Source organism: Elephas maximus, chromosome 7 (assembly GCF_024166365.1).
Source record: "Elephas maximus indicus isolate mEleMax1 chromosome 7, mEleMax1 primary haplotype, whole genome shotgun sequence".
Lineage (NCBI taxonomy): Eukaryota > Metazoa > Chordata > Mammalia > Proboscidea > Elephantidae > Elephas > Elephas maximus.
In genome coordinates, this window is record NC_064825.1 from 19,064,935 (window position 1) to 19,353,292 (window position 288,358).

Below are 288,358 nucleotides of genomic sequence, written 5' to 3' on the forward strand. Positions count from 1 at the left end.
AAGCAATTCTTACCTTGAAGGAAATACAAAGCATTTATATAAACACTGTCATGGAAGTTTGGGATGATAAAAAAGAAGACTAAAATTCCAGATTTGAGCTCCTTTCATACTTCTGCTTCTTGTGAAACTAACAACAATATATCCTAAAATAACGACCAACATAGAAAGAATATATAGCTATGAAAAGAACTCGTGATTGCTTTTCAAGCTATCCTTCAGGATTAAATTCATGAGATCATCATCGTCAGATTCATGAGATTACCTCAGCAGTTCCACAGGTTAGAGGTGGGAAATTAATCCTGACGTTATCTCAAGATTCCTTTTATTACCATTGGCATGGGGATCCATTAGGCCTCCTCCTAGAAGGACTTTTGCATGTACTATGTCATTTAAGGTCAAAACTCTGGACACAAATTTATAGAAATAGTAATAATGTCTGATATTTATGAAATGCTTACTGTACACTGGGATAACTGCTTTGCATTCATTATATCATTTAATTATGACTCTTAAAAAAGCTTACCTTAGATTCTGAGGATTGCTATGCATTTGAGTGTATAACTCTACACTGTAATGTCTGGTCCCTTTGGTTGACAGTCAACTGTCAAGAGAATGAGAGAATGGAAAAGGCACATATCAACATATCTTTAAAACTTATTTATTGGAAATGTTTTATTTCTCTAATTCAGTCACCTGAAACAGTATATAGAGATGAATTTTCTTCATGGTAAACTAACTTATGATTACAGATTTTTTCAACAAATACTGAACATTTATTGCATATCTGCTATGTGTGAGGTACTGCTCTGTTAGGAATAGAAAGATGAACAAGGGAAAGCTCATGTCCTCAAAGAGCTTACAAACATGAACACAAAGTGGCCATACAAATATAAAGTGCTACCTGGATCCCCAGAGTTTAGTTTATGATAACCAAAAAGACCCCAAACCCACTGCCGTCAAGTTGGTTCTGACTCACAGTGACCCTATAGGACAGGATAGAACTGCCCCATAGAGTTTCCAAGGAGTGCCTGGCGGATTTGAACTGCTGGCCTTTTGGTTAGCAGCCATAGCACTTAACCACTATGCTACCAGGGTTTCCAGTACATCCTTAGAAACTATCTAATCCATCTGTGACATTTCAGGTTGTATGTCAACTTGGCTGGCCATGATTCTCAGTGGTTCAGTAGTTACGTAATGATGTAGTTTGGCAGTTATGTAATGATGTAGTTATCCTCCATTTTGTGATATAATGTAACCACCTCCATGATGTGATTTGATGTGATCAGCCAATCAGTTTTAAGGGGAGCTTCCCTGGGGTTGTGGCCTGCATCCAATATACATGGACGTCTGGCAAAGCTCACTGGCTTTTGCTCACTCTGGATCCTGTATCCAGCTCTTTATCATCTGATCTCTGCTTCTTGGGACTTGAGCCAGTGGCCTGCTATATTGCCTGCTGTTCTTGGAATTTGTCAGCCTCTACATACTATGAGGAAGAAGCCTACCCTCTTACCTGCCAATCTTGGACTCAGTCTGTCACCTGATCTGCCAATCTAGGGTTCACCCCCGCAGCTAGGTTAGTCAGGAGAAGCCTCTATCTTGCGCCAGACCCATGGACTTGAGACTTGCCAGTGTCTACAACTGCATAAACCATTTCCTTGAGATAAACTCTTTCTCTCTCTCCACACACACACACACACACACACACACACACACACGCTTCACCTAAGACACCACTACTCATTCTGTTCATGAAACCCACCTACAAACTGCTTATGTAGTCCTCAGATTTTCTGAATCCTTGGGGCATTTTTTGTCTAAATTTCACATTGAAATGGCTGGAGGTCCCCATCCCATGCATTGAGGAGTCACACATCTTGCCCTATGACTGTTTTGTCCTGTTTCACTGATCAGCCTATCTCTGAGCTGATCAAGGCATGGAGCACTGTCCTCCCTCTGTGGTACCTTCAAAGCATCACCCACAAAAAGCAGCCAGTCAGCAGTTTTGAGGGAAAGGGGAGATACATTGCAGCACACCAAACCACAGAAAAAACTCGTTGCTGTCAAGTTGATTCTGATTCCTAACGACCATATAGACAGAGTAGAACTGGTCATATGGTTTCCAAGGTTGTAATCTTTGTGGAAGCAGACTGCCACATCTTTCTTCCATGGAGCAGCTGGTGGGTTCAAACCACTAACCTTTTGGTTAACACCCAAGCACTTAACAATTGTGCCACCAGAGCTCCTTCCAAACCACATACAATTTAATATTAGCATCCTGGTACGTAAAAGTCACTTGGACATTCCATACATGAGGAATTATGTGAAAGAAATAGCATAATGAGCCAGACCTCAAAGAACAAAATGATTTTTCCAGTTAGAAATTGAGAGAAAAGGCATTCAGAAATGATATAGTAAGAGCAAAATACAAATAGGGCATGGAGCATGAACAAAGATCTTTCCCAAACATGCCTTTCAGATTGTCCACTACAATTAACTTGATGGCAACGGGTTTCAGGTTACCCTTACACTGTTCATCTGCCACAACAGGGTCCTGAGCCAGCTCAAAGAATGGTGGCTAAATTGAGTGAGTTCTCTGGATAAATCTCAGAGAGGTGGTTTTGGGGGAAATAATGGACAGCTAGCAAAATTGAATTTGCATTGAGTTTGGTAGCCAGATGGAAGCCTATGAAGATTTTTTGGACAGTTGAGTGTCGCGGTCAAACCTAGGCTATAGAAATATTAACATGGAAATAATGTGTGTAATGGGTTACAATGGGGAGAAGGTGAAGGGATGGAGGTAGTGTGGTGAACAATGGAATGTGCTCCCATGTCCCCCCTTCATTGCTGCTGGGAGTGCTGTTCATAGACAGGTGTCAGATGCTGTGGATTGCCTCAGCTGCAGAAAGCTACCTTAGCCAAGGTCAGGCCTCTTGCAGGAGCTTCTTGCATCCAATGATTGATTTACGCAAAGGCTTCTACATCTTGTCCCAACTCAGGAAAACTCTGAAGAATCATCCTAACTTCAAAGCTTCCATTGTGATAGGGGTGGACCAATGCTGTTCTTGGACTCAACTGCAGCCTAACTTCTCTTTCTGCCTACTTTTACTTCATTGCCCTCCCTTCCACATATGTTAATCCTAAGAACACTCTTTAATAAATATCCTGCACTATACACTCCATCTCAGAGTCTGTTTTCTAGGAAACCCAGTCTGTGATATTAGTCAGAACATGATTACAGGAGGGGCTATAAGGATACAGGTTAGAATAGTGTCATCTGGAGTAGGGTTTCTCCAGCTTAAACACCTGGCTGCTAACCGAAAGTTTACTGATTTGGGTCCACCCAGAGGTGTCTCTGAAGAAAGGCCTAGTAATCTACTTCTGAAAATTCAGCCATCAAAAGCCCAATGAAACAGTTTTACTCTGACACACATGGAATCACCCTGAGTTGGAATTTACTTGGTGACAAATGGTCTTTTTTTTTTTTTTTTTTTAGATCTATAATAGAAAGGTCAGACAAAAGGAAGGAATAAGCTCCTCCATGAAACAGTTTTGCTGTCGTGTAGATGTAGTTGGGAGTCCTTCTGGCCCAGTGGTTAAGAGCCCAGGCTGCTAACCAAAAGGTCGGCGGTTTGAATCCACCAGCCACTCCTTGGAAACTCTATGGGGCAGTTCTACCCCATAGAGTCAACTCGAGGGCAACAGGTTTTTTTTAGATAGTTAGGGATTCTGTAACAAGGATTTCACTAGGGCTGAGACTATGTGACTGCAAGATTGATTCAGCCTAGCCCATTCAAAGCATTTGTGAAAACATAAATGAGTGATTAAATCAATGAATGAATCAATTAGTGCAGCAGATGTGGTAAGTCCATTTATAGTCCCATGAATAGAGTGAGTCCAGAAATACTGGTTCGACTGTTCGTAGGGCTATAGCAACACGACACAGAGAAGCTGACTGACTGTCATCACGTCTGATTTCTGCTGTACTTGTATATATAAAGACTGTGATGAGGGAAGCAGTGCAATGAATTTTCAATGTAAAATTTACTGTGCTATGATTGCAAGTCCCATGAATGCTGATCAGGGGTTTGAGATACCCTAAATAGGTACATCTCCCCACAGCCTACTGTGTCTACAGTCAGCTGGAAGACATTAAATAGCCCTTCGTTTCCCATTTAAGGCACCAGATTTATAAAAGGGTACATACACTGAAGCTTCATCTAACCAGACCTCAAATATTTGTAACTTTGAATCAGCTAAGAAATGTTTTTCAATTGATAATTTGATTTTATGAGCTAGTAAAAATAAAATACAGTGGTACAAAGAATTTACTGTAAATGAGCTTGTTCTGTTGTGATTTTTCTCTTTCTGCTAAAAATAGAGAGAAAATAAAACCTGCTTAATATTAAATATTGTTAGCTGCGTATTGGCTAATTGGCTTTTTATCTTATTAAAAAAAGGCAGTTCAGGTCTAATTTCTACACTGATGCAGGCAGCTTCCTTGCTGAGCATGTCCATAGCCCAAACACAATAGTCCTCTGACAATGAAATACACTTAGTCTCCAAAGAACTAATTTTTGCTCAATATGTTATCCTTATCAAGGCAATTTTTATTAATTCTACAAATATTTATTGAGTGATAGCCATGTTCCAGATACCATGCTAAGCAAGGGGAGTTTAAGATTATGAAAGAATAAAATCACCTAGGGAGAAAGAGAGAAAGCGGGAGGAAGGAAAAAAGAGTGATGTCAAGAAGGAAAGGATTCCTGACAGTGTCAATATTCCTGAGAGTTAAAATAACATAAGAACAAAAAAGCATCCATAGGGCTTAGTATATCATTCATCATAATAACTTCTGCAAAAACAGTTTCTGCAGGATGGAGGCCAAAACATGATGGGTTCATATCAAGAGAAGGAAGTGGACACAGCAGGTTGAATAGCCTTCAAGAAGCTTGATATGAAGCAAAAGAAAAATGCAGGGTGAGAACTTGGAGGTGACTGTTCCAAGTCTGCTCAGCATGGCCATAGAGACAGGAAACTGGTGAAAGCGAAAGAAGAAGCTTTGATTTGGTTGGCCAAGCAAAGGAGAACACCGGAACTTGGGTAGCCAAGATAGCTCCTAGAACAATAGCTGAAGGGTTTTATATGTGCGAAGTAAATCGGCTCTGGGGTCTTCAGGAACACCTCAAGACAGGGCCAGGTTGCTGATTGGTGTGGCCCAAAATGGTGTTCCTGGGGCAGTCCAGCCTTTCTGAGCTTGCTCAGTGTAAAGAGGGAGGTCTCTCAAACCGGATCTTAGGCTGGGACCCCTTGCTTCTGAAAGCCTGCCCCCAATCTTGGGCCACTAAAGTTTGGTTCCGTTGGGTAGGAGAAGAGTTCTGGGGTCATCCAGAGGATGGGATCGATGGTTCTGAGCACGTCAGGCAGGCCAGATCAGGTTCTTGCTAGGTTTAGCTGGTTCTGTGACCCCAGTCTCTTGTTTTCCTCAACTGGGCCAGGAGTTAGATCCTATTTCACAGAAGATGATGGGCGGAATGCTGGTTTCAGAAAAATAGATGAAGCAGAGGAAGAAGGATTTTCTCAGGTGTAAGAAAATTGACCTTATATGCTGAAAGGAAAGAACTACTAAAGAGGAACACATGTGAATTTTAGAAGCGAGAAGAGATAAGTGATGAAGTATGGTCCCTGAAAAGGCAGCCTGAGATGGGACTTTGAGCACAGGTGATAGGATCAGGTTTGGTCAACCACAATAACATCAAGAATTAAAGCAGATCTGCCTTGAGCATTGTGCACTTTTAAGGTCTGTCTAGAAACTCTGGTGGTTCAGTGGTTAAGCACTCAACTGCTAACTGAGAGGTTGGCAGCTTAAACCCACCAGCCACTCCTCAGGAGAAAGATGTGACAAACTACTTTTATAAAGATTTACTGCTTTGGAAGCCCTGTGGGTAGCTCTGCTCTGTCCTACAGGGCTGCTATGAGTCTCAATCAACTCGACAGCAAGGGTTCGTTTTTTAAATTTATCCATATGGGATTAAATTGACAACAGCAACTCAAAAGATTAGATAGGAAGCTAATGTTAACGTTAATGAGGAAGGAACTCAGAAAAGGAGGGTGAGAATGGTTGCACAATTCAAAGAATGTAATCAATGTCACTGAACTGTATATGTAGAAACTGTTGAATTTATATAAAAACATGTAAAAATAATATCAATAATAATAACTAATAAGTATTATTATGTGCCACAGCATGTAAATACTGTATGTGTTACTTAATCCTTCCCTATAAGCATTATTAGATGCGTATCGTTATGACCTCATTTTTATAGCTGAGGAAATTGAGACACAAAGAAGTGTGTAGATGTTGACATGTTTGTAAGTGGGGAAATAAATTAAGGTATTTACTGCTTGTGGACCTCAGTTTGTGCCAAAGGTGAGTAAATCATCTGAGAATGAGGAGGAAGCTGATATAATAAAGGACTGAAGTTGAGTTGTGAAGGCGTAAAATAGTTATGGTGGAGTCGGCAGTGAGATCTAATTAGAAATGAGAGGAGACTTCATGAGCAGCTCTGGAGCCAGATAAGGTTCAAAGTCATGGATTTTGACTAGTTCCAATCAGCTTAGCTGATTTTCTTCAACACTGTTTGGTCCCTAGGAGCATAAATAGACTCTTGACCTTGGTACCTTGACACCAGGATCACAGTCTTTCTCTGCACCTCTAAGAAATTCCAACATCCTGGGTGACATCAGTGTCCTCATAATGGCCCATAGAATACTCTCTATCACCAAAGTTCCTTGACACTTTCTATTCCAATGATCTTCTCTCCACCCCATTTCATCCACTTCCTCTGTGATTCATACCATAACCTTTTCCTGGGATGCAGCAGTTAAGAAATCAAATGACATATTGCATTGGGCAAATCTCCAAAAGACCTCTTTGAAGTTCTAAAAAGTAAAGACGTCACTTTGATGACTAAGGTGCAGCTGACTCAAGCCATGGTCTTTTCAGTTGCCTCAGATGCCTGAAAAAGCTGGACAATGAAAAAGGATGACAGAAGAAAAACTGATGATCCGTGAAGAATATTGAATATACTGTGGACTGTCAGAAGAACAAACAAATCAGTCTAAGAAGAAATGCAACCAGAATACTCCTTAGAAGTGAGAATCGTGAGACTTCAGCTGGCTTATGTTGGACGTGTCATCAGGAAAGACCAATCACTAGAAAAGGGAATTAGAGTTGGTAAGATAGAAAAAAAAAAAAAAAAAGATAGAGGGTCACAAAAATGAGACAAACCCTCAATGAGATGAATTGATACATCAGCAACAAAGGACTCAAACATACCAACAATCATGAAGATGGTGCCAGACCATGCAATACGAGGTTATACAGGAGGTCACCATGTATAGCCTGACTCAAGGGAATGAACAAATCTGTCTTGGAAGAAGTACAACAGTATCATAACCTTATTCACATGATATATATTCTTGGATTTCATTAAGACTTTCAGTAAACTTAATCTGTCTTTTCCCAATCCATGAGATTCCCCCTAGCTAGCCCTGGTCCCAATATTCACCATTTTAATGACTCATTGATGCTGTCCAAACTATTGTCACCCTACATCCCTGCACCTGCTCCTCCCTCTGTTTCATGTGTGCTTTTCCTACTTTCCTTGCCAGGCAAAAGCTGTACCATATTTCAAAATTAGCTCAATGTCAGCTCCTCTAGGAAGCCCTGCTTGATATTCCACAACCTTATGCATGTCTTAGTTATGTCTCCTACTGCTCCCTCCCATGTGACTTCTCACATCCTGTAAAGTGATTATTATGTAATTATTATTGTATGGTCTCCCACACAACTAAATCATGAGCCTCTCAAAGACAGGGATTGTGTTTTTGTTTAATGTCTGTATACATACAAGCTGGCATAGTGACTCATGAAGAAATTAATAAATGCTTGAAAACATTTCTTCTTAACATCCGTTTAAAAGTGGACAATTATTCCTCAGCTCAATATTTCTTAAGAACTTGAAAATAATCGAAGTCTGAATGCAGAGACATATTCATTGTGTAAGGATTTATGGTGATGCAGTGGTTAAAGCAGTCAGCTGCCAACTGAAAGGTTGACGGTTTGAGCCCACCAGCCACTCCATGGGAGAAGGGTGTGCCAGTCTGCTTCTATAAGGATTTATAGGCTTGGAAACCCTATGAGGAAGTTCTACTCTGTCCTGCAGTGTCACTATGCATCAGAATTGACTTGAAGGCAAGGGATTTTTGGGTTTAGACTAACATACTAATTTTCAGTAACTCACTTCAGCTTTAGAAATCTTAAGTCTGTGTTTATCCTCTTATTTATGGCTTCATAGACAGTGATGCATCACACATCATTCCTGAGACAGTATATCAATATGAATAGGAATGATGTTAGAACTTGACTAACAAAATTACCCTTTTTCAAGTAAGATATTAAAGAAGGAATAATTTTTAGGTTCCAAAGCTTTGTGTTAGTTAAATTTTGCAACCACAGAGAAATTGACTATGAGATCCGGACAGGCCCAGCTGCGTTCTCTGCATTCCTTTTATTTTGGTGTTGCTCAAGTTTTTCTTCAAGGGAGCTAGAACTTTGTTTTTGTGAATTTGCTGTTTAAAAGTGGTGATACAGCAGTCAGTCTTTGAAAGTTAAACTCTCAGTGATTGAAGTGTTACATAGCATTTCTAAGACAAAAGTAACAGTAGAAATAACCTAGAATTCAGGTTTTAAGAAGGTTAGAACTGTATCATTTAAATCTGTAAATTCAGAGGAAGCCACCAGATTATTTTATGTTACCTCATCTCATCCTCACACACTACTGCAATGTAAGTATTCCCTAAAATTTAGACAAGGAAACCGGCCAGCTTTATTAATTAGGAGCAGTGAGGTAATGGACTGATTTATGTCTCCCCAAAAGTTATGCTGAAGTCCTAACCTCTGTGCCAGTGAATGTGACCTTGTTTGGGGAAACAGGGTTTTTCTTTGCAGATGTTCTCAGTTAAAATAAGGACGTCACATCAAAGTAGCGTGGGTGCTAACCCTAATCCCTTCTGAGTGGCATTTTATAAAAGAAAAGGATAAATACAGAAACGGAGTCACACAAGGGGCCAGACAACATCTACAAGCAAAGGAACGCCAAGGATTGCCAGTAACCACTAAAACATAGGAGAGAGTCGTGGAACAGTTCCTTTCTCAGAACCCTCAAAAAGAATTGGCACAGCTGAGACACTGATTTGGACTTCTAGCTTACATACCTGTGAAAAAATGAAGTTCTGTTCTTCTGGTATTTTGTTTTGTCAGCCCCAGAAACTAAGATAATCACGGACCATTGAAAGGGGCACAGGCTTTGGATTCAAGCACTAACCCAGCTATTTGCCAAGATAATCACCTTGTACAAATCACTTACCCTTTCTAATTCCCAGTTTTTTAATTTGTAGATGAGGATAATAAATACCTACTTTAGTGCATAGTTGGGAAGGTTAAAGGTAACATCCAAAGCATTTGGCATGGTGCCAGGCACATAGTTAGTACTAAACAGATCTACATTAGTATGTAAACTTATTTACACTCTAACATCATTCTAGGCAATAGCAAAGTTAACTCCAGTCTCCAAAGTCCATGACCCTGACCCTCTACAATTCCATATGACCTCACTAAACACACCATAACCCAAGCAGAACGCACTTCTCATTAATGCCTATGATTGGTGGGGCTGCTTGTTTTAGTCGAAAGTACAGAGGATTTAGAATGTGAAGACATGTAAGTCTCATCTCTGGTACTTGCCAACCTGATCTTGAGCAAGGGACTTAACTTACACAAGTTTTTGTTCCCTCGTGTGAAAGATGGCGACAATATAAATATTGATCTAGTTAGATAATTTATATAAAATTAATTGTAATAATAATATTTCAGGGTCTTCCACAGATTATTATTACTGCGTTTTATATCTACTATCAAAAAACCCGTTGCCATCTAGTCAATTCCAACTCATAGCAACCATATGGTTTCCAACGGGTGGTTGGTAGATTCAAACTGCCAACCTTTTGGTGAGCAGCCAAGCTCTTAACCACTGTGCCCCCAGGGCTCCTATCTACTACTAGTGTTTCTATAACCACGCCAAGAACTGTCTATACACTCTCTCAATCAAACCTCACCGGAAACCCAAACCGGTTGCCGTCGAGTAGACTCCAACTCATGGCAGCTCCATGTATGCAGAGTAGAACGGCACTACATAGGCTTTTCAAGGCTGTGACCTTTTGGAGGCAGATTGCCAGGCCTTTCTTATGAGGCACTTGTGGGTGGGTTTGAACCACCAACCTTTCAGTCAGTAGTCACACAGCTTAACCGTTCATACCGCCTAGGGACTAAACCTCCCGGAAACCTCATGTAATTACCTTTATTATCCATATTTTACAGATGAAGAAATTGAGGCTGAAGGAGTTTGGGTAACACAGATATGAAGTGGTAGGGCTGGGATCTGAACCTGAACGTGCTACTCTAACCTGGTACAGAAAGGCACTATACAAATTAGTTTGCCAGAAGACAGACATGATGTGAGCAGAAGAGAATTGTATCCTGTAGCAGAATATTCCTAGGTGGGCATTTAGAAATTTTCTCAAGAATCCAGATTGAGGCTACATCCTTCAGAATTAGCAAAACCTGGGGGTGCTTATGAGCATCCCGTTATCATCGCTCAGTCTGGAAGGAGAAAATGTCCACTGCTAAGGCAATAGGAGGGAAACTGTCACAACATGCCCAGAGCAGCGAGGGCGCAGACTTTGATGGAGGCCGTGTCAGGTACTAGAAAGAGCCCCCACCTTGATTCAGACACAAATGGCCCGGAAACCAGCTTTACCATCTTATGACTTTAGTAAGTTAGCATTCTGTACTTCATTTCTCTTAACTATAAAATGAGAAAGACTGTATATCAGTGACTTCATTAACTTGACAGTACAGTGATTCATAGCCATAAAATTTCCAAGGCATTAACTAAAAGGCCAGGGTAAGTGTGCAAGTCCTCATCAGGCAGGTATCATCAAAATAATCACTCATCGGTACAGGCCACCTTATGATCCAAATATCCAATATTGAACTAAAACCCCAAAAACCAAGCCCCTTGCTGTAAAGTCGATTCCGACTCATGGCTACCCTGTATTGAATTAGGGCTAGTGGAGAAGTGTTTTTAAGACGAAGACCTGAGACTAGTAGCAGGCCCACTCCCTTTGTTTGGAGTCAAGATTCACAAAGAAACTTCTTGATTCAGTCGTAGATCTTCCTACATAGGAAAAGTGTGTTGACCAAAGGTCTTGAGATATTTCTGTTCCCTAAAGCAGAGATATTCATGGCTTCTCAACAGCTTTACATGTTGCTTACCACCGGAAGATAATGTCTTAACTCGTGTCTTCTGCATCTGTGGCAGTTGCTTCTCGCTGGGTGACACTGGTCTTTTGTGTATTTTAGAAAGCATGAGTCAAGTTTCCAGGGTGTGATCTCCTCAAGGCCCTGACCCGTACATGTTTCTGAGCCTTCAAAGCGGAAAGCTATGTCCAGCAGCATTTTTTCGGAAGGCATTGCTCCCACACATGTCAGCTAACTCCCACACGCAAAGCAGGCAAATCTTTGATGAGAAAAATAAATTTTGGAGAACAGCTTGGATGCTGTGGAAAGAAATCTTAGAAATCTTAGAAATCAGCATGTGATTGCCCAGAAAAATGGCAAGGGAATGAGCTCTTAAAAAAAAAAAATCCTTTTTTGCCCAAGGCCCAAACCAAAACCAAACCCAGTGCCGTTGAGTCGATTCCGACTCATAGTGACCCTATAGGACAGAGTAGAACTGCCCCATAGAGTTTCCAAGGAGCGCCTGGCGGATTTGAACTGCCCACCCTTTGGTTAGCAGCTGTAGCACTTAACCACTACTCCACCAGTGTTTCCAAGGAAAAAGTGACCTATACTCTGTAATACTTCCCGTCATTCCCTTTTTAATTTTTATTGGGCTTTAAGTGAAAGTTTACAAATCAAGTCAGTCCCTCATACAAAAATTTGCTATATACTCCTAACTGCTCTTCCCCTAATGAGACAGCACATTCCTTCCCTCCACTCCCTCTTTTCATGTCCATTCCAACAGCTTCTGACCCCCTCCACCCTCTCATCTCCCCTCCAGGTAGGAGAAACCAATACAGTCTCATTCTTCTACTTGATCCAAGAAGCTCATTCTTCACGAGCATCATTTTCTATCTCATTGTCCAGTCCAATCCCTGTCTGAAGAGTTGGCTTTGGGAATGGTTCCTGTCTTGGGCTAATAGAAGGTCTGGGGACCATGACCACCAGGGTCCTTCTAGTCTCAGTCAGACCATTAAGTCTGGTCTTTTTACGAGAATCTGGGGTCTGCATCCCACTGCTCTCCTGCTTCCTCAGGGGTTCTCTTTTGTGTTCCCTGTCAGCGCAGTCATGGGTTGTAGCCAGGTACCATCTAGTTCTTCAGGGGTTATGCTGATGTAATCTCTGGTTTATGTGGCTCTTTCTGTCTCTTGGGCTCATAATTACCTCATGTCTTTGGTGTTCTTCATTCCCCTTTGGTCCAGGTGGGTTGAGACCAATTGATGCGTCTTAGATGGCCACTTGCTAGCGTTTAAGACCCCAGATGCCACTCTCCAAAGTGGGATGCAGAATGTTTTCTTAATAGATTTTATTACGCCAATTGACTTAGATGTCCCCTGAGACCATGGTCCCCAAACTCCTTCCCCTGCTACACTGGCCTTTGAAGCATTCAGTTTATTCAGGAAACTGCTTTGCTTTTGGTTTGGTCCAGTTGCGCTGGCCTCTCCTGTATTGTGAGTCTCTTTCCCTTCACCTAAAGTAGTTCTTATCTATTAACTAATTAGTGAATACCTCTCTCCCTCCTTCCCTCCCTCCCTGCCTCCCTCCCTCCCTCCCCCCTCTCATAAAAATCAAAGAATATATTCTTCTCTGTTTAAACTATTTCTCCAGGTCTTACAATAGTGGCCTTATACAATATTTGTCCTTTTGCAACTGACTAATTTCACTCAGCGTAATGCCTTCCAGATGCCTCCATGATATGAAATGTTTCACAGATTCCTCACTGTTCTTTATCGATGCATAGTATTCCATTGTGTGAATATACCGTAATTTATTTATCCATTCATCTGTTGATGGACACCTTGGTTGCTTCCATCTTTTTGCTATTGTAAACAGTGCTGCAATGAGCATGGGTGTGCACATATCTGTTCGTGTAAGGGCTCTTACTTCTCTAGGACATATTACCGGGAGTGGGATTTCTGGATCGTGTGGTAGTTCTATTTCTAGCTTTTTAAGGAAGTGCCAAATCGATTTTCAAAGTGGTTGTACAATTTGGCATTCCCACCAGCAGTGTAGAAGTGTTCCAATCTTTCCACAGCCTCTCCAATATTTATTATTTTGTGTTTTTTTTGATTAATGCCAGCCTTGTTGGAGTGAGACGGAATCTCATTGCAGTTTGGATTTGCATTTCTCTAATGGCTAATGATGGTGAACATTTCCTTATGTATCTGTTACCTACTTGAATGTCTTCTTCAGTGAAGTGTCTGTTCATATCTTTTGCCAATTTTTTAATTAGGTTATTTGTCTTTTTGCAGTTGAGTTTTTGCAGTATTATGTAGATTTTAGAGATCAGACGCTGATCAGTAATGTCATAGCTAAAAACTTTTTCCCAGTCTGCAGGTAATCTTTTTACTCTTTTGGTGAAGTCTTTGGGTGAGCATAGGTGCTTAATTTTTAGGAGCTTCCAGTTTCTGATTTCTCTTCTGCATTGTTGGTTATGTTTTGTACACTGTTTATGCCATGTATTAGTGCTCCTAGCATTGTCCCTATTTTTTCTTCCATGATCTTTATCGTTTTAGATTTTGTGTTTAGGTCTTTGATCCATTTTGCATTAGTTTTTGTGCATGGTGTGAGGTATGGGTCTTGTTTCATTTTTTTGAAGATGGATATCCAGTTATGCCAGCACCACTTGTTAAAAAGACTGTCTTTTCCCCCATTTAACAGATTTCGGGCCTTTGTTAAATATCAACTGCTCATATGTGGATGGATTTATGTCTGAATTCTCAATTCTGTTCCATTGGTCCGTGTATCTGTTGTTGTACCAGTACCAGGCTGTTTTGACTACTGTGGCGGTTTAAGAGGTTCTAAAATCAGGTAGAGTGAGGCCTCCCACTTTGTTCTTCTTTTTCAGTAATGCTTTACTTATCCAGGGCCTCTTTCCCTCCTATATGAAATTGGTGGTTTGTTTCTCCATCTCATTAAAAAATGTTGTTGGAATTTGGATCAGAATTGCATTGTATCTATAGACTGCTTTTGGTAGAATAGACATTTTTACAATGTTAAGTCTTCCGATTCATGAGCAAGGTATGTTTTTCCACTTATGTAGGTCTCTTTCGGTTTCTTGCACAAGTGTTTTGTAGTTTCCTTTATATGAGTCTTTTACATCTCTGGTAAGATTTATTCCTAAGTATTTTATCTTCTTGGGGGCTACTGTAAATGATATTGATTTTGTGATTTCCCCTTCGATGTTCTTTTTTTGGTGTAGAGAAATCCAACTGATTTTTGTATGTTTATCTTGTATCCTGATTCTCTGCTGAACTCTTCTATTAGTTTCAGTAGTTTTCTTGAGTATTCCTTAAGGTTTTCCGTATATAAGATCATGTCATCTGCAAAGAGAGATACTTTTACTTCTTCCTTACCAATCTGGATGCCCTTTATTTCTTTATCTAACCTAATTGCCCTGGCTAGGAACACCAGCACAATTTTGAATAAGAATGGTGATAAAAGGCATCCTATTCTGGTTCCTGATCTCAAGGGGAATGCTTTCAGGCTCTCTCCATTAGGATGATGGTGGCCATTGGCTTTGCATAACTGCCCTTTATTATATTGAGAAATTTTCCTTCTATTCTTATTTTGCTGAGAGTTTTTATCATGAATGGGTGTTGAACTTTGTCAAATGCCTTTTCTGCATCAATTGGTAAAATCATGTGATTCTTGTGTTTTGTTTTATTTATATGATGGATTACATGAATTGTTTTTCTAATGTTGAACCTTCCCTGCATACCTGGTATGAATCCCACTTGGTAATGATGAATTATTTTTTTTGATATGTTGCTGAATTCTATTGGCTAGAATTTTGTTGAGGATTTTTGCATCTACGTTCATGAGGGATATAGGTCTGTAATTTTCTTTTTTTGTAGTGTCTTTACCTGGTTTTCTTATCTGGGATATTCTGGCTTCATAGAATGAGTTTGGGAGTATTCTGTCCTTTCCTATGCTCTGAAATACCTTTAGTAGTAGTGGTGTTAACCTTTCTCTGAAAGTTTGGTAGAGCTCTGCGGTGAAGCCGTCCTGACCAGGGCTTTTTCTTGTTGGGAGTTTTTTGATTATCTTTTCGATTTCTTCTTTTGTTATGGGTCTATTTAGTTCTACCTCTGTTTGTGTTAGTTTAGGTAGGTAGTGTGTTTCTAGGAATTCATCCATTTCTTCTAGGTTTTCAAATTTGTTAGAGTACAATTTTTCATAGTAATCTGATATGATTCTTTTTTAATTTCAGTTGGGTCTGTTGTACTATCGCCCATCTCATTTCTTATTCGGGTTAGTTGCTTCCTCTCCTGTTTTTCTTTTGTCAGTTTGGCCAATGGTTTATGAATTTTGTTAATTTTTTCAAAGAACCAGTTTTGGTCTTCTTAATTCTTTCAATTGTTTTTCAGTTTTCTATTTCATTTAATTCCACTCTAATTTTTATTATTTGCTTTCTTCTGGTGCCTGAGGGTTTCTTTTGTTGCTCTCTTTTTGTTTGTTCAAACTGTAGGGTTAATTCTTTGATTATGGCCCTTTCTTCTTTTCGGATGTGTGCATTTATTGATATAAATAAATCAATTGATATAAATAAATCACTGCTTTCGCTGTGTCCCCAAGGTTCTGATAGGAAGTGTTTTCATTCTCATTGGGTTCTGTGAATTTCTTTATTCCATCCTTAATGTCTTGTGTAATCCAGTCCTTTTTGAGAAGGGTATTTTTTCAGTTTCCAAGTGTTTTATTTCTTTTCCCTGCTTTTTCTGTAATTGATTTCTACTTTTATGGCCTTATGGCAGGAGAAGATGCTTTGTAATATTTCAACATTTTGTATCTTGCTAAGGCTTGCTTTATGAACAAATATGTGGTCTATTGTAGAGAATGTTCCGTGTGCATTAGAAAAGAAAGTATACTTGACTGCTGTTGGGTGGGTGGAGTGTTCTTTCTATGTCTATAAGGTCAAGTTGGTTGATTGTGGCATTTAGATCTTCCGTATCTTTATTGAGCTTCTTTCTGGATATTCTGTCCTTCACCAAAAGTGGTGTGTTGAAGTCTCCTACTATTATTGTGGAGCTGTCTATCTCACTTTTCAATGCTGTTAGAGTTTGTTTTATGTATCTTGCAGCCCTGTCATTGGGTACATAAATATTAATATTGTTATATCCTTCTGGTATAGTGTCCCTTTAATCATTATATAGTGTCCTTATCCTTCGTGGTGGATTTAATTGTAAAGTACATTTTGTCAGAAATTAATATTGCCACTCCTGCTCTTTTTTGATTGTTGTTTGCTTGATGTATTTTTTTCCATCGTTTGAGTTTTAGTTTTTTTGTGCCTCTAAGTCTAATGTGTGTCTCTTGTAGGCAGCATATAGACGGATCATGTTTTTTAATCCATTCTGCCACTCTCTGTCTCTTTATTGGTACCTTCAGTCCATTTACATCCAGCGCAGTTATGGATAGGTACGAATTTAGTGCTGTCATTTTGATGTCTTTTTTTTGTGTGTTGTTGACAGTTTATTTTTCCCACTTACTTTTTTGCTGATTATCTTTACATATTGTCCTTTCGTCATATTTGTTGTTGTTGATTTTGTTTCTGCTGAGTCTTTATTTTTTTCTTGTCTTTCATTTTGATGAGTAGGATAATTTGTCTCCTTTGTGGTTACCTTATTATTTTACCCCTATTTTTCTAAATTTAAACCTAACTTTTATTTCTTTGTATCACCTTGTCTTCCTCTGCATATGAAAGGTCTATGACTACATTTCTTACTCTTTATTGTTTTAATGTTGCCTTCTTTTACATAATGACATCATTGTTTCTCTGTTTTGAGCTTTTTTTAATCTTGATTTATTTTTCTGATTTCCCTGTCTAGGCTGACCTCTGATGGCTCTGTCCAGTGTTCTAGTCTTGGGTTCATACCTGATATTATTGATTTTCTAACCAAAGAATTCCCTTTGGTATTTCTTGTAGTTTTGGTTCGGTTTTTACAAATTCCCTAAACTTTTGTTTATCTGGAAATGTCCTAATTTCACCTTCATATTTGAGAGACAGTTTTGCTGGATATATGATTCTTGGCTGGCAATTTTTTTCCTTCAATTTTTTAAATATGCATCCCATTGCCTTTTTGCCTGCATGGTTTCTGCTGAGTAGTCTGAGCTTATTCTTATTGGCTCTCCTTTGTAGGTGACTTTTCATTTATCCCTCGCTGCTCTTATAATTCTCTCTTTATCTTTGGTTTTGGCAAGTTTGGTTATAATATGTCTTGGTGACTTTCTTTTAAAATCTATCTTATGTGGAGTTTGATGAACGTCTTGGATAGATATCTTCTCATCTTTCGTGATATCAGGGAAGTTTTCTGCCAACAAATCTTCAACAATTCTCTCTGTATTTTCCGTTATCCCTCCCTCTTCTGGTATTCCAATCTCTCGTAGTTTGTTTCTCTTGATAGAGTCCCACATGATTCTTAAGGTTTCTTCATTTTTTAAAATTATTTTATCTGATTTTTCTTCAAATATATTGGTGCCAAGTGCTTTATCTTCACGTTCACCAATTCTGCCTTCCACTTGCTAAATTCTGCTCCTCTGACTTTCTATTGAGTCGTGTACTTCTGTAATTTTATTGTTAATCTTCTGAATTTCTGATTACTGTCTGTCTATGTGTTTTTCCAGCTTATTAAATTTTTCATTATGTTCCTGAATAACCTTTTTAATTTCTTCATCTACTTTATCTGTGTTCCTTTGGTTGTTCTGCGTATTGCCTGATCTCCTTCCTAATTTTGTTACTGATGTCTTGAAGAGTTCTGTATGTTAATCTTTTGAATTCTGCATCTGGTAACTCTGGGAAGGCTCCTTCATCCAGAAGATTCACTGGTTCTTTATTTTAAGAGCTTGTTGAGGCGATCATGATCTGTTTCTTTATGTGACTTGATATTGACTTTTGTCTTCCAGCCATCTATGTTATTGTATTAGTTTATGTTTGCTTACTGTATCCTAGCTTCTTGCTTTGTTTTGTTTTGGTATACTCCCATCGGTTGCTTGAGTGAGGTAGCTTGATTATTTTAGCCTTTGGAGCTCGGACGTCCTGTCCCCAGATGGCTAGAGCTGTTATCAGGTATATCAGTCTAGGAGTCTATTCACTTTTCTTGTATGAATTCAGCTCAGATGTCCAGGTAGGTGGTCATCGAGTATGTGGTACAGGTTCTGTCCTACAGTCTTAGAGGGGCAGGTGTGATTGGTGTGGGTACCGGTATCTGGTTGCAACAGGAGCTCATTCTCTGAATAAAACAGGAGCTCATTCTCTGAATAAGGCAGGGGGATGTAAATCCTCCCACAAGTGTCTCTGAGGATAGTGCATCTCTGTTCCCTACAGCATACAGGTGGGTGGGTTCTGCAGATGGACCATGGACACCCAATGTTTTTGGTTGTAAGGACTGGGGGGTACCAGTTATCCTTGGGCCCCTGTCACAGTGGCTTGGTGACCTGAGTGGAGCTACCAGTCCTTAGGCCCCTGATGTGGGTAGGTGAGGACCCTGTTTAATAGGCAAAGGGGTGTCAAACATCAAACACCCATCTCTTCACCGCACAGCTAAAACAGTTGTAGTCTCCCAACTAGGGCCTATTCTGAAATAGGCTCACACAGGTGCATGCAGTGGGGAAGGGTATTCAACATCCATGGACCATTTATGCCTGAACAGGAGCTGCTTCTGTCCTGAACTCCCCAGGCTAGTGGAGCTGGCAAATTATCTTTTCCTCCAATTGCAAATTTATTGCTTCTCCAAGGCCAGGAGGATGGCTCCAGGTGCTCAACAGGACCTATCTCAGGCCCAAGGAAATCAACAGCCACTGAAGCCAGCTAGGAGACGGGGGGTGTGGTAAAATATATGCAAGTACCTAGGTTTTGCTGAGAGCACCGTTCTTCTCTGGTTCTGGGGGTGTGAGTAGGCTGTGCGGCTGGCTGCTTCTCCCTGAGGAAACTGTGTCTGAACACTAGTACCAGCCTGCCGCAGTCACTTCTGGGAATGGTGCCTGAGGGATCCTGCAATTCAGGTCCGGCAACTCCTCCCCACTTCTGAACCGTATCTTCCTTCCCTTGCCGCTCAGTCCATTTTCTAACTTTGCCTTTGATGTTCAGGGCTCAGCTTGTCATAAATATACTCGTTTCACTTGCTTTTTGGGCTCTTAGTTGTAAGAGGGTTCCCCGGAAGCATCTGGCTATTCTGCCATCTTGGGCCCACCTCCTGTCATCCTCTTTTGAGACCTTGTTCCCACTTGCTGATTTCTCAGATTTGGGTGTGAACTAGAGTTGAGTTCAAGTAGTACAACAAAATTTCATGCAACAAAATCCAAGATTGTCATGAATATTTCAGTCTGACAATAATTTTCCACCTCAAGGTGCTCAGTGTACTTGTGTCCATGCCACATTTGGGGTCATGGAGATTACCATATGGATGAGTGAGTGAAATCTTCTACTTATGCCTTATTTCATAAGCTCAAATTCAGAAGAGCTCATAGTGGACAATACACACACATAGAAGTTCAGTTAAACACTTTTTTTTTTCACTTAAAAGCTGGCTCCTTAATTATCACCTTTCTTTTATTGAACTCTTTGAATTCACTTACATAGAAACGTGAGTAAGAAGCAAAAATTTTTTCTGAATAGGCGAGACAGACTTATACATATCAAAGCCAACAATTTGAACAGACATGTCAATTGAATTTTTTCCAGTTTTTTTCACAGCCAGGGTCACTGGAGCTAGAGCAAGGGAGTAATTCCTTCCTTTCTTCAAGTATCACCTCGTTGGTACTTGTTTCCTTCTTTCCAGAGTTCTCCTCTGAGAATTTGACATCCTCTAGCCACTTCGGAGGATTCATTTCCCATCTCAAGAGATTTATAAGTGGTTTGTCCACAGAGGCCAACCTTGCTGTGTGATTAGTCCTTATACTAGCTCTTAAGAGACAAACATCACTATGTACCAACGTGGAGAATATTTTGTTATGTGAGTGTGCAGTAATATTATACTATAAAGTGAAGAAGTTTCTTTTTGAAACTTTAAAACTATTCAAAATAAAGGTAATTTAAGGCTTCTATTACTTATAGATTACAGATTTATCTAAAAATAGCACTATACGCTCTTTGGTGGAATTAATGGAAATTTGTATTCAATAATTGAAGATTAATTAAAAAAAAAAAAAAACTAGTATCTGATGTCCTAACAATTTATTGTCAAATTGAAGATTAATTAAAAAAAAAATAGTATCTGATGTCCTAACAATTTATTATCTACAGTGACTTTGGACAAGGTAAAAATAATAATAGCTGGTGGTCTATATTTTAAAAAAGATTTGACTGTAGTTGAGTATGTTTCTCAGAAAGTGCACTTAGAAAGTATATGATTAAGGTTAGTCAGCTTTGGCACTGGCATCACACCATAATGTGGTCATATAAAATGATTTAGAGGGATGGATGCCTTATCAGTCGGGGTCCAGCTGGGAAAAGAGAAATCACTCTAGCTCTTTCAAACTGAGTGAATTTAATACAAGAAATGGGTAATGCAAGGACAGGAAAGTTGAAAAGCCAATAGGAGGTAGTGAGATTAGCAGCAGCAGCAAGAAAACAGGCGGAGTGATGATACCAGACCCCAAAAGCCAGGGCAGTCTGGAAGGTACCAGACGAAGGGTGGGGTTGGTAGACGAGAGCTGGGAACACAGCTTGGTAAGATTTTGAGCCATGACAAAGGTATAATTGCTGCTGGACAACATAAGAAGCTGAGAGAAAGGGGAAAAGAAAGAAATACCTTGGTTTCTCCCTTCCTCTTCCACTCCAATCTTCCACTATAGTACCACCAATTACCAAAACTTACCATAAGGCCAAAAGGAAGAGAGATCCTAGGAAATCTAGCTCCCACTGATACATGGCATAGAAAAAGTAGAGTAAGAAATGGATCTAAGAGAAAACAGACTGTTGACCTGAACAGATTCTATTTTAATAATCTGTATTTGCACTAACATGTGTGTTGTTGTTTACTGTCACATCTATTCTGACACATAGCGACACTATAGGACAGAGTAGAACTGCCCCATAGGGTTTCCTAGGCCCTGGTCTTTTCTTCCATGGAGCTGCTGTTGGGTTTGAACCTGCGACCCTTCTGTTAGCAGTTGCATGCTTGACCATTCTGTCACCAGTGCTCCTAATAATAAGACATAAATGTAGTGAAAAGCATTTATAGGGAACCTGGTCATGATCTTTCCCCAATGTCCTTTACTAGTATACCAGACTCTTTTCCATCACACTCATCCTTAGACTTTTATTTCCTTTTTGAAAGAAAGAACTGTCCTTCCTTAATCCAAGACTCACAAATCTACCTGGGCTTGAGATGTCATTCTGCAATGGTTATGTTCCATCAGTTATCTATCTTCCTCTAATTAGCACCTTCCTTTTCAGTTGTTCTTTTCAGCAGAGACCCTTTAAAAAGGAATGTACATATGATCATTCCACTTATTCTTAGTCATTAATTCACTTTTGATATGTCTTCTACTCTTAAAAAAAAATTTTTTTTTTTTTCTACTCTTACTGTCTTTAAATCTGGCAAAGGTTTCCAATGACTCATATCTTACCAAATCCAGTGGGACTTCTTCTCACAAACTTTTCTGCTGAATTCAACTCTATTGACCTCTTCTTCCTTCAAATTATTTCCTTACTTGTCTCTGTGAAGGTAGTTCCTCTAAGTTTTCACCTTTCTTCTTAAATGGAAAAGGGCTAAAATTGTTATCTTGATGGGAAGAGAACAAGAAGTGGAAGACAAGGCCAGGTGGGGAAAGAATGGACAAGTCTTTTTTGGAAAGAGAAGAGCTGGAAGGTAGATTTCAACATCGCTAATAATCTTGCAGGTCATTTCCCCTATTTTGTGCCAACTAAATGGATGCCAACAACTGTGAGAATTTTGGGAAAACTGCCACATTTCTCCTGAAAAGGAAAGGAAATTTAGTAGAAGTTCATATAATCCCCAAATAGAGTGGATACCGTTAACTCCCGTGCTCAGGCTTAGCTACAAACCAGCTGCCATATGCAAGCTGGCTTTGTGATACAATGGGCATGAGCTCGCCCCAGCCAAAACTTCATAGCACAGAACTATAGTATCGGAAGAAATTAAGTTCTTTAATGAAAGTTCCAGCAATGCTAATGAATAGCCGCTCAAATGGACAGTCTGCCCAATTTTTTGGGATGAGAATTTCTCTCCCTCTGCTAGGTCCTTGAACTCCATCAGGCATTTTGTAGTGCATCCAAGCCAGTTGGCTGGGACTTGCATTCCTTTCTCATTCCTGCCCAGCTCTGTTTCTTTGGGTTTAGCCCTGCTTTGTGTCTTCCATGGCTCATCTCAGAAAGAGGTTATCCAGCACATATCTTCACTGTCTGGTTGCTATTCCTGTCTCTGCTCTGCTGTCCTGAAATCAAACATGTCCTTAGTTCTTGAGCCTGTATGCTTTGCCATTTGATGTGAACCTTGATGGTCACCCTTTCCTAGGATCAACCATTTCTGGCCCTGGTGGTGCCTTCTCACTCCTGTTAATTCTCTCCTCCCTGATAGGTCTTCCTATGTTTACTGAGATGAGAGGACACGAGCTAGAACAAGCAACTGAAATAGTGAAAGCATGCTCTTAAAGATAGGTTTCCTGTGGCAGAATACTTCTTAAATAAACTCATTGATCAGTATTATTGAGTCTCCACCTGTGTGTTCCTAATTGTGCCAAATACCATGGAGAAGACAAAAGAAGGATACTGGTAGGCTCTGATTCTAAAGAGCTTATGATCTAATTAAGTAGATAAATAAATGGAAAGTGAATATCAAATAATTATACCTTGGTTATAACCTGGAAACCCTGGGGACGTAGTAGTTAAGAGCTAAGGCTGTTGATCAAAAGGGCAGCAGTTCAGATTTAGCACTTGGTAGATTTGAAACCCTATGGGGCAGTTCTACTCTGTCCTACAGGGTTGCTATGAGTCAGAATCAACTTGATGGCAACGAGTTTGGTTTTTGTTTTGATTTATAACCTGGACTCTGTCACTAACTGTGTGACTTTGAGGCTTAGCGAGGTTAAGTGGTTTTCTTACCTATACTGCATATGAAAATAAAACCTACACCCTGGATTATTGTGGAGGTTAAATAAGATGATGAATATAAAATAGAATCGTGGCTGGAACATAGTGGAAAACCCTCGTTTTTTTTGAGCACTGCCTCAGTAAGTTTCCAACCAGGTAACCACTTTGAATACTTGAAACATGAAATGTAACACTTATAATAAGTTACACCAAAAAAAACCACCAAACCCGTTACCATCAAGTCGATTCCAACTCATAGCGACCCTACTAAGTTACACAGGTGGTAGAAAACCTGCAAAGACCACAGGGGAAGGTGAGACGGCACAGAGATTAAACAAGCCATTAGCACCCTTAGTCTTGAAAGAAGGGGGAAGAGTCTGTTATAACATGGGCCAGGCCACTCAATGAAACATGGAACCATGGTACGTCTATGGAGCAGGAGCTGAAGCCACAGAGGAATTGCCCCTACTGCTGGAGAAGGAGCTCCTGGCCCACCGGAAGGGGAAGAAATACTTTGGTTTCTCTTTCCATCTACCTCCCTGTCTCCAGTGAATGCCTCCCATTAGCTGAATTCAGCTGGGCACCGGCTTACTCAGAAATGGAAAGTGTAGCTGGAAGGGTTTCACCTTATTCCTCTGCTTCTTCCTGCATTATAGGCCCATCAGGAGAAGGGTAAGAGGATTAAGGGAAAACATGTCCAGCACTGGCACAAGCATTTGCTGTGGGTATGTGTGTGTTGGTTGGGGTGGAAGGTAGGGCTAGGGCTGTGTAGGATGTGCTCTGGAGAGAGGGATGACACTGCAAGGGGGATGCAAGGTGATGTGGGGGGTCATAGGGAAACTAAGTCTAGGCCAATAGTAAGTGGCCATATATTAGAAAACCATTGTAGGGATAGGAAATGGGGAGTCATTGTTGATTACTGAGCAAGTACAATGACAGAATAATTACAGTATCTAAGCCAGGGCCTTTCAAGCACTGATTGCTTTTAGAGTAAAATAGATTAAGTATTTAAAATTTAAATGACAGCTGTTCTTAATAATTCTACATGCTGGTCTATTTGGATTGTAAGAAACAAGAACCCATACTTTTCATGGGAATAGTATATGGATGCAAAGGAGACTCTATCTTCTAAGTGTTTTCATGATTTAGTCATAATTTTTAAAAAAAAGTCTTTACCCAGATAATATAGAACACGGTTCATTATATTTCTAATTAAAAGATTATTTACAGAGTTTTTTTATACAGCTGCTTTAATATTTTATGGTGTCATACAGCTTAATTTGATATCCTAATTAATTTTTAGCTGCCTCTGGGTAACATAAATCTGGTTATCTCACATTGCAGATTATGAAGCAGAGAAGTCTGTTTTTTTGCCCACACAGCAAATTGGTAGAGTCGCACTCAAGAGTTCCGGCACCACCCTGAAATCTTGTTTACTCATCATCTGTCTTACCTGCCCACCAGGCTCCGAGCTTCTTCAGGGTGGGATGTATCTTATTTATCTTTCTATGCCCAGGACCAAGTCAGTGGTCGTTCAGTGGTAGAATTCTCACCTTGCATGCAGGAGCCAATGCACCTCACGTGCAGCCACCACCTCTCTGTCGGTGGAGGCTTGTGTGTTGCCACAATGCTGAAAGGCGTCATCGGATTCGGTGGAGACTCCAGACTAAGACAAACTAGGAAGAAAGGACTGGCAGTCTACTTCTGAAAATCAGCCAATGAAAACCCTTTGGATCTCTGTGATCTGGTCCCCAACTGATCATGGGGATGGCACAGGACCAGGCAGCACTTCGTTCCCTTGTTCACGGGGTCACCATGAGCCTGGGGCTGACTCGATGGCAGCTAACAACAACATGACTAGGACCTAGCACATGTCCAGCACATAGTAGGAGCCAAGTACATGTTTGTCAATTTGCTGCCGTTAAGTTAACTGCAGAATGTTTTTTTTTTTTTTACCAGTGATGAGTTATCCAAATAGAAAAAGTAGTGTTTCTGAAAGACTTCCTCTGCCTCTCTTATTGCGCTCTAACCTGTATTCAGATCTCTGCTTCGTTACTTTAGTGGCGTGCACGTAGCTTCTCTGAACATCAACTTCTGCCTCTGTAAAATGGGCCTCCTGTACCTACTTTTGGAGAGTTGTGGGGGGTAAACACAATCACATATCTGGAAGTAAATAATAGTTACTGAGCACCAACTATGAGGCTGGCACTCAGCCATTACTCTGCCGGAATACTGCCGATCGATGCTCATTGGGGCTGCCCTTTGTGCTGCTTCCCTCACGGTTGCCAGAAGCCTACTGGCTTTGAAGCTATGGGCTTAATTTGTACTAGAGCTACTCTGATTAAACCCTCAGTACATGCATTTAACAATTCTTTTCTTCTATTTATTTTCCCTGGCACGAAGCACCACTGACTGTTCCTCTGAAATATGCCTCACATTCCAGCTCTTCTCTCTATTCCTACTACCACCATATAATTACGGGAGCCTCTGACCCCGTGCTGAATGATTGCAATGATTTCTTAACAATCTCTTCAAACCCTGTATTTCTGCCCTTCCATTTCTACATACATTTGCTAGATTCATCTTCACGATCATCATTCTGAACCTTGCGTCAGTTAGAACTATGGTTACAAAGCTTTAGAATTTCAAAAAGTTTTTCCACTGAGCCCCCAAAGCAAGCCAAAATAAAGATTTAAAAGTACTTTTATTTGTTTAAATTTTACATCTTTGAACTCCATGATTTTGAAAATAGTAGAACGGGCATCTTCCAGACTGTAGGATATGACATAGGTTTAGTACTTTTAGTTTTATGTAAAACTCGTTAGATACCGTCTTTATTTTCCTCTTATAACTGGGATCATTAAAAACTCCATCACAGATTATTATTCAGAAACAGTACACATCTCCTGTAACAGGTGTCTGGAGCCAAGGCCAGTCTCTAAAACCAAGCCCCAGTGGGTAGATGAGGAAGTAGAGGGAGAAGGTAGGATAATGGATGGAAATAATTTCCCTCATCAGTGGTACTTAGTCTCTTTGCTCTCTTTCTCCTCTCTCACCTTCATAACCTGGTGAAACATCCCATTGAATCATTCACCCACTCCCACTGGAAAGGTTTCCATCCCTCACTATCTCTGATCACACATACCCTGCCTAGCTCATCACTTGAATTGGGGTAAAAAATAGGAAGAAACTGTGTATCCTAGATCATGGGCTTTGGACTCGTGCAGCTCTGCATTAGAAATCTTGAGTCTGTCATTTAATAATCTGAAAAATTCAGCCAAGTTTCTTAAAATAAAAGGATAAAATGCCTAGTGCATACAGTTACTTGTCTATCGTAATTGCTCAATAATTGGTAGCTATCATACTATAATTTTATTTTGGGAAATGAGAACAGGAACGGAAAAGGTGAAAGTTGTTCCCAAACTGTAGGTGCTTAGTCATGAACAAAATAGAATCAAAGGTTCTGAGTCATCTTCTTTTCTTCCTTTCTCTTGAACTATCTTGACGCTATTCACATTGTCTACTCCTGTACAGAGCAGAAACTATAGGTCCTTTTACCATTTTTTAGAGAATGAGTTCCTGATTTTTCCTAACATCTATGTTAGTTATCACCAGGACTCTGACTTGCTAATGGAATATGTCACGTCATTTCAGAGAAACAAAAAGTAATCTAAAGTCCTCCCTTAAGTGTTGATTCCGTGTATATGAAAAGGCAAGCTGAGGAGGATGGGAGCAGGTAAATCCAGGAAATAGGGATTAGAGGACTAGTGCAACATTCAATAAATTATCAGGGCGAAGCTCAAAGACAACAGTCAGCTTCCATTTAAGTGGAATAGTAAAGGTTATCCTTGCTTATTCTTTGCTGCTTCAGGGGGAGAAGAGGTAGACCTAAATATATCTAAGGGCTTAAAGCAGAATGAAGTTGAGACTGTCTGGGTTATCTGACTGCTGGACTTTTTTTACCTTCCCTGGATTCTAAACAGAGTCCATCTGTGTGAAGTGTTCTCAGCCTACATTGAGAACACAGGCAGTGAGCATAAGAACCACAAAAACGCAGTGGAAACAAGCCAATGTTAAAAGAGTGGATATGCAGGATTTATGGCCTTGTATATATAAATAATCATAAAATCAGGTATATCCTGAGCCCAGTACTATGCCTAGCTCCTTACAGAACTTAGTGTGATACTCTTCCTGAAAAATCTGTCAATAGATGAATTTTGATACAATATCTGAGACAGTGAATTTTGAGACACGGAAGCATTGCACTAAATTTCTGCTTTAAACCGGTATTTTAACGTGAACAAGCTTTATCTAATATAACTTATCCAGTACTGATTTGTCCATTATCTATTTTGAGATATTTATATAATAGTAGATAGATAGCTAGTGTTGAGTAGACTCCGACTCATGGCAAGTTTATATACAACAGAATGAAATGCTACTAAGTCCTACATCATCCTCATTATTGTCGGCATGTGCTTACTGTGTCAATCCATTGCACCAACGGTCTCACTTGTCCTCGCTGGCCCTCTAATTCACCAAAAATGATGTCCTTCTCTAGTAGTTGATCCTTCTTGATGATGTGTCCAAATCAAGTCAGGCAGTCAATGTTCTCTTGTGACCTGTAAGGTTTTCACTGGCTAATTTTAGGAAGTAGATTGCTACGTCTTTCTTCCTAGTCTGCCTTAGTTAGAAGCTCTGCTAAAACCTGTCTACTGTGGGTGAGCCTACTGATATTTGAAATACCGGTGGCTTAGCTTCCAGCATCACAGCAACACCCAAGCTACCACAGTACAACAAACTGAGAGATGGTGGTGGTTACATAATAGTATATGTCTTTAAATGTGTGTGTGTCCCTTATATTACCAAAGTGTGTGATAGTGAAGACTGGATGGTGAGAGAGATGTTGGTGGCTCATTCCCTTACCAAGAGGAAAGCTGCCAAATGTGAAAAGCCAGACTCAGGAGAAGGCGCTGGAGTGAAGGCCAAGAATGACAACCCCTTAGATCAGATCATGAGCTGAGGTGGCTCACATCTGTGCCCTTTACTTTCCTGGAACTCTAAGCCCTTTGGATGAAAAATGGTAGCCCAGGCCAAACCCAGGAAGAACAAAAGTATAGGAACGCAGAATTGTAAACAGTTCATTATACTGTGCTGGAAAGAAAGTGATTTTTAAGCCCCCAACAAATTTGTGGGTGATGCAGAAAGGCAGGATGGAATTAGGAAACATTTGTGGTATGCTATGAGTTTCCCGGAAACCCTGGTGGCGCAGTGGTCAAGTGCTACAGTTGCTAACCAAAAGGTTGGCAATTCGAAGCCACTAGGCGCTCCTTGGAAACCCTGTTGTATAGGGTCGCTATGAGTCAGCATCAACTGGACATCAATGGGTTTTGGGTTTTTTTTTTTTAATGAATTTCCCTGAATTGTTCCCCTGGTGTCTGAAAAGCACCACCACAGTTTCTTTCCTTCACCATTGGCCTGACACTGATGGGGGAGGGAGCCTCACCAGAACCGATCCCTGCCTATAAGCCAATGAAGGTCATACTTATATCTTATCCACCTTGAATCAGAGCTTATATTTCCATGCTCAAATTTTTATGAAGAGAATACATAAGTGACATCTAAGATAGGCGACCACAACACGAAAATTTGAAAGAAAGTTTCTGAGACAGTTCTACATTAGCAAAATGGGAAACTGAGGCTTTTACCCAGGTAGATTAGGGCACTCAATTCTCCTCTTGTCACATCCAGGTAACAAAAAATAAGGCTATTAAAATATTTTTATTTGACAATTGGTTTAATTATTTATTTATTTTGCTCAAAAGGCTTTAATGGAAGGTTAGGAATGAGCTCTGGAAAGAATTCTTAGCTTAGATTGTACCATTTTTAAGTTATAAGGGGGCTTAGAAATCAAATAATCCAACATATTAATTTTGCAGCAGAGAAAAAGAATGTTCAAAAAGACAAAAAAACTCAGTCAAAATCACACATCCATTTCATTTATTTACTATGCTCCAGACTCCGTGCACCAGATAACGACAAACAGAGTCAAAAACCCAGGTATTTTCTGCCCTAACTCAGTGACTTTCCTATTGAACCTTTAGTACAATGAAGCCCCCAGAGCCTTCTGGTCACATCATCTTCAGAGGAAAATGGCTCTGAGTAGTTCTTTTTTGTGCAAAGAATAGAGCACTTGAAGTCTACCTTCCTGGCTATAACTAATTGGACCAAATATACGCCAGGTTAACACAATCTGACATGAAGTGCCTCTGACCAGGCCGAATTTGATCTTTGGCAAGAATAAAACCCCATTGCCATCAAGTAGATTCCGACTTAGAGTGACCCTACAGGACAGGGTAGAACTGCCCCAAAGAGTTTCCAAGGCTGTAAATCCTTATGGAAGCAGATTGTTGTATCTTTCTCCTGTGGAGCGGTGGTAGGCTTGAACCACAGACATCTCAGCTAGTAGCCAAGTGCTTAACCATTGTGCAGCCAGGGCTGCTTGGCAAGAATAGATACTGGGAACAAAAGGTGGGTCACTTAGGCTTTATTGTCCAGTTTGGAGAGCACTAGGCCCAGATTGACTGTATGGTGGATGAGGCAATTCCCAGGGCTACCTGTATTTTTATTATTTCTGACATAAACCCAGGTGTGAAACAACTTGATGCAGACAATACATTGCATCATGGGCTGAGGGCTCTGAGGAACCCGCATAGATGTGTTCAGTGGGACTGGCCACAAACAAAAGGAAGGTGTACAACATGAGAATGAAGAAGTAAAAGGAAGCCAGAAGAGGTAACAGGTAAGTTTTTTGAACGATGGCAAGGAGTTGGATTTTATTTTGTCAAAGAGTGACAAGATCAATTTACAGCTTTAAAAGATCTCTCAACAAAGCCAAAAGCAATATGCAGTTTATAATTTGTCATTGAATTTCTATAACGTTTTAACCAATTTTAATTGAACGCATGTGGAAAAGATAATATTGCATTAAATTAGTAATTGTCAAATGTAATTATTAATTATTAAGTTAAAAGACGTTATTTCATGTAGCCAAACATTATAGAAGTAAATAGAGATTTTAGTACATCTCATTACCTCATCAAACCCAAAAATGTCCTTTTGGGATCAAGCTTAAGATTTTTGTAAGAATGCACAGTTTTATCAGTGTAGCATTGAGAATTTTGGGAAAAAACATGGTTATGAGTTAAGTTCAAATAAACTTAACTTATGACAATTCTCCTATGCATACATACGGTTTCCATGAGTCAGAATAGACTCAAGAACAGCTAACAACAATAACAAATATATCCTCTGTCAACGGAACCATATTTAGCAAGGGGGTTAAATAAGGTGGAGAACAAAGTTCAAACCACCTCTTTCATTAAAAACTCCTTAGATGATTATTTTCTAAGTCTTTATTTCCCTCTGATGAAAACGCATATAGATAACTTTTGAGATTGCTTGCCTTATTAGAATAGCGAGGAAACAAGTAGTTTGTAGCTGATCTTCAGAAACCTAAATCTCTCATGGTCTTTGGGTATTATTCAAGTTTACTTGCAACCTCAGGCAGACCTCGCTTTTCAGAATGTTCTGGTAACATTAAGTAACATGGCAAGAGAAGTCAGGAGAAAGAAAACATTTTACTCCTTATTAGATTTCATTTCATATTTCTAGGTTTCTTCTTTTTTGATAGAATTACTGGTAGATCGGGAGAATCCTTTCGATTTTAGTAGGTGTTGAGCCCACCACGATAGCACTATCGAGTAAATGTGGAATGCAGACACGAGTTTAGTGCACTTAGATGATTTCAAAGTTGAATGAGCAATCATATTAAAAGAGCGCTTATGAGTGAACTGATGCCAGCTTGGAAGGTGGTATCCAGTGAAATGTCAAAAATCAATATTATTTGCAATTGACTTGAATCAGGGCATTGGATTAAGTATTCCTGTCCCTTCTCAGCATGTTGCTTCTTAGTCCATTGGCCACACTCTTAACAGAGTGGTATGTCAAAAACCTACCTGTCATTTGCCTGCTTAACACTTTTCAATGGAAAATGAATCTCTGGGCATAGTTTGACCCTGTGTTTTTCTGCAATATTATCTTTCTTGGAAACCCTGGTGGCATAGTTAGGTTAAGAGCTACCACTGCTAACCAAAAGGTTGGCAGTTTGAATCCACCAGGTGCTCCTTAGAAACTCTATGGGGAGTTCTACTTTGTTGTATAGGGTCGCTATGAGTTGGAACCACTCGATGGCAGTGGGTTTTTTTTTTTTTATCTTTCTTATCCTTGCCCTCTCTTTTACACTTTAGGGATATTGAACTAGCTCCCAGATAATTACACTCTCTTATTATGGAGGTTTTGGACATATGGTTTTCTCTGCCTGAAATACCACTTTTCCTCTCTTTTCACCTGGCGAACTCCAAATCACCTTTTAAAATTCAGCTCAGATGACTGCTCATCATGGAAATATTCTCTGAAGCCTTTCTTCCACAAGTAGGGTAAGGATTAGAGTTAAGGGTTCAGATTTCTTTGTAATCTCATAACTTCTAAGAAGAGCATTTAATAAATATATTGGCCTTTGTCTTCATTAGGCCTAACTAGTACCTTATACCTAGATTAAAAAAAAAAAGGTTGCCATCAAGTTGATTCTGACTCATAATAACCCTATAGGACAGAGTAGAATGACCCTATAGTGTTTCCAAGGAGTGGCTGGTGGATTGGAACTGCCGACCTTTGGTTAGCAGCCTGATTTCTTAACCACTATGTCACCAGTGCTCTGATACCTAGATAGAATTGTCCAAATGTTTATTGAATGAAAAGAGAGAAATATAATAAAAATTGAAATATTCAAACCCTCTGAGACAGTCATCATTCAAATATTTGAAACTTTTTAATCAGTATAAAATTAATGGGTAAGACAGCATTCTTAATCAATTGTCATACAACCAGACAATGGAATACTGTACAGCCACTAGGAATGTTATTATAGAAGAATATTTAAATTACATGTGGAGATATTTACCACTTTTTAGGTGAAAAAAGTAGAACACAAGACATTATAGAATATGTCATTTTTGCAAAAGAAAAGTATAAATGTAAAGGTAAAATTTTGGAAGCATAGACATCAAAAGTTAACAGTTGTTTTGGGGCGGTAGGATTATGATTTCTTATTTTTAGTGTTTTACCTGTCTATGTTTTCTAATATAAGTAGGAAATGAAAATATATTTTAGGAAATAGAACAAATTCCTGCAAAGTCCATCATGAAGAAGGTTCTAGAGAGGCACTCATGGATTGATAAGATGCAGATCCCTCTGCTTAGGAGTCAGTGGACGTTTGCTCCCAGGCCATCCTCACACAGAGATGGAATATTGGACTTGACAAGCAAACATGGTATATGCTTGGTGGAAGTGGGGCACAGTAGCTTTTAAAACAGAATGCTTCAGGACGTGATCCCTAAAGTCCATGAAAAAATACACCAATAGTAAAGCCACTGCACAAAGATTCTCTTGTGGATACTTTCTGGAACTTTGCCGTGCAAACACACTCTTTGCTCCATGTTTCTCCCAGAGAATAAATACTCCTTCAGCCCTCCAGAATGGGAAACCCCACCCCACACTCCCAGCAGCTGCTTGGGCTCTGGAATTCATCATCCACTTCCCAGCCAAGGACTGTTAAATAGTGTTGGAACACAAATCAGAGAATTTGTCCTAGAATAGAAAAAAAAATTATGTGGGTGTGGGGTAGTGAGGTGGGGAAGGGGAATCTCAGCAGAATATTCCAGGAATCTAGAGATGTGTTAGCTCAAGTCCAGTCCCGTTAGAGCTTTCCTTGCTGTGCACACACATACACATTGAAATGTTTTACCTGTTGCTCTGGGCTAAGAAAATCTTGAAAGGGCACTTTGTAGGGCATGCTCTGTTATCATCTATACCTGAGCAGGGAAAGCAGTGAGGATCTATTATCCTAATGTTGAACTAATCTCCAAGAAATGAGGGGATGGGTTTGCTTACATTTTATGAAAACAAAAGTATTTCTAATGTTCCTAGTTTCTGAAAGATTGCTTAGCTTTAGGATAAAAAAAAAAGAAACACCATTGCCATCGAGTTGATTCTGACTCATAGCAACCCTATAGGACAGAGTAGAACTGCCCCATAGGGTTTCCAAGGAGTGCATGGTGGATTCAAACTGCTGACTGTTTGGTTAGCAGCTGAACTCTTAATCACTACACCACCAGAATTTCCAACAGAGAGTAAATAAACCACATGTGGAAGGGTATAAGGAAAAAAGCTAGCAAGAGAGGTTTTGAGTTTGGGCAACACTTGTGAAGAGACAAAAATTTTCAGAAAGAAAAGGGAGATATTTCTAAAAGAGAAGCTAGATTTCCCTGAGTCAGGGAACCTCCTCTCTCTCCACTTGCTGTTTTGAATTCTGCTTCTAGCCATCCTGAGCTCTTGAGGGTCTCTGAAACTTCCATGCTACCTTTCACATTCAGGTTATTCTCTCCTCCTGGACCACTCCCCCCAACTCCTATTGATATCAGTCTCCCGATATCAGATGCTATGGATGTCTCCTCTGATGCTGAAAACAAATTACATCTCCACCCCAGACACCCCCATTCCACTTTGCATTTCCCCTTATCATAGGTTCCCTCACAGTGCATTCATTTCCCCACAAGATAATAAGCAGCCTGAGGCCTTAGAGGTAGTGCCATACACGTGGTTCACCATTGTGTTCTTGGTGCCTCCAACAGTGCCGGGAACTAGATGGAACTCAATGTTTTCTTTCTTTCTTTTTTTAATGTTGAACGAGTAATGAGGGGCCTAACTATCTGTATTTGAAAAATCATCCGTCGCCAACCCGATGGAGAACTGTTCTACTCTGACACATATGGAATCACCAGGAGTCCGAATCGACTCAACGGCAATGAGTTAATGTTGGATTGAGAACAATCAGCATGTGGATGTGGGACAGTAATCAGAGATATCCAGACAAATAAAATAAGGAGGTTTTTTTCCCCCAAACTGTACAAAACCAGATTCTTTATTTAATTTACAGATGGTAAATTTACTCACAGTTTTCATATCTCTATTTATTTCCACCGCCTGTAGTAAGGCGCAGTAGTTACGCTAGAGAGAGCTGGCTGGAGGAAATGTTGTGTTATAAAAATAAAATTTCCACCTTTCTATTTTCTCTGTGACTGACAGAAACTGAATTATCTTTGGGACGTAAAGCCTTTTAAAATGTATTTCAGGACTATCTTAGTATCATTCAGCTGGGAAAAAAACAAATTTTCTCTATCCATCTTTCCCTCCAATTCCCATGGGCCTGCTAGGGCAGAATCACAGACTAAAATAGCTTCGGCTAATTTAGTCTCAGTTAGGCAAGCTATTTCTCCTGTTGTACATTTTCATTTTAACATCTAGTCATTCCATTAATAGCCACTATGAAAACATCTGTGCAGCATGAACAAGATGGCTGTACATATTGAGTCACTGCCTTGAAAGTGATTCTCAGATTCCAGTTTTTGTTGAGCATCTATTATTTGTCTCTCCATCTGAATTTTATTACACACTGAATTATCATATTGTAGCCATTAATCTTTTATTGTCTGCCTAATTATTGGCAAATACATTCAGCTATGCAAACAAGCACATTCCCAACACCTAAACATTTTGGGTGTAACTGAAGAAAATTAAGTAGTTTTATACATTTTTCTTTCTTTAATTTCTAGGTTTCTTAGAATACTTTATATTGAGTGAGTGACTCTAGATGTTCCTGTTTTATTTTTAAATATTTATACATTTTGTTTGAGTCAGGATACTTCCTTCATTTTCTGCCTTGCACACTGTGATTTTTGATCATTAATGCTTCATCCATGCTTATGTTGCTTACTCACTGTATCTTTGAAGTTTTTCTTCGAAGTTCCTTCAAGTACTCTAAAAATATCACTATCCTCTCTATGCTTTCATATGGGTTTTTATGAACTTTCAGTTTGTGATTATCTCAGTGTGGGATAGCTGGAAAAAACAATACCAAGTACATTTATATCACTTTAAGTACTTTTAAAGCAACATTTTAAGTAACGATTCAGTCTTTCGGCAACTTTTAACTCCCACTTCACTTCAATGACTCCATCCCCAACCTGTGTCAGGTTCTGGTGCTTTTGTATTTTGCTAAAAAAGGTATAGCTTGTATTTGGATAGGATAACTAAATAAAGATGTCATTTTTGCTCAATTTATAGATTTAATGTGATCCCAATAAAAATATGAACAATCATTTTTTTTCTAGAGTTGGAAAAGTAGATACCAAAGTTCATTTGAAAAAATAAGCACACAAGAATTGCTAGGAAAACACAGAAAAGAAAAACTAAGAGAAAGGACCCGATTTATAATATATTAAATGTACTACACATCTTCCATAGTTAAAACAGTGAACCCACAAATGAATTAAAACATACCAGTGAAATAGAATAGCAAATTTAGAATTACACTCAGGCATTTGTTACTCATTGCGTCTAGTTGATTCTGACTCATAGTGACTCTATAGACAGAGTGGAACAGCCCAGTAGGGCTTCCAAGGAGCAGCTGGTGGATTTGAACTGCTGACCTCTCTTGAGCAGCCGAGCTCTTAACCAGACCCAAGTACCCATGGAAATTTAACATGTAATTGATGGATTGATTGATTTATCATGGTATCTTAAAACACTGGGCAGAAGGTGAAGTTTCTAACAAACGTTGCTAGGTTAAGTGGATAGTAATTTTGAAAAAGATGATTGAATCTACAGTATACACAAGAATAAGCTCCAAAATGGACCAGATATACAGATATAAAAATGAGCCAGTGCAAGAGCTAGGAGAAAATGTGGATAAATTCTCCCACACTCTGGCTGCAGGACAAGGCAATCCAACTATGACTCAAAATCCAGATTTGATAAAAGGAAAGATTGATGAATCTGACATTAAATTAAAAAAAATCATATTGCATGAAAAAATACCGTAAGAAAAATAAAAAATAAATAATAAGTGATGAGAAAATATTTTTAATATATATCTCAGATTAATGGCTAATATAGTTAATATACAAAGAGCTCTTAAAAACTGATAGAAAAAAAGAACAAAAACCCAATACAAAAAAAGGCAAAGGAGATAAATAGACAAATCAAGCATGTGCATATTTTTAAGCCTATGAAAACTGTATAAAAAAAGTTCAACTTTACTCATAATAAGAGAAATTCATATTAAATTCAAATTGAAAATCATATTGAGATTTCTCACTGCCAGTCTTAAAGACTTCGGTGAAATTATGAGGAAACAGGTACTCTCATAAATTGCTGTTAGAAATCCAAAATGAAAAAAGAAAAAATATCTAAAAAGCCAACTTGCGTTTATACTTTTTTCAACATTTTAACATACAGTTTTTCAAATATATAGAAAAGTTGGCAGAATTTTATAATGAAAACCAGATCCTACCACCATTAACATTTTACTAAACGTGCTTTATTATCTTTATCCATATATGTACCTCTCCGTTGTTGTGTGCCATCGAGTCAATTCTGACTCACAGTGACCTTATAGGAAAGAGTAGAATTGCCCCATAAGGTTTCCAAAGAGCAGCTGGTGGATTCAAGCTGCTGACCTTTTGGTTAGCAGCCTGAGCTCTTAACCACTTCGCCACCAGTGCTTCAATATTATGCCTCTATCCATCCATTAATCCATCTTTATATTTTGAGGGATTTCAGAATAAATTGTAGATACTAGTATGGCTCTGTAACGATATAGTTTAATATTGCTTACAGATTTTTCTTCTAGGATAAAATTTCTAGACAATGATATGCACAAATCTTAAGTGAGTGCTTGCTGAGTTTTAACAAATTCCTAAATCTGTGTACCCCAAGTCCCTATCCAGATATAGAACATGCCCCTTCCTAGACAATTCTCACCACAACCCCCTACGGATCACTTTGATCTGTTCCAGAAATTCATAAAATGGAATCGTACATTATGTTCTTTTCTGTTGTAAGGCTTCTTTCACTTAGAATAATGTTTTTGAGATTCACGCGTGCTGTTGTATGTATCAGTAATTCATTCCTGGCTGCCTAATATTTCATTGAACATTTTGTCTATCCATTATTCTATTGGTGGACACCTAGGCTGGTTTAAGTTTTGGCTATTACGACCAAAGAGTCTGTGAACATTCCCATACAAGGTTTTTGCTAAACATATTTTTGTTTATATTAGATAAACAAACACAATGGCTGAGTGGTAGGGAAAGCATAAGTTTAGTTTTAAAGAAACTGCTGCCAGACCTCTTATCAAAGTGGTTGTAACGTTTTACATTCTCACTAATAATGAATGAGAGTTCTAGGTCTTCCACAATCTCACCAAAGTTTTGTGTGGTTAGTCTTTTTAATTTTAGCCATTTTGATAGGTGTATAGTAGTATCTCAATATGGTTTTAATTTTCATTTCCCTGATTTCTACTGATGTTGAGCCATTTTTCTTTTGATTAGTGACCATCCATGTATCTTCTTTTGTGAAGTGCTCTTGTAAATCTTGAGTACTGTTTATTAGGATCATTGGTACAGCAAAAGAAAAGCCTGATGATCTGCTTCTGTTAAGATTACAGCCAAGAAATTTCTACAGAACAGTTCTACTTTGTAACATGTATGGTTGCCATGAGATGGAATCAACTTAGTGGCAAAGAGTGTTTTTTATGTTTTTATTATTGAGTTTTGTGACTGATCTATTGATTGATTTATCTATCATCTACCTATCTGTCTGTCTATCATCTCTCTCTCTCTCTACCTACCTACCTATCTACCTACCTTTCTATCTACCTACCTACCTATCTGTGTCTGTCTGTGTGTCTGTGTGTCTGTCTGTCTATCTATCTATCTATCTATCTATCATCTACCTATCATCTATCTATCTCTCTCTCTATCTCTCTATCCCTCTATCTATCTCCTGGATACTGGTCAGAATCAGGAAGGACAAGTTTGTACGAGCAACAAATCAACAGTTATTGTTTTATGCCACTGCAATTTTTAGTTTTTTTTTTTTTTAACCACAGCATAATCCTCATTTTCAAACAAGTGTTCCTTCATGGGTAATCTATCTTTGCTCTGTCTGCTTTTAGGATTTCTAATTGTTTGATTGTGTGCCATTTCACTATGGTGGATCTAGGTATGAAGTTGTTTTCATTTTTCCTTCTTGGGGTTCACTGGACTTTTATAATCCAAGGATTATATTCAACCATTTGCTCTAAGAAATTCTCAGCTAATTATCTCTTCAAATACTGACTCTGCTCTATTCTTTCTGCCTTCTTATTCTGAAATTGCATTTAAACATTTGTTAGACTTTCTCACTGTACCGTCTTATACTCTCATCTATTTTTCCCATTTTTACATGTTCCTATGCTTCCGAAGAGGTTAGGCGTTGGGCTGTTAACCAAAAGGTCAGCAGTTCGAATCCACCAGCTACTCCTTGGAAATCCTTATGGGGCGGTTCTACTCTGTCCTATAGGGTCGCTATGAGTTGGAATTGGCTCGACAGCAACAGGTTTGGCTTTTTTTGTGTCACTAACAGCTTTGCTACTAACCAAAAGGTTGGCTGTTTGAATCTATCACATACTTCTTGGAAACTCTATGAGGCAACTCTACTCTATCCTATAGGGTTGCTCTGAGTTGGGATCAACTCAATGGCAACTTTTTTTTTTTTGAATGCTTCACTCTGGATATTTTTTGATTTTTAAGGTTTGCTAATTTTTTATCCAATTATATCCAATATGTTTTTAAACCCATCCATTGAACAAACTAGTTTCTCATCAGACAGTACACATGTTGTTCTATGACACTGGTTAACAACCCCACCACACGTCAACACTCTCCCTTCTCAAACCTGGGTTCCCTATTACCAGCTTTCCTGTTCTTTCCTGCCCTCCAGTCCCTGCCCCAGGGTTGGCCCTCCCCTTTAGTCTTGTTTTGTTCCATGGGCCTGTTCAATCTTTAGCTGAGGGTTGAACCTCTGGAGTGAACTCATTACCGAGCTTAAAGAGTCTCTGGGGGCCATACTCAGGGTTCCTCCAGACCCTGTCAGGCCAGCAAGTGTAGTCTTTGTTTTCGAATCAGAATTTTATTCTACATTTTTCTCCAGCTCTGTGCAGGACCCTCTATTGTGATCCCTGTCAGAGCAGCCAGCAGTGGTAGCTGGGCACCATTTAGTTGTACTGAACTCAGTCTGGTGGAGGCTGTGGTGGATGTGGTCCATTAGTCCTTTGGACAAATCTTTCCCTTGTGTCTTTAGGTTTTTTCATTCTTCTTTGTTCCCGAAGGGGTGAGACCCGTGGAGTATCCTAGATGGCCGCTTACAGGCTTTTAAGACCCCAGACACCACTCACCAAAGTAGAATGTAAAACATTTTCTTTATAAACTATGCTATGCCAGTTGACCTAGATGTTCCCAGAGACCATGGTCCCCACAGCCCTCAGCCCAGCAATCTGGTCCCTCAGGAGTTTGGATGCGTCTATGGAGATACCATGACCTGCCTTGTGCCAGTTGTGCTGGCTTCCCCAGTGTTGTGTACTGTTTTACCCTTCACTAAAGTTACAACTTATCTATTGTTTTTCTATCCCCACCTCTCCTCTACCCCGTAACCATCAAAGATCGTTTCTTTCTGTATGTACCAACCACTGAATCCTTAATTTAATGTTACCTTAAAAACCTTACTAAATTTTATTTTAGTTCTTTTTTGCCATCTTCAAAGTCACTATGTTGACGGCACTGGCACTGGTTATGTTGCTGGTGGCGTAGTGGTTAAGTGCTACGGTTGCTAACCAAAGGGACAGCAGTTCGAATCTGCCAGGTGCTCCTTGGAAACTCTATGGGGCAGTTCTACTCTGTCCTATAGGGTCACTGTGAGTCGGAATCGACTTGACGGCAACGGGTTTGGTTTTGGTTTTTTATGTTGCTGCAATTTTAAAACACCACTTAATCTCTGTGAACGTAGGAACAATAATTATTTTCAGGATGTGCAAGTTAATTGCAGTATTTGGAGCGCTCAAAGTTTCATTCCTGTCAAGTGTTTTTGTTTGTTCTTGATTATATTGTTTCTTCTTGGGTTTTATTACCTTTGATTATTGTATAAAATTTAAATAATTGAAATTTTGTTTTTTAAATAACTTACAGAGATAATCTGAAGCCTCAGACGATATTTTTTCCCTCCAGAAAGGATTTTAACTTTTTTCCTCTAGGTGACTATGGGCCTAGAAGAACTAGAGATTTCCTGTGCTACCCAGATGACACATTTAGCTCATCTGGGTGCACTGTGTAGGGACAGAGGCCAAAAAGGGAATGGTTTGCCAGTTCCCAGTGGTGGGCAGAGGTGAAGAACTTGGCTGCTAACCAAAAGGTCTGCAGTTCGAATCCACCATCCTCTCCTTAGAAACCTTATGGAACAGTTCCACTCTGTCCTATAGGGTCAACTCAACAGCAATGGGTTTGGTTTGGGTTTTGGTGGACATGATACTCTTATCCTTTTCACAACTCTGGGCATATGCTTACAGTAAAGCTCTAAATTTTGGCTGACTTGTCTTTGAAGGACCCCAGGGATAAAGTGGCTTAGGTGGGTGGGGCTGGTCCAACTCTAAGTAATAATCTTCCTCTGATTTTGATTGGCACTTTCTCAGTATCTTTTAGGATTTTGGTATTTTTAAAAGAATATTAAAAAATTTAGTCACGTTTATTTTATTTGTCTAAGGTGGGAAATTAGTACAAATTATCTAGTCCATTATATATGTTTTTGAATTGTGTAATCCTGTTCTCTCCTCACGTTTTGTATGGAACTTTTTCCTAATCTGTAAGACTTCTCCCTAAATTAAGAAGAAATTGTTATCTTTAAAGAGTATTGCAGATAGTTTTCCCAGATTACAATTTAAAATTTATGTAATTATTTTGACATATGTAAGCTTTTGCCTTTATTAGTCAATTCTATAAAGCTTTTCCTTTGTTGTTTCAGGTCTTGGTGAATGCTTAGAATGGGCTCATTCACCTGAATATTATGCGTTTCTATCACCTGTATTTCTCTATAGTGGGTTTTAGGGTTTCTTTAATTACATGTAACTTCTTAGTGCATTACATTTACTTTAGCAAAGGTGTAAGATAGAAACCTCTTAACCAGTTCCATTTATTCAATATTCCTTAATTTCGCCCATTGAATCAAGATATGTTCTTTATCACATCATAAAATATTTTATATTCTAAAGTCTTTTACTGAACACTCTATTCTATTCTTTTCATGTTTCTATTTTGTAAGTACCAACCTATTTTATTTATTGTGGCTTTATTAAATCATTTGATATTTTATACAGTAAGTCCCCATCATTGCTTTTATTTTTTTGGATTTTCTTATTTTTGTCACATTTATTCTTAGAAAAAATAAGCAATAGAAAAAAGCCTGTATATAGATGAGAAGGAAATCCTGGCGCCATAGTGGTTAAGAGCTATGGCTGCTAACCAAGAAGTTGGCAGTTTGAATCCACCAGGCTCTTCTTGGAAACCCCAAGGGGCAATTTTACTCTGCCCTTCAAGGTCAGTATGAGTCGGAATCTACACGACAGCAATGGGTTTGGTTTTTTTTTTTTGGCCTAGTTGGGAAAATATTGATAATAGTAAATTCTACCCAAATTAATCTATAAAATTAACCTAAATCTAATGAAACTATCAACAAAATGTATTGTGCTGTTTGATGTAAGCCTTTGACCCATTTTCCAGCTACATTTTAGTAAAAAGCTTTATAATTTTGTTTATATTAAAAAAAAAAAAAGAATCTGTTGCTGTCAAGTTGATTCTGACTCACAGCGACCCTATAGGACAGCGCAGAACTGCCCCATAAGGTTTCTAAAGAGTGGAATGTAGATTTGAACTGCTGACCTTTTGGTTAGTAGCCAAACTCTTTACCACTGTGCCACTAGGGCTCTATTTCTTTATTTGGGTCTTACAATTCTTTTTTTTTTCTGAAAACTTTTATTCAGAAAATGTTCAAATACACACAATAGAAGAGAGTAATAGTATAAACCGGAAAAAAAAAAAAAAAAAACCCTCAAACCCATTGTCCTATCAGGTCAACTCATAGAGACCCAATAGCACACAGCAGAACTGCCCCATAGGGTTTCCAAGGCAGTAATCTTTAGGGAACCTGACTGCCACATCTTTCTTCCAGGAGTGGTTCGAACTGCTGACTTTTCGGTTAGCAACTGTCTTAGTTATCTAGTGCTGCTGTAACAGAAATACCGCAAGTGGATAGCTTTAACAAAGAAAAATTTATTTCCTCACAGTAAAGTTGGTTAAAAGTCCAAATTCAGGGTGTCAGGACCAGGGGAAGGCTTTCTCTCTCTGTTGGCCTTCTCATCAATCTCTGCAGGACTAGGAGCTTCTCCACGCAGGGACTCCAGGCCCAAAGGACACGCTCTGCTCCTGGCACTTCTTTCTTGGTGGTATGAGGTCCCTGTCTCTCTGCTTGCTTCTCTGTTTTATACCTCAAGAGTTTGCCTCAAGACACAATCCAGTCTCGTAGATTGACTCCTGCCTCACTAACACATCCTCCCTCATTAACATCACAGAGGCAGGATTTACAACATATAAGAAAATTACACAATACAGGGAATCATGGCTCAACCAAGTTGATACATATTTTTGGTGGACACAATTCAAATTCATAACAACAACTATGCACTGAACCTCTGTGACACCACCAGGGCTCCTTAAATAGTATAATGCCCCCTCATATATGCATCACCCAGAATCAACAGTTATCAATATTGCTTCATCTATTATTTTTGTTGTTGTTCTTTTTTCTTTGCTGAATTATTTTAAAACACATTCCACGTATTTTTGTCTTATCACCCGTATATATTTCAGTGTACATCTCTAAAACCTGTGGTGTGCTGGAGCCAGCTGGTTCCAGCTACCAAGACCTGATTACAAACATCTCTTCCCAAATTTGTGTTCAGTGATGCCATCTTGGTAGCTTGAAATCAGCCGTGAGTATTTACACTATGGAAATTGGCAAACACTACAAACCAGGGCTTTCCCCCACCCCCAACCCAAGCCTGGAGAGCTGGTTTTAAACATTTACCAGCATACCACTGTATAAAACACATGGGTATTTTCTTACATAATCACTTAATGAAATTAACACTAACTCCCTGATTAAAAGTCCCCAATAGTTTCCAAAAATGTGTTTCCAGATGGTTTGTTCTAATCAGGAAACAAGGTCCACTCATGGCATTCGTAGTCATGTCTCTTGATTTTTCTTAATCTAGAGCAGTGCTCCCCTAGCCCCAGCATTTTTATGCCTTGATTGTTGCACCCTTCAGGTCAGTTGTTCTGCAGAGGGGCCCCAGTCTGTGTTGTCTGTTTGGGCTGCTGGTTAACATACTCTTCTGTCCCTGTGTTTCCTGTATATGCTCCAGCATCTGAGTAGATTTAGTTTGGCTTTTTTTTTTTTTGGTTGGACGATTTCACAGATGGTGCTGGGTTGTAGAATTAATTTTTCAACACTCGTAGATGATTTTTACAATTCTTTTTCAAAATTTATTTGTATTTGTTTTATATTTTGTAGCTTTTATCATATTTTGACTATGAAGGAAAACCACTGGATTTTCTGTGTTTACATTTGTAACCTAACACCTTTCTGCACGCATTTCTCATCTCTCAATTCTAATAATTTACCATTAAGAGTCCTGAATTAGATCTATGGAGATGGTGATTAATTTTTGAATTACAGATTTTTTTTAAAGGCCTGATGGCCATTTAATTTGTCACAGATAGATAAATTTATTTTCTAACACATTGGAAGATTCTGGTCCAACCGGCATTTGACCATGTCCAGTGACAGGAAGCTGCCTACCTGTAAAGCGGCCCAGTCCATTCTTGAAATGTCTCTGTTTACTAAACCTAGGTGATGTTGTTAGGTGCTATTAAGTTCCTTTGACTCATAGCGACCCCGTGTGACAGAGTAGAGCTGCACCATAAGGTGTTTGTTTTTAAATACTATTTTATCATTGGTAAAGTTTACACAGCAAGTTAAGTTCTCATTTGACAATTTCCTCACAAATTATTCAGCAACATTAGTTACATATTTCATAATGTGTCATTATTCTTTTTAATTGTGCTCTGGTTCTTCCCATAAAGTTTTCTAAGCCGCAATCTTTATGGGAGCAGATCACCAGAGCCACGGGGTGGGTTCAAACCGCCAATCTTTCAGTTAGCAGCCGAGTGCTCAAGTGCTTAACCATTGTGTCACCAGGGCTCTTTACCTGGGTGATACTGATCCACAAATCAGCAGTCTTCCCAATAGTTTTCTATTTATGAATCACTCCTCTGCTACCTAGTCCATAATTTACTATCTTGCTGACAAATATATCACATGATGCCCTTGGAAAATAGTTTACTTAAAGCATTCTAATAACTATCAAAGGAGAAATTTATTCCAACATGACTTGTTGTAAGTGAAACCATGTTAAAATACCAAAATGATAATGTTTTAGAATTTTGGATATGTATATTAAACTAGAGGAGCCCTGGTGGTGCAGTGGTTAAGAGCTCAGCTGCTAACCAAAAGGTCGGCAGTTCAAATCCACCAGCCACTCCTTGGAAACCCTATGGGGCAGTTCTACCCTGTCCTACAGGGTGGCCGTGAGTTGGAATCAACTCAACAGCAATGGGTTTGGTATTTTTGTTTGTTTTTATGTTAAACTAGAAGGAACCCTGGTGATGTTGTTAAGCTCTTGGCTGCTAACCGAAAGGTAAGTGCTTTGAACCCAGGAGCTGCTCCATGGGAGAAAGATGTGGTAGTCTGCTTCTGTAAAGATTTATAGCCTTGGAAACCCACTGGGGAGGTTTTGCTCTGTCCCACAGGGTTGCTATGAGCAGGAATCAACTTGACAGCAGTGGGTTTGGTTTTCGGGTTCATATTCAGCTAAAATTAAAGCAAATATTAACATAGTCTCTTTTTTTTTTCTTAGGTGCTTTAATTTTTCATATGTTTTTAATATTTAGTAACAAACTTCTAGTGGCAAAAGAAATATCAAATCTAATTATTCCACCCCCTTTACTTGAAAAATTAGAAAAATTGAGGTTCAAAGATCTGTTAGCAACTGTTCTTATTTCACTCAAGCCAGAATTCACAGAGAATCTGAAACTTTTAAGGGGTTTGGTTTTTCGCCTGTGGATTCTACACGCTTTAGGAGTCAGGGCTGAGGGCTTCCAGGCTTTAAAAATTATCCAGATAAATTCATGACAAAACTATTATTTGTAGCTTCTGGCAGAACAGCTCCTATATGCGTGGTTCTCCATCAGCAACAGTGTTGCGTAAACTGCAGCGGCCCTGAGTCTTCCATGTAATTCCTGAAGCTCCTTAGCATCTTCTTGAGTCATTAAGCCTTGAATAATGGTTTTTCAACCTTTGGTTCCTGACGCCAGTAGCAATTTCTTTTTCTTCTGTCCTGGGATCCTAGCCTGAGATGTTCGAGAAATCAAGCCTTTTTCTTTACTAATTTTACTCAAAATACTGTTATAATAGCAATAGTTTTTGTTAAATAAATAAGTAGTAAATGGAACTGTACAGATGTGTATAATGAGTCTTCTCGCAACACCATTCCTACCTCCATACACAGAGACACACAGTAAACCCTCTTTCCCATTTCTGAGTTCTTTTTTATATTAATACCACAAAACACACTACATAAATGTACACAACATAAAATTGCATAGTAATTTTAACGTCGTGAGAACTACGATTTCTTCATTCACCCAACTTTCTTCATTACTCCAGATCCACTCAACATTTCTGTACTTGATTCAAAAATATATTACTCCGTCGAGAAGTTGTCTCATTTTTGTTTCTTGTTTCACTGTGCTCACAAAGTAATTGAAGAAAGCCACATAGATAAGCATAGAATGTAGAAAGTTAACAGACCGAGGGGTCCTCAAAAATTATCTATAAGTTTACTGATGAGTAAATTGAGTCAGAGAGAAATTAAATGTCCTTTCTGAAATCACACAGCTTCAGCTACGGGAATGACTGGAATCAGAATCCAGGCTTTCAGGCTTCCAGTCCAATGCTCTTTCCACTTCATCATATTATAAGCTCTTTTAGAATCACCTTCTCCTCCTGGGGCCTCCATAAATACTCCTGGGATTTATTGGTCCAGTGCTAACTATGATTTGACTAATAGAAAAAAATTATGTCTTCTTTTGCAAAATGATAGGTAGACATCACATTATAAGTTTACAGTAATTTTTTTTTCAGTATGAATGTTGTTATCTGTATGTTATCAGTATGAAAAACAGTGTTATAAGGAAAGGCAGAAACAGCCCAATTATAACAACAATAAATTCTCTCTCAATTTTTGTTTTTAAGTTAAACTCTAACACTTGAATTAACACCATCAATGTTTTATAATTTGCTGTAACTCATAGATGTTGTCAGTTAGAAAACATTTGAATATTAGTTTCCCCACTGAACTGTTTCCCATGTTTGGTGGTGTCTTTAAACAGATTACCTATTTAAAGTAAATATTTATTGACTAATTCCTTCAAGCATCAAAGCTGTTGAGTACATACAGACACAATTGCAATAAACAAGTGGATTTCAAGCAGAGTATCTTATTGCTATATATAATTACTAGGAAATAATACAAATTTTCAATCATGGCTTCGCATGTCGAGAGATCAGAAAAAGAGATTCTTAAATCAGGAAAAACAGACTTCAGAAAGATTGAGGTTAGTTTTTCAGGGTAAATGTTTGTTTGGTGGCTAAGAATGTTGCCGTATTTTTTCTATACATTTTTCGCCCATCCATTCATTCATTCCACATGCCTGTGCCAGATACAGAACCAGGTCCTGGGGATACAATGGCTCCTGCCCTCGCATAACTTATTTCTTAGGGTAGTGGCAAAAAGAAAAGCTTCTAAATTTGTAGAAGGCAAAGGTTATGACCTCTTTTTCCCTCTATCAAGTTGATTGCTTTTGTTCACAATTCCAGCATCCATTTCATTGTCTACCTGTTCGTGGGCAGCAAAGAAAGGTATCTTTAGTGAAAGGATTTTAGTCTCTCTGGCATCTTCCATCCAATTGCAAGGAGCTCCAGATGTTTTCCTGATTGGCTCCTGTCATGTATGTCTCCACTTGACTAGCACCTCCCTGAAGATCACCTAATATGAAGTAGTTGCTGCCAGTTACGATCACACCCACCTGTTTTATTTTCATTGTAGCTTTTGTCCCTGTCTGATACTGTCTTATTTTCCTATTTAATCTGTGTCTCTCTTTTCCACGGAAGCTCCATGAGGGTAGATTGGTGCCTTATGCAGCTTGTTATCTCTGAATTCTCAAACAGTGCTTAACGCCCGGTTGGCATCATTAGATACTTGAATGAATGGATTCCTAACCGTCTATTGCTTGGGGATACCAACACTGCTACAGATAACTGATTCGTCCTTGTTGAGAAATTTTTAGTTCTCACATGTAGGCAGATTAATCAGAATTTAAAACTAAGTTTTAAAACAAAAAAAACAATTTGGAAATGTGAGAAACGTGTACAAGAGAAATACTTGTAGCATTCATGCCATCAGAAGCACTGTACTGGAAGGACAGTTCTTCTCTGACACGGATACTCTTTACTGTTATCACTGGAAAATCCTTGCATATTTTTGTCGGTTTGCTCAGGAACTGGAAACATCTGGGCAGATAAAGAACATTGTTCATTTTAAAATAAAGAGTTGCAATAACTCTGGAGGTTGGGAGTGGGAGAGAAAATGCCCTACGCATTGCCATCGAGTTGATTCCGGCTCATAGCGACCTTGTGGGACAGAGTGTAACTGCCCCATTAGTCTGAAGAAAGTTAGGGGAGGCCCCTGTCCCTTTTAAAAACAAACAAACAAACAAACAAACAAACAAACAAACAAACAAACAAACAAACAAACAAACAAACAAACAAACAAACAAACAAACGGTTTCCTTAGCTCTTCAACAGTCTTACTCAAGCGAAGCTTCCTAGAAAGTTCTCAGTTTGCGTCATTTTTTAAAATAGGTAGACTCTGGAAGCAATAAAGCCCCCAGAGTGTCTGGCTCTTCCTAGTTTAAGTTCACCCTGGTCTCGAAAGTTGCGGCTACAGGACAGGCTTTGGCTGTTTTCTAGAACGTCCTTCCCATCCCTTTAAAGGTGGGGTTCATGACGGAGGACGCGGGGGAAGAAGGCGGGAGCGGAGGGCTGGAGAGTCTCGGTTGACATAGTAACTCTTCAGCTCTGTCTCCCTCTCAGGCTCCGTTGTCACCAGCGGCCCCGCCTGTGCTCTCGGTCGGGAGCGGTGGCCGCCTCCTTGCTGGGTCCCCTCGTCTGTACGCACTCAGGTTAAAGCTCCGGTTCTGGCCCCCGAAGTGGTGGCTTCTTACCGGCCACCGGGGGAGCCATTCGCGGAGCCCAGCCCGCCAGCGTCCCCACCCCCTGCCTGCAGCTCGTCCCCTGGGCATTCGCCTGCCCCAGGCCCGTCCGGCCGGTGAGAAGACCCTCCGCGCCGGGCCCCGCGCTGGATCCCCGCTCGAACTGCGGAGGCTCCTCCCCCGAGAGCGGAACCCAGGCCAGTGCCGCGTTCCCACCATGAGCCAGAGCCTGGCGTTCGGGCCCCGGAGGGGCACCTCTCTCCCGGCCGCGGCCGGGGCCGGGGCGCGGCGCAACGAAAGCCAGGACTATCTGCTCATGGACTCGGAGCTGGGAGACGACGGCTGTACGCAGTTTCCCTACGGCTACTACCCCTGCTTGTAAGTCGGGCTCCGCGGGCGGGTGGCGCGGCTGAGCCGCGGGGAGCTGTGCGCTCAGGAGTGTGCGGACGAGGGTCCGCGCGCCTGTGGTTTGGTGCCTGACTGAGGGCAGGGGTGCGCGCCGGGCTGGGTTTCCTTTCGGTGAGTACGCATAGGTATGTTTGCCCCGGAGAGTGGGAGACCACCTAGTGATCGGACCCGCAGGTAATTAGATGTCTGGTCAATTTTTTCGGCCCAGAGTTCACTTCGCGCCACTCAAAGAGACCCAGTGTCGCTGAGCAAAAGGCATAATCTGGGCAGGGGACTGTTTCGAATTGGCGTTCCCGTGACTCAGACCATGCGGGAGAGTTGACTCTAAGGGGTCCTTGGCGTCGCCTTGGTGCGTCTGGAAAACAAGGGAGCCCGCGCACCCGGCCGTCTACACGCTCTGCCGGCCCTCCTCTTTCAGGTGTCGCGCACAGGTCCGCAGCCCGCGGAACAACCGGAAAGGCCGAAGACGCGCGTGGCAGTGGGTGGTCTTGGCTAGTGGTCCCGAGGACATCCCCTTCCCCAACCCTGGGCGTTTAGGTTGAGACAGAGAACGTTGAGGTTAAGGCAGAGAAATAGAACCTCTAGGCTTCTGCACTGGTGGTGCGAAGCTTTTACTGAGAAACAAGACTGTTACGGGTGCAGGTGGGGAGACTCGCGAACTGTAGAAAGGATTGTTTGCAGTGGGCTTCACGTACTTCGGAGACTTTGTCGGCTTTTTTGGGGGAGGGGTGGATGGTGGAGGGTGGAATAGGGAAGAAGAAAAAAGTCTTCCCTCCTCCACAGGCCTGTGACTGCACGTGCAGCTAGCAGATAGCGTTTCTGTCGCTTTGCCCCTTTTCTTAATTGAGTAGTCAAGTTTCCTGACTTGTCACAGCCATCCACGTGCGGTTTCCCGAGGAAAGCATTTCTCAGCTCTCTAAGCAGCTCTAGGGGGAGGGGTGTTCCACCCCATGCATGGACCCTCTTGATGGCTGGGTGGGCCTTAGGGGTGCTGGCCAGGGCTTCTGGAGCCAAGAGCCGCTGTGGATCCCTTTCGAAGAGCTGAGCCCCAGGTAACAGTACATCTGTCCCCCCCCCCAAGATAAAAGACAAAAGTTGGAACTGGTTCTATTCATCCGTGGGCTATGGACTTTTAAAACATTGACTGTAGCTTACTCTTTGCCCTCCTTTTTAAAAAAACAATTGAGATGTTTGCGTACCATAAAAATCCACTTTAAAAGTGAACGGTGCAGTGGTTTTTAGTATATACACAGAATTATGCAAGCATCACTGACAGCTGTAGCATTTCAGGACATTTTCATGTTCACTTCAAGAAAAAACGTGGACCTAAGGTTAAATTGGAAAATATTTCTATTTCTCATAGTTCAGGGCTTCGCAAACTTCAACAGGCATGAGAATTACCTAGGGATCTTGATAAAATGCAGACCCTAAGTCAGATTTTAGGTACAGCTGGGGATTTTCCATTCCTAACAATCTCTCAGATGATGTCGATGCTACTTGTCCACTGTGCACACTCGGGTAGCAAGGAGACAGATGATAAGAAAAAATAACAGTAGAAAGAAAAATAAATCAGTCTTGGATATTCTTAATGCGGCCATCTTCAAATTTGCTTTGTCAGAGGGTATATATTTAAAATTTAGATGGAGTTCTTTTTTGCTGGCTGAGACTTCCAATCTACTAAGCCTGAGGGTTTTATGTTAGGTAAAGTTACCTGCAGGCTAAATTAACTTTAAAACGCCATACCCCTTTTTAAAAAGGAACACAATCTTTTTTATTTTTATCACCAGATCACCCAATAAACAGTTTTTACTGTGTTCATGGGAAAAATAATTTGATTTAAACAATTGTGGTTATTTTTTATTAGTAGCCATAGAGAAATAAAGTCAGAATTCCAAGTTGTACTGAAAACTTTTTGCCACTGCTTTCTTCAAATGTGGTTTACTGCCAAATTGATTTATCTAGTTTTTTTTTTTTACATTATTTGCTATTTAGAGAATAAGCTTTTTCTCCCTTAGTTCCGAAAATACAGACCACTCTTAATAGATGGACCTGAGCAGCAGAGAAATGAACAGAAATTCTTTTTTGTGTTTTCAGTTCATAATGAGCACCCTGTGTCATGTTGGCTGAATCATACTAGGTTGGAGTGGACCAAGTCCCAGAATCGAATTAGTCAAATTAGTCTCGTCTGAGTCTATTATCTCCAAAAGAGTCTATAGTTATTTTTCATGCACTGTTTTCTCTGGCAAGGTGGTCTTTTTTTTCTTCCCAGTTTAATAATCAAGTAACAAAAATGTAACCAATAAACAAAACTATTTCATAGCTATGATTTGTGGGAATGGACTAAATAAAATTACTTCTCTGGTAGAGAGTATAAATAAATCCTTCCATATGCTTTTGACATTGTGATTTAAACAATTTCATATCTTTTTGCAAAATTGAAGGTGTAATATTCATGAAAGTGGCAATCACTAGTAGATTTTGGTATATATATTGCCATTTTCCCGAGGAAACCCTGGTGGTGTAGTGGTTACAAGCTACGGCTGCTAACCAAAGGGCGCTCCTTGGAAAGTCTATGGGGCAGTTGTACCCTGTTCTATAGAGTCACTATGAGTTGGAATCGACTTGACAGCAACAGATGTTTCCCCAAACTTGAGATTTTTCTTGTAACATCCTAAATTTTTGTAAATTGCCATTTTTGTGGGATAAATTCTATGACTCTTAAAAAAAACTCCTGTTTCAGAGTTTACTGATGTAGAAAGATCTTTGCATATATTCAAGCAGCTTTTATTGCTGAAATTATGGTAAATTAACTCAGTTGAGAGCAATTAAATATTCTCAGGTCTTAATAGTGTAAGTAACAACATTTGGAAATGGTGTTTAGGGAATTATTCAAGTTTTCTTTTTCCAACTTTTCACTTGGAAATCAGTTAATCGTTCTATTGTGGTCAGTTTGCAATGGTGATTAGCAGGATAGGATCCAAGTCCTGCCAAGATCCCAGAAGGTGTAACACAAAGTTTCTTCATTTACTCAGAAAATATGCTTCTAAGAAGTCATCACTTTTGAACACAGGGAAGAACCCTGAATATAAGAAATATCAAGCACTTCTAAATTCTCAAGATCGGAAAAACATTCCAACTAAACTTTCTTCGTGAGAAGTACTCAGTGACTAAGTAATTATGAATAATGAGACAGTAAACTGTTTCTAAACTAAAGCTTTGGCAGTGCGATAGACTGAGATTATCTAAAAACCTTATGTTTGCAAACATCTAGGAATACTGGATAAAATATTTAAAGTGATTTTAAAACATTACCGAATTCTAAAAGAAATAGAGGGAATTACCATGTGCCGAAAACAAAGAAATGAAAGCCAAAGTGTAGACTGAACTGATGCTGTGGTTGGCTTTGGGAGTTAGGGTTCTTGGTAATCAAGACACTGGAGGCTGTTGTCCTCGTGGAGAGAAAGAAACTAAGGTCTTGGTCTCAGACTAGGCAGAGAGTTGGAACCAAGACATTCCTATTCCTGTAAAAAATAGGCCCTTTATTTTAATGAAAAGTTAGGCTAGAGAATACGCCTACCAGCTCGAGTAAGAACAAGAAACATTAATAAGAGGAGAAGCAATCTTCGCCTAAGAATTTCATTCCTTGGCTTGCATGGTTTTTCTTTGTTTTGTTTTTTGTTGTTTTAACACTACCTAAATGACCTTTTTTTTTTTTTAATGGACCTAGAAATTCTCTAAGGAATCCTCTAATCCTTAGAGTGTGGACTCAGGCCTATGATTCATTAAATTATTATATACTTGTTACCTCTCCCTTATTTTTGCCTCCGTATATCTGGAATATATGTCTATGCAAGCTGAAAAACACCCCTCAGGCTGCTAGAAAAGTAAAACGCAGTACCACCAAAGAATAGTACCAACCATGTAGACTGCCAAGAATTTTTAGGAAAAAGTAAACCCTGATAAATATATACTCACTAAAATAAATGACAAAACATACAAGGAAGCAATCAACCGTGAATGAGAGTCAGCAGATTATACAAACCATAAGTGAAAGTTAGTATAAGACATAACAGCAGTATTGGATCCTTAAGAAGCTGAGATTGTTGTGGATGGGATTCTGTCCCCCCAATATATGTCTTCTAAATCCTAACCCCTATAGCTGTGAATGTAATGTTTTCTTTGTGATGTTAATGAGGTCGTATCAGTGTAGCGTGTTTTGTGTGTGTGTGTGTGTGTGTGTGCTTTAGGTGAAATTTTACAACTCAAGTTAATTTCTCATTCAAAAATTCATACACACATTTTTTTGTGACATTGGTTGCAATCCCTGTAATGTGACAGCACACTCCACCTTTCCACCTGGGGTTCCCTGTGTCCATTTGTCCAGTTCCTGTCCCTTCCTGCTTTCTTGTCCAGCTTTTGGACAGGAGCTGCCCATTTGGTCTCATATATTTCATTGAACTAAGAAGCATGTCCCTCACATATACTAGTCCAAAGGACTAAAGGACCACCTGAACCAGAGACTCCACCAGCCTGAGACCAGAAGAAGTAGATGGTGCCCAGCTACCACCAATGACCACCCTGATGGGGAACACAGCAGAGTCTCCCAGACAAAATAAGAGAGAAGTGTGGAACAGAATTCAAATTCATGTAAAAAGACCAAACTTAATGGTCTGACAGAGTCTAGAGAAACCCCCAAAACTATGACCCCCAGATGCTCTGCTTACTTAGAACTGAAGCCATTCCTGTAAGGTGTTTCTTAAGCCAATCACTTTTGAGATGTAAAAGAGCAGATTAGGCACAGAAGAAAGCAAGCAGGAATGTGGAAAGGTTGATGTCACATGAAGATCACCAAGAAACCAAAGAAGAGAAGCTGAAAGAGACAAGGGCTTTCCCACAGGGTGAATAGAGAGAGCTTTCTCCTAGAGCTTGTGCCCTGGATTCAGACTTATAGCCTCCTAAACTGTGAAAAAATAAATTTCTTTTTGTTGAAGCCATCACTTGTGATATTTTTGTTACAGCAGCACTAGATAACTAAGATAATATAGCAGCATGGAAGAGAATATAAAATTATTGCATATAAAATGTCAATATGAAGGAAGAAATCAAACCCTAAGAACAGAACAAGACTTATTTAAAACAACAAATGTTCTAATAGATAGAACATCACTAAATAAAAAATGTAGTTATTGAAATAAAAAAACTCAATGGAAGGGTTAAACAGCAGGTTAGGCAGAGCATAGTTCAAGATAATGCCCAGCATGCAATATAGAGACATTAAGCAATGGAAAACATAAAAAATATTGAGTCATGGAATGAGAAACTAGGAGCTCCAGAAGGAGAGAATACAGAGAATAGGAGAAGGGCAACATTTGAATGGATGATAGGTGATAATTTTCCAAAAATGATGAATTCTCACGCTCAAAAAGTATAATTATTAGTGGGATACAGAAAAATAAACTCAGTTTTAAACACACTGTATTGAAATGGCAGAACACCAAAGATAAAATATTAAAAATGAGTAAAATACAAGGGATTTGAACCAGTAAGTTTTAAAATTTAAATTACTTAAAATAGAAATGCACTCATAATGTATTTTGATGTTTAAGTTATATAGTGCGTAGCTTGTGAAAGCTGTTTTTTTCTTTTACATGAAATTATTGTTTACACTGTAGTTCTTAACACAGTGTTTTATACAAAGTAGGTGCTTGATTGCTGACAGAATTTTTTAAATGTAGATATCCCCTATTTGACATGACCAAAGAAAAAAGACTTTTTTAGTAAGTCATGGATCCATTAAAAATTTGGTTTATTTCAGGAGGATTTTATATTACCCATTGATGAAACTTAGGACCCACCCAGACTTAGAACTGCTGATTTAAAAGAATCAACCTACTGTTAGAGACCACAGATAAATAATATCCCCTAAATCCAGCCTTCTTCAAGCAAAATAAACTCAGTCACTTGAACACATTTACTTATAGATAGAGTGGTGGTGATAAGGGAATGAAAAATTCAGACCTTGGGCTAGAAAATTTCTTCTGTCATTATGTGCTGATAGAACAATTCCCTCTCTTAAAGAAGTTAAAGATTGAAGTAAGAGTATGGACCTGGCTTGTGAATCACAGTAAAAAAAATTCTTTTTCCTGTATTTTAGATGAAGGTTTAAAGAACAAACTAGTTTCTCATTAAACAGTACACCTATTGTTTTATGACATTGGTTAATAACTCCACGACTTGTCAGTGCTCTCCCTTGTCAACCTTGGGTTCCCTACTACCAGCTTTTCTGTTCCTTCCAGTCTTCTAGTCCTTGCCCCTAGGTTGGTGTGCCCCTTTAGTCTTGTTTTGTTTTATGAGCCTGTCCAATCTTTGGCTGGAGGGTGAACCTTAGGACTGACCTCATTACTGAGCTGAAAGCGTGTCTGGGGGCCATACTCTTAGGGTTTCTCCAGTCTCTATCAGGCGAGCAACTCTGGTCTTTCTTTTTGAGTTAGGGTTTTGTTCTCCATTTTTCTCCAGCTCTGTCCAGGACCCTCTATTGTGATCCCTGTCAGAGCAGTCAGTGGTGGTAGCTGGGTACCATCTAGTTTTACTGGACTCAGTCTGGTGGACACTGTGGTAGATGTGGGCCATTAGTCCTTTGGACAAATTTTCCTCTCGTATCTTTAGTTTTCTTCATTCTTCCTTGCTCCTGAAGGGGTAAGACCAGTGGAGTATCCTAGATGGCCACTTACAGGCTTTTAAGACCCCAGACACCACCCACCAAAGTTGAATGTAGAACATTTTCTTTATAAACTCTGTTATGCCAATTGAGCTAGATGTTCCCTGAGACCGTGATCCCCCCAGCAATTCGTCCCTCTGGGAGTTTGGATGTGTCTATGGAGTTTCCATGACCTTGCCTTCTACAAGTTGTGCTGGGTTCCCCAGTAAATCACATTATAGGCTTATTACCTCTCCTTCATTTTTTGCCTTCATATGTCTCATATATGTCTATTCGAGCATCTGTTAACACTATTTTTACAGTTATTTATTCACATATCTCTTTCCCCCATTAGACTGTAAGCCGCCAGAAGTGTGGTTATCCATCATCCTACACTTGCCGTAGTTGGCTAGCAAGTAAAAAAACAAGTAGAAGGTACTAATTAATTTATTCCTCAACAAAGACATGGTCCTTTTCATCAATATTTATCCTAATAAGGATAAAGTGGTGCTGGCTATTTTAATGCAATAGCATCTGGCAGAAGGTGAGTCTCCACATGGAAGGAGGTATCTGCATCTTATATTCCAGCTGCCTGTCCACTGAGATTCGCCTCCTGGGGGATCTCTCAGTAATCACTGCTGTCACTACCATGTTTTCCTTTTATTCCTCTAGCCCCAGTCTCCTTTAAAGTTGTCTATGTGCACCTAAGATGAGGCTATTTGTTTATCAAAACCAGTTGCCATCGACCCCATATGTGTTAGAGTAGAACTGTATTCCACAGGATTTTCAATGGCTGATTTTTCAGAAGTAGGTTGCCAGACCTTTCTTCCAAAGTGCCTCTTGGTGAACGTGAACCTCTAACTTTTCAGTTTGCAGCCAAGTGCATTAAAGCTTGGACCACCCAGGGACTCTTGTCTCTTTACCAAAACCTGTTGCTGTTGAGTTGATTCTGACTCATAGCAATCCCGTAGGACAGAATAGAACTGCCCCACAGGGTTTCTAAGGCTGTGATATTTATGGACGCAGACTACCACATCTTTCTCCCATGGAGTGGCTGATGGGTTCGAACCACCAAGCTTTCAATAAACAGCCAAGCACTTAACCACTGTGCCACCAGGGCTCCTTGTATCTTTACCAGGACCTGTTAAATGCTCAGAGGTAACCAAAGAGAATTAACGTAGAGACGAAACTCTTAGCTGGCTGTAACTGCTCGTCCAGTTCATTTTTGGAGCCCTCCTAAGGCCTGACTCCTGCTGAGCCTGAGTCTTTGTCCAGCTAGCAGAGAGCATTCTTCTCTCCCATCCGCAGAGCATTCTCAAACAATCAAATTATCCCTTAGGAGTCTAGCCCAGGCAGAGAAGGGACTCCCCTCTTTTTCTCCTGTCCAAGATCTGCCTTTCAAACTGCGTTTATTTTTCTATGGTCTCCTTCTTTCCTGGATGAATGACATTAGGTATGTCCTCTCTTTTAAAGAAAAACCCCACCACTTACACAGGTGCAGCTTTACTGTCTGGCCCCAAACGGACAGTCACATCACAACATGACAGCTGAGGAACAGTATAAAAGATTTCCAAATGAATTCAAATAAAATAAACTCATTTTCTTACCAGAACATATTCATTAAATGAGAGATAAAATCAAAGAAAGCTTGTGTTATATCATGATTTCTTATACGTATGTAGTAGTTTAGAATTCAGAGAGAATTCAAGTATCTGTCATGTCCTTTGAAACAACATCTAAGAACCTTGGCTAAGAGTTTGTAGTTTGGAAACTACTCTCTAGGGAAAAGCAAGGTTAACAATCACCTCTGGAAACCCTGCCCTGCTCCGTTTGGGAATCAGCATTTTCCCTAGCCACTTGGATTAACCCTGGTGGCGTAGTGGCTAAGTGCTATGGCTGCTAACCAAAGGGTCCGCAGTTCAAATCCGCCAGGCGCTCCTTGGAAACTCTATGGGGCAGTTCTACTCTGTCCTGTAGGAGTCAGAATTCACTTTGGAATCGACTCGACGGCATTGGTTTTTTTTTTTAATTGGATTAATGCTGAGTTTCTTATAAGTTATTGCTTTGGAAGTCTGTGTTATGTGTGACTGAAACCATGTGAGCTCACCTGGCTGGAAGTAATTAACATCCCTTGGTAGCAGATATTATCATGAAACATTTTTGGGGGGGGATCAGCGTGCTAGGTTGTGGCGTTATTGCCAGATGTGCTTAAATGCTCACATTTATTCTGTAACCGAATGTTTGTTTATGGCTAGGAAGACATTACATAAATTTTTGTAGACAGTTATGTTCTTTGAGTAATAAGAAGTAACTGTGTAAGACAATTCATCTTTGCTTCTTGAAGGGTAGAAATCATAAAAGGAAAACAGTTTCTTGAGTCTATTCTTGTTTTTCTCCCTCTCTCATGTAAAATGCTAAATGTAATTGGATCCAGTGGGATATAATTACCATTTGTGATTGCTCTTTGTTTAGGCACCTTCTGCCAGCTTTCAGTACATGGGAAGGTGCTCATCTATATGCCAAATTTCAGTTAAACTTCAGCATCTAAAATTTGGTATGCTGTTCAAGACTCTTTAAACCGTTGGAATGGATTGAATCACATTCCTTCTAGAATGTCTGTCTGTTTAGAGCAGCGTATTGAAATAAGTGTCACAGATATCCGAACAACCTCTATGACTGGGGCATAACTGTTCTCTACTTAATTCAGGCACCTCAGCCAGGACAAAGAGGAGAAACAATGTTAAAAAGAAATATTTCCATTTCAATGAAATTTGCTATTTCTCTATAGGACTGTTCCAAAACATTTACACATATTTGGGAGGACTAACATTTTTTGAATACCTATTGTGTAGCAAGTTCTTTGCTAGTCATCGTACAAATACGTTTGTTCCTCAGAGCAGCCCCTTGAGGTGGCTATTTTTTTTTTTTTAATGTACGTTTAATAAATGACAATGGTGAAATTGAGAGATGTTAAGCAACATTCAGAAGGTTACACGGCCAGCAAGTTGTTTTCAAGTGGGCAAAGACGTATACATGTCAAATAGTGCTAGCTGGGACTCATGAATGGAAGAGCTGGCAGGGTGCGGTGTTCCCGACTCTCTCAGCATCCCATACAATCAAGCTTGGCCAGGCTTAGCTGGATGCAAGGTGGGTGGTGCTCCTGGAGGGCACACTCATCACTCCTGCTCCTCTCCCTTTCCATAGGTACTTGGGAGCCACAGGTTGGCTCTGATCCACTGAAACAAGATTCCTTGTGCTGTGCTCATTATATCTCAGTCATGTTCCAGGTTGCAAGGGAGAAGACAGGAAGAAAAGATTATGAATAGTGTTAACCGGGTAGAATCCTAGGTTTTTGCTCAGCATGACTCGTATTGGCCAATAAGCGAGGGACCGAGGTGGAAGAACAGGAAATACACCTTTATTTCTTTGTATAAGGAAAAGGAGTCAGTGGGAGCTGTTGCTGCCAGGACTGCTCTTCAAGGGCTGGTAGGCAAGTTACTTTTAAGGGGTTTACAAGTAGGGAGTTCATATAAGTTATGTGAACAACATTCTTAAATCACACTATACAGGCGCCATGGGGTTTACATATAACCTCCAAGCAAAAGAAGGATTCGAATGCAAAGCTGGGGAAGAGGAAGCCCAGCAAAGGAAACAGGATTTTTAATTCAACACTGTGGGGGAGGAAGCTCAGCAAAGAAAACAGAATTTTTAATACAGCATCGTGGGGGCTCTGTCTCAGTAGCAGCAACAATTGTGCTCAGCATCCCTACCTTCTCTTTGTATTGAAATCTTAGCTACCCTTGAAGGGCAAGCCTTATGTTCCATTTCTTCTTTTTATTTATTTATTATTATTTTAAAATAATATTTTATTGTGTTTAAGGTGAACATTTACACAGCAGATTAGGTTCCTATTTAACAATTTATGCACAAATTATTCAGTAATATGGTTACATTTTTCACAAAGTGTCATCATTCTCATTTATTCTCTTCTGGTTGTACCATTTCCAGTATTCTAGTTTCCTGGCCCCCTTACATTCTAATCTTTGCTTTAGAATAATATTTGTCCATTTGGTCTCGTATAGGTGGTTTTTTAAAGGAGCTCATTGCTCATGGGTGATACTCTTTATTTATGAGCCAATCCGTTATTTAGCTAAATGGTGACCTCAAGGGCTAATTTCAGTTTAAGGTTTAAAGAGTGTCTCAGGGCGATAGTCTTGGGGAGTTGTCTAGTCTCAATTGGTCCAGTAAGTCTGGATTTTTTAAGAATTTGAGCTCTGTTTCACATTTTTCTCCATTCTCTCAGGATCCATTTCTTGTGGCCCTGCTCAGAATGGTCATTAGTGGTAGCCAGGCACCATCAAGTTCTTCCAGTCTCAGGGCAGATGAGGCCATGGTTCATGTAGACTATTAGTCCTGTAGACTGCTTTCTTCTCTGAATCTTTGGTTTCCCTCTTTCTCTTTTCTGGATGAGTAGAGATCAATAGTTGTATCATAGATGGCTACTCATAAGCTTTGAAGACCCCAGACACTGTTCACCACATTGGGATGTAGAACATACCCTTTATCAACTACATTATGCGAGTTGACCAAGTCGTCCCACGAAAGTATGGTCCTAAGCCCTCACCAGAAAACCAATCTCATGAGGTGTGATTATGTTTAAGAGGTATCTGTAACTGTGTCCCCTATGTGATTTGTTATATATATGGATATACAAGCATGCACACATACCTGTATGTATATATGCCTATAAATACATTTATCTGTGCACACATAGAAATATATGTACCCACATATTCATATCATACATATATATGCCTATGTACATATTTGTGTAACCACACAGATGTTTTTTTATTGCTGTTGGTGATGTTTCAAAATTATATTCGTCATATCCTTTACCAAAAATATCCTTTTCTCTTCCACACTTTTAGTGACATCATTTACCTTGATCAAGCTGTGTGGACGTCACCCACTCTCAATGCTACTTTTCCCATCACCAAAAATAATAAGTGTCTGCTGTCTCAAGAGTGCTTCTGCCTCTCTCCCTTCCACCCATCCCTTACTTCTTTCACTAATTCATTTATCTATTTTTTAATTCATCTCTGTTGACCTTATATGATTATGTACAATAATAATAAAAATAGTAGCTAACATTTATTGGGCTTTGATGTCCTAGGTTTTTCCTTTAAGTGCTTTATAGGTATTGACTCATTTAATCATTTTAACAAACCTTTTATGGGATATGTGCTTTTACGATTCCAATTTTATTGATTAAAAAAAAAATACCACAACAAAGAGAGGTTAAATGACTTACCAGAGGTTACACAGCTAGTAGCTGGCAGAGATAAGAAAAAAGGAGATTTCATCTTATCATTTATTTCAATCAGCAGTGTAAAAAAAATAGGATTTGAGAAACTGACAATCTTTGTCTCCAATGGAAGAACATGAATGTACCAAAACCAAGTAGTCTGTAGATTACTTACTGATTCTACCAAATGATCCACAACTGATCATGACTTAAAGAGTACCAGAGACAAAACTTTCTTTTAATTCTATCGTGTGGATGGGATTGTTTCTATGATATAATGCAGTTTTATCAAAGATTCTTATCTGATATAAATGATAGTGTGAAACTGGAGATATTATTGCAGGATTAGAGTAATTTATTTGAAATCATTTTACATGGAACCCATCTGAATGTGTATATTGCCAGATATCAATTACAGTATGTATAATCATGTCAGGATTGATTGCCTATTCAAGGCAATATCATGTTTCATTTACAGCTGCTCTGGTTTGCAGCACAAAGAACATTTTGTCCTAACATGTAGCAGGTTAGTACCAAACCCTTGGCCAAAACTGGTAAGAGTTTTCTTCATGGGAATTACTAACAAAATTATCTTGAGAGTTATAATAAGAACTGGAAATGACATGATTTTTAAAGTTATTAAAAAAAATTTTTTTTTAGGCAGTTAAGCTAAAACTCATTTTTATTCTTACAATGTTAGCTTCCTTTGAAACAGAATTTTGCATTGGATGGGTTGAAGGGCGGCAGTGGTGACTATGAATGGCTGATCCTTGGGTAGCGTGAGAATCCCTATTACCACCCAGAGGAGTGGTTTCTGCAGGAATCCTTTTTTTGAGGGGCTTTCAAGACCAGACAGTATGTTCTATCCTGAAGAGTTAATTTCATTCAACAAATACTTGTTTATGTTCCTTCTGTGTGGCAGGCACCATATTTAGGAACACTGAACATCAGATTTCATTAAGTCTAAGCTTCTATTCATTGTAACCTACCCTGATATATATATATTTTATAATTTATCTTATTTTTGTTGTTATTGTTGAGAATATACACAGCAAAACATTCTAATCCTCCTTTTCCCAGTTGTTTCTTTTCCATTAACATAAACTCACTGCTTGCCAAATTTCCTATTTAGTCTTTTGAGTTGCAGAATTTGATCCCATATAGATGATCTTTGGAAACTCTGGTGGCGTAGGGGTTAAGTGCTACAGCTGCTAACCAAAAGCTTGGCAGCTTAAATCCACCAGGTCAATCAGGTAGTACTACTCTGTTCTATAGGGTCGCTATGAGTCGGAATCTACTTGATGGCAGTGGGTTTTTGGGTTTATGGGTATAGATCTTAAAAGAACACAGTGCTCAAGGCAGACATTCTTTACTAGTTAAGCTAAAATACAGTTTGGTTTTAAGAAAACATCAGAGCATTTTTTTGGCTTAAGGTTTAAAGATAATCTCAGAGCAACAGTTTTGGGGATTCTTCCAGCTTCAGTGGTTCCAGAAAGCCTGAATTCCATAAGATTTTGAAATCCTGTTCTGCATTTTCTCCTATTTGATCAGGATTCTTCTATAGAATATTTGGTCAAAATGTTCAGTAATGGTAGCTGCTGTCCTGATATTTTATGTTCCTTTAAGAAACCTATTAAAACATCTCTTTATGGTTAATTAGATATGTATTAGAATCATGTGTTACTCTTATACACATATAAAAAGGAAAATATCAGCAAAATTAATTCGTTAAGATATTCCTACAGCTCCTTCACGTTCAGGAATGGACTCTCTTCATTCACTCTTCAACCCACAATCTTTGGTGTTCATGTTTTTCCATATGGTATTGTCCTCTGTACCAAAAAGAACATTAGTGATGCATTTCATTAAAGAGCCCAAAGAATCCATGGAATATCAAAAAGCTTTTGGTACTAGGCAATTTGACTGGCTTTGTAATTGTATGGAAATAACTCTATTGACTAATAGTTCCAGAATTTTGCTAAACAAGTCTGATTCATCTCTGCTTCCTACATACTCTCTGCCCTCCCTAACTCATACATACACAAGCACAGACATACCCACACACATTTATTTCTTAGGTTTGTAAGGAATGCTTTACAGCTGTTTCCAGGATTTATTTTCCAGCCATTGAAATTTAATTCTAAAACTTTGGATGCCACTGCTTTTTTTTTTTTTTTTTTTGACTTTTTTTTTTAAATTGTGCTTTAAGTGAAAATTTACAAATCAAGTCAGTCTCTCCTACAAAAACGTATGCACACCTTGCTATGTACTGCTAGCTGCTCTTCCGCTAATGAGACAGCACACTCCTCCTCTCCACCCTGTATTCCCTGTGTCTTATTCAGCCAGCTGCTGTCCCCCTCTGCCTTCTCATTTTGCCTCCAGACAGGAGCTGCCCACATAGTCTCATGGGTCTACTTGAGCCAAGAAGCTCAGTCCTCACTAGTATTGTTATCTGTCTCATAGTCTAGTTCAATCCCCCGTCTGAAGAGTTGGCTTCGGGAATGGTTCCAGTCTTGGGCTAACAGAGGGTCCAGGAATCATGACTTCCAGGGTCCCTCCAGTCTCAGTCAGGCCATTAAGTTTGGTCATTTTACGAGAATTTGAGGTCTGCATCCCACTGTTCTCCTGTTCCATCAGGGATTCTCTGTTGTGTTCCCTGTCAGGGCAGTCATCGGTTGTAGCCAGGTACCACCTAGTTCTTCTGGTCTCAGGGTGATGTAGTCTCTGATTTATGTGGCCCTTTCTGTCTCTTGGGCTTATAATTACCTCGTGTCTTTGGTGTTCTTCATTCTTCTTTGGATACCACTGCTTTTAATGCTTGTACATGCACTGGCAATGAAAACTGTCACAGTAATGACTGACACCTGACTGACAGCAATTAAAGATGGCTTAGATAATAAGATAAACTCCAATTCCAAAGAAATTAAAATGGGAGAAACGTGTGCCTTAGAGTCAATGAAATGTGGTGTTAATTGTGCTAGAGTTAGTGTAAATGGGAATGATTGCAAGGGAAATAATATCTTTTATGATCTGATTAGAATTTAATAGGTTTGGACTTCATTTTCCAGCTGACTTTTAAACACAGATAAGTTCATGCCACTCTTCTACCTTATTTACATTAGCTTATTTGATCCTCAGAGCAAAGCCGTGTTGTAGGTAATGTAGGTAATGAGGAAACAGAAGTTCAGAAAAGTAAAGTAACTTCCCAGAAACTTGCGGCTCTTAAGTATCCGAACCACTATTTGAACTCAGATTCAACTGTCGTTGGTTTATTTTGACCCTCGTAGTTCTGCACTGGATTGCAGTGATAAAGAGATCGGCTGTTAACCAAAGGTTGGCAGTTCGAATCCACCAGCCAGTCCTTGGAAACCCTATGGGGCAGTTCCACTCTATCCTATAGGGTCACTATGAGTTGGCATCGACTCAATGGCAGTAGGTTTAGTTCCACACTACTTCTCCTCCAGTAGAATGATAGCTCCATTAGGACAGGTATTTAGTCTGTAAAGAGTGGCTAGCATTTGGCAGGGACTCAATAAATATTTGTCGGATAAATGAATCAATGCCTCCCTCACACAAGTGATTTCAGTGGATTGACCTTAACTCTAAAATTTTGTCCTCTAGGGGCGCTTGTATGGTATTGCTAGACCTTGCCTTTCCGGTGCCATGTTTTTATATTAGCCATTTCAGAAACATTACAGTATTAGAGTTTTATATTTTTGCAGCTCACATTATTTGATGCATTTTTGATAGCTCTGTTCATTCACTCTTCAACCCAAAATCTTCATCCCTAAAATGGTGTCTTTTCAATATTTTTTACTAACTCCACAAACAAGAAAATATTAATACAAAAACTTTTTTCCTTATGTCATTTTAATGGAATACCCATTGGAATATTTTATTAAAATGGCAAGAGAAAAGGTACTTGAATTTTTATTTAATTTAACTTGAAATGATTTGAAAAAACCCAACTTCCTGAGGTCAAAACTTATTATTTAAGAAAGTCTTAAATGCTTAAATGAAGTACACAACTTAAAAGCAAGAGAGTGAGGAAAGAGTGATTAAGTGAAAATGATCTAAAAGTCACAAATTATTGATAGTAAAATTTTTATTTGGACCAAATTGTACCTGGGCAAAACTTACAAAGTCATTTAGTAGATTTGCATTGTAGTCTCTTTTCTAGAAATTAGGTCAATTAGTTTCAAATTGGATGACAGTTGCTCTTATGCCCAGATGGACTTGGAAATTATCTTCAACCTCGTTTCTTACTCACAAGAGTCTGATACAGCCCTCAGGAAAAAACAGAGAGCAATATATAGAGAGATATATTACTGAAGGAAGAGAGTTGCACATTAAATGATGTGATCACAGGGGAAATACTAGGAATCTCATGTCTAAACATGTATACCAGGTGATTTGGATTGAAATATATTTAAATCAGTGGTTTTCAAATCTGGCTATGTATCAGAATCATCTGGATGATTTGGAAAAATATAGGACCCCTAAGCCTTACTAGAGTTCAACTGAATTAGAATTTCTGGGGGTAGGGCCTAGGAACCCATATTTTTTAAATTTTCCCAGATGATTCTAATATGTATCAGTTTTGAAAGCCTATTGTTTCAGCTATTTTAGATTCACTATGAAAATCATAATTATAAAATGGACCTAATTTTAATCAAGAAAACCATTACTGTGTATTTATTCATACAAATTAACACAAATATGAGATTAGAAATTCCTTTTTCTGACTAGGATCCAATGACCAGATGTTATCAGAAAATTGGGAAATACTATAGTTTAATTCAGCAAATGCCCATTGAATACCTACTAGATGAAAGGTAGGAGCCCTGGTGGCACAGTGGTTAAGAGCTTGGCTGCTAACCAAAAGGCTGACAGTTTGAATCCACCAGCTGCTCCTTGGAAACCCTGTTGGGCAGTTCTCTTCCCTATAGTGTCACTATGAGTTGGAATCAACTCAATGGCAATTTTTTTTTTTTTTAAATATAAAAGGTAAAGGAACCCTAGTGGCACAGTGTATTTCTTAAATAAAAACATAATACAGTGATTTCATATTTAAACTAGGGAGTAAAGGAATTTGTTTAACTTTTATTTTTATCCAAATGTTGACCTTCTTCCTCATTAAGAGTCTCAGTATAATCTTGAGTTCTGTAATTTCAGAAAATATAGAGGAAGTTTATCCTGTTTCAAATCACTCAAGATTTTATGGAGCAAAATCCCCCAAAGGGTGAATTTTCTGCTATTAACTAAACTTATTATCACTTAACTATGTTTTTTTTTTTTTTTCCCCTGATATTATAAGGTTTAAAGAATACTTGTTTTGAAATTGTACCTCCAGCAATATAGTGGACTAGATAATCTTGGAGGTCATCCTAATATAAAAAAGAACTAGATCCTTCATAAAATATATTTCTGTCCTCGCAGGCAGTAATGGAAATCTTCAACCCAACAACTGAATATACACATACGCACACGTATACACAAAGCTGTTGTGAGCAGTGAGCTCTCTTGAAAGATGAGAGTTTCTTAAAACAATGACTATAAGACTATGACTTGTACCTAAGACTCCTCAGTTAATTCCTGGTCCTTGGGTTATCTACAAATCTGTGCTGTTTCATTATGAATGCACATTTAATTTGTATTAAATACACAAGAAAACAGCCATCATGAGTGAGAGTCAGTAGAATTAAAAAACAAGATACTAAATCTCCAAGGACTTCAACATATGGAGTAAAGATAAAAAACATAAAATAACTTTGCATGAATTGTATAAAAAAATAAAAGATGGCATCCCCAAAATAAACAAGCAAACTATAAAAAATGAGCAGCCATATTTGAAAGTAAACAAAACCAACAAATACAACTTGCAGAAAAAAAAAATATATAATTTTAAAAAATCAATAGATTAGAGCTATTTGTGGAAGATTAGACACAGCTGAAAAGAATTAGTGAATTCAAAGATAGAAACTAGAAGTTTTTCAGAATGCAGCACAGAGAGATAAGAAATGTAAAATGTAAGAGAGGTTAAGAAATATGGAGGCTAAAATGAGAAAGACTAGCTTACATACAATCAAAGTCCCATAAGCAAAGATAAAGAGAATGTAATTGAGGAAATAACTGGCAAAATAATGGCTGAGTACTTTACCAAAATTGGTGAAAGACATGAAGCTATAGACAGGAGGCACAACATATACCAAAGAGGATAAATAAATAGAAATCCACACCTACATACAGTGAAATTAAATTGCCAAAAATATAAACAACCAGAGAGAAAAATGCAGATCAGCTATCAAGAAAAGACATTTTTTTTTTCCAGCAGATTTCTCAACAGCAATAATGAGAGACAGAAGATAATAGAATAATAAGTTAAAAGCCATGTCAAATTTGTGTACTCAGCAACATTTTCTTTCAAGGAAGAGGCTAAAATAAAGACATTTTCAGGAAAATTAAAAAAGAATTTATCACCAACATTGTTTTTGTGGTTGTTAAGTGCCATCAAGTTGGTTCCGATTCGTAGTGACCCTGTGTACAACAGAACAAAATACTGCACAGTCCCATACCATCCTCACAATCATTGCTATGCTTGAGCCCATTGTTGCAGCCATTGTGCCAATCTATCTTGAGGGTCTCTCTTTTTTTCGCTGACTCTTTACCTTACCAAGTATGACATCCTTCTCCAAGGACTGATCCCTCCTAATAACGTGTCCAAAGTACGTGAGACTAAGTCTCGCCGTCTTCACTTCCAAGGAGCACTCTGGCTGTACTTCTTCCAAGACAGACTTATTCGTTCTTCTGGCAGTCCATGGTGTATTTAGTATTCTTCCCAACACCACAATTCAAAGGCATCAGTTCTTCTTCGGTCTCCCCTATTCATTGTCCACCATGGACATGAGGCAATTGAAAACATCAGGGCCTGGGTCAGGCGCATCTTAGTCCTCATGGTGACATCCTTGCTTTTCAACACTTTAAAGAGGTCTTTTCCAGCAGATTTGCCCAATGCAGTGCATCCTTTGATTTCTTGACTGCTGCTTGCTTTAATTGTGGATTCAAGTAAAATGAAATCCTTGACAACGTCATTCTTTTCTCTGTTTATCATGATGTTGCTTATTGGTCCAGTTGTGAGGATTTTTGTTTTCGTTATGTGGAGGCGTAATCCATACTGAAGGCTGTGGTCTTTGATCTTCATGAGTAAGTGCTTAAAGTCCTCTTCACTTTCAGGGAGAAAAGTTGTGTCATCTACATATTTCTGGATATTAATGATAACAACCCTGACATACACCTTTCCTGACTTTAAACTGCACAATATCCCCTAATTCTGTTTGAACGACTGCCTCTTGGTCTAAGTACAGTTTCCTTGTGAGCACAATTAAGTATTCTGGAATTCCCATTCTTCACAATATTATCCATAATTCGCCATGATCCACACAGTTGAATGCCTTCGCGTAGTCAATAAAACACAGGTAAACATCTTTCTGGTATTCTCTGCTTTCAGCCAAGATTTATCTGACATCAGCAGTGATATCCCTCTTTCCATGTCCTCTTCCTAATCCAGCTTAAATTTCTGACTGTTCCTTGTTGATGTACTGCTGCAACCATTTTTTAATTATCTTCAGCATAATTTTACTTGCGTGTGATACTAATGATATTGCTTAATTATTTCTGTATTCTGTTGGATCACCTTTCTTTGGAATGGGCATGAATATGGATCTCTTCCAGTCTGTTGGCCAGGTAGCTCTCAACATACTTACACTACATGAACTTATAAAAGATGTACTTTACTTCAGAAAGATTGAAAAATTATCCTAGAGAAAGGCTGAAATACAAAAAGAATGGTGAGCAATGAAATTGATAAATACGTAGGTAAATTTAAATTAATATTGTGTATTTAATAAGTAGTATAGTAATGCTTAAATTATGGGTTAAAAAAGAGAACAGACTAAAATACTGAACATTATCAGGTAAGCTGGTAGGAAGTTATCAGATTTAAAAAATTCTAAAGTCCTTGTGTTGTCCAGGAAGGAGTGAGACTTGAATGAAGTATGTATTGACAACTGACAATGTATACATATCCTGAAAAATGGGCAAAGGCACATGCAACTTTCTCCAAGCACCAGAAACACAGATGACCAATTATCATGCTTAGTTTTACTAATAATCTTGAAAATGCCAAAACAATCTCAAGGACATATAATTTTACACCACAAATTGGCAAAAAAAAAAAAAAAAAAAAGCGTTATCTGATGATACAGATCAATGAAACCCTATACGCAGTTGGTGGGAGTGTACACCAAAGGGGCATGATCTCATTAGAAAAAAAAAAATTGTCAAAACTTAGTAAAGGTGCAGATGAGAATATTTTATAACCCAGTAATCCCACTCCTTGGGATTGCTGGTGGTAACCCTGGCGGCTTAGTGGCTAAGAGCTACGGCTGCTAATCAAAAGGTTGGCAGTTCAAATCCACCAGGTACTCCTTGGAAACTTTATGGGGCAGTTCTACTCTGTCCTATAGGGTCGCTTGTGAGTTGTAATCGACTTCATGGCAGCAGGTTTTTTGAAGATATTCAGTTTGTGTTTATCCTAAAAGAGTGTTGAACAGTTGTATACCCCACACATCTTATGTTACTATCTAAAAGTTTTCATCGTAAGTTTAGTTACAAAGAATGTTAATTGTTAACATACTGAGAAAATTAACATTTGTGAACAAAACTGTTCTATCCCTTTAAAAATGTATTTCATTAAATCTAAATGCTTTAAAAAAAAAAAAAACCATTGCTGTCTAGTCAATTCTGACTCATAGTGACCCTATAGGACAGAGTAGAACTGTCCCATAGAGTTTCCAAGGTACCTCTGGTGGTACCTTTTGGTTAGCAGCCGAGCTCTTAACCACTATGCCACCAAGGCTCCCTAAATGCTATAGCAATGTAATATTCATCACCATTAAACTACACAAACTCTTTTTAAACTAACATTTTACATAAAATCGTATCTCCATGTAATTTAACCCTCATGCTACACGTATTTTTTTCTTGATAGCCTTTTATTGATTACTCTATCAACATTTTCTGAGACAAAACAAAGCTACATAAATTAGTTTTAAATAAAATAATTCTCTGCTGCTAACTGAAAGGTTGGTGGTTCGAACCCACCAACTGCTCCACAGGAGAAAGATGTGGCAGTCTGCTTCCGTAAAGATTATGGTCTTGGAAACCCTATGGGTTGTGCTATGAGTTGGAATTCACTTGAAGGCAATGGGTTTTGGGTTTACAATCCTGTAGAAGAAGCCCTGGTGGTGAAATGGTTAAGCACTTGGCTGCTTATGTAGGGTCAGTGGTTGGAATTGACACATAGGCTGTTTGGGAGACAGAAGTAGTGATGCTTCTGTAAAGATTACAGACTAGGAAACCCTTTGGGGGCAGTTCTGCTGTGTCCTGTAGGGTCACTGTGATTCAGAATTGACTTGATGGCAACAATTTCTGACTCTCCTACGGGAGCCCCTAGGTGGTACGTGTGGGTCCTATTATCTCCATTTTAAAGATTAGGAAATGAAAGCACAGACATATAAAGTAACTTTCCCAAAGTCACATAAGTAATTGGCATAGCTGGAATTCAAACCCAAGCAATTTGACTCCAGAGTTTATACCCTTAATTACTACTCTGTCCTCTTTTGGACAAAGTATTTTTAAGATCCACTCTCCAGTATCATAGTTCAAAGGTGTCAGAAACAAGGACAAAGGCACTTTTCCTATTATGCTTCAACTCACAACGGTAGATAACTCCCCACACAGAGTATGGCTTAGATTATTTTATTAGGCAAACTAGGATTTTTGGTATACATATGTGTGAGAAAAATTTAATCCACTTGCTCTAGAATTGCAGTTGTACAGAAATAAGCATTTTCATGTAAAGAGAAGAGTAAAAAGGAAAGAGAACAGCGAAAGAAATAATTTTAGAGCGTGTGATTTGCCAGGGAATGTACCCTGGAATTGTTCTGGGAATCATGGTGAACTCATAACTTCTTCAATTTAGGGACTGCCCCATATTGATGTTTTTTCTAAGTACGTAACTGCTAATTCCCATCCTGGCAAGTGCCTTTGAAATTAGGTGATTTCCACTGTAGTTGCTTATCTTCCTTTTGAATCTCTTTCTTTCTTCAGTTATAAACCTTTATTTTAAAATCTCTTATGTCTCTTCTTCCTTTCTATGACCTGGCCTATCCATTTTCAGGAGGATAAGAGGAGGAATAAGAAGTCAGGATTAGGAGCCAAGATAGTCAAAGCAGGTTTGAATTTTTAGTGCCTCAGAATAGTTATTTCACCACAAGTTCACTCCCCTAATCCAAGCAACCATGGCCTCCTTTTTGTTATGCCGTGGTGCGTCTTAGGCATTTGCGAGGTGTATTCCAGGCAGGCAGTTCATCAATAATAAGAGTTAAAGGACCACAATCTTAAAGGAATTACTTTTATTTAAAGTAAAATTTTTGAAATTTAAGTTACCCCCAAGATTCCTTTATATGGATATCCTTCTCATATGTTTTCCTGAGTGAAAGAGAGAGAGGGGTAAGAATTGTGTATAACCCAACTTATGCCATCTATAGGTAACCCTGGTGGTGTAGTGATTAAGAGCTATGGCTGCTAACCAAAAGGTTGGCACTTTGAATCCACCACGTGCTCCTTGGAAACTCTGTGGGGCAGTTCTACTCTGTCCTGTAGGGTTGCTACGAGATGAAATTGACTCGACGGCAATGGGTTATAGTTATGGTTATACCATCTATAACCAACTCAGTCCCTTTAGGCTGACATCTGTCAGTTTATTAGATGTAGATTAAAAGGATATAAAGGATGAGAACCACTGTTGTCCAACCTACTCAAGAATCTGCAACAAGTTTAAAAAATTAGGGGAGCAGGGCTTCCAGGTAAATAAATGAGTTAGCATAAAGCTCATGCATACAGTTTATAAGAATGATCATCCTAATTTTATATATTTCTAATGAGCTTGGTCATTTAGTACCAGCCTATAGTATATCCAAAACAACATATTAGAAGAGGGAATCACTACTGGAGACTTCTTACTTTCAATTACTGTCAGTTTGCATAATCTTTCTCCATAAAAATAAGAAACTTCTCAAATAGAATATTATTAGCGTAGGTGGAGAAGTCCCATAATCCTCAGATATACTTATAGCATTGATATCTTATTGGCAGCACAATATTTAATATAATGATTGACATTAATAATGGTACCATTATGCCATCAAAAGAAATAAATTAAGTATTCTGTATGTAATTTAAGAAAGGAGAGAAATACATAATTCATTTTAGAAAGTTTTTAAATTCAAATTAGTTAATGATAGTGAACGTTCTTATATGTGGATTAACTCACTGGCAACAATTAAATGTAACCTGAGGCTCTACTGTGGGACAACCCAGTAAACTGGCTTCTACAGTCTGTCTTTGTTTTCCTTCTCCAGCATTACCCTCATCATCTTCCTTGGTCTTTGTGTTCCAACAGTAACTATAGCAGTGTTTCTGACTTCTGTGACTTTATCACATTATTCCATCTGCCTAGATTACCCTTGCTCCCTTTTTTGTCAGACACATCCCTTCAGAGAATTCTTCCCTGAGCTCTCTCTTTGCATTTCAGATGGAGTTGCTTCTCCTCAGAACTGTCATAATGTTCTGAGCAGATCTCTGTCATTGCTCTTACCGCACAGTAGTACAGGCAGTTCCTCGGTTTTGAACGTCCAACTGAAGGACAACTACTCCCGTTGCCTTAGAGTCAATTACCAACTCATAGGACCCTATAGAACAGAGTAGAACTGCCCCATAGGGTTTCTTGTCCTTTAATGTTATGTAAATTTGCCCTCACTTTGAAATGATTGAACCAACCCCTACCCACAAAAAATTCTTCATCAAAACCACCTTCACTTCCTGCATGGGCAGCTTTTAAAGCACTGGAAAGACTTCAAGCCTTTTCTTGCACTAAAGTAAGAGTAAATAAGAACCACGTGCACCTGTTCGACTTAGCTACAAATTCTTAAAGACACAGGAATGGATCCCGTTTGTAACCCGGGGACTGCCTGTATAGTGATTTGTTTCTGTGTCTGCTTCATGGAGCTTTGGGGTATTCGAGAGCAGGGGCTAGGGCTTGGTAATACACCCATTAGTTGTAGAACAGTACATAGCACACAGAATCCAAAAATGTTTGATGGATGGAAGTATGGCTGAATGAATCAGTCTTGTCAACTCAAATGCCTAGGCAAGTAATGTGAATGAGTACACTAAGTCTGATGTAAAGACAGGGAGTGTTGGGGACATAGTGATCTTGACAGGATGCTTTATATAAAAATGGCAGTCTGGATTCAGCTCTGGCCAATTGTAGCCATGAGGCACTAGAGGCCAGTGTTCCTAAATCCTCTGATGTTTTAAGAAAAGCCAGAAATAATGTTTATGTGTGAAGTGTTCTGATTTTTAAAACACCAGATGAGCCAAGAGGACTATAGACCAGACCTAACCCACAGACCATTTTATTTTTAAGGTTTAGAATAAAAAGTCAATTTTCATGAAACCCTTAAATTAGAGGTTGAACAAATTTTGCTCGCTAATATGTCACCATAATGAAATCTACCACTCTATTGATTAAAAAAAAATGTTATCATCTTGGTGTCGTACAGGTTTTATTTTTATTTCTCATCTTGGGCTGATTGATGATACTTTGCCGCAAAGATACCAGCTGTTGCTTTAAAAAGGAACAATGAAAAAAAAAAAAAGGCAGACTGAATTGATAGTAGACTTTTTTAACCTTATGAAGAAATAAGTCTTGAAAACTCACTGCAATAAAATCCATCCAGATTTCCAAGAAATTCTGTTAACTCCCTGTTTGAAAAAGCCTGTCTTTACTTAGAGGTCTGTCTATGATATGTCATGGCTTTTAAGGTTTAAAGTATTTATTCTGTTAAAATCTATAGTGATAACTTCTCGGAAAACCATTCCCTAGGGAATAGCTGGAATAGTGCGCCTCAAAGTTTTATAAATAAAGTTTTTTATTTATAAAAGTCTCAACATTTTATATCCCAATAGCAAGGGAAAAAAAAAAAAAAACTGGTTCTCACAGAAATCTGGCACAGTCCACTGTAAGAACAAGTATTCTTTAACATCTGTTTTGCTTTAAAGGTTTGCAACTTATTCCATAATGTACTCATGTTCATCTGAAAACAAAATTGTTTTTCACCTCCCCTTCTTCCAAAACAATGTCATGTTTAACCATGACTTTGTATAACCTTAGGTCATGTCATATACTCAGGAGTATAGCAGGACAGGAGAAAGCTGATGACATAAATGAATTGATGACTATGTACAGGAAATATCAACTCAGCCACTCACCACATTCAGACCATGAGAAAATACACTGAGTACATGGGATCATTCACATACGGGAAACGGAAGTTAGGATAGCCAAGAGGAAGGCTTTTTAAAAATAGTAGAAGAGAAAGAAGGTTCTTTTCAGAGTGGTGAAAGAGTAGGATGCCACCTGGCAAAGTTGGTAAGAGAGTTATTTGGAACAGAGGAAGCAAAATGGAGCTCCCTGCCTATTTCACTACCACTTGACACCAAGCCTAAAGCATCCACAGAAGGAAAGTCAGGTGCACAATCATGTATGAGACGCAGAGAATGAGCTCCTAAGCCCGCGACTCTCCTGTTCTCTGCAGTCTCTCAATGGCCTGGCACATGGTGAGGGCTCGGTGAGTATCAGCCCACACTGTCCTAGCACTGAAAATCATAAGCAGTACTATCTAGGTAACAAGAAGTAAATGCTAATACAGGGTGGAACAACTGAAACCCACAGAATGAAATTCTGTGGCCTTTTTAAGACTCGGAGGCATAGAGGACAAGATTAGAAAGGAGAGAGAGGGGTGGGAGCCAAGGGGAGGGACAGTGTGCCTACACCTAGGGTGCAGGTATAGGGCTGGGATCCACTGCGGGAGACCCCAGCTCGAAAGCTGGGCCAGCTGTTATCTGCCTCGGCTTGGAGTTTAGAATAACTTTCTTTAACTTTTAGTTAATAACAAATTGTGTTGATCGGTTGTTTTTCAGTATTTTTTTTTTTTTTTAATTTTTTCACACTGTGTGAAGCAGGTAAAGGTTGATAATCTACCTCTTCTTATTGCCTGACCCTGGGTAGGCACCAGGTGAAACTGGCCAGGGCACTGAGGAGAACCGTAGAGGTCAGTACCTCTTACTGGTGCTGGGACAACCACATGTTCCCAGTCTATATATGTTCAATATGTAGATTCATATCGGCACGGGAAACATTAAGGATTCCAGCATAGTCAGGCTATTGCTTGTTCTTTTAATAGATTAATTTTCCTTTGTTGTTCGACTTTGGAGAAAGCTTATGTGCCTAGGAAATAAACCAAGAATAACATGAATGCCGAAAAAAATACATGTATGCAAATTTAAAACATTTCTTTTGTCCAGCTTCTCTGCAACTTATCCCTTAATAAAAGAGCAGAAGTGAAATAGAAACGATTTCCATTTTCACTTCTTCCTGTTGAGAAGACACATTGTCTCATACATCAATTTCATTGCATATACTGGTCCATCTAACCGGAAAACTGATCCTTCTTCCCCTTTACTTTTAGGCCCCTTTGAACCTTGATGGGAAACCCTGGCGGTGTAGTGGTTAAGAGCTACTGCTGCTAACCAAAAGGTCAGCAGTTCAAATCCACCAGGCACTCCTTGGAAACTCTATGCAGCAGTTCTACTCTGTCCTATAGGATCGTTATGAGTTGAAATCGACTCGACGGCAATGAATTTTTGGCTCCTTGACAAATTAAAAGTTGTCTCCCTTGTGAATTCAGTTTCAACTCAGGCAGAATTCAGTGTGTCTGTTTCTGTATTTTATTCTGCGCTATACATACCTCTATAGGCGGTGCAAACGGTTTGTGTACAACTACTAACCTAAATGTTGTTGGTTCAAACTCACCCAGTGGTACCCTGGAAGAAAGGCATGGCAATCAGCTTCTGTAAAGATTCGAGCCAAGAAAACCCTATGGAGAAATTCTACTCTATAGCACATGGGGTTGCCATGAGTTGGAATTGATTTGATGACAATGGGTTTGGTTTTGGTTTTTATATAGTATTTAAATCAATTGTGAAAAGTACCCATGTGAACATTTCTCCCACAGAACTGTGAACACTTAGGGCAACATCTAGTACAAAGCAGATACATAAAGATGGTACTTTTTCACAAGAGTCTTATTTTCCTTCGTATACACTCTATTGTTGGGCTTGGTCTCTAGAACATTACTAATGTTAAGTATATTTTTTTTGGAGAGAATGATGTATGGGACCAGGTGCTCTTCTAGAACTACCTAGAGGAGCCAAAGAAGATGAGAATAAAATAGAGGAGCTTTTTCACAGATATGTAATAGACTTACAATTCTTAGTGGATCTGACACAATGAATTTTAGGATCTCAGCAAGTAGGCTGGTTGAGAAAGAAGAAAGCTGGAAACTATCGGGAACACAACCTAGGTAGATACTTTTTTTATTGTGCTTTAAGGGAAAGTTTACAATTCAAGTCAGTTTCTCATACAAAAACTTATACACACACTATTATGTGACCCCAGTTGCTCTCCCTATAATGTGAAAGCACATTCCTCCTCTCCACCCTGAATTTCGCATGTCCATTCAACCAGCTCCTGTCTCCCTCTGCCTTCTCATCTCGCCTCCAGACAGGAGCTGCCTCATGTGTCTACTTGAGCTAAGAAGCACACTCCTCACCGGTATCATTTTATGTCTTATAGTCCAGTCTAATCTTTGTCTGAAGAGTTGGCTTTGGGAAAGGTTTTCGTTTTGGGCTAACAGAGAGTCCAGGGGCCATGACCTCTGGGGTCCCTTCAGTCTCAGTCAGACCATTAAATCTGGTCTTTTATTAGAATTTGAGATCTGCATCCCATTTTTCTCCTGCTCCATCAGGGATTTTCTGTTGTGTTCCTTGTCAGGGCAGTCGTTAGTGGTAGCTGGGAACCAGCTAGTTCTTCCAGTCTCAGGCTGATGGCAGTCTCTGGTTATGTGGCCCTTTCTGTCTCTTGGGCTCATATTTTCCTCGTGTCTTTGGTGTTTGTCATTCTCTTTTGCTCCAGGTAGGTTGGGATGAATTGATATATCATAGGTGGCTACTTGCAAGCTTTTAAGACCCCAGCTGCCACTTGCCAAGGTGGGATGCAGAACATTTTCTTAATAACCTTTGTTATGCCAGTTGACCTACATGTCCCCTGAACCATGGTCCCCAGGCCCCAGCCCCAGCTACTTTGTCCCTCAAAGTGTTTGGTTGTGTTCAGGAAACTTCTTAGCTTTTGGTTTATTCCAGGTGTGCTGACTTCTGCTGTATTGTGTGTTGTTCTTCCCTTCACCTAAAATAATTCTTGTCTGCTATCTAGTTTTTATCTAGTTAGTGAGTACTCCTCTCCCTGCCACCCCACCCTCATAACCATCAAATCATATTTTCTTCTGTGTTTAAACCTTTTCCTGAGTTCTTATAATAGTGGTCTCATACAATATTTGTCCTTTTGTGACTAATTACACTCTGCATAATGCCTTCCAGATTCATCCATATTATGAGATGTTTTGCAGAGTCATTCTTGTCCTTTATCATTGGGTAGTATTCCAGTGTGTTAATATACCATAAATTCTTTATCCCTTCATCCTTTGTTGGTCACCTTGGTTGTTTTCATCTATTTGGTGTTGTAAATAGTGCTGCAACGAACACGGGTGTGCATATATCTATTCCTCTGAGGGCTCTAATTTCTCTAGGATATATTTCAAGGAGTGGGATTGCTGGATCCTATGGTAGTTCTATTTCTAGCTTTTTAAGGAAGTGCCAAATCGATTTCCAAAGTGGTTGTACCTTTTTACATTCCCACCAGCAGTGTTCCAGTCTCTCCACAACCTCTCCAACTGATTATTTTGTGTTTTTTGGATTAATGCAAGCCTTGCTGTGGTGAGATGGTATCTCATTATAGTTTTGATTTGCTTTTCTCTAATTGCTAATGATCATGAGCATTTCCTCATGTATTTGTTAGCTGCCTGAATGTCTTCTTTGGTGAAGTGCCTGTTTGTACCCTTTGCCCCTTTTTTAGTTGGTTTATCTGTCTTTGTGTTGTTGAGTTTTTGCAGTATCTTGTAGTTTTTAGAAATTAGATGCTGATTGGATTTGTCATAGCCAAAAACTTTTTCCCATTCTGTAGGTAGTCTTTTTACTTTTTTGGTGAAGTCTTTGGATGAATCTAAGTGTTGATTTTTAGGAGCTCCCAGTTATCTAGTTTCTCTTCTGGTGTTTGTGCATTGTTAGTAATGTTTTGTATAGTGTTTATGTCATGGATTAAGGCTCCTAGCATTGTCCCTATTTTTTCTTCCATGATCTTTATTGTTTCAGGTTTTATATACAGGTCTTTGATACATTTTGAGTTAGTTTTTGTGCATGGTGTGAGGTATGGGTCTTATTTCCTTTTTTTTTGCAGATGGATATCAAGTTATACCAGAACCATTTATTAAAGAGACTGTCTGTTCCCCAAATAATGGACTTTGGGCCTTTGTCAAATATCAGTTGCTCAAGAGTGGATGAATTTACGTTTGGACTCTCAATTCTATTTCATTGGCCTATGTATCTGTTGTTGTACCAGTACCAGGCTGTTTTGACTACTGTGGTAGTATAATAGGTATAATCAGTGAGGCCTCCCACTTTGTTCTTCTTTTTCAGTAATACTTCACTTATTCAGGGCCTCTTCCTTTTCCATATGGAGTTGGTGATTTATTTCTCCATCTTATTAAAAAATGCCATTGGAATTTGGATCAGGATTGCATTGTATCTATAGATCGCTTTGGGTAGAATAGACATTTTTACAATGTTGAGTCTTCCTATCCATGAGCAAGGTGTGTTTTTCCGCTTATGTAGGTCTCTTTTGGTTTCTTGCAGTAGTGTCTTGTAGTTTTCTTTGTATAGGCCTTTTATATCTCTGGTTAGATTTATTCCTAAGTATTTTATCTTCTTGGGGGCTACTGTAAATGATATTGATTTTGTGATTTCCTCTTTGATGTTCTTTTTGTTGGTGTAGAGGAATCCAACTGATTTTTGTATGTTTATCTTATATCCTGATACTTCCCTGAACTCTTCTATTAGTTCCAGTAGTTTTCTTGTGAATTCTTTAGGGTTTTCTGTGTATAAGATCATGTCATCTGCAAATGGAGATATTTTTACTTTATCCTTACCAATTTGGATGTCCTTTATTTCTTTTTCTAGCCTAATTGCTCTAGCTAGGAACTCCAGCACAGTGTTGAGTGAGAGTGGTGATAAAGGGCATCCTTGTCTAGTTCCCGTTCTCAAGGGGGATGCTTTCGGACTCTCTTCATTTATGCTGATGTTGGCTGTTGGCTTTGTGTAAAAGCGTTTTATTATGTTGAGGAGTTTTCCTTCTATTCCTCTTTTGCTGAGAGTTTTTATGAATGGGTGTTGGGCTTTGTCATATGCTTTTTGTGCATCAATTGATAAGATCATGTGGTTCTTCTCTTGTTTTATTTATATGATGGATTACATTGATTGTTTTTCTAATGTTAAACCATCCCTTCACACCTGGTATGAGTTCCACTTGGTCATGGTGAATTATTTTTTTGATAGTTGTTGAATTCTACTGGCTAAAATTTTGTTGAGAACTTTTGTGTCTAAGTTCATGAGAGATATAGGTTTGTAATTTTCTTTTTTTTTTTTTGTGGTGTCTATCTGGTTTTCATATCAGGGTTATACTGGCTTCATAGAATGAGTTTGGGAGTATTCCATCCTTTTTTATGCTCTGAAATACCTTTAATAGTAGTGGTGTTAACTCTTCTCTGAAAGTTTGGTAGAATTCTCCAGTGAAGCCATCAGGACCAGGGCTTATTTCGTTGGGAGTTTTTAAATTACGTTTTCAATCTTCTTTTGTTTTAGGTTAATTAGTTGTTCTGCCTGTGTTTGTGTTAATTTAGGTAAGTAGTGTGTTTCTAGAAATTTGTCCATTTCCTCTAGGAGTACAATATTTCGTAGTATTCTGTTATGTTTCTTTTAATTTCCATTGGGTCTGTTGTGCTATTGCCCATCTCATTTCTTATTCAGGTTATTTGCTTCCTCTTCTGTTTTTCTTTTGTCAGTTTGGGCAGTGGTTTATCGATTTCATTGATCTTTTTAAAGAACCAGCTTTTGGTGTTGTTAACTGTTGCAGTTGTTTTTCTGTTGTGTATTTTGTTTAATTCTGCTCTAATTTTTATTATTTACTTTCTTCTGGTGCCCAAGGACTTCTTTTGCTGCTCTCTATTTGTTCGTTTTGTAGGGATAATTCTTTGATTTTTGCCCTTTCTTCTTTTTGTATGTGTGCATTTATTGCTATCAATTGACCTCTGAGCACTGTGTTTGTTGTGTCCCAAAGGTTCTGGTAGGAAGTGTTTTCATTCTCGTTTGAGTCTGTGAATTTCTTTATTCCGTCCTTAATTTCTTCTATAATCCGTTAGTTTTTGAGCAAGGTGGTATTCAGTTTCCATGTGTTTGATTCTTTTTCCTTGCTTTTTCTGTTATTGATTTCTACTTTTATGGCTTTATGGTCAGAAAAGATGCCTTGTAATATTTCGATGTTGTGACTTCTGTTAAGGCTTGCTTTATGGCCTAATATATGGGCTACTCTGGAGAAGGTTCTGTGTGGGTTAGAAAAGAAAGTATACTTGGCTGCTGTTGGGTGTAGTGTTCTGTGTATGTCTAGGAGGTCAAGTTGGTTGATTGTGGCATTTAGATCTTCCATGTCTTTATTGAGCTTCTTTCCGGATGTTCTGCCCTTCACTGAAAGTGGTGTGTTAAAGTCTTCTACCATTATTGTGGAGCTGTCTCTCTCTCTTTTCAATGCTGTTAGAGTTTGTTTTATGTATTTTGGATCCCTGTCATTGGGTGCATAAATATGTATTACGGTTACATCCTCCTAGTATATTGACCCTTTAATCATTACATAATGTCCTTCCTTATCCTTTGTGATAGATTTTAAAGTCTATTTTGTCAGAAATTAATATTGTCACTCCCTGCTCTTTTTGATTATTGTTTGCTTGATATACATTTTCCATCCTTTGAATTTTAGTTTGTTTGTGTCTTTAAGTCTAAGGTGTGTCTCTTGTAGGCAGCATATAGACGGTTCATGTTTTTTATCTCTTCTGCCATGCTCTGTCTCTTTATTGATACATTTAGTCCATTTACATTCAGCTAAAAAAAAAAAAAATTTTTTTTTTTTATGAGTTTAGTGCTGTCATTTTGATGTCTTTTTTATGTTGTTGACAGTTTCTTTGTTCCACTTAATTTTCTGTGCTGAGTTTTTCTTTATGTATTTTCTTTTCCTCTTTTTCATTGTTGTGGCTTTTGTATTTGCTTTTTTTGTGTGTTTTCCTTGTTTTTTATTTGGTGTGTAGGATTGTTAGTTTCCTTTGTGGTTACTTTAATATTTACCCCTATTTTTCTAAGTTTAAACTGATCTTTTATTTTTTTATATTGCTTTGACTTCCTCTCCATATGAAAGATCTATGACTACGTTTTTTAGTCCCTCTTTTTTGTTTTAATGTTTTCATCTTTTACTGTTTTGAGCATTTTAGCTTTGATTTATTTTTGTGATTTCCCTATCTGGGTTGATATCCGGTTGCTCTGTCCTGTGTTCTAGCCCTGGGTTGCTATCTGATGTTATTGATTTTCTCAACAGAGGACTCCCTTTAGTATTTCTTGTAATTTTGGCTTGGTTTTTACAAATCCCCTAAACTTCTTTTTATCTGGAAATGTCCTAATTTTGCCTTTGTATTTGAGAGACAGTTTTGCTGCATATATAATTCTTGGCTGGCAATTTTTTTCCTTCAAGGCTTTGTATGTGTCATCCCATTGCTTTCTTGCCTGCATGGTTTCTGCTGAGTAGTCCAAGCTTAGCCTCATTGAATCTCCTTTATAGGTGAATTTTAGTTTATCCATAGCTGCTCTTAAAATTCTCTCTTTATCTTTGGTTTTGACAAGTTTGATTATAATATGTCTTGGTGGTTTTCTTTTGGGACCTACCTTGTGTGGAGTTAAATGAGAATCTTGGATAGATATCTTCTCAACTTTCATGATATCCAGGAAGTTTTCTGCCAACAAATCTTCAACAATTCTCTCTGTGTTTTTTGTTATCTGCCCTGTTCTGGTACTGCGATGACTTGTAGGTTATTCCTCTTGATAGAGTCCCACATGATTCTCAGGGTTTCTTCATTTTTTTAAATTCTTTTATCTACTTTTTCCTCAAATATGTTGGTGTCTAGTGCTTTATCTTCAGTCTCTCTAATTCTGACTTCTCTTGCCTCAATTCTGCTCCTGTGACTTTCTGTTGAGTTGTCTACTCCTGAGATTTTATTGTTAATCTTCTGGATTTCTGTTTGCTGTCCCTCTCTGGATTCTTGCAGCCTATTAAGTTTGTCATTATGCTCTTCTCTAATCTTCATTATATATATGTATACAATTTAACTTTAGGTGAGGGTTTACAGAACAAACTAGTTTCTCATCAAATAGTTAGTATACACATTGTTCTATGACACTGGTTAACAACCCCGTGACACGTCAACACTCTCCCTTTTCAACCCTGGGTTCCCTATTACCAGCTTTCCTGTTCTCTCCTGCCCTCCAGTCCCTGCCACAGAGCTGGTGCACCCCTTTAGCCTTGTTTTGTTCCATGGGCCTGTTCAATCTTTGGCTGAAGGCTGAACCTCAGGAATGGCCTCATTACTGAGCTGAAAGGGTGTCTGGGGGCCCACGCTGTCAGGGTTTCTCCAGTCCCCGTCAGTCCAGCAAGTCTGGTCTTTCTTTTTGAGTTAGAATCTTGTTCTATGTTTTTCTCCAGCTCTGTCCTGGACCCTCTATTGTGATCCCTTTCAGAGCAGTCAGTGGTGGTACCCGGGCACCATCTAGTTGTACTGGAGTCAGTCTGGTGGAGGCTGTGGTAGATGTGGTCCATTAGTCCTTTGGTCTAATCTTTCCCCTGAATCTTTAGTTTTTTCATTCTTCCTTGCTCCCGAAGGGGTGAGACCAGTAGAGTATCCTAGATGGCCACTCACAGGCTTTTAAGACCTCAAATACTACTCACCAAAGTAGAATATGGAACATTTTCTTTATAAACTCTGTTATGCCAGTTGAGCTAGATGTTCCCCAAGACCATATGTCCTTACAGCCCCTGGCCCAGCAATTTGTTCCCTCAGGGAGTTTGGTTGAGTCTATGGAGCTACAGTGGCCTTGCCTTGTACAAGTTGTGCTGGCTTCCCCAGTATTGTGTACTGTGCCTTTCACCAAAGTTACTGGTTGTCTTTTGTCTATTAAGTGTTTTCCCATCCCTACCACCTCCCTAGTAACCATCAAATATTGTTTCTTTTTGTATGTAAACGTTTCCATGAGTTTTTATAGTAGTGGTTTTATGCAATATTTGTCCTTTTGTGATTGAGTTATTTCACTCAGCATAATGTCCTCCGGATGCATCCGTGTTATGAGATGCTTCACAGATCCATTGTTGTTCTTTATTGTTGAGTTTATTGCTGTCATTTTGTAGTGCTTTTTTTTTTTTTGTGGTGCTAACGTTTTCTTTGTTCCCCTTACTCTCCTGTGCTGAGATCCTTTTGTTTGTGGATTTCCTTTTCATTTCTTTTGTTTTTGTTGATTTTGTTTTTATCAAGACTTTTTTTCTTCTTTATTTTCATGAGTAGGTTTGTTAACTTTCTTTGTAGTTACCTTGACATTTACCCTGTCTTCCTAGGTAATAAAAAAAGCCCAGTAGGTTCCTATTATTTCTTAGTATCACCTTGCCTTCCTCTCCATTAGAAAGTTCTATACCTATACCACGTTTATTCCCTCTTTTATTGTTCTGACATTGTTGTCATTTACAGATTAACCTCCCTGGTTCCCTGTTGCAATTGTTTTGGTTTTGGGTAGTTCTTCGGAGTTCATTTCCTATGTTGGTATCTGGCTGGTACAACCTTGAGTCCTAGATTCAGGCTATGGTCTGATGTTGTTTGTTCTCAGACTGAAGGACTCCCTTTAATAATTCTTATAAGTTTGGTTTGGTTTTTACATATTCCTTTAATTTCTCTTTATCTGGAAATGCCCTAATTTCGCCATCATATTTGAATGACAGTTCTCGTTTGGCAGTTTTTTTTCTTTCAAGGCTTTATATATGACATCCCATTGCCTTCTTGTCTGCACGGTTTCTGCCAGATAATCAGAGCTTAGTCTTATTGTCTCTCCTCTGTATGTGACTTTTTGTTTTTCTTGAGCTGCTTGTAGGATTTTTTTTTCTTTGCCTTTGGTTTTAGTGAGTGTAATTATGGTATGCCTTGGTGTTTTTCTTTTGGGGTCTATCCTATATGGGGTTCATTGAGCTACTTGGATGGTCAGCTTTTCATCATTCATGATATTAGGGAAGTTTTCTGTCAGCAACTCTTCGGTCTGTGTTTTCTGTCCCTGTTCTAGAACTCCTATCACTCCCAAATTTTTGCTTTTGATTGTATCCCACATAATTCTCAGGATTTCTTCATTTTTCTTTGTTCTTTTTTCTGATTTTTCCTCTAACAGAGTTGTATCCAAGTATTTGTCTTCAATATCACTGATTCTGTCTTCCATCGTTTCAAACCTGCTCCTCAGCCCTTCTATGACACTGTCCATTTCTGAAATCTTGTTGTTTATCTTTTGGATTTCTAATTGTTGTTTTTGTGTGTTTTCTAGTTATGAATTTATTTTGGCATTTTATTCCTGTATTACTTTCCTGAATTATTCCATTTTTTGTCTGTATTTTCCATGAATTTGCCTGCCTTTTCCAAAATTTTGTCTGTTTTTCCTCATTTTTGTTTGCTTTTTGCTTCAATTCTTGGATTGTTCTGAATATTAGAGATTTGGATTTCCTGTCAGGTAGTTCTAGTGCCTTTTCTTCTACTGGAAAGTCATGTGGTGTTTTATTTTGGATGCCTACTGGACCCATCCTTTCCTGTTTTTTATGTTTTGATATTGTCTACTGTCTTCGGGACATTCAGTAGTTATTTTCTTTTTTCTTGATTGTAGATTTGTTTGTTTTGTCCTACTTTTTTGTTTTATTAGGTTATGTCTGAGCAAGTGAGCTGTGCGTTCTTTGTTGTTTGCTCATCTGTAGTCATGATACTTTTCACCTTGTCCAATGGGAAGGGCCAGTCATTCAGCTATGGTGCAGCAGGGCAGGTCCAGCTGAAGGGAAGAGGCTGGGATGGGTTGTTTATGGCATGTCCTAGGGCTGATAGAGCTGGCCAGAAATCAGTGCTGGGCAGTTTCCAGTAAGCTGTGCCTGTGCTGCTCAGAGGTGTGATATTCAGCACATGGTACAGGTAGGCAGGAAAGGAGGGGGAGGTTGTGATGTGTGGAGCTAATAGGGGTATGAGAAAGAGGAGAGAGGGGAGAGTAAAACAGGAGCCAAGAACAAAGAATGAAACAAAGAGAGAGAGAGAAAAGAAGTGCTAAGGGAGCATGCCATTGGAGTGGAGAGGTGAGAAACTGAGAAATGGAGAAAAGCAAAACAGAAAAAAAAAAGAAAAAGGGAAAAAGAAAGAAAGAAAAACTAATAACTAGATAAAAATTTGGAAAAGAAAATTCCCCAGGAGTCCTGGAGTCCCACCAGTGGGGCTGCTAAGACTGGGAAAGTGGCTCCAAGGCTGCATGGTTTAGCCTGGCTAGAGAGCGCATAGATGTCACACAGCACCAGGTATTCAGGAGACAGGAAAAGAAGATAAGCGTATAGAGACAAGAAGTCAGCAATGAAGACAGACAGAAGGGGAAAAAGAGAGAGAAAAGGAAAAAAAAAGAAGAAAAAAAGAAATGCCCCCTCAGGATCCCACCCACACAGCTGTGCAGATTGGAGGAGTGGCTCCTAAGCCATGCAGTGCAACCCAGCTAGAAGGGGCTCCTAAGCTGTGAAAAGAAAAAGCAAACAAGCAAAACAAAACAGAACAAAGCAAAACAAGGGGGAAAAAAGCCCCAGGGATTCCACCAGTGTGGTGTCATGGGCCAAGGGAGTGGTTCCCCAGTCGAGCGTGGCTTCACAGCCTTTCAAGAAGAAGCAAAGATGGCACACGGAGCCAGGTGTTCCAGAGAAAGGAAGGGGAGTGGTAGGAGGCACAGAAGAAATTGAAAGAGATGGAAAGAAGTAATATCAGCTCAGGGGCCTGGCCAGTGTGGACAGGGCGAATCCAAGCAGCCTGAGGCTGGTGAGAAGCAGAGGAGGCTGAAGTGGGGGAGAAGGGGCGGTGCTAGGAGAGCATATATCACCCATTACTGGGTGCTTTGTCTCCTGCTGGGAACTTCGTGAAGCTGCTTTTCTGTACTCCCTGTTCACTGATCTCTGATGTGGGTGGGGCGAATCCAAGCGGCATGGATGCTGCACTTCCCAGCTGGCCAAACAACCACAGCCAGCCAGGAAGCTCAGAAGTAGAGCAGCCGGGAGAAAATGGGGGATGGGAAAGCACATATTGCTGGTTACTGGGTGCTCTGTTTCCTGCTGGGAGTTCCACGAAGCTGCTTTCCCATGTTCCATGTCTGCTGATCCCCGACAGGAGTCCAAGATGGTGGATCTGTGCTGCATTAGCTGATGGGGCCCTCCACATGTATCTAGCCTTGCTTTCCATCCTCTCTCAGTTTCTTATTCCATTGGTGCTTGGCTGAGCTCTCTATCTCTTCATTTGGCACTGCAGGTTCCAGAAATGACATTTATCTGTGCTTTACTTAGTTTTTTGGGCCTTTGCTATGGAAGGATGGCATGGTGCTTCTCTCTATGGCACCATGTTGGCTGGAAATCCCTCTTCTCTAATCTTCTTAAGTTCCTCTGATTTTTGTCTGTGTGTTCCTCGGCTTGCTCTGTGTTTTGCCTGATCTCCTTCCTGTTCTCTTGAAGAGTTCCATGTATTAATTTTTTATAGTCTACTCCTGGTCCAGGAAGTGATCTTCATCCAGAAGATTTCTTGATTCTTTGTTTTGGGAACTGCTGAAGCCATCATGATCTGCCTCTTTATGTGATTTGATATGGACTGTTGTCTCCAAGCCATCAATAAGTTTTTGTATTTACTTATGTTTATTTACTGTGTCCTAGCTTCTTGTTTTGTTTTGATATGCCCAAATGAACTAGTTTGATTATTGGCACCTTTGAAGCTCTAATGTCCTGTCACCAGGTGGTTAGAGCTGTTACTAGGTATATGAGCCCAAGAGCCTGTTTACTTTTCTTGTATGGATTCAGCTCAGGTGTCCATGTAGTCGGTCACCAAGTGTGTGGTACAGGCTCCCACCTACTGTCTTAGATGAGCAGGGGTGATTGGTGTAGGCACAGATATGTGGCTGCAGTAGGGGGTCGTGTGCTGAGCAAGGCAGGGGGCTGACAACAGTCTCTGAGTGTCTGTGAAGAAAGTATGTCCCTCTTTACTAGAGCGCATAGGTGGCTGGGTTTTGCAGCCAGACTATGGACATCCAGTACTGTCAGCTGTAAGGACTGGAGGCACCACTTATCCTTGGACCCCTGTTGTGGGTAGCTAGATGGTATGGATGGAGCCACCAGTCCTCAGGCCCCTGATGTGGACAGGTAAGGACCCAGCTTAATAGGCAGAGTGGTGTCAAACATCTTGAACCTGCCTCTCCATCATATAGTTGAAACAGTTGAAGTTAGACTTCAGGTATATACCCTGTTGTATTGTGCTAATGAGGGCCTATGCTGTTGAAATGGGCTCATATAGGTGTACGCAGCGGTGAAGGGCCTTTGAAATTCATGAACTCCCTATGCCTGTGCCTAGGCAAACGAGCTCTTTCTGCCCTGAGTTCCTGGTTTAGGAAAGCTGGCAGATTATTGTTCCCCGGTTTGTTAATTTGTTCCTTCTCCAAGGCTGGGAGAACGGTTCAGGTCATGCAACAGGTCCTACTTCTGGCCCAGGGAAAGTGGCTATCACTGATGCTGGCTGCAGAGCAGAGAGGGGTCAGGTAAATGGGAGAGAGTTTTTTCCCAAAAAGGAGTGCTTTTTTGGTCTATATGGTAGATCAGATGCATATACTTATCCTTTGCCGAGGACGCCCCTTTTCGCTGATTCTGGAGGCGTGAGTGGTCTTAGCCGCTTGGTCTCTCCCAAAGTGGAAAACACTTTCCAAATGCCACTGCTTGCCTTACCGTGTTCACATCAGTGGATTCGGCCTGTGGTGTGCTGGTTCCCGCCAGGTCAGGTCCAATAACTTCTTCCTACTTCTGAACCATCTCTTCCTCCCCCTGCTGCTCAGTTCGATTTCTCAACTTTGCCTTTGATGTTCAGGGCTCCTAGATTGTCATATATAATCGATTCACTTGTTTTCTTCTGCCTTTGTTGTAAGAGAGACCACAGGAAACATCTGACTACTCCACCATCTTGGCCCTGCCTCCCCCTAGGTGAATTCTTGAAGTGTATTGGTCAATAGTCTAGATTATAATATTCAAAAGCATGACACTAATATAACTTGATTTAGCTAAGTTTGGCATCGAAAAGGGTCTAATCTGAAGGGTGGGGAAGGAAGCGGGAGTTAATTGGCAGTGAAATATTTGGATTAAACCTATGGGGTCATCTTAATCAAGGAGCCCTGTTGGCACAATGGTTAAAGCACTGGCCTGCTAACCAAAAGGTTGACGGTTCGATCCCACCAGCTGCTCCTCAGGAGAAATATGTAGCAGCCCGCTTCTGCAAACTCTGCCCTATAGGGTAGCTATGAGTCAAACTTGACAGCAGTGGGCTTGGTTTTGGCTTGGTCAGCTTAATTAGTTTTTATTCATCTAGTTTGAAACAGGACATCAAGAATGCTGGAGGTTCAGGGAGAATTACAAAACCTAGTCAGGGGGAAAGAAAAAGCAAAAGCAAAAAAATAGACTGGCAGGGGAGTGGGCAAATATAAAATAGGTTATAGGGAAGAGTACAACCTGAGGCCATTTGATATCTGCCCCAGACCTTTTTCAACTCTAAACTTCATTGGCTAGAGTCACTAACTACAGTGGTCAGGACTAGCTCAGGTTGATGGTCTTGAGCACCAGCTTCTAAGTCAGGCACGGAAGGAAGAGACGGACACTCTCTTTTTTGATTATGCTTCACCCTGCAGCCCCTATCTTACTTCCCATTAATACCCCACTTCCTGAATTTCTAAAAACCCAGCCTTTGAGGAAACTTCTCTTTTCACATGAACTGAATACCACATAGTTTCTTTTCTACTTTTGGAGAAAAGAGCAATTTATCGGTCCTGATGTTTTCACTTCTCTTCTGCCTCTCGAAACAGAAAAACCCACTTGATAAAGTCTTACAGTGTTTGTAACTATCATTCATATTCATGCTGTATCATTTATACATATGTTGATCTAGGCACAGCCCAGAACCCAGAATTAGAACTGATCCTCATCCTCTGGAGTAAGATCTAGACTCAGTACAAACAGAAAAACAATAATGTAGAAACTTGTGGAAATCTGCAGAGTTTAAAACATTTACGGTGTTAAGCACAAAAGTTTTTTTTTTAATTCAATAATATAATAAAAAAATATGTAATAAAAAAATAGTTAAGACTAAATCTCTTTTAGAGTTTGTTGTTGGAGCATTATTATCCAATGGTCTCTTTTTGATTTGGGCAACAGATAAACAAACCTAGGTAGGGAGAAAAAATATCTTAACTGCAAATTGTTAAGTTTCTGGCTTACCTTCTTAGTTTCTGTTTTGTGAGTTCCAAAATGGATTGGCTAAAGCTTTATTCTTTGGTTCAAATGCTTCCTGGACCATTTTGTTCTTGACATATAAACTACTGAGACGGAAGGTGATAAAAATATTTACAGCCAGGTAATACTGAATGATTAGAAATATCTATCTCCTGTTGTGTTGTTATTATTTTTCTAATACAGGTCATCGTATGCTCAAAATGTGGGTTATGTTGAATTCTCTTCATCATCTATTTATCTTGTCTCTTACAGCTAGGGTGACTTGCTGCACAATGAAAAATGTTCATTGAGTGACTCTGGCTTCATTTAGTTAAAGAAAATCATAACCTTATAGATTTTGCAAATAATTTGTAAATTATAAATAAATTATATGATCTAATTGCCATCAACAACTGTGAAGGGTCTGAGAATTTAATTCATTTGCAAGCTAGCAAGATAGGCTATCACAGTTCTATGCATGCTTGGAAAAGATTCAAGCCTCCTGGGTTAGAGGTGAGGGATAGTTTATTATCATAGCGGTAATAGCATCCAGTGCATTGTCATTTTCGGATGAGTTCTCCAAGCCCTAATTTCTACAAGGAGACATGAAAGGACTACATGACACCTTTGCTCACAGTGGGCTGTGTTCTAGGAGAGGAAATCTTAGCTTAGGGTATCCAAATTTTTTGAAATGGGCAATGACTATGACTGTTCTATGGTCTAGAGGAAGGCACTGTATCTTCCAAGACTGTGTGCCATACAAACGTCCTTGAAAATATAGCTTGGAACAAAGGACAGTCACTGTGTTACACACAACACAGGCAGAAACTTGAGATCCATGGTGAGTTGTCTCTGAATAATTGGACTTCAGGGGTCTTTTTGAGTACTCATTAATTGATAGAGACAATTTATTGGGAAAAAGTTTATTTAAAATTATTTAGAAATTTGGAAATGGATAATGATGATGATTGCATAGCATGGTGAATATAATTAATGTCACTGAATTATAAAAATGGCTGAAATGACAAATGTTATATATATTTTACCACAAAAAAAAAAATTACTTAGAACTACAGAAAAAAAAAGTTAACAGACTTAAAGCTGTATGAGAAGGCAACAAAAACAATTTACCTTAGGTTTGAAATTGATATATCAGGTTTTCTCTGTTTCTTGGGAGAGTAATTTAAATAAAATTCGTTATTTTAAAAAAAGAAAAATTATGTCAAAGAAAAGAAAGATAACTTAAATGGTCAAATCTAACATATTTTTGGCTTTCTTTTTGACTTCTATTACTAAGGTTGTTGCTCTAGTTTGGCCATAATTACAGTTCACTCCTTAATCCTTTAAAGTACGTCATGCATAATGAGTGCCAATTCGTGATGTTCATTTAGTGCTTTTAATTCACTTTGTAGTTTTAGTGAATGTATTTACTGATTAAATATTAAATACTCATTTTCAGGAAGTTTGAAATGAAATTATTATTTTTATAGACGTTTGCCGACTTGAGAACGTGCTCTTATCTGAAGAGACTATTTCCTGATTACTAAAGTACAGAAACATTTTATCTAAGCTGACTATAGATACTGATTCTACTTTGTCCTATATACATGTATATTTGTAGTCACGTGACTGCTCATAACGGACATGATTATTTAACTTTGGTTAATGCATCACCAAAATTAAGTTTTTTTTTAAATTACGTGGTTTAATTTTTTTTTTAATATTAGAATCTAAAAAAGATATAGGAATCATCTTTTACTCCACAATGTTAGGTGAACCTTATTTCCTTAGTTACCTAGTGTTGCCATAACAAAAAAATGCCATATGTGGGTGGCATTAGAGAACAAGAATTCATTTTCACCCAGTGCTGGAGGCTAAAATTCCACATCAGGGCCTCAGACGTGTCAATTCCTTCTATAGCCCTCTCCTTTAGTTTCTGGTGACTGCCAGGAATCCTCGGTGTTCTTTGCTTGTAGACAGGTCCTCCTATGGCAGCTGTCTTTCCCTGTGTGTGTGTAAGAGCGTGTGCGTGTGTACTCCCCTTTATAAGACACCACACCCAAGTGATTAGTGTTAGGACTCACCCTACTCTAGCATGACTTCATTAACATAACAAAAGAAAACTCCTATTTCTAAAAAGGGTCATATTTACAAGTACAGGGGTAGGACTACCACATTTCTCTTGGGGGGACAAAATTCAATCCATTATACCAATGAACATATGATCTTATTTTTAAAATACTTTTATTATTTTTTACATAAAAAAACGAAATACATCAGTATGGATTATTAAGAAGTGCTACTTTTTTTTTAAATAATTTTTATTGTGCTTTAAGTGAAAGTTTACAAATCAAGTCAGTCCCTAACACAAAAACCCATATACACCTTGCTACATACTCCCAATTACTCTCCCCTTAATAAGACAGCCTGCTCTCTCCCTCCAGTCTCTCTTTTCGTGTCCTTTTCGCCAGCATCTAACCCCCTCCACCCTCTCATCTCCCCTCCAGGCAGGAGATGCCAACATAGTCTCAAGTGTCTACCTGATCCAAGAAGCTCACTCCTCACCAGCACCCCTCTCCAACCCATTGTCCAGTCCAATCCATGTCTGAAGAGTTGACTTTGGGAATGGTTCCTGTCCTGGGCCAACAGAAGGTCTGGGGACCATGACCGCTGGGGTCCTTCCAGTCTCAGTTACCGTTAAGTCTGGTCTTATGAGAATTTGGGGTCTGCATTCCACTGCTCTCCTGCTCCCTCAGGGGTTCTCTGTTGTGTTCCCTGTCAGGGCAGTCATCGCTTGTAGCTGGGCACCATCTAGTTCTTCTGATCTCAGAATGATGTACTCTCTAGTTCATGCGGCCCTTTCTGTCTCTTGGGCTCGTAATCACCTTATGTCCTTGGTGTTCTTCATTCTCCTTTGATCCAGGTGGGTTGAGACCAATTGATGCATCTTAGATGGCTGCTTGCTAGCACTTAAGACCCCAGACGCCACTAAGAAGTGCTACATTTCGATAAGATTAGCAAAACTACCAAAATTAAAATGCTGATCGGGAAGCCATTGTAACAAGTAAAATCAGAAGTTCATATTTTTGTAGCTTTAAAAATTCACTTACTAGTTTTTTCAACTTATGAGGTGCCTGCCAAACCTTGATCGAGATGTTATGAATACATCGGTTTACATTCTAAACAGGAAGGTGCAATTCCCTTGTAGCTGCTCACTGTATTTCATCTCTAGAAGAAGATGCTTCTGACATCTGTCATTCATTCTGGTCTAATGAGTAATAACTGAGCACCTACTGCCTGCCAGGCAGTCTTCTAGGTGCTGCAGAGAAAGCAGTGAAAAGGAAAAACAAAACAAAAACCTTCCAATAATCACAACAAAAATCTCAGCCCACATAGAGTTTGCTTCATGCGACAAATTTTTCTTCCAAAAAAAAGTATTGATAAATTTATTAAATTGGTTTCCTCGTTGAGATTTCATTCAATGTGCAGTTAATATAGGCAAATAGTTTAAACCAAAAAACCAAACCCAGTACCGTCGAGTCGATTCCGACTCATAGCGGCCCTATAGGCCAGAGTAGAAGTGCCCCATAGTTTCCAAGGAGCGCCTGGCGGATTCAAACTGCCAAACCTTTGGTTAGCAGCCGTAGCATTTAACCACTATGCCACCAGGGTTTCTGGCAAATAGTTAAAAGGGAATGCATAATATACATGTTTCTGTATTTATATATGGCTGCTTGCGAATACATCAACATCAGAATTTTTTTTTTTTAATTTTGAAGTCCCCATTAGCCATACGGTGGAGCCCTGGTGGTGAAGTGGTTAAGTGCTATGGCTGCTAACCAAAATGTTGGCAGTTTGAATCTGCCAGCTGCTCCTTGGAAACCTATGGGGCAGGTCTACTCTGTCTTATAGGGTTGCTATGAGTCGGAATTGACGCGACGGCAACAGACATCAGCCATCCAAGTTGTGATTAATGGACTGTTAACTGGTCAGTGTTTTTGCTTCTTACTGAACAGTCTGTTGAAGGGCATTTTTCTCCTGTAGGATTCCTCATGAGGCAGAAGCCAACCAGGGCTCCAGAATGGTTTCATGTTCAAGGCCGTGATACTAATTCAAATGGTATAAAACAATGAAAAGAAGGCACACCTTGCCTCTACTCTTGAGTCAGCCTTAGTTGGTGATAATATTACTCTAACTAGAGGAGGGTCTTTTTGAATTTAGCCAAAATCTGAGCCTGGAGATCCAGACTCCATCTGGAAAGATTAAAACCCTTGGTTCCTCCTGTAGGTAAAGAAAAAAAAAAAGAAATGCTACATTTGATAAGGGCACATTTTCTAATCGAGGTCACATCGCCTGCTCTGAATGTAGCACATATGTTTGTACTTAATCTCTATTTATGTTTTATGATATATTAGATTACAATGAAGGAAAAATTTATATATATGCAATGTAGCTATTCAAGTACCTTTTGTCCCTGTTTATTAGTGCTATGACAATGATTACACATTTTACCATTGAAATTAATTTTTCTTTTTCCTTTTTGTTGCTTAAAAATACTACTGCTTTGGGGGGCTTATGAAAATTATTATTATAAGTTGCAAGAATATCTTCATAATGACATTAATGGAAATCAAATTAGAAGTAGGAAAAAGTGTCAATACATCTGAACTCTAACACATTAAATTGTATTTCTCCAAAAACAAAACAGAACAAAAAAAACTGTATTAGTTTCTTATGGCCACCAGAACAAAGTGTCACAGACCAGGTGGCTTTTAAGAACAGAGATTTATTGTCTCACAGTCATGGAGGCCAGAAGTCTGAAATCAGAGTGCTGGCCATGTTGATTCCTTCTGAGGCTCTGAAGGAGAATCTGCTCCAGCTTCTGGTAATGGCCAGTGATCTTTGGCTTTTCAGTCCCTGCCTCTGTCTGTACATGGCCATCTCCCTTCTCTGACTTTCTCTCTTCTCCTTGTTTATAATGACACTGCTCATATTGAACTAGGACCAACCCTATTCCTGTATGACTTCATGTTAACCGATAACATCTACAAAGATCCTATTTCCAAGGAAGATCATATTTACAGGCACCAGGTGTTCAACATATCTTTTTGGAGTAATTTCATAGCAGTAGGAGTAAGATTATATTTTATTCCATAAAGAAACCACTTGTCTGTGCATCGTTTATTAAATATTCTGTCTTTTCTCCAAAAATCTATAATATCATTTATGCTATTTATAAAAGGTTCATGTCATTGTTGTTGTCATTAGGTGCTGTTGCGTCAGTTCTGACTCATAGTGACCCTATAGGACAGGGTAGAACTGCCCCATAGGGTTTCCAAGGAGTGGCTGGTGGATTTGAACTGCCGACCTTTTTTGGGTTAGCAGCAGCTCATAACCAGTATGCCACCAGGGCTGCAGAATGTCCATAGGTCTGTTTATATTACTCTACTCAGTTCTATGGTCTATTTTTGTTATCCCACTGTCAATATTACACTTTGTTAATTGCCAACATTTTTTTTTTTTTTTAAATTTGATATCTGGTAGGGCAAGTTCTTCTAACTTGTTATATTTCTTCAGTAGTTTGTCAGCCACTATCGACCATTTGCATTTACTAGTTTTTTTTCTTTTCTTTTTTTTAATTGCTCTGCTTTATTGGGCTAAGAAAGTTTTCTTCTATTCCTGGTTTGCTAAGAAACTTGTCTTTTTAAAAAGCATGACTAGAAATTGAATTTTATGAAACATCTTTCCTGCAGCTGTTCTTGATTTTTTTTGAAAATCCACTACTTGGCAAATAGTGTGATAGATGCTTTATATAAATCATGTCTAATCCTCAAATCAGTTTTGCAAAGTAAGTATTCTCATCTTGTAAGTGAGGAAATCTCATTTACAAGGCTCAGCAAGGCGAAGTAACTTGTCTAAATTTTCAGTTACTAAGTAGCGGAGCTGAAATTCAAACTCCGGTTTCTCTGGCCACTTCATTCACTCATTCATTAATATACAGGTATATTTATTCAACAAATAGTTATTGGGGAACCTCTGTGTTCCCTTGAAATCTTTGCAGTTGCCACCTTACCACCTGGGTCAGAGTATAAAGAGTTCCAAAATGTGATGCTAGAGCCATTACTTTTCTATTTCCTGTAAACTTGAGTAATTTATCTTCATTTTCTTCTCTTCATTATTACCCCAGTCATAAAAGGTCTATCAATCTTCAGGCTGATAGTCACAGGCAAAACAAATATGGAAGCCCCATCTGTGTAAAAACTAGATGGCGCCAGGGATGCTCCAAGGGTAAATAGGTCAGATAAAATCAATGCCTCTGTTTAGTAGCAATATGAAAATAAAGTCCATTTCAGTAGAGTAAGGCAAATGGATGGATGTAGTTTTCAAAGGAAAAAAACAATTAGTAAAAGCCTCCCTCATCTGTTTAAAAATCACTTTAACTAATGGTGAAAAACTTCTAAGCTTTTAGCTGAACTTTAAGAAATGTTATCAGGGCTGCAGCTTTATTCAACTGTTTGGTTTTCATCAGGAGACTCCATGATATATAGTTAATAGACTACTGGTTTGCACCCTAACAGAATGTATGCCTCAAGAAAGCTATTTTGTGGATTATAAAACAGAAACTGATATGCCTTGTGAACATTATCAGTTTTGTTTATTTCAGATATGATGGTAACATTACAAATGCATACGTATGAGATGTATGTGTATAGAGGTAATGCAGACCTTTATTTTATTCAGAATCGTATCTCTTATAACCCTTTGCCGTCAAGTCGATTCTGGCTCACAGTGTCCTTATAGGATAGAGTAGAACTGCCGCGTAGGGTTTCCAAGGAGTGGCTGGTGAATTCGAACGGCTAACCTTTTGGTTAGCTCCCGAAGGTCTTAACCACTGCGCCACCAGGGCTCCAACTCCAAATATCTCTTGTAAGAATCACGTAATTAAATGGCCAGGTGATGATCTTCATGATTCAAATAGAACAAATTGCTAAGACGCTATTTAACAGGGCAGAGTCTGTACGTACAACAGACCACTCATCATTCCTGGAAAAGTTCAAAAACTATCTATTAACGAAGGCGACTACAATATATTTGCTTTCTGTATTATCCTGGTGGGGCTAGACATTGATGTGTGAGGTCCAGACAAGTTAATAATTTGACTTTCCTTCAAATATTTTACTTTTTAAATCTAAATAGCATATAATCTACTGCAAATAAAATGCTATTGGGTATGTGATGATTTACGAGAATTAAACAAAATAAAATCTCATAGCGTATTAAAGAATCTCAGTGATTTGACTGGTATTAATCCTAAATAAAAAATTATCATTATAATTCATATACAGTAAAATTCACTGTTCTTAAACATACAGTTCAATGAGTTTTGGGACATGTATGCAGTCATGCAGCCCCCACCAAAATCAAAACATAATACATTTTCATCACCTCAAAATTTCTTTCTTATCTCTTGACAGTCAATTCTCTTTCCTGGTCCCCAGCCCCCAGAAGCCACAGATCTGTTTCCTGTCCCTACAGATTTGCTTGTTCTAGAATGTCATATAAATGGAATCATACATACTTTTCGTCTCTGGATTCTTTAGGGCAGAAGAATGTTTTTGCATGCCCATGTTGTTGGGTTTCTCAGTAGTTCATTTATTTTTATTGATTGGTGAGTAGTATTTCATTGGATGGATGTACCATAATTTGTTTATTTGTTTACCAGTTAATGGACATTTGGATTGTTTTTGTGATTGTGAATAAAGCTGCTACGAACGTTAGCATACAAGTCATTGGATGAACATGTTTTCATTTATCCTAGATAAATACTTAGGAGTGGAATTGCTGGGTCACAGGGTAAATGTAGGTTTAAGAACCTGTAAGGAAATGCCAAAATACTTTTCAAAGTGACTGTACCATTTTGTATTCTCACCAGCTATGTATGAGCCCTGGTGGCACAGTAGTTAAGAGCTCAGCTGCTAACCAAAAGGTTTGCAGCTTGAATCTACCAGCCACTCGTTGGGAACCCTATGGGGCAGTTCTCCTCTCTCCTATAGGGTTGCTATGAGTTAGAATCGACTCAACAGCAACCAGATTTTATGTATGAGTTCTAGGTGTTCCACACCATTGCCAAAGTTGGTATTGTGTCTTCTTAATTAGTTGTTTGATGATTAATGATGCTGAGCATCTTTTCATGTGCTTTTTGGTCATTTGTGTATTTACTTTGTCAAAGTGTCTTTTCAAATCTTGCCCATTTTGGGGGGTTGTCTTATTGATTTGTGAGAGTTCTTCATGTATTCTGGATACAAGTTCTTTATAAAACATTTGTTTTGTAGGTAGTTTCTCCCTGTCTATAGTTTGTCTTCACATTTTAAGTGTCTATCAAAGACTGGAAGCTTTTAAATTTTGATGGAGTCTAGTTTATGAATTTTTAAATGGTTCATACTTTTTATATCCATCTCAGAAATGTTTTGCCTAATCTAAAGTCACAAAGATTTTTATCAGATATTTTCTTCTAAAAGTTCTAGCTTTTACATTTAAATCTAAAGACCATAGCATTTTAGGTTACTTTGGTTCATCTTTTATTTCCAGTTTTTATCCTTACATCACATGACATCACATTCACTAAGCACAGTGGTAGCTTACATATATGTAGCTCTAAAGACTTGTTCAAAATGTAAAGACTTATTTTCCTGGCCTTCAGAATGGCAAAATGTTTTCTGCTTTGTTGCAGACACTGTTCTCTCTTCAGCTTTCTTTTGTATTTCTCTTAATAGTGTAGCTTTTAGGGTCTACAATAAAGAGTTTAAATTTTAGATAATGAATTACTCATTTTAGGTGAAAAGCATAATGCAGGCATTATTTGGTTTCTGAATATCAGCTGAGTTTGATTCCACTTTGGTGGTGACTATCAGCTCATTGAAATCAGTGTTTACACAAGAAAAACTTGCAAAGCTACTCAGCAGAGTTAGGTCCATCTCAGAAAGATGTGTTTTTAGATTTTCACTTAAGGGCACTATCTTCATCTTCACGAGACCGAAAAGAATGACCAATTTACATTTTTCTAGTCATGAGGAGTTAATTGGCAACTTAACTTAGTTATGATTGATGCCAGTATAGCATTGCCTGTTTAGGTAAGTGCCCCAGGCAGGTGCCCAACCAAACCCGTTGTTGTGGAATCGATTCCAACTCATAGTGACCCTGTAGCACAGTGTAGAACGGCCCCATAAGATTTCCAAGGAGTGGCTGGTGAATTCGAACTGCTGACCTTTTGGTTAGCAGCTGTAGCTTTTAACCATTGCACCACCAGGGCCCTTTAGGTGCCCAACAGACTGCAATTCTATTTGACTCTGTATCGCAACTGTTTGTATCCTTGAAATTACAATGGTCAATACAGTATAGATCAAAATGCCATAAATTAAATACAATTATGGTTGTGATTTCAAAATTCTATCTTTCAATTCTTTTGAAAATCTCTCTTAGTTGGAAGAGTTCCACTTGAGGTCCTCTGTCTAGGCAACTTGAGAACACATTGTAACTAGGAATGCTAACATGCATACACATTTGTATCCTTTGAGCTTCAGTTCTTAGGTAATTATTAAGAGTATTAATAGGATAATACCTTTTTTTTTCCTGGCACTGAGTCACCATTGGAGATGACATCCTACAGCCCAACATCCTCCAGTGGCAAAAGAAGGTATTAGTGGAACCTCTAATCAGGAGTTGCCCATAGAGAATCCCCTCATCATAACCCAACCACTCGACCTTCACCTGGCCTAACTTACTGTCTCACATAGTCTATGAGAAATACAGTCATCCTAAGAAAAAACTGTGCTTAATTAAAACATCATGACTCCCCTGCCCCACTCTGCTAAAAACCTCACATAAGTACATGATGGATAGCGAGGAAATGGAGTGGTTTTGAAAAGTTCTGACATGTTTTGATGATAGAAGAAAATAAAAATAGTTTGCTTTTATCTATGAAAGAGACTTGTTTCTGGAGTTGATACAACTAAAAAAATGTCTTTAGTATCACCAAAGTTCCAACCATATTTCCTTATTTGTGAACATTAGTATATTTTCCGTATTAATAAAATATGTGTTTGTGCAGGTAAATTTTTTACATCCTGGGTCAGTTAGACTTTGGTGATTAGTGTAGGTGTATTCACAGCGTAATTTTATTTCACTTATGCACTAAGCAACATTCCAAAAGATTATTTTAAGGTTAAAAATTTATATACATGGAGGGTCTTGTGGTTTTTTAAAGATTTTTCTGTAGGTTGTTAGATCTGCTCCTCGTACTTCCTGTGTGATACAAACAGGGCATGTGTCATTACCTGTGTTCCACAGATGTGAAAAGAAAAAACTCAGAAAAGAAAATAGACTCAAATAAAACCACACCTGGTGGTAAAACTGGGACTATAGCCAAAATATTTTTGATTCTTAGCTCCACTTTCTTTAGGTCAAATTTGTTTTGATATTTCAGAACAAAAAAATGATTATACCAAATTCATTTGGATTTTTCAGATCATAATTTTTATTGTGGTAAGTATATATACATGAAGCAAAACAGTTGCCAAGTCAACATTTTTTTATATGTACAATTCAGTGACATTAATTACATATATCATGTTGTGCGACCGTCACCACTATCTGTTGAGATAAAAATTATTTTTCATTTTCAATTATACGTAAACACCTTCTCCTTATCAACTATCTTGTTATCCAGCATTTTGTATTTACGACAATAATAAAAAATCTACTCTCCATGTATTTTGCTCCTTAGCGATGTACACTGGGCAGTAATGAGTGCTGAGGTGCAAGGTGAGATTAATGCTGACTTTGATGGTTAAGGTTATGTGTCAGCTTCGCTGGGTCATGATTCTCAGCAGTTTGGCTGTTGTTAATGATGTAATTTGGTGGTTATGTAATGATGTAGTCATCCTCCATTTTGTGGTCTGTCGTGGTCATCTTCCACTTTCGCATAACACCAATTTCGTGTAACAAACTCGTCTTTGGAACCTAGCCATGTCAGTAAGTGAGGAGAGAGTGTATATTTCTTCTACCATTTTTACATTGGTGAAATGGTTATGGCGTCTGAATTATACATTTAGTTGCCTCAGATGTCTATTTCACATTACATATGGCAACAGAATTAAACAAGCAATGAATTTCAATACATTCCAAGTAAGTATGTGAGTATTTAACACTACATAAGCCTGGAAAAATTCCTGTGATTAAAAAAAAATTTTTTTCTTTTAATATATGCTAGAGTAATGCATTTCCTTTTCTCCATGTCTTTAAAAATAATAAAAAACTAAAAGGTAATTGCTCTGAGTATATACGTCTACTTAGCTCTCACATTGTTCCTTAGATCCTGTACTGTTTTTCTGTTTGATCATCTGCTGTTGCTCTGCTCATATCCTTCCCATCTCAGCTGGAAGGCAGAGGCCTTAGGCAGCCCTTTATGTGTTTACCCCATCAATGCTGCCTCATTTCCACAGCTGATAATTGTTGCAGCATTTCCTAGAGAATAGAAAGTTTTACACATATGCATTGCTCAGTGCTAAAAGGACCTAAAGATATTTTGAATAATGTTTTCATCTTCTTATATAATTCACTCAATTCTTTGCTGTATTTTGACATAACTGGAGGCTTAAAAGTGATTTAGTGTTTCAAATTTATAATTAATCACAGAATAAAACTAAATGATCCCATTGAAACTTCTATGATTGATGCCAAATGGCGGTTGCCTTCACCACCTGGCAATTCCTCAGCATCAGTGCACCCCCCGTGCAGTTCACAGGTGGGTCTCACTTTACATACCCCCTACATTCACAAAACAGATAACCTAGAGCATAGCTATATATATATTTTTTAAATAACTCTCTTTACAGAGAAACTTATTACTAAATTTATCTGCAAGGGGAATTGTCATTGGAAGATTGAAATATGGACTGATTTTTAAGAATAGTATTTACAAGCAATTTTTCATTTTTTTATTATGTCTAGAGTAGGTTCAGGATTCTTGGGAGATGCTGGCAGCAGAAGAGGCAAGGTTTTTCAGATTTCTCCAAATCCCTAAATATAGACAAACAAGGCAACTATTTAGCAAAACCAAAAACTGATGGACAGCATTTACAACAACATTGGTGACAAGGCCTCTTACAGACTCCAAAAATACAGACTGATGGGACAATCCAGCAAAAGGCATAGGCGTGCCTGGTACCAGTGTCTTGTGTGCAGCAGAGGGGAGCTCACTGTGGTATCTGAGAAACTGAGAACAGCTTAGCTCCACAAGAGCTGATAGTATTTACTAGTAAGCCCAGGCCAATTTGAGAGCAACAGCTGAAACGGAGGATTTTGTTCACTCTAATAGCAGAGTGCAAGGGGCCTACAGTAAATTCTAAATGCTGGAGCAGTCTAGCCCCTGTGAATGGCTGGGTTGGAACAGTCTAACCTCTGTGAAATTCCAAACTGAGCCATTAGAGCTCCTTTCTATGTGGAGATCTCACAGTCAATTTTGAGCTTGATAAGGATGACAGAGAGGAAGGAAAGAACGTTCAAATAAAAGTGGGTGTATTCATTTTCTATTGCTGCTGTAACAAACTACCACAGATGTAGTAGCTTAAAAAAATAACAAATTTATTATTTCACAGTTCAATAGGTCAGAAGTCTGGGTAGGCTTGGCTGATTTCTTTGCTCCGAATCTCACAAGGCCAAAACCACGGTGTCAGCCATCTTGGCTTTTATCGGGAGAGTCTGGAAGAATCCACTTCCAGGTTCATTTAGGTTGTTGGACTGAGGTCTCTATTTCCTTGGTGGCTGTTCTGGGGATCATTCTCAGCTTCTAAAGCCTGCCCATATTCTCTGGCTTGAGGATCTCTTTATCTTCAAGGCCAGAATGGTGCCTCAAGTCCTTCTCATGTCTCCAATCTCCCTGACCTTGATTTCTGTCTCGTATCTTTTGCTTTCAGCTGGAGAAAATTCTACTTTTAAGTGCTCATGTGATTAGATTATATTTACATAGATAATCCAAGGATAATCTCCCTAGATTTTATTTTATGGTCCATAACCGTAATTACATCTGCAGAGTCCCTTTTCTCATGTAACATAACATATTCACTGGTTCCAGGGATTAGGGCACAAGCATCTTTGGGTGACCATTCAGCCTGCCTCAGTGGGGGAGGAGCACAGAGCCAGAGAATTTCAGGAAGCAAACTGCTGTCCCAAAACGACAGAAGGGGGAGCTATGTGATATTAAGAAAGTTACCCTGATCTGTGCTTCCGTCTAGAACTGTGAGGAAATTAATTTCACATAAAGACAGGCAACAATAACAAAAAAACCTAGACAGACTTTTGTTTCAAAATAAGCTAAAAGCCTTTTAAAATATGAATAAGACATGAAAGAAAAATATTAATCAGAATGAGAAAGACTCATAAAGAGGTAACAGAATTCAGTTATGAGAAATAAAACAAAACAAAAAAATCACTCCACCCAAGAGAGAATAAACAGAGAGTGCTTTAAGAGGAATAGATGGTGGAAAAGGACAACATACTTAAAAAAAAAAAAAAGAGAGCTAGATTTAAAAAAGGATTAGAGAGGAAGTTAAAAATATTGAATTCAACATAAAGGTAACTGATGAAAAACAAAGCAAGGGAACAGAAAAAAATACTAATAGCTATAATTTAAGAAAACTTTGCTAAAATATGTATATATTTGTAACTATATATATACTGTATATACCCCACTGCCGTCGAGTTGATTCCAACTCATAGCGACCCTATAGAGCAGGGTAGAACTGCCCCATAGAGTTTCCAAGGAGTGCCCGGCAGACTTGAACTGCTCACCTCTTGGTTAGCAGCCGTAGCACTTAACTGTTACACCACCAGGGTTTTCCATACTATATATATAGCATATATATGCTATATATATGCTACATATATACAATAAAAAACAAAAATATTGTATTTTTGGAAACCCTGGTGGTGGTGTGGTTAAGTGCTACGGCTGCTAACCAAACGGTCGGCAGTTCGGATCCGCCAGGCGCTCCTTGGAAACTCAATGGGGCAGTTCTACTCTGTCCTATAGGGTCGCTATGAGTTGGAATCAACTCGACAGCACTGGATTTGGTTTGGTTTGGTTTATACTATATATTGAGAGCACTCTGAGTAGGAATATCAAGCATGACCAACTTTAAGGCATATTCTAGTAAAATGACTGCAGTTTAAACAAAAAAAATTTTGTGACATCTAGGCCAAACCAGAAAGTGATTTATAAAGGGGAGAAAATTGTTATCATCAGACTTTTTCTGACAACAATGTTTTATGCCAGCACAAAATGAAGTAACATTTAAGAATCTCAAGGAAATAAATGTAAGCCAGGGATTTTATGTTTAGCAAAACCGATTTTCAACTGTACGGGGGTATAGACTGTGAACAGTAGGTAAATTCAGGGAAATAGCTCCCAAGAGCCTTTCCTGAAGACCCTTCTAGAGGATATGCTTCAGATGACCAAAATAATCAGAAAAACACCAACCTAAGCACATGTGGTGGCATTAAACATATAGTTACTTATAGAATCAAAATGAGGTTGAAAGCAAGAGTGTAGTACATAATGACAGCATGGTCAGACAGAATATCATACAACTACAAAAAAATGGAGAATAAAAAGCATATATGTAAAAAAAAAAAAAACCTGTTCTCAGTAATTATATAGGTTATTTTGAGACTGTGTGTATGTAATGTGGGATAAAGTAAAGGAATATTCTATTATTTATGGGATATTCTATTATTCCCTGTGTACTTAAGAATCAGGATTTTTGGTGTAGATGAAAAGAGATACATATAAAATATAAAAACCATAAAACAAAAATATTGTGTAGTCCTTAATTTCGATTTGAATTGGAATTTTATGTTTTTAAAGATTTTCTAAAGGAAGTAACACTAAGTGATTGCATTATCTTATACCAAGCCCAATTTTTACAAGTGTAGATGACTCCACTAAAATGCTGGATGTTCAATCTAGAAAATTAGCAAACACACTTAACCCCTTCAGGTCCTTAACTCCTTCCTCACTCTTTTAGCCAATCAATCTGCAAATCTGAATGATTTTACCTTTCAAATATTTCTCAAATCCATCCACTTCCCACCATCCTAATGGCATCATCCTCTCACCTGGAGTACTGTAATAGTCTCCTAACTGATCTCCTTACATCTGTCCTTGCTACCCCTCCAATCCATTTCTCATGCTGCAAAATGATCTCTATAAAACAAATGTGATCAGGTCACTCCATCTTTAAAACTCTTCAATGGCTTCCCAAAGATCCGACTACAAGGGCCTGAAAGGTCTGGTGTCTGGCTAATACTTCAGCCATAAGAGGCATTATTCTCTTTTCAGTGCTCTGATTCTCCAGCCTTAGTGGATATCTTTTGGTACCTCAAATATGCAAGTTTTAAGGAGCATCATACTAGAATACTGTTTCCTCATGCTGCTATTGTTGTTAGTTGCCCCTGAGTTGATGTTAACTCATGGCGACCCCATGTGTGTAAAATAGAACTGCTCCATAGAGTTTTCAAGGGTGAGACTTTTAAAAGCAATTCGGCAGGGCTTTCTTCTTAGTTGCCTCTGGGTGGGTCCAAACCACCAACCTTTCAGCTAGTAATCTAGCGCTTAATAGTCTGTCCCACCCAGGGGCGCCCTCCTCCTGCTACTACATCTTATTCTTCCTTTGGGTTTCAGCTTAAATATCACTTCCTTCAGGAGGATTTTCCTGATCCCCACGGTTCTACTCACAGAATCCATCAAGCAGGGAGGAGGGGGAGTGGGTGATCATCAACCAGAAATCAATGTATTATGGAGCCCTCAGTTGCCTGAGTGGGACTGGCCCTTGATATTGGGCTGAAGTTCAGGGTAGGACCAAGGCCTAGAAGGGAATGAAGGGCTAGGCAGACAGCTAGTTAGAGTAAAGGAGCAGCAGGGAGCAAGACAGAAACCCATTTCTATGGACTGAGATACCATAAGAAAGGAGGGGGTGCTCATACAGGCTGACTCAGCCTTTCATATTTAGAAGAGGTAACCCTGGATGACTACCAACATAAGAGGCAATGCATTATAGAGGTTAAGCATGTAGACTCTAAGGTTAACATTCCAGATCACCCAAACTGTAAAAATTTGGATTTGTTCTGTGTTGACTTCGTTGGCCATGGGTGAGCTGGTTTGAACTGGTTTAAAACCCTGATTCAATTTTGCCCAATCTTTACCATTGTTTTACTTTGCTTGCAAATTATTCTGTACCAAGACAAAAAAAAAATTTTTTTTTAAATACTATATATATCATGCCTGTGGCTGCCGAGTCGATTCTGACTCATAGTGACTCTATAGACAGAATAGAACTACCCAGTAGGTTTTCCAAGGAGCAGCTGGTGAATTCCAACTGCTGACCTTTTGATTAGCAGCCAAACACTTAACCACTGCACCACTATAGGACCTGGTTAAAGGACAAAAGACAGCCCAGTACACACTCATGCTTTTATCTAGCCTATGTGATTCTCTTAATGAAACAGCATCTACTGGTTCCCTTAGGAGAATGTTCCAAAAGTTGAGGCTTTCTCCGCCTGGTATTTAGGCTGGATTAGCATTTCCTATGTCTTTCCACCGTTCCTAGTTATTAGTCTTCATGTGCAGTGTCCTACTCCTGTCTCAGCAGTGTGTATCAGACAGTGAACAAAGATCTTTCTAGGCTTTTAGTGAAGTGTGAAGCTTTTTCTAACCTTTTATCTGTAATCTTTTGATCTCTGTGTCACAGACTGAACTCTTGTGGATCCACAGTCTGGTATTTAAAAAAAAATGGAAATTCCTCAGAAAATACACTTATTCCTTACTTCCAACTGAAATTCAGTTCATTAGCCACTAAGGGAAGGAAAACAAAGCTTGTCCATAGGTCATGCCTCCTGCTTGCCAATATTTCTGTTCACTCATTAGCTGGAATTTTCCATGATCTGTGCCTTGGGAAGAATCATTAATATTTTCATGATTCCAGATGCCAATTGGCCTGTAATATTTTTCATAGGTTATTTCCTCCTACACACATTTTGATTAATTTAGCCTTCTAGAAAACATTTAAAAACCTTTCAGGCTGTCAGAATTCTGTTTGGCTCAAAGAATTTTTATTGGCACATTTCTTAATCACCTCACACGTCTACTCATGTTTGTATTTTTCCAATATGCAAAGGCTAAGAGAGAACCACACAGCAAATGCAGTATAAAGTCCTGCATCCCCACTGATTTCTATGATAAGAGACAACAGACTACATATGAATTGTAACAACAAAAATAATAAAAGTAATAGTAATAACATTAAAAAAAAAACAAAAAACCTGTTGTCATCTAGTCAATTACGACTCACAATGAGTGCGCCAAGGTAAGCAGGCCTTTATAATGTGCTACCTCATTTAGCACTTTCAGCAGACTTCTAACATAATATCTGAATGTGAAAGATAAGAAAGTTGTATTTTTAAGCCAAAATAAGGTATTACATATACTGCCTTATGACTTACTTTTATTTTTTTGCAGGTCATATATGGGGACATCTTTCTGTGTCAGTACTTCAAGATCTAATGTTTGAATAATACTCCTTGTAGTCTGATCTTTTCCTTTTCCATCATACCATGCTTTAAGATAATAAAGAAATATTTTGAGCATAGATTTATTTGCTTTTGTAGATGGATATAAATAGAGCTATATATGGATATAGATACAGACATAGATAAATGTATTTTATTTTCCATCACATTCCAGTAAAGATTTGAGGTAGTAGACATTTAAACAAAGAGCTAAAAAAAACCCTTAAACTATTTATTTACTTCACTTGAAAACTTGCCCATTTGCACATAAATAATTTCTTCAAGTTAATTAGTAAATTTCACATTGTGTTTCACTGTTCTTGTGAAAGCTGCAAAGTGTCCATGGAAAGAATTAAACAATATATCACACACACACGCACACCCCACATCTCATATGTATATAGACTCCGTTAACCTAATATATAGTATTGGGACTTGGTCATCAAAAACTGTGAATTGTGAATGGAATACTATACAGCGATAAAGAACAATGATGAATCTGTGAAACATCTCACAACATGAGTGACTCTGGAGGGCATTATGCTGAGTGAAATAAGTCAATCGCAAAAGGATAAATATTGTATGAGACCACTATTATAAAAACTCATGAAACACTTTCTATTTACACACAAAATGAAATAGTCTTTGATGGTTATGAGGGAGGGGAGGGGTGGGGGTGGGACACTAAATAGATGATTGATAAGTGGTAACTTTAGTGAAGGGTAAGACAGTACACAACACTGGGGAAGCCAGCACAACTTGGCCAGGGCAAAGTCATGAAAACTTCATAGACACATCCAAACTCCCAGAGGGACTGAGTTAATAGGCTGAGGGTATTGGCTCAATTGGCATGACATAGTTTATAAAATTCTATACTCTACTTTGGTGAGTAGTGCCTGGGGTCTTACAAGCTTATGAGCAGCCATCTAAGACACTCCACTGGTCCCACCCCATCTGGAGCAAGGGAAAATGAGGAAAACCAATGACACAAGGGAAAGATGAGTCCAAAGGACTGATGGACCACAACTACCACAGCCTCTACCAGACTGAGTCCAATACAACTAGGTGGTGCCAGGCTAACACCACCAGCTTCTCTGACAGGAATCACGACAGAAGGTCCTAGACAGAGCTGGAGATAAAGGTAGAACAAAACTCTAACTCACAAAGACCAGACTTTCTGATCTGACAGAGACTGGAGAAACCCCAAGAGTATGGCCCCCAGATACTCTTTTAACTCCGTACTGAAGTCACTCCTGAGGTTCACCCTTTAACCAAAGATTAGACAGACCCATAAAACAAAACAAGACGAAATGGGCACACCAACCCCTGGGCAAGGGTGAGAAGGCAGTAGGCGACAGGAAAGCTGATAATGGGAAACCCAAGGTCAGGAAGGGGAGAGTGTTGACATGTCATGGGGTTGGCAACTGATGTCACAAAACAATATGTGTATTAATTGTTTAATGAGAAATTAATTCACTCTGTAAACCTTCATATAAAGCACAATAAAAAAAAACATAAATTGTGAAATCCATGTTTCCCTTCAATGTTATATAAGAACACTTGCTTTCGAAGTCAAATCATTATGGGCCTAAAATGATCAACGAAAAGACTTTGCTTCATAAACTTTTTGAGTGTCCTAGAGGCTTCTATTTTAATTCAGTATAGCAGTTTCAAGTGTTGTTTGTTAAACTTGAGAGTGATTTGCAAAAGCATATTTAACACAGGCTTAGAGGCAGTGATTCAACAGAGCTTTGCAAAACTGAGAAACCCCATTTGGCGTTTTTCAGAGAAGTACAAATTTCAGAGGGAAATTAATATGTTGCATGACCTGAAAAACAAAAAGATGAAATTGTTTTTATTCCTGAAAAATTACAAATAATTAAAATTTCTCTTATATTGGTAGGAATTTTTTTTCTCCAATGTCATTACTATGCTTTTTAAAGTGCTGCCTAGCTTTGTACATATAAAATATCTTCTGAAATTTTAACCTTTTCATCCCTTCAGCACTTATGTATACAGTGACAATATTGCTTGTTAGAAATGATTTTGTCAGTTATTCTTTAAACAATATATTCCCTATAGTTTGGGAGCTAGAGTCCCTCCCTAAGTGGTGCAAATAGTTAAGCGCTGGACTACTAGCTGAAAGGTTAGTGATTTGAATGCACCCAGAAACATGTCGGAAGACAGGCCTGGCGATCTGCTTTCAAAAGGTCGCAGCCTTGAAAACCCTATGAAGCAGTTCTACTTGGCACACATGGGATCACCATGAGTTAGAATTAACTTGATGACAATTAACAACAACAGTTTGGGAGCTGTTGTTGTCATGTGCCCTTGAGTTGATTCTGACCCATAAAAAAAAAAAAAAAAAATTGATGTGGATTCGATTTCAACTCAAAACAACCCTACAGGGTAGAGTAGAACTGCCCCATAGGATTTCCAAGGCTGTAATCTTTACCGAAGCAGCCTGCCACATCTTTCTCCCGTAGAGATGGCTGGTGGCTTCAAACCTCTGACGTTTCGGTTAGCAGTCCAGCACTTAACTACTGTACCACCAGGGCTCCTCTTCTGATCCGTGGCGAACCTACATGAGAGAGTAAAACTGCCCTATAGGATTTCCTAGGCTGTAAATCTTTATGGGTGCAATCACCAGGTCTTTTCTTCTGTAGAACTGCTATGAATTTAAACCACAGATCTTTCAGTTAGCAGCCCAGCCCTTAAACTTTTTACCACCAGCGCTCCTAGTTTGGGTGCTAAGCCTATTTAGTTAAATCATCTTTTGATATTCAGAAGATCTTGAAATGATTTACATATACAACTAAAGAGCTAGTTTAGGAATAACACCTGAAAATATCATTCAAATAATCCCCCAAAAATCCATACTTACTGATCTTGACGTTAAAAAGAAGGGAAACTAAGGCATACCCAGATTTATGTTTTTGCTTCAAACAGCAGAAAATATGTCACATTTAACTTAATGTTCAGTATCTAAAGCAGTATAACATGGAAACTGATAATCAAAGAAGGCTTTCATGAAGATAATGGTGGTCTGCCCGTTGAAGGAAACATTTCCGGTAACTGAAAGTGTCTGCATTATTACCGTGAGTGGTCATTATTAAAAGGACAGGGACGTAGGAAGAGAGAAATTTATATTTATATTCTTCCATTAATATATTTGTACTGAACACCCTTCAAGTGCCAGAAAACTGAAAAGAAGATATGGTTCCTGTGCTCTGGGAATTTCTCTTCTACCGTGTAATTAGAATATACTGTGATAGATATCCTGCAGTGAAAGTTGTGAGTACAATGGGCTATGGAATACAGAAGAGAACAGCCTCCCCAGTCCTAGGGATTAGGGAAGGCTGTTCTGATTTGCTTTCTTCGTGCTCACTGCCATTACTTTAGTTGAGGTCAGAGTTGTCCCTCGCCTGGCTTATAGCTACAGTCTGAACTGATAGTGGTATCTCCTGTCCTTTGCTTCCCTCCACTCCAAATCTTGTTGTACTGCTCCCCAATTTAGAAGCTTTCAGTGTCTGCCCAATCCCCTCAGGATAAAGTCCAAACATTGCCTCCAAGCTCAAAAGGTCTTTCATGATTGGGCTGTTATTTTCCTCCCATCTTTTTCTCTAGCTACCCTGGTGCACTTGACCCTCAGGTATACTAAACAACATCAAGCTTCAAGAACACGTTATGTTCTCTACCACCTTCTGCCCTTGGACATATGATCTTTCTTTCTAGAATATTCTCTTCCCTTTCACCCAGATTTTACCTGGCTAATTCTTGTTGTTGTTAGCTGCCATGTAGCCGGTCTCTGACTGACTCATGGTGACCGCAAGCACAATGGAACAAAACACTGCCTAGTCCTTTGCCATCTCCACTATTGGTTGTGAATTGGACCATTTTGACTCATAAGGTTTTCATGGGCTGATTTTCTGAAGTAGATCACCAGGCCTTTCTTCCTAGTTCATCTTAGTCTGAAAACTCCGCTGAAACCTGTTCAACATCACAGCAACGTGCGAACGTCTATTGGCAGATGGGTGGTATCTGCACATGAGGTACATTGGCCGGGAATTGAGTCTAGGTCTCCCACGTGGAAGGCTAATTCTTACTCACCCTCTAAGTTCAGGTGAGATCTGTTCATCCAGGTTAGAAATGTGGGTGTCATTCTAATCTCTTCTTTCCACTTCCTCCTTTCCATCTAGTCCATCACCAAATTATGAAAATTAAAAGGCTAAGCAACTTTGGTGTGGCTATTTTAATTTTTTCCCATTATTAAAACAAACCTGCAAGGTTGGCATTCTTGTTCCTCCTTCACAGTTGGTGAAAATGAAGCTAAGAGAAATTAATTACTCAAGATTACGTACTTACTAAGTCACAAATCTGGGATTCAAAACACATTCTGACTCCAAGACCAAAATGATCTACCACATTGCCTTTTCAATGCTGATGACCATTACATGGTTCCAAAAATGTTCTTACTTTGATACATTCACTTTTATTTTGTTTAATTGATTCTTTAATAAAAAAAAAAAAAAGTCATTCAAAAATCAGAGGTTAACATAATTGGGCCCTAGACTTCTAAACACTTTCATCTCTTCAATAATTCCTTTAAGATTTCTACTTAAAGCAGACACAGTTTTAAGAAGCAATGAGACTTGATAGTTACGCATGTTTCTGAGGCATAGAAAATGAGAAATAATTGAAAAGTGAATGAAGCAGGTTTTCATTTTGTAGCTAGGAAAACCAAGTTATTTAAAAAATATTGCAGGCACCCTGTAGGAAATTCATAAAATATTGACAAAAACAAGTGAAAAAATAAAATCGCCTCTTATGCCATTCATAGATAACCATGGTTATTGTATACTATATACACATATACATACAGTTATGTGTATGTATATGTATATATATGTACGTGTATGTATATACATATGCACATATGGATACACACAGGCAGTCAGTGGGGTTATGTTGAATTTACTTTTTTTGAAATCTGCTTTTTCTCACTTTATATATCATGAACAGATTCTTTCCAAGTCATCTAGAAAGGCTTCACTTCCCTTTCAAATTTCAGAATTCGTTAATTCAGCAAAATATCTACTTCCTGCTACTCACTGTTTTGAGAAACGAGGAGTATTGAGGGGAAAGACCCAGTCCTTCAAATCAAAGCTCTTGCCCTGTGGTAGAATTACTTTTGATGGTAGAGTTACATTTGTGACTTAAAAACCTTGATATCTAAACGGATAAAAAACAGCTGGAGAGACGATGAAGCCCCGGTCTCTCCGTATTGGCAAATTCACTAGAGTGGCAATGATGGGCCTACAGTCCCAAATTTGTAGAAGACAGACTATATATAGTAAGGATAAAAAGTAATATGAACGAGAAGCTACTTCTAAATTGGAGGAATGCTGACTAACCAATCTGTCATAGGCAGCTGGCTGTCTTTGAGTAATCCTGTGTTGACTTCTGAAGGACAAAACCTGCTCCTCTTAGAAAGATGCCTCCCAAATCAACAACCATTATCATTTTAAAACTACAGAGGAAATAGAAGCAAGAGAAGTAAGAGAAGAAAAAATGTTTTACTCATGTATTAGGGAAGGAGCAGAAAATTTCACATGGAATCACTGTATCTACTCTTCATCTTTTTATGCAATAATTAAAAAAAAATCTCTAGACGATTTCATTTTCTGCTCACACATAAATGCATTAAATGATCATTGCAAGTAGAGCAAAGTATTTGAGTAGAGACTGGATATATTTTTATCTCAAATGTAGACCACTGAAATGGTCTAGGCTTTTTCAATTTATTCTATTCAATTTCAGCCAAAAATGAGTATCTGCGAAATGAGCTCTTGTCTAACCTAACGAAAAATATAGAAGCTTTGTCTTTTCAGTCTCCACTGAAGATTGAAAATTATTTGATTGCAAAGTTACCCTCTAAAGTTTAGTGGAATCTCTGTTTTATTTCTGCTATTACTGATTTAAAAGTATCTCATAACAATGACAAAAGAACAGAGGATTCCAGGTAGTTGAAGACCCACAGCTGACTAGCTTCCTTGTTGTCTAGTATGTATTGTAAACAATACAGAATGAAAGAAAGGAGGTATAAAACTTCTCAGAAACCATGCCCATGGCAAAACTTAAAGACATAGAATGACCACACTTCAAAATAACAGTAAGGAAAAATACACAACTAAATCCTAAGGCAGGATTTCTCTTGCTCCTAGCCCCCAACCCCTACCCAGGCCTGCTTTGGGCTGAACCAAGACCAAGAAAAACTGCAGGGAAGAGAGAAGGAAGCCAGTAACAGTCCACAGGTTGATCTAAAACCATTGCCAGAAAGACTAAGTTGACTTTAAGTTTGAAAAATACTGAAGATGGTGCCCTGTAGACTAGTGAATGGACTACAGGTAAGGAACTTAGAAGTATGCATGATTTGAAGGGGCAGTCTTCAAAATGCATGAGTTCTGGTGGAGAAAGGAGAAAATGAAGTTGAAAGTGCTCTTTGGCTGTTAGGTACCGAAACCAAACCAAACCCATTGCCGTTGAGTCGATTCCAACTCACAGTGACTGTAAGGTGGTAAGGGAGAAATAAGCAAAGGGAAAGAGTCTTTGTCCTGTAACAGAGAAGATAACCAGAAAATTGGAGGTCATACATCTTTCTCCCCAACACAAAAATCAACAGCCAGCAATCCACTACAGTATATGAACTTCGCAAAACTGACAGAAAAGTGTGCCATTGAACTAGGAATCTTTGACAACACAAAGGACAGAAAAAAGTTCCAGTTGTCACACAGCTTCACGAAACATGGTATGATCAATCTTTTCAATTATAGCCATTCTAGTAGGTGTGTAACAGTATCTCAGAAAGGGTACAATTTGCATTTCCTTAATGATTAATAACACTGAGAACTTTTTTGGTGCTTATTTTTAATCTCTATGTATTCTTTGACTAAGTGTCAAATACGTGTCCATTTTTCATTTTTTTAACTAGGTTCTTTGTTTTACTGGATTTTTTGGTGCCCATTTTTTTTTATTTTTATAGAATTCTTATTATTGAGTCTTTTTTTTCTTAATGATCCTTTATTGTGTTTTCGGTGAAGGTTTATGGAGCAGTTTAGGTTCCCATTCAACAATTTCTACACAACTTGTTCAGTGACATTTGTTATACCCTTCACAATGTGTGAGCATTCTCATTATTTTCATTCTGGTTGTTCCATTTCCATTAATCTAGTTTCCCTGCCCTCTTACCTTCCTATCTTTATTTTAAAGTTAATTGTTGGCTGTTTGTTCTCATATAGGTAATTTCTAAAGGAGCCCAGTACTTACAGGTGTTATTCATTATTTTTTGAGCCAATTTGTAATTTAGCTACAAGGTGACTGTAGGGGTTAGTTTTGATTGAAGGTTTGAAGAATATTTCAGGGCAATAGTCTTGGGGAGTCTCTAGTTGCAATGAGTCCAGTATAGGTCTGTTTTTTTTAAGGAATTGAGCTCCTGTTCCACATTTTTCTCACATTCTGTCAGGGTCCACCTATTGTGGCCCTGCTTAGAATGGTTGGTAGCGGTAGCCAGGTACCATCTAATTCTTCTGGTCTCAGGGTAGATGAGGCTGTGGTTCTTGTAGACTATTTAAGATGAACTGTGTATGACAAGTGGTGCTGTCAGCCCTCTTACTTAAAGACTAGTTATCATTTGCCTTGAGAACATGTGTGAAATGGATTGCATCTGCTTGGCTGTATAAAAGGATAAAATTCCCTTCTGTCTTTGCAGTCTCTTTAGCAGATTGCCTGTGATGCTTGTTGCATTCTGGTTTAATGCTTATGCAATAACAAAACTGTGTTCTTTTTCTTCTACTTTTGTGGAGAGTTCTCTGTGTTGGCAGATGGCTTTGTTTTTAATTATATTTCCCCAACAATGCACCTGATGTACACATTTCCAGTTGAGGTCAAACAAGGAGACTCTCTGCCTTCTTTTAGCTCTTACACTGTAAACAAGTGTCCATTTTGTGGTCTGTTTAGTGCCACTTTGTCTCATTTTTGTGCTTTTGGTTGGTGATCTCACTATTTAAAATGGCCCCAAGCACAGTATTGAAGTGTTGTCAGTGTTCCTCAGTGCAAGAAGGCTGTGATGTGCTTTATGGAGAAAATATGTATGTTAGACATGCTTATTTAGGCATGAGTTACAGTGCTACTGGCTGTGAGTTCAGTGTTAATGAGTCAGCAATACACACTACATTGCTGTTGTTGTTATGTGTTCTCACATTGATTTTCAACTCATAGTGACCCCTTGTGACAGTGTAGAACCGCCCCATAGGGTTTTCTAGGCTAATCTTTACAGAAGCAGATAGCCCAGGTCTCTTCTCCTGTGGAGCCACTGGGTGGGTTCAAACTGCCAATCTTTCAGTCAGCAGGTGAGTGTTTAGCTGTTGCCTCACCAGGACTCATATATTAAATTAGATGTCCTTAAACAGAAACACACATAAAACAAACTGATGTGTTGATCTCTTGGTGAAAATATTGTGACCACAGGCTCGCAGGAACCTAATCCTGCATCTACCATAGAGCAACAGTCCAGCATTCATTAATTCAGTGTTTGTGGCATGTTATAGAACATGCCTACTGCAAATAATGAGAATCAACTGTATTACTCTGATTGCTATAGTAAAAATGGGCTTTCCTGGGGATTGGGAGACTACGTGGAAGCAAGGAAAGCTGGATGGAGACTATTCCAAAATTAAGATGATACGGTCCGGACTAGTGTGGTCGCAAGAGGTGCTCAGATTCTGGATAAATTTTGAATTACAGTTGACAGGATTTCTTAATTAAATGTTTTTGGGGCATGAAACAAAGAAACAAGTTAAGGATGACACCAAGACTTTTTTCTTGAGCAACTAGAAAATTGGAGTAACATTAACTAAAACGAGGAACAAGATGGAAGGAACAGATTTTGGAGAGATCACGTTATAGCATTTTTTTCCCCCAAGTTCTCCACTGACTTCAGGTTATTCAGCTTATTCTCTATCCTCAAAGCTATTGAAAATGAGGGTAAATATTCCACTTAACTTAAAGAAATAGAATCAAACATCGTATTAACTGAAAGGGCCTTTAGAGATTGCTTTATAAGCAAGGAAATAGAAGACCAGAGAAGGTAAATGATGCTTTTGTTTGAGTTGAACTGGTATTAAACATTGTGGCCAAGTGCCACAATAACATCACATGAGCAGATAACTTGTGGTTTATAACACTACTCTGGGCTTCAACGAAGAGCTGAGGAATATTGCCCCGACCAACATTTTGGCCTAAGCCAATTCTTCTGCTTTCATCTGATTACAATCTAAGTGGGAATAAATTTAAAACTAGCTGTGGGAATATCTGGGAAACAATATGTTATCTGTTAAATTTGTTCTTCATCATAAGAAAAATCCTTCTTAGCAGGATGAGAAACTAATTTTCTTTCAATAACTAATTTATTTTAAGGTAATATTATCCCAGAATGAAAATGAGTCAATAGTTCAAGGCTATAATCAGCTGTTTAACATTGGGTAAGTTACTTAGAGCCTCAGTCTCCTCAGGTAGAAGATAACTATATAATTTTTTAAAAATAATTTTTACACATTCCCTTTCCCAGAAAGAGTTAAGGCATGTACTTGAAAAGTAAGAATGTTAAAAAAGGCAGCTTCTACAGGCCCTTCTGGCACCTCCAGTTTGTGGTTCTACTACTATTCCCTTTGGTGGGTAAAGTGAAAGTGATGCAGAAATATATCCCAAGCTTTCAGATATTTAAGTAAGTAACACACACTCACTCAATAATTAATGGCATTAATAAAGAATAACAGTAGGGTACATAGAGGGAATGTGAACCTTGGGCAGAAGCTCTTAATTTTAAATTTGTTCACATAGCAATACAGTGCAGTTAATAAAAAATAGCTTGTGTCATCAGTACAGGGACTGAAGAGTCCATTTTTACTGTAAAGGAGGGCCAGATAAGAGTAAATTCTCTGTGGAAAAGTAGAACCTTCTTTTTTGTTCATGTGTTAATCAAAGCATACCCCCAAACCCACTGCCATCGAGTCGATTCTGACTCAGAGAGACACCACAGGGTTTCCAAGGCTGTAAATCTCTATTGAAGCAGACTACCATATCCTTCTCCCCTGGAGCCACTGGTGGTTTCAAAGCACCAGTCTTTCGGTTAACAGTGGATCGCTTTAACCACTATACCACCAGGGCTCCTTCGTGTTATGTAACCAAAGCAAATGATTCACTGAGGTTGTGTTTTCCTTTTCACCTTACTTTAAGGAAGTCATAAAACTTTTATAGCTCAAGTCACCTTGGAATTCCCATTTTAAGTAGAAGCTCATTGGCCACATCCCTGAAAGTTGCATAGCTGCAAATAGAAGTAGACACATTCCAGCCTTTGTTTGACGTAATTGATACCTTTCTGGCAACTGGCTGGTCATACTATGTAGCTTTCAGTATAATTCAGTCATTTTTGGTTTTTAATCGACCTTAAAAGATAAAGGAAAAAAAGAAGAGACAGGCAAAAAAACTTTGGTTAATGATCTTATTCCTAAAAGTAATATGGAATAGTAGAAGGAGAGTGAGCCTTCTCTCCTCTGCAGGGTAATTTGACTCGGTCTACTCCTTAGTAGCGGAGAGCAGAAAGCAGCAGATGCCCTGCCAGATGCCTCAGCTCCAGTGAGCCCTGTGCTTCCCAGGCCTCACTTGTGGTCAGCCTCTGACTAACCCACAGTGGCCCTTGCGAACTGTCCGGGAAGCTGGAGCCAGAAAATGAACCACAGACGCTGCTGTCCTTGCCTCATTTTAGGAGCCTTCCACCGATTGTCTAACGGTGGCGATACTTTCCTTTTGCTGCTGGGTTTGTGCTTAATACTGTTTCAAAACTAGTCTATATTGCTTAGGGTTTTTTAATATAAAAAAATAAAAATCTATATAAAAAATGGTTAATTGCTGAGAAGCAGGGGAAGGTACTCTAAAGGGGCACACAGAGGTCTTCAAAGTTGTCGGTGATCTCATTCTTAGGCTGGGGGCAGTTAGGTAAGTGGTATTAATTTTATTACTAATCTTAAAATTGTAGCTCTCATCGGCATGCATATGTTTCACAATAATGTAAATAAGGTTTCAAAAAAATGAAATGTGACACCTGAAACCTAAGTATGAAATCTGACTTTACCATTTATCAGTACTATGAATTTAAGAAGGATCACTGAGCATTTCTTCACGTGTGAAGAGGAAGTAAGGAAGCCAACATCACCTAACTGCAGTGAAAATTAAATAAAATAAGATCTATAAAGTGATTGGCACATAGTACACCTTTAGTTAATGTCACTTCCTCACAGTTTTAGTCAAATTAATTTAAAATATTTTGTTCACAAGAGTTTATCCAATAGTTTTATTTATAAATCTAGGAAAATAGGGGTAAATATATAGTGAACTTATAATTTGCCTGACACATTTAGTATGCTCAAAATCAAATTACCACATTTCATTTTCACTGAAGGTGGATAAATACACTTGAGTTTATGTTGTCGTTGTTAGCTGCCATCAAGTCGGCTCTGACTCATAGCGACCCTATGTACAACAGAATGAAACACTGCCCAAGCCCTGCTCTGTCCTCACCATTGTTGTTATGCTTGAGCCCGTTGTGTCAATCCATCTTGTTGGGAGTCTTCCTCTTTTGTGCTGACCCTCTGCTTTATCAAGCATGATGTCCTTCTCCAGGGACTGATCCCTGCTGGTAACATGCCCAAAGTATGTGAGACGTAGTCTTGCCATCCTTGTTTCTAAGGAGCATTCTGGTTGTACTTCTTGTTTATGACAAGTAAAAATTAGTTTAAAATCCTGTAGAATAATAACATTATGACTGCTTATTGAGCACTCACTATTATCAAACAGTGAATGCCTTCCATTACCTTTACCTGAATGAGAATAATAATAATTCCTACTGAATAGGGTTGTTACGAAGATTAATTGAGTTAAGACCTATAGTGCACTTAGAATTATGCCAGGGCTATAAGAGGTTTTTAAATATTTTCCAAATAAAAGGACACAACACAATTGTAACCCTCCTGTGAAATGAGAACATTTTAGTTCTCATTTTGGAGGGAGCCATACAGCCAATAAATAGCGATGCCAAAGCTTGAATCCAGGTATGGGTTAGTCCAGCATCTGTGCTTTTAATTGACTGTGAATCTGGGGTGTTTGAAGAAAATTTATGAATTTAGGCACATAATGAGAAAAAAAAAAGTAACTTAAAAATATCTGACCTTTTGATGCTTGGAATAGTATAAAGGAAAAAGCTGTAGAATATAGATTTGAGAGTTGTTCGGCTGCTAACCAAAAAGTCAGCAGTTCAAATCCACCAGCTGCTCCTTGGAAACTCTATGGAGCAGATCTACTCTGTCCTATAGGGTTGCTATGAGTCAAAATCGACTCGACAGCAATGGGTTTGGTTTTGTTTTTTGGGCAACATTTACTGTTTATTCTGCTTCCTAACACAAAGGATCAGTCCATTTAAAAGAGGGCGTTATAAATCATTGGAAGACCTTAGTTGTACCAAGTGAGTATGTAAGAAATGGTTGATTTATTTAGTCTTGTGACCATTTTCACATTCAGATACGATTTTTTTATTCCCACAAATTTATGATCTAAAAACTGGTGTTTTATTAATTAGATTACATCCTTTTAGTAGAAGAAATCCTAAATGAATAGATTGTAATTTAGTGGGGGAAATGAAGCAAATGCAGTTTAATCGACAGTGTGGTCTGTCTCCCTTCCCTTCAGCTGCCTGAATGATGCAGGAATGTTTTGAAAAATTATGCTTGATTGATCAATACAGAATATACTTTTCAAAATTTAACTCTAATGGCAGAGGTGGTATGTATAATATAATTTTTACACATTTGATTGCTACTGGTAAATGAAATTATAAAAAAGGGATATGCCTAAAAATATGATGAAGCTATGTGCTCTTTTTTATTTTTCTTTATAGTGTTTATTTATTCATCTGTAGGGTCATAAGACATTCTGTACCTGGTCCTGTGCTTGGCATTGGAATGCAAAGATGAGTTCAGGTTTTAAGAGCATGTAGATACAACAAGGGTATGGGAAATATGCAGCCAGGAACTAAGATGAAAGAATAAAACATGTATTTTAGAAACAGTGTCGGCAAGGCCAAGGAGCCCTGGTGGTACAGTGGTTAAGTGCTGGGCTACTAATTGAAAGATGAGTGGTTCGAACCCACCAGCCACTCCAAGGAAGAAAGATGTGGCAGTTTGCTTCCATAAAGATTACAGCCTAGTGAATCCTATGAGACAGTTCTACACTGTCCTATAGGGTCACTGTGAGTCGCAATCGACTCAATGGCAACGGGTTTGTCAGCAAGGCTAACGCATAGAATACACTGAAAATTAAAAAAAAAAAAAAACCTAAGGCAATGAGAATGACCTTTTAAGACACATTTATGTTCAAAGCAAGAAGAAAACCAAGGAAGGGGCAGTCTGTTGTTTGGGCAAATTGTACAAATTTAACAGATGACATTGGGGAGAGGAAAGCTATTTAACTGCCACTTAGCTTCCATCTTTTCTACTAGCAGAACATTTCAAACTGGAACACACTGAACAATTATGATTAAAAGGGTTTGAAGCCCATAGTGAATGAGTCACCTAATTACCTCCAGCTGAATTCCACAAAGCAGCAATTTCTTAATAACCCTACAAAGTAACTACTATGCCCCAGCTAAGGAAACAGAGAGATGACGCAGCTAGTCGCAGCAGAGTCAGGATTGCCTATAAAGCTTGTCTTTCATCAAAGCTGTGTTCTCAATATTTCACACGGCTCCCCAGAAGTGCCTCAATTCCAGATCCCTAAGTTCTCAGCTTCCCTAAACTCGTTCTTAATTATTGCAAGCATAGGACCTTGAATTATGTAAGCTCCAAATCCTTCGCAATAAAACTTGTCTTGGAGACCTGAGTTCTGAAGCTACCCACCACATGAAGCTACAGCCCTCTAAATTGGAATCTTGAGCCCCAAATCCTGAACTCTTGAGGGGGTATCTAAATTTTCACCTTTTTGACCCAGATGTGTGTCCTAAGTGCTGAACTTTGAACCACAGTGGAACCCAGGCCCCAGCTTCTAACTCAGAGCCCTAGACCTTCAGGTAGGAGCCAGAAGCCAGAGCCAGAAATCACTTGGTAGGGAGGAGCACTTGTGTGTTTCAGCTATAACTGACATCTTTCAGTTTGCTATGACCCACTGACTAACACAAGTGTGGTTCTCTCTGCCTGAAGGGCTTCTTCTATCTTCCTTCCTAATTCTCTATCATTCTTAGAAAAAGTGACATCCCCTCCAAGATTTTCCCTGACCTCCACGTTGGCTTGAAAACCACTTGTTATTCATTTCCCCAGCACACTGTATCTCCACTTTGATAACATTCATCATCTCGTAATCTTTTTATTTCTCTCTTTTCTGTCATACTTGGTCTGTCACTGCTGTATCTCCCATGCGCCTAGCACAGTGCCTGACACACGTCGGTGTAAACGATCAGTCAATATTTGAACTGCTAAATGGATGAGCAGTTAAGATCCTAGTTATGGGTGTAAGGCTTGGCAGTGGCATCAAAGCTCATACCACATCATCAAATAAAGGCATCCTACAATTTTGGTTCCTAAATAAATAAAACCTATGTACTGGTTGGCCCTACCTTTTCTTTCTATTTGTACTTTCTTATTCATCCCAGGCTGTTCTGATTTAAGCCTACACTCTGAGCGTTTGGATCTAGCCCGCATGGCAGAGATTGAGAATATGTTTTAGGCCCATTATCGAGGTCTGTTTCTTCAGCACTATGATCACAGGGAGTTGGCAACGTCAGCCTATGCTCTTGTCAACAGTTTGTATGTCTATGGCATCAGATTGCCCTCCTTCTCACCCTCAGACTCAGAGGTCTTCATCCGAAGCCTTATATGAGCATCAACTAAAAATACAGATGGATGACTTAGTTGCAGACTCATTTTTTAAGTTAATGGACTGCGTGAAATTGAACGTGGGTGTCTTTCTTGACAGAAAGCTTATAGAAAGGAAAGATAAGCCCAGAAAGGTGAGAACTGATGATGCATCAGTGACTCATAAGAAAAAAATTATACACTTACCCTTTTCTCTGTGCATATGTTTTCATCAGTAATGTTGATAGAGCTAATCATGGTAAAGTCAAATTCACCTGTAGAGGTTGTGCTCCGTGTCATTGGCTTGGCCCTTCGGGTGCACTGTCCGTTCTCTGCACGCTGTTCTCTGCCTGGGCGGGTGGCTGGCTGTGTGGATGCATCAGTGAGTTCCTTTTCTCCCAGGCTTTAGGCTGGCTTCAGCTAATGGGAGGCACCTGTAGGATATTGGAGGCTAGGGGAGTGAGGTCAGGGTATTGATTACTCTGGCTCTCTCCCTAAGGGTTGACTGTTAATCTCCACCAAAGGTCAGAGCCAGAGTCAAGTAACCCCTGCCATACTGCTACCCTATTTAAATCCTGGTTACTGCTCCCTGCTTATGCCCTTTCAGGCTTAAACCTACAGTGTAGCTAGACCTGGGGGACTGCATCGTGCCATGTTGCGTTTGCCTAACTCCTACCTAACGTTCCGTAAGTCCCTTCATTAAACTCCTCAGATTGCCCATTCTGAATGCACTGTCTTTTTTTTTATTCCCAGAGTCTGTCACATACAGAGTTTACTTTTGAACTGGGGAAATAGGCTTGTGTAATACACAGAACTATGACAGCTGTTGATAACAGAAGCAAAGGGTTTAAACCTCTTCCTCTGATGAGATAATCGGGGTATATTTTGCTTGTATTGCACAAACTTTTTAATATTCCTAAGAGTACTTGTTATGGATTGAATTGTTTCCCCCCTAAAATATGTGTTGTAAATCCTAGCGTCTTTATAGGCCCACTATGAGTCAGAATCGATTCTACAGCAATGGCCTTGCCTTTTTTTTTTTTTTTGGTTTATGCCTCTAGTTATAATCCCATTTAGGAATGGGTTGTCTTTATTACGTCAATGAGACAGGATAGTGTAGGGTGTACCTTGAGTGAATCTCTTTTGAGATATAAAAGAGATTAACCAAGCAAGCTGGCAAGCAGAGATGGGGAAAAATTGATGCCAATCCGCATGGAGATCTCCAAGGAGCCGGGAAACAAGCTGAAGAGACAAGGACCTTCCCTCAGAGCTGACAGAAAGAGAAAGCCTTCCCCTAGAGCCAGCGCCCTGAATTTGAACTTCTAGCCTCCTAAACTGTGAGAAAATAAATTTGTTTGTTAACCTATGGATTACACGGGCCAACCTTTTCTTTCTATTTGTACTTTCTTGTGGTATTTCTGTTATAGCAGCTCTAGATGACTAAGACAGTACTCTATCAAAATCGATCAAAATAAATGCCTGTGCTCAAAGCTCTGCCTTAGAGTATCTCAGAGAAGGAAGACAGGGCACATGAGATAAATTAAGCCGCAAACTGGAGGCCAAAAAGGAACGATTACATTTCAGACACAGATATTTTCAAAAGTCAAGATTCTGCAGCTGTCCCATTACTTCCTCCTGTTTTCATTCTCTCGCACGCTTAAATTTCTATTGTACACAAAGGAGATGTCAACTGATGGTAAAAACAAAGGAACAAAGTGTATGTGACATGCATAGGACATTTTTCAGTTACACTTTTGCTGGCTTCCAACAAAAAGTGACAATCTGTTCCAGCTTCTAAAATCTCACCTGTGGAGTAATAAGATGGTGGTGTGACTGATCAAGCAGAAAGTTAATATTTGATGCAATGAGAGGAGTCTACAGGGAAAATCGAAGCTAATTGAATCAAAGTAAAGAATTGCTATCTGGAAAACTATCTGAAAGTTAAAAGGATTCAGTAGTGCATTGGGAAGATGGGTGGTTCTGTGCAGTGTCAGGGGTAGGCAGAGGGAGATGGGGGGGACTATTAGTGCCGCCTTCACGGACAAGAAGAACTCTATTTCTGTATCAAAGACAAAATGCAGAGGATGCTGTTAAAAAATATGCCTTTCAACTTCCTTTGTTTCCTATCAAGTATGTTGTTTATTCGAAATGAATATAAAATATTATATATACACCAGGACTCACTGTGGTTCAACCTTTACGTTTTGTTCCGTTTTAATTTTTATGGTTGTACATTTTAGGTTTTTTTTTTTTTTACATTTTAGTGGTTTGGTGTAGGGTTAGGAGAGAAGTTTATTCCTTTGGGAGGAAAGATTCATGTATTCGACAGGTGTCTCCTGGATGCTTGCAATATTCCCCTCTCTTAAGCACTGGGGGTCCTGTGGCAAATAAGGCAAAATAGTCTTTGCTGTCATGGAACTTAAAAACAAACAACAACAACAAAAACCCTCTAATTTTTACTGCTTTCTGCACCTGGGAGGAAGGGCCAGGGGATGAGGCCAGAAATTAACAAACCAAAAAACCAGTTGTAGTTATGTTGACTCCAACTCCTGGCGATTCCAGGTGTGTCAGAGTAATAATGTGCTCCATCGGGTTTTCAGTGGCTAATTTTTCTCAGAAGTAGATCACCAGTCCTTTCTTCAGAGGTGCCTTTGGTTAGCAGCTGAGTGCTTAACCCTTGGTATCATCCAGGGACTTCAGAGATTAAGTAGACAGTGTGAGAATAGTCTCATTGTCGTAAAATTAGAATAAAAAGACTTTCGTCATTCATCCTCCTAAATTTCATTTTTACAACCTTGCCAGTTGTGTGCGTTGGTAATCTCTAATTATCTAAATGTAATTTTTCCCATGGGTAATTGTGCATGTGATAAAAAGTGTATTCTGGAATTTCCTTTATTTCGATTTCTACGATGAACCTAGCAAGTCTATTCTTGTGCCTTTTCCATGCCATTTACATTTTTAACAGCCTGGCTTTAATAGAATTGTGTTTTAATTCAAATACGTTTAACATTTTTGAGCAAACAATGAAATTTAAGCTGGGTAGTTAATAAAAAACCAAAAACCAAACCCATTGCCATTGAGTCAATTCCAACCCATAGGGACCGTACAGGACAGAGCAGAGCTGCCCCACAGGGTTTCTAAGGAGTAGCTGGTGGACTCAAACGGCTGACCTTTTAGTTAGCAGCTGAGCTCTTAATTTGTATAAGAGCAGTTCCATTTGATAAAAGTGCATCATATTTGAACAGAAAGTAGAGAAAATTACTGTACATGCTCTGGACACAAGCATACAGTCCATTCTACTTAGAAGCTAATTTGCATTGCTGGCGTTTTCCGTAGACATGGATTATTTCATTGCTCACTATCTAGGGCAATAGGCACTATTTCAACAGCTAACAGAATCAGAAAGATGACGTATGTAAAAACTATTGATTTTCATCACCTAGTCAATATTTGGGTACCATGAGTGCAGTGGCTAATTACAGTCTTTCTTGGGTACCATGAGTGCAGTGGCTAATTACAGTCTTTCTTAGAACCTCTATTTACATATTGTGATAAAATAAATTTTAAAAATACAGACAGAAAGATGTAGATTACTGAACTTTCACCCATGCTAATCGTGGCTAAATGGATGAAGAAAAACTCGCTTAAATATTTTCTTAAATAGAAGAGCTCACTTTGCAAAAGTGTGCCCTTTAGCTGAAGTGAAAATATCTCGTTTGTTGACACAGAGCTGTGGACTGAGTTGTCCTCTTTTTAGCAGATAATTTTTCTAGGTTGTGTCTGCAAGTATTATATAATTCTACCATAAAAAAAGCTTAAAAATCCTTTCTCAAGAAGGTAATACAATCTAACAGCACTTAGTGTCTTTCTTGAAAGTCTTCAAATGTTTTGTTATTAAAATATTGTTTAACATATTTTGGTTTTGAATTTGAAACTCACAGATTAAGCAACAATGGTTGTGACAAAATAATGTAGACCTAGTCTTTTTTTGCTTCTCTAGACTGCTGTTAGGGAAGACGAGGAAAGCAGCAAAGCATGCATTTTGTTTTGTCAACATTCGCACTGCTTTCACTACATACCTCGATACCCACACACTGCCTACTGACTTCGTTGTGTAGGCATGTGTTATCTGCCTAAAGAAATCTCAAATGCCTGTCTGGCCTTTCTGTTGAAAAAGAACTAATGAAATGATGATAATCCAGGCCTTTTTACAAAATTGTATATGAATTTATGTCGCTGCATATGATTAATATTTGTGGCCACAAGGAATGAGAAAGAAGAGGCTTTAAAACTCAGAAACTATTTTTTATGGAAATGTCTTTGCAGCTCCTGTAAAAGAAAGGAAGTTATAAGTATGGAAGTCATAATAGTTTCGAGGGAAATAGGACCTATCCTTAAGATTAGTGGCTTGCCTATATAGAACTTGCCATTATCAAAATAAATGGGTATTAAAATCATAAAATGAGATTTTGGAATTTTAGCATTAAAAACTTCACAGCTCAGACTTATTTTCTTTCAGTGTAAATTTAGAAGATTTCCATTAGCATAAAAATTTAGAAAGCAGATTAAAAATTGAGATATAAGTAAAATAACTGACCATAACTTTTCTTCCTGTAAAAAGACAAAAACCACTGGCATTAATTTCCAATACAGTCCTAGCTTTTTCCATAGATCTTCTAATTGAACAACAGCTGTGTTACAGATTGAAATGTGTCCCCCCAAAATGTGTGTCAACTTGCCTAGGGCATGATTCCCAGTATTGTGTGGTTCTCCACCATTTTGTGATCTGATGTGATTATCCTATGTGTTATAAATCCTAATCTCTATAATGTTAATGCTGTTCATAAGGTTTTTACTGGCTAATGCTTTTCAGAAGTAGACCACCAGGTCCTTCTTCTTAGTCTGTCTTAATCTGGAAGCTCAGATGAAACCTGTCCACCACTGGTGACCCTGCTGGTATTTGAATACTAGTGGCATAGCTTCCAGCATCGCAGCAACATGCAAGCCCCCACAGTATGACAAACACACCTGTAGGGTTTCTCCTCATTTTGAATCGTGCCATATCAGCAGATGAAAGTCCCAAAAGCTTGACTCCATCTGCTACTAAGACTAAAACTAGGAAGAAGGATCCAGTGATCTACTTCGGAAAAGGACTAGCCAGTGAAAGTTTTATGAATAGCAGTGGAACATTGTCTAATACAGTGCCGGAAGGTGATCCCCTCAGGTTGGAAGGCACTCAAAAGATGACTGAGGAGAAGCTGCCTCCTCAAAGTAGAGTCCACCTTAATGACATGGATGGAGTAAAGATTTCGGGACCTTCATTTGCTGATGTGGCATGACTCAACATGAGAAGACACAGCTGCAAACATCCATTAATAATCAAAACGTGGAATGTATAAAGTATGAATCTAGGAAAATTGGAAATCATCAAAAATGAAATGGAATGCATAAACATCAATACCCTAGGCACTAGTGAGCTGAAATGGACTGGTATTGGCCATTTTGAATTGGACGACATATGATCTCCTATGCTCGGAATGACAACTTGAAGATGAACGGTGTTGTATTCATTATCAAAAAGAACATTTCAAGATCTATCCTGAAGTACAATGCTGTCAGTGATAGAAAAATATCTTTACGCCTGCAAGGAAGACTAGTTAATACAACTATTACTCAAATTTACGCACCAACCACTAAGTCCAAAGATGAAGAAATTGAAATTTTTTACCAGCTTCTGCACTCTGAAATTGATCAAACATGCAATCAGGATGCATTGATAATTACTGGTGATTGGAAATAAAGAAGAAGGATCAGTAGTTGGAAAATATGGCCTTGGTGATAGAAATGATGCCAGAGATGACATAATAGAATTTACAAGACCAATGACTTCTTCATTGCAAATACCCTTTTTTCACCAACATAAACGGCCATTATACACATGGACCTCACCAGATGGAATACACAGGAATCAAATTGACTGCATTTGTGGAAAGAGACAATGGAAAAGCTCAATATTATCAGTCAGAATAAGGCCAGGGGCTGACTACAGGTCAGGCCATCAGTTACTCATATGCAAGTTCAAGTTGAAACAAAAGAAAAATTAGAACAAGTCAATGAGAGCCAGAGTACGACCTTGAATATATCCCACCTGATTTTAGAGACCATCTCAAGAATAGATTTGACACGTTGAACACTTAATGACCGAAGACCAGACAAGTTGTAGAATGACATCAAGGACATCATACATGAAGAAAGCAAGAAGTCATTAAAAAGACAGGAAAGAAAAGACCAAAATGGATGTCAGAAGAGACTCTGAAACTTGCTCTTGAATGTCGATTAGCCAAGGCGAAAGGAAGAACTGATGAAGAAAAATTGCTGAACAGAAAACTTTGAAGGGTGGCTCGGGAAGACAAAGTAAAGTATTAAAATGAAATGTACAAAGACCTGTAGTTAGAAAATCAAAAGGGAAGAACACGCTTGGCATTTCTCAAGCTGAAAGAACTGAAGAAAAAATTCAAGCTTCAAGTTGCAATATTGAAGGGTTCTATGGGAAAACATTAAACGACAAAGGAAGCATCAAAAGATAATGGAAAGACTATACGGAGTAGTTATACCAAAAATAATTGGTTGACATTCAGCCATTTCAGGAGGTAGCATATGATTAGGAACTGATGGTACTGAAGAAAGAAGTCCAAGCTGCACTGGAGGCATTGGCAAAAAACAAGGCTCCAGGAATTGACAGAATACCGACTGACATGTTTCAACAAATGAACGCAGTGCTGAAAGAGTCTGCTCATCTATGCCAAGAAATTTGGAAGATGGCTACCTGGCCAACTGAGTAGAAGAAATTCATATTTATGCCTATTCCCAAGAAAGGCGGTCCAACCGAATGTGGAAATTATGGCACAATATCATTAATATCACATTCAAGCAAAATTTTGTTGAAGATCATTCAAAAGCAGCTGCAGCAGTATAGCAACAGGGAGCTGCCAGAAGTTCAAGCTGGACTCAGAATAGGACGTGGAGCGAGGGATATCAGACGGATGTGTCAGATGGAGCCTGGCTGAAAGCAGAGTACACCAGAAAGATGTTTACCTGTGTTTTATTGACTATGCAAAAGCATTTGACTGTGTGGATCATAACAAATTATGGATAACACTGTGGAGTATGAGAATTCCAAAACACTTAATTGTGCTTCTGAGGAACCTGTACATAGATGAAGAAGTAGTCATTTGAACAGAACAAGGGGATGCTGCATGGTTTAAAGTCAGGAAAGTGTGCACTAGGGTTGAGTCATTTCACCATACCTATTCAATCTATCTGCTGAGAAAATAATCTGAGAAGCTGGGCTATATGAAGAAGAACAGGGCATCAGGATTGGAGGGAGACTCATTAACAACCTGCATTAGGCAGATGACATAACGTTGCTTGCTGAAAGTGAAGAAGACTTAAAGCACTTACTGATGAAGATCAAAGACCACAGCCTTCATTATGGCTTATACCTTAGTATAAAACAAAAATCTTCACATCTGGACCAGTAAGCAACTCCATGATAAATGGAGAAAAGATTGAAGTTGTCAAGGATTTCATTTTACTTGGATCCACAATCAACACCCATGGAAGCAGCAGTGAAAAAACTCATTCCATTGGGCAAATCGGGTGCAAAAGACCTCTTTAAAGTGCTGAAAAGCAAAGATGTCACCCTGAAGACTAGAGTGTGCCTGAGCCAAGCCATGGTGTTTTCAATAGCCTCATATGCATGTGAAAGCTGGACAATGAATAAGGAAGACCTGAAGAAGAACTGACATCTTTGAATTGTGGTGTTGGTGAAGAATATTGACTATACCATGCACTGCCAAAAGAAAGAACAAATCCGTCTTGGAAGAAGTACAACCAGAATGCTCCTTAGAAGCAAGGATGGCAAGACTATGTCTCACATACTTTGGACATGTTATCAGCAGGGATCAGTCCCTGGAGAAGGACATCATGCTTGGTAAAGTGGAGGGTTAGTGAAAAAGAGGAAGGCCCTCATCTAAATGAATTGACACAGTGGCTGCAACAATGGGCTCAAGCATAACAACAATTGTGAGGATGGCGAGGAACCAGGCAGTGTGTCATTCTGTTGTACCATAGGGTAGCTATGAGTCGGAATTGACTCGATGGCACTTAACAACAATGTGATGTTAATGAGGTAGACTTAGAGGCAGTTACGTTAATGAGGCAGGACTCAAATCTACAGGATTAGGTTGTATCTTGAGTCAATCTCTTTTGAGCAGAGAAGAGAGGGACCTCATTACCAGTAAGCAAGAACAGTCAGGAGTGGAGCTCGTCCTTTGGACCCAGGGATCCTGCACTGAGAAGCTCTTTGATGGGGGTAAGATTGATGACGAGGGCCTTCACCCAGAGCCAACAGAAAGAAAGCCTTCCCCTGGAGTTGGAACCCTGAATTTGGAGTTCTAGACTCCTAAACTGTTAGAGAATAAATTTCTCTTCGTTAAAGCTATCCACTTGTGGTATTTCTGTTACAGCAGCCCTAGATAACTAAGACAAGCTGAAAACAACAAAGTCAAATTGTGTTTCTTATTCAAATATGTGCATAATCCTGTTATAAAGAAAAAAAATCAGAACCCAAACTTAAGTGCTTTCCACATTCATAATTTCATTGACCCTAGAAACAATTTTTTTTTCACATTTTTATTGATTAAAAAGAAAAGAGTAGCTTGGTTCTTGGTATGATTTTGTGTCAAAGTTGCATAATTTTTTAGTTACAGAAGAGAACTTTTCTTGCAAGTTCTCACTCCCAATACTTTTTATAAATCTACTGATCCTAGTTCTTTCCTCCCCTGATTTATACTTCTTTTCCAAGGCCTTGTCAGTGTTCAGCAGATACCTCCTCTCCCCCTAATCTTTGATCTTCCTCTTGTCTACAACAGAAGCTAAGAAAAGAAGTACATACAGAAGACAAGTGAGGAAGTGAAAGGCTACAGAGGTTATTAGAAGCCAGAAAAGTGACAGAGAGAAGGGAAGAGGGTTTGAATTTGAGGAGGATGATGGATGATTGCTCATCTAACCAACCTCAGTGACCTTCAGTGTCTTCTACCTCATCCATCCTATTAACTCAGAGATAGTCCTGCTCTTCTAGAAACTTATCCCAGCACAAGAATCACCTTTTGGCAAAACCAACAGTAGACTAAATTGTGCTCTCTGATAAATGACATTAGAAGTAATTTTTATTTTTTTTGAAAAATAATAAAGAATATCTACCAAGCATCACCAGTCATTTGAGGAAAAACTCTGATGTAAAATATAGAGGCCAAAGCAAACAAACATAAATAGCAACTTAAGTGTAATTTCCCTGAAATATTCTGACCTGTGCAGAGTTTTCATCACTAATATTCACAGAGAGATAAGAGAAGATACTGCATACTTGAAAGAAAAAAAGTACTATAAAAAGAAACATTTGAAGAACAAAAAGGTGTTCTTAGGAATTAAAAATATAGCAACAGAAAAAATTTTATAGACATATTAGAAGATAAAAGTTGAGGAAATCTCCCAGAAAGTAATGCAAAAGGATGAATAATTGGAAAATAGGAAAGAAAAGATAAGAACATTTAATGACAATTGAAGAATGTCCAGCATCCATAGAGGAGTTCCAGAAACAATGAACACTGAAAGCAAGAAACAAAATTATTAGAGGAGTAGGTCAAAAATATTTCTCAGAACTGAAGGACATGTTTTTCCCAGATTGAAAGGGCTTTCTGAATGCCCAGCACCATGAAGAAAAAAAGGCTCCTTCCTATAAACAATTCTGTAATCTTAGGAAACCAAAGACAAAGAGAAGATCCAGAATGAATATTGCACTGTATTTCTCAACAGCAACTATAAAAACTGGAATCTAACAGAGAAAGGCCTGCAAAATTATGGTCAAACTAGAATTCTCTTCTAAGCCAAACTATCAGTTAAGTTTGGAAGCAGAACAAAGTCATTTTCAGACATACAAAATCACAAGAAATTTAAGTCCTGTTATAGATTTTGTCTCCCAAAAATATGTGTTGAATTCCTAACCTTTGTACCTATAGATATGATCCTGTTTAGAAATAGGGTTTTTCTTTTTTTATGTTAATGAGGCCATACCAGTATAGGGTGGGTCCTAATCCTAATCACTTTTGAGTTATACAAAGATAAATTACCCCTCCTGATAACATGTCCAAAGTATGTGAGATGAGGTCTCACCATCCTTGGTTCTAAGGAGCATTCTGGCTGTACTTCCTCCAAGACAGATTTGTTCATTCTTCTGGCAGTCCATGGTATATTCAACATTCTTCACCAACATCATAGTTGAAAGGCATGTTGTGTCATCTGCATAATGCAGGTTGCCAATGAGTCTTCCTCCAATCCTTATGCAGAGTTCTTCTTATAATCCAGCTTCTCGGATTATATGCTCAGTATACAGATTGAATAAGTATAGTGAAAAAAATACAACCCTGACACACACCTTTCCTGACTGTAAACCACACAGTATCCCCTTTTTCTGTTCAAATGACTACATCTTGGTCTATTTACAGGTTCCTCAGGAGCACAATTAAGTGTTCTGGAATTCCTATTCTTCACAATGTTATCCATTATTTGTTATGATCCACACAGTCGAATGCCTTTGCATAGTCAACAAAACACAGGTAAACATCTTTCTGGTATTCTCTGCTTTCAGCCAAGATCCATCTGACATGAGCAATGATATCCCTGATTACACATGCCCTTCTGACTCCAGCTTGAACTTCTGTCGATATACTGCTGCAACCACTTTTGAATAATCGTCAATAAAATTCTACTTGAGTGTGATGTTAATCATATTGTTCAATAATTTCCTCATTCTGTTGGATCACTTTTTCTTTGGAATGGGCACAAATATGGATCTCTTCCAGTTGGTTGGCCTGGTAGCTATCTTCCAAATTTCTTGACAAACAAGAGTGAGCACCTTCAGCGCTGCATCTGTTTGTTGAAACATCTCAATTGGTATCCCATCAATTCCTGGAGACTTGTTTTTCACCATTACCTTCTGCGCAGCTTGGACTTCTTCCTTCAGCACCATAGATTCTTGATCATATGCTACCTCCTGAAATGGTTGAACATCAACCAGTTCTTTTTGGTATAGTGACTCTGTGTACTCCTTCTGCCTTATTTTGATGCTTTCTGCATCGTTCAATATTTTCCCCATAGAATCCTTCAATATTGCAAATTGAGCCTCGAATTTTTTCTTCAGTTCTTTCTGCTTGAGAAATGCCAAGCATGTTCTTCCCTTTTGGTTTTCTAACTTCAGGTCTTTGTACGTTTCATTATAATACTTAGTCTTCTCAGGCTGCCCTTTGAAGTCTTCTCTTCAGCTCTTTTACTTCATTATTTCTTCTGTTTGCTTTAGTTACTTGACTTTTAAGACAGCAACTTTCAGAATCTCTTCTAACATCCATTTTGGTCTTTCTTTTCTGTCTTTTTAATGACCTTTTGCTTCCTTCATGTATGACGTCCTTGATGTCATTCTGCAACTCTCCTGGGCTTTGGTCAATAGTGTTCAGTGCTTCAAATCTATTCTTGAGATGGTCTCTAAATTTAGATGGCATATAATCAAGGTCGCATTTTGGCTCTCATGGACTTACTGTAATTTTCTTCAGCTTCACTTGGATTTGCATACGAGCAATTGATGGTCTGTTTCACAGTCGGCCCCGGCCTTGTTCTATGATACTGAGCTTCTCCATTGTCTTTTTCCACAGATGTAGTTGATTTGATTCCGTGTTTTCCATCCAGTGAGGTCCACATGTATAGTTGCTGGTCAAGATTAGCATAACAGAATGTTATAGGAGAGATTCCTCAAGAAGCTGAAGTTCAAAAAGCGCATAATATTTTGACCATATTGAAAACTTTACAGAATTGAAGAAGAGGGTTTGGGCTGAATTAGTGATATGTGTATGGAGCATTAAGCAAATAAATAAATAAACTTTTAACCACTGGATTTGCAAAATATAGGGAAGCTGTACCAGAAAATGCACGATAGTATACTACTTGTCTTAACTATGACTAGCATTTGCACTGCCGTAATGTAAACAGTAAGTAGTCATCTAACAAGAATTATGATATAACTGTTCTAGAATGATAAGGGACCAGGAAGTGTGTTTGTGTGTTTCTGTGTGTGTGTGTGGGAGAAAGGGATGTGAAGGTATTAAAAAAAAAAAAAAAAACCCATTGTCGTCAAGTCGATTCTGACTCATAGCGACCCTATAGGACAGAGCAGAACTGCCCCATAGAGTTTCCAAGGAGCACCTGGCAGATTTGAACTGCCAACCTCTCAGTTAGCAGCTGTAGCACTTAACCACTACGCCACCAGGGTTTCCTGTGAAGGTATAGCGGGCTAAATTTCCAACTTTCATAGTGGAAAATCTATAGATAAAGCAAAACTTAAAAATCAATAAATAGCAATATAATATAGATATAAGGATTTAAATGATAAAATAACCAGCCAAAAGAGTTAAAATTTATTGCCCATTGGAGCCCTGGTGGTGCAATGGTTAAGAGCTTGGCTGCTAACCAAAAGGTTGGCAGTTTGAATCCACCAGGTTCTCCTTGGAAACCCTATGGATCAGTTCTACTCTGCCCTATAGGGTCATTATGAATTGAAATCAGCTCAACAAGAACAGGTACAGGGATCAGGAAGTGAAGGACAAGGGGCTGGTGTTTCTTATAACAGTTCTTATAAAGAGTTCTTAAAATATGTGCATGCATAATTTTATTTTGATAAAAATAAAAATGAGACTGAAAACAATAGTCATACAAAACAAAATAGTTGTAAAAATCATTCTTTTATTGTTTAATAAAAGTTACACACACATTATCTAAAGGGCTGTCTTTGAAATTATTATCATGCTGTTTACCCAGCTATTTGCTTCCAAATCATTTTTTAAATTTGCAAACTGACTCTTTAATAAAATATCAATTTGCTTGGTGTTGAATAGGCCTTGGATGTCTAAAGGAATCACTGCTGAATGAAAATCTACAAAAAATATTTGCGAATATGGCAGTATACTCTTTAGGCTCCTTGGAGAACCATAATCTATTTCTGAAATGCTGAAATTTTACTAATTTCCTTTCTATTGCTGGATGCCACATTACCTCAGACAGTGTCATGGACTGAATTGTGTCCCCCCAAACTATGTGTCAACTTTGTTAGGCCATGATTTCCAGTATTGTGTAGTTGTCCTCCACTTCGTGATTCTCCGGTGTGTTACAAATCATAATCTCTGCCTGTGGTTAAAGAGGATTAGGGTGGGACTTAACACCCTTGCTCAAGTCACATCCCTGTCCAATGTGAAGAGTTTCCCTGAGGTGTGGCCTGCACCAGCTTTTATCTTATAAGAGATAAAGGAAAGGGAAGCAAGCAGAGAGCTGGGGACCTCATACCACCAAGAAAAGAGTGCAAGGTTCAGAGCACGTCCTTTGGACCTGGGGTTCCTAGTCTGGGGGAAGATTTATGAGAAGGCCAATAGAGAGAAAAAGTTCTCCCCTGGAGCTGCACCCTGAATTTGGACTTTTAGCCTACTTTACTGTGAAGAAATAAATTTCTCTGTGTTAAAGCCATCCACTTGTGGTAGTTCTTTGATAGCAGCACTAGATAACTGAGACAAACAGACAATATTGCCTGGAGATATAGTGTCAAAATGGATAAGGACTAATAGATAAAGAATTTTAGGTTCTCTAAGCCTGGTCACATTGGAGGAGAAGACAGCTTATGGGGTATTTGGATCCATATAAGTTCTCATCATACTGGAAGGTTTGTGACAGTCTTTAAAGAGGGATGACTCTTAGGAAATTTATAAAGAGAGGAAACAATCCTCACCCATCACACCTTTTTCTTCTTTTCAGGCATCCGCCATAATCTGGTCCCTCCTTCATTCTGCAAGGTCTTGTTCTTTTGGGTTAGTGATAGTGGTAAGGCTTGAACCTCTAATTTTACTGAGAGACTTTCAAACTCAAAAATATTTTAAGACATAAAGTTATGCATCAGTAAGGAAAGCAATCCAATTAGAGCATTGATTAGGGGAGAAATCCCTTTCCCTTCATTTCGAGAGATACTTGCGTTGAAGTGGCCACCACTTCGACCACTGTCTCTATCACAGAAACATTTTTTCCCACCTGGCACCTAGATCACACTTTTCTCAGGTTTCCAGTGATTTTTAGACAACTCCTAGCAGAGTCCAAGCCAAGTTATCACAGAGAATGTTGAATTAATTGTCTCTGTTAATGACACCTGTGCTCTTGCACTTAGTTGATCCCTCTGCTGGAGAAAGCTTTCCACCTGCACCTTACTCCTGCTCCACCCTCCCAGAACATATTCTCACTTTACTCCTACTCATCCTTCCATTTTCGGCATGTTACTTTAGCCCAGAAGCTAGGTTAGTTGCTCCCACTTTAGGCTTACCATGACAGTTAAGCAGCTGATAAGACAATGTGCTAATTCCCCATTTCTTCCTCTAGACTGTAAGATTTGTAAGGACAGAAAAGTTTCTACTTTTTTCCCCATTAGGTTTCCCAGGCCTAATGCAGTCCCAAGCCCTGGCACAGGAGGGACTCAATAAATGTGCGTTGACTTGAGTGGATTTGTTATTGTCTCTATGTTTTTTCACATCCGATAGTATATTGGGAAGCCCTAGTGGTGTAGTGGTTAAGAGCTACGGCTGCTAACCAAAAGGTCAGCAGTTTGAATCCACCAGGTGCTCCTTGGAAACTGTATGGGCAGTTCTACTCTGTCCTATAGGGTCACTATGAGTCAGAGTCCACTCAATGGCAATGGGTTTGGTGTTTTGATAAGGGGTGACTGGTGACTGAGTACGGTAAGACAGTTAGTTTTTCTTATGTTTATACTACTCTGTGATTGAAAAACATACTAATCTCTATGTGAATAACACAGAATGATTATGGGAATTGCCAGAGCCCCACCCCAAACTGGAATGTTAAAATCTGCAAAGTGCTTGGCTTTCATAAAGAAGTTCTTGGAATCCATTAATGCATAAATGCATCTTCATTTTGTAATAGGGCGGTCTAGAGATGATGAGACAACCATCTAATATACTTGAAGATTGCATTAGATGAACGGCAGGTCATTTGGCCCGCTAAAATGCTCTTAATATGATTTTTTCACAATCTTTCTATTCCATTGCAGCCGGGGCACTGACAACAGACTGGCTCACCGGCGGCAGACAATTCTCCGTGAGAAGGGGAGAAGGTTAGCAAATCGAGGGCCAGCCTACATGTTTAGTGATCGCTCAACAAGCCTATCTATTGAGGAGGAACGCTTTTTAGATGCAGCCGAATATGGCAACGTTCCAGTGGTGCGGAAGATGTTGGAAGAATGCCTTTCGCTCAACGTTAACTGTGTGGATTACATGGGCCAGAATGCCCTGCAGTTGGCAGTGGCCAATGAGCATCTGGAAATTACAGAACTTCTTCTCAAGAAAGAAAATCTGTCTCGAGTTGGGGATGCCTTGCTTCTAGCCATTAGTAAAGGTTATGTTCGCATTGTGGAAGCAATTCTTGGTCATCCAGCTTTTGCTGAAGGCAAGAGGCTAGCCACCAGCCCCAGTCAGTCTGAACTCCAGCAGGATGATTTTTATGCTTATGATGAAGATGGGACACGGTTCTCCCATGATGTTACTCCAATCATCCTGGCTGCCCACTGCCAGGAATATGAAATTGTGCACACCCTCCTGCGGAAGGGTGCTCGGATTGAACGGCCTCATGATTATTTCTGCAAGTGTGGTGAATGCAACCAGAAACAGAAGCATGACTCCTTTAGCCACTCAAGATCTAGGATTAATGCCTATAAAGGCTTGGCAAGTCCTGCTTACCTGTCACTGTCCAGTGAAGATCCAGTCATGACAGCCTTAGTACTTAGCAATGAGCTGGCAGTGTTGGCCAACATTGAGAAAGAGTTCAAGGTAGGTCCTTAACAATAGGGACGGCACCCTCCACATGTTAAAGCCAAGGTATATTTACAAGCTTTCGCTATGTGCTCAGAACTGTGCTAGTTACTGTGGACACTATGTCATTTTATATGTTTACTCAACAACCTCTTTTTTACATTTATTTGTAGTACAATTTGTGATTGCTAACATTTAGTGACTATTCTATAACAGACATTTTACATTTATTATGTCTAATCTTTATTATAACCTTGAAAAGAAAATATTGTTAGTTCCTATTCACATGGAGAAAGGGAGGCATAGAAAGGTTAAATAAGGCCAAGGTCAAGCAGCAGGTAAATGACAGAGCTGGGATCAGAATTCCTGTATGCTGCCCTCTAAATCTGTGTTCTCTCTCCAATAAAACACTACTTCTATATCCAGGGTATGGCATTAGATGCTGCTGAGGTCAGAAAGATGAAGTAAACCTAAGTAAGTCACAATTTGACTTGAGAGACGGATGCATACAGTGTAATGCAAAATGAAGTAAATATTAAATAGTGCTACAAGCAGTGTGCCCTAGGAGTTCAGAGACGGTCATATTTAATGAAGATTAGGTTTCGGGGAAGTTATAAACAAGATGGTATTTAGGCTGGGTCTGGCAGAATGAGTAGGATTTTAGAAGGGAGAAAGTAAAGGGCATGATATTTTAAGCCAAGGGAACAGCAAAAGCAAAGACTTGTAAATAAGAAAGAAGTTGGCACTTAGAGGGAACTTTGAGCAGTCTCTTAATACAAGCAAGGTATGGTATCAGATGCTGCCATCATTCGCATATTTTGTTGCATTTAGAAGAATGAAAGCTCAGATTCCTAGCCTGAGGTCATCCCCACACATACCTCTGACCTCCCCCCACAGGTTGTCTGACCTATCTTACAGTGCTCATCATGTTCTGCCATGCATTATTGTTATTTATGATGCACTTTTCTCTTTTACTAAATTGTCAGCTCTTTGGAATCAGGTCTGATTCGTCTAACAAAGTGTTTTGTAAAACAGTCCCACTAAGAAATGCATTGCCAAAAGGATGTTGTGTAGTATATTTAAATTTTATTTTTCAAAACTTGTAGATATTTGTGTTATTTTGAACACTTGTGCGCAATTTATATAGTTTTGACCAAACATACTACTGATGATAAAAACGGTAATTTTTTCCAGAACATTTTTTTATACCTGGAGCTTTATGATCACAGGAAATAAAAGCATAACAGTTTAAAAAATGTGCAAAAAGTATATCCTAGAACTTGAAAATCAACAGTTTTTCTAATTAGAAACCTAACTCAAAAAGCCCTTCTTGGCTTTTTTTTTTAAGCCTTTACAAACATAAAACAAAAAGACATTGTGTTTACTTCCTCACCAGACAGCAAGCATTAAAACAAATGTTCTACTCTCTGAGATTAGTTTGGTCTTCAGAGGTATGAACAGCCACGTAGGAGGATCAGCCGCCATTTCCTTTGTGAGCAAACGCTTAGGAAAACCACATTCTCTCACCACCCATAGGTACCGTGATGCTAAACCTGTCCCCAGCATCCCAGCCACAGTTTACAGCAGGGTGGGACCTGACAGAGCTACCGAAATTAGCAGCTCAGGTGTGAGCTTCCTTGCTAGGTCTCCTACTTCTACCATTCAAAAACTTCTTTTTCCTATTTTAAAATAATTATATTCATTTTATAAAATTTGAAAATAATACCGTAAATATGAGGAAAAAATGCAAAGTCATTCCTAATTCTGCCACCAAGAAAGAAACACTGATATCCTGTGAACATGCTGGCACGCATCCTCCTAGTCTTTCAGTAGTCAAGGCCTTTAGAGAATCAGGAAACAAGACCACAGAGGCTGGACCAGCGCAGAGAAAGGCATGCCTCACGGGGGGATGAGAGACTATATTGGCTATAAGGAATTGTCTCTTCAAATTCTTGGCTCCCTTTCATTTGCATATTTTAAAATTGACACCTAATTTTTATTCTTTTGCAAATTTAGATATTCTTCAAGGGTATAATTTCTGCATGCTATAAATATTGGCATTTATAAATAATACTGTAAATTGCTCCTTCAGATGTATCTAAAAAAACCCATTGCCGTCGAGTCGATTCTGACTCATAGCAACCCTATGGGACAGGATAGAACTGCCCCATATGGTTTCCAAGGAGCAGCTGGCAGACCTTTTGGTTAGCAGCTGAGCCCTTAACCACTGTTCTACCAGGGCTCCATCAAATGTACCCAAGGGACTTTAGATACTATAATCATTTGATGTCCACCATTCCTGGGTGGTGTAATGATTAAGTGTTTGACTACTAGCTGAAAGGTTGGCAGTTCAAACCCACCCAGAGGTGCCTCAGAAGACAGGCCTGGCAATCTGCTTCTGAAAGGCCACAACTTTGAAAACCTATGAGAGCAGTTCTGCTCTTACGCGTGAGTTGCCATGAGTTGGAATCGAGCGGACAGCAACTAACATCACCTATTTTAAAAACAAATGAACAGTCTCTTTTACCATTCAGAATGTATACATCTTTCCTTTTTCTCCTGGGGTTCATGTTTCCAGTCCATTTTCCTCCACAAATTTGATTCCTAATGTAATGTATAAAAATGTCATGATGGCATCAGACCTCCTTGTCTAACATAACAAGAGGGAGAAGAGAGAATCAAGATTTTGAGGCCAAAGCTAATTCCTATGAGATGGAGTTCAGACTCAACTCCTTTTTCCAACCTTTTTTTTTTTTTTAACTGATTCTGACATCAGCTGTCCCTTCCACAGTGCTCTCTACTTTTCTGCGTTTGATGATTTGTTGCTATGGCCACACAGAACTCACAAACCATACTCACAGTTATGGGGTTTATTAGGGAAATAACAGGTACAACTCAGGATACAGCTCTTCTATGAGGGCAGCTTCTTCTCCGCCATGCCTGCAAGCAGGCCTATCTCTCAGTCCCTTGGCCCATTGTCCCTGTTGAGCCTCCACCTGGCCTCTGCCCCGCTAGGGCAAATTCTGCCACTTTTTAGCTCCACCAACAAGTGCTCAGCGACACCCCACTCCACCAGCAAGCCTCCTGCCCGAAGGCACTCATTTCTCTCGCACTGTGGATCAGGACAACCACTGTAGCCGTTTCACTCTGTGGTCCGAGAAGCCCACTGCATCATCTCATTCTGGTCTCCTGGTTCTGCTGCTGCTGTTTCTCTGCCATGCTTGTTGCCACTTCTTACAGTCTCATGCCTTCTCCGGTGTTACAGTTCTCTGTCCCCTGGGTCTAGAAGTTTCTCAGTGCAGAGACGCCGGCTCCAAAGGAAGAGCTCCACTTCAGGCTCTTCTTCCTTAATGGCAGTGAGGTCCCACCTGCAGCCCCTGGGATCAGCTCATTTTAAGCCTAGTGGGATGGCAAAACTGACCAATACCCTTGTTAAGGTTTCATACACTTTTTTTGCAAGGAACACCTCCACAAGGGTTCCATGCACCGTATTTGCATTATTAATAGGCTGTCCAATCTCCTTAGTGGGCCACAAACACCTTGTTTGCATGTTCCCACCCAATCATTTTGTTGCGGTCTCGAGGCCATGACTAGCTAGAAGGACCATATTAAATAATTCACAGCACCAAAAACAGCTTTCATTGTTAAGTTTCTTATGGTCAATTTATCCCATAGTAAGTAGGATACATGGATCATAAGAGACTTTACAATAAATGTTGCTGTGTTCTGTCGAGTCGATTCCCACTCATATCAACCCTATATGACAAATTAGAACTACCCCATAGGGATTCCTAGGCTGTAACCTTTACTGGAGCAGATTGCCAAGTTTTTTCTGTCGTGGAGCTGCCGGTGAGTTCGAACAGCTGACCTTTTGGTTAGCAGCTGACTGCTTAACCATTGCACCACTACATATATATAAAAAACCATACCCACTGCCACTGAGTCAATTCCGACTCATAGCGACCTATACACATATATACAATGTATATATTATAATATGTACACACACACATATACAGTGTGTATATTATAATATATATGTAAATTGAAATTTATGACCCAAGTCCATGATATTTTCAGTCATTTTATATGTACCCAAAAGAAGCTGGACAATGAATAAGGGATACTGAAGAAAAATTGATGCATTTGAATTATGGTGTTGGCGAAGAATATTGAATATACCATGGACTACCAGAAGAACAAACAAGTTTGTCTTGGAAGAAGTACAGCCAGAGTGCTCCTTGGAAGTGAGAATGGTGAGACTTTGTCTCACCTACTCTGAGCATGTTATCAGAAGAGACCAGTCCCTGGAGAATGGTATCATGCTTGGTAAGGTGGAGGGTCAGCGAAAAAGAGAAAGACCCTCAACAAGAGAGATTGACGCAGTGACTACAACAGTAAGCTCAAACATAGCAAGCATTGTGAGGATGGCGCAGGGCTGGGCATTGTCTCGTTCTGTTGTACATAATGTTGCTATGAGTGGGAATCGACTCGACTTCATCTAACAACAGCAAATTGAAATTTTACAGTTTCTTTTATTTCCTATGATCATAAAGCTCTACCCATAACCCACTGCTGTTGAGTTGATTGCAACTCATAGCGACCCTATAGGACAGAGTAGAACTGCCCCATAGGGTTTCCAAGGCTATAATCTCTAGGAAAGCAGACTCCTACATCACTCACCTGCAGAGTGGCTGGTGAGTTTGAACCGCAGACCTTTTGGTTAGAAGCCAAGCATTTAACCACTGTGTCACCAGGCTCCTTCATAAAGATCAAGGTATTAAAAATATTCTGGAAAGTGTTACCAGTACTGTTATCAGTAGTACGTTTGGTCAAAACTACATAAATTGAGCACTATTGTAACTAACACAAGTATCTACAAATTTTGAAAAATAAATTTCAAATATATTACATAAAATTCTTACTAGAAATGCATTTCTTAGTGGGGTTAATCATGTTCACACTTTTCTATGTATTTAATGAAAGAAAGTTATATACCACTAAAAACTAATTGGCATGGCAGCAAGCATGTTATGCTTTTGTTAATAGGATATAAAAATTACTGAAGATTTTTTAGGGAATAAAATTAGTAGAGAGTTGACTATGATTGGAATAAATATTTTATAATAAATTTTATAACTACCTTATTGAGTTACACACTGAATCTTAAATCACATAAAAGTTTTCTATAGGTTTTAGTTAATGTCTTGTGAAAATTTTGAGTCCTGGAAAGCATTCCAGTCATATTTAAAAGAATTTTCCTCACTGACCTTTTCTGTATTACCTGTTTAGGATGATTTAGTTGCTAGTTAATGATATCTCCTAAGGATATAGTTTAAAAGGATCACTTATATTTAAATACATGAAAAAAGCAATTTTTAGTATTCAATACTCCTTACTGTTGTTTTCTTTTTCTGTTATGACTAGACTGTCACTCAAGAGATGCCTTCTTTGACAGTTGTTGGGGAATAGAAGAGGTGAAGTACATTGAACATATGTTATCATTGTTCGTACCACCACACGGCACCATGTATCTGAATTCAGAGCATCCCAACATGTGCCAACATGCTTCATTCCTATCACTAAGCTTCACCCTCAACAGAAATGTGTCTTAAGAAAGGGAAGTACAGGAAGTCCCTCAAGATGTATGGTACTTGGATTAATCACAAAAATGGGATTCCCTATTGTTCAGTACCTGGGTGGGTGAGAATGGGAACTTTTTTTGTAAAGGTGTAAAAGATCTATTTTCAAGGAAATCCATTTTAGAAAAATCAAGGATCTGGAAATTGATTCCTTTAAAACTATTAGTGTTCTGTAGCCCCCTGGAAAGTCTTCATGTACCTCTGCTTGAAGATAACTACTCTGTGAGAATCAGAGAATGTGAATTTTCATAATGATTTTGAAAGTCCCGATATGTAGTGTCCCTAAACTCCTCCTAAATTCTCACCTTCCGTAGCAACCCATAGACTGTTGAGATCAGAGGATTTACTACTACATTTCTCAGGATATCTTGCCATTGTTCTTTGAATATTCAAGCTGAATAAATTGCATATTTACTCATATCATCAGGTCTATAGCTGCCTCCGTAAACCCTGGTAGTGTAGTGGTTAAGAGTTAGGCTGCTAACCAAAGGTTGGCAGTTTGAATCCACCAGGCCTTCCTTGGAAACCCTATGGGACAGTTCTGCTCTGTTCTGTAAGGCCACTATGAGTCAGAATCAACTCGATGGCAATGGGTTTTTTTTATAGCTGGCTCTGAGAAGAGATTACACAAGACCACAGAAGTGAAATCTGACAACTAGATGAGGCTATAAGGACAAGGAAAAAGATCAGCATGCGTTAGGTGGTTGCAAGTCTTTAAATAAAACGGGAAGAAAACATTTAGACGTTTTCGATCTATTCAAATTAAATTTTTATATTCACTCCTTATCAAGAGTTTTGGGCTTTGGTAGCATGAGACCTCAGCTACCTTAAGCTTAAACTTGGGTCAAGCCTAATTTTGGCAACAAACACAAAATCATTTGAAAAAAGAAAGAAAGAAAACCTAGAAGGTTGGCTGTTTCTGACTCCAAAGAGGAAGAACTGAATTCCTGGGTTCTCTCCTTCAGCCATGTCTAAGCTCAGTTATGGCAGAAGAATCTTAAGGACAAGAAGATCAATACCAGGGCCAGTCTTGTCAGCAAATGCATCCCCTAAATCCCTTTTCTTTTAATATCAGTATGAACCTATGACTTACGTCCCTAAACCTGTTTGAACCTGTTTATATTTTAGGTTGTTTGTATTAACAAACAATGTTTCCATTTAGCTCCCTAAAATCACCACTTTTATACATCAGGGATTGTCTTCTTTTCTGTCATTCTAGATACCTAGCTTTTCTGGAGCTTTTCCAGCTCCTTTATGTCTTCCTTGGGGTCTATGCCTAGATACGCACATGGCCCTCCAGATGCCTCTGCTGCTGACTTTGAGAAAGGGGAAGGTAGAGGAACTCTCCTGCTGTGTGTTTTTAAACTATGACTATGTTTTGGTGTGTATGTCTGGCATTAGTTTGGCTTGTCTGGAATTGTCTGCAAGAGAAACATCCTATAATAAACTGAGTCAGAAAAGTAGTTTTTGTTAGCATAAGGACGGTGTGATTATTATCAGACCTTAGCAGGGTAGCAAAAGGTGTCACTTACATGCTAAGTGGCCTGCAAGGCACAGTCACAGCACCAGAAGTAAGGATTGGAATCCTGACCAGAAGAGAGGGAGAAGTTTACCTTTATTGAGCTTTATGCATTCTAAGTAATTTGCTCTATAATTGTATGATATAAAAATAGAAGTGTTTAAATTACACATAATAGGAGATATTAGAGGAAGGCCAAAAAATAAAGTCATTAAGTGGCTGAGCAGGAATTCAAATGTTTAATACATAGCCCATGTTTCTTTCCTTACATCGTTCAACAGGAGTTATTGATCATCTACTATTTGCCACACACCGTGCTAGGATGTGAGGATTCAAAGATGGGTAAGACATAGTTCTTGTCCTTCAGGATATTTGAGTCTATCAAGAGAGGCAAATACATAAATATGGTAAAACCCATTGCTGTCAAGTTGATTCCAACTCATAGTGACCCTATAGGACAGAGTAAAATTGCCCCATAGGATTTTCAAGGAGCGCCTGGTGGATTCAAACGGCAGATCTTTTGGTTAGCAGCCAAGCCCCTAACAATTGTGCCATGAGGGCTCCAATTATAGTAAAGTGACTATATAAGTAATATACAGTAGAAGGGTGCTATTTGAGTGAAAAAGAAGGTCACATACCTTCAATGTGGAGCAAATAGATCCCAATTCCTCTGGGTAAAATACAGTGTTAGAAATCAGAGGGGGGTGTGTGTGTGTGAGTGTATCCTTATATTTGAATTTTTTATCGTAGTTTGAAAAAGATGGGCAGTGATACACTGTAGAATAATTTTAAATTTGTGACAAGCCAAAGTTAGGAAGTTAACAACAACAACAAAAAAATTGCCATCGAGTTGATTCCAACTCATAGCAAGCAACCCTACAGGACAGGGTAGAACTGCCCCATAAGGTTTCAAGGCTGTAATCTTTATAGTAACAGACTGCCACAGCTTTCTCCCGTTAGCAGCAGAGCTCCTACCCGCTGTGCCACCAGGGCTCCAAATATAGTAAAAAAATATATATATATATAGTAAAGTGACTCTATAATACACAGTAGGAGGGAGCTATCTGAGTGAAAAAGAAGGTCACATACTTTTAATGTGGAGCAAATAGATCCCAATTCCTCTTTGGGTAAAATACAGTGTTAGAAATTGGAGGGGTGTGTGTGTATGTGTTCTTATATTTGAATTTCTTATCGTAGTTTGAAAAAGTTGGGCAGTGATATATTCTGGGATAATTTTAGATTTGCGACAAGCCAAAGTTAGGGAGAGAAGTTAACCAAAAAAAAAAAAAAAAAATGTCATCGAGTTCATTCCAACTCATAGCAACCCTATGGGACAGAGTAGAACTGCCCTATAAGGTTTCAAGGCTGTAATCTTTATAGAAACAGACTTCCACAGCTGTCTCCAGTAGAGCAGCTGGTGAACTTGAACTGCCAACCTTTTAGTTGGCAGCTGAGCACTTAACCAGTGTGCCACCAGGGCTCCTTGGGCGGGAAGTGAAGTGCACCCTGTGAAGCCGCCTGTTTACTTTCACTGCTACTTTCCTGTGAGGCCTGAAAATTCCTGTGCTAAGGGAAGAATAAAAGCTGGTTCCAAAAAAAACCAAACCTGTTGCCATCGAGTCAATTTTGACTCATAGCGACCCTATGGACAAAGTAGAACTTCCCCATTGGGTTTCCAGAGAGCACCTGGTGGATTTGAACTGCTGACCTTTTGGTCAGTGGTTGTGGCACTTAACACTACACCACCAGGGTTTCCAAAAGGTGGTTAGCAACCCTTTATTAAGTTAAATAAGCAGCCACTGCTGATGGTGACAATCAACAGGGAAGTCAATAGCATCTGACATAGCTAGAAAAATGTTTTTCTTTAATATTTGTTTTGAAATTGTACCCCATTTCTCTTCACCTTTTTTATGAAAGAGTGTCTGATCAACTTTTTTAGGTCCCTCACAGCTCCACATAGTAAAACCAAAACCAAACCTGTCGCCCTCGAGTCAATTCCAACTCATAGTGACCCTATAGGGCAGAGTAGAACTGTCCTATAGGGCTTCCAAGGAGTGGCTGATGGATTCAAACTGCTGACCTTTTGGTTAGCAGCCTAAGCTCTTAACCACTGCACCACCAAGGCCCTATAAAACCTGTTCCTATTGAGTCAATTCTGACTCATAGTGACCCTATATAGTAGGTGCTGTATAAGTGCCTCTAACTGGAACTCAGATTAATGCACCATTTAGTAACAGTTATCCTGAAGAGCAGAAAACCCCCCGAGTTACCTTTAATTCAAGAAGTATGGCTGGCTAATTTACCACTGTGTGGATAATAATATTCTGCAGTTACCTAACTCTTCAAATACACCATCTTGTTTTACAAAACTCCCATAATAGTAAAACTGCAGTGTCTATCATAACACCTGATGCATAGAAGATTTATTAAAAGAATGCATGGATGAATAATTGTTTTACTTTCATGTATTTTAAGATGATAACCAGGAATCCCAACGGACCTTTGTAGCATAGCTTTTGTGACAAGGGATTGAGAAGAGCTGGATATTGTTTGTGAAATAATTAAAATAATAATAATTACCATTGATTTTGCACTACCCTGTGCCAGGGACTTTGTATTTATTATCTCATTTAATCTTCACAGCAACCCTAGGAAGCAGATACTAGTATTATACCCATTTTACACTTAAGGATTTTGAGGTTTAAAGGGATTAAGTCATTCTCCCAAAGTCAAGTAACTGGGAAGTGGCAGCCTACTTTCAAACCACCCAGGTCTGCTCTTTTCCAGAGCCCATACCTTTGATCACTAAGAATCAAGGCGTGTATTTTTCGCTACCCCGTTAATTTTTGGAGCTCTCGTGGTATAGTGGCTAAGAACTCGGCTGCTAACCAAAAGGTAGGCAGTTCAAATCTACCAGCTACTCCTTGGAAATCGTATAGGGCGGTCCTGCTCTGTCCTCTAGGGTTGCTATGAGATGGCAGTGGTTTTGGTTTTGGTTTAGTTTTCTTAATTTTTATGAAGTAAATTTCATTACCTACATGGAAAGAAGAGCCAGATGTTAAAATTGCAGATCCTAACATCTATTCTACTATGTAAACTCCAACTTAGATTGCCCTTTGAAAGGATCATTTTAGCAGGGAGAGTTCTATTAGTCCATGATCAGTCATCACTTTTCACCTCAAAGGCTAGTAAGCAAGCTCCTGCTTTTAACTTAATCGTGTATGGTGTGGGTGTGTGGCCCAAAGACATGATTCAGAATTAAATCAGTCCTCCAGCTTCACTTTTCCTCTCAAAGAACCGAAACCACAGTGCTGCATTCTGGTTAATAAAGGACTACGGCCATTTCATTTTGAGGGAATGTGAAATAGGGATTCCTACTCGACAGCAATAGGTTTTTTTTTGTTTAAGGTGGAAATGTGTGTGCATTTCTAAAAAGCAGAATGGTATTCTTGCTTTTTCTTTTTCCTTTTTTTTCTAGTTGCACATTTTTGCTTGAGAATTAACAGTGAGTTAGAAATAGTGTTTAAGGTCAAGGTACTAAATAGCACAAAGTGCGTGCACTTTCCTCTCTACAGAAGTGTTTCTCCGCATTTGAAGGCTTGTCCTCTCCTTTTCAGTATCCGATTTTACCTGAGCTTTCTTAGAATTCGAGAGCATTGATTTTGACTAATATTTTGTTGTCTTTATAAGGACAAAGGATATTCTAGAATTGAGCTCTACATATAAGAGAAGACACCAGGTACATTGAATTTTTTTTTGATGGCAATATCCAAACCAAACATATATCCATTCACAATTTCTATGTGTACACTCCAGTGACATTGGTTACACACTGCACAATGTGTCCCCATTGTCACTATCTGTACTCATATGTTGTATCATCATTAATTTGCACTGCTCCTTAAAGTTCTCATCTGTGCTTCCGATGAACTGTTGTCAGTTTGAACTCATTTAGATAAGTCTTTATAACAGTGCAGTGTTACCTGGTATCTTAGGGCTCTCGAGAAATAGCCTACTTTCATATCTTGTCATTAACAGCCCAAAGTAAAATAATTATGCTATTTTGAATGGTCACTGTATGCTTGGCACCATGCTAAGTACTTGCATGTATGCTGTCTTCAATACTTAATCTCGCTAAGGTTCAGTTTTCCCATCAGAAAAATGAGAACACTTCCATCACAGAGTGATTTTAACTTATTTAAGCTTAAACCCAAAACCCAGTGCCATCGATATTTGGAAGAATTAGGCTTTGATTTCAGCTCTCTCTAGCTCTGAAGGAAACCCTGGTGGTATAGTGGTTAGGTGCTGCGGCTGCTGACCAAAAAGTTGGCAGTTCGAATCCACCAGGCGCTCCTTGGAAACTCAATGGGGCAGTTCTACTCCTGTCCTATAGGGTCGCTATGACTCAACGGCAATGGGTTTGTTTTTTTGGTTTTTTTCTAGCTCTGAAAGCCAGAGCTCCTAACCACTACCCTATGTTGCCTATGGACAACATGTGCATTTCCACATCTGAAAGTTTGTCCCCATGACCCTGGGGACAGAGGTAAAGCTATTTCCTTGTGACCCTGCTTATGCTCTCTGACCAAATACCTGTTTAAAAGTAGTTTGAGCCGTTCTCAGCTAAGACATAATTTGCTATATCAATTTACTTCTATAAAATCTGTTTGGGCCTCCAGTTAGCAAAGTCTAACCTGTTTAGCAGTTACTAAACTATATTGAAAGTTCACTTGGCATCATTTACAGAGAGAAGCCCAAGTAGGTGTTTATACATACCCAGACTCCCCCAAAACATTGCATTGTTGCCCAACACCCAGAGCCACACGTATTTCTCCATCTTCCTCTCTTGGCCCTTCCAAGGGAGCTTTTCACTCTCTAACACACGGGTAACTTCAGGCAACTAACTAGCTCTGAATCTGCACAGCTGGGTTTAAGATCTGACTCTTAACATGGGGTTGCCAGGAGTCAGCTTAGACTTCGCTGCAGCTGGTTTGGTTTTCTAGACTGAAGCTGTATGACCTCAAGGGATCTTAGTCTTTTCATGTGCAAAATGGGAGTAGTATTTGCCCTGCTTCCCTCCCAACTGATTCAAAGATCAAAAGAGAAAAAAGCTTTCTACAAAGAAGAGACACAGTTGCATAATTCTTAAAGGCAAAGGGTTTGGAGCTAAAAGGATACAGGTTTCAAGTCTTATTTTAATACTGACTGGCTGTGTGATTTGGGACCCATTATTTAATCTAGGTGAGCAAAATTATCGTGAAGATTAAATGAGGTAATACAAACCACGTGTAACATACCAAACTAGCTAATTGGTTTCCTTGATTAACAGTGTATTATAAATCGTCTTATCCCAGGATAAGAAAATAAACATGAAAGAAATATTAGAAAGACATGAATAAAGATGTAAATAGATGCTGTATATAAGGATGACATGAGATTTTTGGTATTTGAATATGACCTACGCTCTGTAAATCTTCCAAACATGACCTTCGGTCATCAGCAATAAATGACAGCAGAAGAAACATTTTCATTAAACTTTCTTTTCTCTAAAGAGAAGAATCTCAATTTGCAGACTTTATATCTACATCTTATTTCCTGACCCTTTGCTTGGCACAGAAATTTCCTTAATTACTAATTGTTAAATAGATATGCGTTTGCTTTTCTCAATACCTCTCTGAATGTTGTTTATCAAGCTTATCAAGCCCCCGCCAAGTCTTCCAGAAAGCTATCAAATGTATATTATGCTTCTAGCTGAAGTTAGGAGCATAAAAGAGATGAGGTATGAAAACCACTATGATTGTGCTGTGAGAAAAATTGTTTTATATTTATTCTGAATCAACAGGTGAGTTTGGCACAACCACACTAAATTTTCATAATTTAGATTATGCTTAAAGCAAATTTCCTTTCTTAAGGTGTGGAGACAGTCTTTATGGTGCTAGAAAATTGCAGAGGTCACTCAGCAGAACAGCAATAGAAAGATGTTAAAAAAAAAAACCAATAAAACTTAAAAATAGACTTTTTCTCTTGAAGTATATGAACTTTCAAGTCACTGAAAAATTCTGCTGTCTAGCATAGTAAAATTCACTACTTCTACATTATTGTCTTATGTTTTGCTTTGTCTCTCCCTAGAATGACTACAAAAAACTGTCAATGCAGTGCAAAGATTTTGTTGTTGGACTTCTTGATCTGTGCAGAAATACCGAAGAAGTAGAGGCCATTCTGAATGGGGATGTTGAGATGCGCCATAATGGTGGAGATCACGGCCGTCCAAACCTCAGCCGTTTAAAACTTGCCATTAAATATGAAGTAAAAAAAGTAAGGTCAGGCATGGAGCCCAGTTTACATTATTTCAGTTTTTATTGGTGCTAAATAAGGATGAAGTGTTGATATAGTTAGATTGAGTTGGGTTTTTCTAATTAATAGTCACGCTAAGCAGCATTTTCTCTAACACATCATAAGAGCCTAGTATGAGGCACTTAACCTACAATAAATATCATTCTTTAACATGTAGACTTGTTTATACAGAACACTGCAGTGATTGCCAGTTTCCTTGACTTAAGTAATGACATAACAGTAACTTTGTGTCTCCAAATTAGAAAGCATTTGTTATATGATGGGAACATCATTATTTAAGTCTCAACTCCATTTTCTCGTTTTTTTTATATAGTCCAATTTGGGGCCAAATCCTTCAGTGCCTTCTCTAGTGCATTTTAATCCCTACCAACTGTATCTGTGGGATACTTTTAACTTTCCTTTCCATGTAGTGCCTCCACTTGGCTGCTTTCTTAAATTATGTAAGATATTATTTTAAAAAAAGTTCTTAAAAGCTAGTTTTTATAATAAAAATAAAACATGCGTAGGGTAAATTTTCAAACATTGCAGTAATGCGCCCTTTTTATCTCCCCAGTTTCTAATGGGGAATAGTTAAATGCCATCATGTTTATCTCCACAAATTTATCTCTGAGACATCTTCAAATGTCAGTCAGCAGCATCCATTTTATCTTTTCAAAGACTGCACTAGGTACCACGGAAGAAAAGTCCTGTCAATCTGCTTCTGTTAAAATTGTAGCCAAGAAAATCCTATGGAGCAGTTCTACTCTGTAACACATGGGGTTGATGTGAGTCAGAATTGACTCAAGTATCAACAACAACAGTGTTATATCATTATATTCATTTAATCAATTATTTATGGATATTTATTATTTTCTTTAGATTTTAGTTATTACAAGATACTGCAGTAGACAGCCTTGTTTATATAGCTTGCTTACTTTCATGAATTTATTTTTAGGCAGATTTCTAGATGTAGAATTACCGCATCAATTTTTTTTTGCTATACATTTGCTAAATATCCTTTTTAAAAAGGCATGCCAGTTCGCACGTACACCAACAGTGTATGAGAGGGCTTATTTCCCCCACCCACAATGGGTATTATCCAACTCTTTAGTCTTCACCGTTTTCAGAAGATAAAAATTGTGTCTTGTTTTAATTGTCTTAGAGGTTAAGCATCATTAAGACGCAGTTGTAATTTCTTTATATAATCTATCTTTTAATATTATTTTCCACGTTTTATTTTGGATATTGTTTTTTGTATATTAAATAACTTGGCCCTGTCTAATGTGCAAAGTTTATTTACAAAAAATAAGTATATGAAAAAAATCAAAATTTCACTCATGAAAATAAAAAGTGGTAAAGACTTGAAAGTTTATTATAAAGATTTTTAATTGAAAGCATTTGTGGCACAGGAACAAAAAGAGATCAGTGAAACAGAATAGGCAGTCCAGAAACAGATCCTTTGTTGTTGCTGTTAGGTGCCATCGAGTCGCTTCCAACTCATAGCAACCCTGTGTACAACAGAATGAAACGCTGCCCGGTCCTGCACCATCTTTGCAATCATTTCTATGTTTGAGCCCATTGTTGCAGCCACTGTGTCAATCCGTCTCATTGAGGGTCTTCCTTTTTTTTTTTTTTTGCTGACCTTCTACCTCACCAAGCATAATGTCCTTCTGCAGGGACTGATCACTCCTGATAACATGTCCAAAGTAAGTGTGATGAAGACTCGCCATCCTTGCTTCCAAGGAGCACTTTGGCTGTACTTCTTCCAAGACAGGCTATTCTATAATAATAATATAATATTGTAATATGTATGCAAATATAATATAAAACAGTATAGCACTTTAGGTCAGTGAAGGAAAGGTAATGTATTAAAAATGTAGTATTTAGACGTTTTGGCTAGCAGGAATTTTACATTATGTCTTCTAGATGGGAAAATAATATATAACCATAAAAGCACTTGTGTAAAACATTGATAAATCTTCTTATAATGTTAAATTTCAAAAGTGCTTCTCTGCTTTGAAAGAAAGCCCATTAGTCACAGAGGGAAGGTTTGATGAATTGAAATCTTCTAAATTATGTAATACGTATTTAGAACTTTCTGCCATCCTGATGCCTGTTAACTAGATGCTTTATGTTTGTTCTTCAATTCTAACAATATTTTTTCCACGGGAAATCACAGAACTAAATATTAAAACACACAAAAGTAGTTTATGTTGAAGCTTTCTTTAATCAAGCTGTTAAACGTTTTGTCATTTCCCTGCTAGTTTGTTGCTCATCCAAACTGCCAACAGCAGCTTCTGTCCATCTGGTATGAGAATCTTTCTGGTTTACGGCAGCAGACCATGGCAGTCAAGTTTCTTGTGGTCCTCGCTGTTGCCATCGGACTGCCCTTCCTGGCTCTCATCTACTGGTTTGCCCCGTGCAGCAAGGTATGTCTGTAAAGCCTGAACCACCATCTTCTTCTGTTAGTATGGCTAGTTGTATATGTCAGAACCAGTTAAGCAGGGGAAAATTCTATTTCCAAAATAAGATTTTCAGGGAAATCATACCCATTGCCATCGAGTTGATTCTGACTCATAGTGACTCTATAAGTCAGAGTAGAACCGCCCCACAGAGTTTACAAGGAGTGCCTGGTGAATTTGAACTGCCTACCTTTTAGTTAGCAGCCATAGCACTTAACCACTATGCCACCAGGGTCCCCAGGGAAATCATAGTTGTGTTTAAATAATTTTTATTATTTTAATATTATAAAAATAATACATATTTGCTATAAGAAAAATACAGGAGAGAAAAAAATGAAAAGAAGAGAAAACTCATACTATTAATCATACTATTAATGTGTGAAAGAAAACCTCACTGTGTTGATGTATGTCTTCGTCACCAAGTGCTGCTATAACAGAAATACCACAAGTGGATGGCTTTAACAGAGAGAAGTTTACTCTCTCACAGTCCGGTAGGCTAGAAGTCTGAATTCAGGTGCCAGCTCCAGGGGAAGGCTTTCTCTCTCTGTCAGCTCTGGAGGAAGGTCCTTGTCATCAGTCTTCCCTTGGTCTGGAAGCATCTCAGCAAAGGAATCCCAGGTCCAAAGGATGCACTCTTCTCCCGGCTCTGCTTTCTTGGTGGTGTGAGGTTCCCAAGTCTCTCAGCTTGCTTCTCTCTTTTATGTCTCAAAACAGATTGGCTTAAGACACTATCTAATTTTGTAGGTCTCATCAATATAACTGCCACTAGTCCATCTTATTACATCATAGTGATAGGATTTACAGCACACAGGGAAATCACATCAGAAGATAAAATGGTAGACAATCCTACAGTCATACAAGGGAATCATGACCTGGGCTAGATATTTTGGGGGACACAGTTCAATCCATGACAGTGTATTTCCTTTTAACCCTCTCTCTAGGCATATATATGCATATATTTTTATATATCTTAATGAGGTTATATAATACATTGTGCAGATACTTCTCCAGAAAAAAATTGAGATGCAAGTTTTCATTTTGCATTTATTCGAGCTAATGTGACCAAAAAAAAAATCATAAGTTAAATGAAGGACACTCATCTAAATGCTAATGTAATGTTTGTTTTAGTGAAGAATATATATTTTAGGGGTAGAGTACACTGGAGCCTGAGAGCAAAGGTAACTTTTTTTTTTTTTTATTAACTTTTATTGCGCTGCAAGTGAACGTTTACAAATCAAGTCAGACTGTCACATATAAGTTTATATACCTCTTACTCTGTACTCCCACTTGCTCTCCCCCTAATGAGTCAGCCCTTCCAGTCTCTCCTTTCATGACAATTTTGCCAGCTTCCAACTCTCTCTATCCTCCCATCCCCCCTCCAGACAGGAGATGCCAACACAGTCTCAAGTGTCCACCTGATATAATTAGCTCACTCTTCATCAGCATCTCTCTCCTACCCTCTGTCCAGTCCCTTTCATGTCTGATGAGTTGTCTTCGGGGATGGTTCCTGTCCTGGGCCAACAGAAGGTTTGGGGACCATGACCGCCGGGATTCCTCTAGTCTCAGTCAGACCATTAAGTATGGTCTTTTTATGAGAATTTGGGGTCTGTATCCCACTGATCTCCTGCTCCCTCAGGGGTTCTCTGTTGTGCTCCCTGTCGGGGCAGTCATCGATTGTGGCCGGGCACCATCTAGTTCTTCTGGTCTCAGGATGATGTAGGTCTCTGGTTCATGTGGCCCTTTCTGTCTCTTGGGCTCTTAGTTGTCGTGTGACCTTGGTGTTCTTCATTCTCCTTTGATCCAGGTGGGTTGAGACCAATTGATGCATCTTAGATGGCCGCTTGTTAGCATTTAAGACCCCAGACGCCACATTTCAAAGTGGGATGCAGAATGTTTTCATAATAGAATTATTTTGCCAATTGACTTAGAAGTCCCCTTAAACCATGGTCCCCAGACCCCCGCCCTTGCTCCACTGACCTTTGAAGCATTCAGTTTATCCCGGAAACTTCTTTGCTTTTGGTCCAGTCCAGTTGAGCTGGCCTTCCGTGTATTGAGTGTTGTCCTTCCCTTCACCTAAAGCAGTTCTTATCTACTAATTAATCAGTAAAAAACCCTCTCCCACCCTCCCTCCTTCCCCCTCTCGTAACCACAAAAGTATGTGTTCTCAGTTTATACTATTTCTCAAGATCTTATAATAGTGGTCTTATACAATATTTGTCCTTTTGCCTCTGACTAATTGCGCTCAGCATAATGCCTTCCAGGTTCCTCCATGTTATGAAATGTTTCACAGATTCGTCACTGTTCTTTATCGATGCGTAGTATTCCATTGTGTGAATATACCACAATTTATTTACCCATTCATCTGTTGATGGACACCTTGGTTGCTTCCAGCTTTTTGCTATTGTAAACAGAGCTGCAATAAACATGGGTGTGCATATATCTGTTTGTGTGAAGGCTCTTATTTCTCTAGGGTATATTCCGAGGAGTGGGATTTCTGGGTTGTATGGTATTTCTATTTCTAACTGTTTAAGATAACGCCAGATAGATTTCCAAAGTGGTTGTACCATTTTACATTCCCACCAGCAGTGTATAAGAGTTCCAATCTCTCCGCAGCCTCTCCAACTTTGATTATTTTGTGTTTTTTGGATTAATGCCAGCCTTGTTGGAGTGAGATGGAATCTCATCGTGGTTTTAATTTGCATTTCTCTAATGGCTAATGATCGAGAGCATTTTCTCATCTATCTGTTAGCTGCCTGAATATCTTCTTTAGTGAAGTGTGTGTTCATACCCTTTGCCCACTTCTTGATTGGGTTGTTTGTCTTTTTGTGGTTGAGTTTTGACAGAATCATCTAGATTTTAGAGATCAGGCGCTGGTCGGAGATGTCATAGCTGAAAATTCTTTCCCAGTCTGTAGGTGGTCTTTTTACTCTTTTGGTGAAGTCTTTAGATGAGCATAGGTGTTTGATTTTTAGGAGCTCCCAGTTATCTGGTTTCTCTTCATCATTTTTGGTAATGTTTTGTATTCTGTTTATGCCTTGTATTAGGGCTCCTAGGGTTGTCCCTATTTTTTGTTCCATGATCTTTATCGTTTTAGTCTTTATGTTTAGGTCTTTGATCCACTTGGAGTTAGTTTTTGTGCTTGGTGTGAAGTATGGGTCCTGTTTCATTTTTTTGCAAATGGATATCCAGTTATGCCAGCACCATTTGTTAAAAAGACTATCTTTTCCCCAATTAACTGGCACTGGTCCTTTGTCAAATATCAGCTGCTCATACGTGGATGGATTTATATCTGGGTTCTCAATTCTGTTCCACTGGTCTATGTGCCTGTTGTTGTACCAATACCAGGCTGTTTTGACTACTGTGGCTGCATAATAGGTTCTGAAATCAGGTAGAGTGAGGCCTGCCACTTTCTTCTTCTTTTTCAGTAATGCTTTGCTTATCCGAGGCTTCTTTCCCTTCCATATGAAGTTGGTGATTTGTTTCTCTATCACCTTAAAAAATGACATTGGAATTTGGATCGGAAGTGCATTGTATGTATAGATGGCTTTTGGTAGAATAGACATTTTTACTATGTTAAGTCTTCCTATCCATGAGCAAGGTATGTTTTTCCACTTGAGTATGTCCTTTTGAATTTCTTGTAGTAGAGCTTTGTAGTTTTCTTTGTATAGGTCTTTTACATCCTTGGTAAGATTTATTCCTAAGTATTTTATCTTCTTGGGGGCTACTGTGAATGGTATTGATTTGGTTATTTCCTCTTTGATGTTCTTTTTGTTGATGTAGAGGAATCCAAGTGATTTTTGTATGTTTATCTTATAACCTGAGACTCTGCCAAACTCTTCTGTTTCAGTAGTTTTCTGGAGGATTCCTTAGGGTTTTCTGTGTATAAGATCATGTCATCTGCAAATAGAGATAATTTTACTTCCTCCTTGCCAATCCAGATGCCCTTTATTTCTTTGTCTAGCCTAATTGCTCTGGCTAGGACTTCGAGCACAATGATGAATAAGAGCGGTGATAAAGGGCATCCTTGTCTGGTTCCCGTTCTCAAGGGAAATGCTTTCAGGTTCTCTCCATTTAGAGTGATGTTGGCTGTTGGCTTTGCATAGATGCCCTTTATTATGTTGAGGAATTTTCCTTCCATTCCTATTTTGGTGACAGTTTTTATCATAAATGGGTGTTGGACTTTGTCAAATGCGTTTTCTGCATCAATTGATAAGATCATGTAGTTTTTGTCTTTTGTTTTATTTATGTGGTGGATTACATTAATGGTTTTTCTAATATTAAACCAGCCTTGCATACCTGGTATAAATCCCACTTGGTCGGGGTGAATTATTTTTTTGATATGTTGTTGAATTCTATTGGCTAGAATTTTGTTGAGGATTTTTGCATCTGTGTTCATGAGGGATATAGGTCTGTAATTTTCTTTTTTTGTAATGTCTTTACCTGGTTTTGGTATCAGGGAGATGGTGGCTTCATAAAATGAGCTGGGTAGTATTCCATCATTTTGTATGCTTTGAAATACCTTTAGTAGTAGTGGTGTTAAGTCTTCTCTGAAAGTTTGGTAGAACTTTGCAGTGAAGCCATCCGGGCCAGGGCTTTTTTTGTTGGGAGTTTTTTGATTACCGTTTCAATCTCTTTTTTTGTTATGGGTCTATTTAGTTGTTCTACTTCTGAATGTGTTAGTTTAGGTAGGTAGTGTTTTTCCAGGAATTCATCCATTTCTTGTAGGTTTGCAAATTTGTTAGAGTACAATTTTTCGTAATAATCTGATATGATTCTTTTAATTTCAGTTGGGTCTGTTGCGATGTGGCCCTTCTCATTTCTTATTCGGGTTATTTGTTTCCTTTCCTGTTTTTCTTTAGTCAGTGTAGCCAATGGTTTATCAATTTTGTTAATTTTTTCAAAGAACCAGCTTTTGGCTTTGTTAATTCTTTCAATTGTTTTTCTGTTCTCTAACTCATTTAGTTCAGCTCTAATTTTTATTATTTTTTTTCTTCTGGTGCCTGATGGATTCTTTTGTTGCTCACTTTCTATTTGTTGAAGTTGTAGGGACAGTTCTCTGATTTTGGCTCTTTCTTCTTTTTGTATGTGTGCATTTATCGATATAAATTGGCCTCTGAGCACTGCTTTTGCTGTGTCCCAGAGGTTTTGATAGGAAGTATTTTCATTCTCGTCACATTCTATGAATTTCCTTATTCCCTCCTTGATGTCTTCTATAACCCAGTCTTTTTTCAGGAGGGTATTGTTCAGTTTCCAAGTATTTGATTTCTTTTCCCTAGTTTTTCTGTTATTGATTTCTAGTTTTATTGCCTTGTGGTCTGAGAAGATGCTTTGTAATATTTCAATGTTTTGGATTCTGCAAAGCTTTGTTTTATTACCTAATATGTGGTCTATTCTAGAGAATGTTCCATGTGCGCTAGACAAAAAAGTATATTTTGCAGCAGTTGGGTGGAGAGTTCTGTATAAGTCAATGAGGTCGAGTTGGTTGATTGTTGTAAGTAGGTCTTCCGTGTCTCTATTGAGCTTCTTACTGGATGTCCTGTCCTTCTCCGAAAGTGGTGTGTTGAAGTCTCCTACTATAATTGTGGAGGTGTCTATCTCACTTTTCAGCTCTGTTAAAATTTGATTTACGTATCTTGCAGCCCTGTCATTGGGTGCATAAATATTTAATATGGTTATGTCTTCCTGATCAATTGTCCCTTTTATCATTATATAGTGTCCTTCTTTATCCTTTGTGGTGGATTTAAGTCTAAAGTCTATTTTGTCAGAAATTAATATTGCTTCTCCTCTTCTTTTTTGCTTATTGTTTGCTTGATATATTTTTTTCCATCTTTTGAGTTTTAGTTTGTTTGTGTCTCTAAGTCTAAGGTGTGTCTCTTGTAGGCAGCATATAGATGGATCGTGTTTCTTTATCCAGTCCGAGACTCTCTGTCTCTTTATTGGTGCATTTAGTCCATTTACATTCAGCGTAATTATAGATAAATGTTTAGTGCTGTCTTTTTGATGCCTTTTTATGTGTGTTGTTGACAATTTCATTTTTCCACTTACTTTTTTGTACTGAGACGTTTTTCTTAGTAAATTGTGAGATCCTCATTTTCGTATTGTTTGACATTATGTTTGTTGAGTCGTTACGTTTTTCTTGGCTTTTATCTTGAGTTCTGGAGTTGTTATACCTCTTTGTGGTTACCTTAATATTTACCCCTATTTTTCTAAGTAAAAACCTAACTTGTATTGTTCTATATCGCCTTGTATCACTCTCCATATGACAGTTCTATGCCACCTGTATTTAGTCCCTCTTTTTGATTATTGTGATCTTTTACATATTGACTTCAATGATTCCCTGTTATGAGCATTTTTTTTTTAATTAATCTTAATTTGTTTTTGTGATTTCCCTATTTGAGTTAATATCAGGATGTTCTGTTTTGTGACCTTGTGTTGTGCTGGTATCTGATATTATTGGTTTTCTGACCAAACGATATCCTTTAGTATTTCTTGTAGCTTTGGTTTGGTTTTTGCAAATTCTCTAACTTGTGTTTATCTGTAAATATCTTAATTTTGCCTTCATATTTCAGAGAGAGAGTTTTGCTGGATATATGATCCTTGGCTGGCAGTTTTTCTTCTTCAGTGCTCTGTATATGTCATCCCATTGCCTTCTTGCCTGCATGGTTTCTGCTGAGTGGTCTGAACTTATTCTTATTGATTTTCCCTTGAAGGAGACCTTTCTTTTCTCCCTGGCTGCTTTTAAAATTTTCTCTTTATCTTTGGTTTTGGCAAGTTTGATGATAATATGTCTTGGTGTTTTTCTTTTTGGATCAATCTTAAATGGGGTTCGATGAGCATCTTGGATAGATATCCTTTCGTCTTTCATGATGTCTGGGAAGTTTTCTGTCAGCAGATCTTCAACTATTTTCTCTGTGTTTTATGTCTTCCCTCCCTGTTCTGGGACTCCAATCACACACAAGTTATCCTTCTTGATAGAGTCCCACATCATTCTTAGAGTTTCTTCATTTTTTAAAATTCTTTTATCTGATTTTTTTTCAGCTATGTTGGTGTTAATTCCCTGGTCCTCCAGATGTCCCAGTTTGCATTCTAATTGCTCGAGTCTGCTCCTCTGACTTCCTATTGCGTTGTCTAATTCTGTAATTTTATTGTTAATCTTTTGGATTTCTACATGCTCTCTATGGATTCTTGCAACTTATTAATTTTTCCACTATGTTCTTGAATAATCTTTTTGAGTTCTTCAACAGTTTTATCAGTGTGTTCCTTGGCTTTTTCTGCAGTTTGCCTAATTTCATTTCTGATGTCTTGAAGCGTTCTGTAAATTAGTTTTTTATATTCTGTATCTGATAATTCCAGGATTGTATCTTCATTTGGGAAAGATTTTGATTCTTTTGTTTGGGGGGTTGTAGAAGCTGTCATGGTCTGCTTCTTTATGTGGTTTGATATCGACTGCTGTCTCCGAGCCATCACTAAGATATAAAAAAAATGGTTTATTTTATAATTGCTCACTGAGTCTTGTCTTGTTTTGTTTTCTTTCAATATACGTGGATTGGCTACTAGATTGTGCTGTCTTGTTTGTTGTAGCCCTTGACTTACTTATGAGCTATTACCAGCTGGTTTGGGCTGTTGCCAGATATATATGCCTGAGTCTATTCACTATTCTTGAGTAGAATCTGATTTTGGGTCATCAAGTGTGTGCTGCACCCTAACACCTATCCACCTCGATAAGTAGTGGTGATAGTTGTGTGCACCAGATTCTATTAGCAGCTGGGGTTCACCCTCCAGGGGGAGCAGGGTGCTGACAGGCTTCCCCCAAGTGTCAGTGAAGTAGGTGTGTCTCTATTCCTATAGCACCTTGGTGGGAGGGCACTGCAGCTGTACCTTAGGCCCCCAATGCAAGTACCTCTACTGATTGGTAGATGTCACCCTCCTTAGACCCCTAAGGCAAGAGGCTAGGTGGTCTGGGGGGAGCTTCAGCCCTCAGTTCCCTGCTGTGGGTCAGTTAGGGCTCTGTTGAATAAGCAGAGATATCAGACCTGGGAAACTTGTTTTTCTAGAAAAATCTGCTAAAAAAAAAATGCAGTCAGATCTCTATCAGAACTGCCTTTGGATTATAACCGCCACCTTGTTCCCTGTAGGGATGAAAGTCCGAGATTTGGATCATATATGCTTGGCTGTAGCTGGTTCTGTGTTTTTAGTCCAATTAGGGATGAATTTTTGGTCCCTGGGTTTTTTGTGGTTCTTTCTCTCAGGCCGGAAGAATGGGTTAGGAAAAGCTGCCGCAGAGCCGGAGCTGTTCTCCCTCTGGCTCAGGAAATTCCAATGTTAATGAAGCCGCCTGGGAGGGGTTTGGGAGGGTTCAGAGAAATAGGAGAGTAGCACTTCAGAATATAGCCAAAGTTACTTATCTTGCTTGGAATGACTATTTTATCTGAGATTCCCGAGGAGCGTGTCGCCTATGTGTGCTGGCTGTGTGGAGATGGCCCCTGAGGGTCTGGCCCACTGAAGCCGTGGTCAGATCCTCCGCTGCCAGTCCAAAGCCCAGCGTCAAGGTTCCCCTGCTGGGACGCTGCACTCCCGGCTCAAAATCAGTCGCTGCCTCCCGGGGACTTCTCGTCCTGCCAGGCACGTCGCTGTGCCACCTCCGCGGACTGGCTGGGCCCCCTCCCAGGGTGAGTTCAGGGGGGTAGGGCTGCTCCCCTTGTTTGCGCTGTCATAAGATTTTGCGTCCAGCTCCCCTGGGCCCAGACCTAAGCCCGGTGCCAAGGTTACCTGACTGGGATGCTGGCTCCAGGCTCCGAAAACAGTCACTGCTTCCCTGTATTTGTTCGTTCTCCTTCTCTAAATCTGTGTTTGTTGTTCAGGGTTCGTAGATTGTTATGTATGTGATCCATTCACTTGTTTTTCCGAGTCTTTGTTGCAAGAGGGATCCGAGGTAGCGTCTACCTAGTCCGCCATCTTGGCCCCGCCTCTCCTTTTTTTTTTTTTTAAAGGAAAATCTATCTTCCAGGGTTTTCTGAAGATAGTACATTCGTATGGACCTAGTTTTTCAAGCATGAGAAATGTTGACCCATCAATCTGTTAAGAGGCATGAAAGTTTTTCTGTCCTACATTGACAACAGTCTTAACCTTCATGTTCTTGAAGCCACCTTTCTGGGTCTGCTTAGGCAGACGGAAATAATTCTAAAGTTTTGTGGCTAAAGTGGCTACTGGACCTCCTGTTTGTGTGCTGTGTAGAAATAATAGTTGTATCACTTGCCATTCTTAAATATGGACGGGGCTTGTTTTCACACATTTGTAACACGTGGGTGCAGATACACACACCACATTACCAACATGTTACCTTCTTATTACTAATCCATGAATTTGGTGCTTTAGCCATATAGGGACCCTTCTAAGTAGCCCATGCTATAGAAAACCTTTTCCATAGTGGAAACCTCAGAATGACTTCTGTTGGTGGTGATAGGATGTGTTGGAAATTGGGGGTTTTCTCACAAGAGCTAAAATCCATCATCACGATTTTATTTTTCCTTTAAAATATCGTAAGACCCACAATGTACCTCATATAAATAAAATATAAATGAGCAAAAATAAAATGAAAATAGTGGGATGCCCTAGGGATAGAAATGTGTAGCACAGATTTTCCTCTAGAAAATTTTTTTTCTCCTTCCTTTTTCATGGGAATAACAGATTTCACTTAGAAAAAAAAAATCTGAATTTTTCTTACTAGAACATAGGCCATATCTGTGTTTGTAGTCTCTTTGTACGGTTCCAACTCACATTTCCTGAGTCTGCAGAGATTAAAGCTGAATTAAAAAGGTGGAAGTTTTGAATTATCCTCATTAATCACTCTGTGATCAGTTAAATTATAACATCTTTTCTAAACTGAATAGTCATCCTTTCCCATATCCAGTGAGTTCAAAAGCATAATGCCTTACAGAGTGTCTGGTGCTTTGACAGAGACTCTTTGGCAGTCTTTAGAGTTACAAAATTAAAGATTTACATGTTTATTTAATTTTGATTGAATCCTAATTAACTTGATTTCCTTCACTATTTCTTTTCTCTGGCCGTTTTTCTTTCTGGCATCTGTTCCCCATCTTTATTTACGAACGTTGAGGCAAATAATCAAATTAAAAGGATGCTGTCAAGGTTTTTTTTTTTTTCCTTTCATGTCTAAAATCTATTATTTGTCATTTGAAGCTTGGTGATAAAATCTGTTTCACAATTTTCCCCTTTAGCAAGCACATAATTATTATTTACATGTTACAGAATTAGTTTTTGTGTGTGTGTGTAGTGGGGTGAGAGATTGCTTAAGCTAAATTGAAGCTCTTATTTAAAATTCTGTTTTAAATATTTTAAATTTTCCGATACACCCATAATAACTAACCCTGATCAAATTATAGGCTTATGTATCTTGACTGAGTCACTGTTTCTGTTTAAATTTGGTCTTCTTTCCTCAAGTTTGCTCTCTTCCCCTTTCAGAAAGTTTTTTGTCCTTACTTGTCCTTTTTTTTTCCCTACTCTAACCAAAATATCAATTAACCAAAATATCAATTATTTTATGTTCATTTCAATAAAAAGAGGCCATACTGTGATCGTAAATCATTTTACTTTAAGCTAAACAGTTAACCAGCTACGATTGAATTGACCCCAACTCATGGTAACCCTGTGCATGTCAGAATAGAACTGTACTCCGGAAGAGTTTCTGTGGCTCATTAGCAGATCAGCAGGCCTTTCTTCCGAGGTACCTCGGGGTGGACGTGAACTTCCAACCTTTCAGTTAGCAGCTGAGTGCATTAATCGTCTGCTCCTACTAGGGACTCCTGGTAGGCTCACCCTTTTCCATTTTTACATGGTGCTGGGCAAATAGGTATTTTGTCACCGATAACCTGTTAAGTTATCCCTTTTACAGTTATTTTTCGGAAATCTGCGGAAACCCTGGTGGCATAGTGGCTAAGGGCCGTGGCTGCTGATCAAAAGTTTGGCGGTTCGAATCCACCAGGTGCTCCTTGGAAACTCTCTGGGGTAGTTCTACTCTATCCTGTATGGTAACTATGAGTTGGAATCAACTCGACGGCAATGGGTTTTTTAGGGGTTTACAACCTGGAACAAATATATGACATACTTTACTGAAATGGATAACTCATTTCAGTTCCTAAAATCCACTGAGAGGTGTCAAAATCTCCCTTAGTATTACTCTTTGAGAAGAAAATTAAAGAGAAACACAACTTTCAATTATTTGTAATGAGAAATAAAAGACACGATGATCAAAACACACCACCTTAGTTTCCTGCTAACCAACTTTCGTTTGTTTCCTTTTTGTTAAAAAAAAAACAAAAACTGGAAGTTTTAATAAGCAGAAAAATGCTTGGTTTGATTCTCCTCTCAACCTTTGGAATAAAATAAAGGTGGAGTAAAATTACATAAGGGCTAATAGCTCAGTGGAGAAGGAAGGTAAGCCAGGTCAAGAGTGAAGCACAGATAAGACACCCTACCCTAAATAGTGAACATTGTTGACTTTGGTTGTGTTCTGGATAGCTAGACTCAAGTTCCAGAGCTACCAGTCTTGTGGCTCATTCTAATGTGCTCAGCTTTATTCTCAACTTCATTTTATTTTACTTTTATGGCTCCTACTTTAATTTATCCTCTTTTATATTTTGTGCGCCCTTGAAGGCTGCCTCTTATTCTTTCTGGAACAGTGTTTTTGTTGTTGTTAGCTGCTGTCAAGTCAGTTCCAACTCATAGCGGCCCCATGTACAACAGAACGAAACACTGTCCAGATCTGTGCCATCCTCACCATCATTGCTATGTCTGAGCCCATTGCTCCAAGCCAGCCATAAATAAATTTTCCATGGATTTCACAACTCACAGCCCTTGCCACCAATGTCAGTTTTCCTGCAACAGGCGAAAAAAAAAGAAAATTTTAACAAATTTTTTTTTTAAGATTTATAATACTAACTTTTCCCATGAGGAAGATACTGACTCTTGCAATATATTTTTCTTTTCTCTAATACATGGTTAAAATAAATCATATAGAAAACATTATAGAATTATAATTGTGTATGTTGAATACACTATGGAAAAAGAAATTAAAGATATGTTAATGTTAATCTTTTAATTTTTTTGTATTTAAAAAGAAAAACAGCTGAGAACAATAGGGAAAAAAATCAGAAATCAAACCTACTTTGTCTCCCATTTGTTTTAACTTTGCCCTCATTTGACTGAGAATTCTTTTCAAACTGAATATAAAAAATAATACTCGTTGAATCAACGTGTCGAGCAATCTTATAGAAGTATGCTTTTTAGAAATCATTTCACAGCAAATTTTTATAAGGTAACATTGAATTGTCTCTGTAATGAATCCAACTAGATGAATCCATTGCTTAAAACCCAAGATAAACCTCTTTTAGCTTGAAGGAGACTATATATATATATATATATACACATACATATTTAGGCTAGGGAGAAGATATACATATATATATACATAAGATATATATATGTACATATATATGTACATCTTCTCCCTAGCCTAAGAGCCTGAATACTAAGAGCAAAGGGACTGGACTACATATATACTCCAGCTCTAACTTTTATGACTTTTCAGAACCAAATAGACAGATAAGCCTTATAGGAACAGAGAACATTAATTGCATTCTTTCCTTATAACATCTAGCTTCCAAATAAGATTTTCAAGTATATATTCAGCTCTTATGATTAAAGAAAAACTTTTTATTCTTTAAGAGTTTACGTATGTATGCACTTTAATAAGAAAATACAATACTGACTTATAAAGCAAATAGAAGTATAACATAGTGGTTATGGGCATAGGCTCTGGAACAAGATTGCCTGGGTTCAAATTCCAGCTCTGCCCCTTATGAGCTGTGTGTTCTTGAACACGTCCTCAGTTTCTTCATCTTCAAAACGAGCATTTTAGTAACAATTACATGAGTTAACATGAGGAAAGCACTTAGAACAGTACTGGACACATAAAAGTACCAGCTAAGTGGCAGTTGTTGTTGTTGTTGTTAGGTGCCTTCAAGCTGGCTCCGACTCATAGCGACCCTATGCACAACAGAACGAAACACTGCCCGGTCTTGTGCAATCCTCATAACTGTTGCTATGCTTGAGCCCATTGTTCCAGCCACTGTGTCAGTCCATCTCCTTGAGGGCCTTCCTCTTTTTCAGTTACCCTGTACCAAGCATGATGTTCTTCTCCAGGGATTGATCCCTCCTGATAACATGTCCAGAGTATGTGAGACATAGTCTTGCCATCCTTGCTTCTAGGGAGCATTCTGGTTGTACTTCTTCCAAGACAGATTTGTTCATTCTTTTGGCAGTCCATGGTATATTCAATATTCTTCACCAATGCCATAATTCCAATGCATCAATTCTTCTCTGGTCTTCCTTATTCATTGTCCAGCTTTTGCATGCATATGAGGCAATTGGAAACACCATGGCTTGGGTGGGGCGCACCTTAGTCCTCAAGGTGACATCTTTGCTTTTTAACACATTAAAGAGATCTCTTGTAGCCAATTTGTCCAGTCCAATGAGTTTTTTGATTTCTTGACTGCTGCTTCCATGAGTGTTGATTTGGTCTCAAGTAAATGAAAACCTCAATCTTTTTTCCGTTTATCATGTTGTTGCTTGTCGATCCAGTTGTAAGGATTATTGTTTTCTTTATGTTGAAGTATAATCCATACTGAAGGTTGTGGTCTTTGATCTTCATTAGTAAGTACTTCTAGTTCTCTTCACTTTCACAAGCAAGGCTGTGTCATCTGCATAATGCAGGTTGTTAATGAGTCTTCCTCCAATCCTGATGCCCTGTTCCTTTTCATATAGTCTAGCTTCTTGGATTATTTGCTCAGCATATAGATTGAATAAAAAAAAAAAAATTTTTTTTTTTTTTTTAGGTATGGTGAAATGATACAACCCTGATGCACACCTTTCCTGACTTTAAACCATCCAGTATCCCCTTGTTCTGTTTGAATGATTGCCTCTTGATCCATGTACAGATTCCTTGTGAGAAAAATTAAGTGTTCTTGAATTCCCATTCTTCACAATGTTATCCATAATTTGTTGTGATACACACAGCCGAATGCCTTAGCATAGTCAGTAAAACAGAGGTAAACATCTTTCAGGTATTCTCTGCTTTGAGCCAGGATTCATGTGATATCAGCAATGATATCCCTGGTTCCATCTCCTCTTCTAAATCCAGCTTGAATTTCTGGCAGTTCTCTGTCGATACACTGCTGCATCCCATTTGAATGATCTTCAAAATTTTGCTTGCATGTGATATTAATGATATTGTTCTATAATTTTTGCAATCAATTTGATCATCTTTCTTTGGAATGAGCACAAATATGGATCTCTTCCAGTCAGTTGGCCAGGTAGCTATCTTCCAAACTTCTTGGCATAGACAAGTGAGCACTTCCAGCACTGCATCCATTTGTTGAAACATCTCAATTGGTATTCCATCAATTCTCGGAGCCTTCTTTTTCACCAGTGCCTTCGGTGCAGCTTGGACTTCTTACTTCAGTACCATCAGTTCCTGATCATATATTACCTCCTGAAATGGTTGAACATCAACCAATTCTTTTTGGTATAGTGACTCTGTGTATTCCTTCCATCTTCTTTTGATGCTTCCTGAGTTGTTTAATACTTTCCCTGTAGAATCCTTCAGTATTGCAACTCTAAGCTTGGATTTTTTCTTCAGTTCTTTCAGCTTGAGAAATGCTGAGCATGTTCTTCCCTTTTGGTTTTGTATCTCCAGGTCTTTGCACATGTCATCATAATACTTTGTCTTCTCGAGACGCCCTTTGAAATCTTCTGTTCAGCTCTTATACTTCATCATTTTTTCCTTTTGCTTTAGCTACTCGATGTTCAAGAGCAAGTTTCAGAGTCTCTTCTGACATCCATTTAGGTCTTTTCTTTCTCTCCTGTCTTTTTAATGACCTCTTGCTTTCTTCATGTATGATGTCCTTGATGTCATTCCACAACTCATCTGGTCTTCGGTCATTAGTGCTCAGTGTGTCAATTCTGTTCTTGAGATGGTTCCTAAATTCAGGTGGGTTATACTCAAGGTTGTGCTTTGACTCTCTTCGACTTGTTCTAATTTTCTTCTGTTTCCACTTGAACTTGCATATGAGTAATTGATGGTCTTATTTGCAGTCGGCCCCTGGCCTTGTTCTTACTGAAGATATTGAGCTTTTTCATTGCCTCTTTCCACAGATGTGGTTGATTTGATTCCTGTGTATTCCATCTGGTGAGGTCACCGTTTATGTTGTTGAAAAAAGGTATTTGCAATGAAGAAGTCATTGGTCTTGCAAAATTCAGTCATGATCTCTGGCATCATTTCTATCATCAAGGCCATATTTTCCAACTACAAATCCTTCTTCTTCGTTTCCAACTTTTGCATTCCAATCACCAGTAATTATCAGTGCATCCTGATTGCATGTTCCATCAATTTCAGACTGCAGCAGCTGATAAAAATCTTCAATTTCTTCATCTTTGGCCTTAGTGGTTGGAGCATAAATTTGAATAATAGTCCTGTTAACGGATCTTCCTTGTAGGTGTATGGCTATTGTCTTACCACTGACAGTGTTGTAATTCAGGATAGATCATGAAATGTTCTTTTTGATGATGAATCCAACGCCATTTTTCTTCAAGCTGTCATTCCTGGCATAGTAGACCATGTGATTATCTGATTCAAAATGGCCAATACCAGTCCATTTCAGCTTACTAATGCCTAGGATATCAATCTTTATGCATTCCATTTCATTGTTGACGGTTTCCAATTTTCCTAGACTCATAGTTCTTACATTCCAGGTTCTGATTATTAATGGATGTTTGCAGCTGTTTCTCCTTATTTTGAGTCGTGCCACATCAGCAGATGAGGGTCCTGAAAGCTTGACTCCATCCACACCATTAAGGTGGACTCTACTTTGAGGTGGCAGCTCTTCCCCAGTCATATTTTGAGTGCCTTCCAACCTGAGGAGTTCATCTTCTGGCACTGTATCAGACAATGTTTTGCTGTTCTTAAGGTTTTCACTGGCTAATTGTTTTCAGAAGTAGACTGCTGGGTCCTTCTTCCTAGAGTCTCTTAGTCTAGAAGCTCAGCTGAAACCTGTTCACCATGGGCATAGCCTCTAGCATTACAGCAACATGCAGGCCCCCACAGTAGGACAAATTGACAGGTGTGTGGCAGTGGTATTACTATTATGGTCATAATATGTCCTAATAATGAACTCATTTGAAAAGCTGTTGAAAGCTCCAGGCCATCGCCTCAGAAGAAGAACTGCATCCTTGTACTGGTTTTGCTTACCATTTCAGGGGATGCACAGAGCCCCCGAGAAACATCCTGGACATGCACCCTCTTGGCGGTGCAGTGGTTAAGCCCTTGCTGCTAACCTAGAGGTCGGAGGTTCAAACCTATATGAGAAAGATTTGACAGGCTGCTTCTGTAAAGATTTACAGCCTTGGAAACCCTGTGGGGCAGTTTTACTCTGTCCTACTGGGCCACTACGAGTAAGAGTTGACTCGACTGCAGTGAGTTTTGTTTTCTGCCCAGGTTAAGATTCATGCATTTCAGATTGAAATGAATCCCGTGCTATAGAGGAATAATAACTTTTAGTTTCCCTACATTTTATACGAAGAGCCTGATTGTCACATAAGTTAGGTAATTTATTCGTGTTCATTCAGCTAATGAGGTAATAAAACTGGGAACAGAACGTAAAATGTTGGACTTTAAATTCAGCATCATCCCAGGACATTGTTCCAACACAATCAGAACTACCCTGCTGCCTTAGCCCTGGTTGGGGGTTCTCTTCTTGGTACTCATGACTTTTACTCCATTTACAGCATTACCAAGATAGCAGCATCAGCTGAGGCCTGAATTGTACTCATATAAATGACATAAACATGAGGACAACAAGCACTGTAATAATCAACCAAGACCATTGCAAAGTGACTCGGTTTAATATTTTTATTGCTGCTTCCTCAATGCTTCATGACCAGTATACTAGTTTGCATTTTTAAATAATGCTGATACTGTTCTGCATTTTGTCATTTAATAGGAAAGTTAATTTATATAATTATTAACAAGAATATCAGCACATGTAGGTAAGGAGGAAATCCTGGTGGCGTAGTGGTTAAATGCTATGGCTGCTAACCAAGAGGTCAGCAGTTCGAATCCCCAGATGCTCCTTGGGAAGTCTATGGGGCAGTTCTACTCTGGCCTTTAGGGTCGCTCTGAGTCAGAATCGACTTGATGGCAGTGGGTTTGGTTTGGGTTTTGGTAGGTAAGGCATGTGACTGAAATTTTATAACAGATTTTAGGAGAATATTGGAGTATGCAGGCGTTTATTCTTGTGCGTGTGTGTTTTGTAAAGTGTACAATACAAAGTTGATTTTCTTATGGCAGATGGGGAAGATAATGCGTGGTCCATTCATGAAGTTTGTAGCACACGCCGCCTCCTTCACCATTTTTCTGGGACTGCTAGTCATGAATGCAGCTGACAGATTTGAAGGCACCAAACTCCTGCCTAATGAAACCAGCACAGATAATGCAAAACAGCTGTTTAGAATGAAAACATCCTGCTTCTCATGGATGGAGATGCTCATTATATCCTGGGTAATAGGTAAAGACTGATTTTCTGTCGTCCTTTCTTTTTGCAGCATTAGGAGCTAGACTGAATGCCACTGATTCCTGCACGCATCAGTTATACAAATGTGTGCAGCATGACAACGCTCCACACACCATGATTTCTTTTGTGTTGTTAAAAGCAGTTGCCGTCTGTTTAATTTCAGTGCCATAGTCTTCTCACATTCTCACATACCACGTGCTTTTTGCATTTCCAAGAAAAACCCAGGAAGAAAACCAACAGCATAGTATTAATCAAGCCTTACTAGTGACAAAAAATCCTGTCATTTAAGTTTTGGGAGAACTAAGACATCAAGCTTAAAAACAGTCACACAGTTGTATATTGAGGTTTAAGAGCAATTGAGGTTTAAGAGCATATGACCTTGATAGCTGCTTACATTTATTGAACATTTATCATGTACCAGGAATTGTTCAGAGCATTTTATATATATGAAGTCATGTCATCTCTCTGTACCTCAGTTTTCTAATCTGTAACTTATAATAACGTCTACTTTATAAGGTTTATGTGAGGGTTAAGTAACTTGCTTTAGATTTCCCAGATGGCAAATGAAAGAGAAGGAGTTCCTGGGTGGCACAAATGGTTACGTGCTTGACTACTAGCCAAAGGTTGACAGTTTGAACCCACCCAGAGGTGCCTTGGGAGACAGGCCTGGCGACCTGCTTCTGAAAGGTCACAAGCCTTGAAAACCCTATAGGGCAGTTCTACTGTGCTCATTTGGGGTCGCTGTGAGTCAGAATTGACCCAACAGCAACAAACAACAACAACAAAGTGAAAGAGAAGGAATTCAGTCTTAACTCTACACCATTTGTCTTTAGAATCCATCATACATATGCCTCATCATTAAATATAATGTAAATTAGAAAGATATTTTAATCAAATATTTATGAATGAGCAAGCTCAATAGCTAGTAGATTCTTTTATTAAGTTATGATGATACTGAGGTGAATGAGACACAGTCCTTTCCCTCAGGGAAGCTAAGTCAAAAAGGTCAAATCAGTTAGTAAATCAGTAATTAAAACTCAATGTGATGAATCCTATAATTGAGGTGTTGTGAAGGTTTTGTGAGGACACACAGATTGGGCATCTAAATCTGAGTGAGGTGGGATGTAGAATGGGTAATACCTTCAATCTGAGACTCTGAAGATAAGGAAACGTTAACTAGACAGACTGCTTGGGGGAATAAGGACAGTAAAAGGCATGGAAACATTAGATGCCAAGATGTGGAACTATGGCAACACCTTGCACATTGAAAATACTATAAATTAGGCACAGCTGGAATGCAGGGGCATTTGTGGATATGGGTGATGGGCGATAAGGGTGGGGAGATGGCAGGTGGATGAGTTTAAGCTGTTGGTGATGTGATCAGATCACATTTTTTAGAAATGTCACAGTGGTTGTGAGATAAAGGGTGGCTTAGAGAAAGGGTGAGTCTAGAGGCTAAGAAATGATTGTAGTGATGCTCATGAGGAGGATGTACACGAGGAACAGGGGAAGGGAAGAGACTGGAGAGCTAATTAAAGGATAAACTCCAAAGATCTTGGTGATTTATCACATAGAAAGGCAGAGGAAGGGTAAGGGAGCCATGGATTCTGGGTTGGATTACTAGGTGGATGACAGCAATTTTTTAAGATTGGAGAATACAGAAGGAAGATGAAGTTTGAGACTGAGGGAACCAAAAGCTATTAAGTTCAGGGTGTGATTCATTTTGAAATGGCCGTGAGACCTCCAGGTGAAGGTGGCCACTAAGTGGTAGAAAGTACAAATCATGGGAGATGTCTGGGCTGTAAATACAGATACAGTAAAATCCTCTGTCCCAGGTGGTACTTGAGGCCCTAATTATGCTTGAAGTTTTCTAGGGTGGAAATATGAAGGGTGTACAGAGAAGCAGGCACAGGGAATCTTCATGCAAAACCTTTAATATTCTATGAACTTGCCCACCTCCATCCCATCTACAATTAGTTTTATATCACTTCCAGGGGAGGGGATGTCCTCGTGGCTTCTCTACACTGGGGCCCAGTGGGGTGATCTATTGAAATATTATGAAACACTATGCAAATTACCATGTATTTTAAATGGATGTGAGGTACTTTACAGCAATTCAGAGTTATTTGAAAATTATGAATAACTTCATTTTTTGATTTGATTCTTGGGAAAATATGGATAGTGGCTTAAAATGTGAATTACATTACCAAGGTAATGATAAACCTTAGATGAGCCCAGAAGAAGGCTTTAATTTTCTACTACTTTCTAATTTAGTTGGTTGGTATTTACCTTATACCATAAAACTAAAACAAATTACATTTCATCTCTAATGTTTGATGTAAAAGAAGAAAAAACAACCATATGGACTGTTGCCACTCATCATTGCCTTTATTTTATTAGACTATAAGGCTGTGAGTTATAGTTTATTTTTTTATGCATTAGTATATGTAAAGTGCATAATACAGTGCTTGGCAAATAGGAAGTGTTCAATAAATTTAGATAATTATAATTAAGCTTTTCACTAAGAGTTTATATACTGCTTTTATATAAAATTATTATTTCCTACTGAAGACATATTAAACAAAATATGACTCTTTTAGGACCACAACATGAAACTTTGAAAAATTAGTTTTTATATGAAGGGATTATGTATAATTAATATTCCTTTTTATTATAATTTACTATTCTCATGCTAATGTAATTTTAAATATAAACTTTAGAAGTTTTTCCTTTTTAACCTAGAAACCCTGCAAATATTAAATTAACCTTTAATTTTATGAATAAGAATATTTTCCTTGGAACTATTGATCTGCTAACCTTTATATTTGACTTCAGAGACTATCTCACAGTATTGATTTATTTAACAACTCAAAACTGATGTCTGACGCTTCTGTAACGTGTTAGACTCCTGATTCAGTACTGACACTGTAGATTTTTCTTTTTGAAGTCACTCTTGAAAGAAAGTTGCTGTGCCTTTTGGAAATACTAATAAAAAGTGGCCTACTTAGGTCAGCCGTTGGGTGTATTATGTTAGCTTCAGGAAAAAGACTCACATATTGGTCACAGAAAGCAAATCTAAGTTTTAGTTGAAAGGTGGAGTGACAGAATCGACAGTCAAGAAGATCTTGACAAGGCAGGATGGCGAGCCCAAACCAAGGAGATGAGGTGTTATAGGAACACAAGTACACTTCATTGCTGGAGGCCACTTCAGGTGAAAATGCCGTAGTAGCAAGCACTTTTCGCTTAATGCTCAGTGTGAACTGCTGAGAGAGCACGTGCAACCCTGGGTTGACTCTTCAACAGAAGGAAAATACCACAGCCAAAGGCTGTAATTAGCCCGCTGTTTTCTGCTGTGGCCAGCCCACATCTGCAAGATTGTGCATGGCTCTGGGTACTACACTGGCAAAATAGGGCACATCCCAAGGGCAGCAACCAGAATAGTGAGTGGCCTCTCCACCAAAAAAGCACTTGAGGGGACTGAGGAAGCTTAGCCTGGAGTGGGGGCTGGGGCGGAATCCAGGTATTGTGGAGCCTGAAGCTTATTTATTTGGAGGACTCTCTTTAGAGAGAGAAGGAGCCCTGGTGGCACAGTGGTTAAAAACTTGGCTGCTAACCAAAAGATCGGCAGTTTGAATCCACCAGCTGCTCCTTGGAAACCATGTGGGGCAGTTCTACTCTGTCCTGTAGGGTTGCTATGAGTTGCATCAACTTGAGGGCAGCAGGTTTTTTTTTTTTTGTTTTTTTTTTTTTTTTTAGAGAAAAAGAAGACCAAACAGGGCTCTAGAAGGGGCCTGTGCAAGTGAGGCTTCCTAAGCTTAAGCTTCATTAGCCTCATGGTAAACCTGCCTCTGCTGGAGAAGAATAAATAGATTTAATGAGCACACAGGTGTTTCTCCCTGTCCGGCTCTGGAAATTTAAAAGCAGAGAGAGCAGATTGATTCTCTACTCAGTAGAAATAGGACCATCAGATCCACATTGAAGGGATACATGCTGAGAAAGCAACAAAGGAATGAGCAGCCTTTAGAAGTATAAGCACCTCATCTCTAGATGTACTCAGGAAAAGGCTTGGTTCCTGTGGAGAGCTTCCCTGCTTACCAGACGAGTTGGACTCGATGGGGGATTTCAGACTACACATAGCAATGCCCTGGGGTCCTCAGCGGAAATAAGAGAGGAACTCTTCCTTCAGGCAGAGTAGGTCGCTGTGTCTGTTTTATTTTTGAAGCTTCAATAAGGCATCACTTTTACCAAAAATTCTGCTTCTTAAAGAAAGAAGAAAAGGAGGAGGGGGGCCGGGGAAGAAGGAAACATTGAAAGTCGCTAGACTGTATTAGTTTAAAGGTCTCCTTAATCCCTGTGCTTCAGTTACTCTAAAGTATCCTTGTCTCCTGTTGAAGAGGAAGGGTGCCAGGAACCCAGGGACCACCAAATGAAATAAGCCTTCAGTTTTTTTCATATCTTCTCATAGTCTTTGTGTGTGTGTGTGTGTGCATGCATGCACATACAGGATTTCCTGTTTTAAATTTGATCCATCCAAACATATAAATTCAATCCCAGTTTATTCTTGAAGTAATTCAAATAAGTAATGAATTGGTCTCTTAAAACCATTATCTTCTGTGCTCATTGAGTGCTCGTTTTGAGAGAAGCACAAGCAGGAACCACGGCATTTTCTTAATTCCTACAGGGCTCCACAGCCATTGGCATTGAAGGAAGCTTCCATAACAGAGGTTTATGACAAACGTGAGAATGTTTGGTTGGTGGGGGGAAAGGGAGAAGATTAATTTCAACCAGGAGATTGTAAACGCTTCTCGATGGAGGTAGGCCTTATCAGTTGTTGGAGTTTGGATTGTATTTTTCCAGGTGGCTCTCGGAGGAGGTACTATGGCAGAGAGCAGGCTATCTTAAAGGTATTAGGGGTAAAGTTACTTCTTTTTAATTAAGTAACATTCTTCAAATTAAGACAGGAAACATATGCCAATTATAGAATATTTAAAATAGTAAATATTCAACAAAGCTGTTATTTTTTTCCAAGTGCCAGACACTGTGCTGTGTACTTTACGTTTTATTTTATTTAAGTCTTGTAACAACCCTATGAAGTAGGTGCAACTATTATCATCCACGTTTTACAAATGGAGTTTTAGGATATCCAGATATCTTGCTACAGATTACAACGTTAGCAAATGGAGCATCCAGCTCTCCAATCTCTGGTTGCTCTTAAGCACCACACTAAATGTTAGAAAGAATATGCCACGTTATTAATAATGCAAGAGACAACTACCATTAATATGTTCCTGTAATTCCTTCTACTCTTTTCTGGGTTTATTTTAAACATAAAGGCCTAGAAGAAGTAACATTTTTCTTTTTTTTTTTTCTTAGCATTATGATAGAAACATTTTCTAACATGTGTTAGTCCAGGTTTTCCAAGAAGCAAATGTAAAATAGGATTAAACATATTAGGATTTTATTAAAGGGAATGCTTGTGAGAGAAAATAAAGAGGGAGTCAAGGAAGACTATGAGAGTAACAGACTGAGATGCAAGTCTGACCCCAAGGGAAGAGGAGAGGGGAGAAAGGTTGGGTAGGAGCTTCTTGGATCATCTCCATGCAGTCTAAGGAAAGTTCAGCAGGGCCATCAGGAAGTCCTTAAGCCAAAGTCAGCCATCAGAGGAGTTTCATGTCTCCCAGGAACGAGTGAGCTCAGCCATTGGTTAGGGGCAGCCCGTGGGAAGCATGACTTTGAGGCAAAAGCAGCAGTGGTTTTCAGAGGTCAGTAGCTGAGGCTCATGGTCAATTAAAATTCCTATAGTTGGAGGTCTGTGAGACACACTTTCATGGCCATCAACCATGGTAAATAATAAAATATTATGTCAAGTGACTTCATAATACTCCATCTGTGCAAGTCCCATGATTTCTTCTTCTATTTTGGGTATATATAAGTGGGTGTATTGGTGTGTTTTTGTTATTATAAAGAATCCTAAAACAAACATTTTAAATATTTTTTTTAAGTCAAGAATTAACGGATCAACAGAATATTTGTTGTTTTAAGGCTGTAGATTAATTCTGTCAAATTGCTTTCAGGAAATGCTCTGATGTTGCTAGACTGTGGGATTCGTGGAATTGTGGGAATTATGGTTGGATAGGCAGGTTAGAGCCACATTTTGAAGGGTTTTGAATGTTAAGCTGAGACCTTTCATATTTATGGTGTTTCATTGAAGCACCAAGGCTGAAATGAAATCGAATTGATGTTTAAACCTCTTTTTAATGCAGGAATGATATGGGCTGAATGTAAAGAAATTTGGACTCAAGGCCCCAAAGAGTACTTGTTTGAGTTGTGGAATATGCTTGATTTTGGCATGTTAGCAATCTTTGCAGCATCATTCATTGCGAGATTCATGGCATTTTGGCATGCTTCCAAAGCCCAGAGCATCATTGATGCAAATGATACTTTGAAGGACTTGACCAAAGTTACATTGGGAGACAATGTGAAATACTACAATTTGGGTGAGTTCATAGTACACAGACAAGATAAGTTAATAAAAAATGCACAATTTTCTTATGAAGCAGATGTCAGTAGTAATTTGATTATTGCTCGGTTTTCATAAAATTGTTGGTCAGTTTCCAGCTTCTAATTATCAGTATCTGAAGAAGAATGCTTTCTGCTTCTTCCTTTGATATCTCTACTGGCCAGGAACCTCTCTTAATCACAGGAACCCTTTCTTTTATCTCTTGGATCAATTGGCTAACTTCCAATTGTCTAGGATTTATTTTTTTCTCTTGTGTACTAAAAATAGTTCATAGTTGAGTATCATTTCCTTTTGTGACATACAGACTATTTCAAAGCAAGAAATTGTTATTGGGGACTTTGAGAGGACCCACTAATGAATAACAGTACTATTTCCCACCCAGGCTTTGAACTAGTTGAGAAATAAAAAAGTTAATATAGAGGCCAGATTATCACCTAATATCAGTAAAGTTAAGATTGGATGACATGGTTCCAAGTCTATTAGCCAATGAGCTCACTTATACCATACCCTAGAATTAGGCAGATGTACTCTCTAATTTCTAGTCAGACCACAGGGCGCAAGAGCAGCAAGTGCCTGGCCAGGTGAGACTCCTCCCTGAGGGACAATCCTAATTTAGAATCAGATAGGTCACCCCACCTCCCCAGGAGGAACATGACTAAGGGATGGGAATGGGTTCAGTTATTTGCTTAGGGAAAATCTCTCCTCATAGAAACCTGGAATGAAGGAAATATATTCCCTTTGAATATTTATTTTGAATCATCTGATCAGAAATCAACTAACATTTAATTGGCACCTGTATGAGTTTGTTGGCTATATCACATAAGGGTTCCTATTTTATTAGTAGTTTTTAGTGTTCATTTTGTTGTTTGTTGGCACCCTGGTGATGCAGGGGTTAAGCGCACTGCTGCTAACTGAAAAGTCGGCAGTGTGAATCCACCAACTGCTGACCAGGAGAAAGATGGGGCAATCTGTTCCCTTGAAGATTTACAGCCTAGGAAGCCCTATGGGGACAGTTCTGCTCTGTCGTATAGGGTAACTCCGGGTCAGAATCAACTCAATGGCACACAACAACAACACAGTGTTTATTTTAATGTTTAACTTATTTTTAAAGAAATATACAAAGTTTAAATTTTTCAAAGCTATCTATTTATATTCAGTACTTAGAGTCAACACATTGTAAAAAAGGAAATTGCTTTTATTAGTTTGTTATCTTTCCTAATTCCATTTCTCAAGAAATAAGCAAATACAAATTTGTAATCCTATTTTTTCTCTTTCTTACATAGCTTTACATTTTTCTTCCTAATGGTTTCTGGATTGGGTTTTTGATGACCTAATGTAATAATGCCAGAAAAATTCATAAATGAATAATTGTTTCATTTTTATGATAAAAATAGACTTGCTTGAATGACCAATAAAAATTACTCCTAGTTTGTTTAAATAAAAATCCACAAGCCCAAAATTACATGGACTGCCCTTCTCTTTCATTATAGTTGAATATTAAATAATAAAAGCTACCGTTTAATAGGTGCCAAGTACTTTCTCAACGCTAAACGTATATTGACTTATTTAAATCTCATAACAAATGAGAGATGTGGGGTAGGTATTATGTCATTTTTAAAGATGCGAAAATGGAGCTAAGAGAGGTTAAGTAATTTGTTCAAGTTTGTACAGTTGGTATCCATAAACTGGAATTTTTACAGATACTTATCTGAGTCCATAGTCTGAGGCCTTAACCATTATGCTCTGCCCTTATAGAAAATTGTCAGCAAACCAAAGGGTTGTGTTCTCAATAAATTCAGAAGTTCAAATGTGGCTGACACATAAGAAACCCTTAAATAACAGACTTTCATTAAGAAACTGAACTGTTAAGTAATTATGTTTATTTCCCAGAAAAGAAGTTATCTGCATAATGACTTAAAGAAACTCACCAAAACCCTCTTGTTTCTTTTTTCCTAGCTAGGATAAAGTGGGACCCCTCGGATCCTCAAATTATATCTGAAGGTCTTTATGCAATTGCTGTGGTCTTAAGTTTCTCCAGAATAGCTTATATTTTGCCAGCAAATGAAAGCTTTGGACCTCTACAGATATCACTTGGAAGAACAGTGAAAGACATCTTTAAGTTCATGGTCATATTTATCATGGTGTTTGTGGCCTTTATGATTGGAATGTTCAACCTGTATTCCTACTACCGTGGTGCAAAACAAAATGAAGCCTTCACAACGTAGGTGCTCTCAGATGTTTTGATGATGGTGATTGCAGATTAAATAAATGTTAGTTTAACAGAGTAATGTATGTCCATGGGATAAATAATATTTTGGTAAAGACTTCATCTCTAGTTCTTTTTCAGAAAAATGAGTTAAAAGAACTCTAAAATGTAAAAAACGAAAAAACAAACCCACTGCTGTCAAGTCTATCCTGACTCACAGAGACTTCACAGAGTTTCCAAGGCTGTAAATTTCTGCAGAAGCATACTGACACATCTTTCCCCTAAGGAGCCACCGGTGGTTTCAAACCGCCGGCCTTTTGGTTAGCAGGCCAGCACTGTAATCACTGCACCACCAGGGCTCCTAAAATGTAGATATCTTCCTAATACTAAATATTAATAGCTAACATTTTTAGAACCAGGTATTGTGGTAAATAATTCACGTCCATCATTTTATTATTCCCATTTCACAAAAAGAAGACACTTAAATTCAGGAAAGGTAAATAATCTGCTGAGCGTTACATAGCTAGTATGTGGAAGAGTGAGGACTAAGAGAGGTTAAGTAATTTGTGCAAGTTTGTCCAGTTGGTATCTGTAAACTGGAATTTTTACAGTTATTAACTTGTCTGCTGCCTCTAGCTCTGCGCTTACCCCGTGCCCCGCTGACTACTGGAGACTCCTGGGGCACTGGCTGTGAGAACAACCCTTTTTCTAGTTCATCTTCTTGCACCTTATCATTGAGAATAGCCAAGTTATTCACAGTGACATGAGTTTGGACTTATGTTCACCATAGCACATCACTTTTTTATAAAGTATTCTTGAAATAGAATACTTAAATATTAAGCCTTCAGCATCACAATGAAAGCATCAACTGAATGGAGCATAACCTATTGTTTTCCATATTCTCTAAAGCACAGTTTGTCAGAGAAATGAAACCACCTGGGTTAAAAGCATATGGCTTAGCTTTGGTCAGGAATTATGCCCAAAGCATTCAAATTCCTACCAAAGACACATCAGCGATTTTGGTAACATTTTCTACTTTTATATTGGCTTTTTTTTTTTTTTTTTAAGACATAGACTGTTCTTATATATTTATTAGACACAAGTGGAAGTGTAGATGAGAGGTCTCAGAAGTAAAGCCTTGTGATCTGCTTCTGAAAGGTTGCAGCCTTGAAAACCCTGTGGATCAGCTCTCCTCTGCGCACGTGGCATCACCATGAGTCAGAATCAACTCTACAGGAACTAACAACGATAGATAAGGGAGACCTAAAAGGACTCTAACAAAGCGTATTATTTTTATAATTGTATTTATTGTATTACTTCCATTGCCAAAGTTATAGTTTATTTAAATATTAACATCTGTGGTAACGCACTTATAGTAATAGCATTTATCGAGTGCTTATTGTGTGTCAGATATTGAGCTATTTGCCTCCCATACACAATATTATCCTTGCAACAACCCAGAAAAATAAGTATTACTGTACCCATTTCACAGAGGAGAAAACTGAAGCTCAGAGAGTAAAGCATTATTTCATACATACCTAGTAATTTGCAAAGACACTAAATAAACTCAGTTTATCATGGTACCATTGCAATTTATTTATGCTTTCTTATTTCCTTTTTTTATTTTATTTTTCCCCAGAGTTGAGGAGAGTTTTAAGACACTGTTCTGGGCTATATTTGGACTTTCTGAAGTGAAATCAGTGGTCATCAACTATAATCACAAATTCATTGAAAACATCGGTTATGTTCTTTATGGAGTCTATAATGTTACGATGGTCATTGTTTTGTTAAATATGTTAATTGCAATGATCAACAGTTCATTCCAGGAGATTGAGGTATAGTAACAAAATAAGCATCTCTTTATGTTTTTTAACTCTTGTAGGGATCAACTCAACAATGGGGTGAAAGTATGGACTACTTTCTGTCCTTTGTTCTTCACCTGTTTTATGTATTTGACCAATAATCTAGAAAGTTTTAACTCTTTGCTTCCAAATGCAACATCGATGGCATGTGCTGGGGTAGTAAGGCATAGGAAGCAGAAACATTGTCTAATATATTTTTTAAAACCTTTAGAAATATGATTTCAGCATGAATTTTTATTTTCTACAAAAAATTCTTGCTTGCAGATTCCATGGTTTTGCAAGTCTGTTTTTGAACACTGTTCAAAACTGACCCTTCCTCAAATTCAGAGTGATATCCTAAATTTTTTTCCAGAGATTTTGGCCTATGCCCCAAATTAATTGATAAATGATGATTGGCAGAATAATAGAATAATTTCTTTTATTCTGTGTTTTTCAAAATGTAGGAAAATACATATGTATCTGCCAGTGTATTCATAAACATATGCAGGTTTCAAGATCTGTAGTCTATAAGGCTGGTAAAATTTTAGAAAGATTTAGAAAAGAGAATCTTAGTAGGACATCAACATTTTGAGAAATCTTTGAGCAGTCTTTGGGGCCTGAGAATACTGACATCATTACTTCCATCTAGCCACTCAATGTCAGAAGCATCTCAGTAGCTCTGTTTTGCATTTCCTTGCTAACTGTCACATGTGTTTGTACAGGATGACGCTGACGTGGAGTGGAAATTTGCAAGGGCCAAACTTTGGTTTTCCTACTTTGAGGAGGGAAGAACTCTACCTGTTCCCTTCAATCTGGTGCCCAGTCCAAAGTCCCTGTTCTATCTCTTACTGAAGCTTAAAAAATGGATTTCTGAACTGTTCCAGGGCCATAAAAAAGGTTTCCAGGAAGATGCAGAGATGAACAAGGTAATTTGACTTGATAATTTATATTTTTTAAATGTGTCCACTGTAACCACTGTGCCACATCCATTTAAAAATAAGCAGTTTGTGATGACATGTTCATCAACTCCCAGATGTCATCACTAGCTCAGCATGATCCTCTTGCTTGTGTCTGTTAGACATGAACACATTGGACAATTCCAGTTTAAAAGAAATATAACAAAAATTCATGAACTGTAACTAAAATATTATATTATACAGGTATATCTGGGATGGTACTGAAACAGATAGCTATTCTAGGTCTCATTTTTGCTGTTATAGCTACATGACCTTCACCTTCAATTCATACAGCTAGATTAAGCATCAGTACCTGATTTGATTCAGAGGAACTTAGCAGGCCCTCAAGTAACTTTGCTGGGGGAGTAAGTAGACCTGGTAGTGCAGTGGTTAAGTGTTCATTTGCTAACTGAAATGTTGGCAGTTTGAACCCACCCAGAGGCTTTGTAGGAGAAAGACCTGGCCATCTGCTCCTGTAAAGATTACAGCTTACAGAGCCTTATGGGGCAGTTCTACTCTGTCACATGGGGTCACTATGAGTTGGAATCAACTCAACAGCAGGTAACAACAAGTCTGTGCAAAGAGCTCTACCAGGCAGAACACTACATCCTGGAAGAGCATTGAGATACTAGATCCATCCAGAGAAGGAGGACCAGGGTGCAGACAAATTGGACATGGTGTCCTGTAAAGAAGAATTGAAGGAGTTGGCTGTTTTGTTTAAAGAAGGAAGATTGAAGGGGAACATGATGGCTGTCTTTAGAACTCCCGCCTTTGACTACGGAGTATACTTGTTTTGGTTCCTTCAAAAATAGGCAGAGACATTAGAGAAATGCAAATGAAAACTACAATGAGATTCCATCTCACTCCAACAAGGCTGGCATTAATCCAAAAAACACGTAATAATAAATGTTGGAGAGGTTGTGGAGAGACTGGAACACTTATACACTGCTGGTGGGAATATAAAATGGTACAACCACTTTGGAAATCAATTTGGCACTTCTTTAAAAAACTAGAAATAGAACTACTATACAATCCAGCAATCCCACTCCTTGGAATAACTCCTAGAGAAATAAGAGGCTTTACATGAACAGATACACGCACACCCATGTTAACTGCAGCGCTGTTTATGATAGCAAAAAGTTGGAAGCAACCAAGGTGCCCATCAAAGGATGAATGGATAAATTATGGTATATTCACACAATGGAATACTACGCATCGGTAAAGAACAGTGATGAATCGATGAAACATTTCATAACATGGAGAAATCTGGAAGACATTATGCTGAGTGAAATTAGTCAGTTGCAAAAGGACAAATATTGTATAACACCACTATTATAAGAACTGGAGAAATAGCTTAAACAGAAAAGAAAAAATTCTTTGATGGTTATGAGAGGGGAGAGAGGGAGGGAGAGGGGTATTTGCTAATTAGTAGATGAGTTCTATTTTAGGTGAAGGGAAAGACAATACATAGCACGGGAGAGGTCAACACAACTGGACTAAACCAAAAGCAAAGAAGTTTCCTGAATAAACTGAATGCTTCAAAGGCCAGTGTAGCAAGGGTGGGAGTTTGAGGACCATGGTTTCAGGGGACGTCTAAGTCAATTGGCATAATAAAATCTATTAAGAAAACATTCTGCATCCCGCTTTGGAGAGTGGCATCTGGGGTCTTAAACGCTGGCAACTGGCCATCTAAGACGCATCAATTTGTCTCAACCCACCTGGAACAAGGAAGAATGAAGAACACCAAAGACACAAGGTAATTTTGAGCCTACGAGACAGAAAGGACCGCATAAACCAGAGACTACATCAGCCTGAGACCAGAAGAACTAGATGGTGCCCGGCTACAACCGATGACAGCCCTGACAGGGAACACAACAGAGAACCCCTGAGGGAACAGGAGAGCAGTGGGATGCAGACCCCAGATTCTCATAAAAAGACCAGACTTAATGGTCTGACTGAGACTAGAAGGACCCCTGTGGTCATGGCCCCTAGACCTTCTCTTAGCCCAAGACAGAAACCATTCCCAAAGCCAACCCTTCAGACATGCATTGGACTGGACAATGGGTTGGAGAGGGATGCTGGTGAGGAGTGAGCTTCTTGGATAAGGTGGACACTTGAGACTGTGTTGGCACCTCCTGTCTGGAGGGGAGATGGGAGGGCAAAGGAGGCCAGAGGCTACCCGAATGGACACAAGGAGAGAGAGTGGAGGGGAGGACTGTGCTATCTCATTAAGGGGAGAGCAGTTAGGAGTGTATAGCAAGGTGTATGTAAATTTTTGTATGAGAGACTGAGCTGCTTTGTAACCTTTCACTTAAAGCGCAAAAAAAATTAATTAAAAAAAAAAAAAAAGGCAGAGAGACAATGGGCAATAGTTACAAATAGTTCACTTCTAGTCCTCTGTAAGAACAAACTTGTAACAACAAGGTCTGCCTAAGAAAGTGATGGGCTGCCTTAAAAAGTCGTGAGATCCACATCATTGCACGTAATCAGACAAATGCTGGATGACTGATATTAGGGAATTTTAGAACATTTTCCTACATTAGGCAGGCAGTTGGGCTTAATGATTGTAAAGGTTTCTTGTAGACTGTATCATTCAATAAAAGGGAAACGTTCTAATTCCTGCTCTGTTTGCCACTTATTTTAGGGTCCTGAAGTATGTAACAAACCCTCAGAGCCATGGTTTCCTTAACTGTAAGAGGGGTGTAACATGAATACCTATATCATGAAGATCAAATTAGTGAATATGTAAAAGTGCTTTGAGAATTCTAAAACTCTCTTTACATGTAGTTATTACTATGATTATTTTATGTAGGAATTTTGGGAAAATATTCTATCTATAGCATTATTCCAGATGTATAATTTACAGAACTCAGTGAGTTCAGTGGCAAGAAGTTCCTTCACTTTACTTAATGTATCTAAGTGTGTAGTTTACAGGTCCGATTAGAATTGCAACCTGAGAGAACTCTGCCAGAGGAAATGTCCAAGAGCTTGCCAAAGGGAACAACCCAATAAGAATATGTTTCTCTCATTAAAACTCACTGGGGAATATGGAATGAATAAAGAGAGAAATTGGTTTTGTAATTAAAAATGACTATGCAATTATACTTATTTTATTGTCTATCTTTAAAAGAGAAATGAAGAGAAGAAATTTGGAATTTTAGGAAGTCACGAAGACCTTTCAAAATTATCACTTGATAAAAAACAGGTAAGATAACGTTTGAAAATATGAGTTAATGTACTTCATCAGGCTTAGCTTTTCAGAGAAAGGGACAGATGTTGAGAAGCAACGTAAAGAAATAGACATTAGACACGTTAAAGGATTTAACAGTTTTAATAACTCTCAAAGAATCTGTTACTGAGAGGTGGGAATAGTATATGTCTAATCAGCAAAAAGAATTGCAGCTACATGTAATACGTATGTTAAACACATATTGTCGATACTTATGGGTGACGGAACACAAGAATAGTGACATAAAGAAGGAAAAACAAAGAGAAACCCATCAGGGACCCGAAGGACGGTGTGATTAACCGAACTCTCTGCAGCAGGGCCTACTTATTTGTCAGTTATCAAGAAACTGTCAAAAGGGCGCTATGGGAATTGAATTCTGCATGAACAGTGTGCCCTAGAGATGGGCCATCTCCCTAATTTGGAGTAGCAAAATCTTCAACGATGAGCATATTTGCTTCCTTTCTTGTAAAATGCACATAGTCTGGGTGCAGTAAATGCGTGTGTCTAAAGGGAAGTTATAAATGATGAATTAGAGGAGGGCAATGTATCACATAGGATATGCTTTGCATCCAGCTGCACGTAATAGAAAGCCCACATCATGGAGGTTTTAATGAGACAGTTGTTTTTGACCCTCTCATTTAAAAATTGATCCAGACTTAAACAATTCAGGACTGTTGTAGAGGTGAATCTCTGTGATTCTCCTAGATTCGTTTTGTCAGAGTCAGGCGAGATGACAGCTTCTCCTCCAGCTATCACGTTCATTTTCAGGCATGAAGATGGAATAAGAGCAAGCATGCAAAAGCCACCCCTGGTCTAGTGCATCATGAGTAGAACACTTAGGAAATCCCAGAAAAATTAAATTCAGATATTTTAGAAGCAATTTTTATTGATACGCAATGCATGTCTGTATGTGTCCTACTTAGATGCCGTCTCGCTAAGACCCTTTAATCATTTGTGGGATGTGGACAATAATAGTTGTAGTATCCAAGGGTTGTTGCGAATCTTAGATTAGCTCATGTATGTTCAGCTCTTATAACAGTGCTTGACACCTAGTTGGTAAATAATAAATATTTACTATTTCTATTGTTATTACTGGAGCCCTGGTAGTGCAGTGGTTAAGAGCTCAGGCTGCTAATCAATAGATCTGCACTTTGAATCTACCAGACGCTCCTTGGAAACCCTATGGGACAGTTCTACTCTGTCCTGTAGTATTGCTATGAGTCAGAATCAACTCGATGGCAAGGGTTACAGGTTATTGTTATTTCTAGAGAGCAGGAAGAGTGACTATAACCACATACAATTTGGTAGTGATATTAGTCCGGTAAGGATAGAGATATAACATCAAGCCAAAAAGCCTTAGTGAAGGAATACAAATTGAAAATGAAAGAATGGATGTATCTGGGGAAAAAAATTGAAAGAAATGAATTAATGAGTGAAAGAGACAATAAAAGTAATAAAAAATAAGGAGTCTCCAAGTGGTGCAAATGGTTAAACGCTGGGCTATTAGCGGAAAGGTTGGCAGTTTAAACCCACCCAGAAGTGCCTTGAAAGAAAGGCCTGGCAACCTACTTCTGAAAGATCACAGCCATGGGGTTGGTTGTCCTGAGTTGGCATCAACTCGACAGGAACTGGTTTAGTTTTTTAATGGAAAACAGTAATGCCTGAATAAATTTGAAAATCAGCCTATATTAATTGCGGTGGCAACAAATGAGCATTTATGTGTGGTAGCAATACACACACACACACACACACATGAATTACCTTGGTTTTCCTACCAGTTTCCAGCTATGAACTTAGGCAAATTGTTTTCTTTCTTAAGCCTCAGTTTCCTTGTTTGTAGCCACTACAGCCTCAAGGAGTTGGTAAAGTAAATGAAATAAAATACCTAGCAAGGTCCATGGTAACCAGTTGCCTTTGGGTCGATTCCAACTCATAGCAACCCTATAGGACAGAGTAGAACTGCCACATAGGGTTTCCAAGGAGTGGCTGGTGGATTTGAACTGCTGACCTTTTGGTTAGCGGCTGAGCTCTTAACCACTACACCAACAGGGTCCCAAGACACATGGTAGGTAGTGTATTTTTACTATTTACATGTCAGTTTCTCCTTCCCATTCCTCTTCCTGAGATGATATAATATTTTTTTGATATGTTAACTATTCCCTTATACCAAGAGGAAGCAAACTAACTGATGAAAGTGTGGGCATCTGTAAGGAAGAGCCCATGTCTTAGTTCATCTTATTATCATAGTTGCCATCAAGTCACTTCCAATGTATGGCAACTGCATAAGTGTGAGTAGACTTGCACTCCATAGGGTCTTCAAGGCTGTGACCTTTTGGAAGTAGATTGTCAGGCCTTGTTTCCAGGGTGTCTCTGGGTGGGTTTGAACTACTAATCTTTCGGCTAGTAAGTAGTCCAGTGCTTAACCATTCACACCATCCAGGAACTCCTTCTCTGATCCTTAATGCTTCCATATCATTGGTGTCTGTGAAATGAAAGAAAGCATGAATGGGAAAAGAAGGGTAAAGGGATGGACAGGAGAATGAAGGGAGGAAAATTTATTTTAAAAAAGTGTGAGCAACTTGGCTTGTCTCCAGAAAGTACTCATCTCAAAAGATTTTACAATTTGTCAGTTTGTTTTAATAAACTGTTTTTATGTGAGTTAAATTATCCATGTGTTTCAGATAAGAAAACTGGAGCAAGGTGAAGTGATTTAATGATTTTCAATTTTTTGGAGAGAACGTATATTTATGTATTAGTCAGGAACAAAGCTTGCATCTAGTTCTTCCTGTTTCCACTAAAAAAACTCCTTCTCTTCCCACCCTATCACATTTTACATATCAGTAATATCTATAAACTCTCCAGCACCTAAGATTGAACTACTATTCATATTGCAAGTTGAGTTCTCCTTTAAGCACAAAAGTGTTGCAGATACGAGTTTTCAGTCTTTAAACTGTTTTAGTAGCAAAGGTTAGCAGTTCGAATCTACCAGCCACTCCTTGGAAACCCTATGGGGCGGTTCTTCTCCCTGTAGGCTTGCTATGGGTCTGAATCTACTCTATGGCAATGAGTTTTGTTTTTTTTTTAGTAGAAACAATGATGTATTAGAATTTTCTGCCACCCAGTGGTAATAATGCTTCTTTGCACCTTTGAGTAAGTTTTCGTTTACATACTGTTTCTTTGTATTATTTAATTTTTAACAAGTATATATTAAATAGAAACTCTGGTGGCATAGTGGTTAAGTGCTGTGGCTGTTAACCAAGAGGTTGGCAGTTCGAATCCGCCAGGCGCTCCTTGGAAACTCTATGGGACAGTTCTACTCTGTCCCATAGGGTCGCTATGAGTTGGAATCGACTTGATGGCACTGGGTTTGGTTTGGTTTTGGTTATATATTAAATGCCTACTATGTAGCATAGTAGGCATTTAATATATACATATATATATCTTATAGGGTCGCTATGAGTCAGAATCAACTCAATGGCAACGGGTATGTATTAGATACTGATTAGAAGTTTTTGCTGAAGAAATAATATATTTGCATCCAGAACTTAGTATTTCAGAATTAGAGCAGAGCTGGTCACATCAGAATGACCCAAATGAATTATAGCTGCTTAGTCATATACCAAATGGCATAGTGGTTAAGAACTTAGCTGTTAACGAAAAAGTCAGCAGTTAAAATACGCCAGCCACTCTTTGGAAAGCCTATGGGGCAGTTTTACAATGTCCTATAGGGTCCCTGGTGGCTTAGTGGTTAAGCAGTTCAAATCCACCAGGTACTCCTCGGAAACTCTATAGGGCAGTTCTACTCTGTCCTATAGGGTCGCTATGAGGCAGAATCGACTCGATGGCAATGGGTTTGGTTTTTTTCATAGGGTCACTGTGAGTTGGAATCAACTTGATGGCAGTTTTTTTTTGTAGTCATATACCGGTTATTTTGCCCCCCAGGGTGCATTCGGTAATGTCTAGAGATAGTTTCAGTTGTCACAACTCAGGGAAATGTGGGGGCGGGGGGGCGTTGGTACTACTGGCGTGTAGTGGACAGAGGCCAGGGATGCTGCTGAACACCTACAATGTAAAGGACAGCCTCCACAACAAAGAATTATCTGGCCCAAAATTTCAGTGGTGTTGCAGTTGAGAAACTGTATGAATAAACTGTAACTGTGAAAATTGATGCCTTAAAGTTTGCACTCTGGAAAAATCTACAACCGTACACATTCTCAAATTGATTTGTGGCTTTTCCTTGCACCGTTACCTCTTGTGTGCTATCTGGGCTGTAAAATACTTGCCTCGTGCCTTAAAACCAATTCCCCGTGTTTCAACTGTGTCTTTACCATGTGACTGAGCTGCAGTCAACTGGTTCATAAACCCAGACAGTAAACATCTTGTATAGCAAGGTGTCTAGCAACTGAGCAAAAGTCCTCAGTGACCAAAAAGCACTCCTGCCTTCATTCATTCGTTTCACCAGCCAATGGTTTTTAAGCACTTTCCATATGCCAGGCAATACTAACACTAGGGGCACTGGGCTAAACTAAACAAAGTCCCTCCTCACGTGGAACCTAGGGGAGTGTAGACAGTAAACGTACTCAGACCAGTGAATAAAATAATCGTTGACTGTGATGTGTATTATGAAGGAAATAAAGGCCGAGCTTGCTCAAGGTTAACAAAGAAAACCTTTTTTACATGGGTTGGGCAGGGATAGCCTCCAGAGGCCTAGCAAGGGTAAGGAGTGCCCGGGGCAATCTCTAAATTGTGTCCCCTCTTCAATTCAAGTGTCCAGGGGTAATCTCTGGATTGCCCCCCCCCATTCGAGTGCCCAGTGGTAACCTCTAAATTACAGCCCATGCCCCCAATTTCAAGATGAATAGACATTGATAGCAGCAACGCATCAGCAGAAGGGCCTTCCCCTCTCTTTTCTGGCTGCCTTACTCAGGCAACTTTAATATTGGTAGCGCCTGGGAATGTCACTCAGCGCCTTGTCTGGCGCCCCGTTGAACTTGCACCCTGGGGCAAGTACTTCCCTCTCCCCCCACCCGCTGCCCACACCTCTGATTAGCCTTTCTGCAGAGCTAAGATCCAAAGGATGAGACCTGACGAGGCAGCTAGCGAAGACCCAGGAAAAGAATGTTTCAGGAATTCAGAACAGCAAACACAGAGGCCTTAAATTAGAAAAGATCAAATGGAATAAGGCCTGTGTGACTGGAGGTAGCACATTAATAAAATATTAGGTTTAAAAGAAAAAAAAAGGATTATTTCCATAGGTACATATGTTTTAGAGCCCACTGCCGTCAAGTCGATTCTGACTCATAGCGACCCTATAGGACAGAGTAGAACTGCCCCGTAGAGTTTCCAAGGAGCGCCTGGCAGATTTGAACTGCTGATCTCTTGGTTAGCAGTTATAGCACTTAACCACTACACCACCAGGGTTTCCATGTGTTTTAGAGCCACCTTAATTGGTGCTGACTCCCACATTTGAATATTAAAGACTGCTAATTAGCCTTCAAAAATTCCAAAGAAGCATAATTTCTCACTTACCTATTTCCATAAACACTTTTTGGGTGTACTGATGTCTTTTAATGAATGATTAGAGACATGGTGTGTCAGATTAAAGATCTGCAATCATGAGGTCATGAATACATGGCAAATTAAAGGCGTGATCCGTACATAACGCCTTTGCTGGACTCTGTCCCTCTGATGAGGAACCTGCCCTCACTCTCCTTGGAAACCCTGGCAGCGTAGTGGTTAAGAGCTAGCTGTTAACCAAAAGGTCAGCAGTTCAAATTCACCAGGCGTTCCTTAGAAACCCTATGGGGCATTCTGCCCTGTCCTTATAGGGTCGCTATGAGTCAGAATTGACTCAATGGCAACAGGTTTTTTTGTTTTTTTTTTTTGGTTCACTCTCCTTGCTTTATCATAACAACTGGGGGATAGATGTGAGTTCAAACCTGGTCCTCATTTTTAATGATGTCCTTAAGGCATAAATCATGGTTTAAAAGCCAGGGTCCATTATATGATTTAAAACATTACGCTGAAGTTTGCATGCGTTTCACAGATTTATAAATCAGTAGAGCTTAAAGGACTGTAGAGGTCAATGAAACCACTCCTTCATTGTCAGAAAAGATTATAGAAATTTTAAGCATCTTGCACAGTGCTTCATCAGTGTCCCCAGGTTTCCATCAAGTGCTCTTTTTTGAGAACCAAAATCCGAAAACCAAAACCAAACCCATTACCATCGAGTCAGTTCCACCTCACAGTGACCCTGTAGGACAGAGTTGAGCCATAAGGTTTCTAACACTGTAAATCTTTACAGAAGCAGACTACCACCTCATTCTCCTGTGGAGTGGTTGCTGGGTCTGAACTGCCAACCTTTCTGCTAGCAGCCAAGCACTGAACCATTGTGCCACTAGGGCTCCTTTGAGGACCAAACACCTTGCTTCCTTTAATTTGGTGAATTGTACAATCTGATCCTGATGATTTTTCAAGTCAAAATAAGAAAGAACATATGGACATTTTGCTGACATTTTTAGAGGGAGGTGAAAGAAAAAGGGAAATAGCTACACGAAAAAGAATATCTAAACAATATTTTGAAAATTGTATATTGTTTTTATGGATCTTATCAGCCTTGCCATATTTTCCCTATTATTAGAGCTCAGCTAGACTATCATTGTTTATATTTCTCATTGCAGATCCAGAGCCTAGCACAGCACCTTACAGAGGGAAAACCAAAAACCCACTGCTGTTGAGTTGATTCTGACTCATAGTGACCCTGTAGGACAGAGTAGAACTGCCCCATAGAGTTTCTGAGGCTGTAAATCTTTATAGGAGCAGACTGCCACATCTTTCTCCCATGGAGAGGTTGCTGGGTTTGAACTGCCAACCTTTTGGTTTGCATCCCAGGGCTAAACTACTGTGCCACCAGGGCCCCTCTTACATAAAGAGGGCACTCAATAAATACTTCTTAAATGGATGAATGAGTGCTTTAATGAGCTGTCTTAATTCAACATGTGACCATTTAAAGCATCAAGACATTGACGTTAAGCAAGGATTTTAATTGAGCTTCATGTAGATGGGATTGTTGTTGTGTACCATGGAGTCGATTCTGACTCATAATGACCCTATAGGACAGAGTAGAACTGCCCCATAGGGTTTCTTAGGCTGTAATCTACAAGGGCAGGTTGCAAGGCCTTTTCTCCCACAGAGCAGTTGCTGAGTTGGAACTGCAAGGAACTGTAGATTATGACTGTCTTTGAATGCAGCCTCAAAGCCTCTCTAGCCGTGAAAAACGGTTGTGCTACCCAATGAAATGTACTCTAGAGGCATTTATGGGGTCCCTGGTTGGCACAAATGGTTAAACTCTTGACTGCTGGTCAAAAGATTGGTGGTTTGAATACACCCAGATGCACTTCAGAAGATAGGCCTGGCGATCTTTTGAAGGGTCATAGCCTTGAAAACCTTATGGAGCCATTCTACTCTGTACACATGCAGTCGCCATGAGCTGGTATCGACTCAGAGGCAACTAACAATAACAGATACATTTGTACCCAAAACATACAAATTTGGAACTTCTCTGTTTTGCTTAGGCTCTTCTATTCTGTTTAAAACTCATTTTTCACTTGAAAAATGAATTTAAATATCTTCTTAGAATGTCAGCGTACTATGTTACTACCTTTACTGAGGATTGCTTAAATTTTTATTTGCCCATTCATGCATATGTATTATATGGAAAGGGCTGTTCAAACAGAATCGCTTACAGACCCTAAAAATCAAATGGATTCATTAGTGCTTTGTTGGCACCTGAATTCTGTCTTACAATAAAGTCTTACTCTGGTGTTTATTCAGAATTGCCTTCAGACTCTACTATAGGTGTGGATGTTGAACCCTTCCTCATCAACAGCACTCCTGAGATCACCACCTTCTCCACTCGTTGCCTCTCCCTCTCCCTTTGCCTTCTACCTCTGGGAAGAGCACAGCATGACTCTCATGTCACCATGATTGAAGGCCACACAATCTAAGAGACTCCTTAGACAACCTCTAATAGCCACCGGAAGATTGAACACACTTGAAATGCCCTTGGTTTGACAGAATGTTAAATAAGTTAAGCTAAAGTGGCATTAAATACACACATGAGACTAATTTATTTACATATATATGATATTTATTACTTCTATATATAACACTGGAGCCCTGGTGGTTAAGAGTTATGGCTGCTTACCAAAAGGTCGGCAGTTCAAATCCACTAGCTGCTTCTTGGAAACGTTATTGGGGCAGTTCTACTCTGTTTTGTAGGGTCACTATGAGACGGAATTGACTCAACAGCAACGGATTTGGTTTTATATATATATATATATATATATATATCACTAATAAATAATCTTATTACATTATTTGAAATGAATACTAAATAAAAATGTCTAATTCTTAAATTACAGCTTGAACACAGTAAGCAATCTAGTATAAGGAGCTCGGAAGATTTCCATTTAAATAGTTTCAATAATCCTCCAAGACAATATCAGGTAAGCATGACATTTTAAAGAAATAAGGCTAGTTGAATAATTTTTTTTTTCAAATTATGTGATTCTTTAAATAAAAATGAATTAGTAGGATTTTTCTGGATCTCAAAATAATGCTTTAATTCACTAAATATGTCTTGAGTAAATACCATGTGCCAGGTACTTTCTAGGTGCAGACGACACATAAGTAAGCAAAATAAATAAAGTACTAGTGTCATGGAGTTTAGAGTCTACATGCTCATTGTAAAATGCCTAACCCTACCAAAACATCATAAAGAGTGAAATTCGGCTTCAGTGTCACCATTCAGAGATAAAGACTGTTTACTTTTGGTGGATCATATGTATATGTATAATTTTACATACGTTTTATATATATGCACATTTTTTATTTGCATACATATATTTAATATATCAAGTCCCTGGGTGGTGCAAATGATTAAACACTTGACTACTAGCTGAAAGGACCTAGGAACAAAGGCCTGGTGATCTATTTCCAAAAGATCACGGCCATTGAAAACCCTATGAAGCACACTTCTACTCTGAAACACATAGGATTGTCATGAGTTGGAATTGACTTGATGGCTACTGATTTGATTTTTTTTCTAATTTAATATATACGTTTAATATTGTAAATGTGTATGTAATCTTACATAAATGAGTTAATAGTACGTTTTTTTTTTTTATATACAGTAATAGTGTTGTAGTCTGTGTCTTTTACCTTCACAAAATATATATTCACATTATTTTTAATCAATGTATAGTATTCCTTTGTATAAATATATGATAATTAAAATACTCCCCTATTAATAGATATTTGGAAACCCTAGCGGTATAGTGGTTAAGAGCTGCAGCACCTAACCAAAGAAGTCAGCAGTTCGAATCCACAAGGAGCTCCTTGGAATCCCTATGGGGAAGTTCTGCTCTGTCCTATAGGGTCTCTATGAGTCGGAATAGACTCAACAGCAATGGGTTTTGGGTTTGGAATGGATTCTTAGGGATTTTTTTCCTACTATTATAAGTAGTACTACCGTGAATATGGAGCTCAGGTGGCACGGTGGTTAAGCATTTGGCTGCTAACCAAAAGGTCAGGAGTTTGAATCCACCAACCACTCCTTGAAAGCCCTGGGAGGAGATTCTACTCTGTCTTATAGGATCGCTATAAGTCAGAATTCACTCAATGGCAACAGGTTTGGTTTTAGGTTTTTGGTACCATGAATATATTTGTCCATCTATCCATTCATCCATTCATCTCCTTACAATAAGCTCCTAGAAGTGGAATTTTACTGCCCACCATTTAATTTTTGGGCTTAGATAGTAAGATTTAGTTTAGTTACATATTCATCCAGAAACTCCTAAGTACATGCTGAGCCTCCAACTTATCATGAACAGTACTGTACAGTTGATTCTCTTTATTCGTGATACTTATGTTCAGTTAAGTTGCTCCACACTTTGAATTAACAAATACTGAACTATTGCTCTGGGGAGAGACAAGTTTAGGTTTCTAAGAGGCTCTCGTCACATTTTCATCAACCAACAGATACATAACCTTGTTATATGTGTGTTTCTGTTTAAAGACACCTTGTTTAATATGTATTGCCATTTCATTAACATTGAATTCACAGCCTGTAGCTCGTGCCTGATCAAAGCTTACCTACCACATGTTATTTTTTCCTAAGGCATATTACAGCTTTCTTGCATTTAGGAACTCTAAACAGCATTTCAGTACTACGCTTGGGGCCATTTTAAGTGAGTTATCACCAAGAAAAGGAACAAAAGTGCACAAAATGTGGCATTAAATAGACTGTGTCATGGATTGAATTCTGTCCCCCAAAAATAATCTGTCGGCTTGGCTAGGTCATGATTCCCCATACTGAATGATTGGCCGCCATCTTGCTATCCGATACAATTTCCCTTTGTGTTGTAAATCCTGTCACTATGACATGAATGGGATGGATTAGTAGCAGTTATGCTGATGAAATCTACAAGATTAGGTTGTGTATTAAGCCAATCTCTTTTGAGATATAAAAGAAAGAAGCAAACAGAGAAACAGGGGGATCTCATATCACCAAAAAAGCAGCACCAGAAGCAGAATGCATACTTTAGACACGGGGTTCCTACACAGAGAAGCTTCTAGTCCGGGGGAAGGTTGATGACAAGGACCTTCCTCCAGAGCCAATAGAAAAAGGCTTCCCCTGGAGCTGATGCCCTGAATTTGGACTTGTAGCTTGCTAGGCTGTGAGAGAATAATTTTCTCTTTGTTAAAGCCGTCCACTTGTGGTATTTCTGTCAAAGCAGCACTAGATGACTAAGACAGACTGCAGAAGGGATCTTTGTCTTCAGCATGAGAACTGAAACAAGAAGGCCGAGTGTCATCTTGTTCGACCTCAGCTGGGAATGTGCACGTACAGCCATTCAAATTTTTGGCCACTGTGTGCATTGTTGGGGAAGCACAATTACAAAACAAAATCTCTTAGCAACCCATATAAACTCTTCACGAAAGTAGAAGAGAATAAAACAGTTTTATTACTGAATAAGCATTAAACCAGAATGTGATGTGTATCATAGGTAATCCGCTAAAGAGAATGCAAAGACAGAAAGGAATTTTATCCTTTTATACAGCCAAGCAGATGTAACCCATTTCTTACGTGTTCTCAAGATAAACCATTACTAGTATTGTTGTTGTTGTTAGCCGCCATCTAATTGATCCCAAGTCATGCTACCCCCTGCACAGTGGAACAAAACCCTGCTAGGTCCTGCACCACCCCCATGATCAGTTTCAGATTGGACCATGGGGATCCACAGAATTTTCATTGGCTGATTTTTGGAAATAGATCACCAGTTCTTTCTTCCTGGTCTGTCTTAGTCTGGAAACTTCACTGAAACCTGTTCAACATCATAGCAGCACACAAGCTTCCACTGACAGATGGGTAATGGCTGTTCATGAGGTGAGTTAGCCAGGAATTGAACCCAAGTCTCCTACATGGAAGGTGGCAGTTCTACCAGTGAACTGCTACTGCCCACACAATTGCTAGTCCTCAAGTAAGAGAACTCGACAGAGTCATTTACATAGTTCAGCTTAAATTCTCCTGGTAATTGAGTTAGCCACATGGGCTTGCTAATGGCCTTTACCGAAAGGAAAAAAAAAATTAATTCCTCACATCTTTATGACCAGAGGTAGGTTTGTAACTTGGAACCAAGAGCCAACTGAGGTTAGGCTCCTATCCTCCCAGGAAACTGGGAGGTAATGGGTGCTTCTTCCTTGACCGGTTACATATCAAACAGATGATTTCCAGGTCTTTGAGGAAGCATTCCTGGGTTGCAAAATTGGCAAGAGGCTTATTTAGCCTTTAAAAAGATTTATGTACATTTCAGAGAGGTAGAGAAAGAAGTGACGGTTTTTCTAAATTTAAATGCTATAATAAAAGGGAGAGAAGGTGAAATCTCTTCCCTTTTGTTCAACAGGGAAGATCAAGCCTCTCTCTCTCTTTTCCTTTCTTACTTCTAATCTGTATTTGCCCTTACAGCCTGTCTGTGAATGACTGAGAAAGTGATGTGAATGTTGATTCTGGGTTACAAGTAAATTTTACTGAGTAGCTGAATTTGTAGTTGCAGAATCCGTGAATAATGAGGATCGACTGTATAAAGTAAAAGCCGCATATATGTAGAGAAATTTTATTACTTTCAAACTAGCCATTCCAAAATTATCAGTAAGTTTAAAATCAAAACTGGGTATACATCTTGGTGAGGAGAAAAATGAAAATGTGCACATTTGTCTAATTTCTCACCTCTACAGGCTCCACAGTATTGCATGTCTTTAACCTGTCCAAATGGAAGGCCATGTATTGTTCTACTACTTTTCGAATAAAATGCATACAGTAGACATAGAAGATTAGATGTTTGCTCTACACTGATTGTTCTTCTCAAGAATTAACTTTTGAGTCATTGGTCCAGGTGATTTGAAAATCTCATTAAAAGAGAAAACTTGTAGACATTACATATTCTCTGCCATTTTTATCATCTTTTTTTTAATCTTTGATAGTCATCACTTCCAAAGTGCTTACCGAAGGGAGGATGACTCAAGCTTATTCCAAATGAGAGATTTGTTATGTGTTAAAAATTTTTATAGATCAAGAGTTAAAATGGCTGCCCTGGGCCAAGAGCCAAACAAAAATTAGTCATAAATCCATTTACAAGAAACAAAAATTTTATGCAGAATTGAAATTTAGGCAAGTTTTCCTTATCAGCATAAGTTAGCAGTACTTAATAGCTTGAGTTAGCAACACTCATCCAGTCGATATGTCAGTTTAGCCTTCAGTAGCCAACTTTTCCAAAACAAAAGGAAAATTAAATGTGATTAACCAGTCAAAGCATAGGACAAGATACTTCCTCATCTAAGCTTTAAAACGGCATTGTAACTGTGCAAACTCAAGCCCCCTCGCCATTTCCATTTTGGGGTGCTCCCTTTTCAGGAGCCGTTTCTTAATAAGCCCTTTTCACTCCAGTTGACTTGTTGATCAAATTTTTTCCTTTCGGCACATGAAAGTAAAACTGAGATGGATTTCTCCTTTCTCTGTCTAGAAAATAATGAAGAGGCTGATTAAAAGATACGTACTGAAAGCCCAGATAGATAAGGAGAGCGACGAAGTGAATGAAGGTGAGTTGAACACAGGGACAAGTAGGCCCCTGAGAGTGAGCCAGAATATCAGACCTGATGCAGAGCCGAGGGAGAGCTAGAGAAATGGGTGTGGAAGGGTGAGCTTCAAGGGGAAGGGAAGAAAGGATGTTATCAACCATTAATACTGTTAAATATTGGGGGACAAGCTGTTTCTCCACAATTGGGGGCAGAGGTCGCTTTCTAGATAAATAACTTGTTTCTGTGAGGGGGCTCGTAGGGAAGAGGATGTGGTTGAGAAGACAAGGGACTGCTGGCCCAACCCTGCAACATTCACCAGTAACGTTTCCTTTTCACTTACTTTGGGAAGACTTTTGTCATAATTTGTTCTATAATCTCTTCATTCACTGATACACTTCATTGAGAAAATAGAAACTAGCTCCATTAGGAAGATATTTCCTTTGAAAGGTTTCAAAATACAGATGTGTGTGCAATTAGGACTGTTTTCAACTTCCCCCAGAATTACCAGTGTCTACGCATTATGTGGAAGCCCTGGTGGTACAGTGGTTAAGGACTCAACTGCTAACCAAAAGGTCAGCAGTTCAAATCTACCAGTTGCTCCTTTGAAACCCTATGGGGCAGTTCTCCTCTGTCTTATAGGGTCGCTATGAGTCGGAACCGACTCAACAGCAACAACAACGAGACGCATTATGTATTTACACTTGACTTCTTATCACTCTTGTTTTTCAAAGGAGAACTGAAGGAAATTAAACAGGACATCTCAAGTCTGCGGTATGAACTCCTTGAAGAAAAATCTCAGAATACAGAAGACTTAGCAGAACTTATTAGAAAACTTGGGGAGAAATTATCAATGGAGCCAAATCAAGAAGAAAACAACAGATAATGCAAAGACTTGCTTAGAAATTCATATTTATTTGTCCACTTGAAGCCATATTATTTTCAGATTTATTTTTTTAAGTGCCAATCTGCCCTCCATTTAAACAAGAAAAAGTTGAGATAACTTGGGTCATTCTATCATACTGAACCCTGATATTTAATATTTTTGGTGATTAAATTTCATTGTTCAGGTGGAAGTTTGCAGATTGTGATGAGAATTATGACCACTCATTTGGTGCTTGTTTTATAAGCTGCTTTCTTGGGTGTAACTGTTGTGATGATGTGATGGCTGCCTAGTGCAGGCCTGGGAATCTTCTCTGCTGGTAGGGGGCAGACCCAATGCTCCCTGCCTGGTACTTCTCCTGAAAGTGATTTTGGGCACGTTCTGGTCTGCTCCATGGGTCTGCTGCTGGTGACTCCCATCCCTGCTAGGGAAAAAATAACCTATGACTATTCAGAAAATGTGATTTAATCATTGCCTTTCCCTCTTAGCCCCCAAATAATATGATTCTTCTGTGCAAAAAATGGGCTTAAATTTTTCCTAAATTTTCTGATTCACCCCTTTGAAAACATTACACTGAACACTGAAAAAGTATTTCCTCCACTTAACCCTGGAAATTTGGTACAATTGTGGGTATGTGTGCTTCTGCGCATGCACATACGTGCACGTGTGCATGAAATGTTTGCCTGTAACGTTTCAGTAAGGTGTATACTTGAAAGCTCTTTGTTAAAAGTACTGGACAAATAAGAGGGCTTTATTGGAGAACTATCAAAGCCACACACACACACAAAAAAAAAAAAAAAAAGTGGTTATTTGGTCCAATCATAGCACAATTTTTTCTATTTGGGCATTGGCAGATGTATTCTCACATGTGACTATTGACTGTAAAGCGGAAAAAGTAAAAGTATGGGAACTTGCAATAATCATCTCTCTCTCACAGTATGGTCTAACCTCACCCCCAAAGTATACAAAGTAGGAATTTGCATTCATGAGCATTCATCAAGAGGGTGTTATTATTTTCTGATGATGTGAGACAATATCTGAAACATCTAAAAGAGAGACATGAAGGTTCATCTGTTCGACTGCCCAAAGACTTCCGGCATTTAGTTGATGCTGGATGTTACCTGAAAGTGCTGCTTTAAATTCAACAAAGAGAGGCTTGAAATGCAAAATTTTAGCTTCATTTTAAAGATCAAATGGTCACAGAAAATCTTTTTAGCACCAATTTGACTTAGTTTAAATCAAAGAACCTTTATATAACCAGATCAGAAACTATGGCTGAAAGTTTTTATTCAGCGATTTTGTACTTGTGGTTATTCTTATTGAGAAGTTACTTAGTGTTGCAGGAAAGGTTCGTTTTCAAATGTTTTGTGACAGTATTTGAATCAGAATTTGTAAAAATCATCCTCATACCAAATGCACTTTCAGAAAATTAAAATAGCCTAACATTCACAAAATCTGTGTCCTGTGCTATGCAAGAGTGTTGCCTGCATCCCGAGGACTATTCTATGACAGCACATGGACTTGATTGAGAAGACTCTATAAAAGGTATTCAGATCCCTGGGTGTCTTTTAAGTTGGTTTGACTTGACAAGTTATGAAGTTCAGGGAAATGTCAAGGCATGACCAGGAGTTCTTCAGTAAAGGGCACTACCCTACAAGATATCTGTTATTGTTCAAAACCAATTGTCCTGAAGTCAATAAATTTTCCTCAAAGTCCAGCTGAGATGGCATCTCCCAATCTCACTTTAACTGGAAGATGAAAGAGGATCCATCATATTTGAAGGAAGGTTTTTAAAATTCCATCAAGCACTTAATAAAACACATTGTCAAAGAATGGTCATAAGCATGATAAAAGTCTCAAGGTCATTGGCTTTAAAGACTGTGTTCATGTCACAGTTTAACCTTTTGAGTAAGGTGATTAATAAGTTGAAATATATTTATCCAAATCATTCTCTGTGTCATATTTCTGCCTTCAGATTTGATGCTGATGTTTTCTAGGTTTAGGTACTAAGAGAGGGACAGAACAGGAATGTCTGGCAGTCACCCTGACTGCAAGCCTAGCCCTGTCCACTTCTCACTGCAGACCTATCACCAATGAACTAAACTTAAGTGTCTCTGTCTTTGTACAGCAATGCCTGGTTTTACTCTTTGCTGCTCTCATTACTTGAACCTGAGAAATAGCCAAACTCAAACTGACTTTACTAGGTATAGAAAATGATTTACAGCATCTCCTATTATTGGCTCAGAAATTTTCCAGTGACTGAAAGGATTAGAAAATGAGTGTCACAACTCAAGGAGTTTGTAACCAAGTGGAGGAATGGGACTTACTACAACTATAAGACGTGTCTTCGGAGCACCTACCATGTGCCAGGCACTGTGGTGTGAGCTTTCCCTGCATTATCTAATTTAATCTACAACAGCTACATAGGTACTATTATTATCCTCATTTTAGAAATGACAAAACTGTGGATTTTAGAGGTTAAGTGACTTGGAAAAAGTGTCAGAGCCAGGGATGAAGCCCAGGCCTGCCTCACTGCAGAGGCCTCACCCTTACTGGTGGTCTAGATCGGCCATATTGCAGTGTGGTTGTCCATTGTGTAGTTTGTTGTCAACTCTAGGTGAGGAAAAATGGGCTGTACCTGAACACCCTAAGTTCTGTGTTACACATCAGAAAGAGACAATAGCACTGATCAAGGAAGGCTAGGGATGCAGAGAAGATTTGACTTCAGGAATATTACAAATAAAAAAAAAAAGAAGAGAAGGAGATGTATATTTAGGGTTAGGGACTGTGTGAGCAAGGCCAAGCTTTGGGCATGAGTGTGGGGCCCTTGAAGAGCTCCTGAGAAAGAAGCAGTTCACTCAAAGGCTGTGGAGGAAAACAGATTGGCTCAGGAGCAATCTGATTTTATTTGGCCAGTTTATCCTACCCATCTAGGATGATTCCACTAATAAAGGACCTTGTCTTTATGTGAATAGTGAAAACAAACCAAACTCTTAATTAAAATGCAGAGACTATATGTCAGTATTTGCCAGTCAGGCAGACTAACTGACCAGTTCCCAATATAATCACTGTCAGGACCAATTTCTAGCTTCAGGCCAAAGAAGACACCAGCCACTGATGATATTTCTCCAAGTAGCAGCTTCTAAGCATGGCCCACATCACTCCTGATTCTAACAAATAATTTAGTTGTCATTTTTACTCTGAAACCTCATGTCTTAGTCATCTTGTGCTGCTATAACAGAAATACCACAAGTGGATGGTTTTAACAAAGAGAAGTTTATTTTCTCACAGTAAAGTAGGCTAAAAATCCAAATTCTGGGTGTCAGCTCCAGGGGAAGGCTTTTTCTCTCTGTCATCCTTCTCATCAATCTCCCCCAGACTAGAAGCTTCTCTGTGCAGGGACCCCTGGTCCAAAGGGTGCACTCTGTTCCTGGCACTGCTTTCTTGGTGGTATGAGGTCTCCCTGTCCCTCTGCTCGCTTCTTCCTTTTATATCTCAAGAGACTGCCTCGAGACACAATCAAATCTTGTAGATTGAGTCCGCCTCACTAACACAACTGCCACCTATCCTCCCTCATTAACATCACAGAGGCAGGATTTACAACATACAGGAAAATCACACAATACTGGGAAACATGGCCCAGGCAAATTGATACACACTTTTGGGGGAACATAATTCAATCCATGACACCTCCCTTCATCATCGTGTACCAAGCAGGGGTTATGAGAGCCATGCTAGTCATCCTGGCAGCTCTGTTGCTTGGTGCTCGATCTGAGTTCCTACACTTTCTCTACAGTCTCTGTGCTTTGCTGTAGAGAGCACAGGTTGAATTAATGGAGAAGTAGAGAAGACAATGAATTCCTGATCCAGACTCCTGGTTTGTACTCAGGAGTCCTGTTGCACACTTGTGTTGTAGTCAGTTGTGTTTCCAAGTGAGCAAGTCCATCAAAGGCTGTGAATAAGTGTAACCAGTATCCAAAACTGGATGGAAGTTGAAACATCAGCTAAACATCAGTTACTGTGCAGACTCTGATGCATAGTACGAGTCTTTACTTTTTCCATGTGGCTGAGGTCAGAGATATACCACGAACTCTCTGAAAGACCTGGGTAATAAAGGTAAACGGATCTTTCTTTCTTGAATCATTAGAATGATTGCTTGAGTTATCTCCTTTACTATGTTTATAGCTACAGCTGTATTTCCACGTTCTACGCTTTTTAAAACACTTCCCCAGGATGAATTTGATGACAATACCTATTCACAAGTCACAAAAAAACTTCCATTTAAAATCAATTTTTCCAGAGATTTTTATACAACTGAGTAATTAAATAGATTGAGACCCTGGTCAACTATATGATAGTTTTTTTTTTTTTTTTTTTTTTTAATATTAGTGCCATTTGATGAATAATCGGTTTATCTAGTATTAATGCATATAGGGATTTTGACTTGTTTTTCAAACTTTCATGGAAAGGACATTGAATAGTCGGCTTACTCAGTGATAAAGGTACCTACTCAGGAGATCATATACATTCATAATAGTCATAATACTTTCTAAGTACAGTGTTACCTGGAACCAAAAACCAGGTTCTGATGCCCATTCTGAAAGGCCCAAAGCTTTTTTAATTGTTCCCTGACAAACTGTAGGGACAGACTGTAAAGGGTGGTTGGATAGGCATGTCCTCCGGAGATGTGCAGAACAACATGAATTTTTTTTCTAAATCATGAGAAAATATTGATGATGACATTCATGAAGTGTATCTTGAACTTCACCACCCTTCATTTTTGTCCTAATTATTGCCCATGAAAATAGACTGTCTCATCACCATAAGAACAATTTCTTCAGAATAAAGTGCGCTTACTTATTATGTCTCAGGCTAAAAGCACTATGGCATTGCTCTGCTTCCGCCTTAACCTTTTCTATATCCTGTGATTCAGCCAGCTGACATTTACTCTTCACTTCCTTCAGAAAATGGACTATCCCTGAGAATCATTGGGAAAGGTCAAATTATAGCACATTTTCTTATATTTCATGAAATGTTAATGTGTCATATTTTTACTCCTATTTGTTAATGTGTAACAGAATATACACAACAAACACACGCTCATATATACTGCCATTATGTATTTATATATGTAAACCATGCTATATATTCACACACATTATGATCAAAGACATTTTTCAAACCATAGCCACGATCCTAGAAAAAAAAAAAATCATGTTTCTAAGTATTGATTTTTCCTGTTTGTTTTCTCACTTGCCCTTTTATTTCTTTTTTTCCCCCTTTCAATAATTTCACCTTTTTTTCCGTTTCCTATATATTATCTGGATCCTTGATGGCACAGTAGTTAAGAACTCAGCTGCTAACCAGAAGCCGGGCAGTTAGAATCCACCAGCTGCTCCTTGGAAACTCTGTGGGGCAGTTCTACTCTGTCCTATAGGGTCGCTATGAGTCAGAATCAACTTGACAGCACCTAACAACAACAACAACAACATACATTATCTACCTCTTCTCCAAGTTCTCTTTAGCCTACTGGTTCAGAGTACAGGTCTGGAGCCAGAACACTGGGTTTGAATCCCAACTCTGACCATTACTGGCTGTGTATTCTTTACCAAGTTTCTTAACATTTCTAGAATTATCCCAATTCCACAGATGAAAAAACTAACATCAGCTCCTTCATAGAGTTTTTGTAAGAATAAAATGAATTAATACATTTTAGGCACTTAGAAGAATACTGGGCTCATACTAAGCATTTAGTTAATGTTAGTAATTATAGTGAAAAGATGTGGTTTCAAAATTTCCTTTTCTACTTCCCCCTTAAGAAACTCCCCTTAATTCATTACCAATTTATTTTTATTTTTTTAAAATTTTGATGGCATGTGTTTTCAGTATTGGAATGCATGCTTACTAATTAAAATTCTTGGTTGGCAATATGGATTTTGAAAAGTATGATCTGGTAATACACACCACCAATACGGTGAGTGTCACTGTGGTGCTGCCGGTCTGTGGTATAACAATATACCAATAAGAATTAAATATTTTATTGCAGGTTCCTTTCCATTAGGTTATATGCGGACACTCTGGTTTTCCAAATATGACAAAGAAGAACCAAAACAAATCCATCAGACCTCCCTAACTACACACAGGGAAGCTATAGTTATGCTTGCAAGGCTTATCTCACAGAAATAAAGGTAAAAAAGGTAAGTTTACAAAACTAACACATCCAAGCTGCATCGCCTAATAGAATGCTCAACCTACACAACGAGCTTCCAAATGTGGTCTGCTGAGCTTCACGCATTTCAAAAGGGATCCACCTTGATGCTAAATGCATTAGAACCAGAATAAGTACTACTTTTTTTTTTTTTTTTTTTTTACAAGATCCAGCGGATCCCTGATGGCACAGTGGTTAAGAGCTTGGCTGCTATCCAGAAGGTCGGCATCTGGAATCCACCAGCCACTACTTGGAAACCCTATGGGGCTCTTCTACTCTGTCCTATAGGGTCACTATTAGTCGTGATCAGCTTTACAGCAATGTTTTCATAGGATGAGGTCCAGAGGCATAAAAAGTGACTGGTATACTGTTAAACCAATAGTAACTAAAGGATTAAATCTTTTAAAACTTAATGAAAATTAGATTTTAACTTATGTTTCTCTGATTAATTGGTACACTGGGGTGGAACAATAGGCTGCAAAGGATGCTGAGACCTCAAATAAGTAGGAAAGAATGACAAAGACAATTAACAATGCTTGACATGGACATGGGAAGCTGGCCCACTTGCCACATATTCACTATCTGTGAAAGAGATAAATCATAACTGAAGAATATTTAGGAAATTTTCAAGACAATTTTATTTTGATCATAATTTTGTGTCATTTTGTAATAGCATTGTGAGATGATTTGGAGCAGGTTTAGATCCCAATCATAAAACTTTTATTTAAAACCTACAATGTTCATTACAACATGCCGGATGCTGCTGACAATAGCAGAACTAGAACCAGAATTCAAGTAGTTTATTTATAAGCAACAGACCTAATTAATACAAGTTGGTCTTGTGAGGCCTATTTAATTTGTTCATTCTGGATAGTTATAAAAAGCTTGAGAAAAAGTCCTTCGACATTTATGAAGTAGAAAATGAAGCTTGGATTAATTCGTGTCAAATTTAATTCACCTGCTACAGTTTGTGGTTTTGTCTTATTTCTTAGGGGACACAGCAAACCCATATACGAAAGTCATGACATTGTCCAGTCAGTCACTGAGTGATTCCTAATTGATTTCCATCTTCCTCTTGGAGGAAGCGACTTGTCTGATTTTACTTCACACTTTTAATAGAAAATTATCCTTTGGCTTAAGAAGTAGTAGTTGTGTTGCTAATTGTCATTGAGTCAGCTCTGACTCATGGTGGCCCCATGGCTGCAGAGTAGAGCAGCACTTCATAGGGTTTTCATGGATGTGAGCTTTTGGGAAGCAAATCACCAGGCCTCACTTTCGAGGCACACTTGGGTGAGTTTTAACAGCCAACCTTTCAGTTAGTAGGGCAGCGCTTAACCATCTCCACTACCCAGGGGCTCCTAAGAAATGGTAATAATAAACTAATAGCAGGCCAGCTTTTTCCTGTTACATCAATTAGGCCGAGTCATTTGAGTTGCCTCAGAGGCATGATCCAGCTGTGTTTCATAATGAACTAAAAGGGCATGATTAACTCTTGGCCTGTGTCATTAGTTCATTCAGCATTTAGCCTCAATAATGAGCAGATGAGCTGAACACAAATAGCCTGTCTCATCTGTCGCTTCTGCCTGACACTGTCCCTTCTGGGGCTGAATTACCTTTGCTCACAAAGCCCCAACACAGTTAAGCCTGACCCCGGAGTATGCTGAAGCTTTTTTCTCTTAAACCTTTGACATCTGGCTGGTGGTGTAAGAACTCAGAGAGGCCTTATAAAGAAGCGTTGGTGTAAGGAACAGTTAAGGCCCTCTCTAGCCTTGTGTCTGGCCCTCTCTCAGGACAAGTCAGAAGCCCTAAAATGTTTGTGGTTGGTAAAGCCATTTAATATGTCACAGGATCAGCACTTTTTTTTTATTATTTTAACTTTTTCCTCTAAGCACTCTGGGCTGAGGTTGTCGCATAACAATTTTTCCAACAATTCACTAATGCTCAGTGTTAGAGAATCTACATGTTAATTGTAACCCATCTGCAGCTGACCGTAATCCTGTGAGATAATCTACATCATCTTCTTCTGCCTCCTCAAAGGAGCCATGCCTGCAGCTGCCTTTTGATATTTTATGCAATTTCATGAGAGTTGCAAATATATTCATGTCAAGCACAGTATCATAAAATTACAATAACTCAGCACTCAATGTGTTTTGACCTGTGCCCTGGAAGTAGAGTGTCTAATGCCACTTTCATTTGAATGACTTTTGTGTATCTCCATACCTGGCAGAGCTCCTAGGGCTTTGTGGGTACTCAGTAATGGATGGTTTATTCAACCATTCAAAACTCAAGCAATCATTGCCCTGACAGAGACTGGAGAAACCCTGAGAGTATGGCCCCTGGACACACTTTCAGCTCAGTAATGAAGTAATTTCTGAGGTTCACCCTTCGGTCAAAGGTTGGACAGGCCCATAAAACAAAACGAGACTAAAGGGGCACACCAGCTCAGGGACAAGGACTAGAAGGCAGGAGGGGACAGGAAAGCTGATAATAGGGAACCCAAGTTCCGAGAAAGGAGAGTGTTGACATGTTGTGGGGTTATTAACCAATGTCATAAAACAGTATGTGTACTAACTGCTTAATGTGAAACTAGTTTGTCCTCTAAACCTTCATCTAAAGTGCAATAAAAAATAAATAAATAAAAATTCAAGCAATTATTAAGACACAGTCCCTACATTCCAGGTGTCCATAGTTAAACAGAGGAGTCAGGCGTGCAGTCTGCTAAGCGTTGTGAAAGCCTCCCAGGCAGGCATCTCAGTGTGTTACAGGGAGTTGTACTTCAGGTTGGGGAAGGCTTCTGGTTGGAAGTAACATATATTTTGGAGACCTCTGCATTTAGTCTGAAGCATCATTACTTTCATCCCTTGTGGACAGTGTTGTCAGAAATCTGTTGTTTGGCATGCTGTTTGTCTTATGTACCCTATCCCTGTACAGTCCCCCAGAAGGAGACCCTGGACTGAGGGTTCATGTGCAAGTGATTTATGAAAAAAGTACTCCTGGGGCGGAGGGGAAAGAGGTGTGGGGGTGGGGGGAACAGGACAGGGAAGGAAAAAAAGTAAGCAAATATGCGATTCAGGCAAAATCCTGATCCTGCAGGGGGATTCTGAAGTTTTACCTCTGAGCTGGGCTCTCATACCTCTTACTCATCAGTCATTGACTGAGGACTGCCCCAGGGGGACATAAAAGGAGCCCTGGTGGTGCAATGGTTAAGTGCCCGGCTACTAACCAAAAGGTTGATGGTTCAAACCCACCTAGCAGCTCTGTGGAAGAAAGACCTGGAGATCTGCTTCCATAAAGACTACAGTCAAGAAAACCCTATGGGGCAGTTCCTCTCTGTCACATGGGGTCACTATTAAGTCAGAATCAACTCAGTGGCAAACAACAACAACAGGGGGATATGATCTCCCAGGCACTTTCAGCAAAGGCTCCAGTAGCTGGAGTAGCTAAAGCACACAGATACCTGGGAGGGACACACTGAAAAGGGTTCTGCTTGGATCTGGGAAGAAGCCAACCGTGTCTACTCTGAACCCAATGAACAGAAGCTGGGGCGGTATTCTTTGTAATAGTAGATTGCATCAGAATTCTAAAATACTACATGGTTTTTCATGGAGCTACAGAAACTTGAGAAATAGATTCTGCTATCAAGGCGACAGAGGAGATAGACAAGACTCTTTTTTAAGTCAAAGAACACCTGGGTTACTTATAGTTAAACCAGGTAGAGTCTTTACCCTCTAGAAACAAGGCTGTTTCCACAGATAACTGCTCACTCCATTGAACTGCAATAAATTTAGAGTCCCATGGTTATCCTGCACCAACATACCTTCTCAAGAAGCTAGGAATTCCAAATTGTCCTCCAGCTATCATTCCCTTTAGGTTTAGGTAATGTAAAATCATATTTTTTTGAAATGTGATTTTAATGGGGGTAATACATGAACTGTCAACATGAGCCTGAGTCAATTTATCTGCACCTCTAAGAATGAGCCCCTACGTGTCTGTCAGTTTGTCGTACTGTGGGGGCTTGAGTGTTGCTGTGAAGCTGGAAGCTATGCCACCAGCAGGGTCACTCATGGAGGACAGGTTTCAGCTGAGCTTCCAGACTAAGACAGACTAGGAAGAAGGACCCGGCAGTCTACTTATGAAAAGCATTAACCAGTGAAAACCTTATGAATAGCAGCAGAACATTGTCTGATATAGTGCTGGAAAATGAGCCTCCCAGGTTGGAAGGCACTCAAAAGGTAACTGGGGAAGAGCTGCCTCCTCAAAGTAGAGTCGACCTTAATGACGTGGATGGAGTAAAGCTTTCGGGACCTTCATCTGCTGATGTGGCATGACTCAAAATGAGAAGAAGCAGCTGCAAACATCCATTAATAATCAGAACCTGGAATGTACGAAGTATGAATCTAGGAAAATTGGAAATCGACAAAAATGAAATGGAATGCATAAACATCGATATCCTAGGCATTAGTGAGCTGAAATGGACTGGTATTGGCCATTTTTGATTGGGCAATCATACAGTCTACTATGCTGGGAATGACAACTTGAAGAGGAATGGTGTTGCATTCATCTTCAAAAAGAATGTTTCAAGATGTATCCTGAAGTATAATGCTGTCAGTGATAGGATAATATCCATATGCCTACAAAGAAGACTAGTTAATATGACTATTATTCAAATTTACACAACAACCACTTGGACCAAAGATGAAGAAATGAAGATTTTTATCAGCTGCTACAGTCTAAAATTGATCAAACATGCAATCAAGATGCATTGATAATTACTGGCGATTGGAATGCAAAAGTTGGAAACAAAGAAGAAGGATCAGTAGTTGGAAAATATGGCCTTGGTGATAGAAACAATGCCAGAGATCGAATGATAGAATTTTGCAAGACCAACGACTTCTTCATTGCAAATACTTTCTTTCACCAACATAAACAGCGACTATACACATGGACCTCGCCAGATGGGACACACAGAAATCAAATTGACTACATCTGTGGAAAGAGATGATGGAAAAGCTCAATATCATCAGTCAGAACAAGGCCAGGGGTCGACTGTGGAACAGACCATCAATTGCTCTTATGCAAGTTCAAGCTGAAACTGAAGAAAATCAGAGCAAGTCCACAAGAGCCAAAATATGACCTTGAGTATATCCCACCTGAATTTAGAGACCATCTCAAGAATAGATTTGACACATTGAACACTAGTGACTGAAGACCAGACGAGTTGTGGAATGATATCAAGAACATCATACATGAAGAAAGCAAGAGGTTATTGAGAAGACAGGCAAGAAAGAAAAGACCAAGATGATGTCAGAGGAGACTCTGAAACTTGCTCTTGAAAGTCAAGCAGCTAAAGCAAAAGGAAGAATTGATGAAATAAAAGAGCTGAACAGAAGATTTCAAAGGGCGCCTTGAGAAGACAAAGTAAAATATTATACTGACATGTTCAAAGAGCTGGAGATGGAAAACCAAAGGGAAGAACATGCTCAGTGTTTCTCAAGATGAAAGAATTGAAGAAAAAATTCAAGCCCCAAGTTGCAATAGTGAAGGATTCCATGGGGAAAATATTAAATGATGCAGGAAGCATCAAAAGAAGATGGAAGGAATACACAGAGTCATTACACCAAAAAGAATTAGTCAATGTTCAACCATTTCAAGAGGTGGCATATGATCAGGAACCGATGGTACTGAAGGAAGAAATCCAAGCTGCTCTGAAGGCACTGGCGAAAACAAGGCTCCGGAAATTGATGGAATATCAATTGAGATGTTTCAACAACCAGATGTAGCGCTGGAGGTGCTCACTTGTCTATGCCAAGAAATATGGAAGACAGCTTCCTGGCCAACTGACTGGAAGAGATCCGTATGTATGCCTATTCCCAAGAAAGGTGATCCAACCAAATGTGGAAATTATAGAACAATATCATTAATATCACAGGCAAGCAAAATTTTGCTGAAGATCATTCAAAAACGGCTATAGCAGTATATCGACAGGGAACTGCCAGAAATTTAGGCTGGTTTCAGAAGAGGACGTGGAACCCAGAATATCATCGCTGATGTCAGATGGATCCTGGCTGAAAGCAGAGAATACCAGAAGGATGTTTACCTGTGTTTTATTGACTATGCAAAGGCATTCGACTCTGTAGATCATAAAAAACTATGGATAACATTGCGAAGATTGGGAATTCCAGAACACTTAATTGTGGTCATGAGAAACCTTTACATAGATCAAGAGGTGGTTGTTCATACAGAACAAGGGGATACTGATTGGTTTAAAGTCAGGAAAGGTGTGCGTCAGGGTTGTACTCTTTCACCATACCTATTCAATCTGTATGCTGAGCAAACAATCTGAGAAGCTGGATTATATGAAGAACGGGGCATCAGGACTGGAGGAAGACTCATTAACAACCTGCATTATGCAGATGACACAACCTTGCTTGCTGAAAGTGAAGAGGATTTGAAGCACTTACTAATGAAGATCAAAGACCACAGCCTGCAGTGTGGATTGCACCTCAACATAAGGAAAACAAAAATCCTCACAACTGGACCAATGAGCAACATCATGATAAACAGAGAAAAGATTGAAGTTGTCAAGGATTTCATTTTACTTTGATCCACAATCAACAGCCATGGAAGCAGCAGTCAAGAAATCAAAAGATGCGTTGCGTTGGGCAAATCTGCTGCAAAGCACCTCTTCAAAGTGTTGAAGAGCAAAGATGTCACCTTGAAGACTAAGGTGTGCCTGACCCAAGCTTGGTATTTTCAATCGCATAATATGCATGTGAAAGCTGGACAATGAATAAGGAAGATCGAAGAAGAATTGATGCCTTTGAATTGTGCTGTTGGCAAAGAATATTGAATATACCACGGACGGCCAAAAGAACGAACAAATCTGTCTTAGAAGAAGTGCAACCAGAATGCTCCTTAGAAGCAAGGATGGTGAGACTGCGTCTTACTTTGGACGTGTTGTCAGGAGGGTTCAGTCCCTGGAGAAGGACATCATGCTTGGCAGAGTACAGGGTCAGCGGAAAAGAGGAAGACCCTCCACAATGTGGATTGACACAGTGGCTGCAACAGTGAGCTCAAGCATAGCAACGAGGTAAGGATGGCTCAGGACCGGGCAGTGTTTCGTTCTGTTGTGCATAGGGTCACTATGAGTCAGAACCGACTCAACGGCACCTAACAACAACTAAGAATGAGACTCAGAATGACTAGATCGGACTGGCCCTAAGAAAAGATTCTGAATATAGGGTTATTCCATTAGGCCACTTGACAACCGAGAAGACCGTAGCCGCATCTCTGACCTGAGGGAGGGGTACCAGGAATGTATTAGATACATTTGGGGAATGCAAAGCCAAGGACAGCCTTAATAAGATCCAGTGAGAAGCATCAGTGACTTTCCCTTACAAGGCCTAGTTCAAGTCTCATGTTCGTGTTGCTACCAAAAATAACTTTGCATGACCTTTAGAGACCCATAACCTAAGGAATTATTTCACTGGCAGTTGCAGAGTGCCTGGCACGTATTAAGTGCTCAAAAATATTTACTTAATGAATATATTTGTTGAATGAATCTTTTGGTGCCATTTGCAACTCAAGTAGGGTCTCCCTGGGAGAAGAAAAAAAGAGCAGGCCAGAAGCAGAGAAAGGCTCCTAAGAAAGAAAACTCCAAGGCTTGTTGGCCAAACACCTTGATATGGGTGTCACCACAAATTTTACTAGGTGTTTTAGTTATCTAGTCCTGCTATAACAGAAATACCACAAGTGGGTGGCTCTAACAAACAGAGGTTATTCTTTCACAGTTTCGGAGGTCAGAAATCTGAATTCAGGGCACCAGCTCCAGGCGAAGGCTTTATGTCTCTGTTGGGTCTGGGGAAAGGTCTTTGTCATCAATCTTCCCCTGGTCTAGGAGCTTCTCAGCACAGGGACCCTGGGTCTGATGGATGCACTCTGCTCCCAGCTTTCCTTTCTTGATGGTGGGAAGCTCCTATTCTCTCTTTTTAGATCTCAAAAGATTTTGACTCAAGATACAACTTAATCCTGTAGATTGTGTACTGCCTCATTAACATAACTGCCTCTCATCCTGCCTCATTAACATGATACAGGTAGGATTTACAACACATAGGATAATTATATCAGATTACAAAATGGAGGACAATCACACAATACTGGGAATCGTGACATAGCCAAGCTGACACACAGTTCTGGGGGACAAAATTTAATCCATAACACTAGGGTCTTTATTATTATTTTATTTTTGTAATTGTCAGTTTTATCAATTTATTTTTCCATGAGAAAGAGCAAGATTTAAAGGGTCCAGAAAGAAACTGATGAAATTACTTGATTATTTTTAAAAGACACTTACAAACTTAGCTCACTGTTTTTTTGAGAGAGAAAATATCATAAAGAGGTAAAAACAACCAGCCTCCTGTACCCACTCCCCCCAGTAACTCCACAAACTATAGATAAAATACTCTAAGAGGAGCCTTCTAATTCATCATTCAGATCTAGAGAAGGACAGGGATTGCCAAGGCTGATGAGGGGTATCTCTGTCTTACTATGATATTTTACCCACAGACTACCAGAAAGAACACTTTAGTTATCTAGTACTGCTATAATGCAAACACCACAAGTAGGCGGCTTTAAAGAACAGAAATTAATTTTTGCACAGTTCAGGAGGCTAGAAGTCCAAATTCAGAGCAAGACTCAAGGGAAGGCCCTTCTTCGTCTATTTCAGCTTCTAATAGCCAACAGCAATCCTTACAGTCCTTGGTTTTAGAGATTCATCTGCCACAATCCGTTGCAGATCAGACCATTGTGATCTATAGGTGTTCCATTAGTCAATTTTCAGAAGTAGATCACCAGGCCTTTCTTTCTAGTCCATCTTAGTCTGAAAGCTCCATTGAAACCTATTCAGCATCGTAGCAACACGCAAGCCTCCCGTGATAGACGGATGGTGGCAGTACATGGGGTGCTCTAGCCAGGAATCGAACCTGGCTCTTCCACATGGAAGGTAGTAATTTTAACATTGAACCACCTTGGCCCCCATCAATTTTAAATAGTAACAGTTGCCCTCCATTCAATTCTGTCTGAATTTTAAACAAGGTAGTTATAAAAAGTCTCATGAGAAAAGCCTGAAGAAGGTAAGGAAGAGAACCAAGCAGGTATCTGGGAAGAACTTTCCAGGCAGGGCAAACATCAGTACAGGAGCATGTGTGGTGTGTTTGAGGTACAGTGAGGACAGAGGGAGACTGGAACAGAGTGAGGGATGGGGAGAGCAGTAGAAGACCACATCAGAGAGGTAACAAGAGCTGGCAGGTCATGGAGGGCCTCATAGGCCGCGGGAAGGCCTTGCCTGTGGCTCTCAGTGGGATAGAAAACCCCATGAGAATTTTGAAGACAGCCAAAGCAACGTGCTTCTCCAGCTGTATGTCTGGGGTCTGTTTCTTACTTGTTTCTTACCCTTATTTTCTAGTTTCTTACTTTTCCACCACCTGAATGGCAGGTGTGGAGATGGTATGAGCATCAGATTTGGCTGGTCAAAGATCCACCTGGTGATGCTCTCCTCAGGAGCGTCACCCTCTGCTTTTGACACCTGCAGGAACAGGATCAGCCATGCTTCCACTTACACTCTCTCTGATCACAGCCTCCACTCCCCTGTCCCTTCCTTGTTCCTGCCAGTTTCCACCTGAATCTCTCTTTCCACCTTCTCTTCAGCCTTTATATGGGCTCATTCTCCCCTAAAAAAACAAACAAAAAATCCAGAAAACCAGTTGCTGTCAATTCCAACTCGTGGTGACCCTGTGTATGTAGAGTACTGCTTCATGGGTTTCCATGGTTGTGACCTGTTCGAAGCCTTCTGAGGCACCCCTAGGTGGATTTGAACCATCAACCTTTCAGTTAGCAGACAAGCTAACCATTTGCTCTACCCAGGGTCTCCTTTTTGTCCCTAGGATGCCACTAAACTGGTACCAACCTCAGCTTTTTCTAAATACCTACTGAAGCTACTACTTCAGTACTAGTTTCCAGGCTGGCTGATGTTTAACTGGAAACATTACTGCCAAGAAATGACAAAAAAAAAGGGTAGTGTTTGCCTCAGGAATTATAGGCCAAGAGCAAGAATTGATATAAAAAGAAACAAACAAAAAAAACCTCTTCATTTTTCTTCTTGAAATTGCCTGATTTGAGTCAACATCTCAGGAAAAATGAAATGTGATTTTTAATGCAGAAGCAAGCCAGACCCAGAATCAGCCTTGTTTCCAAGTTACTCCCTAGCGCCGCTCTGTGGTGGAGAAGAAGGATGCATGCAGTTATTCAGTTGGCTGGCCCTGCTGTGAGACGCGCTGCCATCAGCAAGGATCAGGTTGTACTCCAGCTTCTGGAGCAGCCTGCCAGACGGCCTGGAGCACTGTGACACAGGCTGGCTGATGGCTTTTATGAGGTCACTTGTAGGCTCTCATAACCCTGCTCATCAGCATGCATTTGAAGTGGGGCCCTGAAGACTGTCTGAAGAGTGAATGCAATTACGGCCTGACTTGTGCAAGGGCCACGCACAATTTAGTCCATCACGTTATCTTCCCCAGAAATGAGTGGGACTGTGCTACAATATTTGGGTTTTGCAAGGAAATGTGGTCAAATATAAAGCATACCTACAAATAATAAGAGTTATTAGGTGACAAAAACCCTTATTACTTGTAGGAGATACAGTAATATTAATCAGCACATCGTTTATTATCAGCACATTATATATTAAACACACATAAATGTCTGAGTCTGTGCTAGGTCTTCTATCTGCATTATCTTGTAATCTTCCTGACAGCTCTGTGAAGTAGATATTATTGTTCTACCAGAGATGAGAACATTCAAGCCCAGTCAAATTAAGCCATACAGCTATAAGCAGTAAAAGCAGAATTTGAATACAGGCTTGCTTGGAAACTACAGTAAAATGTAAAGAGTGTAGGCAAAATTCCTTTAACCCACAGAGCTGTGGTTGTTTTCGTGGATGGAGGGTGAGGGGTACATGTTTAATGGTGTCACACAGGATAGAAAATAATATTGCACGAATGGAAGAATATATTTTCAGCTCCCACTTCTGTTCCTGTTCTGAAGAGAAAAATAATTCACACATTATCACAGCTCATAAAGAAAACTGGCCCCTCCGGGGAGCAGTGACAGTCAGAGGTCCGAGGAAGCTCAGGTCACAGAGAGAGCTCCCACTTTGCACTGCCATGTCCAGAGTTAACAAAGACAAAATACTTATTTTGGTTGATGCCAAAGACCCCAAAGCAAGAAGCAGACCTACAAAGAACGGTCTGTTCTGATGAGACTTTTAGTTTTGGTGCCAGTATAATCCGAATTCTCACCTAGTCCCTCTATCACATGGGTTAAAACCATTGCTAGCTCATTAGAAACTGAGCTATACAATTGGTCAGAGATGTATACAGAAGGTTCTGATGAATGTATTAAAACTTACCTTACCCATTGCTGTTGAGTCAATTTCGACTCATAGTGACCCTATATACAGAGTAGAACCGCCCCATAGGTTTTCCAAGGAGCAGCTGGAGTATTCAAGCTGGCCATCTTTTGGTTAGCAGCTGTAACTTTTAACCACTATAGAACTAGTTTTGTTGAATTGTCCTTGCAAGAGGATATAAGTTTTTTTTTTAATGAAGACGACAAAAAATTTGTAAAGAATCTTCCTCAAGAGGTTAAACATAGAATTACCATATAACCCAGCAATTCCGTCTCTAGGTGTATACTCAAAAGACTTGAAAGCAGGGACTCAAACAGATACTTGTACATCAATGTTCATTGCAACATTATGCACAATAGCCAAAAGGCAAAAAAACCCAAGTGTCCATCAAGGGATGAATGGATAAACAAAATGTGGTATATCCATACAATGGAATATTATTCAGTCAGAAAGAGAAATGAAATTTTGATATATGCTACAACATGAATGAGCCTTGAAAACATGCTGAATAAAATAAGTCCTACACAAAAGGACAAATATCACATGATCCCCGTTATACGAAATGTTTACAATAGGTAAATGCATAGAGACAGAGGTTTATTACGATTCCTAGAGATTGTGGGGTGGAGGGCTATTGTTTAAGGAGTACTGAGTTTCTGTTTGAGGTGATAAAAAACCTTTGAAAATGGATGGTGGTGATGCTTACACCGCACGGTGAATGTAGTTAATGCCACCGAATCGTATTCTTAAAAATGGTTAAAACGGCAATTTTTTGGTTATATGTATGTAAATCTAAATTAAGAAAAGAAAGCATCACTGAGCCCTCTGGTTATTTTTATATATTTTGGATTGTTTCGAATCCATCTGTCTTGGATTCAAGACTTGGGTTATCTAGTGCTGCTATAACAGAAATACCACGAGTGGTTGGCTTTAACAAAAAGAAATTTATTCTCTCACAGTCTACTAAGTAGAAGTTCAAATTCAGGGCACCAGCTTCAGGGGAAGTCTGTCTTTCTCCTTTGGCTCTGGAGGAAGGTCCTTGTCATCAGTCTTCCCTGGTTGAGGATCTTCTCAGCACAGGAACCCCAGGTCCAAAGGATGCACTATGCTCCTGATTCTTCCTTGTTGGTGGCATGAGGTTCTCACATCTCTCTGCTCACTTCTCTCTTTTATATCTCAAAAGAGATTGGCTGAAAACACAATCCAATCTTGTAGATTGAGTTCTGCACGTTAGTATAACTGCCACCAATTCCATCTCATCGACATCATAGAGACAGGATTTACAACACATAGGAAAATCACATCAGATGAAAAAATGGTGGACAATCACACAAAACTGGGAATCGTGACCTAGCCAAATCGATACACATATTTTTGGGGGACACAATTCAAAGCATGACACCATCCAACTATTAAAGTCAAATTTCTGGTTAAAAAATATTAGAATAAGAAAGATACAGGTGAGTATTCCCCTTACAGAATGCTGGTTTAATGTGTTTCATGTTATATTTTAACATATTCATTTATTTAACCCTCACAAAACCAAAAAAAAAAAAAACCATTGTTGTCCAGTGGAAATAGCATCCCTATAGGACAGAGTAGAACTGCCCCATAGAGTTTCCAAGGAGCACCTGGTGGATTTGAACTGCCGATCTTTTTGTTAGCAGTCATAGCTCTTAACCACTATGCCACCAGGGTTTCCTTAATCCTCACAGCTGTACCCATATCGAGGCTTATAGAAAGGAAGTGGCAACCATTTTCTTGCTTGAGACCAGGACTCTAATCCCAGCTCTTTTAATATCAAGGCCACTATTATATGCACACAAACATATAATGTCAAAAGAAAAGACTATCTCCAAGAGATAAGTGCTTAAGTAATCATCAGACTCGGGTTAAGTTGCTTCTGTCTGCCAGCAATGAAGTTAGGTAAAGAGGAACAAATTGCCTTTCAATTTTCCAGACAAAGGAAGAAGCAAGAGCATCTTGATAAAAATAAGCCACTAGAGGGTGGTATTGCCCCTTCTCGTAGATGAGGTTTTGCACTCCAAGATGTTTGCCCAGCTTGCCTAACCGAAGAGTTCAGGGAGAGAAGCCCCCAAACTTCTGAGGTTGTAAATCCCCTGCTTCTACTTTCCATGTGGTTTAGATCAGTAAGAACATTTTCCTATCGGTAAACAGGGAACTGAGCTTAATGGATACAAATAACTTGATATCTTTGAAACTGTCTTCAAGGAATTTTTTTTTTTTTTAACTCACTGGACTAGATAGAAAATGTTAGGAAATGATGAAACGAGACCTAGGTGGGAAAACAATAGCTCATGTTGTCTTTCTTGAAATAGTTTTAATTTTCTATTTTAGGCAGAAAGGATTAGTCTGTGAATAAGCAGTTTTGCCCAGTTTTGCCAGGAGAGTCAGCATTTAAACTTCCATATAGAATAATTTCTAACAGCACCCCCAACCACCACTACCACCAATTCTAAATTTTCATCCATCAGCCTTACTGGACATGGGAATAGAACAGTGGGCAATACAGGGACTTCTGTCCACTGTGTGCACTTAATAAATACTGGTTGAATAAATGAAGTCTAACCCCCAATAGTAGTGACAAGGTGGTCACTACCCTCCTTGGCTACCCATCTTGCCATGGTGTCAAGCTGCCCCTACTTGTATGTTCCAGTGGCGATCACTCTGAAGATAAAGCAGAGATGATTTTCAGATTTGTCCTTGTCCTGCCAACGGTACAGACACAGCCTTACACTCATGGTAGATGCTTCATAAATACTTGATGAATTAAGTAGAATATGGCTCTAGTAAGAGGTAATAGATGAAACATTCCTGGCCAACTGAGTATGGAACAGTTTAAGGGGGAGACTTTAATGATAAAATCTGCTCGTGTGTGTCACCACTTCCCATCAGCAGCAGTGGTTGTCTCCAGTTTTAATTAGTGTAGAAAAAGAAATAGGCCTAGAGGCCTTCCTTCCGAGATGCAGTGAGAAGATGAGAGACAAGAGAAAGCACAGCAAAGATGCCCTAATGGGTTTTCCACATCTCGGTTGATATTTGAGAAAAGAAAGAACAGCTTGTACTATTCTGGGTAGCATGACTACTGTAATCTGTGACAGCTATAGGTCATGGATCTATTTTCCTGTCTGACAAGGACGAGGAGCAGCTGGTGGCTGGTACAAACCCAGTTTGGCTTGTTTAAGCTGTGAACCAGCCAGACAGAGCCTCAGTTTTCAGTCTGAGCTACAAAAGAGGTAGGGTGTGTGGTGAAGGTTTGCCTGTCTGTGCAGCCTTAACTGGCATCAAAGGATTTCTGGTCACAGGTGGAAAATGAAGCTTAATGATTTTCAGAACTGGTTTTATACCTCTCTCTTTCTTCTTTCCACTTCCACTGTGGCCACCTCCAATTTTATTAAGTCTAACAAGCATCGGTTGAACTCTTAATAAATACCTGGCACTTTGTAAGGTACTAAGGAGGTGGGATGAATATGACATGCTACCTCTCCCTCCAAGACTACTTAAACACGGAAGATAAGCATGTAATCAAATTGGGGGGTAATTGTGATGATAGGTCTATGCACAAAAGCTACAAAGAGACAGTACAGATAAGGGAATGAATTACTCTGTTGCTGTGGAATGAGGAGAACTGTAGAAAACTTCTTAGTTCATGGAAATGACACCACCATAGTCAGGAATGCAAATGACTTTCCAACATGTAATCTCAACTCTTCCCTCCTGTTAGATGGTGACAAAAGTGTTGATAGATGAAAAGATTGTCTCATCTATAGAGAGACTCCTCCTCGCATCCCCCAGAGCCCCACTCACCACCCTATCCCCCCCCACCCCACCCATACCAAGGGAGAAGCCTCCCTGCTGTGGCATTTCCCCCAGGTGGGTGCCATGACCTCATTATAACTTTCCACTCTGTGAGTCTAATTTCATTACTTTTGCTCTACAAAATCATCTGTTATCTTTGTTTTCTTTCCTTTGGACATAAAGAGAAGAACCTGGAGTATTCTTGTCTTTGAAAGCCAAAGTGCCAATGTTTCCCTTAGGAAAATGGCACTGCCAAAGCTCCATGTCTTAGTTATCTAGTGCTGCTATAACAGAAACACCACAAGTAGGTGGCTTTAACAAACAGAAATTTATTTTCTCACAGTTTAGGAGGCTAGAAGTCTGAATTCAGGGTGCTGGCTCCAGGGGAAAGCTTCCTGTCCCTGTCAGCTCAGAGGAGGGTTCTTGTCTCTTTGAGCTTCTGCTCCTGGGCAGTCTTCATGTGGCTTGGCACCTCTCTTCCCCCATCTGTGCTTGAATTTTTGTTGGATTAATTTCTCACCATCTAGCATGCAAGTATCTTACTAACAAGTCTAGAGTTATTGATACTTTTTTCCTTAATAGGTCCAATCAGCATAATGTCATCAATGTAATGAACAAGTATGATGTCTTATGGAGGGCAAAGACAAATCAAGGTCCCCGTGAATTAAATAATGTCATAGGGCTGCAGAGTTGATATACCCCCAATTTAGAACACAGAAGGTGTATTTTTGGCCTTGCCAGCTAAAGGCAAACTGCTTCTGGTGGTCCTTTGAAACAGATATGGAGAAAAAGGCATTAGACAGATCAATAGCTGCATACCAATCACCCAGAGCCTCACCTGTCACCAGTACTTATCTATTGGTAGTGATATTTTGCATATTTCTATTGCCACTCACACCATGGATTACCAGTGTCCTTTTTAGTACTGGAAGCAGAGTCATCAACATCTTTAAAACTAACTAGACTTGAAAATCAATTTAAAAAAACTCATCCTTACAATTTTGTTTCTCTAGAACCATTCTTGGTATTAAATGTCTTAGACTCGGTTCTCTAGAGAAGCAAAAGCGTACATATATATAAACCTGTTGCTGTCGAGTTGGGTATGACTCATAGTGACCCTGTAGGACAGAGTTTTCCTTGGAGTGCCTGGTGGACTCAAATGGCTGACTTTTTGGTTAGCAGCTGTAGCACTTAACCACTACGCCACCAGGATTTCCACACACAAATACACACACACACACACACACAAACATATATATATATATAGAGAGAGAGATATTTATCTCAAGAAAATGGCTCCTGTGGTTGTAGAAGCTGGTCAGTTCCAAGCCCATGGGTCAGGCGTCAGGCTGGAGGCTTCTCCTGACTCACATGGCTACAGGTGCTGATGTACCCAAGATTAGCAGGTCAGATGACAGGCCACTGACTCACAGGCTATGGAGGCTGACGAATCCCAAGATTAGCAGATATGTTGTCAGAGGTCAGATGATGATTAGCCAGGTGCAGGATCCAGAGTGAGAGCTTTGCTGGAACACTCATTTATGTACTGGAGGCAGGCCACACACCTAAGGAAAGTCCTTTTCAACTAATTGCCTGCTCATAGCAGATCTCATCATGGAGTTGATTACATCATTACATAACTGCCAAACCACTGAGAATCACGGCCCAGCCAAGTTGACACACAACTTTAACATCACACTCCTAGTTAAGCCACAAGGTTAATGCACATATGTTGGATACTTTAGAAAGTCAAATACACAGGGTTTCCCAATGTCCAGACATTACCATGCTCATTATTTCTGTCCACAACTTCCCCAACCCTCTTTTTACACAGACCCTCTTCCTGCCTATCTGTTATACCACAAACTAATAGGCCTTACTTACATACACTCTCACATTCAAAAAAGAATGAAAATGTGGAAAGAGAAAAATGATGAGATCCAATTGCTACAAGGGTGGCAATGTAGCTCACTCTTTGAAAGATGAGGCAGAATGAGCAACATAAAGACGGAAAACAAATCTTATTTATCTGGAAATATCTCTTACTTTTGGAATAAATCCATGCCCTAAGATTCTTAGTGGAAGGAACTGAGGGATACATACATAAATGTAAATATTGAAAGAAATCCTCAATGTTATGCAAAGAAAATTTGAGGGAACTTTTTAAGAAATTCTGTTAAAAAATGGAATATTCCACAGTGAGGCAGCAATTCCCTTTGCATTGCTGGATAGTCCCCTGAGGCTGGTCTCATTGATCTAAGCCATGGCATATTTAAAATTGAATTATGCCCAACTGCCAGACTGAGCCTCAAGCCTGTAGAAAACCAATAACAAATGCTTCTACAAGGGTACTTCTCCCAAATCCGTAGGATTTCCTGTTATAAGCCAAGCACTTACATCTTTTGCATTTGATATAGGCTATTTTCCCTGCTTGATCTGTCATGCTGATCCATGTGGAAATGAGCCCCTAACTCCGGAAAGTAATTGGCGAAGATGTTCACCCTAAAGCAACCTGGGTCAGACCACGGCACATACCAGGAGGCTTCTGAATATATATGTACCCTGGAGGACTTTGATAAATATTGAATAGTGAGATGCAACAGGTCTGAATATAAACTACAACTTGTTGTAGGAGGACTTCAAACAGAAGGACAGTCTGGACTCATCAGGACTGTTGTGATTTGTCATATAAATAGGGACAGTAAAAGCTGGGATGTTTTAGTGTTTCCAAAGGAGATATTCAGGGACACAATCCAATACAATCCTTTGCCAAATGAATTCAAACTGTGAAGCTTTCCTCAGCCACCATGAGCATTGTTTTTTGATGGGGCCAGATTGAATCTGGAAAAAAAGGAACTAAATAATTAACTGTATACTTCACAGTCTGGATGTGGCCTCCTTCATAGTTGAAGGCAGGAACTAGATTTAAACAACTTTATATTGTCAGAGAAGTATCCAGAAGTTTAAAATCAAAATTTTCCCAGTCTCGATGCCTCTGACTGTAGGAAGCCCACTAAAAGGGGAAAGGAGATGGTCTCATTTCAATTGAGATTCCTTATTAGGCAGGAGACAGCACCTGTCTTAGTTATTTAGTGCTGCTGTAACAGAAATACCACAAATGGGTGGCGTTAAAGAATAGAAGTTTATTTTCTCACAATTCTAGACACTAAACGTCCTAATAAGCACTGTGTCAATTCCTTCCTTGCAGGTAATTCCAGGCATTCCTTGGCTTGTAGAGAATCCTTACATGATGTCTGTCTTCCCCTTTGTATGTGTGTGTGTCTGTGTCTGTGCTATTTATATAACTCAGAAGTCATTAGGGTTAGGGATCACCCTACACTGATATGGCCTAAACTGATTTATTGGTCTCATTGCATTAGATTGCATTATGGAAAGTGATTACATTATATTACATCACCTTCAAGAGAATTACATTACACATACAGGTATAGGGATTAGGGCTCCAACACATATTTTTAGGGGGAACACGATTCAATCTATAACAGTACTCTGTATCCATCTAACCACTCAGCCTTGAATTTTGTGCATGCTAGTCCCTGAGGCATTACTCATGGAAAGCTACTCTGCAGAAATCAGGATTTATTTCATGGGTTTGCAGTAAATAATTTTGGGAAATGTTACATACTCTTGAAGATTCAAAATGCTCTTAGTCATCTTAAAGACTCTGAGAAGTTATGAGGTCAAAAAGGCTTTATTTCATTACATTCTTTTATGTATTTTTTAACCCAGAATTTCCTAAATTTATTTGATCATGGAGCCATTTTTTGCAGAACAATTATTAACATCTCAAGGAATCAGTGTTCTACGATCACACATTTTGGGAAAGCCTAATCTAAAGCATACAAAACATATACCTCACGTAACAAACTAAGGTGGTGCAAAAGTGCTCATGGACAAGAATGGGTGCTGAAGAGTATTTGTATAAATCTCTGTTCCAAGGGTCAGGGAGTACTGCAATGAAGGAAGTCAGTATGGACCAGGTGATTCCTTGCTTGCAAGGAAGGGTGTATTTGATAATGTAGGATTTCATATACACAGAAGGTGAAGAAAGTGATTATTAATTTCAATTCCAATAGAAGGTGATTGGCACAGCAGATATTTCCATCAAACCCCAATGCGGCTCTTCCTGTCATATCACAGAAGCCCTGGGCAGGGTGGGCCCTGAAGTCTGGTTGGATAGAATCACATGAGGATTCATCTGGGTGGGCTGTATGTGGGAGAGGTCTTACGGCTCTCAAATGGGCCACCTACAACTATTAAGAATGAAAGTGAAGGGAGGGAGGGGAGATGAGTTTTTGCACACAGAAAGACCACACAGGACTAAGATCATCAGGCTTCGTTTTGTTTTTAAGGTCATTGGTTGAAAGCTGATTTGAAATGTGAGCCCGAAGGATAGAATCAGAGCTCTCTGGCCTCCAAAGCCTCAATTGGAGCTTACATCGTTTAATCTCCGCTGTAGTCAGTGTTACAAGTTATATTCTGTTATGGAAGGGAGTGACCTTGGAAAATGAAATTCTTAGTCTAAGGCATGGGGACAAATAACTCATTACTTGAAGTTGTTTATCAGAGGTTTGAAGAAAATTTCACAAGGAAAAAAAAATCCTCAAGAAAAACAAATTGTTATGGAGTTTTTTTCTGCCTTGGTTCTCATGGGCTAACATCAGAAGGTTCCTCTGTGTGAATCTGAGCCCTCCTAAAAGAGGACACAGAGACAGGATTAGGTGAGCAAGAGATTTATTAGGGGGAGGCATGTAAGGATAAAGGGAAAGGAATCAGAGAAGGCAGCAAACAAGTACCTGTGAGAGAGAGGGGAGAAGAAGCACACTTGCGTGTGAGGAGAATTTAGTTGTTAGTTGTTCAGTGCCATTGAGTCAATTTCAACTCATAACGACCTCATATGACAGAGTAGAATTGCCCCGCAGGGTTTTCTAGGTTGTAATCTTTATCTTTAGGAATTATCACGTCTCATTTTTTTTTTTTTTCCTCCTGTAGAGTGGCTGAGTGGGTCCCAACCACCAGCCTTTCAGAGAACTTAACCATTGCCCCAGTACGGCTCTTTCATGAGGAGACTTAAACTGCAGTAAATTGCAGCACTGTTCTAAGGAAGTTTCCACCAGGCCAAGGCGGAGCATTGAAGTTGCCTGTTAAAGAAGTCCCATTTCTCATTGGCATATGCCTGCACTTTACTCCCACTGTGCTCAGTCAGGAGCCCTGGTGGCACAGTGGTTAAGAGCTCAGCTGCTAAATAAAAGGTTGGCAGTTGGAATCCACCAGCCACTCCTTGTAAACCCTATGGCACAGTTCTACCCTGTCTTGTAGGGTTGCTATGAGTCGGAATAAACTCCATGGCAATGGATTTGGGTTTTTGGGGTTTTTTTTTTTTTTGTGCTCAGTCATTGGCTGGGTCAACCACAGTAGATTGATCTGTCCAACTTTATGACTCGGTGGCTTCAATAGAACTCAGGTTGTAACGGGTAATTTTGGATTAAAATTATTATTATTATTTCTTTTAAGTGCCCCAAGGTCAAATATTCCCTCTCTACCAGGGCGCACCAGGAGCTGTTTCTCAAAAGCTGTACAATTATGTGCTGCAGAAGGCATAGCTTTACTCCAGAATGCCAAGGGCCTGAATTCTGATTCTCCCACCAACACAGGTTCCATACTGAATGTTTTCCCACCTCTGGCCTGACTGCTGGCCCAATTGCTGGCCCCTAGTATCAGCTGGATTGTATGGCACAATGGGTAGGGCTGCTGGTACTTGGACCTGAGGCAGAGTTCTTTCCTGCTCTGGCCCTTTCTCCAAGCTAGCAGTCTTATGTGTCTCCCAGTCTATGGGCTAAGTCAGTACTCCAAAACCCAAAAATACCTATGAGACATGGCACTTTCTTCCTTATGGTAGGAGATCCAAGATGCAGCATTCTGTCTTTTGTATTAGAAGGGATGTTCCAGCATGCCACTGACCAGTGGACACCTAAACACTTTACTGAAAGGGCAGGTCCCTTCATAGCGTTTATCTTCCACCCTCCAAAGTGCGTATGTCTTACCAAGGCCTGCAGTGTGCAGCTCTTATGTTGTCAGATCAGCCTGATGTCATGGATGTGGTGAATCAGTGTGATGTTCTATGAGACGGCCAGGTGGTCCAGGTTTCTTTGTACCATATGATAACAGAGAGCTGGGGAGTCAACACAACTTTGAGATGAAATTGTGAGTGTTGTTGCTCATCCTATGTGAATCTGAACTTTTCTGATCTTTTTTTCTAATTAGAATAGAAAAAATGCATTCACCGAATCAATAACTAGCATTTTTCATGTAAGGCCTTGTAAATCTGCTGAACCAGCACTGCCCCTGATAAAAAAAAAAAAAAAAAAAAAAATTAGGTGTAGAAAACCACAATATAGTTGCTGAAAGATTATTATTTTGGGTAGAGGTTATTGTATTTAAGATAGGAGATATTCAGGCAAATTTAAATGCTGCTGAGCTAGAAGTTGAAGAGACAAAACAGTGTTGGTAAAGCAGGAAAAGACATTTCCTGTGAAAATGAGAGAATGTATAGGAGCACAGGTGGAAAGCTTAGCATTAAGCAGGAAGGAGGCACCTCTTTATTTAATGGACAAGAAAGAGGGAAGGATATGGGTGTAGATCATAACTGTGTGGGTCTGGTGGGACGGTGTTTATGGAGATACCATCTGCTGGTTTTAATTTTTCCCTCAAAGTTGAAGAAAGCAAAATTTCTTATTCCCAAACCATTCTATGCCCCTCTCCCTTAAAGAGGTCACTGGTGGTTCAGTGGTAGAATTCTCGCCTTCCATGTGGGAGATCCGGGTTCGATTCCTGGTGCCAATGCACCTTACGCATAGCCACCTACCTGCCTGTCAGTGGTGGCTTGTGTGTCGTTTTCATGCTGAACAGGTTTCAGTGGAGCTTCCGACTGAAATGAACTATGGAGACAGGACTGACCCAACACCATTTACTTCCACTGTGTACAGATTGCCAAAAGTCAGGGGTCCACTTAACATCAGTTAACAACATCCCTTGACTATCAACTCTATCTCTCCTTTTTTCCAGTATTTACACTGAATCCTTCATGATGTGTAGATTTCAAAGACAGACTTCCTTTTTCCCAGGGTGACCACACAATTTATCATCCAAACCAAGACACTTTTGAGAGTGAAAGAAAACATTATTATTAATTAGGCCAGGCTTTGAGCTGTGACTTTGAGCAAAGACTTTGAGCTGAGATTGTCCTGGTCAAATGAATGTGCCTATATATTCGGTATTTCCAAAGAACTTTCCCTAAACCTCCTTGCCTTAACTAAACCATAACTGTCTCCAGAGGATACGACTTCCTCTGAAGGCCTCTTCAGAGAGGGCTTCTTATTCTCTTATATTTTATATAATCCAAGGTCTGAAGGTGTAGTCTGCATCCTCCTCACTCATCAATAATGTTTTCATGTATAATTCCATTACTGCTTGAGATTCATACCATCTGGTTATAGCATCTTCTCACATCTTGTCTATCACTAACTATTCCCCATGGTGCTACATTAAAACTTGGCCTCACCTGAAACTTTTAGAAATTTTCAACTGAGACTCTTCCTCTAAGATGTCAATCATTTTTACAATTCCCTCATAACCTTACAACTACTATGTCTTCTCTTCATCATCATGACTTAAATTCCCTCAATAGAGTAGATCTTCTTTCCATCAGGCTGATGGTTAAGAGCGCATGGAACATTCCATAAAAAGTTAATAAAGGTTAAGTAAAACAAACAATCAAGACAAACAAAAACACAATAAATTTACCAAACTAGAAATTATCTGACCAAAATGCAATAAAATTGGAAAATCATTTCAAAAAAAGTACAAAACCAAAAAATTTCCATTACTTCAATTAAAAAAAAACCAAACTCTCCTAAATAACTTTGTTTCAAAGAAATAAAAAAAAAATTCAGAATATCAATAGACACTAGTAATTAATATAGTGTATATAAAAATCTACAAAATATGGCTAAATCCATGGCCAGAAGAAAATTCACAGCTTTAAAAATTTAATTTGCTTACATAAATTTTAGTAATATAAGTATTAAACTCAAGAGTGAGAAAAGAACAATAAAATGAATCTGGGAAATCAAAATGAAGGAAATAATGATACTATATTAGGAACTAATGAGCTAGAAACAAAAACAGTAGGATAATTAAATACATGTTTGATGTGCTTTAAACATAAACACAATAAAATAGGTAAGGTACTAGAAAACCTAATGAAGAAAAAGGAAAAAGACACAAAGACAAAAAAAAAGTCAAAATAAAGTAGATTCTCTCAGAAATTACAACAGTACTTTGCAAATTATGCAAATAAACTTGAAGAGCTAAATGAAACAAATTCTCATGAATTCATGAGAAAATATAAATTATCTATCTTTTGTTGGGTCATTCTGATAACTTTTCAATAGCCTGCAAGGCTATTCATCTGTATAATAGGAGTTCTGTGAACTCTCCATCATTTCACTCAACACATGTTTATTCCCAAGTAAATTAACCTTGAAAAAAAAAAAAAAAACCTTGAAGAGATGATAATTTATTTTCTGGGTGTTGCTATTTAGACACTAAAAGTTATTTTAAAAAATGTAAAAATTTTGAAGGAAAGCAGAGATTTCAATAAACAGACCATGACTCTTGAGTTTCATTGAGAGGGCTGTGATGCATGCATGCATTACCAGAATTCTAAGAATTTACATGGTGGGGGTTGAAGTCGGAGTAGCCGTTTTCCACCAGAAAAGACTATTAAGTCGGACTTATGACCCCATTCACAAAGACTATAGAGAATATCTTTTAGTTTGTCCACCCTTGATAAAGGGATAAACCCTTATGAAATAATTTGAAGTGAATTATGGGATTTTAAAAGCATACTAGAAAGTACATAATAACTAAACACATTAAAGTCAGTAGATTGGGATTACACCAGCATACCACAAATCTCAAATTGTAGACAAACTTCAAAATGCTAAAAAAAAAAAAATTTTTTTTTTTTTTTTTTAAATTTTTAAAACTGAAAACCTCTTCTGACTTCCCTGGACAGAGTTCCATGACAGTACTTAAACGTTACATAAAAATGACTGGATTTTTAGTCAGCTTTCCATTATTTGAGTTTGAACTTCCTAAGAACAACAGCCATGTCTTATTCATTTTTATGTCTTCATGGACAGTATTTGATACACGACCAATGCTTAATAAATACTGAAAATATGGAACCTGTGTTCACTGCTCCTGAATAAGAAATCCTTGCCAAAATAATGTATGAGTTGAAAGACACGTGCAGTTTTCAAAATGTTGCTAGCCTTTTCTTTTAATTGATCTAATTCCTACTGCCAATGTAAGATTTATCTTTCAGAGTTTAGCCATGGAATTTTTTCTTCCTATTGTCCAGGGTTTCTCAATCTTGGCAGTATTGACATATGGAGCCAGATAATTCTTTATTGTGGGGGCTTTCCTAAATTATATGTGCCTTAGTTATCTAGTGCTGCTGTAACAGAAATACCACAAGTAGATGTCTTCAACAAATAGAATTTTATTCTCTCACAGTCTAGTAGGTTAGAAGTTTGAATTCAGGGTGCCAGCTCTGGAGGAAGGTCCTTGTCATCAATCTTCCCCTGGTCTAGGAGCTTCTCAGCTCAGGGATCCCAGGTCCAAAGCAGGCACTCTGCTCCTGGCTCTTCTTGCTTGATGGTAATGAGGTCCCCCTCCTCTCTGCTCACTCCTTTCTTTTGTATCTCACAAGAGACTTATGCAAGATAAAACCTAATCTAGAAGAGTGAGTCCTGCCTCATTAACATAACTGCTTCTAATCCTGGCTCATTAACATCACAGAGGTAGGATTTAAAACACAGGAAAATCTCATTAGATGACAAAATGGTGGACAATCACACAATACTGGGAATCATGGCCTAGCCAAGGTGACACACATTTTTGGGGGACACAATTCAATCCATAATGATAAGATTCACCATTCTTGGCTCTACTCACTAGATACCTATGTCTCCTTCCTTGTTGTGACAATCAAATATGTTCCAGAGATTGTCAAATATCACTTATGGGGCAAAATTGCTCCAGGTTGACAGCCATTGATCTCTAGGATTGTTGCCTGTCTGAGATTTTACAGTAGTGAGGGGTAAGGAAAAAAAAAAAAAAAGCTTACCTAAAACAAGTCGATTGGGAGAGCCAGAATGCAATCCTATGTTGGGTTACATTGGCAATAAAACATACTCTAAAAGTTTGTGGTGGAATTTTCATGTGATAAAATACGTAAGCATGCCTAACACAGTTCTTGGCAATAACAGGTCTCAGGAGGGACTTGTTGAACCTGAATGGTGATGTAGGTTGACATTGGGAAGATGTGTAATTTAGTAAAAACTAACTGGCAATACAAGATGTTTTGGTTTTGCTGTTAGCATCTTCATTTGCTTTGGTGGTGGTTTTCATGCTCCCATATTCTTCTACATCTTTTCTCAGCTGTCCCACTCCAGTTGCTGACACCAATAACCCATGCAGAAAATTGCAGCTGTCCGTCAGTGTGCCTAAGTAAACTTCCTGCATACAGCGAGGGAGAGACTCCAGTCAGCAATGTAAGCATTTCAGTATAGCTCACAATGTCTGCAATAATATAGCTTCTTCAATACATGAAAAACTTTTTTTTTTTACATTAAAGTAAGATTGCCATGATATTCTTCATCTTTAGAACAACCTCGAATGGAAGAATTCTATTATTTACATAAACATCGATATGGAGTACAAGAGAAGCCTCACTGTTTTAGTGTTTGGAATCCCTTCACTTCTTTATCTTGTGTTAGCATTTATAACAAACAGAAAGACAGGCCTATGGATTTCTAATTGAATTTTTCACTTTGGTCAAATTTAATTCAGCCATCGTCCTACTAAAATTTCATTTCATTTTGATATAAATGGTGCCTCATTACCATGAAAGTCAACATTTGACAAAAGTTATTACATGAACCTAAATGTATTATAGCCTCCAGAACTTTTTAGTTACCTTTAGTTTTAACTTTGATATAAAAGTGGAATTAGGGAGAGGAATTAAACCTGATTCTACACATGTTTATTGACAAGTCATTGAAGAAGATACCAAATAACTAAAGAAACACGGTCCTCTAAATTTCATCTTTCAAATCTATCTCTGTATCTCATATGCAAATGTTTGCATTAATCAAATATTAAACCGGAAGAGGCTTTTTAAAAATGTACAAGTGTGCAACACAACATTTGCTAAAAACTTGAACGCAAAAGACTTTCCCAAGCTAGATACACAGTGTCAATCTGCCCCATTTCCTGGCCCAGGCTGGAATGTGAAGGGTCATGATGTCCTGGAGAACAGGTCTCCAGTGGCCTTGCTTGTGCTTTCATTTTACTCTGAGAAAAAGAAAAAATAAAGAGGAACTCTTTCCCCATCTTTTTGGATAGGAGCAGCTCATCGCTTGGGCAACCCTGCTGTATTCCTCCTGGTTTTGAAAGCAGTCCATGCAGGGTCCTGGAAGTCTGATACCTTGGACGTCTTTGTGAATCTGAGAAGTACTTGTGATAATGGTTCAGACAGGAGCTGTATACAGGCTAAAATATAGCTACCCACTCCTGTACAAGCATCATGTGAATGATCAGGCCTTTATTCTTCTTCCCTTTTTACCTCTTTACTACCCTGCTTCCCCACCTCACTCACACCCCTGCCTTGGAGCAGGTGCCTTAAAAATGACTCCCTCTTCCCTTCCTAAGGGCTGTCTGGAGGGACTTCCACAGCCCTTGTTCTTCCCATCCACAGCCCTGCTCTAGACCTGCTGCGGATCTGGTTGCCACTGTCTGCCACCCCCATGACCATGACTTCTTAATTCTCATAGAAGCTTTTTTCAAGAAGCCTTCTTTTTCTGCACACACAGAGACCACGACAGCTTGTGGTTGAGGATTTACTTCTTTGGAAGAGGGTATTTGTAAGAATTTGTGAAGCAACTACACAGGGGACCATGCCTGCTTAAGGCCCCTTAGCAGACAGTGATAACCAATACCTTGCTTTTACAGTCACCAGTATTGGAAATTTTGTCCATATTATTGATCTCAGCTTAAAAATAGAACCAAGTACCATTCTTACAAGATGTAGTTTTGGAGCAAAATGGGGCTGTTCCTGGTCAATGTTTTCTGTAGTACGAATGAGAGATGGTGAAATAAGAAAAGAGTGATGAATGTGGAGGCAGAATAGTGATATAATTATTTCCATAAACACCAAAAACCAAACCCACTGCCATCAATTAGATTCTGACTCATAGTGACCCTATAGGACAGAGTAGAACTGCACCATAGAGTTTCCAAGGAGCACCTCGTGGATTCGAACTGCCAGCCTCTTGGTTAACAGCCATAGCACTTAACCACTATACCACCAGGGTTTCCAATTATCTCCATAGATAATGTGTATTTTAATCCTTATATAATTCTCAAAAATAGCTACAACTATTATTGCTATTTCAACCAAAGCATAGGGTAGTTAAGAAGTTTGCATAAAGTCTGACAGCTAATAAATAATGGGGGCACAATTTAAACATAGGTCTTTCTGATTCCAAAGTCTGTGCTCTCCACCACAAAGCTCTCCTGTCCCAAATGACCTAAGTTCATATAAATCCTAGTTCTGGAACTTGTTAGTTGTTGCTTCGCTTTTCTTTGCCTCAGTTAATTCACCCAGATAAAGAGTATGGCAACACCTCAGAGAACCTTTTTAAAAATGAATGAGAAATGGAAGTGAAAATATTTAAATAGAATATGCTGCTGTTATGACAGGATGTGGCTGCATTGTTAAACTTACAGTAATAATGTGGAGTGACCTCCAACAGATGCCTGTTACTACTGAATTTAAAAAAATGAGTGTCTTTCAAGTCCTGATCTATTTAGAAACTCAACTGGGGTTACATATATTTTGGGACAGAGTTGAGTTTCAAACAAAACACCTGGACATGGGCTTTGCCAGCCCGGATTAATAGTCAGTTTGTCACTCTGGTCCTCAAAGAGGAATAAACAAAGGCTGGGACAACATCTGGCATACTATCATGGGCAGTCATATGGCAAAAACAAACTTGGAGCTCTACTCAGGGTTTGTATTTGCGTGAAAGGAGCAAAATTAATGCTATTTAACCGCCTTTCAAGAAATTGGATATTAATGCTTTATGAATGCTACAATGATTCTGCAAAAATCACCATGCACTAGAAACGCAGGATGACCGAGCCCCAAGGGAAATAAGATATCTAAATAAGAGCGGCAGAAAAGAAATGGTGAAGCTCAAGAGCTGGCCCGTGTGCAGATCATTTTTATAGGCACGGGATTTCCTCTCCAAAAATCTGCCCAGTGCAGTTATTAAATGTCTAAAATTCTACTATTAGAAAGCATTTTCTTTGGTCTAAGTATCACAGTCTTTCTGCCATTCCCTTTTAGAAGGAAATTCTCAGGGGGTTGGGCAGAATTCTGCTGCCATGTGAGCGTTTCCTTCAGTTTGTCAGATTATTTTCCTAAAAAGTATCTTGTAAAAACTAGATAACTGGAAGCTCCTAAAAATCAAACACCTATGCTCATCCAAAGACTTCACCAAAAGAGTAAAAAGACTTCCTACAGACTGGGAAAAAGTTTTTAGCTATGACATTTCTGATCAGTGCCTGATCTCTAAAATCTACATGATACCACAAAAAGGCAAATAACCCAATCACTAAAGTAGACATTCAGGTAGCTAACAGATATATGAGGAAATGTTCACGATCATTAGCCATTAGAGAAATGCAGATCAAAACTGCAATGAGACTTCATCTCACTCCAACAAGGCTGGCATTAATCCAAAAAACACAAAATAATCAATGTTGGAGAGGCTATGGAGAGATTGGAACACTTATACACTGCTGGTGGGAATGTCAAATGGTACAACCAGTTTGGAAATCGATTTGGCGCTTCCTTAAAAGGCTAGAAATAGAACTACCATACGATCCAGCAACCCTGCTCCTTGGAATATATCCTAGAGAAATAAGAGCCTTTACACAAACAGATATATGCACACCCATGTTTATTGCAGCACTGTTTACAATAGCAAAAACATGGAAGCAACCAAGGTGCCCATCAACAGATGAATGGATAAATTGCGGTATATTCACACAATGGAATACTACGCATGGATAAAGAACAGTGAGGAATCTGTGAAACATTTCATAACATGGAGAAACCTGGAAGGCATTATGCTGAGTGAAATTAGTCAGTTGCAAAAGGACAAATATTGTATAAGACCACTATTATAAGACTTGAGAAATAGTTTAAACTGAGAAGAAAACATTCTCTTGTGGTTACTAGAGGAGGGAGGGAGGCAGGGAGGGTGGGAAAGGGGTATTCACTAATTAGATAGTAGATAGGAACTACTTTAGGTGAAGGGAAAGACAACACACAATACAGGGGAGGTCAGTACAACTGGACTAAACCAAAAGCAAAGAAGTTTCCTGAATAAACTGAATGCTTCGAAGGCCAGCGTAGCAGGGGCAGGGGTTTAGGGACCATGATTTTAGGGGACATCGAAGTCAATTGGCATAATAAAATCTATTAAGAAAACATTCTGCATCCCACTTTGAAGAGTGGCGTCTGAGGTCTTAAATGCTGGCAAACAGCCATCTAAGATGCATCAATTGGTCTCAACGCACCTGGATCAAAGAAGAATGAAGAACACCAAGGATACAAGGTAATTACAAGCCCAAGAGACAGAAAGGACCACATGAACCAGAGGCTACATCATCCTGAGACCAGAAGAACTAGATGGTGCCCAGCTACAACCGAAGACTGCCTGAAAGGGAACACAACAGAGAACCCCTGAGGGAGCAGGAGAACAGTGGGATGCAGACCCCAAATTCTTATAAAAAGACCAGACTTAATGGTCTGAACTGGGACTGGAAGGATCTTGACCGTCATGGCCCCCAGACCTTTTGTTGGCCCAGGACCGGAACCATTCCCGAAGCAAACTCTTCAGACACGGATTGGACTGGATGATGGCTTGGAGAGGGATGCTGGTGAGGAGTGAGCTTCTTGGATCAGGTGGACACTTGAGCCTATGTTGGCATCTCCTGCCTGGAGGGGAGATGAGAGGGTAGAGGGGTTAGAAGCTGGTGAAATGGATATGAAAAGAGACAGTGGAGGGAGAGAGTGGGCTGTCTCATTAGGGGGAGAGTAATTGGGAGTATGCAGCAAGGTGTATATAAGTTTCTAGGTGAGAGTGACTTGATTTGTAAACTTTCACTTAAAGCACAATAAATTTTTTTTTTAAAGTATCTTGTAATGCAAATAGAAATTTTTTCTCAGCCCAACATATCTGATTTTGTTTCAAATTTCAGCTTTGCCACTTTCTTGCTTTCTGATTATAAGTAAGTTGCATAAGTACTCTGAATTCCAGTTTATCCCTCTTTATAACAGTGAAAAATAATACCTAATTTATCCCTCTTTATAACAGTGAAAAATAATACCTACATTGTAGAATATTTCCATGTAATTCTCACCACAAACCCTAGAAAATGCATGTAGATCTGGATTTGATATATAGGAAACACTTGATAAATTGTCTTCCCTTTGTTCCTCATGGCATCCTTGGGTGGTGGAAATGGCTAGTGCACTCAGAGGTTTAAGTCCCCCCCAGAGGTGTCTTGAAAGAAAGGCCTGGAGGTCTACTTCTAAAAAATCAGCCACTGAAAACCCTGTAGAGCATAGTTCTGCTTTTTCACACATGGTGTCACCATGAGTAGAAATTGACTCAGTGGCAACTGGTGTTGTTATATTGTTACCCACGATTACTCAATTTCAATGACACGGAGACCAAAGAAAAAGGAAAACAGGGAGCTAGAAATGGCTGTCATCTTAAGGACAGTCATACTAATTATAACCAAACTTAGCCAACATCTTCTCCCTGGGGTGATTACTCCAACTTTTAGGAGTATTCTTGGCAGTCATCTCACACTGGGTGGGTGGGGCTGCTTCTTTAGGAATATTTAATGGACAATGGGTCACACAGTTTTATTGTGCCAGGCTTTATACTCAGAGATCAATGAGGCAAGATCCCTTCCTTCAAAATTCAAGTCTTGATATATCAATTTTTTAAATTTCAGGTTTCACATAGACCTTACAAGATTTCTTTCTTTTTTTTTTTTTTTTCCTGGACTTAAAACTCATCAGATAGTACTTGATCCTGGTGTAGTTAACACACTTGGCTAAATGCCTAGTTAGCTTCTAGGAAAAAACTAGGTATTAGTAGATGTGGGCTATTGATTCACTATCTGTATGATTCTGTTCAAGTAATTTTTGATTCTCTAGGTCTTTTCCTCATTAGTAAAATAAGGTAGGTGAATTAAATATAGAATTTTGGGATTACAGGAATGTCTGAACTGTATGGCTTATGAATCCATGAAAAACATGAATAAAAAAATGCACTAGTTAAGTCATATATTCTTCTTTTAATACAAAGTTATGCAATAGAGACCTGTCTCAATCCCGGCGTGCTTCTGATAAACCAGTTGCCAACGAGTCAACTCTGACTTATGGCAACTCCATGTGTGTCAGAGTAGAACTCTGCTCCATAGTGTTTTCAATGGATGATTTTTTGGAAGTAGATTGATGGGCCTTCCTTCCAAGGTGCATCTGGGTGGACTCAAACCTCCAGCCTTTCAATTAGCAGCTGAAAGTGTTAACCATGTGTACCACTCAAGGACTCCGTCTTTCTGATAGTAGGTTGAAAATGTTATTAATCTTAAATGAATAGTTATTCTACTAGAGAATACCCGAGTTTCTGCCAACAAGAAAAATATTGTTTACTATTTTTAAAAGTATAGTAGTATAAAAAAATTATTACATAATGTAATCATAAAATTGTTTACCAAATTTATCTTTTCAAATTCTTGTATTTTGTATTTATTTTATACTTGAAAGACAAAACATCAGATCAGTTCCTCTCATTTTTACAGCATGAGATTATTTATACTACCAAGCGCAATTAGAACCACATTCAGTAGAAGCCAGATAGAGTTATGTATCACCATGCGTACAGTGAGGCACTGATAGGGCCAGAGGACGACTCTAACTTTAGGATTTTTGTAGAGTTTGTTTAGTAGAATGATCCAGAAATGAAACTGAGCCAGGATTTTGACCAGATTAGATTTCTGAGATGGCAATGAAAAAGAAGGTTGGGAACAGCTCTAGAAGCAAGGAGCTCATTCCATAAACTGCCCGTTTCATTTTTTCCTTTTAACAGTCCATCAAAAGCCCTCTTCCTGGGCTTTTCTGTTGGTATGAAATTGTGTTTCAATCTGATTTGGAGCTCAATTGCATCCGTTCTTGAAAGATTTATCATCTAGCCCAATTCCTAAGTAACAATATTTGGATCTAAACATCTTTCCTCACTCCAAAGAGTCTTCTTCCTGTATATTTCTTTTGATTCTTTGCATTAGCATTCCTTCAAATTTTACAGTTTGCCATTTTACCTTAACGAAAATTAAGTTCAGATTTCCCAGAGAAAGTTCATTTTTCTATCTCTGAATTCTTGTAGTCTGAATATCTCTTTAGCATGTGGGACATTAATCACTATGAGGTAACTCCTTAATTCCTGAAATTTCAGGCTGTTAGGCTGTTGAAAGGTAATCATTTATGCATTTTAAGCTTGTACCAAATTTTTTCTGCATGAAGTTATCAGACCACTTATTATACTTTCTCTGGTCTTTATTTAAGTAGTGGAATTTTCAGTCTTCTGTGGAAATCCTCCACTGAATAAAGAGATGCTGCTATGTGTAAGCTACTTATGGTAGTGAATGGGATCACTGCGAGTCAGGGCTGACTCCATGGCAGCTAACAGCAACAACAAATGGTTTCTCCACATAAACCCTTAATGCCCCATTACAGTCCTAGAATATCTCCTATCTAACTGGAATCATTTCTCTACTCTTTGTAAACTGAAATCACATCCAAGGCAGACACTTCAGGTCTGTTTTCATTCAGCCCAATCTGTTCAGGCTCAGGATACAATTAAGTGGACCTTCAACAAGTGAGTATTTACAAATACTCTTTTTTATTCACAGTTGCATATCAGGACAGTTTTCCTGTACGAAATCCTATTCAGACTGGCTAAATGATAAGGAAATTTATTATCCCACCTAACAAGAAATTTAGAAGAAGGGTGGGCTCCAGGGTTAGTTGTTCCATCATCAACACTGTTATCAAAGACACAGGCTGTTACACTTCTCCTCTCTATAGCAAAATGGCTACTGCGGTTCTGGGAGTCACCCCCAGAAATAACAGCATCCTGAGAAAGAAGAGAAATCATTTCTCTATAGAGCGCTCTTAAAGGAGCAGTATAATTTTGTATGTTATGCTATGGAAATCTCATGATTGCCTCGGGTGGAATGGGTGTTGGGTGATTTAGCAAAATGTCTACTTTGATTTGTAGACTCACACTTAACAAACTGTTCTCACATCTGATTTTACAACAATTCTGTTGGGTGGATAGTACTAGAGTCCCAATTCTACAGATGTAGAAAAAGAGGCCCAGAGAGTATAAGTGACTATCCCTCACAAAACTGGTAACACAGTGGACTAGGACCTAATTGCTTGCTCTTTCACTAAAAAGAAATCAGCATGGGATTAGTAGCTAATTATGGAATTGTTTTCCTTATTTCCAGACATGACCCTCGAATCCAAATTCTTTCTTCAACTCTATGTCCAGAGTGAACTATCAAAGACCCACATATGACTGTGTGTTTTCCTACTCTTCAATGAATAACCAATTTCTAAAGTATTGATTCTCAACCCTGGCTGCTTCTTAAACAAACAACAACAAACACAAGTAGGCAGTTTTTTAAAAAATGATAATGCCCATGTTGCATTTCATAGAAACTAAATAAAAATCTTTAGAAATGGCATCTAGGTTATTTTAATGCTCTCCAGGTGGTTAATATGTAGCCAAGATTGAGAATCACAGCCTAGAAAATAAAACACAAGCTTCTTTACTTAAAACATAGGGTTCATCATGACCTGGCCTCTACTTCACCCCTCACCAATGAGCCTCTTGTCTCTCCAATCTGGTCCCTTTGAGGGCTTATACTCCAACAGTACCAATCTGTTTCTGGACTCCTGAGAACACTAAGCTATATCGTGATTCTAAGCCTTGGCCAGTGTTTATCTTATTGCCTGATATGGTCTTCCAAAAACCATCTAAACCCATTGCTGTTTAGTCAATTCCAACTCATAGCAACCTACAGGACAGAGTAGAACTGCCCCATAGAGTTTCCAAGGAGCACCTCGTGGATTCAAACTGCCGACCTTTTGGTTAGCAGCCATAGCACTTAACCACTATGTCACCAGGGTTTCCGAACACCATCTATCCCCCACCAAAACCACTTGATGAACTCCAGTTCAGCTTTTCAATAGCAGCTCTGATACAACATCTTCTGGGACATCTTTCTGGACTCCTCCTCAATAAACAGAAGTAATCATTCCTTCTGCTGTGTTTCCTCATTTTTTATTTATGTACGTGTCCAAATGCAATGCCAAAATCATATACCAAGGAACGTGAGATTGAGCACCATATGTCCGCCCTCATGGCACATAAGCTTTTTAAGGACAAAGACAGCTTCTTATTTATCTTGGCATCCTCAGCCCTGAGCATGATGCCTAGCACTTAGAAAACACTTTATAAATGTTTGTTGAATTAATTTCTCTTATGCTTTTCTCAGTATCAGGAAAACATTTTCCTTTTAATTATTATTTTATTTTCAAGTTCCTTCCTCTCTTCAAGACATTCTTTTAAAAACCAGAGCAGGAGGCACATTTTTATTTTATAATCCACCCGTGTATAGTCGTAATGTTTCTCTTCCTACTTATCACTCAATCTTAGCAGAAGAATGTTGTACTAGCTTATGTTCTGATAGTTCTACTAAAGTAAGTGGAAAATGAATCATTCTTTCCCTTAGAAGAAAAATCAGGCTGCTGTGAATATAGTAATTTGACAAAAGTCCACTGTGTTCTTGTCTATCACATTTCAAGTTTGGGGCAGGTTAGAAAATCTGACAGTCGTCTTGCATTTAATCAGTGCAAGAGGAAAACAAGGCTGTCTGAGTACTGTGCAGCAATTTTGGTAATGTATCACTGGAAGTGGTAACCTGATTTGCAGCTAGTCTGAAAAGACAAGTGAATATTGCCCAGATACATTTAGATTCAGAAAGCATAGGGAAAGTTAAGTGGGTTTATCACATTCTTCCAATCTAGCTTTGACAAGAAGATTCTGTGAAACACTGAGAAAAGTCGGTATATAACCCCAAATTGAGAAGTTTTGTAAGGTGTGATTCCAGAGGTAGAAAATCACCCAGAATGGCAAAAGGATTAATGACAGAGGATGTTTTCCTCTAATTCACAGATTTAATTCTTTACCAAGGAAAACTAAAGCATTCTTTATGATATACCCCATGGCTTGGATATTTTTTTCCTTACAGTGAACAGCACATGTGGAAAAGGAGGAGGGGAGTCTGGGGTGGTGATGGGGGAGATCAAGCTCTGCTTCTCCTGTAGGGCTGAGAACGTCTAAGGGCAGGAACCATATAACAGCCTTACCTAAGTGTGGGGAGTTCCTGGATGGTGCAAATGATTAAGGCCTCAGCTACTAACTGGAAAGGTTGGTGGTTCAAACTCACGCAGAGGTCAGAGCCACAGAAAATTCTATGGACCACAGTTCTGTTCTGAAACACATGGGGCCACTATGAGTTGGAATCAACTTGTGGTAACGGTCTTTTTTGTTGTTTTTAGCCCGAGCATGGGGAGATTAACCACATTTAATAAGGTTTGATCAGTCTTCTCACTTTAACAAAACAGTCAAGCTTTCCTATTGCAATCACCTCAGCTCTGCATTCGGGTTTCTGAGAAATCCACCCTGACCATCCTACCTAAAATAGCAGCTCTTCCCCATCTAACTACCCTTTATTGTGCTACACTAATATATGAAGTTCGATGTCAGGATAGAAGTTACCTCTGGGAAGAAGGAAAAAGGGAGAGCATTAGGGGGATCCAAGGTATTCTTTATCTTGATCTTAGTAGTGACTACACAAGAGTGTTCAGTTTGAATACTCATGAATTATGCACATTCTGCATGTATATTATATTTCAATAAATATTATTTTAATAGAAAATTATGCACAGTAAAATATATTTCAAAAAGAGGTCAAAATAAAAGTTTTTCAGAGAAACAAGCTGATAAAGTTTGTGACCAGTAGACTGTCAATAAAGGAAATTCTAAAAGCTGTTTTTCACTTAGAAGGGAAATGGTATCGAATGGAACGTCTGAGGTGCAAAAGGAATAAAGGGCAAATAAATTGTTAAATATACAGATAAATGTAAGCAGTATTTTCTGTATCTGACAATAATAATACTATCTTGTCCAGTTTTTATTAAAGATATGAAAATAAACACATTAAACAACAGCATATAAACTGGGGAATGGTTTAACTAGAGTTAAAGTCTTCTGAGTTCTTGTGTCGTTTAAGGAGAAAATAGGATATGGATTAACTTTAGGTCTTGAAAAGTTAAGCTGCCTGTAACAATATGGAGTCTAATAATCTCTAAAAGAGAAAAAGAGATGTCATACTTCCAAACTGACAGGGGAAAAAACAGGAGAAAAAATATTCTATCTAGCCAAAGAAAACAAGTGAGAAGAGAAAATAAAATATAGAAAAGGTAGGAGAAATGAAAGCATAAAGTAATGTGATACATGTTGTTGTCGTTAGGTGCCGTTGAGTCAGTCCCGACTCACAGCGACCCTATGCACAACAGAACGAAACACTGCCCGGTCCTGAGCCGTCCTTACAATCGTTGTTATGCTTGAGCACATGGTTGCAGCCACTGTGTCAATCCACCTCATTGAGGGTCTTCCTCTTTTCTGCTGACCCTGTACTCTGCCAAGCATGATGTCCTTCTCCAGGGACTGATCCCTCCTGACAGCATGTCCAAAATGTGTAAGACACAGTCTCTCCATCCTTACCTTTAAGGAACATTCTGGCTGCACTTCTTCTAAGACAGATTTGTTCATTCTTTTGGCAGTCCATAGTATATTCAATATTCTTCGCCAACACCACAATTCAAAGGCGTCAACTCTTCAGTCTTCCTTATTCATTGTCCAGCTTTCACATGCATATGATGTGATTGAAAATACCATGGCTTGGGTCAGGGCACCTTAGTCTCTAAGGTGACATCTTTGCTCTTCAACACTTTAAAGAGGCCCTTTGCAGCAGATTTGCCCAGTGCAATGCATCCTTTGATTTCTTGACTGCTGCTTCCATGGCTGTTGACTGTGGATCCAAGTAAAACGAAATCCTTGACAACTTCAATCTTTCCTCTGTTTATCATGATGCTGCTTATTGGTCCAGTTGTGAGGATTTTTGTTTTCTTTATGTTGAGGTGCAATCCACACTGAAGGCTGTGGTCTTTGATCTTCATTAGTAAGTGCTTCAAGTCCTCTTCACTTTCAGCAAGCAAGGTTGTATCATCTGCATAACACAGGTTGTTAATGAGTCTTCCTCCAATCCCATTCTTTTTCATATAGTCCAGCTTCTCATATTATTTTTGTGCAGCATATAGATTAAATAGATATGGTGAAAGAATACAACCCTGATGCACACCTTTCCTGACTTTAAACCAATCAGTATCCCCTTGTTCTGTCCAAACAACTGCCTCTTGATCTATGTAAAGGTTCCTCATGAGCACAATTAAGTGTTCTGGAATTCCCATTCTTCGCACCGTTATCCATAGTTTGTTATGATCTACAGAGTCGAATGCCTTTGCATAGTCAATAAAACACAGGTAAACATCCTTCTTGTATTCTCTGCTTTCAGCCAGAATCCATCTGACATCAGCAATGATATCCCTGGTTCCACGTTCTCTTCTGAAACTGGCCTGAATTTCTGGCAGTTCCCTGTTGATATACTGCTGCAGCCGTTTTTGAATGATCTTCAGCAAAATTTTGCTTGCCTGTGATATTAGTGATATTGTTCTGTAATTTGCACATTCGGTTGGATCACCTTTCTTGGGAATAGGCATACATATGGATCTCTTCCAGTCAGTTGGCCAGGAAGCTGTCTTCCATATTTCTTGACATAGACAAGTGAGCACCTCTGGCACTGCATCTGTTTGTTGAAACATCTCAATTGATATTCCATCAATTCCTGGAGCCTTGTTTTTTGCCAATGCCTTCAGAGCAGCTTGGACTTCTTCCTTCAGTACCATCGGTTCCTGATCATATGCCACCTCTTGAAATGTTTGAATATCGACTAATTCTTTTTGGTATAATGACTCTGCATATTCCTTCCATCTTCCTTGCATCGTTTAATATTTTCCCCATAGAATCCTCCACTATTGCAACTTGAGGCTTGAATTTTTTCTTCAGTTCTTTCAGCTTGAGAAACACCGAACGTGTTCTTCCCTTTTGGTTTTCCATCTCCAGCTCTTTGCACAAGTCATTTTAATACTTTACTTTGTCTTCTCGAGATGCCCTTTGAAATCTTCTGTTCAGCTCTTTTACTTCATCAATTCTTCCTTTTGCTTTTGCTGCAAGTTTCAGAGTCTCCTCTGACATCCATTTTGGTCTTTTCTTTCTTTCCTGTCTTTTCAAGGACCTCTTGCTTTCTTCATGGATGATGTCCTTGATGTCATTCCACAACTTGTCTGGTCTTCGGTCACTAGTGTTCAATGCATCAAATCTATTCTTGAGATGGTCTCTAAATTCAAGTGGGATATACTCAAGGTCATATTTTGGCTCTGGTGGACTTGCTCTGATTTTCTTCAGTTTCAGCTTGAACTTGCATATGAGCAATTTATGGTCTGTCCCACTGTCGGCCCCTCGCCTTGTTCTGACTGATAATATTGAGCTTTTGCATCATCTCTTTCCACAGATATAGTCAATTTGATTTCTGTCTTTTCCATCTGCCGAGGTCCATGTGTACAGCCACCATTTATGTTGGTGAAAGAAGGCATTTGCAATGAAGAAGTTGCTGGTCTTGCAAAATTCTATCATTCGATCTCTGGCATTGTTTCTATCACCAAGACCATGTTTTCCAACTACTGATCCTTCTTCGTTTCCAACTTTCGCATTCCAATCGCCAGCAATTGTCAATGCATCTTGATTGCATGCTTGATCAATTTCAGACTGCAGCAGCTGATAAAAATCTTCTATTTCTTCATCTTTGGCTGTAGTGGTTGGTCCATAAATTTGAATAATAGTCATATTAGGTGGTCTTCCTTGTAGGCGTATGGGTATTATCCTATCACTGACAGCTTTGTACTTCAGGATAGATCTTGAAACGTTCTTTTTGACAATGAATGCAACACCATTCCTCTTCAGGTTGTCATTCCCAGCATAGTAGACTATATGATTGTCCGATTCAAAATGGCCAATACCAGTCCATTTCATGCATTCCATTTCATTTTTGAGAATTTCTAATTTCCCTAGATTCATACTTTGTACATTCCAGGTTCCGATTATTAACGGATGTTTGCAGCTGTTTCTTCTCATTTTCAGTCACACCACATCAGCAGATGAAGGTCTTGAAAGCTTTACTCCATCCAGGTCATTAAGGTCGACCTCACTTTGAGGAGGCAGCTCTTTCCCAGTCGTCTTTTGAGTGCCTTCCAACCTGGGGGGCTCATCTTGTAGCCCTATATCAGACAATGTTCTGCTGCTATTCATAAAGTTTTCACTGGCTAATGCTTTTCAGAAGTAGACTGCCGGGTCCTTCTTCCTAGTCTGTCTTAGTCTGTAAGCTCAGCTGAAAACTGTCCTCCATGGGTGACCCTGCTGGTATCTGAATACTGGTGGCATAGCTTCCAGCATCACAGCAACACGCAAGCCCCCACAGTACAACAAACTGACAGACATCTGGGGGATATGATACATACAAACCAAAATATATCAGTAATTACAACAAATATTAATAAAGTTTTCCTATTTAAAAACAATTACAGACTAAATAAAATTTAAAAATCCAATACAAAGTTTATAAAAAAAATTTTTTTAAGATAAGGATACAGAAAGATTAAAAGTAAAAATAGAAGTATTAAAAAGGTATCTTAGTCAAATACAGTGACACCTGTGCGAGCCAGAATTTGGCAGTACTGCCTTGTTTTTCTGAGTCTTGTCAGTTTTCCGCCTTTGGCAGAATTCAGTCTTACCACTTTTCTATCGCTTGTTTTAGTGGAAAATATTTTAGTTTTCCTTCTGTGTCTGACAGGTTTCTGCCTTACACAGGTTCCAGCTTTTGCAGGTTTTACTGTATAAACATTAAAGTGAATTTTAAGGAAAAGATATTAATAGAAATGAAGAGAATAACTTCATAAAAATTGCAAGTTGAATTCACCAGGATGAATTAACTATTTTTTAAAAATGTAGGCACTTAAAACATAATGGAAGATTTTTAACACACATTTATTTCCCCCTTGTTCTTTGATTTTTGCTGTATATGTGTTGAACATATGATCGTATATTTCCTAAGTAACCGATAGATTAAGCAGATAAATATCAGTAAGGTATAGAAGATTTGAATAAAACAATAAACTAAGTTTAATGGACACAGCATATAAAACACCTCACCACAAAACAACAGGATATATATTTCCTTTCTAGTCTACTCAGAACATTTACAAAAATAGACTATAGAATGGGCAACGGAGCAAGGCAACCTATTTCAAAGAAAAGGGAGCACAAGGTTTCCTCTCTGACATCAATATTAGCTGGAAATAATGACGAAATAGCTAGACAAAATCTACATATTTGGAAATAAAAAAATATATTTAAAATAATTCATATGTCTAGGATAAAACATAATAAAATTAGAATATATTTAGAATTTAATAAAACACTACATATCAAAACTTGTAGGATGTGACTAAAAAACGGAGATAATTTTACAGTCTTAAAAGATTATATAAGAAAAGAAAAATGGCTGAAATTTATTGAGCTAAGTATCCATCTTCAGAAGTTAGAAAAATAAGAGCAAAATAAGTCCTGAAAATCAATAGGTAGGAGAAAGTAGTAAAAGTGGATGAGAGATCAATTACAGGCTAGTGAAACGTTCAGCTGGAAGAAGGTTCTTTAGTGGTGGGATTGTTAAGGTTGTGTGTCAGCGTGGCTAGGCCGTGATTCTCAGTGGTTTGGCAGTTATGATGTGGTTTGACGGTTGTATAATGATGTCGTCACCTCCGTGATGAGATCTGCTATGATTAGCCACTCAGTTGGAAGGGATTTCCTTCGGGTGTGGCCTGAATCCAATATATGTGAACTTTCTGGGAAAGCTCCTGGCTTTTGCTCTGCTCTGGATCCTGCAATTGGCTCTTGAATTTGTCAGCCTTTGAAGCCCGTGAGAAAGCATTATCCCATCTGACCTGTGGATCTTGGGTTCTTCATCCCCACGGCTACATGAAACAGGGGAAGCCTGCAGCCCGACACCTCACCCATGGGCTTGGGACTTGCCAGCCTCTACAACAATGTGAGCCATTTTCTTGAGATAAATCTCTCTGTCTCTCTGTTTCTCTCTCTCTATATATATATACATTTTTGCTTCTTTAGAGAACTCAGCCTAAGACATTTGGTACTGAGAGTGGTTCTAGAGAAACAAAATTGTAAGGATGTTTCCTGATTGGTTCTCAAATCTGGCTAGTTTTAAAGATCTTGATGACTCTGCTTCCAGTAGTAAAGAGAGCACTGCTAATCCATGGCAGGAGGTGACAATAGAAATACGCAAAATATCACCTCTAATAGATCAAGTGTTGTTTCAAAGCAAGGCTCTGGGTGATTGCACGTTTGATACTTTCCTACAATTTTGTTAGAATGAGAAGTATAAGGAAGCTGGTTGCCTGGCCCTACTTTCACTAGACAAAGTGATGAGAGAAAGGGATGAGCTCAGGGCTTTAGAATCAAAGCCCAAGCTCCACATAAATGACCTCAAAGTTGCCAACTGTGCCCTGAAAGAAAGCCTTATTTCCTGTAGTGACTGAGCTGATATTGCTGAAAACCAAACCCAGGGTCTTATCATAAGAGTGGCTGAATTACAATGTCAATGAATTCCCAACCTCAAATGGTATATGAAGCTAAAGGGAGGGCATTGATTGGGAAGAAATTTGATCCTGAAAGTTGACATGGAGGCATATGGGCAGATAATCAGGAAACTGGGGACACTGAGCTCCTAAATTCCATGGAATCTCTCTGCAAAGAAAAACATTAGTCCCTCCACCCCCATCTGATGAGATTAACTCAGCTATGTCTGAAGAGCCTTTGCCTGAGATATCACCTGGGGCAGTGTCTGAGTCATTGTCTGGGGCATCGCCTGAGGTAGATGTCTCATAATACTTTGCTGAATGCTCTCAAAACACATCCCACAACCCACTTTGGTTTCTAGATCTATAACTAGACTTAGTCCCAACAAATCCCAGAAGTTGAAGTATAAAGCATGACCCAGGAGAAGGTACACTCCGAAAGAACTTCTTGACTTTTCTAATATGTACAAACAGAAACCTGATGAACATATATGGGAATGGCTATTAAGAGTGTGGGATAATGGTGCAAAGAACATAAAGGTGGATCAGTCTGAGTTTATTGATATAGGCCCACTAAGCACAGACTGTTAATTCAGTGTTTCAGCTCAAGAGGTTAGGAAAGAATCTAATAGTTTATTTGGTTGGGTCACTGAAGAATGGATTACACGGTGGCCTACACTAAATCAAGTTGAAGTATCAGACTTGGTATACTGTAGAAGGTATCCAAAGGCTTAGGGAAATTGGCATGCTTGAGTGGATTTATCAGGTTAGATCCACAGACCCACACATGGAGTGCCCGGAGTATGCATCTTTTACCACAACTATGAGGAACAGATTTGTGAAAGGAGTCCCAGCATCCTTGAAGACTGCTGTGATTGCTATTCTATGTAAGTCAGATCTGACTGTGGGACCTACCCTAATTGATTAGGACACCTAGTTACAGTGGGGCTGATTGGACCCCTGGTGGTAGGCAAGTAGTGGCACTCACTTGACAAAGGCAAGGTGGGCATGGTTACCATAATGGATAGTGTAGTCAAAGCAGTAATCAGAATAGTCTGATTTATACGGACTTATGGCATTGGCTACTTAGCCATGGTGTCCCTAGGAGTGAAATATATGGGAAATCTACTAAATATTTTCTTGATCCATTCAAGCAGAAGAATTTTAGGTCAAGTGAACCGCAGTCTAACTTGAATTGCCAGAATAAAGAATCACGGACCTTTAATCAATTCCCATACTTGAGCCAGTTTACAGATCCACAACCCCTTGAATGTAGTGGGGAAGGACCCCACTAACTGCCAAAAATGTATACTGTTAATCTTCCTCCCAGCCTTCTACGAATGAATCTACGGCCTTTTACGAGAGCGACTGCTCATTGGGGAAAAGGAAATAGTCATTTTTTTTGGAGTTTACTGGTTACTGGCTTTGAATTGACACTAATTCCAGGAGACACAAAACATCACTGTGGGCCACCAGTCAGAGTGGGGCCATATGGAGATCAGATTATTAATACAATCTTAGCTAGTGTCAGTCTTACAGTAGGTCCAATGGGTCCCCAAATCCATCCTGTAGTAATTTCTCCAGTTCCAGAATGCGTAATTGGAATGGATATACTCAACAACTGGCAAAACCCCCACATTGGATGCCTGACAAATGAAGTAAGGGCTATTATGGTAGAGGAAGCCAAGTGGAAGCCATCAGAACTGCCTCTACCTAGGAAAATAGTAACCCAAAAGCAATACCACATTCCTGGAGGGGTTGCAGAGATTACTGCCACCAGGATGAAGGAGTGGTGATTACCATCACATTCTCATTAAACTTGCCTATTTGGATCCGCGGAAAAAAACAGATCTTGTAGAATAACAGAATAATTCCCAAATTGTAGTATTGATTCAAATAAGTTTCCACTGGGAATTGATAAGATTGGACAAGTGTAGGAAATGGAACTGAAGGCAACTTTCATTTCTTGAATGCAAACATAGCCAGCACTGTGCCATCTCACATATAAGATCTTACTAATTCTCACAATAGTCCCTTGAGGTGCATCTGTGAATATTCCCATTTGAGGCTTCAGATCAGTTAACTAGCCCAAAGCCATAAAAAAAAAAAAAAAAAAAAAGCCATAGTGGTCACATATGAATGAACTGAAATTTCAACTTAGATGTTGGATTTAAAAGTCCGTATTCTTTCCAGGGAAACCCTGGTGGTGTAGTGGTTAAGTGCTATGGCTGCTAACCAAGAGGTCAGCAGTTTGAATCTGCCAGGTGCTCCTTGGAAACTCTATGGTGCAGTTCTACTCTGTCCCATAGGGTCGCTATGAGTCGGAATTGACTTGACGGCAGTGGGTTTGGTTTTCGGTTTATTCTTTCCAGAATTCCTTTCAGACATGTTAATTCTGAGTTGTCAGAAAAACCCTATGAAATCTTGGCAAAGTGCAGATTGATTTGATTATTTAAAAGAAAAACAGCCAACTATAGGATGAAGATACGTTCCAAACTGAACAACTTCATCAGAATGCCACTGAATTGCAGCTGTAATTTTTTTTTTCACATAATGCTCTTTATTTTCCACCATAACTTAGGTGTGCTGCCTTGCCCAATAATGGCCATGATGCAAGCAAAAGTGCAGGAGCTTAAGAGATGCCATTCTTACAACCTACAAACCCAGCTTCAATGTGTTTTGCTTGTTAGTTCATGAATCACTTGCATAATTGGTTACAAATCCATAGAGACTGCAGTAAATGAATCAAATTCAAAGCCAATGTCCTTCAAAATCTTCCCAAACCAAAAGGGGGCTGACAACCATTTGGTCTATAAATTGAGGTAACACAAGGCTCGAAAAAAGTAGTCTCTGTCCTCTTAACCAAAAAATTCTGAAAGATAAACCTTATCAGAAGAGGAAACCAGAAATTGTTCAGGAAGATTTCCTATGGACAATAACTTTAAGTGAAGAATTGTTTTTTTTTCCATGAATCCTTTCATGCCTGTCTAATCATACACAATGAGGAAATGAGCAAATAGAAATGCATTATTCTGTAATGTTAATTTTGGACAGAATATTGCCTAATCTTTCTTGAAGAATGTTTATTCACACACGGCTGCTTCTTCCTGGTGAAACCATAGAAGTTATTCGAGTAAAACTGCAAGTTCAAAAAGGCTAAGGAAGAAGATGATTAAAAAAGTCATTTCTAGAAAAAAAAAGTCAATTTTAGCAAGTAAAGCTAAAGGCACAGAAAATTCTTACAGTCAACTCTCAAATATTAAGGGGTTAAAAACAAAGCTATGCTCCAATACAAGAGGATGTCATCTCTCTTCACTAAAAATAGAGGGCGTTAGGAGTCTACTATGAAAAGGCAGAAGAATATTACACTTATTTTACAATGAAGGTAAGTGATAACTCCTTCAAGCATGACAACTAAGAAGCAAGAATTTCAGGAAAACAGAAAGAATAGACAACTTTTTAAAAACGTGTACTTCAGGTTTCTTTATTTTCTATACATATCATCCCATTCCTTTCCTTTTGTTATTCATATTGTTCTCTGAGATCTATTCTTCAGCAAATTTTATACCAAAAAAAAAAGTAGTACTCTGAGTGCTGCCTCACAGATGGCGTCAGGATTACCACCTGCCATATATGAGCCCAAAGGGGAGAGGGGAGAGAGCAGTGGACCACGAGTTAGTAGACTTGAGTCACAGTTCTAGCTTCATTCCCGAGGTTGACACTGTGCATTGCTTATGAACAAATATTTTGCCCCCATCTGTGCTTCTACAACTCTGATTTGTCAGTCTAAATCTCTTTTATTTCCCAATTATTTTCTGCTTAGAATTTTTTGCTGATGCCATGTGTTTTCTTCAGTAATGGAAGGCATGCTGAATAAAGGAGCATTTCTGAAATTTTATTATGACGTATGGAGTTTAATACACATTTTGGGGGGCACATCTGTCCCCAAGAATGCCCAAAGTAGGAAATGTTGGTGATATGAGGCAAGGATGAAAACATTTAGCAATTTTATGTTTTTTCATGAAATTTTTCAAAACATGGGCCAAAATATAGAGACACCTGTCTTGCTTGCCGTAAATGAAGGCCTTCTTTTTCTCTTGCTTTTCTGGCACACAGTAAGCTGATTACTGAGAATGAGCCTGATGATAGTTGGTCACATTTTCCCCCATGGTTACAGTTTCACATTGTAAAACTGTTTACAATTGTGAGATCAATAAGAAAATGCAGCAACTGATGTCACCATTTGTGAGGGTGTCTTCTGATTGCATACCTTTTGCGCCTCGTGGTAGAACAGTCCACTCCTCCCCTAATGGCCTTGTACTCTGCGTCTGCTCTTGGGCAAGGTATTTGTAAGGATAAACTGTCTTTATTCTTTCTTTCGAAAAGAGTGATATCCTTTGGATTGTGGAATGCTGACAAAACTGCCACAGGTTTACTGTCCTGCCATTTTACTGCTGACATACACTCTTTCATATGAAACTCAAATCCTCCGCTCTGTAGATTTATCTTGATTCCTCAATATGCCTCGTAGCCCCTTTCTAGTTGCTTATAGGGTGCTAACAGAATACAGTTCCCTTTTGTCCATGCTTTTCACCAAATGACAAAAAAAAAAAAAAAAAACCAAACCTGCTCCCATCGAGTTAATTCCAACTCATAGCCACCTTATATGACAGAGTAGAACTGCCCCATAGAGTTTCCAAGGAGCACCTGGTGGATTCAAACTACCGACCTTTTGGTTAGCAGCCATAGCACTTAACCACTATGCCACCAGGGTTTCCATTAAAAGATAGGATGTGAAAAAATTGCCAGAGGAAACGAGCCTATGAGAATGGCACCATGTATGACATAGCCCAAGTACTACACTCTCACTGAGAAAAGATGAGCCATTTTCTACACCTTTTTTTTCCCACATAGATATCAAACTAGTCACAAAGCCAATCCATGAGTCAGCCAAGCACCATATTTTGAACCCACACTTTAAAAGTTTTATAAAAAAAAAATTTTTTTTTTTTAATTCTTTTATTGATGAATGGCCCTGGAATGGCACCATGCTTTCATCAACTGCCATGAAATTTGATGGTACATAAAGCTCCTTTAGGCAGCTATTGAGAGAATTGATAATTGGGCACAATTTGTAAAGCCAGTTGTAGCCAGGTTCTCCTTTGGGCACAGCTTTTGAATTGTCATCGCAGTGTATGTTTTTGATCAGTTTTGCAAATCTATTTTTACTCATAAATTCTGGAACCGAAGCAACAGCCAAGATGGGGTCACTGGACCAATAATGCCTGATCTTCAGCATTATTTTTTCTGAAACAGTCCTCGGTCTATACCCATCACTATATGCACAGCAATGTATGCCTTTATTTCCTCTATTTTTGTAGGCTGTCAGTTTTGGATTGGCCTTCTAATCACATACCCTCTAGATCATGTGGTGCACTCCTGGTTCATATAAAGATTGATTTGGTTCTTTAATTTCCAACATCTCTTTCATAAATACAGACAAAAAATAACCTACTTCTGTGTTTGTATGCATCAAGTCAGAGAAAACTCGAGCATGTTACTGAGGCGAGGCAGTTAGATTTTCAAAGTATGAGACATCCTCACACCATTCCCCTTCATTTCCTTCCTTTTCTTCATGGGCATAATCATCTGCTTCATTGCTTTCCTCTGCTACATCAGCTTCTTCCTCATTCTTAACTACCATGTCAGTGTTGTTGTTCCTACCTTCAGAATGTGCTGCAGATTTCTCAATACCAGTAAGGTCCTCTAAGACATCTCTTTCTACACTCTCCTCCTCCAAGGCATACTTGTCACACTCATCCTCTGACTCCTTCTAATTGTTGGGAAGAGTAAAGAATTACTCTAGAAGGCCTTCAGTGCTTCTAAGTCTCTTAGCCATTTCAAAAACTGAGGGATGTTTCAGAAAAATATAACTGTTCATTCTGCAAAACTTATAGCACACCTCCAAACAAACATAAGGATATACAAGGGGATTAAATTGCTTAATTCAAGCTTTGTGCACAAATAGATAAAACCAAAGGAATTTGTGTCAGGGGAGAATAACCACCCCGATGAATTCTTTCTTATTACAAAGTAGTACTTACAGCTCAGAACAAAGGAAAGCAGTCCTGGAAGTTTGCACAACAACAAACGACAGCTGGCCAGGAATATAGCAACATATGCTTACAATCAATTGTATGGGAGAAAGAATGGAGCCTAAGAATGAATGTGGCCTAAGAATAATCTATTCTCATGAGAAGTACCTTCTTGAGAGCACACGAGAACCAGGGAACCAGGAAATGTAAATACAGTACTTACCTCCCAGGACAAAACCCAAAGCAGAAAAAGTTTTGCTAAAACTACACCTCCAGGAGGCACCACCTAAAACAGTACATTTTCAGCACAGTAATACAGTGTTCATACCCATTTCTTCAGTATCACAAAGTTAAGCAGGTCCCCACTGGGCAGCAGCACGTGCTGAAATCAGGAAATCATCTTCCCAATGAAACTGAGAACCTGAAAATATTTGTGGGCACATTCTGTCCCAATAGGTATCAAAAGGATATTTTATTTATTTAAATATGTACTAACCTTATTATAAAATAATATATGGCTTCACAGTCTAAGTTCTTTTGGCTCTTCTATTGACTTGCTAAATATTTATTATGCATCCACTATAGGCTAAAAAAAAATTTTTTTTTTTTTATAGGCCAGGGGATAAGCTTTCTAATACAATAGTGTGCAAAGTAGCTAAATGTGCTGTAGTAACACTGCTGTGGCATTATGTTGTGTGTGTGTGAGTCTTTTATAAACAACAGAGAGAAAGATTCTTTGTTTCTGTCAAAACTGACAAGTCCTTATCTTTTAACTGGGAAGTTTAGACCATTTACATTTATTGGGGTTGCTGATATACCTGAATTTCTGTTTTCACTATTTGATGTGCTCACATATTACTTTGCGCTTTTGAATTATCAATGCCCTTCAGTCAGATACCACCAGGAGGATACCTGTTGTTGAGAAACTTGGGTTTATTGTGCATTTCAGCAAGGGAGATCACACACTGTAAGGAACTGTGAGACATCTTGGTAAGGGAGTATTGTTGTTTGTTGTTGTTAGGTGCTGTCAAGTCAGTTCTGACTCATAGCAGCCCTATGCACAACAGAACAGAACATTACCCAGTCTTGGTGCCATTCTCACAGTCATTGCTATGCTTGAGCCCATCATTGGAGCCACTGTGTCAATCCATCTTCTCGAGTGTCTTCCTCTTTTTTTGCTAACCCTCTACTTTTACCAAGCATGATGCGCTTCTCCAGGGACTGGTCTCTCCTGATAACACACCTAAAGTACGTGAGATGAAGTCTCTCCATGCACACTTCTAAGGAGCATTCTGGTTATACTTCTTCCAAGCAGATTTGTTCATTCTTCTGGCAGTCCACGGTATATTCGATATTCTTGCCAATACTGTAATTCAAAAGCATCAATTCTTCTTTGGTCTTCCTTATTCATTGTTCAGCTTTCACATGCATATGAAGCGACTGAAAATACCATAGCTTGGGTCAGGTTCTCTTTAGTCCTCAAAGGAACGTCTTTGCTTTTCAACACTTTAAAGTGGCCTTTTGCAGCAGATTTGCCCAATGCAATGGGTCATTTGATTTCCTGGCTGCTGCTTCCATGGACATTGGTTATGGATCCAAGCAAAATGAAATCCTTGACCACATCAATCCTTTCTACGTTTATCAAAATGTTGCTTACTGGTCCAGTTGTAAGGATTTTTGTTTTCTTTATGTTAAGGTGTTATCCGTACTGAAGGCTGTGGTCTTTGATCTTCATTAGTAAGTGCTTCAAGTCCCCTCTGTTTTCAGCAAGCAAGGTTGTGTCATCTGCATATTGCAGGGTGTTAATAAGCCTTCCTCCAATCCTGATGCCCTGTTCTTCATATAGCCCAGCTTCTCAGATTATTTGTGCAGCATGTAGATTGAATAAGTATGGTGAAAGAATAAAATGCTAACACACATCACCTTTACTGATTTTAAACCAAGCAGTACCCCTTGTTTGGTTCCATGTACAGGTTCTTCATGAGCAGAATGAAGTGTTATGGAATTCCCATTCTTCACAATGTTATCCATAGTTTTTATGATCCACAAAGTTGAATGCCTTTGCATAATCAATAAAGTGCAGAGAGTATTAGAAAGTATTCGGGCTCCTACAAAGAGATTTTGGAGAGGGCTCAAAAAACCAGGGATTTGCTACAGATTGGATAATATCAAGAAGCAATCCTATCATTATCTTAATAAATCTTATCTAGAAAAATAGAAGATTAAGGTGTAATTAGTTAAGAAGAGGCAGTCACTATATTATCCATACAGAGGATGTTTGGTCACTTTTATGGTTTAGGTAAAGCTTATGTTTTTGTCTGTGTTCAGACATGATTACAGAATAGTCTTTTTCTGTCTTGATAGATCACATTGGCCTTGTCTGAGCTGTGAGTGGCAGGCAAACTCCTAGCAACATCAAATGCCAGGCCAATTCCTAGCTAAAAGGGGCTGATTTTCCCCTTCTCATGTTTGTTGTGGTTTTTCCATGTTTTTTTCCCCTTAAGTTCTTGCATTCCTCTTTTTCAAGTAATTGAGTTTGTTGTTGCTGTTATTTGTGCATTTTTCTTATTCTGTTTTCATTGTTCTACTCTTTTAGAAATTACATAGTCTATTTTTATTCTTTTAATTTTTACATATGAAATTTTACCATACATACTTTAGAAGTTAGAGCCGATCAATATTGTAAATCTCCCAAATATGACATTGAATTTTTACCACATTTTTCTGGTCAAGCTTCTCAAATTTCATTCTACTTTTGTTTAGTGTTTTGGTTTGATCTTTTTGTAAGTCTATTGATTGAAATTTGTAACTCAATTATTATATAAAATATTATATTACACATATAAATATATAAAATCAGAAAAGGTGTGTGTCAGGGTTGTATCCTTTCACCATACTTATTCAATCTGTATTCTGAGCAAATAATGCGAGAAGCTGGACTATATGAAGAACATAGCATGAAGACTGGAGGGAGACTTACTAACAACCTGCAATATGCAGATGATACAACCTTGCTTGCTGAAAGTAAAGAATACTTGAAGCACTTAGTGATGAAGATCAAAGACTACAGCTTTCAGTATGGATTAAATCTCAAAACATAAAACAAAAATCCTCACAACTGGATGAATAAGCAACATCATGATAAATTTAGAAAAGATTGAAGTGGTCAAGTATTTCATTTTACTTGGAATCACAAAGATGTAACTGATTCCTTTGAAGTATGGTGTTGGTGAAGAATGTTGAATATACCATGGGCTGCCAGAATGAACAAATCTGTCTTGGAAGAAGTACAGCCAGAATGTTCCTTGGAAGTGAGGCTGTCAAGACTTCTTCCCCTGTACTTTGGACATGTTATCAGGAGGGACTAGTCCCCAGAGAAGGGTACCATGCTTGGTGAAACCAGAGGGTCAGCAAAAAAGAGGAAGACCCTTAATGAGATGGGTTGACACAGTGGTTGAAACAATGTGCTCAAACACAGCAACAATTGCTAGGATGGATCAGGACCAGGAAGTGTTTCATTCTGTTGTACTTACAGTTGTTATGAGTTGGAATTGACTCAATGGCACCTAACAACATGGTTATTCTGTTTAACTTTTTGAGAAACAGCCAAGCTGTATTCTGCAGTGGCTGCAATATTTTACACTCTACTCAGCAATATGGGAGACTTCCAACTTCTCCACATCCTAGGCAAACAATTGTTATTCTTCGCATTTAAAATATTATTATAGCCATTCTGTATGTCATTGTGGTTTTGATTTGTATTTCCCCAATATGATATTGAACATCTTTTCATGTTGCTTATTGGACACTGGTATAGTTTATTTGGAGTAATATCTATTCAATCATTTATCCACTTTTTAATTGAGTTGTTTGTTTTTTGTTGCTGAGTTGTAGGAGTCATTTATATTTTCTGGATATTAATCCCTTATCAGATATATGATTTCCATTTTTCACATTTTTGATCTTGTCATTTGATGCACAAATGTTTCTAATTCAGAAGAAATCAATCTATTTTTTTCCTTTGACTGCTTACACTTTTTTTTTTTTTAATTTTTATTAAGCTTCAAGTGAACATTTACCATTCCAATCAGTCTGTCACATGTAGGTTTACATACATCTTACTCCCTTCTCCCACTTGCTCTCCCCCTATTAAGTCAGCCCTTACAGTCTCTCGTTTCGTGCCAATTTTGCCATCTTCCCTCTCTCTCTATCTTCCCATCCCCCCTCCAGTCAAGAGTTGCCAACACACTCTCCAGTGTCCACCTGATTTAATTAGCTCACTCTTCATCAGCATCTCTCTCCCCCCCACTGACCAGTCCTTTTCATGCCTGATGATTTGTCTTCGGGGATGGTTCCTGTCCTGTGCCATCAGAAGTTCTGGGGAGCATTGTCTCTGGGATTCCTCCAGTCGCAATCATACAATTAGGTATGGTCTTTTCATGAGAATTTGGGGTCTGTATCCCATTGGTCTCCTGCTCCCTCAGGAGTTGTCTGTTGTGCTCCCTGACAGGGCAGACATCGATTGTGGCCGGGCACCAACTAGTTCTTCTGGTCTCAGGATAATGTAGGTCTCTGGTTCATGTGGCCCTTTCTGTCTCTTGGGTTCTTAGTTGTCGTGTGACCTTGGTGTTCTTCCTTTGCCTTTGCTCCATGTGGGTTGAGACCAATTGATGCATCTTAGATGGCCGCTTGTTGGCATTTAGGACCCCAGGCGCCACAATTCAGAGTGTTTTCATAATAGAATTATTTTGCCCATTGACTTAGAAGTCCCCTCAAACCAAGTTCCCCAGACCCCAGCCCCTGCTCTGCTGCTGACCTTTGAAGCTTTCATTTTATCCCGGAAACCTCTTTGCTTTTAATCCAGTCCAATTAGGCTGACCTTCCTTGTATTGAGTGTTGTCTTTCCCTTCACCCAAAGCAGTTCTTATCTACAGATTGATCAATAAAAAGCCCTCTCCCTCCCTCCCTCCCTCCCCCCTTTGTAACCACATAAGTCTGTGTTCTTCTCCAGTTTTTCTATTTCTCAAGATCTTATAATAGTGGTCTTATACAATATTTGTCCTTTTGCAACTGACTCATTTCGCTCAGCATAATGCCTTCCAGATTCCTCCATGTTATGAAATGTTTCACAGATTCGTCACTGTTCTTTATCGATGCGTAGTATTCCATTGTGTGAATATACCACAATTTATTTACCCATTCATCCGTTGACGGACATCTTGGTTGCTTCCAGCTTTTTGCTATTGTAAACAGAGCTGCAATAAACATGGGTGTGCATATATCTGTTTGTGTGAAGGCTCTTGTATCTTTAGGGTATATTCCGAGGAGTGGGATTTCTGGGTTGTATGGTAGTTCTATTTCTAACTGTTTAAGATAACGCCAGATAGATTTCCAAAGTGGTTGTACCATTTTACAATCCCACCAGCAGTGTATGAGAGCTCCAATCTCTCCGCAGCCTCTCCAACATTTATTATTTTGTGTTTTTTGGATTAATGCCAGTCTAGTTGGTGTGAGATGGAATCTCATCGTAGTTTTAATTTGCATTTCTCTAATGGCTAATGATCGTGAGCATTTTCTCATGTATCTGTTGGCTGCCTGAATATCTTCTTTAGTGAAATGTGTGTTCATATCCTTTGCCCACTTCTTGACTGGGTTGTTTGTCTTTTTGTGGTTGAGTTTTGACAGAATCATATAGATTTTAGAGATCAGGCGCTGGTCTGAGATGTCATAGCTGAATATTCTTTCCCAGTCTGTAGGTGGTCTTTTTACTCTTTTGGTGAAGTCTTTAGATGAGCATAGGTGTTTGATTTTTAGGAGCTCCCAGTTATCTGGTTTCTCTTCATCATTTTTGGTAATGTTTTGTGTTCTGTTTATGCCCTGTATTAGGGCTCCTAGGGTTGATCCTATTTCTTCTTCCATGATCTTTATCGTTTTAGTCTTTATGTTTAGGTCTTTGATCCACTTGGAGTTAGTTTTTGTGCATGGTGTGAGGTATGGGTCCTGTTTCATTCTTTTGCAAATGGATATCCAGGTATGCCAGCACCATTTGTTAAAAAGACTATTATTTCCCCAATTGACTGACACTGGTCCTTTGTCAAATATCAGCTGCTCATACGTGGATGGATTTATATCTGGGTTCTCAATTCTGTTCCATTGGTCTATGTGCCTGTTGTTGTACCAGTACCAGGCTGTTTTGACTACTGTAGCTATATAATAGGTTCTGAAATCAGGTAGGGTGAGGCCTCCCACTTTCTTCTTTTTCAGTAGTGCTTTGCTTATCCGGGGGTTCTTTCCCTTCCATATGAAATTGGTGATTTGTTTCTCTATCCCCTTAAAGTATGACATTGGTATTTGGATTGGAAGTGCGTTATATGTATAAATGGCTTTTGGTAGAATAGACATTTTTACTATGTTAAGTCTTCCTATCCATGAGCAGGGTATGTTTTTCCACTTAAGTATGTCCTTTTGAATTTCTTGTAGCAGAGTTTTATAGTTTTCTTTGTATAGGTCTTTTACATCCTTGGTAAGATTTATTCCTAAGTACTTTATCTTCTTGGGGGCTACTGTGAATGGTATTGATTTGGTTATTTCCTCTTCAGTGTTCTTTTTGTTGATGTAGAGGAATCCAAGTGATTTTTGTATGTTTATTTTATAACCTGAGACTCTTCCAAACTCTTCTATTAGTTTCAGTAGTTTTCTGGAGGATTCCTTAGGGTTTTCCATGTATACGATCATGTCATCTGCAAATAGTGATAACTTTACTTCCTCCTTGCCAATCCGGATACCCTTTATTTCTTTGTCTAGCCTAATTGCCCTGGCTAGGACTTCAAGTATGATGTTGAATAAGAGCGGTGATAAAGGGCATCCTTGTCTGGTTCCCGTTCTCAAGGGAAATGCTTTCAGGTTCTCTCCATTTAGAGTGATATTGGCTGTTGGCTTTGCATAGATGCCCTTTATTATGTTGAGGAATTTTCCTTCAATTCCTATTTTGGTAAGAGTTTTTATCATAAATGGGTTTTGAACTTTGTCAAATGTCTTTTCTGCATCTATTGATAAGATCATGTGGTTTTTATCTTTTGTTTTATTTATGTAATGGATTACATTAATGGTTTTTCTGATATTAAACCAGCCTTGCATACCTGGTATAAATCCCACTTGATCAGGGTGAATTGTTTTTTTGATGTGTTGTTGGATTCTATTGGCTAGAATTTTGTTGAGGATTTTTGCATCTATGTTCATGAGGGATATAGGTCTGAAATTTTCTTTTTTTGTAATGTCTTTACCTGGTTTTGGTATCAGGGAGATGGTAGCTTCATAGAATGAGTTGGGTAGTATTCTGTCTTTTTCTATGCTTTGAAATACCTTCAATAGTAATGGTGTTAAGTCTTCTCTGAAGGTTTGGTAGAACTCTGCAGTGAAGCCATCTGGGCCAGGACTTTTTTTTGTTGGAAGTTTTTTGATTACCGTTTCAATTTCTTTTTTTGTTATGGGTCTATTTAGTTGTTCTACTTCTGAATGTGTTAGTTTAGGTAGGTAGTATTGTTCCAAGAATTTATCCATTTCTTCTAGGTTTTCAAATTTGTTAGAGTACAATTTTACGTAGTAATCTGAAATGATTCTTTTAATTTCATTTGGTTCTGTTGTGATGTGGTCCTTCTCGTTTCTTATTCGGGTTATTTGTTTCCTTTCCTGTTTTTCTTTAGTTAGTCTAGCCAATGGTTTATCAATTTTGTTAATTTTTTCAAAGAACCAGCTTTTGGCTTTGTTAATTCTTTCAATTGTTTTTCTGTTCTCTAATTCATTTAGTTCAGCTCTAATTTTTATTATTTGTTTTCTTCTGGTGCCTGATGGGTTCTTTTGTTGTTCACTTTCTATTTGTTGAAGTTGTCGGGACAGTTCTCTGGTTTTGGCTCTTTCTTCTTTTTGTATGTGTGCATTTATCGATATAAATTGGCCTCTGAGCACTGCTTTTGCTGTGTCCCAGAGGTTTTGATAGGAAGTATTTTCATTCTCACTGCTTTCTAAGAATTTCCTTATTCCCTCCTTGATGTCTTCTATAACCCAGTCTTTTTTCAGGAGGGTATTGTTCATTTTCCAAGTATTTGATTTCTTTTCCCTAGTTTTTCTGTTATTGATTTCTAGCTTCATTGCCTTGCGGTCTGAGAAGATGCTTTGTAATATTTCGATGTTTTGGACTCTGCAAAGATTTGTTTTATGACCTAATATGTGGTCTATTCTAGAGAATGTTCCATGTGCGCTAGACAAAAAAGTATATTTTGCAGCAGTTGGGTGGAGAGTTCTGTATAAGTCAATGAGGTCAAGTTGGTTGATTGTTGTAAGTAGGCCTTCCGTGTCTCTATTGAGCTTCTTACTGGATGTCCTGTCCTTCTCCGAAAGTGGTGTGTTGAAGTCTCCTACTATAAATGTGGAGGTGTCTATCTCACTTTTCAATTCTGTTAAAATTTGATTTATGTATCTTGCAGCCCTGTCATCAGGTGCGTAAATATTTAATATGGTTATGTCTTCCTGATCAATTGTCCCTTTTATCATTTTATAGTGTCCTTCTTTATCCTTTGTGGTGGATTTAAGTCTAAAGTCTATTTTGTCAGAAATTAATATTGCTACTCCTTTTTTGCTTATTGTTTGCTTGATATATTTTTTCCATCCTTTGAGTTTTAGTTTGTTTGTGTCTCTAAGTCTAAGGTGTGTCTCTTGTAGGCAGCACATAGATGGATCGTGTTTCTTTATCCAGTCCATGACTCTCTGTCTCTTTATCGGTGAATTTAGTACATTTACATTCAGTGTAATTATAGATAAATAAGTTTTTAGTGCTGTCATTTTGATGCCTTTTCCTGTGTGTTGTTGGCCATTTCATTTTTCCACATGCTTTTTTGTGCTGAGACGTTTTTCTTAGTAGCTTGTGAGATCCTCATTTTCATAATGTTTAACTTTGTGTTTGTTGAGTCGTTACGTTTTTCTTGGCTTTTTTCTTGAGTTATGGAATTGATATTCCTTTTTGTGGTTGCCTTATTATTTACCCCTATTTTTCTAAGTAAAAACCTAACTTGTATCCTTCTATATCGCCTTGTATCACTCTCCATCTGGCAGTTCAATGCCTCCTATATTTAGTCCCTCTTTTTGATTATTGTGTTCGTTTATCTATTGATTTCCATGATTTCCTGTTATGTGTATTATTTTGTTTATTTATTTATTTTTTAGAATTAGTCTTAATTTGTTTGTTTTTGTGCTTTCCCTATTTGAGTTGCGTTGATATCAGGATGTTCGGTTTTGTGACCTTGTATTGTGCTGGTACCTGATATTATTGGTCATCAGGCCAAACAATCTCCTTTAGCATTTCTTGCAGTCTTGGTTTAGTTTTTGCAAATTCTCTAAACTTGTGTTTATCTGTAAATATCTTAATTTCGCCTTCATATTTCAGAGAGAGTTTTGCTGGATATATGATCCTTGGTTGGCAGTTTTTCTCGTTCAGTGCTCTGTATACATCGTCCCATTCCCTTCTTGCCTGCATGGTTTTGCTGAGTAGTCTGAACTTATTCTTATTGATTTTCCCTTGAAGGAAACCTTTCTTTTCTCCCTGGCTGCTTTTAAAATTTTCTGTCTGTCTTTGGTTTTGGCAAGTTTGATGGTAATATGTCTTGGTGTTTTTCTTTTTGGATCAATCTTAAATGGGGTTCGATGAGCATCTTGGATAGATATCCTTTCGTCTTTCATGATGTCAGGGAAGTTTTGTGTCAGGAGTTCTTCAACTATTTTCTCTGTGTTTTCTGTCTTCCCTCCCTGTTCTGGGACTCCAATCACTCGCAAGTTATCCTTCTTGATAGAGTCCCACATGATTCTTAGGGTTTCTTCATTTTTTTTAATTCTTTTATCTGATTTTTTTTCAGCTATGTTGGTGTTGTTTCCCTGGTCCTCCAGAAGTCCCAGTCTGCATTCTAATTGCTCGAGTCTGCTCCTCTGACTTTCTATTGCGTTGTCAAATTCTGTAATTTTATTGTTAATCTTTTGGATTTCTACATGCTGTCTCTCTATGGATTCTTGCAACTTATTAATTTTTCCACTATGTTCTTGAATAATCTTTTTGAGTTCTTCAACAGTTTTATCAGTGTGTTCCTTGGCTTTTTCTGCATTTATCCTAATTTCATTTGTGATATCTTTAAGCATTCTGTAAATTAGTTTTTTATATTCTGTATCTGATAATTCCAGGATTGTATCTTCATTTGGGAAAGATTTTGATTCTTTTGTTTGGGGGGTTGGAGAAGCTGTCATGGTCTGTTTCTTTATGTGGTTTGATATGGACTGCCGTCTCCGAGCCATCACTGGGAAACTAGATTTTCCAGGTAATCAGCTAAAAAAAATGCAGTCAGATCCCTATCTGAATTCTCCCTCTGGCTCCAGGTATTCGGATGTTAATGGAGCCACCTGGGGAGGGTGGGGGAGGGATCAGAGAGCTAGGAGTGTAGCACCACAGAATATAGAGCTGAACACCGTGTTCTCGCTCCGCCCCCGTCCACCAAAATCCAGGCGGGACGGGTCCCCAGCTGGGACGCTGCTTTCCCCGCTCAGAGACCAGTCACTTCCTTCCGGGGACTTCTCCCTCCGGTACACGGCACTGCTCATGTGAACTGGGTGGGCGTTTCCCGCAGGAACGGGTGGGCCCGCCTCCAGGGTCTATTCAGGCGAATATAATTGGCCCCCGAGGTCACGCCCTGCCCTCGCGCGCACCCAAATCCCAGCGGGACGACTTCCCGGCTGGGATGCTGCTTTCCCTGCTCCGGGACCAGTCACTTCCTCCCGGGGACTTCCCCTTCCGCAGCGCCACACCGCACTCGCGAATTGGGTGGGCGTCACCTGCACAACCAGGTGGGCCCGCCCCCTGGGTCAATTCAGGGTAATAAAATTGGACCCAGCACTCACGCCCCGCCCACGTGCACCCAAATCCCAGCGGGACGGCACCCCGGCTGGGACGCTGCTTTCCCTGCTCCGAGACCAGTCACTTTCTCCCGGGGACTTCTCCCTCCGGTGTGCCGCGCCACACGCACGGACTGGGTGTGCGTCCCCCTGCACGAACGTGTGGGCCCTGCCCCGGGGTCGCTTTAGGGAAATATAGCTGACCCCCCCCGCTCGCACCCCATCCGCTTCCCACCAAACTCCCGGCGGGACGGCTCCCCAGCTGGGACACTGTTCTCCCCACTACCAGATCAGTCACTGCCTCCCGGGTGCTTCTCCCTCCGGCTGCGCCGCTACATGGCCCGCGCCAGCCACCTAGACTTCCTCCCGGGATGGGTTCGGGGGGGAAGGGCTGGGCCCTCCTTCTGTGGCATCTGCCCCCCTGGGCTCTGCCCCAGATCAGGCTCCAAAGGTCACCTGCCTGGTACGCTGGCTCCTAGTTCTGAAAACGGTCGCTCTCTGCCCGTATTTGTTCGTTTTCTGTCTCTAAGTCTGTGCTTGTTGTTCAGAGTTCGTAGATTGTTATGTATGTGATTGATTCCCTTGTTTTTCCGAGTCTTCGTTGCAAGAGGGATCCGCGGTAGAGTCCACCTAGTCTGCCATCTTGACCCCGCCTCCTGACTGCTTACACTTTTGGTGCCATATCTTAAAAACGAATGTTTAATCCATGGTCACACATGTTTCTAAGATTTTGATAGTTTTAGTTCTTACATTCAAGTCTTTGATTCATTTTGGGTTAAATTTTGCATGCGGTAGGAAGTAGCGGTTCAAATCCATTCTTTTGCATATGGATATCCGGTAGTGCCAGCACTATTTATTAAAGGGATTAATATTTTACCATTGAATGGTCTTGGCACCCTTGTCAAAAATCAATTGATCATGAATGTATGGGTTTATTTCTGGACTCTCAATTCTATTCTTTTGGTCTGTATTTCCATCTTTACACCAGCACCACACTGTCTTGATTACAGCAGTTTTGTAGTAAATTTTGAAACTGATTATGTAAGTCCTTCAACTTTGTTCTTCTTTTTAAGATTATTTTGGCTTTTCTTTGTCCCTTGAAATTTTATTTGAATTTTAGGATCAGCTTGGCCATTTCTTTAAAAAAAACAAAAAAGTAGCTGGAATTTTTGTAGGGATTGATTTGAATTTGTAGATCAATTTGAAAAGTAGTGCCATCTTAACAGTATTAAGACTTCCAGTTCATAAACAAGGGAGTCTTTCCATTTATTTAGATTTTTCTTAATTTCTTTTAAGGACATTTTGTAGTTTTCAGTGTACAAGTCTTGTAATTCTTCTAAATATATTTCTAAGTATTTTATACTTTTAGATGCTTTTGTAAATGGAATTTTCTCAATTTCATTTTAAGATTGTTCATTGCTAGGGTATAGAGTGGAACTGATCTTATGCATATTGGTTTTGTACCCTGCAACTTTACTGAACTCATTTATTAGCTTGAATAATTTTTTTTGTAGATTCTCTAGGATTTTCTACATAAGATCATGTCTTCTGCCAACAGAGATGGTTTTACTTATTCATTTCTAAAAAAAAAAAAAAAATTTTTTTTTATAGGCACCTTTTATTTCTTTATTTCTGAAGAGTTGGTAGTAATGTCCCCACTATCATTCCCACTTTTAGTAACTGAAGTCTTCCGTATTTTTGTTTAGGTCAATCTAGCTAAAGGGTTTTCAATTTTACTGATCTTTTTCAAGAATCAACTTTTGGTTTTGTTGATCTTCTCAATTGTTTTTTGATTCTTTATTTCACTCTAATGTTTATTATATCCTTCCTTCTCCTTGTTTCAGTTTTAGTTTGGTCTTCCTTTTCCAGTTACTAAAGGTAGAAAGGCTGCTGACTTGAAATATTTCTTCTTTTGAAGGTAGGCATTTACGCCTGTAGATTTTCCTGTGAACACTGCTTTCACTGGATTCCATAAGTTTTTGTGTTTTTTTTTTTTTTCATTTTTGTTAGTCTCAAAGTATTTTCTAATTCTCCTTGTGATTTCTTCTTTTACCTTCCGATTATTTAGGAGTGTGTTGTTTAATTTCCACATGTATGTATATTTTCAAATTTCCTTCTGTTATTTATTGCCAATTTCATTCAAATGTAGTCCTAGAACATTTGGTATGATTTCAATCTTTTTAAATTTATTGAGACTTGTTTTATGACCTAACATATCCTGGGGACTGTTGCATGTGCACATGAGAAGAATGTGTATTCTGGTGTTGTTGAAGTGTTCTATTGATGTCTGTTAGGTCTAATTGATTTATAAAACCAAAAAACGAATCAGTTGCTGTTGAGTCGATTCTGACTCATGGCAACCCTACATATTGCGGAGTAGAACTGCATTCCGTAGAATTTTCAAGGCTTTCAGGAGAAGGTTGTTGGCTTTCCTTTCCAGGCTCCTCTGGGTGGGTTTGAACTGCCAACCTTTCAGTTAGTAGTGAAGTATTTAACCATTTGTGTCACCCAGAGAGTCCAGCTAGTAGGTAGTGTTGTTCGATTCTCCTGTTTCTTTGATGCTTTTCTCTGTAGCTCTATTTTTTATTGAAAGCAGGGTATTGAAGTTCCCAACTATTATTATTGAATTATCTATTTTGCTCTTCAATTCTATTCATGTTTTGTTTCATACATTTTGGGACTCTTTGTTAGGTGCTATGTGCTTAAAATTGGTATATATTATTGATAGATTTCTTCTTTGGCTCTAGTAAAAATAATTGCCTATATTAAGTCTATATTGGCTGATATTAGTATAGTGACTCCAGCTCCATTTTGAGTACCATTTGAGTGGAATATCTTTTTCCATTCCTTAAATCTAAAGTGAGCCTCTTGAAGATAGCTTTTAGTCGGATATTTTTTTAAATCCATTCTGCAAATCTCTGTCTTTTAATTGAAGACTTTAATCTATTTATATTTAATGTAATTACCTATAAGAGAGGGCTTCATTCTGCCGTTTTGGTATTTGTTTGGTATATCTTTTTGGTTTTTCAATTCCTCTATTACTGCCTTCATTTGTATTAAATAGATATTTTCTAGTGTACCATTTTAGTTTCCTTCTAATTTCTTTAACTATATTTTTTATTATATTTTTAATTGTTACCTGGGATTACAAATAACATCTTAATTTATAGCAGTCTAGTTATGATTCATACTAACTTAACTCCACTATTATATAAAAGCTTTTCTCCTATATATCCCCATTCCCCTCACCTTTATGTTGTTATTGTCACAGATTACATCTTTATAACTTGTGTGCCCATCAACAAACTTATAATTATTTCTTTATTCCTCTATTTTTTAATGAGATGGAAAGAAAGAAGTTACAAAAATACATTTATATAGTCTTTTGGGAAAGATTTGGAAAGAGAGCTCTTACTTATAAAAGAAAATATCTATTTTTCCTTTATTTTGTTTATGGGAAGTTATGATGCTTCATGCTAGAGCAGCGAACTTGCAACAAGATTAAGGATGAGGAAAACAACATTCTTCAGCACAGAAAGATAGAATTGAATTTTTGGTAAAATAAATCAGTTGTAGCATTGGACCTGATCTAATACTTCCAGAATTTTAAGTAAGAAAATAACATGTCCTTATTGTTTAAGCCATTGTTAGTCATATATTCTCTTACAGCTGAAATCAGTCAAACTGATACACAAATGGAAATCAAGTCTGGGTCACAAGTGGCCACTTAGTGTAAGGTATTTGTAGTAAATTTCCTTGCTTTTGGCATCCCAGAATCAATTTGCCCTAATTTTGGTAGTTGCTGTTGCTGTTAGGTGCCATTCAGCCAATTACAACTCATAGCAACCCTATGTACAACAGATGAAACAATGCCTGGTCCTGAGCTATCCTCACAATTGTTGCTATGTTTGAGCCCATTGTTGCAACCACTGTGTCAATCTATCTCATTGAAGGTCTTCCTCTTTTTTGCTGACCCTTTACTTTACCAAGCATGATGCCCTTCTCCAGGGACTGGTCCCTTCTAATAACATGTCCGAAGTACATGAGATGAAGTCTTTCCATGCTCACTACTAAGGAACATTCTGGCTGTACTTCTTCCATAACAGATTTGTTTATTCTTCTGGCAGTCCATGGTGTATTCAATATTCTTTGCCAGCACCATAATTCAAAGGCATTAATTCTTCTTTGGTCATCCTTATTCATTGTCTAGCTTTCACATGCATAGGAGACTATTGAATGCCATGGCTTGGATCAGGTGCACCTTAGTCCTCAAAGGGACATCTTTGCTTTTTAACACTTTAAAGAGGTCAGATTTGCCTAATGTAATATGTTGTTTGATTTCTTGACTGCTGTTTCCATGGGTGTTGACTGCGCACCCAAGTAAAATTAAATACTTGACCGCTTCAATCTTTTCTCTGTTTGTCATGATGCTGTGAGGATTTTTGTTTTCTTTATGTTGAGGTGTAATTCATACTGAAGGCTGTAGCCTTTGATCTTCATCAGTAAGTACCTCAAATTTCCTTTGCAGAACTTCATCATTCCTGCTCTCAGTCCTTTGTGAAAACACACCCAATTCCTTGGAAGGATCCTGGTAATCATAAATCAGTTAACACATTGTATCTTCTTGTCATTTTTAAGAGATAGACACAGAGCCAACAAGACACAATGAGACTTTTCCTTTCTCCTATGGCATTCTAAGTTAAGAAGAGTAAGGTCTGAAGTTCCTGGCATTATCTTTAACAGGGGAACACATCCAAAAACAGAAGCAAGGAATGGGAAGAATCCAAGTCTCTATGATGTTGATTGAGCCCAATCCACATATCCCTGACTATCTTTAAGTTATTGTATACATAAGCCAATAAATTCCACTTTTTTGCTTAAGCCAGTTTGTGTGGGTTTTATATCACTTGTAGCTGAAAACACCTTGATACTTTACTATTTTCAGCATACTGATTAAAATTTCCAGATGCAACAAATAAAAATACAGGATTCCCAGTTAAATTTGAAAAATAACTGTGATTGCTAAATGTAATTTATTTTTTAAAGCTGAATATAAGACATGTAGGATGTTTTTACAAAGTCAATACAGAATGCAGGACAAAATTACTAAATACAGGATGAGTCCTATATACACAAGATGCTCAGATCCAAAAGTAGAGACACAGAATATAATTAACAAGTTAAATAATGATAAACATTACCATAAGTGTGAAAGCCCTATCAATAATCATATAGAAAAAAGAGTGGAATGAGGGTGGAGCAGGGGGACTTGATTATAGAAACATATTCTGGGTGACTGCTGTGCACACCATTTGGCTGGTGCTGGAGGGGAATATCTTTTCCCCCATCTTCTGGTGAACGTAAGGAGGAGGTTCCCTTACACACTCTTGATGTCTCTCTACCCTTGTATTCTCCCAGTCCTTGGAGGTATGGAAAGATGTTTCCTGATTGGGAAATTAAAGAAATACAGATATGCATAGCTCCTCTGCTTGCTCATCTTGATATGAATTACTTATGAGAAGTACTTGATTTTTATGCAAATAATGTGCACGTTCTATGTTTGTTTGCTAACTGTGCCCTCTCAAAAAATTGGCATAGCACGCTTATGAACATACGTCATGGAGGGAGAGCACAGTTGGCAAAAATACATAGAACGTGTGTTATTTACATAAAAAAATATGGTATATTTTGTGCTTTGCTCTTCTGAGGACCCTGCCTTTGTGGGGACAGGCCCAGTCCATTAATGTCTAGCACTGGTTAAAAAATTAAAACCACCCCATTGCTGTTGAGTCAATACCGACTCATAGTGACCGTACAGGACAAGATAGAACTACCCCCACGGGGTTTCCAAGGCTGTAACCTTTAATGAAGCAGACTGCCACATCTTTCTCCTACTGAGTGATTGGTAGGTTCAAATCACCAACCTGTAGGTTAGCAGCCAAGTGCTTTAACCACTGTGCCACCAGGGCTTCTTAGGACTGGTTTATGTCTGACTAATTTCAGGATTTAGTATTAGCAATCACTTTACTAACAGATCTACAGTCATATCTTAACCTCTATCAATGATATTTTGGTCTTTCTCTGCTGCATCTTTGTTTTATTTTTTAAATTTTTCAGAACCCAAATGCAAAAGAAAGGTGTTATTTATGGGGGCTTCCTCAGAGACACCGAGAGCAGACATCTGGTACATGCGTGTGTCAGGCTGCTTTAAATTAAGACACAAGGCCAGACAGACATCATGGGCCCTCAATGAGAGGGAAGTGCGCTTCAACACAAGATGGATGCTCATATCTAATACTGCTGATATTTTCAGAACCAAATGTTCTAACAGCTGAGCTAGATATGGATATGTGATTATCAATTTCTCTAAAAAGATGCTGTAGAAAATCAAATCTGTTCTATTAAGGTCTAAATAACCCAAAAAAATACAGTTCACAATTTTCAGAAACACCAAGTAAATGTGTTTTATTTGACTTACAAGAATATAGGACTATTTTATTACAGGCTATTAGCTGTTTAGTGATGTCTCTTTTAAATGTCATAAATTGGCTTTTGTTGAGTTTTGTTAAAAGCTTAGTAGACATAATTATCCACTACATATCCATTTAGTTCTCCTACAGCCTTCCACTAGCTCATTGCCTTTGGTTAAATCTATGTCAAAATAATTCCCATTGTTTTTGTAACACCTTCTTTTGTAAGTCAATACTCATTATAAAACACACACACTACCGATCCCCTCCCCCCCGCCCCCCCGCCACTACATACAGGCACATTATCATTAACATCTCTAGATATTATAATACAGAATTAGACCTGTCCAACATTTCTTTTATTCAATATTGTTTAGTGACGTGTTCTTCAGATACAATGGTGCATCAGTGTGTGTCAGGACACACGTCTATATTCTGATACTCAAATGATGTACTACCGCACTTTAGATAGAGCCCACCAAAAAAAAAAAAAAAAAAAAAACCCAGTGCCGTCGAGTCGATTCCGACTCATAGCAACCCTATCAGACAGAGTAGAACTGCCCCATAGAGTTTCCAAGGAGCGCCTGGCGGATTCGAACTGCCGACCCTTTGGTTGGCAGCCGTAGCACTTAACTACTATGCCACCAGGGTTTCCAGATTGTGCCCAGGAATCTGAATTTTAATGAGCACTGCAGATGGTTCAGATGGAGATAGTTCTGAGACCATCAGTTCCTCGAGAGACTTAGACTCCTTTCCACCAAACTATTGCTTAATGAACTCCACTTTCATTTCTAACACTTACAAGTTATGCAACCTGAGGCAAATAATTTAGTCTGGACTTCAGGTTTAGCATATATCTTTACAGGGATACTGTGTAGATTAAATAGTACAATGCACATCAAGCTCAACAGAAAGTGTGGCTTTTGGTATTATCGAGTGCTCTCTCTGTGGAAGGAGTTGTTTCCATCAGTTTAAACAGAAGAGGCTCACTTGTCATTCTAGTCATAAATCTGACCCAGCAAGAGGAAGAAATTCACCCAATTTTAAGCAGCTGCTATGCACCAATCTCTGCTTTAAAGTAACTTTTTGAAATATCTAAATATATTTTAAAAACAAAAGAACGATGTTTATTGCTGTTAGTCATGCTGACCCCACCCTTTAATATATATATATATATATATATATATATATATATATTTTTATCAGACCTTCCACATTTCTTTAGATGTCTTTTGCCGCACATAGAAACAGGAGGATGTTAAACCTTTGCTTTGGGTTTTCTCACCTCCCCAAAATACCCTTTGCCTTTTCCAAAAAAAAATAATGAAATCTTTTCATGACTGCAATCTTATTTTAAAAGTTCAATTTTCTCCATGTGAAATGTTCACTCATTGATTTTTATATAGTTCTGTGAGCCATTTTAGTCTTACCTCCATTATGCTGAACTGTGCTTTCTCTACTTGACTCCCCCCAGCTATTTCCATCACAGGTTGCAGCCTCTTTGGAGCCCATGGAAGTTCTAATTTTTTTTTTCCTTACCAAGTAATCTTAACTAATTGGTTTAACCTCCTTGCCAATTGATTTTTCCATTTGGAGAATAGAGATTACCACTTTTTATCAGCCAAAAGAATATTAAAATAAATTAGTTGCATTTTAAGATACATTATTCTCTAAGAAAGTCCCTATGAATGGGCCAAATTTCTATCTTAATACAGTCTCTCCTTTTACTGTATCAACTGTATCAGTATAATTACATTCATATTATGCTGCAATTCTTTCAATTGATTATTTCTATTTGTGATAACTAATTTCAATGATTTTAGTGAATATTTTTATCATCCCACAGCTTTCTAAGAAATGACAGCAATAATTAAAACCCAAAAATATAAATAACTATAAATACATTTCTTCCCAAACAAAATTTACTGTCATTTCTCTGTCATTATAAAAATTTTAATAGTGTTTTTACTTATCAAAGTAAAAATTCAGATGATGAAATATGAATATCAAATGGAAAAGTTAATATTTTGGTTAATTTTTTTCATAGAGTTGGGTTGATTATTTTCCAGTCAATTCAGTATAACTTCCAAAGAAGTCTTCCCTTTCCCCCAGCCCCCCTGTTTTGGTAGGTAGGAAACCCTGGTGGTGCAGTGGATAAGTGTTGCGGCTGCTAACGAAAAGGTCTGCAGTTCAAATCCACCAGGCACTCCTTGGAAACTATATAGGGCAGTTCTACTCTGTCCTATAGGGTCGCTATGAGTCTGAATTGACTTGGTGGCAACGGGTTTAGTTTTTTTGGGTTTTGGTAGGTAAGACCTTATTGTACCTGTTCACATGATGTTCCTTCATGGTCTCAACAGATAGCATGCTATGAGAAAAAAAAACAACTTGGACCTAAGAGTTACACACACCTGGACATAATTTTATCTCACCCACTTACCAGTTATTTGACCTCAGACAATATTAAATCAGAAAACATATAAAAGTGCCTTTACTATGTGCTGGTTTCACCCATCTGTAAAAGATGGACGGTCACGGAACTTTGAAACAGAAAGTTGACTTAGAGGTAGACAAGCCAAACTCTCCCCAATTCTGCATTCCTGAGATAAAAGAACACAGGCATAGGGCAATGGCATAACTGCCAAAGTAATTTGGTGAGTGTTTGCAGGCCCTAGATTTGAACCCAGTCCCCCTGAACATGGGTCAAGTGCTCCTTCCAATGTAATGCCAAGCTTCTGAATGACTGCTAAGTTAATTTCTAACTATAAATCTTCCTGTTACTGTGTCTAAGATTGGGCTCAGTAGTAAAACCCAAAAAAACCCATTAGGCATAAATATAATTAAGGAGTAAAATGGCATGGCATTGACTAAAAATGCAGAAAGATGCATAGAAAATAATACAAATTGGACTGTGATGATTGATGATAAGGAAGGAAAATGGAACCAGGACATAAAAAAATGGTTAATCCCCAGACAGATGGAAGACAAAGAGAAAACATTAAAATAAGGGAGCAGGAGAGAAGAGCCTGAGTCAAAAATGGATTCGGCAATTCCAGTGGCTAACGAAGAGGCTGGCCTGATTGGAATAAAAGATACATGTAGGTTCAGGGAAAGAAAAGGCTTTTTAAAGTCTAGAAATAAAAAGTCTGTGAAAACAAGTTTAAAAAAATCAATTACCTTCAAATTCATGAGCTTAAAATGACACCCAAACAAACAAACTTATTGGTCACTACTCCAGTTATTAAGCTATTTTCTCTCAGCTGCAAACCTACCTTCTAAATTCTGCTTGATGGTGTTTAGTGAAGTGCCTAGTGTGTAAAGTGCATTTCCACATTCTTGGATATGTAATTGGGACAGGCATATTCAGCAACTGGCAGACTCTCCATATTGACTCTGATACATGGAATAATGTCCATTAGAGTTGGAAAGGCCAAGTGGAAACCCCTCAAACTTCTTCCTCCAATGTAATATACCACGTCCCTATGGGAAGTGGAGATATTAGTGCCAACATCAAAAACTTGAAAGACACAGGGGTGGTGATATCTATCACATTCCTATTTGACTCGCCTGTTTAGCTTTGAGGAAGGCAGATGAATCTTGGAGAATGACTGTGGATTATTATAAATTTAATCCCGTGATGATTGCAATTGTAGCTGCTCTTCCAGATGGAGATCTTTACTGCAACAAATCGACAGAGCCCCTGGAACCTGGCATGGGTGTGTTTTCTTTCAACTCATTTGTGATTTTCTTTTAATTAATTTGAAATAATGACTCACAGAATTTTTCCTTTCTGTCCCTACAACTTTGAGTTCCACTGATCTGGAGGTTGTGGTTCCCAAGGGAGAAAGGCTTTGACTATGGGACACAATAGTTTGATTGATTTGTACCTTAGGGCTGCCACCTGACCATTTGAACTTCTCAAGCTATGACCCAGTAGACACAGAAAAGATTTCTGGCTGGGTGCTTGATCCTGATTATTAGGGGCATTGAGCGGCTGTTACAAAATCAGAGCAGGGAAAGTTATATTCGGAAAGCTGAGGATTCTCTAGAGTGCATTTTAGTACTTAAATGACCAAAAGTAAAAGTTCATGGAAAACTACAGCAACTGTGATGATTTTAAAGTATGCACACAGATTTTTTGATACTTTATCCCTCAAAAAGTAAAGTCTAATTCTCCTTCCTTTTAGTGTGGGCTGTACTTAAATGACTCACTTCTAACGAATAGAAAGTGGTGAAGTGATGGATTTGAGACTAGATCATAAAAAGCACTATGGCTTCCTCCTTGCTGTCTCTTGGACCACTTGCTCTGGGAAAAGTGGACTGCCATGTCATGAAGACACATGAAAGCCCTATGAAGAGGACCATGTGCCAAGTTACTGAGGGCTTCTGCCAAAAGTCAGCAAGGAACCCAAATCTTCTGCCAACAGCCATGTGATTGAGCCCTCTTAGGAGTAGATCTTCCAGCCCTAGTCAAACCTTCAGATTACTGCAGGCTCAGCTGACAGCTTGACTACAACTTAATGGGAGACCCTGGGCCAGAAACATCCAGCCAAACCACTCTCAAATTCATGAAGGACAAAAAAAAACAAAAACAGAAACCATAAAATAATAAATATTTGTTCTTTCCAGCCAATAACAAATTAGGAGTAATTTGCTATGCAGCAATAGATTACTAACACAACAACAAAAAACAAACAAACAATAAAAGCAAGACAAGTGAGGATCCAAATTGTTCACAAATGAAGGTTTGGACCACCCTGCCAGGTGAAGAATTCAGACCAACTGAGAAACTGGTTGAGGCCAGGGGATATATAGAATGGATAGTTGAAGAATGAAGTTGTAAATATCAACTATACCCTTGAGTCTAGTTGCAGAAATAATGTGTATTATTCTTTACTTGTTTGCACGTCTTCGTTGTATACACAGACGTCTTCTTCCCTCTCTTCCTTCCCATTATTATTGTGCATACATTTTGAGGGTGGTGCTATATTATTCTCTCCTCATTAGGATATATTTAAAAATGTGCATAATAAGAAGTTTAAAAGATTCTTCTATATGTAATTCCCAGATTTTCTAATAATTTATTTTGGTGCAAGTCATATAATTTTTCAGAGGCACACCTGCTGGATCTGCAGAAGTTGAGGTGATTTACAGGACTCTTGCAAAAGGCACATGATGAACCCAGAAGCCCAGGATTGCCATCTTCAGTGCCTCTCCCAGAGACCACCCACCACAGCTGAATGAGCACATTTCCATTACACTCAGTGACATCTCAGAGAATGGCCACAGTCTATGTGGTTATTCCTCTAGATTTTATTTAATCCATTCAAACTGCCACAAAAGAATCATTCACATTTATTTCTGTAAAGGAGTCAGATACAGTTAAAAAAAAAAAATTGAGACTTCTTAAAAGGAAATTTAAATCCATTTTCATTACTAGGTGTTCCAGATTGTTTCCTTCCTTACCTTTTTTTTTTTTAAAAAAAAAATTAAATTATCCTTCTCCTATTTCAAATTATGCCACAAACTTGATTCTATTCATGAGTTACCACAAGGAAGGAAATTGAAGCCCAAACTTGAATACATAATTCCTTGACTTGTTCCAAAAGTTAGCTTCATACAGTGAAGGAGAAAGTGAAAATAGAGTAGGGGAAAACTATATTAATGCTCTTTTGAGTAGGAATTTTGGTCCCAGGCAAATGGCAGACAAAGCTAATGAAGAAACCCTCCCTACCAACCCCTAGAGAAAGCTCATACATGTATGAGTGTGTGCATGTATGCATGTTGTGCTTTCTGTACATTCTTTGCTGTGCCCTCAAGGTAGAAGTAAAAACCCCCAGATACTAAAATCAAAGAAAAAACTGAAGGCAGTGGTAGAAATCTGATGTTGATGGATGCTCTGACCGTAAGAGTTGAGGTGGGACAGTTTTCACATAGGTTTCAGCTACGGGCTTGATCTGGTCTTTCATGAACTAAGGGTATGGGAATTGAGATTTTGATAATGCCAAAATCCCCAAAAGAATGAGTCCTTAGCAAAATGATGATGAGAAAACACCCATTCATGTGGACCTCCCAATGCTCACCCTGGCTGGCCCAGTTATTTTTCTCAATGTTGCCCTCTGATTCTTTGACCCATATTGGCTGGATTTTATGACTGAAGTTTCATAGGTCACACTCAGGTGTGACAATTCTACCTGTACTATCCATTTCATTCTTAAAAAAAGGAAGTTAGAAATATGGATACACCCTTAGTTGCTCCAGGCTTTTCCCTATTAAACACGAGTCTATATTAATAGATTAAATAGTTGCCAGTAGAAAAAACTTGTGGGGCTGGGCTTTAAGATCTGGTCTCAGTAGAGCAAGAGGTGAGGTATTAGACCAGGATACAATTAACTCAATGAATGGAGAGGGGAGAAACAGCATACAGTACATATTTTTAGGGGACACAATTAAATCCTTAACACCCACCTACAATCTGATAAGGAAACCTAGTTGACTTCCTCTTCAAAATGTATCCAGAAACTGATCACTTCTCACCACCTCTCCTGTCACCACCTGAGTCTGAGGCACTACCATCTCTCATTTGAAAATCTGCAAAAGCCCCCAACCACAGAAGATAGAGTTAGTCTTTTAAAAAGTAACCAAATCATGTCATTCCTCAGCTTAAAGTCTCCAAGCATTCTTCAAAGTCTTCTATTATCTATCTACAAGCCCTCCCTGTGCCCCACAATGTAGACTTCGGAAAGTAAGAAGTTAAATGATTTTCTCAAGGTCACAGGGCTGAGATTAGAACCCAACGCACTGTAACAAGACCAGGGCAGTAAGTTTCCGGTTCTTAAGTCATATTTAATTTTTGTTTTTGTATGATCTCTAGTTGTGAATTTATTTTGACATTTTGTTCCTGTATTATGGGGAACCCTGGTGGCGTAGTGGTTAAGTGCTATGGCTGCCAACCAAAGGGTTGGCAGTTCGAATCTGCCAGGCGCTCCTTGGAAACTCTATGGGGCAGTTCTACTCTGTCCTATATGGTTGCTATGAGTTGGAATCGACTCAATGGCACTGGGTTTTTTAATTATTTTCCTGAATTATTCTATTTTTTGTCTGTATTTTCCATGAATTTGTTTACTTTTTCCTCATTTTTGTCTGCTTTTTACTTCAACTCTTGGGTAGCTCTGAATATTAGACATTTGAATTCCCCATTAGGTAGTTTTAGTGCCTTTTCTTCTACTGCAAAGTCATCTGGTGTTTTATTTTGGACTGGAACCATCTGGTCCTTTTTTTTTTTTAATATGTTTTGAAATTGTCTGCTATCTTCAGGACATTCAATAGTTATTTTCTTCATTTATTGATTGTAGATTTATGCGTTTCATCCTGCTTTTTTATTTTATTTGGTTATATATGAGCAGGTGGGCTGTGTGTTCTTTGTTGTTTGCTCTTCTGTGGGCATGACAATTTTCACCTCTTTGTCCAATGGGCAGGGCCAGTCACTCAGCTATGGTGCAGCAGTACAGGTCTAGCTGAAGGGGAGGGGCTGGGATGGGTTGTTTGTGGCACATACTGGGGCTGACAGGGCGGGCCAGGGGTCAATGCAAGGTGGGTTCCAGTAGGCTGTGACTGTGCTGCTAGGGGGTATGATGTTCAGTGTGTGGTGCAGGTAGGCAAGGGGGAAGGGAGAGATTGTGATGTGTGAAGCTAAGATGGGTATGGGAAAGAAGAGAGAGAGGAGAGGGAAACAGGAGCCAAATAAACAAACAAATTGCTGAGGGAGCTTGCCATTGGAAAGGCGAGACAAGAAACCAAGAAATGAAGAAAAGCTAAAAGGAAAAAAGAAAGAAAAATAAACATTAAAAAAAAGAAATGCCCCCAGAGACCCCACCAGTGACCAGGGAAATGGCTCCCAAGCCTCAGGGCACAGCCCATCTAGAAGGGGTGGAGATGGCAATCAGTACTAGGTATTCAGGAGACAGGAAAAGAAGGAAAGCAGAGAGAGATGAGAAACTGAAAAATGAAGGAAAAAAAGAAAAAGAGGAAAGAATAAATAAATAAAAAGAAAAGGATCCCACTGGCGCAGCTGCACAGACTGGGTAAGAGGCTCCCAAAGCCATGCAGTACAGCCGGGGTAGAAGGGGCAGAGATGGCACACAGCACCAGATATTTAGGAGACAGGAAAAGGAGGTAAGTAGAGAGAGGTGAGAAACTGAGAAATGAAGACAGACAAAAAGGAAAAAGAAAAAAAATAAAGAAAAAGAAAGAAAATCCCTCAAGGATCCCACTGGTGCAGCTGTGTAGACCGAGGAAGTGGCTCCCAAGCCTTGCAGTACAGCCCAGGTAGAAGGGGCAGAGATGGCACACAGACCAGGTATTCAGGAGACAGGAAAAGAAGGTAAGTAGTGAGAGATGAGAACCTGAGAAATGAAGAAAGATAAAAAGAAAAATAAGACAGAAATGCCCCCAGGAATCCCACCAACGTGGCTGTGCAGACCGGGGAAGTGGCTCCCAAGCTGTACAGTACAGCGCAGCTAGAAGGGGCTCCCAAGCCTTGAAAAGAAAAAAACAAACAGACAAAACAAAATAAAAACACCACCGACAAAAAAGCCCTGGGGATCCTACCAGCATGGCGGCGTGGACCAGGGGAGCAGTTCCCCAGCCAAGTGGTGCTTCACAGCCTGTCAAGAAGAGGCAAAGATGGCACAGCGAGCCAGGTGTTAGAGAGAAAGGAGGGGGAGGAGGTGAGAGGCAGGGAAGAAACCAAAAGAAGCCAAAAAAAGCAACATCAGCAACAACAAAATGGCACCGAAGGAGCTGGCTGGTGTGGGTTGGGCGAATCCAAGGGGCACAAAGTCGGTGTCTCCCTGACCGGGGTCATGAGGCCTACTGTGAAGAGGCGGAGGCTGAGCAGGTAAGGAAGGATGAGGGATGGGAAAGCACATATCACTGGTTACCAGGTGCTCTGTCTCCTGCTGGGAGCTCTGTGAAGCTGCTTTCCAGTACTCCCTGCCCACCTATCTCCGACAGGAATCCAAGATGGTGAATCCACGCTGTGTTAGCTGATAGGGGACCTCTGCACATATCTCTCCTCATTCCATTCTCTGTCAGTTTTTTATTACATTTGGTGCTTGGCTGAGTTCTTTATGTCCTCATTTGATGCCTAGGGATCTAGAATTGACATTTGTCTCTTTTACTTGGTTTTTTGGGTCTTTGCTGTGGAGGCATGGCATGGTGCTTCTGTCTATAGTGCCATGTTGGCTCTGCCTTAAAAACCTTAAGTTATATCTAAAAACTGACAATTTCTCCAATTTAATTAATAACAGAGAAAGTGGGAGTGAATTGTTTTCCCAACCAAAATGAAAACTGGTCAAAGGTAGTGATTAGCTCTTCTAGTTATAGTATCTTCACAGAACCATTGTTAAATGGATGAATTGTTCCTTCTTGAAAAGACTGAGCGTCCAGCACACTAATTAATATTCTGAGTCTATACTGAATACTAGGTAATGGATGTCATCCATTAATATCTATGACAGTCATGATTCTACTACTACTAATGCATTGTGCTGCACCCAACAAGTCTTCAAGAAAATCTTCTAATGGTACACAGATTTATAAACAGGAAGTGCTTAATATATGTATAATGACTGATGGAAGCATTAGTTCAAGAATACCTTTATACCCTTCAAGTTTCCAAGCACCTTCATCACTAGGGTCTACTGCTGAAGCTGTTCTCTTCTTCTTCTCTTCCCCCTCTCTTCCACTTCTACACATCTGTGAAATACTGTTAACCTGAACTGCTTCCTTAGGAGAGTAAACATCAGTCACCCAGTATGCAATGGGTCTGGTTCAGAATGTTACTTAGATATCTATAGTGAATGTGAAGAACAACAAGAGGTCCCCTCCTTCCCAGGATCAGCAGACCCTATCTGCTCCTTCTCCTACCCTAAAAACCAAAACCAAACCTGTTGCTGTCTCTCCTATGCTGGGTAAGTGTAAACAGAGTTAGTAAGAAAGACCATCAGGCAAATGTCCACTGCCCCTTCACATTATTCCAACCCTGTTTTTCAGTCAGCTTGCTTCTGCAGAAAGGGATTCAGTTGATATTCATTGATCCGATAGGTAACATCATATCTTGGTAGTGGCAAGAGATAGGTGTGAATGGAACAACATAAAACAATATAGTGCTGTAGCTTTACATGTCAATAACCCCAAGAACGCTGTAACAAAAAATGACCCTTTTTCCAACCAATCACTTTTTTAAGCATTAAGAAAGTAATATAATAGATATTATTTCCAGTTCAGTTCTCTGAGTTAAAAGTCTCTTGAATGCTTTGCGTCATACCACACTTGAAGGCTATAAGTCCCTCATTCTTTCCCATTTCATGGATGGGTCCAAAGGTGGATCAAATCATATGCTCAAAGGCACAGAACAACACTGGCACCAAGCCCATGATCCCACCACCTATAAAGCAGAAATGCACAAGGCCGTTTGTGAAGTTCTGATGAACAATGCATTGGTAGAGAGAGGTGGAACCAGAAGACCTAAAAACTTTCCTTGTTCTAATTTTCTTGATTGGATGTAACATCAAAATTGCTCCCCATTTTCCACAGTGAAAAATGCTGCTCTTCAAGCAGTTCTTAAAATGTTATATTATGGGATATTGTCTGTGAAACAAACATTTTCCAGGCTGTCTCAGCTCCTAACAACCACTTGCATTCAAGAGGGTAGTTTGTTTTTCATTTAACTTAAGGGATTGGTTCAGAAATTGGAAAGTAGACAGAATACCCTCAACTGAGGGCTTCTTTTATCTTTTGAAATGTAAGATAGAAAACAAACAGAAATTTTTCAATAACATGAGGCTAGTGCCTCGGGAAATTATTGAAATACAGGGCACAGTGGCTCCTGGTAGCTTGAATGAGACCTGCCATAGAGAGAAGGGCCTAAGGAACAAACCTTAGTCATTGTTGACCCACTCCTCTCATGGTCCTTTAAGGAAACAGAGGAATAACAAAAAAAGTTTTGGATTAAATCCAAAGGACCTGATGTTTATTTCCAAATATGCCACCCACTAGCTATGGGACTTCGACTAAACCACTTAATCTCTCTGAGCCTCAGTTTACTCATATCTTAAATGAAAGAGTTAAATCTAAATTAACACATAATGTTCTTTATAGGTTTTTTTTTTTTGGTTTTGTTTTTTTTGTAGTGATAAGTATATATGCACAATAAAAATGTGCTGTTTTAACATTTTTTACATGTACAACACAGTGACATTACTTACGTTCACCATGTTGTGCGACCATCACCACTATCCGTTTCCATATTTTTCCATCACCCTTAACAGAAGCTCACAGCCCCCAAAACAATGACTCCCTCTTTCCCTCTCCCCTCCACCTCTGGTAACCACTAATAAACTTTGGTCTCTACACGTTTGCCTATTCTAGATATTTCAAATAATGGGGATCACAAATTCTAAAACTCTGTTCTGAGAGTCAACAAAATGTTTACCCTGAACACCATCGTAGCCCTTACTCACAACCAAGACCCACACTTAAATGTCCTTCATCTTGAAAAACCTCACACTGCTGGATAAGTTGTAGTTCTGAGAAATCATTCCCCCTTCTGAAGTCAGTGTGATCATTTCACAAGTCTAATCACATGATTCCCTGGATCAAAATATGTCAATAATTCTAATAGCTAACATTTATTGAGGGTTTACCATGTTTGAAGCACTGTTCTAAGTGCTTTCCATGGCTGAAGATGATCAAACCTTTTACCAACCATGAGAGAAGTTTTTACCATTATCTTCCTCATTTTACAGAGAAGTTAACTGAGGCACAGAGCCTACAATCTTAAACACTCTACTTTGCTTCTTCTTCTTATAGGGCTGTTGAAAACACACTGTCTCCATTGCCCTTAGAATCAAGTTCACTTCCTGACAAAGCTGGCAGAGCCCTCTAGGGACCTAGCCCTGTGATCAACAGCATCAGCTCTGGTCTCCTAATACTCTGTTTCAATTGTATCAAACTCACTGCAGTTCTCCTGAAATGCAGTCTTGGAGATGACAGGGAAAGTACATTGTTTCTTCTCTTTGCTCGGGTAATAAAAATGTTGTTCTTCAGAAATTATCTCCTGCAGGAAACTGACTTGATCAAGTTCCCCTTCTCTTGTGCTCCTGTAAAATCCTGTACTATTCCTATTGTAGCACACCTTACAGAATATTAACATTACCTGTTAACTTCTAAGTCTCCTTTTACTGTAAGCTTTTTGAGGGTGGAGATTATGAATCCCTAGAGCCTGACACATTGTTGGGGTCTTAAATATTTGTTGAATTAATGAAAGGAGGGAAACATGGTTTGCCTTTTTTCTCTTCTCGTCCCACGTTCCGTATGCTGTCATGGATTACACAGAGGACCTGGATTCTGAAGTGTTCTGCATCAGCTTTTTTCTACTTTTCTCACCCATGAAAACTTACCCAGTCTATGGTCTCTGCTATCAGAATCTTGATCACTTCTGTAGACCTACTTATCCATTCTGTCTAATCGAATTAGTAAAACCCGCTGCTGTTGAGTCAATTCCAACACTTAAGAGACTTCATGTCCCTGGGTGGTACAATGTCTCTGAATGGCATGAACGGTTAAGCACTTTACTACTAATGATTGGTTAGTGGTTCAAACCCATCCAAAGGCACCTTGAAGACAGACCTGGTGATCTGCTTCCCAAAGGTCATAGCCTTGAAAACCCTGTGGAGAAGTTCTGCTCTGCACACATGGGGCCACCATGAGATTTATCTAATAGTGGTTCACATTTCTCCTACCCCATAATCTACTATCAGTACAGTTTCCAACAGGAGTGACTGCCTGCAGACAAATTGGGCAAAGAAATAGATGAGATATTTCTGGCTAATCATATCACTAAGGGTCTGACTATTTTATCAACACGTAGACCACTGTTGCAGCATTATAGCACTTTTAGCTTCAGAAATGTCTCAGCTTTGACCATTTGCCAATTAGGATGGTCACTGTTATTCCTGGAGACAATGTAGGAAAATAGCTCCAAATTAGAGAAAGGTTATTTTACTAATTATAAATATTTTCCTGGCACATCCAGATTTTTGGAAAATAATTTTGAGACTATTATGTTTTCTTAACTCTCAAACTTGTACATGGATATTTTTTGTAAATTGTCTTTGACAGTTCCATCTGGAGTAAACAGCATGAAAAAGATTTGGTATAAGAAAACTAAATTCTTTCTCCCCATGGGAGAAAGTATAAAAAATGTTGGGACAAAAATTCTTCACCTCACAGTTGGTACCAGGCTCGTTTAAAAACCAGGGCTCCTTGACACTTCACTCCTCTGCTTTGACTGCCTTACACGTTTTCCTGGACTTAAGATTTGAAGTTTCTGGATTGCAAACACAGGAACAGGACAGCATGTGATTATAGCAACTGATAATGTTTGTTGCTGATTTAAACCATTCTAAGGCCCCTTAAGCCTTCAAATACAGTTGACAAGAGACTGAAGAAGTTGCCAATAAGGGAGCAGGAAGCAGATTGCTAGTCTGCAGAATTCTCTCCCATGTCAGGCAAGCGTGGATTGACTGGAGGTGTGCTGTGTGTGGAGCAATAATATTAGCAAGCCCCTCTGGATTTGGTGGGTTTAAAAATGCTTCTGAGATATCCGCTGTAGTTAGTTGCTTTCGAGTTGATTCTGACTCATGGCAGCCCCATTTGTGCGGGGCAGAACTGCTTCATAGCGTTTTCAAGGTTGTGACCTTTCAGAAGCAGATTGCCAGGCCTGTCTTCTGAAGCACCTTTGGGTGCGTTGGAACTGCCAAACTTTGGGCTAGTAGTAGAGCACCTAACTCGCACCAACCAGGGGCTTCTCTGAGATATCTAGTTTTGAATTAATGGATAAAAGAAAACATGGTTTGGGCTGGTCATCCAAGGTCTAGTTCTGCATGGAATAGTAGTATATTTGGCAGCATCAAGAATAAGAATTATTGTAGAAACTATAGTTTACAACAAACACACACACTTCTTTGCCTGAATGTTACATTAATATAGAAAAACTCAAACTTTAAAGTCTAAGGAACTGTCCCCCTTTGCGGTTTAGATGATTTTGAATGTTGAAACCCAAAATCAAACCCATTACCTTCAAGTCCAGTCTGACTCATAGTGATCCTATAGCACAGAGTAGAACTACCCCATAGGTTTTCCAAAGAGTGGCTGGTGGATTCAAACTGCTGACCTTTTGGTGAGCAGCTGAGTTCTTAACCATTGCACCTCCAGGGACCTTGCAGATATTATAACTGCAAACTGAGGAGAACATCCGAATAACAGCCATTCCTTACCTGTTCTTCCATTCTTAGAAAGGAATTCTTAGGGCACCAAGGAATTTCCTCTCCTTTGTTCCTTCAGCCTGGAAACCATAGAAAATTGTTAAGGATAATAACACCCTTGCCCTGTTACATAGAGCATTTACATGCTTTAACTTGGTCCTGTCAATACACCTGAAGTCAGGCAGGGCAGTGGCTACAATTGCAGCTTAGGAAACTGACTACCAGAAAAGTTAAGTGACTTAACCAAAATCGTAACGCTAAAGAATAGTGAAGCTAACATGAGAATCTATTATGATGCTAGGACCAGCACTGGTTTCACCCATCTCTGCTATATCTCTTACTCTACTTGTAAGATTCTTATATATACAGTTATTCATATAGTAACAAGCATATATTATAAAAAAATCAAACCCATTGCCACCGAGTTGATTCTGACTCATAAGGACCCTATAGAAGAGAGTGTAACTGCCCCATTGGGTTTCCAAGGCTGTAATCTTTATAGAAGTGGACTGCCACATCTTTCTCCCGAAGAGCGGCTGGTGGGCTCAAACTGCTGACCTTTCAGTTAGCAGCAGAGCTTTTGACCACTGTGGCACCAGGGCTTCTTAAGCACATATTAGGCTCTCAACAAATATTTGTGGAATAAATAAATATTACAAGGAAGAAAGGAATGACCATTCATTAAAAACTTATTATAGGTTCAGAACCTTGAAAGGCACCTGACACAAATCTCATTTAACCATCACAACTGTGAGGCAGTTACTATAACCATCGTCACTCCAGGGGAGCAAAAAATGAACTTTTGAGATGCTTAAGGGTGTAATTTATTGAGATATTATTATGAGTCAGGCAATGTGTAAATTGCTTCACGTAATTGTCCCATTCAGTCTTCACAACAATCTTATGTGGCAGGTACTCTTATAATTATTCCCATTTTT

General features: G+C 39.0%; 1 protein-coding gene across 1 annotated transcript; it reads left to right on the forward strand.

The window, feature by feature from the left end:
* Positions 1-48,764: 48,764 nt before the first annotated feature.
* On the forward strand, positions 48,765-202,880 carry TRPC6 (transient receptor potential cation channel subfamily C member 6). The gene is made up of 13 exons (XM_049889502.1): positions 48,765-49,264; positions 137,852-138,626; positions 151,896-152,081; positions 154,364-154,528; positions 171,981-172,197; positions 178,467-178,700; positions 180,680-180,944; positions 182,569-182,764; positions 183,493-183,696; positions 186,857-186,931; positions 195,379-195,462; positions 200,038-200,113; positions 200,824-202,880. Exons 1-13 carry the CDS (start codon positions 49,104-49,106, stop codon positions 200,973-200,975), a joined length of 2,790 nt encoding a protein of 929 aa, XP_049745459.1. The 5' UTR covers positions 48,765-49,103; the 3' UTR covers positions 200,976-202,880.
* The last annotated feature ends 85,478 nt before the right edge of the window (positions 202,881-288,358 follow it).

What these genes read in the sequence shown, in the direction of transcription:
- TRPC6 (XM_049889502.1), top strand. Translation starts at nt 49,104, where the DNA reads ATGAGCCAGAGCCTGGCGTTCGGGCCCCGGAGGGGCACCTCTCTCCCG. An exon ending in GGTTTGCCCCGTGCAGCAAG is followed by an intron (nt 154,529 to 171,980) that starts GTATGTCTGTAA and finishes TTCTTATGGCAG; the next exon opens with ATGGGGAAGATAATGCGTGG. An exon ending in CATTATATCCTGGGTAATAG is followed by an intron (nt 172,198 to 178,466) that starts GTAAAGACTGAT and finishes TTTTTAATGCAG; the next exon opens with GAATGATATGGGCTGAATGT.